Source organism: Typopeltis vanoorti, chromosome 19 (assembly GCF_054136105.1).
Source record: "Typopeltis vanoorti isolate ZY-2024b chromosome 19, IOZ_Tvanoo_1.0, whole genome shotgun sequence".
NCBI classification, from domain to species: Eukaryota; Metazoa; Arthropoda; class Arachnida; order Uropygi; family Thelyphonidae; genus Typopeltis; species Typopeltis vanoorti.
This window is the reverse complement of record NC_143567.1, coordinates 79,682,860-79,926,652: the sequence shown is the minus strand read 5'-3', so window position 1 is coordinate 79,926,652 and position 243,793 is coordinate 79,682,860. Positions and strand designations below refer to the sequence as shown.

General features: G+C 37.7%; 2 protein-coding genes across 6 annotated transcripts in view; both read left to right on the top strand.

Moving 5' to 3' along the window:
* The first annotated feature begins 8,152 nt into the window (after positions 1-8,152).
* Positions 8,153-166,890, top strand: NANS (N-acetylneuraminic acid synthase). Of its 4 annotated transcripts, none has more exons than XM_090408942.1 (7): positions 8,153-9,089; positions 31,252-31,388; positions 52,111-52,326; positions 74,144-74,314; positions 103,204-103,299; positions 109,595-109,765; positions 166,412-166,890. In XM_090408942.1, exons 2-7 carry the CDS (start codon positions 31,257-31,259, stop codon positions 166,592-166,594), a joined length of 969 nt encoding a protein of 322 aa, XP_090265068.1. In that variant the 5' UTR covers positions 8,153-9,089; positions 31,252-31,256; the 3' UTR covers positions 166,595-166,890. The 4 variants fall into 4 exon arrangements, with proteins under 4 accessions (XP_090265068.1, XP_090265066.1, XP_090265070.1 ...); XM_090408940.1 differs by having other exon boundaries at positions 74,060-74,314; XM_090408944.1 differs by lacking the exon at positions 74,144-74,314.
* A 58,544-nt stretch (positions 166,891-225,434) lies between these two features.
* LOC150096281 (transcription factor 12-like) overlaps positions 225,435-243,793 on the top strand; it is a 620,086-nt gene continuing 601,727 nt past the window's right edge. For both annotated transcript variants that reach the window (XR_016549910.1, XM_090408842.1), the window contains exon 1: positions 225,435-225,529. Coding sequence is in view for 1 of the 2 variants with exons in the window: in XM_090408842.1 (XP_090264968.1) it covers positions 225,448-225,529 (82 nt within the window). In the remaining variant the exon portion in view is untranslated. The remainder of the gene's footprint in view (positions 225,530-243,793) is intronic.

Here is a 243,793-nt window from a genome sequence, read left to right as displayed (position 1 = left end):
GGTTAGGAAGACTCTTAAGAATTGATTTATCGGTGGAATAGATTTGCATTTGTGTTTGTGGGTAATTTGTCAGTGAATGAGTTCAACGAGAGATATGATAGGCGTCTTCATATTAGTTAGAGTATCATACGCGATAGTGGCTCCAGAAATGCGCGAGAAACAATATTACAAATAAATAAATAACATGGATATTCTAGACATAATTTAGTAAAAATAAGTATTTTCCTATTCTCTGAAGGTTTTTCTTTCTACAGATCAAGTTATATATCAATGCTTTGAGGAATGGTACATGTTTCAGCATAATCCTAAATCCTATGATTCTGTAGAGTTTAAGAAATTGCTTCTTAAACTCTCTGGAACCCCTACAAGGACGGTCTAAGAAACAGATATATTGTCAGGGACTATGAGATGGCGTCAGTTGTGCACCGTATTCTCTTACCTGGTTGTCAATTAACATTAGTAATAGCCATGCACTATTTCGTTTCTTCAATCGCTCTCGCTTTTTCTCTGTCACTCAGTTACGCTCTCATATTCTAGCAATGATTCTCGCATTTGCTTCTTCAGGCTCTTCGCATTCACAGCCATATTCCCTGTACCTCTCACCTTTCGATTAATAGTCATTCCTCGTTCTCGTAACTCTCCCTGCAGTCCACGAGAATTTCACACTTTCTACAGACTCCCAAACCGTCGCACTTTCTTGCTCATCTCTCTAAAACCACATCTTTCTCATACATACACTACGGAGAACGAAGCATATTTAATAAATCCACACTGACACTGCTCACTACTCGATTTTTCTCCTGTCTGGATGTTCTTCGCCATATTGCCTTCGTTTACTATAAGCTATATTACATAAAAATTCACTACGAAATCTACTAACGAGCTTGATAATTACTACGCATTCAATTATCACTAGTGCTATCATCATGGAGATACTAACCGAAATATATATTTTTTCACCCATTTTAAAATGAAATACGCTAGTTAGGAGTGGTTACCATATTAATGTGGAGATTTTCAATAGAAAAGAGGGAAACGAGAGTAAAACAAGAGGCCATTCCTAGAAGCGATGTAAGGATGCGAGCCAGGGAATGAGAACTAGGTTATTTGCACGGGAGTGGAAATACTCCTCTATGAGAGGAGTATTTCCACTATGAGAGGAGTGTGCGAACCTCCCCCAATGAATCTTTTTGCTCCTTGGAGGTCTTATGTTAAGAATAAAAATAATCAGCTAACCCCTTTTATTCCCATATATAAGGGGTAGGCGACGATATTTTAGTCCTATCTAGTTTTTTGGAGACTGAAGGGGCTGTTCAATCTCCACTGATAGCCATTTAGAGATAGCTGACCCAATGCTATCACTAATTATACATAGCATGCAGTGAACAGAGGTGGCTACAAGTTCCCTCATCTCGTGGTCCCTAATCCTAACTTTATGTTTACTGTCAGAATATAGTGTAGCTTCTACGGTTGATTTGTTTGAGTTTAGGGTAACAGATGCTATTTGTTCACTAGCCTAATTTTTCTCAGAACTCACATATCTCCAATGTCCAGTATTTGATCAAGTGCTTTTCTAACCCAACTCTCAGATCCATACATTCAAATTTGTTTGTATACTGTTACTTTGGTGTTTTGGCAAATTTCTTAATATAAAAAGTCATCAGTTAACTCCCTTCCACACCACTTTTGCTTATTTTATTGTCTATTTCCATATTTAATTTGCTATCTTCACCATAATTTAAGCCTAATTTAGCTGAAATGTTTTACTTGGTTTACAGGTGTCACTAGGCTTGCCAGATTTCTCGTATATACGGGATTGTCCCGTATTTTACATCGAATTTTGCTATCCCATATTCTATTTGTAGGGACAGCCTAATCAGGGGAGAATTCTCGATGCTTGCTATGCTTGCTGCGCAAGCTCATTAATTGAGAAAGAAGTAATATTTATTTGTTAATAAATGCATGCTTTTATAAGCATTCCATTTAGGCTTTTATTTTTGTAGACAGAAGACGTCTTAAGCTTGCGCGGCAATAATTGAGTTTTGCGTTGTGTATCGAAGGCCGATGCTTGCTCGTCTAGTCAAAGCTACCTTGGCTTGCTCGGTTGTAGGAGCTTCCAAGTCCTCGCAGCAGCACTGTGATTTCATGCGCGCGCTTAGCCATTTCACGTCGACTCACTCTATTGCTTAAACAAAGGCCATACACAGTCAACGTAGTCCTAGCCAGTGAGATTCAGCCAGCCTTTACAAGTGTGCGTGTTGCTTGGGAAAATTAAGTTACAGCCAACTTTTTATGACGATGTTATTGACCAGTTCATAAAGAACCGTAGGGTAGAATTTGTATTCAAGTAGCTAAATTAAGAAAGATAGAATATCATTTGTAAAATAAATGTTCTTTTTGTATGATTAAATGTACATAAATTTCTAAAGATATAGTTCTAAATGGTCAGTAATTCATTATTCCGCTAATCAGACATCAATCACAGCTTTCACTCCCTGAATGATACAAGAGGAAACGTGAATTTCAAGACCGGCATTCGCCCCTGAGCCTAATGTCTCGTATTTTAATAAAAAGATAAAATTATAAATATTATGTTAAGCAATTATAATTTTCAATATTCTTTTCGAATAATCCAACTTAAATTGATTTGTAAGCCATAAAAACTGACAATTCGAGGAAATTAATTGTATTTACAGTTTGTGGCTGCCGCATGCCGGCAACGTCCATTTCATTGATCGCTTTTTATTTAGTCTAAGCATTTTATTTATAATTCTGTGAAGATAAATTGTATTTGCTTACTTTCAAATATTTCTTATTTAGACGGTGTGCAGTGCGGTACCGGTAGAGTACGTGGATGTTGTTTCATAATATTAAATTTAATAATTGTTAAAAAAATAATATCTCGCCTATTTCGAATGTGCGATATTTGATTAATACATAAAATGTATAATTAAAGGTAAATTAATTTTCTTTATTGGTTTCGAGTCTAGTCGGCGACTAGAGGAAATTTTTCTAAGCCTTTTTTCGACCGGTTCCCGAGTTAGTCGATCTCTGGCACGGGCGAGCAGGTTTTTCCTCCCGGAAACTCGGGTTTTTCGTCCTGTAAACTCAAGAAAATCGACCGTAGAACCCACATTATTTCAGACATTAAATATATTGTGTTAGGGTTAGAGACCACGAGATGGCGGCACATTTGAGCCGTCTCTCTTCACTGCGTACCGCTTAATTAGTGATAGCCTTGGGCCATCTGTCTCTGATTGGGTACCAGTGGAGATTGAACTGCCCACTCAGTCTCCAAAAGTTAGATAGGGCTAAATGGCCTCGCCTACTCTCGTATATACGGGAATAAAAAGGCGTTAGCTGATTTTTTTTTTTTTTTTTTTTATTAATTATACAAAGGTAAATTAAATTTTGTTTCTTTCCTTAAGCCCTTAACAAATTTTGATTATTCGAAAGAATGGAATTTTTTTGCAAAAGGAAAACATAACGACGAAGTTCAATCCAAAATCTGTAGACGAACGTTTAGTATTGCACATGGAGGAGGCGGGGGGGGGATTGGATATTACACAACACATTAACACTCAGAAACACAAATTGAGCATTTCGAGTTCTAGTTCCAAAAGTATTGAAACTTATTTCGCCAGCAAAGGTTGATCGATTGGTAGAGCCTCTGATACTAATGGCTCAGTTAAATAAGTTTGAGCGCGGTTAGTAGTTGGAAGGAGATCAATCGTTCGATGCTGTTGGCACACTCCCTCGATGAGTCTTTGGACTCCCTGGAGGTGTCAAATAATAAAATTCAAATACCAGATTTATTTTTTTATTTTGTAAAATCAACTCATCAAAATTGTCCCGTATTTGGTTTTCCAAAATCTGGCAACCCAAGATAACACCTACTTCGAATGCAGTTGATGTTTTCAACCTTCCAGCCTATTTGCATAATATTTGCCTTTCAACGCGTATTTCGAAACCTACCCCCATTTTTTTTTTTTTTCTCATACCAATCTGCACTTTTCTTTAATACTAAAATACCTCTTACCACTAGCTGGCTGTCGTTTTTTATGCTTTATTGAAATAACAGCTTTGCTTAAAAATGATTATGGTGACATACACCAAATTGCAACATTTGTCACCAAATGAAATTGGGCCGAATTACGTCAATGTGTCTTCACTAAATTAATCCACCAACATAATACAAATGTTAATATTTAGGGCCACGAGATGGCAAAATGAGACAGGGAAGCATTTATTTGAGATATTCTACGATGCATGTGAACTCATGAATATATCTGTTTTGAGTGCAAAAAGAATATGATAATATTCTGTTACTCTGTCAGTAAAAAAATCCTCTGATACCTTTTATTCAATAAAGCGAGCAGGTGGGGCTTTTTCTGAATCAAGAGTTTTAATTATACTCTACAGAAAATCATTACAACTCTTCATTCAGAAACAGCCCCACCTGTTCTCTTTATTGAATAAAAGACACTAGAGGATTTTTTTACTGAAAAAGTAACAGAATATTATCATAAAATTAAGGGGATAAAAATCCCTTATTATTTTACAGCCAGTATGCGAAACTCTAAGATCGAAAACTATGATCTAAGAGTTTCATGCCGAAGAACTATTGGCGTGAAACTCTTATCCAAGCGTAAGTGAACACCTGGTAGTACAACACCAAGGCAACTCGAAGCAAAGGTGGAGGGTTTTTTTATCCCCTTAATTTAATTAACTTCGCCAGAAAAAATAGTCGTTTGGCTTTTTATCTTAGAATATTATAATATTCTTTTTGCTCTCAAAACAGTTATATGCACTAGTTCACATACATCGTGTTAAGTAAGTACTTCCTTGTCTCACATACAAGGGTGGTCTGAAAAGTTCTCGGCCTAACACTAAAAAAACGAATTTATATTTCAAAATTATTTTTATTTTTCACCATAATCTCCCTTAAGACTAACACATTTATTCCAGTGATGCTACAGCGTCATTATCCCATCCTTCTAGTCAGGGCCGGCAGAAGCGGGCATGCAATGCATGCAGGTATCGCCGCCGGGGTACGGTTTATAAGTTCATTTTTAAGAAACAAAGTTTTTATCATAAAAACAAAAAATTCTTAGAATGATCAATATTAAAATAAATAAGGCCGGATACACCGAATAAAAATTTTAAAAAAATTGTATATTGCCGCCTCTTTGATCAGCCAGCTGTTTACAATTTTGCAACGAGAGCAGGCTAAATGCTTGCCTGCAGATTGTTTTGTCTACCAGTAGCGCACTCAGGATTTAATCTTGGGGAGGGGGGAGAATTGAGTAGATGATTTGAGAATGCACACTACATTGCATACGACCTATGACTGAGCATCTGCAGCGGTTGCCAACACATATTACCAGTTATCTCCTCTGGCCCGGCTCGAGCAAACGAAGTAGCGCTCTGTCCACAAGAGCACTACTTTGTTTGCCTTGCGTTCACAGCCGCCGGAATTCCCGAGAGCTATAGGGTATTCCCACCTTATGCGAGTGCTAATTCATAAGTAGTATAGAAATATAAGACACACCATAAATAGAAAAAAAAAAAGAATTTTAATTAGAAAATGATTTTTGGAAAATTTTATAGTTTTTTTTCCCTTTTTGGGGGGGAAGGGCCCCCCCCCTCCCTGGGTGCGCTACTGGTGTCTACTGCAGTCTATCTTAAGTGAAACGGTGAACGGTTTTTATGCGCAGAAATGAATTTTCGTGCAAAACATTTGTTGCTAGTTAACCAGTCATATGGTACCCATCTCAGTAGGCTACTAACAGTAGCGTACAGTGCGGACTATTATTTCGTCTTTAATTTCTTGTGGATATAAAATTGAAATGGAATCAAAAATTTTAAAAAAAGTTTTCCGGTACACAAAATCAAGCGTCATGCTTCGAAAGAAGCAGATATTAAGAAACAAACTGGGGCTCTTAATAAATTTGTTACAATATTAAAATATTCTGATGCAGACTATAACCAACTCGATACCTCAGAAATCAGAGTTGAAGAACCGTGCACATCATCCAATTTGCGTGAAAGTAATATTGCAACTATTGAACAAGATAACAAGACGCATGATTTAAGTGAAAAACAGTTAGGAGAAGATTTAGTTGTAGTTGACCACGAAACTAACACATTGTTTGTCTCTGTAAATTTAGAAGATCCAGGTGAATGGGGAAATATTGATGAAAAATTATGAGTTGTTTTAATTGAAATGGGGCCTGTTCAAAAGAAAAATATAATATATCCCAGAGATACATATGGTCGTAAATTTGGCGACACACATTATAATAGAAAAATGGAAAACGGGGAGCTCGTGCCAAGAACATAGCTCATTTATTCCGAAACTTTAAATTCTGTTTTTTGCTTTTGTTGCAAACTTTTCGCACCTACTGAATCAAGTAGTCTTGTAGAAGGTTATAATGATTGGAGAAATGTAAGTACAACTTTGCATAGACACGAGACTAGTTTAACTCACATGAAAAATTTCTTAAAATGGAAGGAACTTAATAAAAATTAAAAAAAAAAACAAACACTATTATTGATTGCCAGACTCAAAGCTTGTATGAAAGGGAAAAGAAACATTACATTGGACAAGTGTTTTAGAACGTTCGATTGAAATTATAAAATTCTTTGGTAGCCAAAATTTAGCTTTTCGCGGATCATCTGCTAAATTATATGAAAGGAATAACGGCAATTTTTTAGAATTAGTCGAACTGTTTGCTATGTTTGATTCCGTTATGGAAAATCATGTTGAAAGGGCCCTACAAGGAAACAACAGAGTACACTATTTGAGTAAAGACAGTCAAAATGAAATATTGGAAACTTTGAGTAACGCAATCAGATATACAATTTTATTATCAATTCGAAAATCTAAATATTATTCCATAATTTTAGACTGCACACCTGATGCAAGTAAACAAATGACCATTATTATTCGCTTTGTTTCCTGAGACAATGGAATTGTCAAGATCAGGGAAAACGTTTTAGATTTTGCAGATATATCAGATTCCACAGGACGTGGTTTATGTGCAACGATAATAGAACAACTGGAAAAATGGAACATTCCCATTGAAGACATGCGAGGTCAAGGGTATGACAATGGGGAAAATATGAAAGGGAAAAAATATGGGTTCCAAAATTTGCTTTTGAACAAAAATCCTCCAGCTTTTTACGTGCCATGTGCTGCTCATACTCTAAATTTAATCATTAACGATGCAGCCAAAGTGAATGCAGATACAACAGGGCGGGATTTAGAGTTGCTGAGGCCCTAAGCTATACAAAACCCAGATGCCCCTTACTGTTTTAAATTACATCAGCTGGTCTTTTTGTTTTTTTATTTGAGGTCCCGGCAGATTGCGAGGCGCTAAACTGTAGCTTTTTTAGCTTATACGTAAATTCGGCACTGAGATACAATTAGTTTCTTTGCAATTATTTCAGAAATATACAATTTCTTTTCATTCTCTTACAAATATTGGGCAATCCTTTTAAAGTTCGTAAAAAATTAACATTGAAACAGCCATCAGAAACGCGATGGGAAAGTAAAATTAATGCAATCCGCCCTCTACGATATCAGTTACGAGAAATTTACGATGCACTTTTTTGAAATTTTAAATAATGAAAATTTTAATAATGAAACTCAGCATGATGTACAAACATTATGTGCTAAAATAAAGGACTACAAATTTATTTGCTCTCCTATAACTTGGCATGATTAAATTAACAGAATAAACCCGTGAGTAAAATGCTTCAAGACAGAAATATGAACATTACACTTGCTTTAGAATCTATTAAAAATTTAAAAATATTCTTATAAGAGCTGTGAGCAAGCATGGCGTCCATTTTGTGCAAAACGTTTTCATTTACAATTCTTCAATCAAAATATCCTACACGTTCTTTTGAAATGCCTATAGTCTCAACAATTTCATGCAGTTTGACTCGCCGGTCATCCTACACCATATCATGCACTTGGTCAATGATTTCTAGTTGTTACACTTTTTGGACATCCTTCACGTGGATCATCTTCAAGGCTGGTACGGCCACATTTAAACTCGGCAGCCCATTTCTTAATTGTCGAAAACGAAGGAGAAGAGCGCCCATAAACTTTTATGAACTTCGAATGAATTTCTTTTGGCCTTTAAACCTTCTTTTACAAAGAATTTTATAACTGCACGATACTCAATTTTATCCATTTCAAAGGATACAGACAACACATTTTCTTCAGACAGCTGTATAGAACAAACTACTTGATATAATGACTTGCAATTTCACATGGATGCTTATGACAGATGTACAAACTTACAAAAAAATTTGCCGATAGTGTTGCCATCTGTGGTCGAGGCCAAGAACTTTTCAGACCATCCTCATAATATCCGGTTCCTTTGAACTGAAATATCAACCTAGAACTTGTAAAAAGATCGGACTCATAGCAAGAACTGCAAGAAAGCTGGTGACCGTGCCCATGCTGCAAATTGCTATATGTAGAATATAGTGTGTTGCTTGCAAGCATGCACAAGTTACAGCCATGTTATTATCATCATGATTTCACTAAACTAATTCATAACTCAGAATATGGGTAGGCCTGGTGCCCACATTAGTAGAGGTGTCACAGCCTCTGACGCCATTTTACGTCAAAGCAAGAAGGATTTTTTCTCGCATTTCTTAGCTTCTCATTTTATAAAAAAACATTACGGATCAATTCTGAATTGTCTCTTGTCATTTGGTCACTGGCCATGGATCCGAATTTTGATGAGTTATGCATGTTCTTGAATGTCTTTAGGTATCAGACAATTTCAGCGGGATGAGAAAACTACCTGAATGTGCACTTCCGGATGGATGCTGTGCGCTCCCTCCGGTCGATTGATGCGACGTTAGTACTCAACGCTTCCTTACATTTTAGACCACGTACTAACATCACAAGTTACACACTTAGCTCCTATGCATGGTTACGATCTGGTGTCGAGTTTAACACTGGCTTTACATTCGATATTGTCGCTAATGCCGCTGTGCTCTCGACAAGCCAGATGTCGTTGATATTGTGACAAATCTGGATACAAAGTGACATAAAAACATCGCAGGTGAGTCGTGGTTGAAGTCAGCTGTCGATTCATACTAAGAACGGAGGATTTGGGAAAATTCATACTAAGAACGGAGGAGGAAACTTTCCCATTATCATGCTAATTTCAGCATGCTCCATTAACTGCATTTAATATTTATGTTGGCACTGCTCAGAAAATATTTATTATTTCACCAGTCTTGGAGTCAAAAAGATTTTTTGTAGTATATCTCACTCAACGTTCTTGGACTCTACACACGTAAATATGCTAACGCCTTTTGTTCCACCAATGGTTAGGCCATTCAGATCTAACTTTTGTATACTAGTGAGCAGCATGTCTTCACCCTTAGCCAATCACAGAATAGCTGACTCTAGACTATCAGTGATAACATGCATCCTGGATGTAAGTTACCACTGATAATAATGATACCCTTCATTATTTTTGAAATGAGGATGATGAGAAGACAGTGTGATTGCTTTTGTCTACCCTTTCTTTCTTTTTTTTTTTTTTTGTAGATAAATGCTGTATGAGGTAGTTGATATTAAAGATATATAAAATGTGTGTTGATTCAGGAGTATAACTTTTAAGGAATGGGAATAAATTCATAATCATGGAAAGTGTTGGTATCCAAGTTAAATCATGTTTCTTCTGATGACTTTCAGGCAAATTATGATATAAGGAATACAGTAGTCCTTTCTTGTTATTGTTAATGTGCGAAGTGGTGTCATCTGTGCAGAATTTTATTATTATTATTTCTTTTTTAAACACCCAAAATGGATGAAATACATAAATGATCTTAAACTTCATATCCATGTTATTTCAATGGAATATCAATAGTTTTGTAATTTTAATGGGTTTTACATAGGATTATCATTTAACCCCCAACCAGCTAAATGATAAACCTACATAAAACTCTGGTTTATAACTCAGCAACTGAGAAAAGTCAGTGACAAAACCTATGATAGATATACATACATAAATACTAGTTAGGATATAGAATTGCAAGGTAGAAGCAGCTGTCTGTCTCATTCTCATCACCTTTTTTCTATTACTTTTTTAATGGTAATCCCATACATGATGGTTGCTTGTTTGGAATTATGTTTTTTCTGACCTGTTTGTGGAATGAAAAAAAATTAACTTTTTTTGGAGGAGAAACTTTGCCACTTCCATGTGAGTTCTGCAGACTACTTTCAGATGAAAATAATCATGTTTTGGACAAGATTTATAACCAAGGCTTTCAAAGCAAAGAAAATTATTAATTCCAACTGAGCCATGGAGGTTCATCCAAAGTGCGAGAGGTTGCTCAGTCCATAGTGCCTTAACACCATGGATGGGTAGAAGATTGAAGAGAAAAGAAACTTCCAGAAATTGGTTTTGAAGGCTTGTAGTTTGCAATCTTTGGAAAATAGATAACAGGGAGACTGTTCTAGAAGACTGCAGCCGCAGTAAAAGGATAAAAAATTTGTTATGAGTTTGGAATTGAACCATGAAGAATGTTGACTAGCTGTTGCATGTACTTTAACAGATTTAGAAAAGAGCGGGAGAATTATTCAGATGCCCAGTGCCCATTGAAATATTCATAGAAAATGCAAGCAGCAGAAACTAAATGTCTGAGTGAAAGAGTGAAGTGACTGAGAGTGAGAGATGGGTCATTTTTCAACCTAATTGCTTTCTTCTGTACTGAGTTGTAATTTTTGGAGCTCTTAAGGTACTTTCAGTGGTTAAATTTGTGATTTGTATAGAGTAGATTTGTGTTTACAGGTAAAGTAATTATTATTATTAACATCTGACCTTCATGGAGTCAAGGACTCATAACAGGAGGTCTATATTCTCTCATGCCAATAGATCATCAAACTGCACCTGGAACCTTTCTATAGTTTCTGCACTCATCATACTTGCAAGCAATGACTCACCAATCAATCTCCATTCGAAGTACTATTAGTATTCTATCCTTGCTTTCCTTTACTCAACTGTATGATGTCAGGTTCAAAAGAAGAAACCTAATTCCCTGGATACTGAGGAGATGTTATTCATAATATCTTTATACCAAGTAAGACTAAGGGTCAGAGAAATCACATCTTGTGTAGAGATCTGAGTTTTGCCAAAAGTAAGACTGGAAAGGATTTATTTTATTTTGTTAGAAATAATACAGAATTGAGATTTACTACCATTAAAATTAAGGTTATCAGAATTCTTTTTTCAAAGTGGTTCTGATAAGGGCCACATTTCTGTGGCATTTGTCCACAGTTGGAAATTGAAAATTATGGTTGTAGAAGTTGATATCCTGGAGGTTTACTGATTTGCATAGTGCAAGATTTGACAGATAAGAAATGCAGTATACTGTCATCAACAAAATTGTGAACTGGATTTGCAATTAATTGATAGAATGTTACTGATATATAGAAGGTAGAGAGTAAGAGAAAGAACAAAGCATTGCTGAACCCCAGCATTAATTGTGAAGTTTGAGGATAATAGTCTGTTGTAACCACACATAATATACCTATGAAGTGAAAGGAAGTTGCCAACCCAGTTGAAGTTAGTCCACATGATGGAACGGTTAAGATTCTGGAATTAAGATTGCAGACTTTTCTATGGCATTTGTCCATCCAAAGTTGATGACATAAGCAAGAAGATCCATTGGATCAGCAGTGACAAAATCCATACTGGTGATCACATTTTAGTTGAGATGTTTCTAGGTAGCATTGCAGCTTATAGTTATCTCCATTCCTTCAAGACTTGAGAATAGACAGTAACTTGATGGTAAAGACATGAATAGGGATTAATTTCTAGTCATAGGATAGATATGATTAGAATAAGAGAAAATAAAAAGGCATAACAGAACAGGCGTTAACTAAGGGTAAAAGAGGTGATGAGTGATTCGAAAATAGCAGTATGTAGAGATTCCATTGTTAGAGGATTGGTTAGTGAGAGAGTACATAAGGTCTGCTTTCCAGGAAGAAGAATGAGCAAGATAATTCGTGCTTTGGACATGAGGAGGAAATGAACAAGAAAGCTAGTGGTGGTTGTGGGAACAAATGATTTTAGTGGATATAAAGAGAATGTAAGGGCAGGGCCGCCTCTAGGAATTTTGCCGCCCCTTCTCCCTTATTTTTCGTATAGTCGCCCTGTGCAGTAGCATATTTTGCCACCCCTTCTCCCTTATTTTTTGTATAGTTTATGCCAACTTTGCCGCCCCATGCAAATGCATGTCTTGCACCATCGGTAGAGCCAGCCCTGTGTAAGGGTGGATATCAGGAGGTTATTGAGGTGAGTGCAAGATAACAATATAGAGGGAAAGGTTTTCGGTGTGTTGCCGAGGTATGACAGTGATGAGTTGAAACAGAGAGCCAAAATCCAGTTCACTGACACCACTTTGGAGTCAGTGAATTGGAGACTGTTGCTAGATGGAAGTGCAGTGTGATGAAAGCAAGAGAGCTGAAGTAAGAGGTGAAGTAAAGGATCAGGAGAGTGGGTATAGAAGAGACTGAAGTGCTTGGCAATGGAGCAGTATTAGAGATGGAGAGAGAGAATGGGAATGCAAGAAGAACAGGGAAACGGGGGAAGCCTGATATGGAGACATGGCATAAGGAGAGTGGATGCTGGAAGTAGTAGCGAATATATATATATGGGGATGATCAGCACAGAAATGGAATAGATTGGGATGTGAGTGGGGTAGCTGAGACTGAGCAGGTATGTGTGGTAAGCAGTAATAAAGGTGACTGGACATGTGTGGTGGGAAAATCACAACTAACAAGTGGCACGGGTTAGGACTGGTTGTAGACCTAAAAATGAACTGCTGTGTTTATTTACAAATGTCAGGAGTATCAGAAATATGGGACATAAAATTGCTTCACCGATTGAGTTTATTTGTCCCAAAATTGTTGGATATAGTGAAACATGGTTGAACGAAGATGATATCCTAACAGGAATAGAAATGGAAGGAGGTGTTTTTTTTTGGATAGAAAGGACAAGAAAGGGAGGGGGGCACCTTATGGTAGTAGTGGAATTATGTCCATTTAAGTCAGAAATGAAAGAGGGAAATAGTGGCAATGGTTTGAGGCAGTATGGTGAGAGATAGAGGTTGAAAAGAAGAGATATTTAGTTAGATGTTGCTATAGGCCAGAAATATGGAGGGTGATAATGAATAAATGTATAAGGAACTTCAGTTAGTGAACAAGAAAAGGACAATTATTATGGATGATTTTAATTATGGCAGTATAGATTAGAATAAAGAGATAGCATTTGGGAATAAGGAAAATTAGTTTCTCGAGTTCTTGAGAGACAGCAATCTCAGGCAGTATGTAAAGGAGGTCATTACAAGGATCTAGAGCAGGGGTTTCCAACCTTTTTGTTTCCTAGAGCACATTCTAAAATACCAATAGGGCGAAGGGCACCATCTATTTTTTCAAGTAAATTTTTTGAATTCTCTTGTTAAATGAATGCAACTTCGAATGCGCATCTACTTTACATTGTATGTGTTTAATAATCATCATGTGTCATTAACGCATGCGTCATATAGCATGCCATGAATTGTTGCATGATGTGCATGTGATTATTTCAAACTATACGGCACACAGTTGAACAGCAGTGGGCACACACAAATTGATCGACGGGCGCCATGGTACCTGCGGGCGTAGGGTTGGGAATGCCTGGTCTAGAGTTTTAGATCCGATTGTTTCAAAATTAAAACTCCTGAAGTAATTGTGAGTGGGCTTCACACTTCCTTTCAATTGGTGATAGTGATCATAAAGTAATTATATGGGTTGTGGCTAGCCATATGAATACTGTGAAGAAAGGATATGTGGAAGTACAAGACTGGCGATTATGGCAAGCTTAGGACACTGCGTGGAGCTATAGCATGGAATGAGGAGTTGAGCAGTAAGGAAATAAAGGCTTTTTGGGAACCGACAAAGAAATACATAACACGTTAATGTGTGAATGTATTCCAGAGGTCGAAAGGCTGAGTAAGGTAGATGTAAAATGGATGGCTGAGTAAGGTAGGTGTAAAATGGATGAACAAGGGAATTAAGCATGAAATCTAGAAGAAGGCACTTTGGAGACAGCGCAAGATGAATAATGGTAATCAGCTGCATGAAGTGTATAAAGAGCAGCCAGGAGGGTGACTCAGCTGGTAAGGACAACAGAAGTGTAGTATGAGCAGAATATAGCAAGTCACACCAAGAAAAATCTTTGTGAGTTTTTTTCAATATGCGGCAAGTAGAAGGATGAATGATTTTGGTAAGATACTGTTAATGGATGAAAGTGGGAGATTGGTGACTGCTGCATAGGACATAGTCAAGGTGTTCAGTGAGCAGTTCATCAAAGTGTTTCATCCTCAGTAAGTGTAAAATCAGAACCTCAAGTGTAGAGAATAAAATTAGAGAAGACTTAATGGTGAGCAAGTAAGAAGTATATGAGGAATTAAATAAGCCAGATATCAATAAGATATCTGGCTTATTGATGACATATCGCCACGTGTCTTATGGGAATGTTCAAAAGAGTTAACATGCCTTTGCCTATCTATTTAGCAAGAGTCTTGAAACAGCACAAGTCCCAAAGGAGTAGAAGAAAGGCAAAATTGTTCCACTTCACAAAGATGATAAGACTAAGGCAGCAAATTATAGGCTGATCTCTATATATCTGGAGCTGTAGTTAAGGTATTGGAGAGGTTGCTGAGATATAGGATACAAATGGGTTGATAACAGTGGTATTCTTTGTGCTTGTCAGCATGGGTTTGTTAAAGGGAGGTTGTGTTTTACAAACTTGCTTATGTACGAATGTATTGAACAAGTGAGATGCATATAGAGTGCTATGCTTAGGTTTTGCCAAGGTGTTTGATAAATTGCCTCACCACAAGTTGGTCACTAAACTGAAGCAGATGGGATTGGATGATAAACTAGTGAAAGTTTATTTTTCACTTGGTGAGATTATAATAAATTTAGTTTAATCCTTTATCCAAGTGTGTGCAAACAAAGTTTGCGCCTGAAAGTATCTTCAAGACTGGGGTAAAGTGGTACAACACCGGGCAACTCCTTTTAAAGGTGGAGCAAACTACCAACACTCCTATCTCAGTATCTCCTCCCATAATGCAAAACACATCTCCTTGCAGATATGTATAATGTTATGCATTAAGGGAAGGGCCACTACCCAGACTAGTTTCGACCTTATGAATTAGTAAAGCCGTCTCTAAAAATTCAGACGATCCCTAGGCCACTCAATTGTGGGCGAAAGACCATCCATCTCAGCGTTGGCTCCACTCAGTGATGGCCTTACACCCACCACCACCATCGGGCAGAACCGCTCATATTCCGAAGAAAAGCATTCACCGACAAAGCCCCCTCACTTGGCCGTGCCGGAAAACACTTTCCCCGGAGACTCAAATTGCTCCCTTAAGGCAAAAACCTTAAGAGAGCGAACTCATAATAGCCCCCAACTGGTTTCGACCTTTATTGAGGTCTCTTCAGTGGGAGCCAGGCCCAACTGCAGATACCAGTCATCTCCTCCTATAGGAGCTGCCAAACAGTGTGCCACCTTTTTATTAAATTACTCTGGATTTAGAGAAAGATGTTGAAAGTTTATTTTTCACTTGGTCAGACTATAATAAATTTAGTTTAATCCTTTATCCAAGTGTGTGCAAACAAAGTTTGCACCTGAAAGTATCTTCAGGACTAGGGTAAAGTGGTACAACACTGGGCAACTCCTTGCAAAGGTGGAGCAAGCTACCAACACTCCTATCTCAGTATCTCCCATAATGCAAAACACATCTCCTTGTGGATATGTATAATGTTATGCATTATAAGGGAAGGGCTACTACCCGGACTAGTTTCGACCTTTATTGAGGTCTCTTCAGTGGGAGCCAGGCCCAAGTGGAGATACCAGGCAGAAGCATTAGCAAGGTCATCTCCTCCTATAGGAGCTGCCAAACTTAATGCATAACATTATACATATCTGCAAGGAGATGTGTTTTGCATTATGGGAGATACTGAAATAGGAGTGTTGGTAGCTTGCTCCACCTTTGCAAGGAGTTGCCCAGTGTTGTACCACTTTACCCCAGTCCTGAAGATTCTTTCAGGTGCAAACTTTGTTTGCACACACTTGCATAAAGAATTAAACTAAATTTATGATAAACTAGTGAGTTGGATAGGTGAATGGTTATTGGATAAGGTCAGCAAGTTGTGTATGGGGGTAGGTACTATCTTAAAAGAGGAAGGTCATGAGTGGTGTCCCACAAGGATCAGTTGGGCACCATTGTTCTTTAATTTGTATATTAATGATATTCGGATAGGTTTAAATGGTGATATACGGGGTTATCCAAAAGTCACTCATAATATAAAATAAACTTAAAATTTTCAATATTAGTGACAAACTTTATAGAACCAAATTGCTACAAACAAAGCCTATAACCGTCTATGTAGAAAGTATTTTTACCTTGGGTATAATTATGTTAAAGATACCAAGCAATTTTAAACCTGGTTTTACTCCATTTTTCCCAAGTAAGCAAATAGACAAAAATGTCAAGTTTGTGCCTGCAAGTGATGCAAGACTAGCTGATCCTACAGGTAGTGCAAGACCAAGGCAACTCGTGGTAGAGGTGGAACACGCTCCGATCACTAATCTTAATATTTACCCTTAATGCCAAAACACATCTCCAAGAAGGGAATGTATGATGTTTTGTATTTAATGGGTAGGGGCCCCTTGCCTTTAATACAAAACAATATACATCCCCTTCTTGGAGATGTGTTTTGGCATTAAGGGTAAATATTAAGATTAGTGATCAGAGCGTGTTTCACCTCTACCACGAGTTGCCTTGGTCTTGCACTACCTGTAGGATCAGCTAGTCTTGCATCACATTTTTGTCTGTTTGCTTACTTGGGAAAAATGGAGTAAAACCAGGTTTAAAATTGCTTGGTATCCTATAACCGTCTCTTTACAAAGTCAAAAATAAATAACATTAATAAACAATTGTTCAAAACGGCTGTGTCGTTTTTGAATGCAGGCATGTGATTTTTTATCAAATTGGAGGCAACTCTTCAAAGCATGAAATTACTGACTGATCTGATTGCTTCAGTGATGTTCGTCTTCAGTTTATCAATTGTGTGAGGATTATTTTTATACACCTTACCTTTCAAGTAACCACTTAAGAAGAAATCCAGAAGTGACAAATTAAGCGACTTTGAAGACCAAAGACTTTTAGAAATCAGTCTGTTACCAAAAAACTCTTGCAAAAATTGCATTGTTTCATTTGATGTATGGTAAGTGGCGCAGTCCTGCTGAAAAACAGCAATCATGAAGAACGCAGCAATCTTCTTCAGTCATAAGGAGAGCCATGAATTGCATGATATTGTCTTGGTTCAGTGAGCTGCTTGATGTCGTCTCAAAGAAAATGGGACAGACAATGTGTGATACTGCAAACCACGCTCATTCAAAATAGTAGGTCTTCCATGCTGCTGTATGTCTGCAACTGATCTAGTTTCCCCTAAAGCATTTGATTAATCTCGTAATTGTAGAATTTTGAGGAACAATAGGGACAGGATACTTCTAACAAAACTCCTCCACAACTTCTGAATAAGAATGGCAGGCAAAATAACAACTCATTGCTCCTTGAAAAGTACCATTTTGCTTTCCTCATAAACAAAACTACACAATGAACTCTCATTATCTGATATGTGTTGAGAATTCATTGTGTAGCAAAATGAATGAGGAAAGCAAAATGGTACTTTCCACTGAGTAATTAGGACTAATGTTCCTAATATCCTAGAACTAATGGCCAGTATTGTGTAATCTATAGGATATTAGGAACATTAGTCCTAATAGAATTGAAACACTTCAATGCATCTCAGCTTCAACTTTGATGTGTGTGTGACTTTTGGATCACCCTGTACAACTGTTTGCAGATGATTCCAAACTGGGGAGAGTGATGAGGAATCAAGCAAATGTTGTGGCCTTACATGAGTACTTGAATAGGTAGTATGAGTGGGCAAAGGTTGTGAAATTTAGTATGCAACAATGGGATGCAAAATATACACTTGATGGGAAAATTTTGGAGGGAGTTGAGATAAGAGACCTTAGAGTAGTGGTGAACAAGGATCGGAAGTTCAGATGTCACACTGCACAAGTTGTGAAGAACTCGCATGAGATTATGGCAATGATACAGAGGACCTTAATTTGTAGAAAAAAAGAGGTTCTGGTTCCATTGTATAAGGCCTTCATGAGGCCTTGTATGGATTATTATGCACAGGTTTGGCTTTCGTGGTTATGAGGATATATTGGTCCAGAGAAGACTAAGGTCGTAACTGGTCTTTAGGATGTGGGATATGAGGACAGATTGAGGGAATGCAGTTTTGCAAGACCTTGTGAGTAGGAGGAACAGAGGGGAATATGATTGACACATTTAAGTTGGTCAAAGGTTGTTACCAGGTTACTGGTTTTCCCTTTCAGTCGTTTCTGACTGTAGGTGATTTGTAGGCATTGCCCACAAAGTATTCCTGGTGAGATTTTTACAGGGTAGTTCACCATTGCTTTTCCCCCAACCCCCAATTTTATCTGGGCTCAGGACTGGCATATGGCTGGGACGTATTCATGACTGTAATCCACGTGTGTTCACGGGGCCAGTTTGCCTGTTCTGGGGGACGAAAAACCCAATTTTCTGGGCGAAAAAACTCCTACACAGGCACTTAACACTCAACTGCAACCGTAACTCGAGGATAAGGTAGTTAGCCCTGTGTGTCCTGTGTCTGTAGATGTGTGTGTGTTCACGGGGATGATTTGCCTGTTCTGGGGGACGAAAAACCTGAGTTTCTGGGTGAAAAACCCCCTACCTCCGTATGAGACTGGATAACTCGCCTTTAGTCAAAAGAGACCAGATAAAGGTTCCTCACGTCACTGATGGGAATCGAACCCAGGTCTTTTCGACCAAAGAGCTTCTTCATCTATACTCACTGAGCTAGAGACTTGTTATCAGATTAACCACACTACCGGCCAAGACGTATATATACGTCCAAGTTATCATGGATGCGAAGTGCATATTAAAATTGTAATACCATTGATATTACATGGAAATGTATGATGGATATGAAGCGTATGAGGATGTGTATTTGATCCATAATGGCCGGTAAGGTGGTTAATGAAGAAATTTTTGTAGAATGAGGGAAGAGAGTAGAACAAGGAGACATTCCTGGAAGTTGTATAAGGAGGGTGTGAGCAGGGGGTATAAGGAGTAGGTTCTTTGCATGGAAAATAGTTTGCCTGACATTGTAGTGAATGCAAATACATTGAATAGTTTAAAGCACAGTTTGATGGACTTTGTGTGTGTGACAGCGTTTGTCTCCCACAATGAGTCTTTAGATTCTATGGAGGTCTGGTGTTAATAATAATAATAATAATAAACTCTGAATTGCAAACCTTCAGATTGATCCAAAAAATGCATAAGAACGAGGTGGCATTTTTGGTTTTTGTTTTGAATCAAAAACTGCATCAGATACATAAAATGCAGGTCTGTCTATTCAAGTATTGAAGGATAAAAAAAAAAGTTCTGGAGACGTTTGTTGTTGATGTGACAGAATTATCTGACTATAAAAGAGTGACTGGACAAAAGTTACAGCCAGTAGCTTTGTCAGGAGACAAGAAAGCTGGACTATCATTTGAATCGAATGCATGTTTCCTGTGCTTTTAGCCCATTGACAGAATCAGTTTTGGATTTGTTAAGAATTTGCTTGCAGCTGTTTTGGAATTTAGTATAAACAGAAAAAGAAGAGGATTTTAATGAAGCCAGTTATGATATGCTTATTAACGTTGCCCTTTGGTCGGAAAGACTTGGGCTTGATTCCCATCCAATGTCAGGAATCTTTATCTGGTCTCTTTTGACCAAAGGTGAGTTTGCCGGTCTCATATGGAGGTAGGGAATTTTTTCATCCAGAAACTTGTTTTTCGTCTCCCAGAACAGGCAAATTGGCCCAGTGAACACACACTTATTTTCAATCCATGAATACTTACAACAATATGTTGAAGAGATAAGGTCCTCACCACATGTTGTTACGCCCGTAGTCAACCATGAGTTGCATCATGGTAGCCAACCTCCTAGATAGCAGATGACGCATAAAGGGAAATGCTTATTTCTTTTCTTGTACAGCCTTTACACATATCTTAAGAATTTTTTTCTTCTATCTTAGAGAACTTGAATGTTTCCATACTGATAAGATTTTCAGTGATATGTTTATTACATATGTTTGGATCATAAGAAGACAATAATACAACCCAGGAAGTAAGGCATAGAAATCCCAAAGATCATCCCACTTGGAGTGTTTACATATTGTCTAGCTTTCTTTTAATGTCAGATAATGGGTGATAGCTTCTGGTTGTGAGGATAAACATCTTTCTAGATACTTAAAGGATCTCTAATGAGGAAAAGACCTAGTGTTTTGAAAGTATAGGAATATGGTATTCTGGTAGGCATCAGAATAGTTTGTATAAGAGCTGACAACATATTACCATCTCTGCTTGATGGATTAATGCTGTTGGAAAAGGAAGTAATGAGCCTAACTTTTACATTAATTACACAAGTTAGGCTCATTAGAAGTAAGGGGTGATTACTGGTGTTAAGGAAACATGGTTGACAGAAGAGAACATCATGACTGGAATAGGGGTTAAAGGGTTATAGCACAGGATATTTCAAATACCCTATTCAGATCAATCAACAGAGAGAACCAGAAGACATAATTCTCTCACACTTAGTGGGTACCCTTACCAGATCATGGGGAAGAGATTTTGACAATTAAAAAAAATATATAAAAAAAAATATAAAAAAGACTGATGGAGAAAATATGGCACTGTGAACGAGTAAAGATAGTGAATTTTTCTTACCACATGAGCCATAAGGTGGTATAAACAAAGAAGTGAGACTGACTGTACTGTCATTTGACTTGTGTGATGGATTTTACTTTGTCTGCATGTGCCTAGCTTGTGATTTTCTTATTCTTATGTTTTCTATAAGAATCAGGAAGATGTAGCAGCAGCATGTCATGGAGTGCAGACACTGAAAGACCTTTACACAAGGAAGAGGATGTAAATCTGAAATTGCACTATGTTGCCACTGCAGTTGTTGAGCAGTTAAATGAGAATGCTGTAGGTTAATACAGTGCACATGCCATTAAAAGACAGATTTGCCATATATAATGGTATCGAGAGCTTTGTGCAAAGCTTTGCAGTATAAACTCAGCCACAGCTAGGAGATGCTACTAACCGAGACTCATTTGTGTTGACATTAACAGTGAATACTCAAAACTGCCACATCTGGGCTACAGGGAATCCCCATGCATTTTAACAAATTTCCTTAAATTTGCTAAAGGTCATGGTATGGATTGGACTTATGGCCAAGTTTGTTATTGGGTTGCTTTTCTTTAAAGAAATCCACTGAACTGGACTTGTAACTTGCATGGTCATGGCTGTTTGTTATCAAGGCATGTTGAGCAGTTTCATCATCCAGCAACAAAGAAGATGCCTGAATACAACAGTGTTGATGCAAAATGGAGCACTTAACCACATAGAATATGAATTTCAACAATTATTGCATCATCATTTCACAGAGGATAGAGTAATCAGTTGTTCATTTTCTATTCAGTAGCCACTGCTTTCACCAGACCTTAACCCCTGTGACTTTTGGCTTGGGGGTTACCTCAAAGAGCATGTTGTTTGGACATAAGTTCTTCATTTGACAGATTTGAAAGACAAAATCACACATCATGTGCAGAACCTTTCAACGGATCAGTTGTGTTCTGCTCTGTGGTGGTATCAGCTGATGTTCTTGCATAAAGATCAAAACATTGAACATCACCTCCATTGATCATCCCAATCTCATTGCAGCATGTCAGTTCTATGTAATATGTTTTTTCTTTTCTTTTCTTTTTATATCACATAATTTTATAAAATGAGTGAAATAAACATCATAGAATAACTTTGTTTGTCATTGACTCTGAATCATTTCACAGTTACACACCATCCAGTTCACATTATTGTACCCGCTCACAGCACCATACTTCCCCTATCAGTCATTTTTTAACTAATTTTTTGTTATTGTCAAAATCTCTTCCCTGTGATCTGGTTAGGGTAGCCACAAAGTTTTGAGGATATTTTGTCTACTGTTTCTCTCTCTTTACAGATTGTTCTGAGTAGGGGTACTGTAATTTGAAACATCCTGTATATTTCCAGAGGCTGGTGTTGGGGTAAAGGAAGGGAAGAAAGTGTTACTTATGATAACAGATAAGCTGTACCCTCTCAGATTGAGGAGAAGATGGAAATAGTGCAATGCTTATTGCTGAAGTTTTTTTCACTTGGTTATAAATTAAATTACAGATACCAAGAAATTATATTGTTGGTTTATCCTTTATCCAAACAAAGGATAAAGCAAACAAAGTTTGTGCATGAAGTATCATCACAACCAAGCTACTTGTATATAGAGACTAATGACTTCATATTAATTGCCTTAGTATCTCATAATGCAACAGGTGTTTTTCATGCACATACTTTTCTAAAAAGATTTCTTTGAAAATATGCAGCATTTGATTTAGATTGGGTATGCTAAAAAGCATTATGCAATTAACCAGACAAGTTTGTGATAGAAAGAGAAGAAACAGTTCCATATTTTTACTTTTCATGCAGTTAAATGTTATATGTATGAGGGACATCCAGAAAGTAAGTTCCAGTGGGCTGTCAGAGAAACAAAAATATACTTACAAAAAAAACTTTATTGGAAATTAAAGTAGACATCTTTCACTACTTTTCTAAATAATTTCCACCATTGTTCAGGCACATATCATTGTTTAGGCACTTGTCAACCAAGAGTTGTATACCTTCGTCGTAGAAGGTTGCCACAGATGCCAACCTTCTACGACATCAATACAAACCATGTATTGACTACTTCTTTGACCTCCTCATCGTCTTGAAACTGCTGGCCACCAAGGAAAGATTTCAGATGTTTAAACAGGTGCAAGTTGCTTGGCGTGAGGTCAGGACTATATGGTGGGATGATGGAATTGTTCCCAGCTGAAGGTGGCGAGAAGTTGTTGTGTTATGCCAGCTGTGTATGGGCAGGCATTATCATGAATCAAAACAACACCCTTGGTAAGCATGGCCTGTCCCAAAAGATAGTGCACATGATTATTTTCTCGAATTTCGTCTTGACTGGTGATGAGGTGTGCCTCCACTCCATGGACTGTTGTTTGGATTCAGGGGTTGCGTGTGACACCCAAGTCTCGTCCCAGGTGACAAGTCTGCTCAGGAAAGCATTGCTATCTTCATGGTAACGTGTCAAGAATTACAACGCACTGCCCAGCTGATTCACATTGCTGTAAGCAACTTCGGAACCCAGTGTGCACACAATTTCCGATAATTCAGTTTCTCCAACACAATTTCATGAAGACATGAACGTGGAACTTCTGGAAATTGCAGGGAGAGTGACGTCATAGTGAACCCCCTATTCTGTCGAATCTTCTCTTCAACTGAACACACCAAATCGTCAGTCACTAAAGACAAGTCCTTAAGACTAAAGATGGTCGCTCACTCCATTCATCATCATGCACACCTGTCCTTCCTTCATTAAGAAGTCTTACCCATCTTTGTACCATCGAATCACTCATTGCATGTTCTTCATAAACCTCAATAATTTGTCAATGAATTTCAGCTGCTTTAGCGTTCCTCGCATTCAAGAAACGGATAACTGACCTAATTTCACGTGGCGGCCGATTTGATTTTCTTAGACATTATAAACACACGCACACCAAGAAGCGTACGCACTGCGAGAATGTCTGAAAATGGCACTAATGCCTTGCTAAGGAATCAACAAGCTCAGCATGCATGCTGCACACATGCATTGCGATCGCAGCGCTGCAGTGAAAATATTTAAAAATGGAACTTACTTCTGGATATCCCTCATAGATAAGCATTATGCAATTAAATGGAACAGTCTGAATGTATCAACTCCACACACAAGAGACTATTGTGTGTGTGGAGTTGATACATCCATAAATCTAATATAAAATCCATAACATATCAGTGTTATGTGTGAGTGTATGGGAAAGTGGTTAAGAAAGAAGGAACCTGTTGGTATATTTTTTTTGAACAGTTGGCAGGTCTAGTTCTTGGGGAAAATAGTATGAGAAGGACTGTTCCAAAGAACAGAGGAAGATGTAATTTGGTAAGTTTGAACCTTGTGAGCAAACACATAGGGATTTAGGGGTGGTGTTATGTGTGAGTGTGGTGGTAGTAGTAGGTAGATAGTTGAAGTTTAGAGGTCATATTGCTAAATTGCTAAGGCAGCTCATAAGATTACTTGACTATTGAAGATCATACTAATAAGTAGAGATAAGGAAGTTGTTATTCCTCTTTATAAGGTCCTGATACACCCTTCTCCCTATCCTAAAATTTTCCAAGCTACCCAACATCTCTTTTCAATACAAGTGCAAGCACATTGAACCTATTTCTCCTTTTCCTCATTTACTCCATATGCCTCTGTCTTCTGGTACAGTCTTCCTCATGAAGAGGTTCCCAACAAGTATAACCTCCAGTTCTTCAAACAAATAAACAACAAAAAAAAAAAAAATAGATTTCTTCTTTCTCAATCTTCCACCTGCACCCCACACATAGAATTGATGTCCTATAGGTTCTTTTACCTCACATGTATGGGATAATTATTAACAAAAAATAATAATAATAAATAAATAAATATATATATATATATGTATCACCAGCTTCTTATCCATCCCAATTTTCTTCACTATGAAACAGAACTCCATGTGGAATCTTGCCATATGCCCTTTGCAAAGTCCAGCAGTATTACTGAGTAGCCATTTTTTTTATCCAGCTCAGTTGTCACTTTATTATAAAAAGTTAGCACATTACTAAGGTTTAACCTTTCACTAACCCATGTTGCACCCTATAAAGTATCATGTTACTGTCACCCAGTCCTGAAGTCCATCTTTTACCAACTTCTCTAGTACATTAATCACAGGTACTGATTAACCTATGACTTCCTAAGTGAAAGAAAAGAAAACTTTCTTCAATTGCTACTTCTGTCTTGGAGCCTCCTTTATTCAGTGGAAGTATTTATTATTATTCAGGACCTTCATGAAGTCACAAGACTCGCTGTGGGAGGCCCATCTTATACAACACAAAGTCTATCATACCACTCCTTAAACTCATTCGCTCTTCATGCCCTCACTACCCCATCAGGCAATGTGTTCCACTCTCCAGCCATCCTCCATACAAAAATTCCACCCCTCACCCTCTTGTTCACCACTTCCATTCATAACTTCCAGGGATGGCTTCACCTGGTTCTGCCCTATGAAAGATCTCTCTCAACTGTCAATATCCTGTAATTATCCCTCAACAGTTTAAACATCTCAATCATAATCATCTCCTCTTCTTCTGTCTATTAGACTCAGTTGTGCATATGCCCTCAGTCTATCCTCATAACTGACATTGCACAGTCCTGATATCTAGACTGATGGTCAAGTCATACTAATTTAGTCAACCATTAATACTTCTGGCTGATCTCCAGTGTAGAGAAAAATGAAAACCTAGTACATCAAAGCTAGAGTCGTGTTATCTATTTGGCTAAAAATTATTAACAGATAAATTAACAAAAGTTAGGCTACAAGTTACTTACAGATAAATTAGTGATATACTCTTCATGCAACTGCTCTCATTTATACTTTTTCCATAACCTCTTTTTCATCTGCGGTTCCTCTGTGATATTGTTAGTCATCCACTTTACATCAAATCGTGTTCTCTTTTTTTCACTTGAGACTAATAAAATATTTCTGCACTAGTTCCCATATACTGGTGATATCTTGTCCTAATTCCATCAATGCAACTCACTGAAGCTGTTTTCTAAGATTATTATAATTGCCTGCCTTATAATTCCACATAAATTATTTTATTATTATTACTTGACACCTCCAGGGAGTCCAAGGACTCATCAAGGGAGGGCACCTACTCTACAACTCTGTCTCCACCACTCAATCCACCAACTACAACAAGCCGCCAATGCTATCTACCGCCAACCACTACTATTTTCACAGACAATCACAAATATCCATGCTTACGGTGGGATTTGAACCCACAGCCTTTTGACTGGAGAGTGGATACACTAACCACTTGGCCAGCCAGGCCGGCATCGAAATAATTTTGATCAATAATTCTGCACATCTATAATCTATTCATCCCCAGATAAAGACTACATGGTCACTTTCTGCAACCGGGGCAGCATAACATCCCAATTACAATCAGCTCATTGGATACTTGGACCAAATCCCAAACTCTGAACTCATGTTCCTTCTACCACTTGTTGCCAAAGACATTACAGAAATTCATTCCCCTACTACTACTACTACATGCTGTTTCTTCTTCACAATTTATACTTAGAAGAACTAAATTACACAGATACTTAAATAGATCGATAGTTAGATACTAAGTTAAACTTAGAGCAGAGTATAGTAACTGGTGAAGGAAAGATGGTGATGGCTTTGTCTTTACAAGAGTTTAATTTTGATTTTAGTTGTTTCATGAAATGTGAGGTGTGCTATATGTATTCGTTCAATTATGTCGATCAGTTATAGATATTTAAGGTGGATGGAAGGAGGGGGCATGTGTGTGCAAAGTGTGATCTGAATGCAAACTTGATGGGTGGTAACGTATCAGTAACTGAAGATGATAGTAGCAAGAATGCCCACAAGAAGGATGAGTGCTCGTCCGATAGCAAAGAAGAACACTGTAAAGAGCAGCAAAATAGTAATAAAAAAGTTTTGAAAAAGCAAATAAGTGATCTGCTGAACGAAACAATCAATGGTAGTAAGAATGATAAAATTGACTGAATGTAGTGTAAGTAGAAAAATAGGATTCATTTAACAGTAAGGTGGCAAATGGCATTAGCAGAAAACAAATATGTGTGACTAGTGATAAAATAGAGAGAGTGAATGATAGTAAAAAAATGATGCAAGATTTGAAAGCTGAATGAAGATGAGGTGAAGAATTTGGTGAAGATGAGGCAAGAGATGAGATGGATGCTGAATGAAATGAAGAGAATTGTAGATATGTATGGTAGAGTGAAGAAGACAAAAACAAATGATGTCGCTATGAAAGAGGTAACAAAAGATCCGCAAGTGGTGTTGTATGGGAATTCGATTATTAGAGGTGTGGTAAATGAGAAGATGCATAAGTTTATTTTCCTAAAGGTAAAATGAATAGAGCGATTGAGGCACTGGATATGAGGAGTAAGCGAGTAATGTTTACATGACAAAGAGTCTTTAACTCCATGAGGTATTAGGATAATAATAATAATAATAATAATATACTGCTGTAGTTAAAATCTCTCATAATGATCACTTATTTTTTGCACTTGCCAAACTCAATTGCTTAAACATCTCTCTCTCTATCCTCTGTTTTCCATGGCTTATAGCAACATCCCACTAAATATCTTGTCCTGTCCACTTCCATCTCACATCATACATTCTTAGACTCATTAATGCCATTTCCTTCCAAATTCCCTACTTTGAGAGGACACAGCTTATTGCTTATCATAACTAATATCCCACTGCCATGTTTGCCCTTCCTATCTTGCTGATATATGCTATATCCTTCTGCTTGTTATTTCACTTGATATATGCTGTACCCTTCTGATTTTGTCAAGAGGCTGTTGCATAAACTGAAGAATATGGAATTGGATATAAACTCTTTACTTGGATAAGTGAATGGTCGACAAATATCAAAAAGTGGTATAAAGTAAGTGAATCTGTTAGATTTAAGGTGACCAGTGATGTCCCCTTAGATCAGTCCTTGGACCATTGTTGTTTAATCTCTATATTAATGATATCAGAAAGGGACTGACAGGAGATCTTTAGCTGTTTGCTAATGATGTAAAGTCAAGGCAATCAGAGATGCTACTGATATACAGCATATATATACCACATATATCACTTTCTCATACCTATCTATCAGCCAGCCATTTGTCCAGGTCAGTAGTTTATATTCCAATCATATATTGTGGTGCTTCCATAGCACAATTAGCAGAGTACTAACACAAAGCGCAATTCATAAGATAAGACCTGAGCTCGAACCCCATCATGAAAAGAAAGATCTTTAGGTGAACTTTTTTCAACTGATTGAATTAGTTAATCTCATATGAGGTTGGTAGTGTTTTTGCCGGCCTGGTTGGCTAAGTGGTCAGTGTATCTGCTCTCCAGCCAAAAGGCTGCAGGTTCGAATCCTGCCATGTGCCTGGATGTTCGTGATTGTCTGTGAAAATGCTAGTGGTGATGGGTGGTAGATGGCGTTGGTGTAGATGATGATGGTAGTTGTGGTTCGTTGTAGTTGGTGGAGACAGAAAGTTGTAGAGTAGGTGCCCCTCCCTTGATGAGTCTTTGGACTCTCTGGAGGTGTTACGTAATAATAATAAATAATATTTTCCAGTTTATACAACAGCCTTTCATGTGGTATGCTATCGAATACCTTAGTGAAGTCCAACATCATCAGAGCTTATCCATTACCTTTTATCTAACTCAGTCATATCATATTATAAAATAAGAATAAATTGTTAAAAGATTATCTCATTTTAGTAAATCTCTGCTGTTCTGTGCAAAGTATAGCTTGTCTGTCAACTCAATTCTGTATGCACATTCTTACCAACTTCTGTAAACCTTCTCTACCATTCCAGAGATATTGATAGGTTGGACATTAGTTTTTGCACCGCCTATATATAACAGAACTGTCATACACTTTTACCATTCCTGTGGGATCTTTCCTGAGCTGGGACTCAAGTTATACGAACATGTCAAATACCAAGCCAATTTGGTTGAGCATCCTTTAGCATATGTGCTAATATCACACTGGCTCTGTTGTCAAATTCATATCCAGGTTATGCAACAGCTTTTCAACATGCACCTACATAGACCTGGTTGATAGAGATTAGCAAAGTCAGTACTCATTATTTGAACAATCTCATACTGCTTCTAACACAAGGGTAGTAACATTTGCATTCACTAAAGTTATTCCTCAACATTCATTTTTTCTTGTACTTGCAGCATAGTGATAAAATTCTATTGGGTTGACTTTAGTTGCACAACCAGTTTCTTTTCATACTCCAATTTAGCTTTCCATACAATACTCAAAACTTTTCTGGCCTGCACTTTATATATTTCATAACTCCTCTCACTGTTGTTATTATTATTATTATTATTATTATTACACCTTCCATCGAATTGACAGACTCATCGTGGGAGGTTCATTCACCTGACAACATATTTATCATAGAATCTTAAAGTCCTTTACATTCCTTGTATTAACGACACATTCTGGTAATGCATTCCCTTTACTGAAAATTCTCCATGTAAAAAATCTACTCCTTCACACCCTTCTTCACCACACTTTTACATAACTTCCAGGAATGACCTCTGGTTCTTCCCCTCTCACCTTCTACTCTTTTTATAATCCTCTCTGGATTAATCTGATAAAATCCTCTCACTAACTTAAATGTCTCTATCATATCACTTCTCTTCCTCCTATCCACTAAACTCTGCAATCCACATCTCTTCAACCTCTCTCCATAGCCAGAATTCCAAACTCCTGATATTGTCTTAGTCACTCGTCTCTGGACCCTCTCCAATGTCTCCACATCACATTGAAAACCAGGTGACCAGATCTGAGTACAATAGTTCAAGTGTGGTCTGACCAGTGCCTTATACAGTGGCACAACCACTTCCTTATTCTTGCATATTAGAGTACTTCTTATCATAGCAGCACTACGATATGCAACCTTTGCAACCCTATCACTATGCCCTCTAAACTTCAGTCTACTGTCAACCATCACTCCCAAATCTTTAATAGTTAATTTCACAATATTTTTTCTAAATCATGTGGATCTCTTGCTTAATAAGATTACACATCCATTTCACTCCCACCCTGTTTGGTGTCTGAACTTTGGAGACACATTCACATATTGCCTCATTTAAGCACCTTTTCAAAAGCTTCCATGCATTGCTGATATCCTTCCCATTCATTAAGTGATACCAACTGGTGGCAAAACAGTTGCATTCTCAACCGAGATCCCTCCCCCTTTGATATTATGATCAAATCTAATACTCTTTTTGATCTTGTGTTCCTTCTTTCACATACTGTACTGTGCTTGAGATTGTTGTCTTGCAATAGTTTAATAAATTCTCCTTTATTCTTATCATAAGATTTCTCTTCTACCCAATCGATGTTTGGATAATTTAAGTCACCTATAATGATTAGTACCCATCAGAGTAATTTGGTGATGCATTTTATCATCTGTAGCAGCCAGCCAAATTACCAGGTCTGTAGCAATACCTCACCAACTTCACACTAGATAGCTTCAGACTTGCTGCTACATGGGGCATTATTACTATTATTGCTTTCACCCTAAGTGGACATCATTCATCTGATATCCACTTTCCTCCTTTCCTATTACTTCTGTCTTTCCTAAAATACTATGCTCGTTACATTCATTTCCAGTTGTACATCTGACTCGATAGCCAGGTTTCTCTAATGTCAATAGTCTTATGCCAAAACATATTCACCAGAGCAGTGAGTGAACTCTACTTCTTTATTTCTAATGCTTCTGCTATTTGTGTATAGACATAAGAAGTTACCTTCTGGCTTACAGTCGTCTTTGCCCAGTTGGACAACTTTCTCTTTTCTGTCCACAGACACACTCAAAAAATCTGAACCCAAAGTGTACATTTCCATTCCTTCACCAGATTCATGGCATTCATACATTGTAACATTTGCACATACCATAGCTGAACTTACACGCACACATGCATGCACATTCTCAGATTTCCTTTCATGATGATCTAGTTTCCCTGACTATCTGTATTAGGTCTGAGCACATTAAATAAGTGTCTCTTATTTCTCTGGGCTCCTGATGGCAAAAACATAAATCCCGAAACTTGCATCCATTTCTTCTACACAGCCTGTGCATTGATTCACTAACCCTCCTTTTTAACTCAATGCTGTCATTCTTCTGTAATAAGCTAACAATTTTCACTCTTTCACTTTTATTTCTCTCTTCTTCCAACAATAGCTAATTAATAATTTCTACAAAGTGTATTTTTTTTACATATACACTAGTACCTTACATATCTATATATACTAATATTCCATAATATTATTCTAGAAAAAATGCCACAGAAATTCATGATTAGTTCCAATCGATGGATTGGAGGAGACAATCCCTGTTTTATTATTGCAGAAATTGGACAGAATCATCAGGGAAATATAGATATTGCAAAACAGATGATAAAAAAAGCTAAAGTGAGTGATATTTTACATACTAAAAAACTGAAGGTGCTTTTTTAAATAATATTTCTTTTTTTTTCTGTAGATTATAGTAATTCATATAGTGATTTTATTATAATCAAAATTCACATCATTAGTAATGTATGCAAAACAATAAATAAAACAGAGATATCCATACTCAAATTGAATATGATAGAAGAATAGAAATACATTCCTGAGGAGTTTCTCTCTGTTACCATATTTATAAAAACATTGCTGAAACGGTGCAGACTATTTTGATTACAGATTTGTTGGCATTATAAGTCTTCATGCAGTATTATCAATCACAACTAAGAATCACAAGACTTAGTTGCATGAGCTTCATGCCACATTTCTTAGGAGATGCACTGCATTTGGTTACTGCACATTTGTACATCTCCTAGAGATCCCTTTCCTTTCACTTGTTCTCATTCCTTCCAGGATAAGAAAATTTATTCTGTACCAACTAGACTCATCTGCTTTGCTGGTCACTTATTGCAACTGATGGAGAGGGGGGGGGGGATTTCTGTACTTTAGTTCAGTGTTACAGTACCTCAAGTCTTCTCCCAATTTTTTGTCCATTGTCTTTGAATTTCTGAATTACTAATCTTCTTTCAATTTGCAGTTCCATTGGTAATGTTGCTAGTGATTGCATCCCTGCTCTTCTCAGAAACTTTGAAATGCCAAGACAGAGGTTTCTCCTTATAGGTAAAATTTTTTGTATCTAGAGTGATGGTTGAGGTGTTTGGATTAGAATGCATGATTTGATCAATAGGTCCAGAGTTCTTATAATGATCAGCATATAAGCAAGAAAATCAGTAAAAAGTGTAAATAGGTAAAATTTTTTGTATCTGGAGTGATGGTTGAGGTGTTTGGATTAGAATGCATGATTGGATCAATAGGTCCAGAGTTCCTATAATGATCAGAATATAAGCAAGAAAATCAGTAAAAAGTGTAAGCGGGAAGAAAATGGATATATTGCCCAGATATGATAATGCAGAATTAAGGAGAAGAGCAGTGATAATGATAACAAGAATGTGTTGAAAGAAAGATCTGGAATATGTAGATTCTTTGAGTGCATTTTATGATAGAAGAGAGTTATTATTATTATTATTATTATTATTATTCCTGATACCTCCAAGGAGTCCGAAGACTCATCGCGGGAGGACATCTTCAACTGTCTCTACATCTTACCTCTACTACGAATCAACGCCATCTACCGCCCACCTCCAACACTACCACAACTAGTAATTTTTTTTGTCTGTAAATTGCGTGTGTTCTGAAGGGCCGATTTGTATGTATGCGGGATGAAAAACCCGAGTTTCCGGGAGAAAAAACCCTGCTACCTCCGTATGAGATCGGCTAACTCACCATCGATTGAAATCGACCAGATAAAGATTCCTCCCGTCGCGACGAGAATCGAACTTAGGCCTATTCCAATCGAAGGGCACAATGTACCGTCGTTCTTCCAATTGCGCTACGGAGGCGCTTAAAGAGTTATGTGTGCAAAATGGTTTACATTTGAATGTGGAAAGACAGGCATCTGGAAAGATTGTTGCTCTCTTGTTGGCAAGTCAGTGTGTTAGGACAGGGAGATGGTCTCTTGTGGGGATAGACACTTTGGAAATAGGAGAATGTATGGTATATCATAGAATCAAATGGAGTCTTGGGAAAATAATAGTAAGTTTAGGAATAGTGATAATGCACTGATGCTTCTCTATAAAAATGCCAGGTGTATCAGGAATAAAGGAAACGAATTGATGGCATTAATAGCTTCAGCATCTCCATAGATTGCTGGAATCGGTGAAACATGATTGACAGAAGAGGATGTTCCTGACTGGGTAATACAAGGGTAATAGCATATTTTGGCAGGAGATGAGGAATAAATAGGGTGGTGTAGTGTTATTTATCATAAGTAAATAATGAGTTGTATCCTCTCAGAGTGGAACATTTTGGGGAAATGGTTGTCATGGTTTTGAGAGTATGGTGTGAAGTGGAGGTAGGCAGAACAGGATATCAAGTGGAATGTTTTTATATGCCAGGGAACATAAAGGGTAAAGACCAGGAAATGTGTAATGTGAAGATCAGGATATGTTTGGCAAGTGCAAAATGACCATTATTGAGTCACATATACTCTATTCTATAGGATAATAATAATAATAAAGGTGTTTTGCAATTTTGTAACATGGTGGACTGCATTAGTTTTCCAATGGAATATTCATTCTGTGGACTTTTGACAGTCCATACTAACGAGGTAACACTTGAGTTGCTTCTTGGTTTCCTCATCCTAATTAGAAACATTATCTATAAGAATGTTCAATTTCCTAATCTAAACAGCTAAAATTCCTAAAGGCTGGATGTGACTGCTGTGGGTTATATTCCACTTTCTCCTTAGTGAATTTCGATGTACAGTACTTAGAAAGTAACACACTCAGTATAACTCCCATTTTCCCTCATATTGAGAAATGTGTACTTATATCATTCACACTATCGGATAGGAATACTGATGGATCAGTAGTGGTCAGGGAAGCGAGCACCATAAGGTGTAGTTGCATTAAGTTTACACGATGGCGTTCTTAAGGAGTTTCTTCTTCAACTTTCCTACTTTCCTAGGAGAGTAAGCAGAATATCAGATATCAGGTTTGTGCCAAGAAATAGAAAATGGATGTTGCAAAGCCATGGCAAAAAGAGTGTGAGACATGGATGGTGGCTGCGAACAGTTTTTTCCTGGGAGGACCTTTATCTTTTAGATAAGAGTAAGCTCTTGAAGGATTTGCCTTCAAGTGATACTCAAAATAAGCCTTCAAACCCACATGATATTTTCAATTGCAACCAGTTAAATGAGAAAGTAGACCTGTCTGAATTGGAGTTGCTGGATGGCCAGTTACCTCTCCTTGATGATCCCGACGTGATGGTGGGAGATGTTGGTGCTTTCTTGGATTCCTTGTTGGATGGGCCTTGATTAAATACAGCTATGGATATATTATGCACTGAAGAAGTTTTGTGCACTTTATCTCTTTCTCATTTTCCTGAAGTTGATGTGGATCATCCTTAGTTTCATATACCTGTTGGACATGATCACAGTCCTGGAAATCTCATTTATTCTGGGAAGTATACAACAGAACAGAGTCTTCCAGTATTGTACCATGAACTTCCATCTACCCCTTTGAACATGATGAAAAAGTACCAATATTCAATTTTGTTGAAGGCCCTCTTCAGTGTTCTCAATGTTCAGAAAACAAAAAAAATGATAAAACAATATTTTTTTTATCAAATTATTCTGTTGAAAACAGTCCACCACACTCTTCTAATGAAATAACACAATCAGAAATTCAATTACAAGCAAAAAAAAGAGCATTCTCCATTTGGTAAAGCCAAAGATCTTTTAGCTTAAAACCACTATCTTCACCAGAAAACAAAAGTTTTGTTTCTTCAGAGTTTCTGCGTAGTTCATCTCATTCCTCTGAATATGATGCTTCTAGCGACTGCACAGATGTGGAAGAATTAAATTGCACTCCCAATGATTTATTGATTTCCCCAGATGAGAAAAATGAAGAAAAGGTCTCTATCAAAAGTAATTTCAAAATTAATTTTACAAAAAGTGATGCTGTACCCACAATAGAAAATTCAGCATTAAATTCTGTTTCCCATCCATCACTCAGTTATTCTAACTTGATATCCACCTAATATTTTATTTTATTTAGTGTACTTAAATGTTTTGTTTTGCTTGTAATTGTTTGTACTTTTTTTCTTATTTATTTAACGGAATTTATTAATTGAATAATTAACGATTACGTTACCTGCCAGTAAGGAATGATGGCGGATTCAGCTGCAGTCGCAAGTGGCGTATTGCCAAGTCCTCCCCCATTTAAGAACTCTATTATAAGCAATATCATAAGGGACTTTGTGGCATGCAGTACTTGCGGCATGTATGCATCTCGGGAATTGGATATGTGGCTTGTGAAAGAGAGCGGAGAGCGTATGTGTGTAAAATGCAGGCAGTGCGAGGAAATAACTGCATTCGAAATATCAGTATCCGACCTTGTTGCTCCAGGAATGGGGAATGAATGTAGGAAGACAAGTAGTGTGATAGGAGAGAATGAAAAAAATATATACATGAATGAGAAAATAATAGTTGATAGTGTGAAAGGCGTGAGTGACTGTGAAAGTTTAGGAAATGGTTTTGTTTGGGGGAGTGAATTTAGATTAAGAGTGACTGACCTGCAGAGGGAGATAGATGAGCTGAAAGAGGAGGTGGAATGTCTTGTGAATGAGAGCAGAAGTATGAAAGATAAGATTAGGAGAATGGAAGAGATAAATGCAAGCCAAATCAGAGTAGGGGAGAGAGAGAATTTTGGGAGCGTTACAAGAGGAGAGAATGGAAACAGTAGAAGAGAGGGAATGAGTGAGAGGTATGTGGGTGCTAGAAGAGGAGAGAATGGAAACAGTAGAAGAGAGGGTATGAGAGAGGTATGGGAATGCTAGCAGACAAGAGGATGGAAACAGTAGGAGAGACGGAATGAGAGAGGGATATGGAAGTGCTAGAAGTGGAGAAAATGGAAACAGTAGGAGAGAGGAAACGAGAGAGAGGTATGGGAATGCTAGATGAGAAAATAGTAGTAGAGGAGAGGAAATGAGAGAGACCCATGGGAATGAAAGAAGAGGAGAGAATGGAAACAATAGGAGAGAGAGAGAATGGTAAGAGGTATAATGTATGGCGACTCAATGATCTGTGGTGTTCAAGATAGGATGCATGAGGAGTGTTTGCCAAGAGGAACAATAGAAAGGGTGGCTATGGCAATTAAGAGAGGTGACAGGGTGGATGAGATGATTGTGATGGTAGGAACATGTGATTTGAGTGGTAATGTAAGTCGGGCAGCGAGAAATATGAGATTTTTGCTTGAGGCTGTACGGAAGAAGAGAGAGAGAGAGAGAGGAAAAATAATGTGCGTGTTGCCTAGGTATGATAATAATGAACTGAGCAGAAGAGCGGTGATATTGAATGGCATAATAGCGAGAATGTGTGGCAAGAGAGGACTGGTATATGTGGATACTTGGAGTGCGTTTGAGGAAAGAGAGGAATTGTATGTGAGAGACTGCTTACATTTGAATGAAGAAGGACGTAGGCATCTGGAGAGATTGCTGTTCTGAACGAGTCAGTGTGTCCCAGGGAGGATGCTAGAAGGGATGGCCTCTTATGGGAATGGATACTTGGGAGAAGGGAGACGACATCAGGTAACACTGAGCCCAGTGTAGTCTAGAGGGGATAATGCTGGGTATAGAAACAATGGCATTTATATGCTTTATACTAATGCCAGGAGTATCCGGAATAAGGGAGAGGAATTGGTGGTGCAGATAGCATCAGCCTGGCCAAAAGTTATTGGGATCACTGAGACATGGTTGACAGAAGGGGATATAATAACAGGAATAGAAGTCGCTGGGTACAGCATTTTTTGTCAGGATAGGAGGGAAAAGTGTCGTGGTGGGGTACTGCTTATGATAAGAGATGACCTATGACCTCTAAGAGTGGAGGCTTTGGAAGGAAGTGAGACAAATGATTTTGAGAGCATATGGTGTGAGGTAGAGGTAGGCAAGACAGGATATTTAGTGGGGCGTTGCTACAGACCCAGGAGCACAGAGGATGGGGACCAGGAGATATTTAGACAGTTAAATTTGGCAAGTGCAAGAAGAATGATTGTTATGGGAGATTTTAACTACAGTAGTATAAATTGGGGAGAGGAAGTTGCATGTAGCAATAAGGGAATGGAATTTCTAGAATTCTTGAGGGACAAATGTCTTAGGCAACATGTAATAGAGGGAACAAGAAGTTCAAGAGTTTTGGATTTGGTCATAGCATCAGAAGAGTTGATAATAACTGAGATGGCATCTCTCCCACCAGTTGGAGAGAGAGAGAGTGACCATATGGTTTTGACTTGGAAAATGAATAGACATGCAGGAGTATCAAAGAGACGGGAACTTATGTGGAATTATAAAGCAGGTGATCATGACAGTCTTAGACGTCAACTTTGGGAAGTTTTATGGAGGGAAGATTGGAAGGCCGGGATATGATTAGTGCGTGAGAAATTGTGAAAGAATATTTGTTAGCAGCAATTTTAAGTTGTATACCAGGAGTGAAGAAGAGGACACAATTTGGAGTAAAGTGGATGACAAACAATATTAAACAGGAATTGCATGCGAAAAAGAGGCTATGGATGAGATATAAGGAGACAGGTGAAGAGAAGATGCATGAAGAATATAAGACACAGGCCAGAAGAGTGACTAGTGTGGTAAGGAAAGCGAAACTGAAATATGAGAGGAGATTGGCCCTAAGATCCAAAGAAAATCCTAGGGAATTTTTTAGCTATGTGGCCAGTATGAGGAGAAATGACTGTGGAAGAATGATATCTTGGGATAAAAATGGGAATAGAGTGACTGATGCAGAGGACATAGTGGAATTGTTCAATGAACACTTTATTGGCGTATTTCATCCTAGAGGAGTCAGTTTTAATGTTAGAGGGATAGGGCTGGTTCGAGGTTTAGAGGTACAGGAGGAGAGTGTGTTTCAGATACTGAGTACTCTAGATGTCAGTAAAGCTTTGGGACTGGATGGTATTTCACCACGAGTTTTGAGAGAATGTGCTAGGGAACTGACAGTGCCTTTAACCTGGCTTTTCAATGAAAGTCTGGGTGTGGGAAATGTGCCTAGGAATGGAAGGATGGTAAGATAGTGCCATTGCATAAGGGTGGTAACAGACTGGAAATGTCTAATTATAGGCCAGTCTGTGTGTCATCAGTAGTTGTTAAGATCTTGGAGAAAGTAGTGAGGGACTGTATACAGCATTGGGCAGATGAGGGTAATGTTATCTGTGAGAGTCAACATAGATTTGTGAAAGGGAGCTCTTGTTTTAGCAATATGCTAGCCTTTTATAATAAAGTTACAAGAACATTAGATGAGGGAAAGGCATATACTGCAATTTTCTTAGACTTAGCGAAGGCATTTGACAGGTGCCACATGATAAGCTGATATTTAAGTTGCAGCACATGGGTCTGGATGTCAGATTGGTCAACTGGATTCAGGATTGACTGTCTGATAGGTATCAGAGAGTTGTGTATGGTGGAGCAGTTTCCAGGAGGCAGACGGTTACAAGTGGTGTCCCACAGGGCTCAGTACTTGGACCTATATTGTTTAACATTTATATCAATGATATTGCCAGTGGATTGCAAGGGAGGGGAGATATTCAATTGTTTGCAGATGATGCAAAGCTGGGAAGGATTATTAGTAATAGTGCAGATGTGGTAGCCCTGCAAGAGGATTTGAATAAGCTAGATAGATGGGCAAATGAATGGGAGTTTCAGTTTAATGCAGCAAAATGTAAGGTCTTGAGGTTTGGGAAACATTGATGGTTTGCTGCATTCTCTATGGGAGAAGTTATACCGGAGGAAGTAGGGGAGACAAGAGATCTGGGGTTGATGATTGATAGAAACCTGAAATTTAGGGGACATATTGCAAAGGTGGTGAAGGTAACACAGAGGATTGCTGCAGATATGAGAAGGACCCTGACCTGAAGAGATAAAAGGGTTATCATTCCATTCTATAAGTCTCTGATTAGACCACACTTAGACTGTTGTTCTCAGATTTGGTCCTCAGGATTTGAAGGGGATAAATTAACTGTGGAAAGGATACAAAGGCAGATGACAGAGATGGTTTCAGGACTGTACAATTTTGGTTATGAGGATCGGCTGAGGGAATGTGGACTGCAGAGTTTGGTAGATAGAAGAAGGAGAGGTGATATGATTGAGACTTTTAAACTGTTGAGAGGTGGTTACAGGGTTGGCACTGGGGAGTTCTTTCGCTTGGTTGAACAGCGGGAGGGAGTGATGACAAGAGGCCATCCCTGGAAGTTACGATAGGAAACTGTGAGCAAGAGGGTGCGGAGTGGTTTCTTTGCATGGAGGGTGGTTGAACCATCAAATGCATTGCCTGATGGAGTGGTGAGAGTGAGAACGGTCAATGAGTTTAAGGAGTGGTATGATAGACTATGTTTCTTAAGGGGGGGACCTACCCTCGATGAATCTTGGCAGACTATGTTTTTAGGAAGGACCCACCACGATGAGTCTTTTGACTCCATGGATGCCTGAATAATAATAATAATAATAATAATAATAACGCTCTAATTACCTCTGATTTCAAGAATACTATGATATTGTTGAAATTTGTCCAAATATGATAGATGAAGTGAAGTCCAATACATACCTTTCATGTTCCAGGAAATCTATATCTCGATCAGCATCAGAACGAGCTAGAGTGAAATCAGCTGTTGCATCAGATTGCAAAGTAGTCTTTCAGAAATCTCATAGGGAAGGGAAGAAACTCAGTAACCAAAATGCAACTACTAGGTATCGACTGAAGGAACGAGCAGAATTAGAGCTTTTAAAGAATGAGGAAACATCTTTAGAAAATAAGAACAGAGAATTAAATGCCAAAATTAAGCAGATAGGTAATGAAATGTCCTCCTTGAAGAGTTTAATGAGAGAAATGTTAAGGTTAAAGAGATAATTAAGTATATGTGAAAGATTCTCATCTGTGGGCAATTTTATAACATGCTAACATTGGAAATTTATTTTAACTAGCTTGGAAGAATTCAGTGCTATTGGTTTCAGCTTCATGTTATGCAAAACATCTGGTGAATGTAATAACTGTAGGGCAAATAAAATATGTATTTTATGTACGTATAAAGTTATGAATTTCAAACTGGTTTTATTGTTTAAACTTAAAAAAAAACTGCTTTTTGCCACAGTTTTATTTTAAAGTAAAGTTTATTAAATTGACTCAGTATAAGTCCATTCAAAAACTTCCCAAGTACCAAACACCATTCTTATTCCTTCTATCCAGGACACATCGGACTGATCTTAATTGTGACACAAGGCTTCCAGGTCATCTAGCAAATAATCTTGCTGCCACTGTTCTGCTAGGTGTGTGCCTAAGAAGACACGTAGTCGTAATAGTATGTGGTATGTGCTACCAAGGTTGTGATTTGCAGGGTTGAGTTAATTTTTTTGTGTGTACGATTTAAAAGAGTCCATTACTTAATAAATAATCCATATTCTGTATTTCACTTTCTAGTTTCCCAGTTTCAACTCTAAAACAACCATGAAAAGTCAAGCAAAGAGAAACCTCCTCACCTAGCCTCTTAGCCTTCCAGATTCACTCCATAAATATATGTAGGATTAGTTCTGATCATTTCTATCTGCAGTTTACCAAACCACACCCATTTTTCTGAATAGAAACTCCAATTTCACCTTCTTCTACCACTACTCTTGGTTTCCCTTTGTTTCAGTTAAACACTCTTCGATTCTTTTTATCTCCAAGGTGGCATTTGGTCATATTCACTCTGTTGCTATGTTAGAGAGTTCCCAACTTAGGAGTTTCTTTCTTTTTTTTTTTTTTTTTGACCTATTTTGGCTTAAAATCACCCTGTCCCATCATATCAAATTTACTATATTGCTTCCCTAATGGCATCAGCCATTCTGAAATTCTTTAAATGTGGATTTTACTCCAGCCCAACTTTCCTACTGAGACAATTAATTTGAACAATTTTACAATTAAGACAATTTGAGAGCAAATACCAGACAACCTTAACACTGTAGATCTCTTCCTTATTAGTGACCTTTCTAAGTAAACTGTGGATGCTGAGGTACATGATTCCTCAATGTACTGATTTCTTCTCCCATGGAGCAACACTTGCACAGTCGTTCTCATCATTTCACTTGGCATTATAACAATGCCAAGTGGGATGATGAGAATAATGATGATGATGGTTTTTGTGGCTGCTGTGCTTGCTTCTTTGGTTGGATTTTTGTTTTCATTCTTCTGAACATGCACTAAACATATCACTGAAGCAATTTTTGTTAGTATGGAACATTTATTCTCCATTCCACTTCAAATTTTAATCCCTTACGTAAGCCTTGTTTTTCCAAAAACTGTTCCAAAGCTGTAAAAATAACTAGGCATGTTATAGATTCTCATCGAAATCTCTATCTTCCTTCTGTTTATACCAAAGTCAAAAATTGCTGCAGGTAAACTATCAGTACATCTGAAACTCAGTTTGATGAGGCTAAAAGCAGGAAACTTGCATCTTGTCCAAATTACAATGGTACTTTCTGGTCTCTTGGTAAAGCTATTAGCTGTAACTTTTGCATTTGGATAATTCTATTGCATCATTATCTGCAAAGTCAATCTCCTGGCTTTTTACTTTGCTTAATTTTTACATAGCTATCTTGGTAATGTTGCTGTTAATTTTCCAAACACCAATATCGAATATTTTCTTTTGATTTTCTTCTAGAAAAAGATCAGAAGAATACTGTGCATTTTAGTTTCACTCACTTCATTCTAAAGTCACAGCGAAACCATTAACAGTCAACTTCATATATTACATTGAAACCTTTTAGTTAATGACCCACCTCTTATTAATTCACTCCACTGTCTTTCACTCAGATGCTCAGTATTAGGGTTTACACAAAAACCTACTTTTGAAAAACCCGTTTTCGAATTTTTAGAAAAAAATATAATTAAAACAGTAAAAAAATATTTATACTTATTTAAAAATTTTTCAGTTTATTTAATATTTATGGAACTACAAAAATGTAACAAAATAAAATATACTCTATACAAAATCAAATAAAAAAAAAGAATAATAATTAAATCTGTACAAAATATAAATTATAAATTTTTATTTCATTTAGTATTTTTCTTCAGGAAATATGATTTCAAAAATCATAAAATGTCCACTAAACAATTACTTAATCTTGTTCTTATTCTAGATACAAAATTGCCTGAAATAGAAAATACTTATTTCTTCAGGTTCCTCAAGAAACCTATGAATTGATTTTTCCATGGCTTCTTTTAGAACATTGTCTTGATTAATAGTTTCTCCTTCTCGGATATATTCATCATCGGAATCTGTTTCTATACAAGAATTTGGATATATTCTAGACAATATTTTTCCAATAACATCGAGTTTTGAAGTTATTGGAAATACACTAGATTTCTTTGTTGAAATGTTTTGTTCATTTCGCAAATATAGCAAATGGTTACCAATCCAACTTGTGTTCTTTCTTGAATTCATACTTCTAAAGCATTTAATAATTTGTTGATAAATTGGCATCTTGCCACCCTAAGGCTTCAAGTTGCTAAATGTACTGGTCCCAACACTTAAAGAGCTCCATGATTTTAGGATATTGGGCTTCATTCCACATATGAGAAGCACAAATATCATTCAAAGCTAAAACAACACATTCTTTTAATGTTATAAATCTTTCAATCTTCTTCTTATCAGCCATTTTCTGTCCACTGCTGGATGAAGGCCTCCTCCAGTTCTTTCCACCTTTTTCTGTTCTTGGCAATGGTTGACCAATTTTCCCCAACAAAATTTGACAATTCATCACCCCCCTTCTTTTAGGATGTCCTCGGCTTCGTTTCCCTTCTTTAGGAATCCAGTTCATTAGTATGGTGGTCCATCACTCATCTTCTCTTCTGGATAGATGTCTGGCCCATTTCCATTTTAATCGCTTGTGGTGAAGAATGATGGCAGTAATGCAAGTCTGGCTTATTATTCAGGTGTTTTGCTTCTTATCTTTTAATGTGATGCCTAGCATCAACCTCTCCATTTTTCTTTGAGTTGTTGTTAATTTATTTGCCAGTGCTTTTGTTAGTGACCAAGTTTCACAGCCATATGAGATGACTGGAAGTATGCACAGGTTAAATGTCTTCCTTTTTAAACAGAGTGGGACATCATTGTTTTCAAAAATGCTTTTCAATTTTCTGAATGCACTCCAGGAAAGTTGAACTCTCCTATTTATTTCCTTTTGGAGTCCGCAGTTTAGATCAATGAGATGACCTAAGTATGTATATGAGAGACTCTTTCCAAGAAATTGTTTTCTATTATTATATTTTTTAGTGTTACAAAACGATTAAACATGATTTTAGTTTTTTCTCTGTTTATCTCTAGACCGACTTTTCTGCTTTCATGATATAGGTCTTCTATCATTATATTAAGGTCTTCTGGTTTGTTTGCAAAAATTATGATATCATCTGCATATCTTAGGTGTGTTAAGTTTCTGTTATTAATTTTTATACCAAGGTTTGTCCAGCTTATATTATTAAATATTTCTTGAAGGACTGCTGTAAAGATTTTGGGTGATAGAGAGTCTCCTTGTCAGACACCTTTTTCAATTGATATTTTATTGCTACTCGTGTGAAGTTGGATTATTGCTGTTGCAGTGAGGTATATTGCCTGGAGGAGGTTCATATATTCTCCAGGAACTCGCTGATTCTAGAGTGCTTTGATTATTGCATTAGTTTTGATGGAATCAAATGCTTTTTCATAATCAATGAAGGCTAAACAGAGAGGCAATTGGTTTTCTTCTGCTTTTTCTATTATTTGTTTTACTGAATGAATATGATCAATTGTGTTAAAGCCTTTATGGAATCCTGCTTGTTCTACTGGTTGATTTGAGTCTAGAAGAGGTGTTAATCTGTTTGTTATTACTTTTGTGAGAATTTTGTACAGATTAGAGAGAATACTAATTGGTCTATAGTTCTTTACTTCTTCTTTGTTCCCTTTTTTAAATAACAGTATCAGAGTAGCATTTTTCCAATTTTCTGGTATCTTCCCCTCTTCTAGGCATAGATTTAGTAAGTTTGTGACATGGTGAATTATATTGTTTCCTCCCCATTTAATTAATTCTATGTGAATTAGGTCTTCACCAGGACATTTTCTATTTTTCATTTGTTTTAATGCTTGTTTTATTTCATCTGAATTGAATAGGGGGGATGAATTCCATATGCGATGGAGAAGAGTTATTTATATTTGATTTATCTATTGAAGGATCACTATAGTAGTCTTTATAAAATTCTTCTATCCTGCTTAGGATTTGTTCTTGGTTCCTTATTGTAGTTCCATTCTTATCTTTTATTGCAGTTATTTGACTTTTGCCAACCGATAAATGTTTTCTTAGTATTATTTTCATATTTTTATTGTTTTATTATTATTATTATTATTATCCAGGCCTCCATGGAGTCAAAAGCCTCATCGTGGGAGATCGTTTTTAGGAAACACAAAGTCTATCATACCACTCCTTGAACCCATTGACCATTCCCACTGCAAATCACTCTTTCAGGCAATGCATTCCAAGGTTCAACCATCCTCCATGCAAAGAAACCACTCCTCACCCTCTTGCGCACAGCCTCCTTTTGTCATTTCCAGGGATGGACCCTTGTCATAGCTCCTTCCTGCTGTTCCACCAAGTGAAAGAACTCTCCAATGCCTACCCCGTAACTGCCTCTCAACAGTTTAAAAGTCTCGATCATATCACCTCTCTTCTTCTATCCACCAAACTCTGCATTCCACATTCCCTCAGTCAATCCTCATAACTCATATTGTACAGTCCTGAAACCATCTTTGTTATCTGCCTCTGTACCCTTTCCACAGTCAATTTATCCCCTTCAAATACTGTGGACCAAATCTGAGAATAATAGTCTGAGTGTGGTCTGATCAGGGCCTTATACAACAGAATGATAACTCTTTTATCTCTGCAGGTCAGTGTCTTCAGTATTGCAGCAATCCTCTGAGTTACCCTCACCACCTTTGCAATATGCTCCCCGAATTTCAGTTTTCTATCAATCATCACCCCCAGATCTCTTGTCTCCCCTACCTCCTCCAGAACAGCTCCTCCAATCGAGTATGCATCCTCCCATCGATGGATCCCAAACCTCAAAACTTTACATTTTGCTGCATTGTACCGATACCCCCGTTCATTTGCCCATCTGTCTAGTTTATTCAAATCCTCTTGCAGGTCTGCCACATCTGAAGTATTACTGATAACCCTTCCCAACTTCACATCATCCACAAACAACTGAATTTCCCCTTGCAATCCATTGACAATATCATTGATATAAAGGTTGAACAATACAGGTCCCAGTACTGATCCCTGTGGAACCCCCACTTGTAACCTTCTGCTTCCTTGATATTACCCCACCATACACAACTCTCTGATACCTATCAGTCAGCCAATCCTGAATCCATTTGACTAACCCAACATTTAAATCCATGTACTGCAACTTAAATATCAGCTTATCATGTGGCGCCCTGTCAAACGGCTTTGCAAAATCCAAACAAATGGCAGTATATGCCTTTCCCCTCATCAACTGCTCTTGTCACTTTATTATAAAAGGCAATCATATTACTAAAGCAAGAGTGCCCCTTAACAAATCCATGTTGATTCTCACAGATAACATTACCCTAATCTGCCTAATGCTGTATATAGTCCCTCACTAATTTCTCCAAGACCTTAACAACTACTGATGACACACAAACAGGCCTATAATTAGACACTTCCAGTCTGGTACCGCCCTTATGCAACTGCACTATCTTACATTCCTTACATTCCCTGGGTACCTTTCCCACAACCAGACTTTTATTGAAAAGCCAGGTCAACGGAGCTGTCAGTTCTTTAGCACATTCTCTCAAAACCCATGGTGAAATACCATCCAGTCCAACAGCTTTACTGGTATCCAGAGTACTCAGTATTTGGAACACACTCTCCTCTAAACCCTGAACCTGCCCTATCTCTCTAGTATTAAAACCTCCTCCAGGATGAAATACTCCAATAAAGTGCTTATTGAACAACTTCACTATGTCCTTTGCATCAGTCACTCTATTCCCATTTTTATCCTGCAATGTCATTCTTCCACAATATTTTCTCTCCCTACTGGCCACATAGTTAAAAAATTCCCTAGGATTTTCTTTGGATCTCAGTGCCAATTTCTTCTCATATTCCAGTTTTGCCTTCCTCACCATTCTGGTCACTCTCCTGGCCTGTGTCTTATATTCTTCGTGTAGCTGTCCTCCACCCCTCTCCTTATATATCTTCCATAATCTCTTTTTCAACTGCAGTTCCTGTTTGATATCATTTGTCATCCACTTTAAACTAAATTGTGTTCGCTTCACCCATGGTATACAGCTTACTATTGCTACTAACAAATATTCTTTCACAATTTTCCAAGCACTAATGATATCCTGGCCGTTCAATTCTGCCCTGCATGGAACTGCCCCTAGTTGATACCTAAGACTATTATAATCACCTGCCTTATAATTCCACAAACATTCCCTTTTCTTTGATATACCTGCATGTGTGTTCATCTTCCAAGTCAAAACTGCATGTCACCCTCTCCAACTGGTGGAAGAGATGTTATCTCATTTATTATCAGCTCTTCTGATGCTATGACCAAATTCAAAACTCTTGAACCTCTTGTTCCCTCTATTACATGCTGCTGAAGACATTTGTCCCTCAATTTTCTCTGTCCTAGGAACTTGAAGCATCCTTTTCCAGGCCCACACATTTCAAAAGCACTGATCCTCTTAAATGCCTTGTTCAGTGTCCAAGACTGAGCTATAAAGAACCACAGAGAAGACAAGCCTTGAATACTCTGCGCACAGAATCACTGGCAAGGAGAACAGAATTTTCCCTTGTGCATTCCGATCTGCACAAGGCTGTTGTTTCTTTTGTTTTTTTTTTAGTGTTATAAGATCTTATTTCACTTCTCATCGTTTTCCTTATTGTTTTGCATGGTTCTGCATGTTCTATTTTAGAAATTAAGTTTTTGTCTTGTTTCATATTTCGTCTCTTTTTTAGTAGTTGTAAGGTTTCCTCTGAAAGTTTATGGTCTTTTTGTTGTTTGTTGTTTTTGAATTCATTGGCTGCTGAGATTATTACTTCCATTACATTTTTGCTTATTTTGTTTATGTGTTCTTTTTCAAATATATTTATTAAGTCTAGTTTTGGATTGAGTTTTTCTTTGTAATCCTTTTACTGTTTTCGATAAGTTTTAAGTCAAAACTTCTTGAATTTTTGTTGTTTAGCCATTCTTTCCAATTTGGAGTTTATTTTAATTTTGACTCTGGCTAGTCTGTGGTCACTTCCTGTTTTTACTTGATTTAATACTGCGGTATCTTGAACTATTTCTTTATTATTACACAGTATATAATTTCATTTCATTTTTTATTTCTCCATTTGGACTTCTCCATGTCCATTTTAAGAAAGCCCTCTTGTTGAGGGCTTTCTTGAAAAATGTATTCATAATATAAAGCTTGTTACTGATAGAGAATTCTGTAAGAGCCATTCCTGAGTTGCTGCTTGTACCATATATGTATGGTCCTATTGTATCTATTTGGTGAATGGGATGACCTACTTTGGCATTAAAATTGCCCATTACTATAGTAAAGTTTTGATTGCTATTTCTTTTTTTATCTAGAGTGTGCTACAGTGAGTCATAAAATGCTTCTATCTCTTCATCAGTGTGGGATGAGGTGGGAGCATATATTTGGATGATCCTAATTTTAAGTTTAGAGTTTATTTTAAATGTAATTTCTATTATTCTTTCATCTGTATAATTGAATTCTTCTGTAAGGTGTGTAATTGTTTTCTTAATTAGAAATCCCACTCCGTATTGTCCTTTAGTTTTCCCATAATAGTATAAGTAGTCTCCATTTTTTAGTTTTATTAAATGTTCATCCTTCCTGCGAACTTCACTTAAACCTTTGATGTCCCATTTAATATGTTTTATTTCTTGCTATAAGATGGTAAGGTCTTCCTCTTCTTTAAGTGTTTGACAATTAAATGTTCCTATATAGAAGAAAAGAGGATTGTATTGATTACCGTTATATTTATGAATTCTTTGGGCTATTCCAGTATTGCTTATTATTTGGGAAAGCTTCTCCACTGCATCATTCTCTGGTCTCCATAAATGGTTTCGATCAGAGTAGTCATATAATTGGGGAAATTTAGTCACATCCAGTGATTGCCCATTCTGGCCATGGACTTTATGGCCTTTCTTTCTTCTTCTTGGCATTGTAGTGGAGGGATTGGGGCCTAATCTCCCATGCTGGCCACATAACGTCTTGGGAGATACATTTTATAGCTTATTGCCATCTCTTTGCTTAGTATCAACTTTGCCAGGACTCATTACGACACCATGTTTTCCAGGGGGGGGGGATCCACATGGAGGCATGATACTAAGACTTCCTGGGTATGACCCTCCGGACTTCACCGAAATATTGGCACTGCCATCTATATCAGTTCCATCACAGTTTTTGACCATGTTGTAGGTTGCCAGCCCACCACGGAAATCCATCCCAGGCTTAACTGTGCTCAACATGCTACAAACATGACTGATGGCTAGTCAGCCAAGACCCTGGTAGGAGAACACAGCTAATTCCCCTCTCTCTCCCTCCCCCTGCAAATAATCTTTCAATCATGGCCTCTAAACTATTTCATCTCGCTTGGCAGAATCAGACTTAATTCCTTTCCTTTTTCTTGATTTGCATAATTCTGAAGGATGCTATCTCTTACTGGAGATTTTCTAAAAAAATTGCAAATTTTTCTCATTTGGGAAATTGATTGTTTATAATTGTTAGACAACATAAGGAATCTACAGTCATTATCTACAGTCATCAAGAGAATTTAAGAAATCCTCGCCATAATCATCTTCACACTCTATGTCATCTTCCGATTCCTTACTTGTAACATATACAATCGGTTTCAAGTCAAAATGTTAACATTTTTAATTAAAAATTAATTAATTTTTACATATTAATTCAAGTATCTAAAACTGATTTTTTAAATTTAAAAACCGGTTTTCGAATTTTACAAATTTATCCAAAAAAAAACGGTTTTTTAAACTCTGTTTTAAAACCTGACAAACCCTACTGTTGTCTACATTTTCTATAAATATTTCCATGGTTATTGTTATTATTTTTATCAACACCAGATCTCCATGGAGTCGAAACTCATCGATGATACACACCAAACCCATCAAACCATTGCCTTAAACTCATTCAGCGTATTTGCATTCACCACAATGGCAGGCAACACATTCCATTCATCAACCACTCCATGCAAATAACCTGCTCCTTATGCCCTCCTTGCTTACACAGCTTCCAGGAATGTCGCCTTGTTCTACCAAAAAATTTCTTCCACATTAAGTCAGTAACACTTGTAGATAAACTTATACGTTGGTGATACTAACTGTCAATTTTTAGGGAAAGACAACATATACTGTTATTATTATAATTACGGCTATTTAGCCTGCTTCAGTTTAGGAGTGCCCCTGTTTAAATGTCATTGGCTATTTACTCATGGATTCTTAGGGCATTGTGGGTGTAAATTTACCAAAAAGTATATGTAGCATAAGAAATAGAAATTTACATACCTTTTTCTGGGTGTTGCGGCTTTTCCTCATTCTGCGATGTCGAAAAACTACTGAGTGTGTGTGGGGGGGGGTAGGCAATTTGGGAGAATTAAGTTAGAAATTATTTTGGTAATGTTACATTACCATCTTCAGGGAACATAAAAATAATGATATGTGCATGCAGGCACTAACACTGAACAAATATGGCTGAAGACAACAACTGAAGTTGGTCCTAGAGTCTTAAAAGGTGCTACCTAGTGTTAGTGCCTGCATGCACATATCATTATTTTTATGTTCCCTGAAAATGGTAATGTAACATTACCAAAATATAGGAAGTATTAATTAATTTTTTTAAATTAATATAACAGTATAGATTGTCTTTCCCATGATTAACTCAGTAACAATCCTTTAGCAACTTAGTTTTGCAAAAGGAAGCACACAGCTTCCTTGTCATCGCTCCTTCCTGTTTTCCACCAAGCGAAAGAACTCCCCAGTGTCAACCCTGTAACTCTCAACAGTTTACAAGTCTCAAATCATATCACCTCTCTTTCTTCTATCTACCAAATTCTGCATTCCACATTCCTTCAGCCGATCCTCATAACTAACATTGTACAGTCCTGAAACCATCTTTGTTATCTGCCTCTGCACTCTTTTCACAATTAATTTATCCCCTTCAAATCCTAGGGACCAAATTTGAGAACAATAGTCTAAGTGTGCTCTGATCAGGGTCTTATACAACAGAATGATAACTCTTTTATCTCTGCAGGTCAGCATCCTTCTCATTATTGCAGCAATCCTCTGTGTCACCTTCACCACCTTTGCATTATATCCCCTGAATTTCAGGTTTCTATCAATCTTCAACTCCAGATCTCGTCTCCCTCCTACTTCCTCCAATAGAGTATGCAGCATTCCATCGATATGTCCCAAACCTCAAGACCTTACATTTTGCTGCATTAAACCGAGACCCCCATTCATTTGCCCACCTGTCTAGTTTATTCAAATCCTCTTGCAGGGCTGCCACATCTGTACTATTACTAATAACCCTTCCCAGCTTCAAATCATCTGCAAACAACTGAATATCCCCCTGCAATCCATTGAAAATGTCATTTATATAAAGGTTAAACAATACAGGTCCCAGTACTGAACTCTGTGGAATGGAACTGCACTTGTAACCTTCTGCTTCCTTGATATTGCCCTATCATACACAATTCTCTGATACCTATCAGACAGCCAATCCTGAATCCAGTTGACTAACCCAACACCTAAATCTATGTGCTGTAACTTAAATATCAGCTTATCATGTGGCGCCCTGTCAAATGCCTTTGCAAAATCCAAAAAAATGGTAGTGTATGCCTTTCCCTCATCAACTGCTCTTGTCACTTTATTATAAAAGGCAATCATATTACTTAAGCAAAAACTCCCCTTAACAAATCCATGTTGATTCTCACAGATAATATTACTCTCATCTGTCCAAAGCTGTATACAGTTCCTCACTAATTTCTCGAAGACTTTAACAACCACTGATGACACACAAACTGGCTTATAATTAGACACTTCCAGTCTGCTACCACCCTTATGCAAAGGCACCATCTTACTTTCCTTCTATTCTTTGGGTACCTTTCCCGTAGCCATATTGCTTCTGAAACATTGATCTATTGGAGTGGTTGGTTTGAAAACTTGGAATTCCATGGAAGCTGCATAAAGTAGTGAGATTGTTAATAAAATATTACAAATAGTTTACATTTGGAAAATGATGTAGAAGCAGAATCATACTAGAGAGAAAGGAAGATTGATGTCTCAGAAGTAAGAGAATTTTTTCTTACAAAACTATTTTTTTCTCATGAAAGCTGCCCTATTTTTCTGGTAGCAACTAATATCACAGACACTAATAATGCTTATAGCTTTTAGTTGTTATAATGGTGTTCATAGTACTAATACTAATTCTAGATTTCTAAATCTAGATTTCAATTATTTTTCTAAATCTTTATATTGCACTTTTATCATGCAAACTAGAAAGCACTTTTACTTTCATTCTAGCAGAAATCCCCACCAAAAGTAAAAGTAGATTGTTTATATAAAAATGAACAGGTCAGCTTCTCATTATAATAGTATGTCATATATGTACTCTTATACCTGAATTGCAAAATATGCATAAAATAAAACTATTCTTGGAATAAAGGAATATTTGTTCTGATGATAAATGTGATATGACTGGAAATTTACCTCCTAATGAAAAAGAGTATATTTCTTTGTTCTTTCCTGCATTTTATTCCTTTTTCATCATATTGATTTTTTTTTTTTTTAATATATATTTGACCCACACACAGTAGGTCACAAGAACCTATAGTATATCAGTGCTGTATGTGAGATCACCTTATTTCTCAGAAGCCATATTTATTTTTAAGTGTTCATTAGCCTGTTTATACTATGGTTGATTATTAACAATAATTTACTAAGTTATTAATATTACAGGAATGTGGAGCTGATTGTGTTAAATTTCAGAAGACAAATCTGCATTGTCGATTCAATAAAGAAGCATTAAATAGAATATATTCTAGTCCACATTCATGGGGTTCAACTTATGGAGAACATCGTTCTTACCTAGAATTTAATAAAGAACAATTTTCTGAACTTCAGAATTATGCCAAAGAACAAGGCATATTATTTTCTGCTTCTGGAATGGATAAAGTAAGTATGCATTATCAGAAATCCGTTATTATTTTTTTTTTTTACTCAAACTTCTCCATGGAGTCAGAGATACATCATGGGAAAAACTAGTACTAACATGCTAATTTATTCATACAATGCTCATCACAGTTATTTGTAAAATCATTTACTAATCAAGCACTCATAGCTACCTCTAGCAAATCATTCTGCCCATTCACCACCCTCCAGGAAAAAAAAAAATCTAGTTCAGATTTTTGTTAACAACACTCTTGCACAATTTCTCGTGGTGACCCTCTATTATTTCCCTTTCTGTAATGAACTGGGTAAAAAATCTTGTGTCAAGCCTATAAAACTGATTTAATAACTTATATGGTTCCATCATATCCCCTCTTTTCCATCTATCGACTAGCCTTTGTAACTCACTGACTTCAATCTTTACTTATAGTTTGCATTCCATAGACCTGTCAGAATCTTGGTTACACACCACTAAATCTGCTCTCCCACTTCTTCATTTCAATGAAATCTAGGCAACCCAATCTGTGCACATTAATCAACCTCCCTATCACTGTTATCAGTGTTCTTTAGCATCCAAGTAATTTGATGAGCTATTTTACCCACCATTGCAGTATGCCCTCTAAACTTCAACTCCCTGTCCTATTACCCTCAAATCCCCAACCTCGTCAATTTCTGTAGTCAAGGCCTACCAATTTAGTGCAGTTTGCAATCTATTCATCCCAAAATTTACGATCTTACATTTGGCTATGTTAAGCTGGCAGCCATTAGCCTTTATCCAATGCTTATAGTCTATTTAATTCATCCTGCATTATCTCTATATAATCCTCATTGTTTATCACTCTTCCTAGTTTTGTGTCATAGAAAACAACTGAATGCCCTTAAAATCATTTCCTATATCAATGATGCACAAATTAAACAGCATTGGCTACTTAATTTGTTCATCAATCACTAGTCATTCCCCCCCCCCTTCCCCCATTGATGATCATCCACCCTCTTATTCAAATGACCAGTTCCATATCCATCTTTATTTGTCCAATTTCTTCTTCTTCTTCTTCTTATTATTATTATCCTAAGACCCCATTCAGTCACAGACTCATCTAGGAGGTCCTTTTTGTCATGCGCACAGCTCATCATGTGTTATGTGTGTTATATTCCATCGAGTCGTTCTTGACTCCTGGTGATTCAATGAACATACATTCTCCATTCAGATCTGTCCCTGGCCATCTTTCAGAATTTCCAAGTGCATTTCAGTTGCTTCTTTAACTCCATCCATCCATCTAATTCTTGGTCTTCCTCTTCTCCTGCTTCCATCAACTTTAGCAAGCATCATCATCATCTTCTCCAGACTGTCATTTGCTCGCATAATATGTCCGAAGCATGACAATTTTTGCTTGATGATCATAGCTTCGAGGGAGCAATCTGGCTTTATTCTGTCTATCACTGATTTATTGGTTTGCTTTGCAGTCCATGGTATTCTTTAGTAAGCCTCTCAACCCCATAATTCAAATGTATCTATCTTCCATCTTTCACTTTTTCTCAGGGTCCAACTTTCACATCCATACAGTACCACAGGGAATATCATTGTTTTCACGATTCTAAATTTTGTTGCTAAGATTATCTTTAAAGATAATATCTTTAAAGATATTATCTTTAAAGATAATATCTTTATCTTTAAAGATCTTGCTTAAATTTGTCATTGCTTTCTTTCCGAGTAATAATCTTCTTCTAACTTCAGTACAATACAATACAATACCCATTTTTATCAATTCGGGATCCTAGGAGCACAAAATTGTTAACTACTTCCATTTCTCCCCATCTACTTCAAAATCATTAAGTTCACATGTTGCCATAACTTTTGTCTTTGTGAGGTTAAGTTTAAGACCATATTTAGCACTTTCTTCTTTAACTTTCATAATAAGTTTAATAAGTTCCTCCAAATCTTCTTTGCATTCTGCTAGCAAGGTGGTATCATCTACGTACCTCAAATTATTAATATTTCTTCCACCAATTTTAATTCCAACTGAAGACTCCTCCAGCCCTGCCATTCTTAAAATTTATTCGCTGTACAAGTTAAACAGGTACGGAGATAAAATACATCCTTGTCGCACTCCTTTACCTATTATGAAATACTCAGTTTCTCCAAGATCTGTTTGGACAGTAGCTTCTTGTTCACAATAAAGATTCCTCAGAAGGATAATGAAATGCTCTGCTACTCCATTGTTCTTAACACATTCCACAGTTTCACATGATCTACAGAGTCAATATATTTCTTTCCCTTGCTGTGACTTTTCCTTCTTCCCATAGTTGGATGTCTCCTCCCCTCTATAATAATTATTTGTCCTGTACTTATTGTACTAATTGCCAATGCATTCATCCACATGCTCCCTCTGTACCCAGTTGCCTATAACCGCAACCAACTATTTATTTCATTCTGTTGACCTTATCCCAACAAGATAGCCTCTAATTCATCACTCTCTGCATCTCTGTTTCCTGCTGTATTCTTACTCTTTTTGGCTACAGTTTTTCTTCTTTTGCTATCATTATCAAAACACCTCCCCACATCCTGTTCCCTGTATCTTCTGAAAATACTGTACTTTGTGCATTCTATCCCAATGACTATATCATCCCCTGTTGACCAAGTCTCACTGATGCCTATAACTTTTGACCAAGTTGAATTAACTAATGCAAAAAAACTCTGATTATTTTGGATACATCTGGAATTAGTATAGATAAACTGCAGTACTCCTCCCCACCTTAATCGCTCAACAGAAGGTGAGAAGGAGGATTCATTTTATGTTGTTAAAAGAGAGAAGTAGCACTAAGAAAATGACATTAAGAAAAGTGTTTTTTCTTAAATTATATTGTGTAGCTTTTTATAATAGTGTTTTTGTGTGATAGTCAGATTGGATATAGGCATTGCACTGTGTTTGTGAGTTTAAAAGTGCTTGCTTCAGTTGTTTTGAATAATGTGATAGTTAATGTTATAAATGGCAACAGTAAAGAAGCACATACCATCAACACAAATGGTTGCAAATCAGAGATCGAGTTTTCCTCTGGATTTTTTGAAGAAGAAGCCTTTGATCTTTCCATATAAGAACATTGTTGTTAGAAGTAATCAGAAAATTGATGCTGATAGTTTTTTGGCATGAAACTCATAGATCGTAGTTTGCGATCTTAAGTTTCACTTACTGGCTATAAAACAACAAGGGATTTTTATCCCCTTAATTTCTATTAAGGTTGCCAGAAAACTAGCCGTTTGGCTTTTTATCTTAACTAACTGCTACAAAGTAATTTATTCAGATTTTCAAGAAGCCTTTGATCATTCCATATAAGAACATTGTTGTTAGAAGTAATCAGAAAATTGATGTTCTTATATGGAATGATCAAAGGCTTCTTGAAAATCTGAATAAATTACTTTGTAGCAGTTAGTTAAGATAAAAAGCCAAACGGCTAGTTTTCTGGCAACCTTAATAGAAATTAAGGGGATAAAAATCCCTTGTTGTTTTATAGCCAGTAAGCGAAACTTAAGATCGCGAACTACGATCTATGAGTTTCATGCCGAAAAACTATCGGCGTAGGCAATTCGAAGCAAAGGTAGAGCAAGCTCCCTCACTATTTTTGATATTTTCTCACAATGTACACAGCTCCTAGGAGATGTAATACTGTCATTACATTATGAGGAGAGGTCACTACCCAGACCGGTTTCAACCTTTTTTGCGGTCTCATCAGTGAGTAGGTAGACCTGGAAGATATCAAAGCTTAGTGAAAAGAACTTATATACCTTCACTATACGAATGCCATAAAGGTGTATTAATATTTATAGTTAAGATAAAAAGCCAAACGGCTAGTTTTCTGACAACCTTAATAGAAATTAAGGGGATAAAAATCCCTTGTTGTTTTATAGCCAGTAAGCGAAACTTAAGATCGTGAACTACGATCTATGAGTTTCATGCTGAAAATTTCTATTAAGGTTGCCAGAAAACTAGCTGTTTGGCTTTTTATCTTTGTTTGTCAGGTTTGTCATGATAGATCACCACTTAGTGCCCGGTTCAGCAAGTCATTTCTATTAAGAGATCACTTACTGAATGAATAATGTAGATACAATTCCTAATTAATTTTTCCATTACAGCGTCTATAAAATACTGATGAAACTAACTGGTTTATAAGCTCCACTTGATGCAGATACATCTTACCATTCACTCTCTCCTATTGTTTCCATTCTCTCCTCTTCTTTCATTCCCATAGGTCTCTCTCATTCCCTCTCCTCTATTGAAATATTGAAAAGAATAACATGTAAGAAAGTTTTAAAGTGAATAAAAATTGAGCAGCTCTCAGATGGGAACTGTAGACTAAAATACACAAAGATTATTGAAGAAAAAATGAAAGAGGTTGAGAACAGGAACCAAACCTCGGAGATTCAATGGCGAGCCTTGAAGAAAACCCTGATTGATTCAGCCAGAGAGGCATGTTGTGAGATTGTCTGCAAGGAGAGAAAAATCAGAACTCCATGGTGGACACAGGAAGTTAAAGAGGCAGTGAAGGAAAAGAAGAAAGCATATCAAAAGTTCCTGGCAAATAAGTCAGCTTTTGCTCTTAGAGAATACAGAGACAAACATAAGAAAGCAAAACACTGTGTAAAACTAGCTAAACAAAAGTCATGGGAGGACTTTGACAAGAACATAGAAAATAAATATCAAGAAGGTGGTAAGATATTCTGGAGGTTGTTGAAGAAGCTTAGAAATGGAGGAAAGAGTGCTGTAAAAGGAGTTATAGATGATAAAGGTGACAGGAAAACAGGAGAAAAAGATATCCTTGAAGTATGGAGTAATTACTTTTAAAAACTGCTAAAAGAAACAAGCAGTGATGTTAGCACAGTGGTACAAAACATTGACCATGCATGCAGTCAGGAATACATATCCATACTTGAAGTAGAAAAAGCCATCAAAGGCTTGAAATGTGGAAAGGCAGCAGGAGTAGATGATATTCGACCAGAAATGGTGAAGTATGGTGGTATAAGAGTCTTACAGTGGCTGCACTGCATAGTTCAGAAAGCCTGGACAGAGGGACAAATTCCCGATGATTGGAGTAGAGCTCTCATAATACCCATATATAAAAAGGGAAATAAAACTGAATGTGAGAATTCCAGAGGTATTTCCCTAGTGAGTGTTCCTGGTAAGATTTATGCAAGTACACTTGAGAAACGGTTGAAAAGAATTGTGGAAGAAAAGCTTGGTGAAGAACAAGCTGGATTCAGGCCAAATAGAGGCTGTCAGGATCAGATCTTCACTTTAAGGCAAATAGTTGAGAAAGCATTGGAATATAACAAAGATCTGTATTAAAGTTTTGTCAATCTGGAAAAGGCATATGATAAGGTGCCAATAGAGAAGCTGTTCAATACGCTACAGTTCAATACGCTAAAAATAATATGCATAAGCATATTATTTTTCTCTCTCCACTGATACTTTATCATACACATTACTTCCTTCGGCATTCTTATACTATCATTCATAATTTCTATGCTATCAATTCACTGCAACACAAAACTTTCAATCCTACCTCATCATCATCATCATCAAATTCCTGACACGTACCCTCAAGTGTACAGGATAGGGTGTCAATGGGAAATTATATCAACCGATACTTAGTCTTTATTTGAGTTGTAAGTCAGCAGTTAGAATTGAAGGAAGTACAGGAAGATGGTTTAATGTTAAATCTGGTGTGAGACAAGGATGTACATTATCCCCTCTGTTATTCATTATCTATATGGATCACATTATGAAGGAAAGTGGTATTAAACATGATATCAAAATTGGAAATGTTAATGTCAGCTCTTTGCTTTATGTGGATGATATTATACTTCTAAATAAATCCGCTACAAGTCTGCAAGATTCTCTGACTAAATTGAATAACTGTTGTAATAGATATGGTATAAAGGTCAGCATTAAAAAGACAAAGACAATGAAAATAGGCAGAATCATTGAAAATGTCAAATGCATTGTGAATGGAGAACCTGTGGAACAAGTAAAACATTTCAGCTACTTAGGCACGATTTTTAGTGAAGATGGTAAATTAAATATGGAAATAGACAACTGAATCAACAAAGCTGGTATGGTATGCAGTCAATTGAATAAATTCATATGGAATTAGAGAGAAATTAGTCGGAACACTAAATTAGCTGTATACAAGACAGTGTTCAAATCATTTTTAACTTATGGATCTGAGAGCTGGGTCAGAAGTAAAGCACTTGACCAAAGACTAGAGACCACAGATATGAGAGTCCTGAGAAAGATTAGAGGCATGAACAGATGGTGTCAATGGCAATATCATATTAAAAACGATGATATTAGGAAAGAACTTGACATTGTCAGCATCCAGGAATGCATTAGCAGAGCTAATCTCAGGTGGTATGGTCACTTAAACAGAATGGGCAAGGAAAGATTAGCAAAACAAGTGTTCTCTGCCAAGTTGGCAGGAAAACGACCCATAGGAAGACCAAGATATAGGTGGATTGGTACTGTACAAAGTGCCTTAGATGATAGAAATATAAGATCTGATAATGTTGGAGTCTCGACAAGTAACAGACTGATTTGGAGGTAAATTGTAGATAGGAAGTTAGTAATGATGTAAATTTTTCATGTAGTACTATCATATCCTGTACACTTGAGGGTATGTGTCAGGAATTTGATGATGATGATGATGAGGTAGGATTGAAAGTTTTGTGTTGCAGTGAATTGATAGCATAGAAAATATGAATGATAGTATAAGAATGCCGAAGGAAGTAATGTGTATGATAAAGTATCAGTGGAGAGAGAAAAATAATATGCTTATGCAGACTATGCAGAACAAAATGAGCTTGAGGGATTGGAAACAGTTGGGGGGGGGTGTCTGTGTGTGAATAAAACAATAGAGAGAATTAAAGTGAATGGGAAAAGCATAATAGTGCAAGGAACTAATAGTAAAGAAAAGATACTGTATGGAGATTCAATAAATTTTTGCCGGCCTGGTTGGCCGAGTGGTTAGCGTATCTGCTCTCCAGCCGAAAGGCTGCAGGTTTGAATCCTGCCATGGGCATGGATGTTTGTGATTGTCTTTGAAAATACTAGTCATGGTGGTGGGCAGTAGATGGCGTTGGTATAAATTTTCTGTAGTTGGTGGATTGGCAGACACGTTTGGTGGAGACGGAGAGTTGTAGAGTAGGTGCCCTCCCTCGACGAGTCTTTGTACTCCCTGGAGGTGTCTCATAATAATAATCATAATAATATAACCTTACCAGGCAAGCAGATATTGTTGTTCTACAAGAAACTCACTACACATCAAGGAAATATTACCATTTGTGAATACATTCTTCTTACTGATAAACCTGATGAAAGACATGGCTTGGCAATCTATGCAAATGTGAATCTCAGGACTATTCACAAAGTGACTTCTTCATTGGTATCTGGCTGCACAACTTCTTAATCTGCAATGTATGTCAGCTTCCTTTACTTGACTGGACAAGTCCTGTACTTCCTCATCCATTCCACCCTGCCATCATCCTTGGGGATTCCAACTTGCAGAGTACATTATGGGATACAATAATGATGATGGCAATCCAGGCCTACAACTGACAGTAAGCAACCTAGCACCTTCAAATCTAGAAGATGGGGATCAGAGACCCTGACCTCTGTTTTACCACTGCTGATATGGATGGAGCTCCTCTTACCTCAGCCTATCAAGTACTACTTGCTTTTTCCCCACAGCCCACACAGATCCTGCCAAATTACTGTAGAACTTATAATCACCAGAATAAACAGCTTCCGAATACTTCAAAGGAATCTCAGGAAAGCAAAATGGCCAAATTTTACCGAATTTATTGAAAACAACATCAACATAATCCCACCTACAGTTGATAACTATGAAAGATTCACTAAACGTCTCATACCATCTCGTAAGAAACATATCCTGAGAGGATTCAGAAAATTCTACACACCATGCTGGTCAACTCAAAGTAGTATTCTTTTGGCAGAGTATGAACAACAGAACTGCTTGTGCCCTCTTAAGGTCCTTGGATGACAGTAGAAGAAGAGCTCACCGACATGAAGAAATGAACAACTTCATCTTTACCAGATCAAGTCGCAAGGCTTGTCACTTTGACTGAGAGGCACTAGCACTCACTCCAAACAGAACTAAAGGAAAAGTAAATCCTAGCAGTATTGCAAAAACCTCAGCACAAAAACCTTAACTCAAAATTCCCACAGATACCAAAAAACAGATACATCATTGTTACATAAAACAGATTTCTTATCATGTCCTACATCTACAGCAAACTCTAATCCAGTAATTCAATATAAAATTGATACAGTACTCAAACTAACTAAAACAGGTAAAGCTTCTTGCACTGATGTCATCCTTCCTGACGTTTTACTTGCTTTGGCCTACAAACTAAATCCTGGCTATCTAGTTTATTTTCCTCAATAATAAATGATGAATGACTCCCAAACTTTGGCATGAATCAAAGCCTTTTCAAAACCCAATAAGTCAACTGATGACCCTAATAACTACTGCCCTATAGTATTGCCCTGCACTCCTTACAAACTTTTTGAAAGGATGATTCTCTCTAGAATTTCTCCAAAAATAGAAGCCATCTTGCTCAGTGAACAGGCTGGGTTTAGACCTGGCAGAAGCTGCTGCGACCAGCTCCTGGCTTTCACATCCAACCCATATAGAAGTTGGATATCAAAAGGGTTTAAAAACATATACTGCCTTCATAAACCTAACATAAGCTTATGACACTATATGGAAGAAAGGTTTACTGTATAAAGCAGCCAAAACAATCAACTTCTAAAAAACTCTAAAATTATTAGAACAAATGCTCTCCAATAGGAAAATAAAGATTAATTTGAATTCACAAAAAAGCAGAACATTTATCCTGCAGAATAGATTGCCACAAGGATCGGTCCTTGCTCCAGCTTTTTTTCAACCTGTACGCAAATGATATCCATCCAACAGCTAGTTGAAAGTTTGTCTATGCTGATGGCATAGCAATTGCCACCCAGGACAGTACCTTGTTAGACCTTGAAGGAACACTGAGCTAAGATCTGAGTTCACTACAAAATTACCTTAAAAGCTGCAGACTAACCCCAACAAAACTGTGGTTTTAGCTTTCCACCTAAATAATTACAAGGCTCATAGAAACTGAAAATAAACTTTTGCAACAGGAATCTAATCCATGAAAGTAACCCTGGTGTCACACTTGACTATTGACTAACGTACTGAAAACATTTGGAAAAAACTCAGTTAAAAATATCTGCCAGGAACAATATCATAAACAAGTTCACAGGCGCAACTTGGGATTGTAATGCCTCGACTCTTAGAATAGCAGCCATGTTCTGGTCTTCCCAGTTGCAGAGTATTGTTTGTCACCTTGGAGCTGAAGTCACCACATGACTCTCATGGACATGCAGCTTAACATAACAATCAGAACCATCTCTGATACTTTAAACTATACTCCTCTCCCATGGTTACCTACATCACTCCTCCATACTTCAGAAGAGAATAAGCTACCTTCAAAGAAATAAACTCAGAAATAACATAAACTTTGCTATACATCAGTGTACTTCTCCACCTCCAGCACTCCATCTGGCTTGTGGAAATACAAGATGATTGTCCCCAGGAGTGGTGAAGAAGACTCTGGAATGAACTACAAACAAGTACTTGATTACAGATCCAACTATCAAACCTATAGGATTCAATCTACCTCAGGACAAGGCCACTGTGGTCACTTATTACATCTGTGCAGAATTTCATGGTCACCCCTTTGCATGGGTGTTGCTGTGTGAACTATGCATGATATCATTGATGGCTACCCACATATTCCTTCCCTGGAGCCCTCAGCAACTTGCATTTACTCCCAGATAGTGCCATCATAGTTTTGCTCATTAATTTCTTGTATTTTTCTCCATATGCTAAATAAATGCCAAGATTTCAGGGGAAGACCACAATCTAGATGGATTGATTTAGTATGAAGTGCCCACTCTCCTTCTTTTTCTTCAGCTTCATTCCCACTCAAGTTAGGTTGCTGCAGCAGATCAACCTCCTCCATTCAGTTCTGTCTAATACCATGTTCTCCACTATCTCGAGGTCTTGGAGATTCCCTCTCAAGCCATCCACCTATCGTTGTTTAGTCTGTTTCCCTTACTTCTCTTTTCTTGGTGATTTCATCTTCAGCACTCTCCCTAGTTTGAGGTCTTGGAGATCCCCCTCTCAAGCCGTTCACCCATCGTTGTTTAGTCTGTTTCCCATACTTATCTTTTCTTGGTGATTTCATCTTCAGCACTCTCCTTCTCACATAGCTTTTGTCTGACCACACAAAATGACCAAACTACCTCAACCTTGATTCCATAATCTTCCCAGATACTTTCATTACATTCATTGTCTGCCAAATCAGTAAGTTTTTGATCTTGTCCATTCTTGTTATACCACTTGCAAATCTCAGCATTCTCATTTCAGCTATGTCAATTCACAGTGCTTCAGGGATAAAAATCTAGAGGAAGACCACAGTCTAGATGGATTGATTCAGTCTGAAGTGCCCACTCTCCTCTTTCTGTCTAATACCATGTTCTCCACTAGTTTGAAGTCTTGGAGGTCCTCTCTCAAGCTGTCCCCCCCATTGTACTTGATGTTTGAACAACTTGAGAGGTGAAACAGCAGTAAGACCTGGGAGATGACCAAGAGAATGGGTCATCTCCCCGGTCTTACTGCTGTACATCAGTGCTGGTCATACCACATTTTGTAGATCTTCTCTTTTATTAATATTATTATTAACATAAGACCACCATGCAGTTAAAAAGACTCATCGAGGGAGGTATGCACACTATTACACACAAAGCCCATTGAACCGTGCTTTATTCAACATATCTGCATTCATCACAATGTCAGTCAATACATTCCACACACCAACTACTCTCCATGCAAGTAACTTGCTCCTTATGTCCCTGCTCACACCCTCCTTGTACGGTTTCCAGGAATGTCCTCTTTGTTCTGCACACTTTCCCCATTCAATGAAAAATTGACATTAAATTCAATGAAAAACTGAATCTATTGACATTAATCCATAGCAGGCCTGATCAAGGCCTTATATAATCCAGCAGAGCCAGAACTTCCTATTTTTGCATGTTAAGGTCTTCAGCATCATTGCCATAATCTGGTGTGATGACTTCAAAATTTGTGTAATGTCACCTCTGAGCTTTACATCCTTGTCCAGCACCACTCTAAGGTCTTTTGTCTCCACAACATCTTTCAAAATTTCTCCAAGTGTATACTTTGCATCCCATTGTTGCCCCGAATTTCTGTTTCTTACACTTTGCAACATTGAACTGATTTCCATACTGTAGCCTGCTTATACAATCTATTCAAGTTCTGTAAGGCCATAACATCTACTTCATTCCTCATCACTCTCCCAAGTTGTTTGTCACCTGCAAACAGTTGTAATCAGTTAAACTCATCCCTTTATCATTTGCATACAAATTGAGGAAATAAATAAATTTGATGTCAATAAGGCGATAGGATTTGATGATATAGCACCACACATCTTAAAGTAATGGCCCAGGGAATTGGCAGTAGCATTGGCATGCCTGCTTAATAAAAGTCTTGCAAGAGCACAGGTTCCAAGGGAGTGAAAGGAGGGTAAAATTGTTCCACTGCATAATGGTGGTGGTGATAAGGCTGTAGCTTCAAATTGTAGGCCAGTCTGTATATTTGGAGTTGTGGTGAAAGTACTGGAGAGATTGGCGAGAGGTAGAATACAGAAATGGGTTGATAACAGAAGTATTCTCTGTGGTTATCAGCATGGGTTTATTGAGGGGAGATCATGTTTCACTAACTTACTTATGTACTATAACAAGGTGACAAATACCTTGGACAGGGGGAAATGGATATAGAGTGGTGTACTTAAATTTTGCAAAGGCTTTTAATAGACTGCCACCCGACAAGGTTTTAAATAAATTGAAACAGATGGGATTGGATAACAGACTTTTGAGTTAAATCAGTAACTGGCTGTCGGATAGGTATCAGAAAGTTGTATATGGGTGTGCAGTATCCCGAAAGAGAAAGTTCACTAGTGGTGTGCTGGAGGGATCAGTTTTGGGATGATTGTTGTTCAATTTGTATGTCAATGAATTTAAGATGGATTTAACTAGTAATATGCAGCTGTTTGCAGATGATGCAAAACTGGGGAGAGCAATGCAGAGTAAAGCGGATGTTATGGCCTTACAAGAGGACTTGAATAGATTGCATGAATGGGCAAGTAAGTGGAACTGTCAGTTTAATGTTGCAAAATGTCAGATTTTGAGATTTGGTAAGTAACAATGCAATGCAGAGTATACACTTGGTAGAGAAACTTTAAATGGAAGTAGAGGAGATGAGAGTTCTAGGAGTGATGGTGGACAAGGGCCTGAAATTCAGAGGCCACATTGCACAAATTGTGAAGACATCACATTAGATAATGGCAATGATACAGAGGACCCTGACATGCAGAATTAGAGAGGTTATGATGCCATTCTATAAGGCCTTGATCAGACCTCATATGGATCATGCACAGATTTGGTTGCTGGGTTTTCATGGTGATGAGGATATGTTGGAAAGGTTCCAGAGAAGATTCACAAAGGTGGTCAATGGTCTTTGGAATGTGAAGTATGAGGACAGATTGAGGGAATGTAAATTGCAGAGCCTCGTGAATCAGAGGAAGAGGGGATATATGATTGAGACACATAAGCTAGTCAAGGGTTGTTATTTGGTTGACATGGAAGAGATTTTTCATGAAATGTGGGAGGGGGGGATAGAACAAGAGACCATCACTGGAAACTGTATAAGAAAGATGTGAGCAGAGGAATGAGGAGCAGGTTCTTTGCATGTTGTATGGTTAGTGAGTGGAATGCATTGCCTGAGTGTGTTGTGGGTGTAGCCACATGGAATCAGTTTAAAGTACAGTTGGATGAGCATTGTGTGCAATAGTGTGTACCTCTCATGATGAGTCTCCGACTCCATGGAGGTCAGATGTTAATAATAATAATAAATTAAATAACAAGATCCTTATGTCACCACTAGTGACTTTCCTATTCTGGGATACTACAACCTAATACGTAACTTGATGATACCTATCTGAGAGCTAATTGCCCATCTTACTAACTAATCTATGATCTGATCCTATCTACTCTCATATAGTTTCCAACTTGTGGTATGGCAGGTTATCAAGAGCCTTTGCCAAAATGCATATACTGTATATACTTGGTCAAGGGAGAACCTTGTCCACTACAAGGTTCTCCCTTGTCCAAACCTATGCTGTCAAACACAAAGAATACTGCTGTTATCAACCCATTTTTGTATCCCATCGCTCGCAAATCTCTCCTATTAATATCTTAATTACAACTCCAGATATATTCACCAGTTTCTAATTGTAATTTAGCTTATCACCACCTGTGTGAATTGAAACATATTTGCCTACCTTCCACTCCTTTGAGACTTGAGACTTTGTTAAACAGGTAGGCCAGTGCTGATACTAACTCCCTGCAACATTCTCTTAAGACATGTGGTAATATGTCATCAAGTCCTTTTGCTTTATTGATATCTAGCTTACTTAACTCTTCATATTCCTCTTGGTCACTAACTATTAAGTCTTCTCTCCTTTCATTCTTTATACTTGAGCTTCTGATTTCACACTGAGGGTGAAACACCATAATGAACTGCTCACTGACTATCTTGACTATGTCCTCTGCAGTAGTTAGCAATCTCCCACTTTCATCCATTAACATCGTCTTGCCCTGATCATTCTTCTTTCTGCTTGCCACATATCGAAAAAACTTGCCAAGGTATTTCTAGGCCTGGTTTGCTAATTTCTGCTCCTACTGCATGTTTACTGTCCTTACCTACTGAGTAAGGACAGCAAAATTATTACCATTATTCATCTTGTACTGACTCCAAAGTGCCTTCTTCCAGATTTCATGCTTAATCCCCCTCATTCATCCATTTAATATCCATTTTTTTACCTTTAGAATACATTCATACATTGATGCTGTGAAGTATTTCTTTGTCATTTCCCAAGCAATATTTATTTCCTTTCCACTCAACTCTTCATTCAATGCTGTAGCTCCAAGCTATCTCCTAAGCTTGTCATAATTCGCCAGCCATATGATAATTGCCATCCACGACCCCGTTTGATCACTTCATGATCATGCTCACCAACTAGAGGAAATGCAAAACCTCACTCACAGTTATATTCTCTGATGAAATGTGCAGATCTAAAACTCTCAATCCATACATGCTCTACTTTACATACCACCTAATATGGTTTTCCCTCAAGAACTCAAAAAATTCACTTTCCTTATTCCCAAATGCTGCCTTTTCATTCTGATCTATACTGCTGTATTAAAATCACCTATAATAAGGACGCTTCCCTTGTTCACTAACCAAAGTTTCTTATACATTTCTTCATCACCTTCCCCCACATTCTCTGGTCTATAGCAACAACCAGCTGAATATTTCTTCCTTTCAATTTCCTCCTCACACTACTGCCTCAGAACTATTGCCACTATTTCTCTCTTTCATGTCTACCTTATGTGGACATAATTCCCCTGCTATCATCAGCAGTACTGCCCCTCCCTTCTTGTCTTTTCTTCTTCAGCTGCTCCCATTTCTATATGGGGTCGCTGTTATTGATGAGTCTTCTCCACTGGTTTCTATTGTAGACTGCATCTTTGTCTAGGTTTTTCTCCTTCAGATCTTCCTCTACATTATCTTTCCACCTCTTCTTCCTCCTTCTATTTCCATCATCATGATATCTCATCCATCATGTTTTTCATTTTGCCTTATTATATGTCCTTACCATCTTAATTGTGCTTCTTGTATTTTGCTTATAATTGCAGTCACTTTTGCAATACCTCTGATGTGTTCATTCCTCACCTGATCTTTCCTTGTTACTCCACACAGCCATCGAAGCATCCACATTTCTGTAGCACTAATCTTGCTTTCATTGGACTTCTTCATAGGTAGCATCTCCATTCCATATAACATTGTAGGTCTCACTACCATTCTGTATATTTTTATTATTATTATTATTACTATTATTATTATTATTAAGGCCTCCATGGAGTCAAGAGCCTCATCGTGGGAGGTCCTTCCTAGGAAACACAAAGTCTATCATACTACTCCTTGAACTCATTGACCATTCTTGCTTTCACCACTCTATCAGGCAGTGCATTCCAAGTTCAACCATCCTCCACACAAAGAAACCACTCCTCACCCTCTTGCTCACAGCTTCCTTTCATAACTTCCAGGGATGACCCTTGTCATCGCTCCTTCCCACTGTTCCACCAAGTGAAAGAACTCCCCAGTGTCAACCCTGTAACTGCCTCTCAACGGTTTAAAAGTCTCGATCGTATCACCTCTCCTTCTTCTATCCACCAAACTCTGTAGTCTACGTTCCCTCAGCCGATCCTCATAACTAACATTGTCCTTTCAATTTCACTGGAACTTTTCTATCACACAAAATTTCTGACATTTTTTTCCAATTCTTCCATTCTGCCTGAATTCTGTTATTGACTTTCCTTTCCACTGCACCTTTACTATCCACTACTGAACTCAGATATTTGAATTTATGTACTTTCTTGATGATCTCTCCATTCAGCACTACTATTTCTTCAGTGTCAACATTTTGACCACCAGATATTCAGTTTTTCTTCTACTAACACTCGGTCCTCTTTTGTCTAATACTCTGTTCCATCTTATCATCTGATAAGTTGGAACAGAGTATAAAATAAGGCTTTTGTTCCACTTTCTCTCTTGTTTCTGCGCACAGTACAATATCGTCTGCATATAACATACTCCAAGGTGCTCTCCCTCTGACTTGCTCTGTCAAAGTATCTATTACTACATTAAAGAGAAAAGGACTGAGTGCTGATCCCTGATGTAAACCAGCTATTACTTCAAAACTCTCTGTTATTCCCAAACAGCTCCTAACTGTTACTTGCACATTATCAAGTCTGAACATATTTTTCTGGTACTTTCTTTTCTCTTAGACTCCCCCATATCTCTTTTCTAGTTACTATGTCATATGCCTTCTCTAAATCTATAAAAATGATATGTAGTGGCCTTTTTTCCTTCCATATATTTTTTGATCATCTGCCTCAGAATAAATACTGCATTTATAGTTCCTCTTTGAGGCATAAAACCAAACTACTCTTTTGCAATATTAACTTCTTCTCTCAACCCTTCTTATCCTTTCTATTCTCACAAAAAACACTATACCCTTTCATTTCTATTCTAATCAGGATGGCACCTGCATTCAACCATGCTTCACTTATGCCAACAATCTTGGGATGAATAAATTCAATCAGTAAAACAATTTCAATTTCATCTCCCTTACTTCTTATACTCCTGGCATTTGTAACTAAACACAGCAGTTGAGGTATATAACCAGTCATACCCAAGCCATTTGTTGGTTGTGATTTCCCCCACAACACCTGTCCAATCACCTTTATCATTGCTTACTCTATATATATATGTATGTCCTCAGTCCCAACTACCCGACTGACATCCTGATCCATTCCATTTCTATGATCATCCCGATGCACACATTCACTACTGCTTACAAGATCTTCTCCCTATGCCGTGTCTCACTCCTCCCCCCCCATTTCCCTATTCCTCTTGCATTCCATTCTCTCTTCATCTCTCATACTACTACTACTATTTGCATTGCCGAGCACTTACAGTCTCTTCTGTTCTATTCTCCTGATCTTTCACTTCATTTCTTATTTCTGATCTCTTGCTTGCATCACACAGTGCACTTACATCTAGCAACAGTTTCTCCAGTTCACTCACTCCATAGCTATTCAAATGTAATCCATACTTTGGTACAATTCCATTCTTCCCTCAAATACATGCTTCACATCTACAAACTGCATTCCCTTCTTCTCACACAGCGTTGCCAGCATGCCATTCACGATTCTCACTCTCTATCTCAACTCATCATTGTCATACTTCGACAACACGCTGTCGATCTTTTCTATTATGCTGTTAACTTTCACTCTCCTCAGTGACTGCCTTATATCCATCCTTACATTCTTCTTCTTCTTCTGTTGAAAAAAATCATCCATTCCCACAACCATCACCAACTCTCTTTTGCTCATTGCTCATTCTTTCTCCTGGATAACAGAATTTATGAACTATCTCATTAACCAATCCTCTAACAGTGGAATATCCACACATTTTTATTTTTGTGTCAATCTGTCACTTCTTTCTCTCTCTCTCTCTCTCTCTCTCTCTCTTTTCTTGTATTCTTTTGCACTCTTTCATTTGTTTCCACTAAAAGTCTGATATCACTCTGCATATTCTTGATTTCATTTTTCATTTTGAACATTTTTTTTAAATTCAAATCTTGCATTCTGGTAGTTTCACTCTCTGTCGCTGTTGTAGTTTTGCTTACTCTTGTTTTGCTGTGCCCCTTTCTTCCATTTCCTTATTCCTACTTCCTATCGCATCTATATTTGCATTCCTACTTGCATCTTTCACTTCTTCAGTCTCACTAGCTTTTATTCCATTTACTTTTCTTTTGTTTACTCTTTCATATCTTCAGTCTGTCTCACATCCACTGATAACTCCTAGTCTAATGTATCACACATGATACATGTAACCTTTTTCATCTTCTTCCAGTTTATTTACCCAGATTAGATCCTCCTATTGAGTTCTGAGTCCAGGTGTCCATCACTTTGGACACATGATCCTAGGTATGTGAACTTAGATGCTTGTGGAATGTCTGTGTCCTGTAATGTTATACTCCCTACTGCTTCACTGCAAGACATGTAGTCTGTCTTATTTCTGCTGATCTTCAGGCCACTATCTTGCAAAGCTTTCCTCCATTGTTCATGTCTTTCTTCTGATTCCTGCTCAGACTTTGTGCAAATTACCACATCATCAAATGCAAACATCATTATTCAGAAGATGATACTTCTGGAATCGTCATTCAGAGATGATTACAGACGACAAGTGAGAGATTAATTTGGAGGAAAATTGTTGAAAGGAGATTCATACAAATGTAAACTTAATCATGTAGTACTGTCAATACTATCCTGAACACCCTCTGACAGTGCATATCAGGAAATTGATGATGATGATGATGATGATGATGATGAATTACAATTATTATTTTCATTATTTATTTATTTATTTTTGGCATTCCACATCTAAATTTGCTCTATGTTCTCTTAACATACATAGAATGGTAATATTAGCACGTTTTGTAGGGTTTCTGGAAGTAAGCTGTCTAGTTGGAATAATTGTGTATTTATCAACTTGTAATAGTAATAAGTCATAAAAATTTGTTAGAATATTAGTCATTGAGAAAAGCTTTTTTTTTTTTTTTTTGCATTTCAGTTCCATCTTGTCTGTGTTATTTTCCAACTTTTCAATGCATTGCAAAGCAGTCGATTTAGGAAGATACCTTGCACTAGCTTGCGCTGATAAAAAAACTTAAAATAACAGTTAACAGCCACACTTTTAAAAGTGCAGAAGTTCAGTGTGGCTTTCCAACTTCCTTTGATATCCTTATTTGTTCATTATATTTATTATCCCTTTGTACAATTAACTCTCACTGTAGCAAAACACCACTATAATAAATTTTCTCACTGTAACAAACTGCTGAAAAGTTCCAACCAGAGTTCCATATGCACAGTGCTATTTATATAAAATATATATATATATATATATATTTGGTACCTTTAATATATATTAAAGGTACCAAGCAATTTTAAATAAAACTTGGTTTTAATCCTATTTCCCAAGATAAGTAAGCAAACAGACACACACACACACACACACACACACACACACACACACACACACACATATATATATATATATATATATATATGGGAAGATTCGCTCGGTTTGGGAACATGTTAACAGTATTAAATGACACTAAAGACTGAGATTAACATTAAAGGCTTTAATCGCACAACTAGTTTCATCTTACATAGACTTCTTCAGATGCTAAAAACATATAAGAATCCCAGTAAGAAACTGTGGAGGAACTGGATCTGAACAGTATTAAAAAACGCAGCAAAAACACTATAGAGGCTATAGCCTAAATGAGTTTAAAAAGAACAATCTCTAACTGTATTATTAGGCATGTGCGTGCATTCATGATCTCACGCATGCCAATATTGAATGCCAGAACTGTGGCAGTCTGATAAGTTGTAGCTTAAATTACTATTGATATGAACAGGGTTTAGGATTATTTCTTTTGACTCCAAAAGTTTTTTGAATTTCCATATCCAGTACTCTGGGAAAAGACTTTTCCCAGAGTACTGGATATGGGAGGCTCTCTTCATTTGAATTTGCTGAAAACAGGACACTGCTGGATAAGGTGCTGGCTGGAGTTCTTTTGTAGTTGATGTCTCTTTAGTATTCCTTTGATACGGAATTCGATTGATTTTTCCATCTGTCCAAAGTAAGGTTTACCACAATTACAGAAAATTTGATAAACTCTGGGATATTTGAGACCATTATGATTAGTCTTTGGCCGACTGAGAAGGGAGCATAAGCAGTGTTGTGAAAAAGGTCGAAATGTTAAATTTTCTTAAAAATTTTGCTAATTTTGGAGAGATAGAGCTGATGTAAGGAATAGAGATTCTGCCCTTAGAAACTGTAGTATCTTCATTACAGCATGGGGGAGGGGATTGAAAAGGACTTTGTTGATAATTTTCTTTGAATAGCTATTTAACTGAAATGTGCTTTGAAGATGATTAAGTTCATTGCTAAGATCCTGTTCATCCGAAAGAAGTGAGCGAGCCAAGTGTCCAAGAGTAGATATGATGCCAAATTCTGCAGAGGGTAATGGTGAGAATCAGCATGGAGATATCTGTCTGTATGGATATTTGAAGTAACTGGAGTTGACACAGTGTGTCAATAAGGCCACGATCTTCTTAGATACTTTGTCTTTTAAAAGGATCATGGCCTTATTGACACACTGTGTCAACTCTGGTTACTTCAAATATCCATACAGACAGATATCTCCATGCATAGGAACATTTATAAACAATGAAACTACTTCAAAAGACAAAGTATCTAAGAAGATCATGGTCTTATTGGCACACTGTGTCAACTCTGGTTACTTCAAATTCAAAGACACAATCTACAAACAAAATTCAGGCCTAGTTGTGGGAAACCCTTTATCCCCAGTATCTCCATTTATCTGGAGGATTTAAGAAAAGGCCATTTCATCCTTTCCTTTAAAACCTAAAGTGCGGAAACGCCACGTTGATGACTTCTTTCTAATTTGGGAACGTGGCCACGATACCCTCTGAAACTTTCAAGAACACCTAAATAATATATGTCCTAACATTAAGTTTACAGCTGAATTGGAAGATAAAGGCTCTCTAACTTTCTGAGATGTGAAACTGTCCCATTTAAATGAGAAATTCAAAATCACTATTTTCAGGAAACCGACCCATACAGACAGATATCTCCATGCTGATTCTCACCATTACAATCTGCAGAAATTCGGCTTCATATCTACTCTTGGACACCTGGCTTGCTCACTTCTTTCAGATGAACAGGATCTTAGCAACAAACTTAATCATCTTCAAAGCATATTTCAGTTAAATGGCTATTCAAAGAAAATTATCGATAAACTCCTTTTCAATCCTCTGCCATACCGTAATGAAGATACTACAGTTTCTAAAGGCAGAATTTCTATTCCTTACATCAGCTCTATCTCTCCAAAATGCAAAAATCTTAAGATAATTTAATATTCAGACCTTCTTCACAACACTAACTAAGCTACGTTCCCTTCTTAGTCAGCCAAAGACTAATCATAATGTCTCAAATATTCCAGTGTTTATCAAATTTTCTGCAATTGTGGCAAACCTTACTTTGGACAAACGGAAAAATCATTCGAACTCTGTATTGAAGAACACTAGCCAGCACCTTATCCAGCCATGTCCTGTTTTCAGCAAATTCAAAAAGGAGGGCCTCCCACATCCAGTACTCTGGGAAAAGTCTAACAATCTTTACTGTTGTTATGATGAGATAGAAAGAAAAATTTTGAAGTCAAAAGAAATAATCCTAAACCCTGTTCATATCAATAGTAATTTAAGCTACAACTTATCAGGCTGCCACAGCTCTGCCATTCAATATTGGTGTGTGCGAGGTTGTGAATGAACGAACGTGCCTAATATTACAGTTGGAGATTGTTCTTCTTTTTAAACTCATCTAGACTTGTTCAGATCCAGTTCCTCTACAGTTTCTTACTGGGATTCTTATATGTTTTTAAGCACCTGAAGAAGTCTATGTAAGATGAAACTAGTTGTGTGATTAAAACATTTTATGTTAATCCCGGTCTTTAGTCATTTAATACTTTTAGCATATATATATAAAAATGTCTACAATCTGAGTAAATAGCCTTAATAATATATACAATATATATTTATATATATATATATATATATATATAAATTCACTATAGCAAATTGTGTTGTAACAAACTCTTCCCTGTGATCTAATTGCATTTCCTGTAGTGAAAATTGACCATACTTTACAAGACTAGAACTAGTAATACCAACTTCATTGATATTACTAGTGCTGGAGGTCTGTTTAAATACTTTTTCTAATATAGTCTAATACTTTTTCTAATATAGTCTAATATATTTGTCAAAGGAAATTAGTTTTTCTTATTATTGAAGTTTTTTTTTTATTATTATTATTTCAATAGGATTCCATGAACTTTTTGCTACTTCTGGATGTTCCTTTTTTTAAGATAGGATCAGGAGATGCTAACAACTTTCCTCTGTTACAGCACGTTGCCAAATTTAAAAAGCCAATGATTATTTCAACAGGTATGCAAGATATGTCAACTATAGATAACATTTACAGCACTCTTCTCCCTATCAACAATAGACTATGTTTTCTTCAATGCACAAGCTCATATCCTACTCCACCATGTGATGTTCATTTACAGGTATTGAAAGTACGTTTCATACCACAAATTTTATGTCAATCTGAAGTAGATATTATTTATAAAATTTATATTTTCTACAATGGATGAGTTTGAAGAATATATACATTTAATATTTCATTGCAAGATGGATGCAAGATAAATGAGTTAATGCACAGGTTCTGCTGGAAGAGAAGGGTGTTAAGTTTGTGGATATGTGGAGTGAATTTGATGAACGAAAGAACTTATATAAGGCTGAGAGTTTGTATTTGAATGAATTTGGAGGTTGAAAATTTATTTATCACTAGGTTAGACTATAATAGGTTTAGTTTAATCCTTTATCCCAGTGAGAGCAAACAAAGTTTGCGCCTGAAAATATCTTCAGGACTAAATATAGTGTTGTACTATCTTATCTTATCCAGTAAGTAGTTCAACACCAAGGCAACTCGTGGCAAAGGTGGAGCAAGCAACCAGGCACTTCTAACCCAGTATCTCCCATAATGCAAAACACATTTCCTATGTGGATATGTATACTGTTATGCATTAAAGGGATTGGCCATTTGCATTATGGGAGATACTGGGTTAGAAGTGCCTGGTAGCTTGCTCCACCTTTGCCACGAGTTGCCTTGGTGTTGAACTACTTACTGGATAAGATAAGATAGTACAACACTATATTTAGTCCTGAAGATATTTTCAGGCGCAAACTTTGTTTGCTCTCACTGGGATAAAGGATTAAACTAAACCTATTATAGTCTAACCTAGTGATAAATAAATTTTCAACATCTTTCTCTAAATCCAGAGTAATTTTTAAAAAAGGTGATAAACCTTTTGGCAACTCCCATAGGCACAGGTGACTTGCTACTGCTTCTGCCTGGTATCTCCAGCTCTGGGCCTGGCTCCCACTGAAGAGACCTCAATAAAGGTCGAAACTAGTCTGGGTAGATGGCCAATCCCTTTAATGCATAACAGTATACATATCCACATAGGAAATGTGTTTTGCATTATGGGAGATACTGGGTTAGAAGTGCCTGGTAGCTTGCTCCACCTTTGCCACGAGTTGCCTTGGTGTTGAACTACTTACTGGATAAGATAAGATAGTACAACACTATATTTAGTCCTGAAGATATTTTCAGGCGCAAACTTTGTTTGCTCTCACTGGGATAAAGGATTAAACTAAACCTATTATAGAATTTGGAGGTGTTTGGAGGAAGTGCTGTTCTTTAAGAATTTGGAAGTACACAACAGTCAGGGAAACTGTATATACAGTTTCTCTGACTATTGTGTTGGGAACTGTATATATATCATTACATAGTGCAGAATAAAAAAAAAAATCTTCCTATATGTTCTCTAATTTAGAACCCAGAGTAGAATAAATTTTGTAGATTCCTTAAGGTTTTGCATCAGCGAAGTATCGAAGCTCAACCCTGATAAAATAAAAAAACAGCTTGTGAACTTTTGTTGAAATATCACTATTTAGAGTAATGTTTAAAACATTTTCAGCACATTGTTTTTTGGATCTTAATTGTGATAATTTAAGAACCATATCATCTTTTATGGAAGAATGACAGAATGAAGAGAAATGGTATGGAATGAGGTTGATGGATGAAGGGACTTATAAAGTTGATGGTTTTGCATTTGAATTGATTTGGAGTTAGGTGTCTGAAGAAAGTGTTGTTAAGTGAGACTTTGGAAATGGAGAATCAGGAAAACTATATTTTTTAGGAAGAGTACAATTATTATTAGTATTATTATATTATTACGGACATCTCCTTGGGGTCAGTAGACTCATTGAGGGAGACCCAAACTATCAAAACAATATCTATCATATCTGTTCTTGAATTCATTTACAGATGAAGAACTCACAACTGAGTCAGGCAATGAATTAAACTCATTCACCACCCTCCAGGTGAAAAACCTCATTCTCACACCCTTGTTAAATACACTTTTCCTTAATTTCCAAGGATGATCTCTTGTTCTTCCATCACCATCACACAGCTGAAACATTTCCCCTGCATCAATCTTATAAAAACCTTTTAGTAATTTAAATGTTTCTATCATATCCCCTCTTCTCCGCCTACCAACCAACCTCTGCAATCCACAAACTCTCAATCTATCTGTAAACTCGAGTGTGTTTTTTTATCTATATTCTCCTTATTATCCTTATTTCTTTAATATCCTGTCGTTACTGCACCATTGTAATATCTTGGGTTTTTCTATATTTTACTTTATCTTATTTCTTTATATCTCTCTTCTATATTATATATCTTTTCGTCAATTCCCAAATCTTTAACTTGTCTCTTTCCCTTATACAACTCTATTAACTTTAAACTTATATCCTCCTGTTCCTTATTTTTACCTCCAGTATTCCTATTTTTATTATACCAAGGATCTCTAGATATTTATTTGATTTAGTGACTGCGCCTCAGGAAAATCCTTTTATTGCATTAAATATTACTACTTTCGGTAGATATCATTCCTTACTCTTATATACAGTTATGGCTGTCCCTTTATCTAAATCTCGTATTAATTATCTATCTTCCCCGCTCACAAGCTCGGTTGTTTTTTTTTAGAACAGTGCATCAGAGAACTAAAATATCAGGCAACACTCTATTAATATTTAAACAATAAAATTTTAATTCACATAAGACAAATTTTACACTGCATTTTCAATAATAAAAAGAAACATCACAAGTCAAATCTGCATAAATAGACTAGTTAAGTCCCTGAATTTTCTGACACAAATCATATCACATATTTAACTAATTTTCTTAATATCACATAAATCATTTATACTGAGCAATGGTACTTATTACTTAAATGTTAACTCTTACTCATCGAACACAAACAATATCTTTTACACACAATTACTCTTTCCTTTCTATGCTGGGAATATTCTATAGGCAAATTTCACCAATTCAGCAAACAGTTATACTATGACTTAATTCAAACTACAAATTCCTGACATTTAATTACTTTATAATCTTTAACTGTTAGATATGCCTATTTAGATCAGGCCTCTACTTACAGTCCATTAATAAGTGTTTTCTTAAAAGCTCAAGGAAATTTAACAAACAGGTCAACTCACTTTATAGCTGCTACCCTCTGTGTACTTGGCTTCGAACTGGACTTCCGTTCCGTGTCAGGTTTTTCAATCCCTCTTTACGCTGGCAATAGGTCTACTGATGTTTCTAGGATACTCTGTCCTGTCGCACTTCGGGCGAAGATTATCGGCTTGTGGAATGCTTGCATGCGCGTTGGATTAATGGAACAATTTCTTCCCTCTGACAACAGCTCCCGGCAAAGACTCGTTGATTCGTCTTCAACTATCAGCTTTGCCTGGCGGATCAGCTCCTCGTCATCTTTCTTTTAGATCCTGGGCATGATTTCTCCTGAAGTCACATACTCGATGGCCTACATCTGCCCAGACAACCGTTGGCGACTTCTCGATCACGACCTCTGGATCACTGATGAAAATTTCTCGAACCGATGATGCGATCTTTTCACCCACGCCTTTTATTCAGTCACTTCCGAATCCTTGTGCGGAGATATGTGAACCCCGAACATTTCGGCGAAATCCCTTGATCCTTTTCTTTGACTGACCCTTCCTTTGTTTTTCTGTTACACTCGCTAAATCCTATTCGTTCTGGCAGCAGACATTCGTTTGAAGCTTTTGTCGGTCCACCTAGCACTGTCCTTGAGCTTTCCATGTAGAACACACACAAAGTTTGACGTCTTTACAAAGCTCTAAATATACTGTTTACTAGTGGCAAGGTATTGCCTTAATACTACACCTTCTAGAATATTTCCTTATTTGGTATAGAGCAATATACAAATTCCCATTGGGATTATTTACATATAACATACATCTATTTACAAGTCACAGGTCTTACTGCGCTCGACCTTGGTAAACTTTATGTGAAAATATTTGGACTTTTAGAGCTACATAAAGATTTTTACAAAGGCCCACCCCCTTCATGAAAAAATTTTAAACCATGAAAATGGATGAAAATTTTTTTAATGCTATGTTTCTGTGTCGTGAGTCATAAATTCTCTGGATTGGACTACATTCAGATTTGTCATTTATCTTAGCAGGGAACGCTATCATACTGTCCTGTGGGCTCCTGTTTTTGCGACTGATGCTATGACTTACTGCTTTCCTTCAAATACCTTGTTCTTTCCTGATACATTGTTCTCTTCTTCCAGATCTACCATTGTCAGGGCAGTGGCTTCGGCTTTTGCATATCTCAGTAATGTTTATTTCTGTTACACCTCTTATATTTTTCTCTGTGGCCTTTGTACCTTCCTTTTTATCTGCTGCCACTTTGATACTCGAGACGTGTAATATCTCACCGCCCCCTTGACCTGTTTAGTATCTCTCATAGATGGGGTTTCAGACAAATCATTGACATTATCTATTTGACAAATTTTAATTTTTTCAGCTCCCCCCTTTTCTTGCTGGGAATGGTCGTTTTCTGTGTTGACCTCATCATTAATTTTGCTGGCACAATGCCTTTTGCTACCCCTTAATCGGGCACCCTGACTGTATCCTGATATAGAGATCTCCCCTTTTGCGAAATCACATGTGAACTTGTGCTTCTTCAGGAAATCAATCCCAAGTACTACCTTTTCAGTGGTATGAGAGGATTCTAGGAGAATCAATAACTCTGGAGAAACATTCATTTTAAAGTTTGGCATCCACACAGTAAAACTCGTACTCGTGATGAATGGTAAAGCTGGTGAAAGTCTTGATCATTATGCAGAATGAATGGTCGCTGAAATTAACTCATAGCTCTTTTTTGCAATGCCGATGACCTATTATACTGTAGTATATGATCTAACTAGAAAATTATATTTGCTTTCAAACGCTAATGTTGTACTTGTTCTCTCACTTCAGGCACATTTAAAAAAAAAAAAAAATGGATACCACTCGACGGAAACTTTGCTAAAAGAAGTCCTAAGTGTCGTCTGCTTCTGTTGTTACGACTGCTGCGCCTCCTCGCCACCAGTACACAGTTTAAAGAGAATTCGCAAGTCTTCGTGACAAAAATCCTTACAACTCCCTTTGGGGGAAGCACATCCATGACAGGAGTGTCGATGTTGCATCTAAAAGAAAACTCAGGCGAGTAATTGACTCTAAAATACAAGAAATGAGGTGAGAGCTTTATGGTGCGATGCAGCTCCCACAAACAAACAAAACAAAAAAAAACTATATAATCATCATTAACTAAACATCAAGAAAATATATAATCATTATTAAGAAACAAGCCAATAACATTAATTAATTATATCAGTTTTTAATCTGGAAAGGGCATCGGCGTTACCATGACGACTACCCTTTCTATATGTAACGGTCATATTATAACGTTGTAGGGCTAAAGCCCATCGGGACAACTTGGCACCATGAGGGGCACTTTTAGTTAGATAGGTCAGAGGGTTATGATCTGAAATTATGTATTTCAGCACCAAATACCCATGTGTCAAACTTTTTCAACACCTCCAAGACGCAAAAAGCTTCCCTTTCAATGGTTGACCATTTCATTTGACAGGAATTTAGTTTCTTACTGAAGAAAGCAATGGGCAATTATTTTCCTTGTTCGTTGTTTCGAGCTAAGCATGCGCCAATTGCTGTTGCTGATGCATCCGTATACAACTGGAACGGCTTGTCGAGATTTGGAGTATACATAAAAGGTATTTTTATAAGCTCTTCTTTGAGTTTCGTAAAAGCTTCATCAGCATCAGTAGGCCAATGAATATTGTTTGGGACACTTTTCTTAGTCAGATTTGTCAGTGGTAATACAATTTGGGAGAATCGTGGTATGTAGTCACGGTAGTAGCTAGCCAGCCCAAGTAGACTTCTTACTTCCTTCTTTGTCGCTGGTGTCGCTAAACCTTTTATAACCTTGACCTTCTCTGGGTCCGGGGAATGTTGACCGGATCCAATCAAATGACCTAGGAACTTCACTTGATTTTTCCCGAATTCTCATTTTTCTAGGTTTACTGTTAAACCCACCTCTCTTAATGTTTTGAAGATTTCATCTATATGGGTGAGATGTTCAGACCATGTTTTAGAAAATATAGCCAAATCGTCGATATAAGATCGGCAGTATGCCTTATGAGGAGCTAGTGCTTTATCCAATGATTTCTGGAATGTACTTCCAGCGTTCTTCATTCCAAATGGTAAGACGTTCCATTGATAGTGACAAGAATGTGTCACGAATGCAGTGAAGGGCTTTGCTTCCTTTTCCATAGGGATTTGCCAATATCCCTTGGTGAGGTCTACTACAGTGATAAATCTTGCTTGTCCTACCTCAAATAATAAATCTCTAGCTATTTTCATTGGATAAGCATCTGGAATAGTAAAACTATTTAGCAATCTAAAGTCAACGCATAGTCTGACACTTCCATTTTTCTTAGCCACACAAACCACAGGATGAGCCCATTCACTGACACTTGGCTCAATGAGACCCATATCTAACAGTTCTTTGACTTGTCGATCTACTTCCTTTTGTAGAGTGGTTGGCACCCTATAGGGTTTGAGTCTCTTAGGGGAACAGTTCTCTGTAACTTTGATGGAGTGTCCGTCAACTTTGGCATGACCAGGTTTGGAACTAAAAACATCTGCATATTTCCAGAGGATGTCAAAAAGTTCTTGTTTTTGTTCTCCCATCAAGAGAGCTTTCATATCCTCAAGGTGTTTCCTAATATCTTCGACTGATTTATTCATCTTGTCAGCGGGTGCATAGTGGAGTGTTCCGAAATCTTTATCTAGCTCGAAAACTAGACCGACATGATTAATTCTTTGAATATATGGTCGAAGCTTATTTATGTGGAGCTCCCTGTACTTCCATCCTTCATCTCAACCTTCGCAGAATGTGGTCTAGTAAGTTGGACGACTGTAGTAGGTCCTGTCCAAGTATTTAGAAGCTTATGAGAGGATGAAGGTAACAATACTAAAACCTTTTCACCAATAATGAAGAATTTTTCTTTGGAACGAAGATTATATCTGGAGGAGTATTGTTCTTGAGACCCTTTGGCATTCTCGGATGCAATTTCATGAGCTTTTCTTAAATTTTCAAGAAGCTCTTGTAAATAATTTTCAATCGAGCGAGAGGCAGTGGTTGGGATGCCTCGTCCGCCAGTCCAAATTTCCTTTAACAAAGATAAGGGGCCTGGAGGTAATCTTCCATATACCATCTGGAAAGGTGATAACCCAGTAGTGCTATGTGGTACTTCTCGGTATGCGAATAGAAGATAGGGAAGATGTAAATCCCAGTTTCTTCCATGCTTCTGTATATTCTTATTCATCATTATTATTATTATTATTACGGGTATCTCCATGGAGTCAGTAGACTCATCGCGGGAGACCCAAACTAGCAAAACAATATCTGTCATATCTCTTCTTGAATTCATTTACAGACGAAGAGCTCACAACTAAGTCAGGCAATGAATTCCACTCATTCACCACCCTCCAGGCAAAAAACCTTGTTCTGACACCTTTGTTAACCACACTCTTCTTTAATTTCCAGAGATGACCTCTTGTTCTTCCATCACTTTCACACAGCTGAAACATTTCCCCTGCATCAATCCTATAAAAACCTTTTAGTAATTTGAATGTTTCTATCATATCCCCTCTTCTTCGCCTATCAACCAATCTCTGCAATCCACAAGCTCTCAATCTATCAATGTAGGGAGCATTTTTTATATCACTCACCAACTTGGTCACTCTTCTCTGAACCCTCTCCACAGCCTCCTCATCTCCAAGGAATCCAGGTGACCAGACCTGAGCACAGTAATCCAAATGTGGAAGTATCGATGCTTTATAAAGGGGAATAATAACCTCTTTATCTCTGGATGTCAGTGTGTTCCTCAACAACCAAGTAATCCTATGTGCAATCTTGGACACCTTAGCAATGTGTCCTATGAACTTCATCTCCCTATCTACCAATACCCCTAAGTCCCTAGCCTCATCAATCTCTTGGAGTACCTTTCCATCGATGTAGTACACAGCTGGTAATCTTTTAATCCCAAAATGCATGACTTTACACTTTTCCACATTGAACTGACATCCATTTTCTTTTGCCCATTTTACCAGCTTATTTAAATCCTCCTGCAAACTTTCAACATCAGCTTGATTTTTTATTGCACTACACAACTTTGCATCATCAGCAAACAACTGAATATCTCCCTTTAAGCCGTTTCCTATATCATTTATATACAAATTAAACAACATTGGCCCAAGCACACAGCCCTGAGGCACACCACTGGTCACCTGCCTCATTCTGGACTCGGCTCCTCCATACACCACCTTATGGTATCTCTCCCTGAGCCATTCTCCTATCCATATCACCAATTTAATATCCATTCCCATCTGCTCCAATTTGCGTAACAGTGTTCTATGGGGTATCCTGTCAAAAGCCTTAGCAAAATCCAGAAGTACCACTGTGTAGCCAGTTCCTTTGTCCAACTCAGATGTTATTCTATTATGAATAGTTAATAGATTGCTAAGGCAGGATCTACCTTTAACAAAACCATGTTGGCCTCTATAGAGTATCATATCCTGATCCACCCATTCTTGAATTTTGTCTTTAACCAACTTTTCCAATACTTTTACCACTACTCCTGAGATGGTGATTGGTCTGTAATTCAATACCGCAGTTTTAGAGCCACCCTTATGCAAAGGAACCACTTTGCCTAACTTCCACTCCCTAGGGACCATACCAGAGTTCAAACTTAAGTTAAATATCCAGGTGAGAGGGGTTGACGATTCATTTGCACATTCACGCAACACCCGAGCTGATATTCCATCTAAGCCTACCGCAGTGTTTGCATTTAAGTTTTGCAATATATTTAATACCTCTGATTCTTTAGCTTCAATTCTCACATTAGGTATTGCTGTAGGTATAGAGATATCCTCACTTGGGTGATAGACTTTTGAAAAGTGATCACTCAGTAACTCGACTATTACATCTGATTTTGTCACCTCAATACCATCAGCACCCACTAAGGTTATCCTTCCGAAGTCATTCTTCCTCTTACTTGCCACATAGTGGAAGAACTCTTTGGGATTACCCTTGATCTCTTTGGCTAAGGTCTTCTCATAATCTGATTTAGCTTTTCTTACTATGCTGGTAACCTTCCTAGCTTGAGCCTTGTACTGCTCATGGGTGTCCTCATCGCCTTTCTCCTTGTAAATTCTCCATAACATTTTCTTTTTTTGCAGTTCAAGCTTGATACTACTGCTCATCCATCTAATGCCTGCCTTGTTTGACCTCCTAACCATGGGGACACAATCTGATATTGCTTTCCTCAGATACCCGCTGATTTTATCCCAAGCACTGCTAACATCTTTCCCTTGCAATATGTTCTGCCATGGGATGGCTGCAAGCTCACTCCGAAGCTTGTTATAATTGCCTAACCTGTAGTTCCGTACATACCCCTTCTTAATAGAAAAATCCACAGATTTTGCAACCTCCCAAGTCAATACCACATGATCGCTTTCACCAACTGGAGGTAACGAGGACACCTTACTTATGCATATAACCTCTGAACCAATAACCAGGTCCAACACTCTCACACCATGTGTCCCTTTAGTTACGTGCTGTTTCAAGTAATTATCTCGTAGAAGATGTATGAATTCCATTTCCTTTTTGCTACGTGATATTTCCTCCTTCCAATTGATATCACCGTAATTAAAATCCCCCATAATAATCACCAAGCCTTCACTTATTGCACTAAGTTGCTGATGCATGAATTCAATATCTCCCCCCGTACTCCCTGGCCTATAGCAGCATCCAACTGTATGTTTGGTTGCGTTGGTCACTATTTCGCACCAGACTGCCTCAAATGAACTCTCATTCACATGTCTGTCATCATGATATACTACTTTCTTTGGCTGCAACACATCAGCTATCATCAACAGTACTCCTCCTCCTGTTCTATCTTCTCTATCCTCCCTGAAAATACTGTACCCATCACATTCAATTCCCGTGACCACATCTTCTGCTGACAGCCAAGTTTCACTAATGCCTACAACTTTTGGTGAGATTTCACTGACTAATGCCAAAAATTCTTCTCTCTTATTTCGAATGCTTCTAGCATTGGTATACAAAAATTGCAGATTCCCTCTAGATCTTGTACCGGCTTTAGAACTGATATATAAGTCACTAACTACCGTAGTCCTATGCCGATTTTTATCCCCTCTCTTCTGCAATTTATTCAGCCTATAAGGATCAATAAATACACAATCAGTGCTAAAGTTTCTCTCTCTTACACTCAACCTTTTCAATATTAGTTTCCCTGCCCAATAACTTCAACCTGTTCAGGAAAACAATAACTTCTTCAATCGCTTATGTCCTTCCATGTTAAGATGCAGTCCATCTCTAGCATACAACTGCCTTTTTCCTTCAAACACACTCCAAACATCAACAAACTCCAGACCTCTTTTTCTGCACATTCTTGCAATCATATCATTCATTATCATTGCTCGTCTACTTAACTCGTAATTGTCAAAACGAGGCAGCACACACACTGTTCTCCCATTGATACTTTTCCTCTTCACAATATCTAATAATGTTCTTAAATCTTTTCCTACCCGATTTATACTACCTCTCAGGTCATTCGTACCCACCATAACTATCATCTTGTCTGCTTCATGCCCTCTCTTTATTGCTAAAGCCACTCTTTCTATTGTCCCATCAGCCAAGCACTCCTCATGCATACCACTCTCCATACCCTTAATCATAGAATCACCATATATTTTACCACTCTTAACTTCATTCAAGTCCATACTCATGGACTCATTCTCTACACTATTCAGCATGACTCTCCCAGCTTCATTACTCAACTCTCTATTACTTACCCCCCCACTCTCACTACATCTCATTTCTTCTAGGCCACTTGTGGTTTTATTATATTGACTCCCAATCACTCCCATACTATTTATTACTGAATCATTCACCAAAGACTCACCCATATGTAATCCTGTTCTAGTTACTTCAGCTAAAGTAATCTCTATAGTCCTAATTTCTCTGTTTAACACATTAAACTCCGCTTTAACTTCCAGTATCTCCTTACCGATCACTTCCACTTCCTCATGAAGATGAAGGTCATTTTTCATTTTCATAAACTCCCGCCGAAGTTCTTCCGCTACGGTCCCGATGTCAGCTTCCATTCCTAAACGCTCCAGCCTATCCCGACACTTCTCACATACGTCGACATTTTCGTTCTTCTCATTTTGCCAGACCGACCACAGATCCTTCACATTTTTCGGTGCATACATATAGCAGTTTCCGCAACGCATCCATTGCGAAAAATCTAACGCTGAGCCGGCCTTTTGTTGTAGTAGTAGAAGTCCTGCACGCCGCTGACATACGTTTCTTGTTGGACGCCATCTTTACACGTTGATATAGTGAAACAAACGACAGTGAAAACACAATATATACAACACAGTTCTAAACAATAATACCACACTGAAGGACACTTGTTTCTAACCGATGCACAATTGCAGCACAATTTGTGACAAAAAGCCACACTATATTTAACTTTAAAAACACGTTTTCTAGACTAGCTAAACTCGACCGCCACATTTACCAAGGACACTAGCATATAGTTTCGATTTTACACCGCTACTATATAATAACAAATCTCGAAACAGAACTATCAAAACAGTATGCAAAAATGAACTATGATAACACTGTCGTGTTCTTTCTCTGGCGAGAAATCGCAAGTACTGACTGTTCCAAGATGGAACAAACATGCAAAACAGGACAAATCGGTAAATGCAGAACAGAACAAAATTAATTTAAAATGAAAAAAAAAAACAACTATTCTGATTTATCTGGGACGAAAATATAGCTTGAACACTGGCGTGTTTTTCTTTTATCCAAACTATTGTACTACTGTTCCAGGATGGAACAAAATTTGAATACTGATGTATTCTTTCTCTGGCGAGAAATCAAAACTACTACTGTTCCAGGATGGAACAAACTCCGAACGCAATTTTTTTTTGTTTTGTATTAAAACAGACTTTCACCCAAATAATCAAAATAGAACTCTAAAACATGGGAGCATGCATTTACATAACAAATTGCTCTCACCTTGTAGGTCCTATCGACTGCGCCAGTAAAACTCGGACTCGTGATGAATGGTAAAGCTGGTGAAAATCTTGATCATTACGTAGAATGAATGCTTGCTGAAATTAACTCATAGCTCTTTTTTGCAATGCCGATGACCTATTATACTGTAGTATATGATCTAACTAGAAAATTATATTTGCTTTCAAACACTAATGTTGTACTTGTTCTCTCACTTCGGGCACATTTTAAAAAAAAAATGGATACCACTCGGCGGAAACTTTGCTAAAAGAAGTCCTAAGCGTCGTCTGCTTCCGCTGTTACGACTGCCGCGCCTCCTCGCCACCAGTACACAGTTTAAAGAGAATTCGCAAGTCTTCGTGACAAAAATCCTTACACACACGTTTACTTTTAATGCCTTTGATGCATAGACAGTGGGGTCTGTTATTCCTTTTAACATGACAGGTGGTTTAAGTTTAGTGATGTCTTTGGATACTCGCGATTGCAACTTCCTGAATAGAGATCCGGTCATTACTGAAACTTGTGAACCAGTGTCCAGCAAAACTCTGTATTTTACCCCTCTTATTTTCCCCCTTACTACCATCATGGAATTTTCCTGCTGACTATTAGTTTTGATTGGCCATCTCTTAGTCCTCCGTGTAGGATGATGGTGAGGCATTACCATATTGGCCTTAAATCTTCTATTTCTATCATTGTTCTTTCTGTTATAAAAACAGTTTCTGACAATGTGCCCAAATTTGTTGCACCTGTAGCACTGGGGTTGTTCTCTCCTATTTTCTTTTTCATTGTATGTTTGCTCAGAGCCTAAATTCCCCAATGAGGGTTTTGCCTTGAGCTCCCCTAATTGATTGAGAATTGAATTAAGCTTCTCCATCCAGGGTTGCTGTAGCTTTTCTACTTCATTTTTAATGAAAGCTTGTAGTTCTTCCCTGTTAACAGGATCAGAGGCTGTCAGTCTGTTGTAGTATACACTGTTTATTTCTTCAATCCTATCTCCCCCTCTTTCTACCTTCTGTTTATTCATTCCCTTTTCTTTATGATTATCATTCTTCTCTTTTTTAGTCTCATTCTTGCGTTCAGACACCTCTGTAATGTTGCATATTTGACTGGCTCTAGATGCTGAATGTAGATCACCTAATCTTTCTTCCCTTTCCTTTAATGCCTGATAGCAGTCTTCTAAATTACTTATCTTCCTCTTATATGCTGTTTCTTTATATTCCTCTCTCACTCCTAGTCTGAACTGGTAAGCTAGATAGATGGGCAAATGAATGGGAGTTTCAGTTTAATGCAGCAAAATGTAAGGTCTTGAGGTTTGGGAAACATCGATGGGATGCTGCATACTTTATGGGAGGAGTTATACTGGAGGAAGTAGGGGAGACAAGAGATCTGGGGTTGATGATTGATAGAAACCTGAAGTTTAGGGGACATATTGCAAAGGTGGTGAAGGTAACACAGAGGATTGCTGCAATTATGAGAAGGACGCTGACCTGCAGAGATAAGAGTGTTATCATTCCATTGTATAAGTCTCTGATCAGACCACACTTGGACTATTGTTCTCAGATTTGGTACCCAGGATTTGAAGGGGATAAATTAACTGTGGAAAGGATACAAAGACGGATGACAAAGATGGTTTCAGGACTGTACAAGGATAGTTATGAGGATCGGCTGAGGGAATGTGGACTGCAGAGTTTGGTGGATAGAAGAAGGAGAGGTGATATGATTGAGACTTTTAAACTGTTGAGAGGTGGTTACAGGGTTGACACTGGGGAGTTCTTTCGCTTGGTTGAACAGCGGGCAGAAGTGATGACAAGAGGCCATCCCTGGAGTTAGGAAAGGAAACTCTGAGCAAGAGGCTGACGAGTGGTTTCTTTGCATGGAGGATGGTTGAACCGTGGAATGCATTGCCTGATGGAGTGGTTAGAGTGAGAACGGTCAATGAGTTTAAGGAGTGGTATGATAGACTTTGTGTTTCTTAGGGGGGGGACCTCCCCTCAATGAGTCTTGACAGACTTTATGTTCTTAGGAAGGACCTCCCATGATGAGTCTTTTGACTCCATGGAGGCCTGAATAATAATAATAATAACAATAATAATCTAAATGGCTCTTTTCCTCATCTGGCACACTCAAGCTATTTGCTAAGGTGAGCAGACTATTGTAATAGTCTGTGATAGACTTTATTTTCCTGCTTGCACTTTTGCAGCCTCCACAGGTTCAGACCCACGATTCTAGTCTTAGAAAACTGAGATATCAAGGTATTTTCGAACTGATTGTACTCAAAAGTGTCTGTCAGTATGGGAGAGGAGTGCAAAAAGTTCTTTGCCTTGCCAATCAGTTTGTTTCTTAATATTACTAGAAGTTGAAAATCCAACCAGCTTCCAGTGTTCCTTAGTTCTTCTATGAACCTAAAGAAAGATAAGACATTATCGTTGTCTTCACCAGAGAATTGAGGGATTAAAAGGTGAGGATTCACCATTCTGAAGAATTCTCTATCCCCCATTCTTTCAGTACTAGTAACTCCTGAATCGGTGTTATTCACATTCATGGTTAAAAATTTTTTCTTTACACTTTGTAAATACTCTCTGTAATTATAATTATACACTTTCTTGTTTAATTGCCTGATTTTAATTTTTGAAACTGTTCCAATCCACTTGTATCTAATTTAATTACTGTAGTGGATTTTATCCTGTCGGCGCTGCACCATTGTAAATGTGAGGTGTGTTTTTTTTTATCTATATTATCCTTATTTCTTTAATATCCTGTCATTACTGTGCCATTGTAATATCTTAGGATTTTTCTATATTTTACTTTATCTTATTTCTTTATATCTCTCTTCTATATTATATAGCTTATCATCAATTCCCAAATCTTTAACTTGTCTCTTTCCCTTATACAACTCTATTAACTTTAAACTTATATCCTCCTGTTCCTTATTTTTACCTCCAGTATTCCTATTTTTATTATACCAAGGATCTCTAGATATTTATTTGAATTGGTGACTGCACCTCAGGAAATCCTTTTATGGCATTAAATATTACTACTTTCAGTAGATATCATTCCTTACTCTTATATACAGTTGTGGCTATCCCTTTATCTAATTCTCGTATTAATTATCTATCTTCCCCGCTCCCAAGCTCGGTTGTTTTTTTTAGAACAGTGCATCAGAGAACTAAAATATCAGGCAACACTCTATTAATATTTAAACAATAAAATTTTAATTCACATAAGACAAATTTTACACTGCTTTTTCTATAATAAAAAGAAACATCACAAGTCAAATCTGCTGCATAAATAGACTAATTAAGTTCCTGAATTTTCTGACACAAATCATATCACATATTTAACTAATTTTCTTAATATCACATAAATCATTTATACTGAGCAATGGTACTTATTACTTAAATGTTAACTCTTACTCATCGAACACATAAACAATATCTGTTACACACAAGTACTCTTTCCTTTCTATGCTGGGAATATTCTATAGGCAAATTTCACCAATTCAGCAAACAGTTATACTATGACTTAATTCAAACTACAAATTCCTGACATTTAATTACTTTATAATTCTTTAACTGTTAGATTTGCCTATTTAGATCAGCCTATACTTACAGTCCATTAATAAGTGTTCTCTTAAAATCTCAAGGAAATTTAGCAAACAGGTCAACTCACTTTATAGCTGCTACCTTCTGTGTACTTGGCTTCGAACCGGACTTCCGTTCCATGTCAGGTTTTTCAATCCCTCTTTACGCTGGCAATAGGTCTACTGATGTTTCTAGGATACTCTGTCCTGTCGCACTTCGGGCTAAGATTATCGGCTTGTGGAATGCTTGCATGCGCGTTGGATTAATGGAACAATTTCTTCCCTCTGACAACAGCTCCCGGCGAAGACTCGTTGATTCGTCTTCAACTATCAGCTTTGCCTGGTGGATCAGCTTCTCGTCATCTTTCTTTTAGATCACAGGCATGATTTCTCCTGAAGTCATGTACTCGATGGCCTACATCTGCCAGACAACCATTGGCGACTTCTCGATCACAACCTCTAGATCACTGACGAAAATTTCTCGAACCGATGATGCGATCTTTTCACCCACGCCTTTTATTCGGTCACTTCCGAATCCTTGTGCGGAGATATGTGTACCCCGAACATTTCGGCGAAATTCCTTGACCCTTTCTCTGACTGATCCTTCCGTTGTTTTTCTCCTACTCCCTAAATCCTATTCGTTCTGGCAGTGGACATTTGTTCGAAGCTTTTGTCGGTCCACCTAGCACTGACCTTGAGCTTTCCATGTAGAACATACACAAAGTTTGACGTCTTTACAAAGCTCTAAATATACTGTTTACTAGTGGCAAGGTATTGCCTTAATACTACACCTTCTAGAATATTCCCTTATTTGGCATAGAGCAATATACAAATTCCCATTGGGATTATTTACATATAACATACATCTATTTACAAGTCACAGGTCTTACTGAGCTCGACCTCTGTAAACTTTATGTGAAAATATTTGGACTTTTAGAGCTACATAAATATTTTTACATATCAGTGTAGGGAGCATTCAAGTGTGTGCAGGCCAGGCATCGCTTGAAGTTAGTGGAGAATCATCAAATAATGCTGAATGTAGCTTCTCAGGTTGTGAAATTGAGGGATAGTATAACAGAAATTATGAGATGAAGAGGGTACTTCCAGGAGCATTCAGAATAAGGTGGGGGAGATTCTTAGCATTGGTCACTTCAACCTGGCCAAAAGTTGTATTAGTGAGACTTGGTTGACAGAGGATAATATAGTCATAGGGATGGAGTGAAAGGGATATATATATATAGTATCTTCAGGAAGGACAGAAGGAATATGATAGAGAAGTTTGGCAAATGACTGCAGAGTTCAAGAGGACAGAGATGCAGAAAGCTGTGTATTTCAGGCTATCTGGTGTGAAGAGAAATAAAGGCCAACAGGATAAAATAAATAATTCATTGCCACTACTTTAGGCTAGAGGTACTAGGAAGAACGAGCATGGCATGTGTCAGCAAATTAGCACACTGAGTGTAGATTGAGTAATTATTATGAAGGACTTCAACTATGTGAAAATTGGAAGGAGGAAAATTGCAGAAAGGAAAGGAAAGGAAATGGAATTTATTAAACTACTAAAAGATAAGTACTTGAGAGAGCATGAGAAGATAGCAACGTGGAGCTTGAGAGCACTTGTTATGATGATAGCATCACAGAAAGAGGATACTCATATCATCTCTGATTGGGGAGAGTGATCCTGGGAGATGGCACTGTGTGGAATTTTCAGTTGAGCAGAGATATATATGTGGAATTACAGAGAAGGTGATTATGACAAACTGAGGAGTAATCTTAGAACTTCCTTCCTTTCTAAAAATTCTAGAAAGGAAGGAAGGATGTTAGTAATGCATGGGAGATGTTAATAATGCATGTGCCCATGAAGATGCCTTGGTGACCAAGGCAAAATATTGGCTTAATAATCAAAGTCATGGGAGATGTTTGAAGAAAGCAATTGTATACCCAGAGTCAGTAGGATAAATCAGTTAGGAGTTAGATGGATGAGTGGTATCATTAAGCAGGGGAGATGCAGGAGAATTAAAAGTTGTGGAGAGTACAAATAAAGAAAGGTGATCAACAAGCACATGAGTATAAAGCACAAGCAAGAAGAGTGAGCAGTACAGCAAAGAAGCAAAAGCTAATTGTAAAATGAAGCATAAACAAACAGACCAAAGAAAATCCCGAACAATTCTTTTGCTGCATGGAAGAAAGACTTGGGAAGAAAGCAGTAGACATTAGTTTATTTACTATGTGTATTTTACTTAGTATACCATCCAAATGGAGAAAGTGCAGGGTAGAAATCACATTGGCTGATGTGAGAATACAGATAGATGAATTGAAGGTGTTTAGAATATTGGAAGGAAAGGGATTAGATAGGATATCAACCCATATATATGAGAATGATCAAGGTAATTGACTCCTCTGACTAAGCTGTTTAATTTAAATCTCCACTCTGGGAAGAGCCAAATGAGTAGAAAGAAACAGGCTGACATAGTTCCATTGCATAAGGGAAGTTCAAAGACAGAATTGATAAATTATAGACTAGTACTGTCTCAGGGGGGTGGTGGTTAAGGTATTGGAAAGGTGTATGCATATATAAGAGGGATGACCTACACTTGAATGTTTGATATCAGGAACCTCGAGAAATTATTTATTGGTGCAAGACCTAATAACAGAGAGTCAGGAAAACTCTCTCTCTCTCAAGCATGGGTAAACAAAACTTTGTATATAAAACATCTTCACAACTGGACTGCTTATTTGGTATGGATGCCTGGACATTGATTCTCTCTCAAGTTGATATTTAGTAGAATAAAACAGATGTCTAAAGCTAATAATTAACTAACTAAATTTATTTTGCTTTAGTTACGAAGGCATTTTCATGGACATAAAGCAATATATTGAGCACATGCATTTAGGCACACTAGTAGAAAGCCAAACACAGAGTGATTATAAAAGGGCTCCTACAATCCTAACTAGTGCCGTCCCAAATTCGTCTACATCACATTACCCAAAATCTGGGATACCATCATTTTATATTAAGGCAAAATATTGGCTTAATAATCCAATTAGTTAAATAAATTTAGTCAGTTAATTATTAGCTTTAGACATTTGTTTTATTCCAATAGACTGCCTTGTATATAGATGCAGTTGATTTCACATTATCTACATCACATTACCCAAAGTTCCCAGAGTTCCATAATGTATGGCACACTACCTTCTGAGATACCTAGAATATGATCTTATTATACACACACCTGAGAAGGATGTCATTAGTGGATACTAGACCTATTGAGATACTGAGAACTAATTCAATGGCAGAAGTCAAATCTTCAATGCAAACTTTTGTTTGCTTATGCATGCTGGAAAAAAAATTTAACAGCAGATAACCGCTAGATTGTGTTGTAATTGCAGGTGCAACTTTCTAGTCGGGTGACACAGCAGTTTTTGTGTCACAACTATTGAAGTAAGAGTGTGTGAGTGGAGCATGTCAGAAGTTGCATCACGGTAAAGAGCTGTGATAAAATTTTACTGTAAATTAGGATAAAGTGCTACAGAAGTGTACCAAGACCTAAAAAAAAAGTTTATGATGATGACTATCTGAGCTATGCACAGGTATTCTGCTGGTTTTCAATGTTTAAAGAGGGGAGGGAGTCCATGGAGGATGAACTACACTAGACAGCCAGTTTTTGCAAGAACAAATGAAAATTTGGTGAATGCTAGGGAAATTGTTGCCCATGACAGGGCAATGTCTGTATGTCCACATGCAACTTGTCAGGAAAGAACTGCTCCACAACAACAATTGGTTTCTGTAGCACAACAATGTGTCTGTGCACTGTGCGCTGCCTGTGAAGCAGTTTCTGGCTTCAAAGTTGATCTGTGTAATCAAACATTCCCCACCCCATTCACCAGATTTGACTCCTGCAGACTTTTTCCTCTTCTCAAAGATGAAGTGTAAAGGGGAGTGCTTCAGTGACATTGAGGACATCCAATGCGGTGTGACCCAGAGACTGAAGGAGGCTCCCATTCAGGACTTCCGTCGTGCCTTCAAACACTTGTAAGATATATATAAACATTGTGTGGAGTTGGAAGAATATTATTTTGAATCTGTGTAATTGACAATTCCAAATATAGTTCTTTGTTTTGATGATATAATTGTTGTCTCATTAGTTAACATTCACACTGTGTATATCCAGATTATGGGATTTAGATTTTGAGGTCAGATTGTGAGTATGTGGATTGCATACTCTGGTTAACAGCAGAAAGAGGAGTGAAACTTCTGAATGGCTGTTTATAGGATATTGCCTGATTAAATTTTTTGTTATATGGAAGGTGGGGAAAGAACACTGGACATTCATGGAAGTTAAGTTTGTTCGCAGTCAAGAAAGGAGTAAGAGCTGGATTTTTCTCTCATAGAGCAGTGAGTGAGTGAGTGGAATAGTTTGTCTTTAGGGATAGTGAGTGTATCTAGTATGAATGAATTTAAGGAAAGGTATGTCTTATTAAGGATCACCTTAATAAGATGTACGGCCTCCTTTCATTGTGATGACTGCAGCAATCCTACAAGGCATATGTTCCACAAGTGTACAATAAGGTATGTAATCTTTAGGTATGCAATCAGGTCCTGGACTTGTGGGGTAGATATCTCTTGACCTCACTCAATGCTCCAGTTCATCCCCCCCCCCTCAGATGTTCAATTGGGCTCGTAGCAGGGCTCTCTGGAAGCCAATGAAGTGTATTGATGTTCATGTCCACAGACCACACAGTTATAGCAGCAGACATGGCTATTGTCTTGCTGAAATCTCCAATGGTCAGCTCCATAGAAATGCCAAAAAGTAGGAAGCATTGCACTGTCTAGAATGTTCAGATACCTTTCGGAATTCATTGTTCATGGCACCACAGCGGTCCGAGTCCAAACCAGGAAAAATAGGACCATACCATCATACCACCTCCTCTGAATTTCAGAGTGGAAGTTTCCAAGCTTCCGCTCTGAAATTTTCACGCTTCCACTTCCAAAGCTTGGAAAGCTGTGTTATGGAGCAACAAATGACTCTACACTCTACCAAGCAGATGGATGGGTGTGGCAGATGACTGTGAACATCTCTTACCCGAATGTGTAACCCCAACCTTTTGCTTCGTAGAGAGTGTAGAGTGATTTGTTGCTCCATAACACAGCTTTCCAAGCTTCTGCATCAGACTGTATACACTCTTTACACCACTGAAGATGACACTGCATGTTGGTTCAGGTAAAGTGGCTCCTGCATATTACAATATTACCATGGAAACCCATGTTGTGAGCCTCAGTTCTGAATATTTTTATCGAGGTTCATGTTCCAGTTGATTCCTGGAACTCTGTATTCAACATGCTGGCCGACAAATTTGACTCCCTGCACTTTCATCTCAGTATGGTATCATTGATTATTAACTTGTGATGATCCAATTTGTCAACAATTTGCTGAACAGATAGGCCTGCAACAGCAGGTATAAATTGGAAGAATATAATACTCCCCAAGTCAGCTGCACTGACTTAGGAGCATTATATTCTTCCATTTCATACCTGCTGTAAATATGTGACTTGTTGCATGGCATGATCGCCCTTGCTCATGGGGGGGGGGTGTCCTTTGACTTCTTTCCAAGCAGTGTATATAGGGAAATATTTAAGCAAAATATTCAGTTGTTTGCTGATGATGCTAAAGTAGTGTTTATCAGAAATAGTTGATAAAGGTGGTATATAGACATTGTGGACAAAGGATAATGATTGTCAATTTAATGTAAAGTGTAATGCAAAATGTAAAGCCATGCACTTCAGAGTGAAAATTTTGTATACTGTGTGTGTCACATTGATCCTACTAAATTACAGGAAATTATGAGAGTAGGGACTTGGGGATAATGGTGAACAGAGAGTTGAAGTTCGAAGGGCATATTGCAAAAGTTGGTAAAATAGCTCAAAGATTACTTGAATGTTGATAAACACACCAGCAAATAAAGATACGGAATTATTATGCTTCTTTATAAGGCTATGATTCAGCCATATCTTGACTACTATGCATAGATTTGCTCACCTGGGTTTCTTGGGGATTAGGAGGTGGTAGAAAGGATTCAAGATGAGTGACTAAGCTGGTAACAGGTCTGTGGAATGCTCCTTATGAGGATAGGTTGAAGGTGCATGGGTTATAAAGTTTAGTTGATAGGCAGAACAGAAGGGACATGATAGAAACTTATAAGATATTAAAGGGGTTTTATAAAATTGAAGCAAAGGAAATTTTTCAACATATGACAAATAATCAGAGTACTAGGGTTCATCCTTGGAAGTTGTGTAAGAGTGTGTAAGAGTTAATTAGAAGGTACAGACTAGATTTTTTGTGTGGACAGTGGTTAAAAAGCATTCTGGATTGCCAGAATTAGTGGTGAGTACCCTGACAATGAATGAGTTTAAGGAGAGGTATTCTGTGTATTCTCTCTGAAAATACAATATCCATCACAGTTTTCTGACAACCAAGTGTCACTAATGCTGATTATTTTATCAAGTAGAACTAACCAATGCTAAAAACTCTTCATCCTTATTACCGATGTTCTTGGCATTAATTTACTGATTTTGCAATATCACTTTCCATCCACAGCTACTCTTGCATCTTGTGAATCATCCCATAATTTAAATTTGAGATCTGAGAACCTATATTCAGCATTTTTTGATCATTACTGTTTTCACACTCATTGGAACACATTCTGCTCCCCTCAATAGCACTAATTTCCCTTACTTTGTGCTTCCAATTTTTTATTGAAACACTTCCAGACACCTAACTATGAATCCATTCAAGTGCATTTCATAAGTCCTTTTGTCCATCAATTATACCTCCATACATCCACTTCACACCATTCTTCCTGCACAACCATTGACTTGTTTGTGATCATTGCCCTTCTTCCTCTCAATAATACAATGAGACTAAATCCATAACCTTTTCATTGGAGAGTAAAGATAATACCCACTTTGCTCTGCGAACCAGCTTGAAAAGACTTACATTCAAATCCCAGCCAGCATGTGAGGATAATTTATAAATATGATTTTTTTTTTTTTCAGTTAAAGAGAATAATGTAAACTTGCCTCTATATGATTATAACAATATTGGCTTTATTAAGTAAGTCCCCCCCCTCCCCATTTTTTTTTTTTAAAGTTATATATGTGAAATGTATTCACTTTGAAGGGTGAAAGATTTGTGGAAAAGATGAAACTCTTAGTATATATGTAGAAAGTGTTTTAAGAGGAAATGGCTGGAGTGTGAACAGAGTAAGAAGTATGAGAGTGAAAGGCCAAATGACAAAAGTGAGAATATTGGCAAGATTGCCATTGAAAGTAAATTATTAATATTATTCAGGTCTCCATGGAGTCAAAAGACTCATTGCAGGATGTCCCTACTAGGAAACACAAAGTCTATCATACCACTCCTTGAACTCATTGACCGTTCTCGCTCTCACCACTTTATCAGGCAATGCATTCCACGGTTCAGCCACCTTCCATGCAAAGAAACCACTCCTCACCCTCTTGCTCACAGCTTCCTTTCATAACCCATTGTCATCACTCCTTCCTATTGTTCAACCAAGCGAAAGAACTCCCCAGTGTCAACCCCGTAACCACCTCTCAACAGTTTAAAAGTCTCAATCATATCACCTTTCCTATCCACAAAACTCTGCAGTCCACATTCCCTTAGCTGATTCTCATAACTAACATTGTACAGACCTGAAACCATCTTTGTTATCTGCCTCTGTACCCTTTCCACAGCTAATTTATCCCCTTCAAATCCTGGGGACTAAATTTGAGAACAATAAAGTGGAAGAAACAAGTGAAGATGAACAAAGTATGAGGGAAAGGATAAAGGAAAAGGTAGAAGATAAGGAGAATGGTAAGGTAGTAATGAAAGAGATAGCACACATACATGGAGTCCTGTGGAACAGGACAGTATGTAAAAATGGTTGAAAAACTACCATTTGGTGGGTGGTAAGGTACTGAAGCTTGAGAAAAGTAAGGTGCAAGGCAAGAGAAAAAAGCATAGAAAAAAGGATGAAAGAGGAAGTGTAAGGAGAGATTTTTATGGTGATTCCATGATAAGAGAATGCTTGAGGAATGTGCGATAAAACTGTGTTTCCCTAGAGCAAAGACCAAGGATGTTATTGATGCTGTTAGAATGGAGAGAGAGAGGGGGGGGGGGAAGGTAAGCCATATCAGCAAGCACAAATGATCTGACAAGCAACAAGTGTGATGTGCAAGAAGATGTGAAAGAATTGATCTCACAGGTAAATGAGAAAAGTGAGAGAGAGAGAGGAAGGAATTCAGTCTGCTGCAGGGTATGATAAAGACATGTTGAGAAGGCTTTGATTGTGAAGGACTCATTGCTTAGGTTATGCAGGAAAAGTAGAGTTTGTGGATGTGTGTGTAGTGAATTTGATGGACAAAAGAACTTATATAAGGCTGAATTTGTATTTGAATGGATTTGGAATTAGGTATTCTTTAGAAAGTATTGTTCAGTGAGAGCTTGGAAGAGCGGAGTCAGAGAAAGAGTTCTTAGGTGAGTATATTTGCAGGAATCCTTGAGGCCAATGAGGAGCACCGATGAAGAATGATCAGATGATGATTTAAATTTTGCTGCTCAGGTTCAGACGTTAAGTGGGATGAATAACACAAGGTATAAGGTAGGCTGTGGATCATATGGTATAATGTGGTTTATGTATGCCAGTGCCAGAAGCATCCAGAATAAGGGGCAAGAGTTTTTAACACTAGTTAGCTGAAGACCAATGCTGATAGGCATTAGTGAGACTTGGTGGATGGAAAATGATATTATTATTATTATTATTACGGGCAACTCTAGGGAGTCCTTAGACTCATCGAGGGAGGTCCCAAATCATGTTCATCACAACTATTCGACATTCACACAGTATTTATCATACCTTGCCTTAAACTCATTCACTGTCACAGCACCCACTACAGAATCTGGAAACTTATTCCACTCATTTACCACTCCAAAAGTAAAGAACCCAGCTCTAACACCCTTACTAAACACACTCTTGCCCAGCTTCCATGGATGCCCCCCCCCTAGTCCTCCCACCACCACCAGCCCTGTTCTCAAAAATATCTTCTGAATTAATCTTATAGAAACCCTTCAGTAATTTGAATGTCTCAATCATATCTCACCTCCTCCGGCTATCAACCAATTTCTGCAATCAGATAACCCCTTTTCCGCCTGTCAACCAGTTTCTGTAACCCACAAATCCTCAACCTATTCTCATAAGGTTCATTCCATAGACCTGCTATCATCTTGGTCACTCGCCTCTGGATCCTCTCAACCTCCTCCCCATCAAGAAGAAACCTAGGTGACCAAATCTGGGCATAGTAGTCGAGATGAGGTCTTATCAAGGCTCGATACAGAGGAACAATAACATGCTTGTCTCTGCTCGTCAAAGTATTCTTCAGCAACCAAGTGATTTGATGAGCTGATTTGGCCATTTTTGCAATGTGCTCCCTAAACTTCAACTCCTTATCCACCAACACTTCTAAATCTCTCGCCTCATCAATTTCCTGGAGTACAGTTCCACCAATGTAGTAAACTGCTGCTAATCTTTTCACCCCAAAATGTATAACCTTACATTTTGCCACATTAAATTGATATCCATTCTCCTTAGCCCAGACCTCCAATCTATCCATATCATCCTGCAATATTTTGACATCATCTGCATTCACTATTGTCCTACCCAACTTTGCATCATCCACGAACAAATGAACTGTTCCTCTCAGATCCTTTCCTATATCATTAATGAAAAAATTAAATAGCAGTGGTCCAAGAACAGATCCTTGTGGCACACCATTAGTCACAGGCTGTCTTTTGGACTCTACTCCTGAATAAACCACTCTTTGATATCTCTCTGTCAACCACCCTCCTATCCATTTCACCAATCCTATATCCATCCCGATGTACTGCATTTTACTGATTAGAATTCCATATGGTATCCTGTTAAAGGCCTTAGCAAGGTCCAGTAGAATCACTGTAAACCCATTACCCTTATCCAGTTCAGCCGTCACTGTGTTATAATACGTGAGCAAGTTACTGAGACCTACCCCTCATAAAACCATGCTGTCTCCGATACAGTATCCCATTTTCATCTATCCAGTCTTGTATTTTCCTCTTGACTGTTTTCTCCAAGACCTTGATAACAATTCCTGTTATGCTGAATGGCCGGTAATTTTCAACAGCAGCCTTGGAACCACCTTATTGCAGTGGAACTATTTTCCCCTCCTTCCACCCCCCCCCCCTTGGGACTGACCCAGACCCGAGGCTCAAATGAAACAAAATGGTCAAGGGCACTGACGATTCTTTAGTTGCTTCACGTATGACATGAGCTGGTATACCATCCAATCCCACAGATGTATTGACATTGAGGTTCTGTAATAGACTATTTACCTCTACTTCATTCATCACAATTCCAGTATAAGCTGTTGGTTCTTCCATTCCTGCAATGTCACCACCTGGACGATATACTCTTGCAAAGTGCTCGCTCAGTAATTCCACTATATCGACTGATTTGGTTACCTCCCTACCCTAAGCATTTTTTTAAATCATTCTGCCATGAACATTTTTCTTTTTACTTGCAACATATTGAAAAAACTATTTGGGATTCTCTTTAGCCTGCATGGCCAATATTCTTTCATAATCCGCTTTTTCTTTTCTTACCACCCTTGTTACCTTTCTGGCCTGAGCTTCATGCTGTTCCTGCACCTGCAGGTCACCTTTCTCCTTAAATTCCCTCCACAATGATAAAATCATTTTATCATTGTGGAGGGAAATGTCAATGGAGTCATGGCTTTTCACGAAAATAACCTTTTTAAATAAAATAATTTTAAATACTTAGGCTGTAAACTATCTTACATAAATGAAATAGATATTGATTTTAAGATGATAAATTTTATCATCTTAAAATTATCCCTCCACAATTGTTTATTTTTTTGCAGCTCATGCTTAATGGTGTTATTCATCCATTTAACCCCTACTTGATTTATTATTCAGACTCTTGGTATACAGTCAACCATTGGCTCCTGCAAACACTTCTTAACCACCTCCCATGCACTATCAACATCCAGCCCTTGTAGTTTTACATGCCACGGCACTGAGCCAAGCAATCTCCTAAGCTTGTCATACTTACCAGCCCAGTAATTTCACATGTACCCTGTCTTAATTGTAAATTCCACTCCTTTAGCCACCTCATGACCTTATGATCACTCTCACCAATTGGTGGCAACATGGTCATGTTCGTTACGGCCACATTCTCAGATGCGATTACTAGGTCAAGCACTCTCTGCCCCTTAGTATTTTCCATTACATGCTGTCGCAGATATTTGTCCCTTAATAACTGCATAAAATCCAATTCCTTCCTCCCATGTGCCCTCTCCTCTTTCCAGTCAATGTTACCATAATTGAAATCCCCCATAATAATTACCCTCCTTCCACTCATTTCTTCTATTTGCCTATGCATACTATCCCCAACATCTATTCCATCACCTGGTCTATAGCAGCACCCAATTGTATATTTTGTTCTGCTAGTTCTATCTCACACCAAATAGCCTCAAATGTGCTCTTTTCTCTATCCTGCAGTTCAACTTCTATACTCCTTGGCTGCAACTCATCAGCTATCATCAATAACACTCCTCCCTCCTTTTTATTCTCCCTGTCACTCCTAAACACGCTATACCCATCACATTCAATCCCGCTAGCTTTATCATCTTCTGTCAGTCATGTTTCACTAATACCAACAACCTGTGGCCTGGAAGTGCCAACCAAGGCCAAAAACTCCTCCTTCTTGTTCCTAATACTCCTGGCATTAGTGTACATGAATTGCAGAAGCCCGTTAGTCCCATCCCTGCTTTGAGTTTTACTATCTATCCCATTCTGATTTGTTATCCTTTGTACTTGCTAGAATGCAAGAGATGTAGTATTTTCAGGGAGGACAGAGGAAATAGGAAGGAGAGGATATTCAATTCTTTAGCAAAAGAAGAAGGTACAAGTTTTCTATGGCGAGAGTTGACTATAATTGTTTTGGAATTTTTCTTTCCTAGCTATCTTTAACAATTAACAGTTCCACGCACTTTATTAACGTTATAAGTATATTCACAATATTATTATCTATTACATTGGGTTATGAAACCTTCTAATAACTAACTTTTTCAACCTCCACCCTAAAACATGAAAATTGATCATTCGGTGTTCATTCTTATGCTTATCTTAGCATTGAATCCTTCCCATTCTAACATCCAGTTATTTATCCAGTTAGTCCCAAACAGAGCCAGAAGTCATATAACTGACTACAGGGGATCCTCGACCTACATCAGCCTCGACATGCGTCATTTCGACTTTACGGCAGTGATTCCATAAATAATTTAAAAAATAAATTTCGACTTGAAGCAGTGCGACGTAAAATTCAAACGTCGCGGGCAAACTTGTTTGTGAGTGCGGTGGAAGAATACGCCGTTACGTACCGTTTGTTTGGGAGAGGTGCTCCTCTCACTTTTGTGTTTGTGTTTTTTTTTTGTGACTTTTTACCCTTCAGTATGGCTCCCAAATGTAAGGCAGACTCTTCCGATGGCAGTGTGTCGAAGAAAAGGAAAGCCATTACATTAGAAGTGAAATTAGACATTATTAAAAGGGCAAAAAAAGGCAGAAACGGCAACGAACATTGGCCGCACGTTGAACTTAAGTTGTACCACATTCGGGACTGTTATCAAGGATAAAGTTCGCATCCTTGAACTTCATGGGTTGATTTCATGGGTGCCAATCCTTTCAACTGTGATTATGAAAAAATGTAGTAGGCTCATTTTTATGTTTGTTTTTTTATTACAGTTTCATTTTTGTCATTTTTCTGTACTATACAGTAATTATGTTCTCCCTTTCATTTTCCTGTGGCCTAGTTCTGTTTCTTGATATATATGTATGACTTTAGGGTGTTTTAGGTAAGGTAAGTAACTTAGGCTATGGTAATTCCAACTTGCATCAAAAATCGCCTTTCGGTCCGTAGGAATGGATCTCCAATGTAACTCGAGGACCCCTGTATTTTAGACTATATTATGTTTTTCCTGGTTATGTTTGATAACTGGATATTTAGTATAAAATGTGAGACACTGAACATAACTGTTAGCCTTGACTATTTTTTAAGTCTCCTTCTTTTATAGACTACATATGTGTTATTCAATTTCAGGATTAATTAGCTATTTTTGTTGATTTTTTTTTCTTCTTAAGACGTATCAGGACCGATTTCCAGATGTTGTAGTTGGCTACTCAGGACATGAAACAGGAGTGGCAATCAGTATTGCAGCAGTTGCACTTGGTGCTAAGGTATGTTTCAGAACATGTTAATGGTAATCTATTTTTAATAAATAATTTTAGTAAAAAAAAAAAGAGAAAAATTATGGCAGTGAATTTGTTTCACACAAAAGCAGAACTTGTGCATCTACACCAGCTTGGTTGGCCAAGGCTCTCCATCCAACAGGCTGCAGGTTTGAATCCTGCTGTGATCATGGATTATTATTATTATACAAGTATCTCCATGGAGTCAAAAGACTCATTGCAGGAGATCTACACTAACCATTGTTCACACATTACCTATGATACCTCTTCTTAAACTTATTTATCATTGGGACACCCACAACTACCTCTGGCAATCCATTCCACTCATTCATCACTCTTCAAGAACCTAGTCTGCATACCCTTACTAACTACACTCTTGCACAACTTCTAGGGATAACTCCTTGTCCTCTCCTTACTCCTCATTTCTTCAAAAATTTATTTTGTGTCAATCAATCTTATAGAATCTCTCTCTAGTGATGTATAAGTTTTTGTCATGCCATAAATTAAAGATACCAAGAAATTATATACTTGGTTTAATCCTTTATCCAAGTGAGGCTAATGACTTCACATCACCTGCCTTAGTGTCCCATAATGCAAAGCACATATCCTTACAGACATGTATAATGCTACGCATTATGGGAAGGGTCACTACCCCAGACCATTTCGACCTTTATTGAGGTCTCATCAGTGGGAGCCAGATCCAGAGGTGATACTAAGGTTGAAGTAATGCAGAAGTCATATTTTCATATACGAGTAGCCAAAAGGTGTCACACCTTATTATTAAAATACTCTGGATTAGAGATTGTCGTTGGAAGTTTTTTCACTTGGTATCTTTCACTTCGTATCACCTGTGGTCTGGCTCCCACTGATGAGACCTCAATGAAGCTCATGTAATGCAGTTAATTGTAGAATAACTTTGAATACTTTAATTTATCAATTAATTGTAACCAAATTTGTGCATTGAGTGGGGGAAGAATGTCTTTGTTTTAAGATATATTAGAAAAAAATAAATGAAGGAGAATGCTACATTTAGTTTTGGGGGTATATTTGAATTACTCATTCAAATTTAGAAGAGGAAAATGAGGCTTACCTCTATACTACAATCATACAATCTGCAAAAGCTTCTGGAAGAAAATGGGATATTCAGTAGAGAGTCACTGTTTCCCATTGAAAATACAGGTAAAAAAGTTATAAAATAGATGAAACTCAAAAAACAGCAACTCATGAAAAATCACAATATTCAATTGGATTGGTTGACACAATAACCAGTCAAAGCCACTGATTTTTGGGTGCTATTATCTCTGTGCACACCCTTCCTCGAATTCTGGGTGATTTCAATCCACTGGAATGCTAAGAATTTGACCTGCTGTGCCATCCGTGCGTCTTTTCAAAGGGCTCAAAAGTGTCCATATTTGTGATCACACACCCAGACTATTAACACGAATGCAATGCAGTGTTTACACATCACACTTCCCCAAAAGTGTCCACTTCATGAAGCATTAGTATACTGTGTTTAATTTTAGGAATCACGCAAAGCCAGGAAACAATTAGGGTAGTCTTCCCTACCTTCCATATTACCAGGTGTATAGCAACATCTGACAAAATATTTCATTTTGTTCACCTCTATCTCACACCATACAGCCTCAAAACCATTACCACTATTCCCCTCCCCCTTGCATCTCTACCTTTTATGGACATAACTCTTTTTCTATCATTAATAGCACTCCACCTCCATTTTAACCTTTTCTATCTTCACAAAATACATCATATCCTTCTATCTCTATTCCTTTCAGGATATCATCCTCATCCAACCATGTCTCACTTATTCCAACAATTTTTGGGTGTGCAAACTCAATCAATGTGATCATTTCCTTTGTTTCTGATACTTCTGGCATTTGTATACTACCATAACAGCTCATTCCAGGATCTAAACCAAATTTCACTGATACCACTTATTAGATGTGACTTCACCATACTTTCCTTGAGCCATTTCTTTTTCTCATTACTCATCCCAAATCCTCTTCAAATCCAGCTGTTTTTCCCCACATTCAACAACAACCAACAATTATATTGACTGATTAATTATGAGACTGGCTAACTCACATTTAGTTGAAAAAGACCAGATAAAGGTTACACACTTCTTGGACTGGAATCGAACCCAGGTCTTTCCAACCAAACGGCTTCGTTTATACTGACTGAGCTACAGAGGCTCCTAGCAGTTAGCTAATGAAGCAAAAAAATTAAAAAAACTAGGGAGTTCTTTTATTATATGCAGACCGCAAAAAAAAGGATGATTATGATAGGATGACTCTCCATGATGTCACATTCACAAGGTCTTTTATCCTTGTGAATGTGACATCATGGAGAGTTTGAGAGCAGTGGATGATGAGGAAAACTGACTGTGAGTGAGCAAAAGGTATATGCAGAATTGATCAAACTCGTTGTTAATAAGGCTATGGAACTCAATGATATATCACATTGCATTTTGAAAGAATGTGCCAGAGATTTGACATCTGCCTTGACATAGCTGTTTAATTTACATTTTACACTGGGTCAAGTTCCAAAGGAGTGGAAGGAAGGCAAAGTTGTACTGCTTTATATGGGAGGTGACAGAACTCAAGCATCAAATTATAGGCAATCTGTGTGTCAGGTGTTGTGATTGTGAATGTGTTGGAGAGGCTGGTGAGAACCTGGATCCAGAATTGGTTGACAACAGTGGTATTATCTTTGGTGGACAGGCTGGATTTGCTAAAGGGAGATCATATTTCAGTAGTCGACTTACTTATAGATAGGCCTATATGTTGGTTACTGATAACTATTAATTTTTCAGGAAATAACAACATATACTAAAATATTAATTATAAAAGACTTCCATTAATATTTTCCTATATTTCAGCAATGTTACATTGCCATCATCAGGGATCACAAAAAAATTACATGTGCAAGCAGGCACTAACACTGAGCAAATGAGGACTTTTGCTCAGTGTTAGTGCTCAGTGTACATATGCACATATCATTATATTTTGTGATCCCTGATGATGGAAATGTAACATTGTCGAAATATAGGAAAGTATTAATTATAGTATTTTATTAATATTTTAGTATACATTGTTATTTCCTGAAAAAATAATAGTTAATCTACTTACTTATTACAATAAGGTGACAGCTGCATTGGATGGAGGAGGTAGATACACACTATATTTAAATTTTGCAAAGGCTTTTGATAGATTACTACTTGATAAATTGATAGTCAAACTATTATGAATGGAGGTTGATATTAGACTAGTGCATTGGATTGGAGATTAGCTATCGGATAGATATCAGCAAGTTGTGTATGAGGAAGCAATATCCCAGAAGTGGAAACCCACTAGTGGTGTGCCTTGGGGGTCTGTTTCGGGTTGATTGCTGTTTAACCTGTATGTTAATGATATTAGCAAAGATCTGAATGGGAATATTCAGTTGTTTTTGCAGATGATGCAAAGTCTGGACGAACTATGAGGAATAAAGCAGATGTTGTGGTCTTACAAGAAGACTTGAATAGACTGAGTGAATGGACACAAGAGTGGGGATAAAAGTTCACTGTTGCAAAATGTAAGGTTTTAAAATTTGGAAAACAAACCTTTTTACTAAAATAAAGAGCCAAAAGGCTTCAGTTTTCCCTGCATTTCCCTGCTCACATTCACATAAGGAGAATGTGAGCAGGGAAATGAGAAGCAGTTTTTTTTGCATGGAAGTTGTGAATGATTGAAATGTACTGCCTGAGAACATAGTGTCTGCAGAGAATTTGAATGTATTTAAGGGACAGTTCCGTAAATGACCTTAGTCTAAATTGACTGAGCTACCAAGGTTTAAAGAGCATACATAGCTCAGTCGGTATAGACAAAGTCCTTTGGTCGGAAAGACCTGGGTTCGATTCCCATCTATGATGTGAGGAATCTTTATCTGGTTTCTTTCGACTAAAGGTGAGTTAGCTGGTCTCATACCGAAGTGGAGGGTTTTTTCATCCAGATTTACGGCCATGAATACTTATGACAATATGTGGAAAAGGTAGGGTCCTCACCGCATGTCGCTATGCTTGTAGTTAACCACGAGTCGCATCATGGTAGACAACCTTCTGGATAGGAGACGGCACTTGAATGGGAAGGGACAGTATGATGAACTGTGTGTATTACAAAGGGACCTCCTAGATGAGTCTTTAACTCCATGGGGTCTTAATATGATAATAATAATAATAATAATGTCCTCTCTTTTCTGCTCATCAGCTAAATTTGGTGAACATTTCATCCATTTTAAACTTATCTTATTTAACCTCCTGACTTTTAGAATATTTCAGATATTTCTTCTGCTCACTGTTTGTTGGCTAGCATCCAAGCAGCATTGATATTTTTTCACCCAACTCCTCATTCATTGCTAATCTCTTTTCTCTTCTGCTCCTTCCATGTTCACTGGTATTGTAGTCCCATGTATGTATATGGAATATATATATATATATATATATATATATTCCATATATCCTAACCAGCTATTACCCTGGTATTCACCTCATGGTCACTCTCATCACTCTCACCAACTATCTGAAAAGTTTTAGAAAGAGACTTTAGAATTTCTATTGTTATTTCAACTCTCCACTGGGAGACAATCTGTCACATGTAATGGTGAACTCTACAAATTATTCAATTCCTATTGTCAATGTATAAAAATTTACTGAAGTATAAAAATGTATTGAAGCAGTTCATATTTTTCCCATTTGCTTTTATGATTTGCCTTCAGAACACATGCAATTTACAGACAAAAAACACTGTTGTTGATGATGGACGATAAATGCCATTGATGGTTAGTAGTGTTGTAGTTGGAGAATTAAGTAGTAGTGGAGAGGATGAGATGTATTTAGTGAAATAGAGTAGTGTGCCCTCCCACGATGAGTCCTTGGACTCCCTGAAGGTGTTCACGTAATAATAATGGAAATTATAAATCTCAAAGATTCAATGATGCAGCAAAAAATAAAAAAATATTTTTCTGAATATGAATAAGAACTCTTTCTGATCATATCTCTTCAATGCAATGTATTTGCTACCCTAAAGCTTACTGATATACATAATGTAAAAATTAAATTATAGAATAACAACTTACATTGGAAAGAATTATTATTTAATATGAGAAGAATTTTTTACCATATTTTGTGACTGTTCTTAATGTGTATAAGAAAAGCAATACAAGAAATAAGAATAACAGTTGAAATTAATATTTATAATATAATATATAATATTTATTGCAGGAGTAGAGTTCCATATGTAAGCCATTAGAATTCCATTAATCCATTAATAAATCACCTACCATTAAAATGAGGAGTGTTGTTGCTAAACATAACCTCCCATAAATTGGGGAAGCCACTTATAATCATTTTTTGTTAAGGTTTAGTTGTTGGGTATGGGCTTCACAGCTTTCTTTTTATGGGCTAACTAGTCAGTCTACTGAGATGCATTTAGAAGAACAGAACATCAAGATTATATTTTGCTCCTTGAATTCAAATAGGTCAGGTATGGCTAGCAACACTATATACTAGACATAGAATATTCATTACATTTTACATAAAAGTTATTTCTTATTAGAAAGACTATAAAAAAGTTGCAAAGTCCATATGGTTAATATTATTAAACTGCCAACCTTTGCCAGTTCATTTAAAGATTTGATTGAACTGGCAAAGGTTGGCATATATGAGAGGTAGTGGAATACCAGTTCAGCAAGACATATATGGTTTATTCTTTAGAATTCAGAAATGGAAAAAAAAATGTGAACTATACTGGGGTATACTATAGGAAGTGAAGGGAATTTTATGGTAAGAGTGGACAGGGAAATCAAAATTCAGAGGATGTTTAGCAAGTGTGGTGACAAATGCAAGGAACATTTCTGCAACTTTGTTTTTGAGAAAAGCATCAGGAGGATTTTTCAAATGATGAAAGTAAGAGAGGAAACAAGAACAAGAGAACTTTCCAAGGAATTATTTCACGTTGTGATAAAGAAAGCAGTGAGGAGTAGTTGTTTAGCATGGAGTAGTGTGGTGAATGAATGGAATGCAGTGACATTGAGAGAACGTGGATACAAACAATAAATTGAATTTAAAGTGCAGTATGATAAACATTTTGACATCCATATGACCTGTCAGGAAATTTTTAATTTCATGGAGGTCTATAATGATGGTGATAATTATTTTTCCATTATTGGAAATACAACACAGTAAACAAAAGCATTGTTATTATTATTATTTTTTTTTTTTAATTTTTAGGTGTTGGAACGTCATTTTACTCTTTGTCGAAATTGGAAAGGTAGTGATCATGTAGCTTCATTGGAACCAGATGAATTTAAATATTTAGTTTCAGCAGTTCGTACTGTTGAAACAGCTTTAGGAACTCCAATAAAATCTCTGAGAGAGTCAGAGATGCCTTGTTATAATAAGGTATTGTTTTTTCTTTTAGTAATTTTTTTCTAGTAATACTTTTAACATTGTATTAATGATATGATATGACTATGGATGTCGTTGCAGATGACATCCATAGCAGGAGCAGGATGTCATCTGCAATGCTTGTTCTTTGCATTTGTAAACAAACAAAAAAAGTACACATTTGCTAAAGGCAATATAAATTGGAATTTAGTTATTTAATAATTCAATAAAACTAATTATGCTAATTATTGTTTATAATAATCAAGGGTATTTAGATTTATGTGAAAATGTGTTTGTCCTTTCTTGTAAAGTGTCATCTCTATTCAGGAAGTTTGCTATTATTTATTGATTGATTGATTTAACCATTTTAACAGTTTCTGCCAGCACCACATTCCAAATGCATCAATTTTTCTTCTGTTGTTCCTTTTTATTGTCCAGCTCTCACACCAATATGTCATTATGGAAGAGACTATAACACTGACTAGTCTACTTTTGGTACTTAGAGCAATGTCTTTGCTTTTCCAGATCTTATTCATGTTGACCATTGCAGTATGATCCAGAATGATCCTACTCTTGATTTCAGGGGTGTATCTGCCATCACAGTCAATGTTTGAACCAAGGAAGATAAAATCCTGAACTGATTCAATTTCTTCATCACTGATTTTAAATTTCACTTCTCTGCTAGCTGCTGTTGTCATGATTTTTGTTTTCTTTATGTTAAGGTGCAGCTCCATTTTTTCACTTTCTTTCTTGATTTTCAAAATTAGATTTAACAGGATCTCTCTGCCAATAAGGTTGTCATCTGCATATCTCAAGTTGTTTATAGTTTTTCCTCCTATCTTCACTCCGATATTGGATGAGTTCATGTCTAATTTCCTCATAATCACTTCAGCATAGAGATTGAAAAGAAATGGGGACAAAATACATCCCTGTGTCACACCCTTGCTGATCCTGAACCAATCTGTGTCACCATAAAGTATTCACACTGTTGCTTCCTGATCAATATATATATATATATATATAGTAATGTAAACTAAAGTGTTTTTAATCTATATCTATTTTGTTAATCCTTTATTTTATCTATATTATTTTAATATCCTTATTTCTTTAATATCTCTCTTGTTTATTTCTATATATCTTATATCTCTTATCATCAATACCCAAATCTTTAACTTGTCTCTTTCCCTTATACAACTCTATTAACTTTAAACTTATATCGTCCTGTTCCTTATTTCTACCTCCAGTATTCCTATTTTTATTATACCAAGTATCTCTAGATATTTATTTGAATTAGTGACTGCGCCTCAGGAAACCCTTTTATGGCATTAAATATTACTACTTTCGGTAGATATCATTCCTTACTCTTATATACAGTCGTGGCTATCCCTTTATCTAAATCTCGTATTAATTATCTATCTTCCCCGCTCACAAGCTCGGTTGTTTTTTAGAACAGTGCATCAAAGAATTAAATTATCAAGCAACACTCTATTATTATTTAAACAACAAAATTTTAATTCACATAAGACATTTTTACACTGCATTTTCAATAATAAAAGGAAACATCACAATTTAAATCTGCATAAATAGGCTAATTAAGTTCCTGCATTATCTCATGCAAAATCATGTCACTTATTTAACTAATTTTCTTAATATCACATAAATCATTTATACTGAGCAATGGTACTTGTTACTAAATTATTAAATCTTACTCATTGAACACATAAACAATATCTTTTACACTCAATTGCTCTTTCCTTTCTATGCTGGGAATATTCTATAGGCAAATTTCACCAATTCAGCAAACAGTTATACTATGACATAATTCAAACTACGAATTCCTGACATCTAATTACTTTATAATTCTTTAACTGTTAGATTTGCCTATTTAGATCAGCCTCTACTTACAGTCCATTAATAAGTGTTCTCTTAAAAGCACAAGGAAATTTAAAAAACGGGTCAACTCACTTTATAGCTGCTACCCTCTGTGTACTTGGCTTCGAACTGGACTTCCATTCCATGTCAGGGTTTTTTCAATCCCTCTTTACGCCGGTGATGGATCACTGATGCTTCCTTGGGACGCTGTACTGCCACACTTCGGGCGAAGATTATCGGCTTGTGGAATGCTTGCATGCACGTTAGATCAACGGAGCAATTTCTTCCCTCTGACAACAGCTCCCGGCGAAGACTCGTCAATTCGTCATCGACTATCAGCTTTGCCTGGCGGATCGGCTCCTCGTCATCTTTCTTTCAGATCACTGACGAAAATTTCTAGAACCGATGTCGTGTCCTCAATGGCTTACATCTGCCGGACAACCATTTGGGACTTCTCGATCCTGACCTCTGGATCCTTGACGAAAATTTCTCGAACTGATGAGAATTCTGGAACCAATGATGCGATCTTTTCGCCCACACCTTTTATTCGGTCACTTCTGAATCCTTGTGCGGAGATATGTGAACCCCAAGCATTTCGGCAAAATCGCTTAATCCTTTTCTCTGACTGACCCTTCTTTTGTTTTTCTCCTACACTCCCTAAATCCCATTCGTTCTGGCAGCAGACATTTGTTTGAAGCTTTTTTCGGTCCACCTAGCACTGACCTTGAGCTTCCCATGTAGAACACACACAAAGTTTGATGTTTTTACAAAAATCTAAAATTATACTGCTTACTACTGGCAAGATATTGCCTTAATACTATACCTTCTAGAATATTCCCTTATTTGGCATACAGCAATATACAAATTCCCATTGGGATTATTTACATATAACATACAACTATTTACAAGTTACAGGTCTTACTGGGCTCAACCTTGGTAAACCTTATGTAAAAATATTTAGACTTGTTATAGCTATATAAATATTTTTACAGTAATCTAATAAGTTTGATCAGGTGAGTGGGACACTAAGGTCATGCAAAGCCATCCCATAGCTTATCATGCTCTACACAGTCAAAAGCTTTGCTGTAATCAATAAAACACATGTGTAGGTCTTTCTGGTGTTCATGGTTGGTGGAAGTTTTTCTACTTGGTTATACTATAAATTAAAGATGCCAAGATATTATATTTTTGGTTTAATCCTTTATCCAAGTGTAAGCAAACAAAGTTTGCACCTGAATATTTTCAGGAAAGGGCAACTCGTATATTGAAGCTAATGACTTCACATCACTTGCCTTAGCATCCCATAATGAAAAGCACATATCCTTACGGACATGTATAATGCTCTTCATGGGTCTTTTCAGTCAGGTGTTCATGGATCTTTTCAATGATCCATCTGATGTTGACAATGTGATCTCTAGTGCCTCTCCTTTTCCTGAAACTAGTTTGTACATCAGGTAGCCTGATTGATAACCTGCTGTAGCTGTTGTTGAATAATCTTCAGTAGGATCATGCTTGCATGAGAAATCAGTACTATTGTGCGATAATTGGAGCAATCTCTGGCATCACCTTTCTTTGGTAATGGGATGAATATTGATCTTGTCCTTAGGCCATTTGCAAGTGGACCATTTCTCTTGGTATAATGCTGTGATAATGTTGACTGGTACTGGTTTTAGGAATTCTGCAGGTATCCTATCAATACCTGAGGCTTTCTTGTTTGGCAATTTTTTCATGGCCCAAGCTATTTCTCCCTCCAAGATGTTTCGTTCTCTGTCAAATAAGGCCATTTTCATTGTCTTCTTGGTGTGTTCAGTCAGGTTGGCGTATAGCGCTTCTGGATATTGTTTCCACCTGTTCTTGATTTTTTGTTGGTCACTTAGTTCATTTCCATTGCTGTCCCTGGCTATTACTTGTCAAGCAGAGAAACTGGATTGCATGATTTTTGCTTCAGCAAACAGGGCTCTGGTATGTTCCTTTCTGTTAGCTTCTTCTAGATGTTGACATTGTTTAAGAGGGGAATGAGAGAGTGTTATGGGAATGATAGAAGAGGAGAGAATAGGAACAGTAGAAGAGAGTGAATGAGAGAGTTATGAGAATGATAGAGGAGGAGAGAATAGGATAAGTGGAAGAGAGGGAATGAGAGAGCGATATGGGAATGATAGAAGAGGAGAGAATAGGAACAGTGGAAGAGAAGGAATGAGAGAGAGTTATCGGAATGATAGAAGAGGAGAGAATGGAAACAGTAGGAGAGAGGGAATGAGAAGAATGCAAGAGAGAGCACTGGAACCAGGGATAGAGTGATGTCAGGAAAGCAGGTAAGTAGGGGAACACAGAGAGAAAGTGTTAGAGGAGAGAGAGTGAGGGATGCATGTGAGTTATCGAGGAACAGGGTGATAAGAGATATAATGTATGGGGACTCAATGATCCATGGTATTCAAGATAGGATGTGTGAGGAGTGTTTGCCTGGAGGAAAGATAGAAAGTGTGGCTATGGCAATTAAGAGGAGTGAAAGGGTGGATGAGATGATTGTGATGGTAGTAACAAAAATGACTTGAAAGGTAATGTAAATTGGGCAGTGAGAGATATGATATTCTTGCTTGAGGTTGTACGAAAGAAGACGCAGAGAGAAAAGACAGTGCGTGTTGCCTAGGTATGATAGTGACGAGCTGAGCAGAAGAGCAGTAATATTGAATAACATTATAGCTAGAATGTGTCAGAAGAGAGGATTGGAATATGTGGATGCTTGGAGGGCATTTGAGGACAGAAAGAAATCGTATGCGAGAGACTGCTTGCATTTGAATGAGGAAGGAAGTAGGCATCTGGAGAGATTGCTGTTCTGAACAAGTCGGTGTGTCAACAAGTCAGGGACAAGTCAGGGAAACTAGAATGCCCAGGGTGGATGGTAGCAGGGATGGCCTCTTGCGGGAATGGGTACTTGGGAGAAGGGGGGACGACATCAGGTAACTCTGAGCACAGTGGAGTCTAGAGGGGGAATAATGCTAGGTATAGAAACAGTGGCATTTTTATGCTTTATACTAATGCCAGGAGTATCCAAAATAAAGGAGAGGAATTGGTGGCTCTGACAGCATCAGCCTGGCCAAAGATTATTGGGATCACTGAGACATAGCTCACAGAAGAGGATATAATAACAGGAATAGAAGTAGCAGGGTATAGCATTTTTTGGCAGGATAGGAAGGGAAAGCATCATGGTGGAGTACTGCTTATGATAAGTGATGACTTATGTCCCTCTAAGAGTGGAGGCTTTGGAAGGCAGTGATACTAATGATTTTGAAAGCATATGGTGTGAGGTAGAGGTGGGCAAGACAGGATATTTAGTGGGGTGTTGTTACAAACCAAGGAGCACAGAGGGGTGGGGACCAGGAGATGTTTAGACAGTTGAGCTTGGCAAGTGCAAGAAGAATAGGCTTTGGAAGGCAGTGACACTAATGATTTTGAAAGCATATGGTGTGAGGTAGAGGTGGGCTAGACAGGATATTTAGTGGGGAGTTGCTACAAACCAGGAGCACAGAGGGTGGGGATCAGGATATGTTTAGACAGTTGAGCTTGGCAAGTGCAAGAAGAATGAACGTTATGGGAGATTTTAATTACAGCAGTATAAATTGGGGAGAGGAAGATGCATGTAGCAATAGGGGAATGGAATTTCTAGAATTCTTGAGGGACAAATGTCTTAGGCAACATGTAATAGAGGGAACAAGAAGTTCAAGAGTTTTGGATTTGGTCATAGCATTAGAAGAGTTGATAATAACTGAGATGGCATCTCTCCCACCAGTTGGAGAGAGAGAGAGTGACCATATGGTTTTGACTTGGAAGATGAATAGACATGCAGGAGTATCAAAGAGATGGGAACGTATGTGGAATTATAAGGCAGGTGATTATAATAGTCTTAGATGTCAACTTGGAGAAGTTTCATGGAGGGAGGAATTGGAAGGCCGGGATATCATTAGTACTTGGGAAATTGTGAAGGAATATTTGTTAGCAGCAATAGTAAGTGTATTCCACAACTGATGAAGAGGACACAATTTGGAGTAAAGTGGAAGACCAACAATATTAAACAGGAACTGCATGCGAAAAAGAGGCTATGGAAGAAATATGAGGAGACAGGTGAAGAGAAGATGCATGAAGAATATAAGACAGAGGCCAGGAGAGTGACTAGTATGGTAAGGAAGGCAAAACTGGAATATGAGAAGAGATTGGCCCTAAGATCCAAAGAAAATCCTAATGAACTTTTTTTTAGCTACTTTGTGGCCAGTAGGAGGAGTGGATTGTGGAAGAATGACATTGTGTGATAAAAATGGGAATAGAGTGACTGATGCAGAAAACATAGTGGAATTGTTCAATGAACCCTTTATTGGAGTATTTCATCTAAATTTTAATGGTGGAGGGATAGGGCAGGTTCGAGGGGTTTTAGAGGTGCAGGAGGAGAGTGTGTTCCAAATACTGAGTACTCTCATCATTATCATCACAAACCATGAGCTCACTGCCCGTTGGTGTCCAATACCTCCATCACTGTCTTCTTCCACCTTTCTTTGTCTAGTGCACAGTATTGCAGTTTCTGTACACCCATTCCACACCAGTCCTTTATATTCTATCCATTCCCTGTATGGTCTACCTCTTCTGTTTAAGCCATCCAAAATACCAAACATAAATGTCTTTATCTTCATGTCCTCACTCATTCTACAGATGTGTCCAAATAATTGCAGCTTCCATTTTATAATCTTCTGCATTAGATTCTCTTTCAAGTTGTATCTTCCGATAGAGCTCTTCATTTGTGATTTTCTGTACCCATCCTATTCTTAGAATCTTCCTGTAACAAGTTTTTTCAAATGCCAAAATTCTTTTTCTTTGTTCCTTATTTATTACCCATGTTTCAGATCTATACAGTACACCACTAAAGATGCATATTTCCAGTACTTTTAGTTTTGCTTGCAGGCTAATCACTTTACTTTTCCAGATGTTATCCATGGCCTTCGGATTTGTTGTTCCCTTTGCAATCCTGATCTTTATTTCTTTTTTACAGTCCAAATCATATGTCATTTTACTTTCCAAATATGTGAATTGTTCTACATTTTCTATATCAATTCCATCCACTTGTATCTTTTGTTTCATGTTTTTCTCTCAAATACCATTGTCTTTGTTTTTTCCAAGTTCATAACAAGTCCAAATCTCTTCCCTTCCTCATTTAACAGTTTCAGTGGTTTTTGTAGTTCTCTTTCGTCTTCTTCAATAGTAACAATGTCATCTGCAAATCTCAGATTGTTAATTCTCATTCCGTGTACAGATATTCCTTTTGCATCTTCCTTCAGTTTGTCCATTGCTCTTTCTAAATGTGCGATGAAAATTCTTGGTGATATTGGGATCCCCTGTCTAGTACCTCTGCTTGTTCTAAACCATTTCCCCAAATCATCATCTATTCTAACTGCTGCAACTGCATTCTGATAAACATATTTTAATATAGCTATTAGTTTTTTATCAGTTCCATAGGATTCTAGCACTGCTGATGTCACTTTCTGGTCAATACTGTCAAATACCTTCTGAAAATCAACAAAGCAGGTATATGTGTTTTTGTTTTTTCTTAGCTTTCTGTGCTATTAACTACCTTGTCAAAATCTGTTGAATTGTGCTTCTATCTTTCCTAAATCCTGCTTGCTTGTCTGCAAGATATGCTTCCAATTGAGCTCTCAATCTTTCTGTTGATATCATCATCACCTTACCAAGGTAACTCGTCAAAGCAATTGTTCTATAATTTTTACATTCTAGCTTATTTCCTTTCTTGTATAATGTCACTAATATTGATTTCACCCACTCCTCTGACATTTTCCCTTCTTTCCATACCATATTACATAGTTGGTGCATTTCTATAACCATACTTTCACCACCATATTTAATCATTTCTCCAGTAATGTTATCATTACCAGGACTCTTGTTGTATTTTAGTCTTCCTATTGCTTTTTCTACCTCTCCTCTTAAAATGTCTATATCATACTCATTACCTGGTGGTGATATCAGCTTCAGTTCTTCAATCAGATTCCCAATGCTAGCTAAATCTAGTTTTTCTTCATATAACACACTACAGTATCTTGTTCACTGCTGTACAATTTTATCTTTGTTCATCAATACTTTTCCTTTTTCATCTTTAATTGTGGTCTGTTTTGGTTGCCACCTGCTATTAATGGTTCTAATCATTTTGTACATCGCCCTAGTTTTATCCTCTCCATAGTGCTATTCTATATTATTGCATTGGGCTTCTGACCTTTCATCTTATCCATTTTGACTGCTTTTTTCACCTCATTACACTTTCTTCTATACTGCTCCTTTATTTGTTCTGATGTATCCCTTCTTATCTTCGATATTCTCTTCTCCTGTACTAACTTCAGTGTATCTAATCCACTTCTTCTTGATCTTCTCTTCTTCTAGTATTGTTTCTTCAACTGCATCTTCTATCGCCTTCATTACTCCTTTCACGCTTAGATTTGAATTTTCTTCTTTGTCCCTACTTTTAAGTTTCTCTTCTAACACTGTTCTGTACCTTCTTCCTATTTCTGCTTCACTTGTTCTTGTGGTATCTCTTTGTTTCTGATGATGGGGTTTGTATTTTCTTTTTAATTTCAACTTGATGTCTATATCCACTCCTTGAAAAGTTCGACACTGCTTACTGATGTTATCCATCTTCTTTTAATCATATCAAACATGTTCTTGGTTTTACCATCATTTGATCGTCACATCCATTTTCTACACCCCTTTTGCTGGAATCTTGTGTTACAGATCATCATCTATTGGTCCACAGCAAATTCTAACATTTTTTTAACCTTGTTCATTTCTTTCTCCAAAACCATATTTTCCCATGACACTTTCCCAACCATCATTATCTATTCTGACTTTAGCATTCCGATCTCCTTCAATAATTAGTGCATCTTGCTTTGGTAGTGTTAAAACTATGGTTTTATTGTTAAAATCTAATAGTATATGGTTAAATCTAGATTCATATTAATTCTTTACTATACTTCTGACTTATCGTCAGTTACGCTACCTCTATCTTGTGGCCACAATTAGTAAGGCTCATGTGTGCAAGATGTCAAGAACAAAGAAAGTGCCTTGGACTGGAGCCAATCTCTTTGTCTGATTTACTGATGTTTATTCTAATTTAAATTTTTGAAAATTTGTTTGTTAGTCAGCTGCACCACCAAAATTCTAGGACCAAATTCACCCCCAAAATCCAACATTTATGCAGTGTGTATTATATTGCTGGCCCAGTTGGCTGAGTGGTTAGCATATCCGCTCTCCAGCCAAAAGGCTGCTTGCTCGAATCCCGCTGTGGGCATGGATGTTTTTGATTGTCTGTGAAAATACTAGTGGTTGTGGGCAGTAGATGATGATGGCAGTTGCAGTTCACTGTAGTTGGTGAATTGAGTGGTGGAGACGGAGAGTTGTAGAGCAGGTGCCCTCTCTCGATGAGTCTTTGAACTCTTTGGAGGTGTCACGTAATAATAATAATAATAATAATATTTTGTGTCTGTGCGGTTAGCCTAGCTGCTGTGCACTTCGCAACCATATGCCTGGGGAAGGAGTGTACTAGGTTCGAATCCCGTTGGTGACGTGAGGTGCTGAAGGATCTTCCTCAGCCATAGTCAAGTTAGCCAGTCTTGGGTGTGGACAGTAGGGTTTTTTCCCCAGTTTATTCTGGGAGTTTTCATCCCACAAAGCAGGCAAACCAGCCTTGAGAACTCAACATTATGGACATAGGATACACTGAGGCATAGAGCTGACCACCTTATCCTGTGAATGGTTTGACATCCGATGGTATCATCCTAACCCTCAACATCCCAAAGTAAAAGAGGGAAAAAGGCAGATGAGATGAGATAATATTTTACTTTGAACTCATTCACAGTCATGGCACCCACAGATTCTGGCAACCTATTCCAGTCATTCACCACCTTCCAAGCAAAAAAAAAAAAAACCTCTTTCTAACACCCTTTCCAACTACACTCTTACTCATTTTATAAGGATGGCCCCTAGTTCTCCCACCACCAGACCTGTACCAAAAAAATTTCCTCTGAATTAATCTTGTAAAAACCCTTCAGTAATTTGTATGTCTCAATCAGATAACCCCTTTTCCACCTATCAACCAGTTTCTGTAACCCACAAATCTTCAACCTGTTCCCGTAAGGTTCATTCCATAGACCTGCTGCCATTTTGGTCTGGATCCTCTGGACCTCTTCCTCATTGCCAAAGAAACATTGCTGCCTGGATCTGCATACAGTAGTCAAGTGGGGGTCTTATGAAGGCTTGATAAAGAGAAAGAATAACCTGCTTGTCTCTGCTCGTCAATGTATTCTTCAGTAACCAAGCAATCTATTGAGCTGTTTTGGTCACTATTGCTATGTGCCCCCCCCCCCCCAAACTTTAACTCCCTATCCACTAACATTCCCAAATCTCTGGCTACATGAATTTCCTGGAGTACAGTTCCATCAATGTGGTATATAGTTGGTAATCTTTTCACTCCAAAATGCATAACCATACATTTTGCCACATTAAACTGATATCCATTCTCCTTTGTCCAGACTGCCAGTCTATCCAAATCACCTTGCAAAATTTTAACATCATCTGTATTAACTATTATTCTACCCAACTTTGCATCATTAGGAAACAACTGAACAGTTCCTCTCAGATCCTTTCCTATATCGTTAATGTAGAAATTTAACAGTATAGGTCCAAGAACAGAACTCTGTGGCATGCCACTCGTCACAGGCTTTCTTTTGGACTCTACTCCAGAATAAACTACTCTCTGATATCTCTCCACCCTCTTATCCACCACAACCTTATATCCATTCCCATGTGCCTAAGTTTACTGATTAGAATGGATTAGAATTCCATGTGGTATCCTGTCAAAGGCTTTTTCAGTCCAGCAGTATCATTGTAAACCCCATTACCTTTATCCAACTCCGTTGTCACTGTATTATAAAACGTGAGCAAGTTATTGAGGCATGACCTACCTTTCACAAAACCATGTTACCCTCAAATAAAAAGTATCCCATTTCAATCTATCCATTCCTGTATTTTGCTCTTGACCAACTTCTCCAATACTTTGATTACTCCTAATCAGTCTTGGAGCCACCTTTATGCAATGGAACTATCCCCCCCCCCCCCCGGGGCTAACCCAGAGCTGAGACTTAAACAATCTGGTCAAGGAGGGCACTGACAATTCCCTAGCAGTTTCGCATAAAACTCGAGCTGATATACCATCCAATCCCACAGCTGTATTCATATTAAAGTTCCGTAATATGCCTTGCACCTCCATTTCATTTACCTCAGTGCCCATATAAGCCTTTTCCTCTGTCTCTAATGATAACAGTTCTCTGGCTCACTAAGCCACTTTGCTTATTATTATTATTATTATTTGACACCTCCAGGGAGTCCAAGGACTCATCGAGGGAGGGCACCTGCTCTACAGCTCTGTCTCCACCAACTGACTGCCACTGTACCAATGCCATCTACTGCCGACCACCACCACATATTATACATTTCTTTGTCTACACCCTCATCATTCCCTGGCCTATAGGAAAGTAGTGGACAAGATATGGAAAAGTAAATCAGTGAGCCCTACCACAAAGTTGAGATTTCTGAAAACATGCATATTCTTAAGCACCCTCTCTCTCTCTCTATGGTGGTGAGACATGGGTAATGGTCAAATACTCTGTGAGATGAATATTGGCATTTGAAAGAATATGTCATAGAAGATTCTAGAAATTGGATTGATGCAAAATGCAACAAATGAGGAATCATATATAGAAAAGTGAACTGGAAAGAGAATCTAATTCAGAAAATAATTCAAAGGAAATTTAAGCTTTTTAGACATATCTGCAAGATGGATAACAGCAGAAAAATCAAAACCTTGATGTTTTTTACAACAGACAGTATAAACAGAAGAGGGTGGCCAAGACAAGAATGGATAGACAATGTCAAGAGTTTGCAGGATTTGAGTCACCTGGCAATGGACAGAAAGGAATGACAAAGAATGATGAAAACTGCATTGGACACCAGTGGACTATGGATTTATATTTACCAATGATGATCTGCCCCTGGCTCACACCATACTGCTCAAAACCATTGTCACTGTTTTCCCCTTGTATCTCAACCTTCTGCAGACATAATTCCCCTGCTATCATTAGAAGCACTCTCTCTCTCTCTCTCCCCCCTCCCTTTCTGACTTTGTCCTCATGAAAAACCTCATACCCTTCTATTTTCTGTTCCTTAGAATACCATTCCCATCTAATCATGTTTGGCTTGTTCCAACTATTTTTGAATGAATAAACTCAGTCAATACAACAATTTCATCTACCTTATTTCTGATACTCCTGGCTTTCATAAATAAGCAAGCAGGTCATTTCTTGGTCAGTAACTGGTCTTACCCATGCCGCCCCTGGTTTGCAACTTCACATCTGCTCACCTTTATAACCCGTTGTAGAAAGTTTTTTCACTTAGTTATAAATTAAATTAAAAATGCCAAGAAATTATATTTTTGTTTAATCCTTCAATCCAAGCCTAAGCAAACAAAGTTTTCTCATGCTTGGATTGAATTTTGCATGTGAAGTATTTCACAACTTCATGCATAAACTTTGTTTGCTTGTACTTAGATCAGTGATTTTCAACTTTTTCATAATATGGCACACGTAGACTAATTATTATAATTCTGTGGCACACTAAAAATATATTCTTTTAATTTTTTTGATGATCTGGCAAAAAATAGGCATAATTTTGATTGATTCACCAACTGTAAGTTTCGTAAAATATAAATAAGGGAACTTCAGGTGCGGATGGAAGACCAGACACTAATAAATAAATGCGCAAATTACGACATTATTTCTTTCAATTAATTTGTTTTCACAAATCTCGCGGCACACCTGAAGATCTCTCGCGGCACACCAGTTGAAAATCGCTGACTTAGATAAAGAATTAAACAAGAATATAATTTTCTTGGCATTTTTAATATAATTTATAACCTATATATCTTCCTAGCCAACTATTCCCTATGCATCTCAGGCAATTCCACTCTTTTGTTGACCATCTCCATAGATGCCATCATTACTGCATTTTGAATCCAGTCTTTTTGCATTGTCTCTCTCTGGTTCTCCCCACCCCAATTCTCCTTTTGCTGTTAAGCTTGTATTCATGTTCTCGCATTCTCATCTCTCACGACTCTCCTCTCCATTTATAGAAACATCAGTCTCACCTGTTTCGCTCTCCTGCTCACGTTTGACTACTTCTAATCTTTGTTCACATCAATCATTACACTTCCTTCTGGCAACAGTCTCTCCAGTTGATTCATACCAAATCCATTTAAATGCAATCCAACATTTTTAAACCGTTCGATTTGGCTCGTTTTTTTTATGATGAACTCATGAAGGGTCACAAGAACTATAATACTACACTACCATGTGTGGGCAAGTGATTAAGGAGAAAAATGTAGCAATGCCCATGAAAGTACCTACAGAAAAGGCACAGCACTGAAACAGAGCACCTGTCATAAAGTACTAAAAGGGGTCTTGTAAAGGAAGGGTCATCTACTAAGTGGATTGGCCTCTTCTGAATATCATCAAGAATTCTTAGGGATGTCTTGGGTACTCCACTCCAAATATGGGAAGAGAATCTGACTGACCTTGGGGTGGAGTACCCAAGGTCAGTCAGATTTAAGACTTATAAAGTATTAGGAGTTGAGAGGAAGAGAAGTAATGTTTAGAATGAAAAAGAACACCAAGCTTTTTAGAGGCTAAGGAGGCTATGTAAGTAATGTTTATGCCAGGATAAACTAGATGTGACAATCAACCCAAGAAGAAAAAGTTGATCTTGAAAGTAAACTGGAATGTTATCAGAAGTGAGAGGGAATGAGGTAGAATTTTTCTTGTTTTTAGAGAAACTTGTGTCATAGTTCTATACAATATATATACAGTTGTAAAGTGTTTAATTCCACAAGCTAAGACTAATTGTTCAACTCCCCCCATCATTTACAGGAAAAGCTCTCAACTATCAAACAATATATGAAATTAAATAGCTTCTCCGAGAGGACTACACAACATCTGTTTTACTCCTACAAACCTAACCTAAACAACAAGGAATCAATACTCCAAGTTCCAATCCTATACATCTCTGGCATTTTAGAACTGATTTCAAGAATTCTGAAGAAATATGATTTAGTAGTGACTTTTATTCCTATTAATAAACTCTCAATGTATTTCCCCTCTTCAAAAGATAAATGCTCGCCTGTGTCTCTTCCAGGTACCAAGTTCCATGTGATTGCCATCTTTCCTACTTCAGACAAACTGGACACTCGTAGAAAAAAAAAAAAATACAAGAACATCACTCATATATTTTCCACAAAAAATCCAATAATTCTGGATTAGCTCAACATGGAATAGAGGTAGACCACAACATTCTTTGGTCTGAAGCATGCCTTCTATATAGATATCAGTACAAATTTGAACGCCTATTTAAGGAGAGTGCTGAGGCCATGCTTCACCACCCTAACTCGAATCGGAATGACTGTCTATCCTTATCAAAAATATGGGAAAGTTTGATTTGAATAACACATCATTAAAGTTTTTTTTTAAACTATTATATATATATATATATATATAGTTTATTTTACACTGTTAACCTTTTCTTCAGTGAAAGCATACTGCTATTGGCAATTTAACATCATGTGGCTCGTTCTATTTCGAATTAATCAATTGTTTGCATTCTACCTTGTAACAAATGTTTTCACTGACGATGGTCTGTTAATTTCAGACTGAAATATATGGGCAGTATATTTAATAAATAATACTTTTACCTTGTGTTTTCATCATGTATATATTGTATAGGATTTTTCTTGCTGGTAATAAGGTGGGCTTGAGTTTTTTTGGCATTGAAATTTACTAAGTTCTCTTCACCCCATTTGAGGATGTTGAGGAGGTCAGTATTTAAGTCACTCATTATGGAAGATCTTGAGGGTTTATCGAATAAGGAAGAGGAATGAAGCGTACTGTCATCAGCGAAGCTGTGAATAGGATTTGAAGTCAGAGAAAGAAGGTCATTGATGTAAAGGAGGAAGAACATGGGTAAGAGCACAGAACCCTTGGACACTACAGCATTGATAGAGAAATCTGATGAGAGGACACCATCCACCATGATGCACAATGAACAACCAGTGAGGAAGCTGGCAATCCAATCACAGAGTGCAGGAGGGAGACCATAAGATGGCAACTTTTTCAGGGTATGACACGATCAGATGCCTTTGAAATACCGAGAGTGATGAGTTTCTCCAAATCTTTCTTTGGCCTATCATGAATGCATTCCACACACTGACAAACTGCATCCCTTTCCCCTCACATAATCTTTTCTCATCATCTCAACTCATCATTGTCATACCTAAGCAACACCACAATTAGCCTTTCAACCACATCAATGTTGTTGTCTTTCACTCGCCTCAGTAATTAATCTTTTGACATCCATGACCTATTCCCACCCAAATCATTTATTCCCAAAGTCACCACTAACTTATACATTTACTTCTCATATCCAGAGTATAAATCACACTTCATCCTCCCTCCCTCCCTACCTACCTCTCTTCTGGATAACAGCCCTTCTGCATCCTCTTATCCACCACACTTTTAATAATGAAATCTCCATTACTCTTGAGCCATACACCTACTCTCCCCCCCCCCATTATCTTTCATTTTATTGTATTGCCCACATCCATCAAATGTTTAATCTCATTCTGCATATGCCTCATCTAATTTCTCATCTTAATAATCTTGCTGTTCAAGTCTCACATTCCTGCAGTGCTCTCTTTCATATTGGCAGTCAAGCTTGCTTTCGTACCCACAATCTTTTTTTTTTCTTTTGTTCTCTCAATCACAGTTGCTTTTGCTCCTTCAGTCTCTTCTATACTCACAATTATATTCTTAACACTCAGTTCTTTCATTTGCACATCTGGCAGATACAATACTTGGTCTTATGCTCCTCACTGCTTTCCACTCTCTAACATTCCTCCTCATTCTCAGTCTCAATTCTCATAAATGAGAATCTTTTACTTCTCATATCCAGAGTATAAATCACACTTCATCTTCCCCCCCCCCTCTCTCTCTCTCTCTCTCTCTCTCTCTCCTGGAAAACAGACTTTCTGCATCCTCTCATCCACCACTCACCAGTCACTTCTAATTTCCAATCACTTGGTACCAATGGATTGGAATTGGAATTCGAGGACAAAATTCAGATGGATAGATAGGAATGGGATAATGTACTGGGGACAGTATGATTTTGTGAAGGATAGTTCATGCCTTCAGTAATTTACCCACCTTTTTTTTGTAATAAAAGTCCAGGTGCTGGACTTTCCAAAGACATTTCACAAGATATCACATGGAATTCTGTTACATAAATTGGAGCAAATGTAGATGGATATAGAGTTAGTGATGTAGATAAGAGGGTAGTTGATGGACAAGCATCAGAGTTGCTTATGGAGGAGTAGAGTCCAGAACAAGACCTGTGACTAGCACTGTGCCTCAGAGTTCTGTTTAATCTGTATATTAATGATATAGGATATGATCTTGGTGGGAATAATCAGTTGTTTGCTGATGATATAAAACTGGATAAAGAAGCAGTTAATAAATGTGATGAAATCTTGTTGAAAGTTTATACTATAAATTAAAGATGTCCTTTTCATCCTTTATCAAGTGTAAGCAAACAAGTCTGCACGTGAAGTCACTCCACGACTTCTGGACTACTTGTATATAGAGGCTAGCAACTACACATCAATTGCCTTAGTATGCCATAATGCAATGCGCATATCCTTATGAACATGTATAATACTATACATTATATGAAGGGCCACTACTCAGACCGGTTTCTACCTTTATTGAGGTCTCATCAGTGAGTAGTTGCCTTCCCATAATGCATAACATTATATATTTCCATAAAGATATGTGCATTGCATTATGGGATACTAAGGCAATTGATGTGAACTCATTAGCCTCTATATACAAGTAGCCCAGTCGTGAAGTGACTTCATGCACAAACTTTGTTTGCTTACATTTGGATAAAGGAAACCAAGTTTATAATTTCTTGGCATCTTTAATTTATAATTTAATGTCATGAAATCTTGCAGGATGATTTAAATAGATTCTGTTTTTGAGAGAAACTTGTGATATAAAATTAAGAATTATCAATGGTTATTTAATATATTGCCAAATATTTCAGTTTGAAAATAACAAACTATCATCAGTGGCTTGACAGGAAACAGTCTTTTACAAGGCAGAATACAAACGATTGATAATAGTATAAACAAGAAGATTATTTAATATATTGCCAAATATTTCAGTTTGAAAATAACAAACTATCATCAGTGGCTTGACAGGAAACAGTCTTTTTCAAGGTAGAATACAAACAATTGATTATTCAAAATTAGAACGAGCTGCATGATGTTACATCGCTAATCACGATATCATTTCACTGAAGAAATATAAACATAAGATTGCAGAAATAAATTACATGTATAAGTTCACAATATGATACAAAAAACTTAATTTATGAAACCATATTAAAGATATCATTAGACAGATGTATCTAGAAGATATTAAAAAAAAAAATATATATATATATATATATATATATATATATTAATGTGTTATTTGGATCAAACTTTCCCATATTCCACATATCCTAGTCAAAAATATGAGAAAGTTTGATCCGAATAACACATTAATATTTTTTTTAATACCTTCTAGATACTATATCTCCAATGATATCTTTAATATGATTTTATAAATTAAGTTTTTTGTACGATATTGGGAATTTATATATGTAATTCATTTCTGCACTCTTATGTTTACATTTCTTCAGTGAAATGATAACTTAATTAACAATGTAACAACATGCAGCTCATTCTAATTTTGAATTATCAATTGTTTGTATTCTACCTTGTAAAAGACTGTTTCCTGTCAAGCGACTGATGATAGTTTGTTACAAACTGAAATATTTGGCAATATATTAAATAACCGTTTTGTGCTAATGTTGATAATTCTTTGAAATAGATTGTTAGTACTGGACAATCTTACACTTTGCCATCTGTTTTGCTGTGGCATAGTGTGAGATTATGCATTTTAGAATGAAAACATCACCAGCTATATATTATATTGATGGGACTGAGCTACAGGAAATTGATGAAGCTTGGGACCTCAGGTGCTGGTGGACTATAAGTTGAAGTTCAGAGAGCATATTGTTGCAGAAGTGGCCTAAAACAGTGGGATTATTATTTATGGCAAAGCATCTGGAGAAAAATTGATGCTTCATAGAATATCTGAAGATAAGAATACACTGGATGTCCAAAGTAATTATGTTAGCAAATTCTAAACGAGGTAGCAAACTACTTGCCTTTGGCCAAAGTGGTACATTACCACTTGGCCAAAGGCAAGTAGTATATCTTTCCATCCAACAGGCTACAGATTTGAATCTTGCTATTTACATAGATGTTTATGAAGATCTTTGTAAGTGGGAGATGAATTTCAACGACTGGTGTGAGACCACTAACAATCTTATTGGATAATTAGAATGATTTGAAAAAGTTATATGTTCATTATCTTGTCTCTTAGAGCAGGGTTTCTGGATTATGTAAAAAATAATTAAAATACAAAAAAAAAAGTCATGCACTCACATAGTTTTTATCCCATTGAATTTTCCCACCTATGACTCTCACCTGTGAAAGCTTTATGACCTTTCATAGGTGAGAGTCACACTACCAAAAAAAGAGAAAAGAAATGGGAGGGGGAGAGAGCAGCAGAACAATGGTATGATGATGATGATGATGATGATGCAGAAAAATGCATTGTACATGAGAAATCATGAAATAATTCTCACCCCTGCAAGTAAAGTGACGCAAGTTGAAATTTTTGAATTTTATTTTATGTGTTGGTTGTGTTCTAAATACAAAGGCCTTCAATCAGAAAAACTAACCAAGTTGAATTCAAATACTTATGTTTACTTATGTTTAGTATACTGCTGTAATTAATCTTAATATATGCAATTTTCTTTCCTCTTTCCTGAACAATTTCAAATTTTTGATTTGTGTCACTTTTCTTGCAGAGGTGTGATATGGTGGTGTGGTTTGAAAGTGCTATGATACCCTTTAACAGACTCAGATGGCAGAAAACCAGTATGCTTTAAAAAGTCATTACAAGCCACCCTATAAAACACAGTCTATCATACTATTCTTTGAACCCAGTGAATGTTCGTGCACTCACTACTCTTTCTGACAGTGCTTTCAATAGTTCAACCACCCTCCATGCAAAGAAACCACTCCTTACCCTCTTACTCACGACTTCCTTTTGCAACTTCCAAGGATGGTCCCTTGTCCTTGCTCCTTTCCCCTGATTAACAAACAAAAAAAAAATTTATGTGGTGCAGATAGCATCAGCCTGGCCAAAAATTTATTGGGATCGCTGAGATGTGGTTGACAGAAGAGGATATAATAACAGGAATAGAAGTTGCTGGGTACAGCATTTTTTTCATCAGGATAGGAAGGAAAAGCATTGTGGTGGGGTACTGCTTATGATAAGAGACGACCTATGTCCTCTAAGAGTGGAGGCTTTGGAAGAAAGTGAGACAAATGATTTTGAGAGCATATGGTGTGAGGTAGAGGTGGGCAAGACAGGATATTTAGTGGGGTGTTGCTACAGACCCAGGAGCACAGAGGGTGCAGACCAGGAGATGTTTAGATGGTTGAGTTTGGCAAGTGCAAGAAGAATGATTGTTATGGGAGATTTTAACTACAGTAGTATAAATTGGGGAGAGGAAGATGCATGTAGCAATAGGGGAATGGCATTTCTAGAATTCTTGAGGGACAAATGTCTTAGGCAACATGTAACAGAGGGAACAAGAGGTTCAAGAGTTTTGGATATGGTTACAGCATCAGAAGAGTTGATAATAACCGAGATGACATCTCTCCTACCAGTTGGAGAGAGTGACCATATGGTTTTGACTTGGAAAATGAATAGACATGCAGGAGTATCAAAGATACAGGAACATATGTGGAATTATAAGGCAGGTGATTATAATAGTCTAAGACATCAACTTGGGGAAGTTTAGTGGAGGGAGGAATTGGAAGGCCGGGATATCATTAGTGCTTGGAAAATTGTGAAAGAATATTTGTTAGCAGCAATAGTAAGTTGTATACCACGAGTGAAGAAGAGGACACAATTTGGAGTAAAGTGGATGACAAACAATATTAAACAGGAATTGCATGTGAAAAAGAGGCTATGGAAGAGATATAAGGAGACAGGTGAAGAGGAGATGCATGAAGAATATAAGACACAGGCCAGAAGAGTGACTAGTATGTTAAGGAAGGCGAAACTGGAATATGAGGGGAGATTGGCTCTAAGATCCAAAGAAAATCCAGGGGAATTTTTTAGCTATGTTATAGTCACTTCCAGTCTGCTACCGCCCATTGCATAAGGGCAGTAGCAGACTGGAAGTGTCTAATTATAGGCCAGTTTGTGTGTCATCAGTAGTTGTTAAGATCTTGGAGAAAGTAGTGAGGACTGTATACATTGGGCAGATGAGGGTAATGTTATCTGTGAGAGTCAACATGGATTTGTGAAGGGGGGGCTCTTGTTTTAGCAATATGCTAGCCTTTTATAATAAAGTTACAAGAGCATTAGATGTGGGAAATACATATACTGCCATTTTCTTAAACTTAACTGTTAATTTTAAGGAAAAGAACAACGTATATTATTATATTAACTAAATAACTTTAATTAATACTTCCAATATTTCGGTAATGTTACATTACCGTCTTCAGGGAACATAAAAATTAATGAAATGTGCTCCCAAGGACCAGCCACTTCCTCTAGACCTACCTGGAGTTTACCAGATCCCTTGTAGTTGTAAACTGTCTTACTATGGGCAAATAGGCAGGACTGCTAATATCAGGATATCTGAACATAAGAATTGTATCCATTTCCACCGTTATAGTCACTCAGGACTTGCTGACCATGCCTTGGATACCTGTCATAAAAAATACGTTGGAAGAAAGCTTCCTTACTACACCGCAGCAAGTTTAAATATGAGAGATTATTCTTAGAATCAGTCTCAGCCTTAAAAAACTCCCCAAACCTCAATAAATTTGGATGCATGAGACTATCCCAAATACAGGAGGCTTGCATTCTTAGAATATCAGTCCAAACAGCCAAGATTAATACTTAATTTGGCCCACTTGGTGGCACCCTTTAGGACTCTAGGACTGACTTCAGTTGTTTTCTTCAGCGATTTTTGCTCAGTGTTAGTGCCTGTGTGCACATTTCATTAATTTTTATGTTCCCTGAAGATGGTAATGTAACATTACCGAAATATTGGAAATATTAATTAAAGTTATTTAGTTAATATAATAATATACATTGTTCTTTCCTTAAAATTAACAGTTATGTATCACCAACGTATAAGCTTATCTACAAGAATTTCTTAGACTTAGCGAAGGCATTTGACAGGGTGCCACATGATAAGCTAATATTTAAGTTCCAGCACATGGGGTCTGGATTTCAGATTAGTCATCTGGATTCAGGATTGGCTGTCCAATAGGTATCAGAGAGTTGTGTATGGTGGGGCAGTTTCAAGAAGGCAGAGGGTTACAAGTGGGGTCCCACAGGGCTCAGTACTGGGACCTATATTGTTTAACCTTTATATCGGTGACATTGTCAGTGGATTGCAAGGGGATATTCAGTTGTTTGTGGATGATGCGAAGCTGGGAAGGATTATTAGTAATAGTGCAGATGTGGTAGCCCTGCAAGAGGATTTGAATAAGCTACATAGATGGGCAAATGAATGGGATGTAGGTTTAATGCAGCAAAATGTAAGGTCTTGAGGTTTGGGAAACATCGATGGGATGCTGCATACTCTCATGGGAGGAATTATACTGGAGGAAGTAGGGGAGACAAGAGATCTGGGGTTGATGATTGATAGAAACCCGAAATTTAGGGGACATATTGCAAAGGTGGTGAAGGTAACACAGAGGATTGCTGCAATAATGAGAAGGACACTGACCTGCAGAGATAAAAGGGTTATCATTCCGTTGTATGATTAGACCACACTTAGACTATTTTTCTCAGATTTGGTCCCCAGGATTTGAAGGGGAATAAATTAACTGTGGAAAAGGTACAAAGGCAGATAACAAAGATGGTTTCAGGACTGTACAATGTTAGTTATGAGGATTGGCTGAGGGAATGTGGACTGCAGAATTTGGTGGATAGAAGAAGGAGAGGTTATTTGATTAAGACTTTTAAACTGTTGAAAGGTGGTTACAGGGTTGACACTGAGGAGTTCTTTCGCTTGGTTGAACAGCGAGAAGGAGTGATGACAAGAGGCCATCCCTGGAAGTTACGAAAGGAAACCATGAGCAAGAGGGTAAGGAGTGGTTTCTTTGCTTGAACTCATCACTTCTTGAAAATCACTTCTTGAACTCACGACTCCATTTGGCAATGCATTCCATGCATTGCCTGATGGAGTGGTGAGAGTGAGAACGGTCAATAAGTTTAAGGAGTGGTATGATAGACTTTGTGTTTCTTAGGAGGGACCTCCCCTCGATGAGTCTTGATAGACTTTGTGTTTCTTTGGAAGGATCTCGCACGATGAGTCTTTTGACTCCATGGAGGCCTGGGAAAAAAAAAAAAAAAGAATTTCCTAGTGTCAACACTGTAACTACTTCTCAACAGTTTAAAAAGTCTCAATCATATTACCTCTCCTTCTATCCACCAAACTCTGCAGTCCACATTCTCTCAGCCTCTCCTCATAACGAACATTGTACAGGCCTGATATCATATTTGTTATCCACCTCTGCTCTCTTTCCATAGTTAATTTATCTCCTTCTAATCCTGGGGACCAAATTTGAGTAAAATAGTCCAGGTGTGGTCTGATCAGGGCTTTATACAATGGAATGGCAACTCTTTTATCTATGCAGGTCAGCATCCTTATTAGTATTGCAGCAATCCTCTATGTTACCTTCACCAGCTTTGCAATATGTTTCCTGAATTTTAGGTTTCTATCAGTCATCACCCCCAGATCCCTTGCCTTCCTCATTTCCTCCAGTACAGTTCCTCCAACAGGGTATGCAGCCTCCTATCAATGTATCCCAAACTTCAAGACTTGACATTTAACTGAATTAAGCTGACATCCTCATTCCTCATTCATTTGCCCATCTGTCCATTTTATTCAAATCCTCTTAAAGGTCTACCATATCTGCACTATTACTAATAATCCTTCACAGCTTCATATCATCTGCAAACAACTGAATATCCCCCCCCCCCTGCAATCAATTGATAATGTCATTGATATAAAGGTTAAACATTACATGTCCCAGTACTGAACCCTGTGAGATTCCACTTGTAACCTTCGGCCTCTTTGATGTTGCCCTACTGTACACAACTCTCTGATACCTATCAGATAGCCAATCCTGAATCCAGTTGACTAACACAATGAAAATGTTATAAAGATACTAAATATTCTACAAACAAAAAATCTACACTACACTATAATACACTAATTTTCTAAGGGAAAAAAAACAATAAAACAGATAAAAAATCACTAATTTTATGCGACCGCTAAATTACATGACCACTCACAATATAACCTCGAACCAATATCGTGTGCAATTTATTCATGTTATTCATGCAATGTGATTTTTTCTCCTAGCTCTGGGGATGTAGCTTGATACAGCTTCCTTTAGCCATTCTTTTACTACTTCCCATCCAATGTTGATTCCTCTACCTTGCAGTTTCTTGTGCCATGGCACTACTTCAAGCTTCCTTCTCAATTTAAAAAGTCTTATTATTTCACACGTTCTCTTTCTTAGTCAATGTTTTTAGATGTGTTTTCACCTCCAAAGTCAAAACTGTATGACCGCTTGCACCAGTTGGAAGCATAACATTTACCTCAGTTTATAGACATTCACAGATGCCATTACTAGATCTAATTTTCTGATTAAGGTAGTTATCCCTTAGTAATTCTAAAAATTCTTTTTCTCTTGTCTTGAATGCTTTCTCCTTCTCATCTGATCTATATTCTCTTGGTTATAATCACCTATAATCAGGGCTTTTTTTTCAGCCAGAACAGCCCAGAACACGTTCCGGTAAACTTTTCCGGACCATTCCGGCTGAAAAAAAGCCTTGCCTATAATGATGAAAGTTCTCTCATATCTGCAAGGTTTATCTATCCACAGAGCTCTTCAGATAACCAGGTCTCTAGCATCACTCAGCTGTCCATTTTGTTGTGGCAACTTCTTTGTCACACTAAACAATCTCAAAACTACTGCTCATTTGTACTCATACACCTACCATCAAAACCACTATAGATTTCTACTCTAGTTATATTTAATTCATCTGCAATCACTAGCAATACTTTTCCTCTTTCCTATCCCATCTGTCCTCCATGAATATAATAACCCTATCATATTCCATTCCTGTAAGATATTTCCACCTTGCTCAGTCGGGTCCCAGTGATGGCAGTAATTTTTGATCCCATCATATATACCAGTGCTAAGAACTCTTGCCTTTATTTCTAATGTCCAACATTAGTGAGCACAATGATAATCAACAACTAGTCTGAGTGTTTGGGTAACTTTCAAAACATGACCAGTTCAAATGTGAAGCTAGAGTTGATTCCTCCACCAAATTTCTTACCATATTTGCACAGTTTTCACTTTTCCTTCTTGACAAAACTATCAATGTTATTTTTAATATCATTTTCTCTCTCTCACACTCTGTTATTACACTCTCATTTTCAACTTCTTAATTTTACTCACACACCCATGCCTTTACACAACTACCAGACATCTGGTTTCCCTGATTGTCACATTCACGCTTTCAATGAATAATAATTTCTCCACCTAACACCAGACTCATTCAAGTGTAATCCATCCTTCAAAACCATCCTATACATCAGTCAATTGCATAGTCTTCTCACTGAATCATTAACAATCACTTGCTACTTCTGGCAATAGACTCTCATTATTAACTCTTCTGCAATGTTTTTTTTTTTATCTCACTCAACAACTCATTCATATCTTCTCTCATACCATACTTATATCATTTGAAATTGTTCATTCCGACTAACACGATCTTATCATCCACTTCCATTCATACTTACATACAGCAGCAGTCATGTCATAAATCTCTGCTTCTGAAGTATGGAAAGGTGTAAGCATTTGTTATAAGCCATGATTTAAGACACATCATCAATCTACCAACCCAAATACTAATCCTCTTCATTCTCTCTCTCTCAACATACTTCATCTTTTCTTTCTATGCCTTTTTTTCAAGTATAATGCAAAAGTTATCTCTCTCTGTCACTCTATCAAAAATTCAGACCATGAAATCCATTTGAGCCATATACTAGCTTCTTTCCCACGGTATTTGTTGCTAGATAGGAAGGATGTTGGTGGTGATGGATGCATTTAAAAAATACTTAAATGATGAAGTATCCAAATATGTCCTCAGAGTTTGAAGAATAAATAGGGTAGGAGTAAAATGGATGTGTTGTCTTATTGTTCAAGAGATTCATATGATGTGGAAGAAATATCATATGAATAACGATGATGTCAGTTATGAAAATTATAAGTCACAGGCCACAAGGGTTAGAAATGTGGTAAAGAGAGCTACGTGTGAGCATGAAAACAACTGACTCTACGACCAAAAGACAACCCAAAGGAATTCTGTCATTAAGCTGCACATAAAAGACATTTCTAGAGACATTTGTTGAAAGTTTATTTTTCACTTGGTTAGAGTATAATAAATTTGGTTTAATCCTTTATCCAAGTGTGAGCAAACAAAGTTTGCGCCTGAAAGTATCTTCAGGACTGGGGTAAGGTGGTACAACACCAGGGCAACTCCTTGCAAAGGTTGAGCAAGCTACCAACACTCCTATCTCAGTATCTCCCATAATGCAAAACACATCTCCTTGCAGATATGTCTAATGTTATGCATTAAGGGAAGGGCCACTACCCAGACTAGTTTCGACCTTTATTGAGGTCTCTTCAGTGGGAGCAAGGCCCAAGTGGAGATACCAGGCAGAAGCATTAGCAAGGTCATCTCTACCTATAGAAGTTGACAAATGGTGTGCCACCCTTTTTTTAATAAATTACTCTGGATTTAGAGAAAGATGTTGAAAGTTTATTTTTCACTTTGTTAGAGTATAATAAATTTGGTTTAATCCTTTATCCAAGTGTGAGCAAACAAAGTTTGCGCCTGAAAGTATCTTCAGGATTGGGGTAAGGTGGTACAACACCAGGGCAACTCCTTGCACCAAATTTATTATACTCTAACCAAGTGAAAAATAAACGTTCAACATCTTTCTCTAAATCCAGAGTAATTTATTAAAAAAAGGGTGGCACACCATTTGGCAACTTCTATAGGTAGAGATGACCTTGCTAATGCTTCTGCCTGGTATCTCCACTTGGGCCTGGCTCCCACTGAAGAGACCTCAATAAAGGTCGAAACTAGTCTGGGTAGTGGCCCTTCCCTTAATGCATAACATTAGACATATCCGCAAGGAGATGTGTTTTGCATTATGGGAGATACTGAGATAGGAGTGTTGGTAACTTGCTCAACCTTTGCAAGGAGTTGCCCTGGTGTTGTACCACCTTACCCCAGTCCTGAAGATACTTTCAGGTGCAAACTTTGTTTGCTCACACTTGGATAAAGGATTAAACCAAATTTATTATTTCTAGAGACAGTAAAAGACAGTCTTAGATAAAGAAGATTCATATACAGTGATATTTGTGGACTTTGCAAAAGCATTTGATAGATTACCAGATGATAAGATAGGAAGTGAAAGAATGCAAGGATGTAGAAGCAAAAGTTCTGGAAAAAGTTACAAAAGTTACAAAAAACTGAAATAAAATGAAAGCTAGAGAAACTGAGGGAGTGAAAGAATGCAAAGATGTAAAAGCGAAAGTTACCGATAAGGGACGAGAGTTACTGAACAAGAGGTAGTGAGATTGCAAAAGTGATAGAGAGTGAAATTGTTGGAATGCAAGATTTAATGAAACAGTTATTGGAAATGAAAAATGAAGTTTTAGGAGTATGTGGAGTGATGTTAGATGTTTAGTGGAGACTGATGAAACTGTGCAAGAGAACAGAATGAAGGAAAAAAGTAAAAGAGGTGATGAGTAATTCCAGGATAGCAGTATATGGAGACTCCATAATTAGAGGACTAGTTACCGAAAGAGTCCATAAGGTCTGCTATCCAAGTGGGAGAATGAGTAGGATAATTAAGGTGTTGGACATGAGGAAGAAACAAGCAAGAGAGTTAGTCGTGATTGTGGGGACAAATGGTCTAAGTGTACATAAGAAGATGTGAGGATGAATATCAAGAGACTATTGAGAAGAGTGAAAAATAGCAGTGTAGTAGGAAAGGTTGTTAGTGTGTTGCCGAGGTATGATGATGATGAGTTGCAACGGAGTGCCAAAATCATGAATGGTATGCTAGTGAGCTGTGTGAGGAGAGGGGAGTGCAGTTTGTGGATGTATGGCATGTGTTTGAGGGAAAAATGAAATTATACAAGCTTAATGGGTTGCATTTAAATGACTTTGGAGTGAGTATTATACTGGTGAAAGTGTTGCTGGATGGAAGTACAGTCTGTGGAAGTGCAGTGTGTGTGTGTGTGATGGGTGCAAGAGATCAGAAGAAAGAGATGAAGGGAAAAATCAGGAGAGTGGTACTGGAGAGACAGAAGTGCTTAGCAGTTGAAACAGTAGTAGTGTGAAAGATGAAGAGAGAATGGGAATGCAAGAGAAACATGGAAAAGGGGGGACCTTGGGTGAACAGGGAGACATGGCAGAGGGAGAGTGGATGTTGAAAATGGCAGTGAATGTGTGTATGAAGATGGAGTATATTGCAATGTGGGTGGGGAAGTTGAGATTGAGCAGACATATGTGGTAAGTGGTGATAAAGGTGATTGGGCAGGTGTGGTGGAGAAATCACAACCAACATGTGGCTTGGATAGGACTGGTTATAGACCTAAAAATGAACTATTGTATTTGTTTACAAATGAAAAAAGTATCAGAAATCTTCTTTAGCTATGCCTTATCCCATGTTAAATGAGGTCGGTGTTCCTATCTTTAATCTTCTTCTTCCAGATTCTCCGGTCCAGGGCATCTTCCCGACTCCATCCTTTCTCCCTAAGATCCTCTGCCACCTAATCCCTCCATCTGAGTTTGAGCCTGCCTCTTTTCCTCCTTCCCTCCACCTCCATATGCTCCACTCATTTACCAACATACTCCTCATTCATTCTCTCTACATGACCGAACCACCTCAGCCTGCTTTCTTGTATCTTCTTGCCGATCGGTCCCACCTTGATCGTCCCTCTGATGTAGTCATTCCTTATCCTGTCCTTCTTTGTCACACCACTCATCCATCTCAACATCCACATCTCTGCCACCTCCATCTTCCTCTCCTGTGTCTTTGTTATAGACCACGTCTCCCTGCCATGGAGCATCGCCGGCCTCACCACCATCTTATACAGCTTTCCTTTCATCTTACAACTCACTCTCTTGTCACACAGGACCCCACTCATCTTCTTCCAGTTCATCCAGCTGCATGTTATTTAGTGCTGTATTTCCTCATCCAAGTCACCATTCCTTTCAACGACTGACCCAAGGTACTTGAATTTCTTCCCTGAAGTTAACCTTTCACCCTGGAGTCATATGATCATATCCTCGTCACTCCCCGTTGAGATATATTCGGTCTTTACCCGGTTAATTTTCATGCCTCTCGCCTCCAATACCTTTCTCCACTCTTCCAGGGTCTTTTCAAGCTTCTCTTGCGATGATTCGCAGAGAACAATATCGTCGGCAAACATCATGTTCCCTGGCGCCTCCTTCTTAACGTACTCCACTAGTCCATCCATGACCACATCAAAGAGGTAGGGCTCAGAGTTGATCCCTGATGGAGCCCTACAACAATGGGGAACCCCCTCTGGCATGCCCACACTAGACCTGACCTGAGTTTTCGCTCCCTCATACATCTCTTTCACCAACCTCACGTACTTTTCCGACACCCCTTCTTCTTCATACACCTCCATACCTCCTGTCTGGCCACTCTGTCGTACACCTTTTCCAGGTCTATAAACACCATATGTAGCTCCGCCTGCATCTCCCTATATTTCTCCATCAATCGCCTTAGCGCAAATATTGCATCTGTTGTCCCTCTTCCTGGCATAAATCCAAACTGCTCCTCACCATTTTTTGTTTCTTGCCGTATCCTTCCTTCAATTACTCTTTCCCGTATCTTCAACGTGTGTGACATCAGCTTGATCCCTCTATAGTTGCCAAAATCTTGAACATCTCCTTTTCCCTTGTAGATTGGGACGAGAATGCTTTTCCTCCATTCCTCTGGTATCTTTCCCTGTTGGGCTAATTTCCTCATCAGATCCCATAACATGTCTACACCCTCGCTGCCCAAGCTTCTCCACATGTCTCCAGGTATTTGGTCTGCCCCCGCAGCCTTTCCATTCTTCGTTTTTCTCAGTGCCCAATACACTTCCTCTTTGCTTATGTCCTGTACCAATCCTTCATTTGCCTCTCCATCCTCACACCTCTCTCTTGGATTCTCCTCATTTAGTAGATTACGAAAATATTCTTTCCATCTTCCTCTCATTTTGTCCTCCTCTTGTAGTACTACTCCTGTGGCGTCCTTTATCTGCTTAACTGATGTTATGTCTTTCGAGGCCTTATCTCTAGCTTTCACTATTCTCAACAACTTAGCTTCACCACCGTTTCTCTCCAGAATTTCATAAACCTCTTCAACTGCCCTTGCCACAGCTCTCTTTGCACTTTTCTTCGCTAATCTATATGCCTCCTTGTCAGCTCTGGTTCCAGTCATGTCCCATTTTTTCTTTGCCTCTTTCTTTTCCCTGATCTCCAACTGCACCTCCTCATTCCACCACCATGCCTCCTTATCCTCGGGTGGCCCCTTTCCTGATGTTATACCGAGCACCTCTTCTCCAATTTTTCTAATATTCCGACTATTTACATCCCACCATTCTTCCACATCCTTTGGTAACTTCATTCCTTCCAATACCGTTTCTTTAACTCATTCCTTGGACCTTCCTCTTCCAATTTCCACCACTTTATTTTCCTATCTTTCCGCCACTCCATCTATTCTTCTTTTCCCCTTTTATATCACAGTCTACCACAACCAACTTGTGCTGTGCTGCTACACTTTCTTCATTAATCACTTTACAGTTTTTTCACCTCCTTCAGATGTTTCCTTCTGCACATAATATAGTCAATCTGACTCATCCTATCCCCGCTCTTATAAGTTATCAGGTGTCCAACTCTTTTCTTAAACCATATGTTAGCTATAGCCAGGTCGAAGGCCACAGCATGCTCTACGATTCTTTTACCTTCTTCATTTCTTTCACCACTACTCCAGTCCCCGTGCACCCTTTCTTCACCACTTCGTAGCCTTCCTACATGCCCATTCAGGTCTGCTCCGACAATCACTCTCTCACCATCAGGGATTCCCATTACTACCTGGTCTAGGTCTCTCCAGAATTCCTCTTTCTCCTCTTCATCACAACCTACTTGTGGAGTGTATCCACACACTATCACAGCCACGCTTCCTCCAATCTCAAGTTTAACACTCATGATCTGATTGTTCTTCCGGCACACCTCGCAGACTCCACCCTTCAGCTCCTTGTCAATGATGATTCCAACTCCATTTCTTCCATTCCCATTCACCCCACTGTAAAACAGTTTATATCCTTCCGCCAGCTCCTTTGCTTTATTGCCCATCCACCTTGTCTCCTGCATGCACAAGATCTTCAGCTTCCTTCTTTTCATCATGTCTACTATCTCCCTACTCTTCTCATTCATTGTACCCACATTCAGCGACCAGATTCTTACTTTACACACTCTCTTTCTGTTGGACTCGCTTCTTTAGCTGAACCCATCCTTGGTTCGGTAGCCCAAGCCCACTTCTCACAGTCCTCGGGCGACAGAGCTGAATGTCGCTTACGGGGGATACCCTAGCCGTTGTCCTTTTTCTGTTATTCGACATTTCATCCATGGTTTTGGCATATTTTTTAAGGCTGGATGTCCTTTCTGATGCCAACCCTCCCTAATAAATAGGGAGGGTTGGCATCAGAAAGGGAATCAGAAAGGAGGAAATCAGACCGGCACTGAGATGGGCTAACTTGCCCTCTCCAGTGGCTGGGTTAAAAAAAAAAAAGTGTCAGAAATAAGGGTGATGAAATGGTTTCAGTGATTGAGTTTATTCGTCCCAAAATCATTGGAATAAATGAAACATGGTAGAATGAAGATGATATCGTAATAGGAATAGAAATGCAAGGATACAATATTTTTTGCAAGGATTGAAAAGGGCAAGAAGGGGGGGGTAGTGCTAATGATAGCAGGGGAATTAATAAGTCCACATGACATAGACATGAAAGGAGGAAATAGTAGCAATGGTTAGGAGGCAGTATGGTGTAACATGGAGGTTGAGAGGAAGACATATTTGGTTGGATGTTGTGCTATAAGCTTGGGATTGTGGAGATTGGTGATGAAGAAATGATTATGAAGAGCTCATGAGACAGCTTGCAGGTGCAGCATGGAATGAGGAGTTAGCTGGAAAAGAAATCAATGCAGCTTGGAGAATTTTCAAAAACTATCTAGTAAATGCAATGTCTAAGTGTATTCCAAGGGTGAGAAGGTTAAATAAGGTAGGTGTGAGATGAATGAATAAAGAGATTAAGCATGCGATACAGAGAAAGAGGGTATCGTGGAGGCAGCATAAGGGAAGTGGAAATAACCAATTTCATGAGGTCTATAAAGACCAGGCAAGGAGGGTGACTTGGTTGGTGAGGGTAGCTAAAGAGAGGTATGAACAGCAGTTAGCTAATGAAGCCAAAAAGAATCCTAAGGAGTTCTTTCGATATGTAGCCAGCAAAAGAAAGAATGATTATGGAAGGATGACATTGATAGGAGAAAATGGTATAAAGACAGATGTTGCAGAATGTGTGGTGGAGATACTTCATGAGCAATTCATAAAGGTCTTTCAATCTTGTTAATGTGACTTCATGGAGAGATTGAGAGCAGTAGATGGGGAGGAGAGACTGACTGTAAGTGAGCAAGAGGTGTATGGGGAGTTGAGTAAACTATATGTTAAAAAGGCTCTGGGACTTGATGATATATCACCATGTATTCTGAAGGAATGTGCCAGGGAGTTGATGCCAGCCTTCACATATTTTTTTAATATGGGTCTTGCACTGGGTCAAGTTCCTCAGGAGTGGAAGGAGGGCAAGATTGTGCCACTTCATAAAGGAGGTGATAGAACTCAAGCATCTATAGGCCTATCTGTGTATCAGGTGTTGCGTTTAAGTTGTTGGAGAAGCTTGTGAGAACTAGGATCCAGAGTTGGGTTGACAATCAAAGGTATTATCTTTGATGGATTTGCTAAAGGGAGGTCGTGTTTTTAGCAATCTATTTACTTATTACAATAAAGTGAGTGCTTCCTTGTACAGAGGAGAAGGATACACAGTAATATACTTAGATTTCGCAAAGGCTTTTGATAGAGTACCTCATGATAGGTATCAACAAGTTGTGTGTTGGGGGAGCGATATCTAGGAAAAGAAAAGTCACTAGTGGAGTGCCTCAGGGGTCTGTTTTGGGGCCATTACTGTTTAATTTGTATATTAATGATATAGGTGAAGATTTGGATGGAGATATTCAGTTGTTTGCAGATGATGCAAAGTTGGGACGAACCATGAAGAGTAGTGAAGATGTTGTGGCCTTACAAGAAGACTTGAATAAATTGAGTGATTGGGCAAAGATGCAAGTTCAGTGTTGCAAAATGTAAGGTTTTAAAATTTGGAAAACAAAGATGGGATGCAGAATTTATGCTTGGTGAGGATATATATTGTTGGAGGTGGAAGAAATAAGAGATCTGGGGATGATAGTGGATAAGGATCTGAAATTTAGGGGACATAGCCAAAATTGTGAAGACAACAGAAAGGCTTCTGGGAATGATGCGGAGGACACTGACATGTAGAAGTAGGGAGATTCTTGTTCCGTTGTTATAAGGCTTTGATTAGGCCACACATAGACTATTGTGTGCCCAGATTTGGTCACCTGGTTTTCAGAAGGATGAAGAGATGTTAAAGGGTCCAGAGGGGATTGACTAATATAGTTTCTGACCTCTCGAATGTTGAGTATGAGGAAAGATTGAGAAGATGTAATTTGCAGAGTCTGGTGGACAGGAGGAAGAGGGGAAATATGATAGAGACCTTCAAGTTGGTAAGGGGTTGTTATAGGATCGATGCTGGTGAAGTTCTACAGAAAATAGTGGGAGATCGGGGGAGAACCAGAGGTCATCCCTGGAAACTGTATAAAGAGGGTGTGAGTAGGGGAGTGGGGAGACAGGTTTTTTTCGTGCAGAGTTGTAAATGATTGGAATGCCTTGCCTGAGAGTGTGGTGTCTGCAAGGAGTTTGAATGTGTTCAAGGCATGGTATGATGAGCTGTGTGTGTGATAAAAGGACCTCCCAGATGAGGCTTTGACTCCAAGAGGTCTTGGGATGATGATAATAATAATAATAATAATAAATAACTTGGATTAGTGAACAAAGCAAGGGTAATTGTGGATGATTTTAATTATGGCAGTATAGATTTTAATGAAGAGTTAGCATTTGGTTATAAGGAAAATGAATTTCTTGAGTTCTTGAGAGATAACTGTCTCAGGCAGCACGTAAAGGAGGGCACATGAAGATCGAGAGTTCTAGATCTGATCATTTCATCAGGAAAGGATATATGTGGAATTATAAGGCTGGTGATTATGATAAGCTTAGGAAACAGAATGGAACTATAACATGGAATGAGGAGTCGAGCAATAAGGAAATAAATGCTGCATGGAAACTGAGAAAGAAATACATAACAGCATCAATGTGTGAATGTATTCCAAAGGCCAAAAGGCTGAATAAGGTAGATGTAAAATGGATGAATGTGGAGTGTAAGCATGAAATCTGGAAAACTTTGGAGGATGTACAAGATGAATAATTGTAATAATCAGTCACATGAAGAGTATAAAGAACAAGCCAATAGAATGACTTAGTTAATGAAAACAAAAGCAGAATAAGAGCAGAAATTAGAAAATCAGGCAAAGAAAAACCCTAGATAGTTTTTTAGATATGTGGCAAGTAGAAGGAAGAATGAACATGGTAAGATGAAGTAAATGGATGAAAGTTGTAGGGTGATAACTGCTACAGAAGACACTGTTGAGGTATTCAGTGATCAATTTATTAAGGTTTTAATTCTGATCAGGGTAGATTCATGAGGAAATTAAATTTAGAGGACATAGGAAAGGATGGCTTAATTGTGAGTGAGCAGAAGGTATTTGAGGAAATAAATAAACTTGATATCAATGAGGTGATAAGATTTGAAGATGACATATCACTACGCATCTTAAAGGAATGGTCCAGGGAATTGTCAGTAGCATTGGCATGCCTGTTTAAATAAAACTTTTGCAACAGCACAGGTTTCAAGGGAGTGAAAGGAGGATAAAATTGTTCCACTGCATAAAGGTAGTGATAAGGCTGTAGCTTCAAATTATAGACCAGTCTATATATCTGGAGTTGTGGTGAAGGTATGGATAGATTGGTGAGAAGTAGGATACAGAAATAGGTTGATAACAAGAGTATTCTCTGTGGTTATCAGCACAGGTTTGTTAAGGGGACACTAACTTACTCATGTACTATAACAAGTGACAAATACCTTGGACAAGGGAGATGCATATACAGTGGTGTACTTGGATTTTGCAAAAGCTTTTGATAGACTGCCACACGAATGATTCAGATAGAATGTGGTATCTGCAACGTTCCAAACCATGTCTCCAACAATATCAGATTGGATGTAGCCGGTGTTCTCACCAAAGCAAGACCTCCAAAAGAGAATATAAAGCTCTACAGGAAATGAAGAAAAACAAAGAAATTGTAATCACCAAAGCGGATAAGGGAAATGCCATTGTGGTTCTCAACCAAAACGACTATACAGGTAAGCTTAATGCTTTATTGTTAAATAGGGCCACCTACCTCCCTATTGAATATGATCCCACCAGCTCCCAAATTAGAACACTCCAAAGGCTCCTTAAGAAGGTCACTTCTTGGCCTGTGGAAGTTACCAACAATCTAAAACATTTTAACTCTAGACCCCCTCGAATATATGGACTTATATGGAATTTCAAAAATACATAAACAAAATGTGCCATTACGTCCCATAGTGGATGGCATTGATTCCCCCACATATAATTTAGCCAAAGTGCTCACACACTATACTGGCAACACACCATCACACATAAAAAACTGCCCACTTTAAAGCCAGTATAGAAAACCTCTCACTCCAACACACTGACATAATGGTCAGTTTTGACGTCTCCTCCCTATTTACAAATGTCCCACTCAAGGAAACTTTAGAGCTCATCTCAGCCAAACTTCCTCCTGATATCTCAGCCTTATTTAAGTAAATTAAGGCAAAGGAAATTCTACAAACAGATAGAGGGGGGATAGCCGTGGGTTCACCACTCTCCCCACCCCTGGCCAACTTCTTTATGGAGACTTTGAAGAAAAATCCTTAAACTTAGTTCCACAAAAACCCACTGTCTGGCTGCTCTACATTGATGATGTGTTCGCTGTTTGGCCACATGGCTCAGATACACTCCACTCCTTCCTAACACACTTAAACAACCAACACCCAGAATCCAATTCACCTTGGAAAAAGAAGACAACCACAGTCTCCCTTTCCTAGACACTCTAATCACTTGCCAGCCTGATGATTTCTTGGCCTTCTCTGTTTACAGAAAACCTACCCATAAAGGCAGATACATTCACCAGCAATCCCACCACCCCCTCCTCACAACAATATGGGGTTATAAAAACACTATATAACAAGGCAAAATTAATCTGTTCAGATGACAATGCCCTAACCACTGAACTGAACCACATCCTTAACACTTTCTTAGCCAATGGCTACAACTCCCCAAAAAATCAAAAAAATATTAAAACAAGTTAACCACCCCCCCCCTTCAAAACAAAGATTACACTAAATCCATCACCTTTCTTTTTATCAGGGGCACCTCTGAAAAGTTGACCAAAATCTTAAAAAAATATGACCTTACTTTTTGTTACAAACCTTATACGAAATTGGCATCCCTTATCCGCTCCACCAAAGACCAGCCACTTCCCCTAGACCTACCCGGAGTATACCAGGGCCCTTGTAGCTGTAAACTGTCCTACTTTGGCCAAACAGGCAGGGCAGCAAATGTCAGGATATCGGAACACAAAGACTACATCCGATTTCACCATTACAGCCACTCTGGATACCCGCCACAGAATACGCTGGAAGAAAGCCATGTTATTACACCACAGCAAATTTAAATACGAAAGATTGTTCATGGAGTCAGCCTCAGCTTTAAAAAACTTTCCAAACCTCAACAAATTTGGGTGCATGAGACTGCCCCAAATTTTGGAAGCTTGCATTTTGAGGACTTCAGCCCACCAGCCAAGACAACCCAATATAGCCTGCTAGGGGGCACCTTTAGGACTCTAGGAACAACGTCAGTTTTCTCTCTTCTGCCTCATTTGTTCTTTGTAGTGCCTGCATGTCATAGTTGTATGTTCCCATGAAGATGGTGATGTGACATTGCCGAAATATAGGAAATATTTATTAAATTTCTTTTAATTAATATTCCAGTATACATTGTAAATTCCTTAAATAATTTAATAGTCATATTAAATAAATTGAAACAGATGGGATTGGACAACATACTTCTGAGTTAGATCAGTGACTTGTTGTCAGATAGATATAAGAAAGTTGTATATAGGGGTGCAGTATCCTGAAAGAGAAAGGTCACTAGTGGTCCCAAATCTGACCCCTGCAGCACACCGCAGGGGTCAGATTTGGGACCAATATTTTTCAATTTGTATATTAATGATATTGGGATGGGTTAAACCAGTGATATGCAGCTGTTTTCAGATGATGCAAATCTGGGGAGAGCAATGCAGAGTCAAGCAGATGTTATGGCTTTACATGAGGACTTGAATAGATTGCATGAATGAGCAGGTAAGTGGAACTATCAGTTCAATGTTGCAAAGTTTAAGGTTTTGAGATTTGGTAAGCAATGATGAAATTCAAAGTATACACTTGGTTTGGGAAACTTTAAAGGAAGTAAAGGAGATGAGAGATCTATGAGTGGCAGTGGACAAGGACCTGAAATCCAGGGCCACATTGCACAAGTTGTGATGATGTCACATCGGATAATGGCAATGATGCAGAGGACTCTGACATGCAGAAATAAAGAGGTTATGATGCCATTGTATAAGGACCTGATCAGGCCTCATATGGATTATTGTGCACAGATTTGGTTGCCAGGTTTTCATGGTGATGACGATATGTTGGAAAGGGTCCAGAGAGGATTCACAAAGGTGGTCAGTGGTCTTTGGAGTGGAGTATGAGGACAGATTGAGAGAATGCAAGTTGCAGAGCTCGTGAATAGGAGGAAGAGAGGGGATATGATCGAGACATATAAAGCTAGTCAGGGGTTGTTATTGGATCGACATGGAAGAGATTTTTCATAGAATAGGCGAGGGGTGAGATAGAACAAGAGGCCATTGCTGGAAACTGTATTTGGAGGGTGTGAGCAAAGGAGTGAGGAGGAGGTTCTTTGCACGGAGAGTGAGTGGTGAGTTGAATGCATTGCCTGAGTGTGTTGTGAGTGTAGACACATTGAATCAGTGTGTAATAGTGTGTACCTCCCATGATGAGTTTCTGACTTCATGGAGTTCAGATGTTATATTATTATTATTATTCGTGACACCTCCAAGGAGTCCGAAGACTCATCTCGGGAGGACACCTAATGTTAATAATATTAACTAGGTGTACGAGCTGCAGAGGATGAAAATGGATAGTATATTGGTTAGATGGATTGGTGATTTGGCTGTGTGAATGATATCAGCAAGTTGTGTATGATGGATTATTCTGTGATATTATGAGATGGATTATTATGAGATATTATATATATTTCAAAAAAGCAGGGTAACCAGTGGCATGCCCCAGGGTTCGTTTCTTGGGTCCCTGCTGTTTAACTTTTTTGTAAATGATATATCATGTGGACTGACTGGGGATCTTCAGTTGTTTGCTGATGATGCAAAATTTGGGAGAATTATAAGCAACACTTCTTCTTTCACTATGTGTTATTCCCGGTTCCTATGCAGGGTCCACGTGTTACTTAGATGCGACTTCTTGTTAGTACCACTCCCAACCGACCTGTCGCGTAGTCTACCGCTGGGGGGGGGATATATTTTTTGGCTGTAGAAGCGTATGAAGTGTAATTATAAGCAACACTGCTGATGTTAATTCTCTTCAGGATAGTTTTAATATTAATAAGATCAGGGTGTTGCATTTTGGAGTTTAGAAATATAAGGCTGTGTACTATATTGATAATGCTCTACTGAAGGAAGTGGATGGGATTCAGGATTATGGAGTGATGGTTGACAATACAAAGTTTAGAGTGCATATTGTGCAGTTGAGAAGGAGGTCCATAATAGCGAATGACTCGTGTGGAGTTTGTGGAGTGAGTTTGAAGGGTGAAAGGACTTATACAAGAAGGATGGTTTGCATCTGAATGGATTTGGTGTTCAGAGACTGGAAGGATTGTTGTTGAATGAAGTGAAAGTGGATGTGCAAAATCAGGGGGGGGTAAGGTGAGGTGGGGAAGCGAGTGGATATCCAGACATCAGTGAGGCAGTTGGGTGTAAGAATGTGTATAATATGCCCGAGTTAGTACCAATGGTAACAAACCAGAATGGGATAGTTAGTATAAGGCATCAAGATAGCGATGGGAACAGGGGGCTTTTGCACTTTATGTATACTAATGCCAGGAGCATTAGGAACAAGGAGGAATTTTTGGCCTTGGTTGGCTCATCCAGTCAAAGGTTATTGGCATTAGTGAGACATGGCTAACAGAAGATGATATAGTTAGTGGGATAAAATGTGAAGGGTATAGTGTGTTCAGGAAGGATAGAGAGAAAGGAATGGGGGGGAAGTGTTATTGATGATAGCCGATAAACTGCAGCCAAATGGAATAGAAGTTCGACTGCGTGAAAATATCACATTTGAGGCTATCTGGTGCGAATATTGAGACCAGCAGAGCAAAATATACAGTTGGGTGCTGCTATAGACCAGTGGATGGAATAGATGATTTAGATAGTATGCATCGGCAAATAGACTCAATGAGTGTAGGACATGTAATTATTATAGGGGATTTCAACTATGGTAACATTCATTGGAAGGAGGAGAGGACACATGGGAGGAATGAAATGTATTTTATGCAGTTACTAAGGGATAATTACCTGAGACAGCATGTAATGGAATATACTAAGGGTTTGAGAGTGCGTGATCTAGTAATTGCATTGGAGAATTTGTCAATAACAAATATGACCACGTTGCTACCAAATGGTGAGAGTGATCATATGGTCTTGTCCTGGAAGGTGGCTAAATGTGTGGAATTTTCAATTAACACAGGGTATATGTGGAATTACTGGGCTGGTAAGTATGACAAGCTTAGGAGATTGCTTGGATCCGTGCCATGGCATGTAAAACTGCAAGTGATAAAGGAGTGTTTGAGGGAGGTAATGGCAGCCTGCATGCCTAGAGTCAGGAGAGTAAATCAAGTGGGGAGTTAAATGGATGAATAACACCATCAAGCTGGAGCTGCAAAAAAAGAAATACTTGTGGAGGGAAATTAAGGAGAAAGGTGACCTGCAAGCACATGAACAAGGAATAGGTCAGAAGGGTAACTAGTGTGGTAAGAAAAGCAGAAGCAGATTATTAAAGGACATTAGTAACGCAGGCTAAAGAGAATTCCAAACAGTTCTTTCGATATGCTGCAAGTAAAACAAAAAATGTATACAGCAGAATGATTTTAAGGAATGCCAATGGTAGTAAACTAACTGAATCAGTCGAAATAGTAGAATTACTAAGTGAACACTTTGCAAGAGTATATCATCCAGCCGGTGATATTGCAGGAATGAGGGAACCGAGATGAATGAAATGGAAGTGAATAGCATATTATAGAACCTTAGTGTGAGTACACCCGTGGGAGGATTGGATAGTATACCAGCTCAAGTCTTACGTGAAGCGGCAAAGGAATTGTCAGTGCCCTTGACCATATTGTTTAATATAAGTCTCAGCTCTTGGTTAGTCCCGAGGGGGTGGAAAGAGGGGAAAATAGTTACATTGCATAAAGGAGGCTCCAAGACTGCTGTTGCAAATTACCGACCAATCAGCATATCAAGAGTCATTGTCAAGGTATTGGAGAAGTTGGTCAAGAGCAAAATACATGAATGGATAGATGGAAATGGGATACTGTATGGGGGATAGCCTGGTTTTGTCGAGTTTAGATCATACCTCAGTAACTTGCTCACGTTTTATAATACAGTGACAGCTGAATTGGATTAGGGTAATGGGTTTATGCTGATACTGCTGGACTTTGCAAAGGCCTTTGACAGAATACCACATGGAATTCTAATCAGTAAACTGGAGCACATGCGAATGGATATAGGGTTGGTGAGATGGATAGGAAGGTGGTTGATGGAGAGAGATATCAGAGAGTAGTTTATTCAAGAGTAGAGTCCAAAAGAAACCCTGTGACTAGTGGTATGTCGTAGGATTCTGTTTTTGAACCACTGCTATTTAATTTGTTCATTAACGATATAGGAAAGGATTTGAGAGGAGCTGTTCAGTTATTTGCTGATGATGCAAAGTTGGGTAGAAGAATAGTTAATACACATGATGTCAAAATTTTGCAGGATGATTTGGATAGATTGGCAGACTGGGCTAAGGAGAATAGATGTCAGTTTAATGTGGCAAAGTGTAAGGTTGTGCAATTTGGGGTGAAAAGATTATCAGCAATATACCACATTGGTGGAACTGTACTCCAGGAAATTGACAAAGCCAGAGACTTGGCATGTTAGTGGATAGGGAGTTAAAGTTTAGGGGGGCACAAAACTAAAGTGGCTAAATCAGTTCATCAGATCACTTGGTTACTGAAGAATACTTTGATGAGGAGAGACACGCAGGTTATTGTTCCTCTTTATTGAGCCTTGATAAGACCCTATGTTGACTACTGTAGACAGATCTGGGGGGTTACTTGGTGATTAGGAGGAGATAGAGAAGATCCAGTGGTGAGTGACCAATAACCCCTTTTCCACCTGGTTGACAGGTGGAAAAGGGGTTATGTGATTGAGACATACAAATTACTGAAGGGTTTTTACAAGATTAATTCAGAGGAAATTTTTTCGGAACAGGTCTGGTGGTGGGAGAACTAGGGGCCATCCTTGTAAAACGAGTAAGAGTGTAGTTGGCAAGGGTGTTAGAACTAGGTTTTTTGCTTGGAGAGTGGTGAATGAGTGGAATAAGCAGCCAGAGTCTATTGTGGGTGCCATGACTGTGAATAAGTTTAAAGAAAAGTATGATAGATACTGTGTGAATGCCGAATAGTTCTTGAGATGATGTTTAGGGTCTCCCTCGATGAATCTAAGGACTACTTGGAATTGCCCATAATAATAATAATAATACACATTGTGGTGCCACTATGGTAAGAAGTACTCAAACGTGTAAGGATAATGAGGTGGTTGTGCCACTGTATAAGGCACTGATCAAACCACACTTGGACCGTTGTGCACAGATTTTGTCACCTAGTTTTCAATATGATGTGGAAACATTGGAGAGGGTCCAGAGACAAGTGACTAAGAAAATATTAAGACTGTGGAACGTTTGGTTTGGAAAGAGGTCAAAGAAATGTGGATTGCAGAATTTAGTGGATAGGAGAAAAGTGGTGATATGTGATGGAGATGTTTAAGTTAGTGAGGGGATTTTATCAGATTTTATCTGAATAATAATAATAATAACATCAAATTCATTCATTGTATTATCCACAGGCAAGCTATTGCGGCAAAAAAAACTGCAGCCTGATATACACAAAATACTGCAGGATGCTATCAATATAGTTAATTTTATAAAAACGAGGTCTTTGAATAGTAAAATATTTACAGTACTATGTCAAGAGATGGGCAGTATCCACGAAAATCTTCTATTCTACACGGAAGTTCGTTTGTTATCTCGAGGAAAAGTGCTTAAGAGAGTTGTAGAACTAAAAGATGAGTTATGCATTTTCCTACTGAATAAAGATAAGAAATTTGCAGATCTTTTCAATGATGATAAGTTGTTATTAATACTATGCTACCTAGCTGATATTTTTCAAAAAGTAAACATGCTTAATTTGTCTCTTCAAGGAAATGGTAACATTTTAACAATGAATGAGAAAAGAACTGCATTTCAAAAGAAAATGGTGCTGTGGAGAGAGAAATTTGAAAAGGGATTTTTAGAAATGTTTCCATCTTTATCTGATTTCGTTATAGAAAATAATGTAAATGTAAAACAAACAAAAAGTCTAATATCTGCACATTTTAAAAGTTTAGAGACATATTTTTGTAACTTATTCACAAATCTTCCTGGCGAAGAATTTCAATGGATTTTATACCCATTTGCAGAAAATGTAAAAATTGACCACCTTCTGATTATTTTTCAAGAGCAATTAATTGACATTAGATAAAACACAACTTTGAAAAATTAATTTCAACAGAAATCTCTTCACAATAGGTGGATGGAACCGAGTATAGCAATTTAGTAAACACAGCAAATGATGCACTCCTACCGTTTGGTTCTACTTATTTATGTGAGGTATCATTTTCTGCAATGACAGGTATTAAAACCAAATATCGAAATAAATTAAACTTGGAACTAGACCTTTGTATTTCAGTATCAGAAGCCATCAAACCAGAATTTCAAGAAATTATGAAAGAAATGCAAGGCCATTGTTCACATTAAATATTGTAATAAATATGTTTGTAAGCTGTTAATAATAAAAATAATGTGTAAAAATACATTGCGTTTTTAATTATTATATGATGATACAAGGCATATTTCCTCTTTATAATACTTATTACAATAGATTTTTGCTCAATCAATTGGGGGTATGTGCTATTTATTTTTTCTGTCTTGGGGGTATAAGATCAAAAAAGTTTGGATACCACTGATCTAGGATAAGAGGATGACTGACTGATTGATATTAAAAAGTAGTATATGGAAGGTGTGAGTCTGCAAGATTTAAGGTAATCTCTGGTGTACTCCAGAGATCATGCCTTGGTCCATTGTTATTCAATCTTTGCATTAACAATATTGGGATCAGTTTGATAGGTGACATACAGCTGTTTGCAGATGAAGCAGAGATAGGCAAGGTAATCAGGAATATGACATGAAGTTTTCAGGATGATTCCAGTCTATTGATTGGAATTGTGGGCATGTGAAAATGGCTGTCAATTCAATGTTAGTACAATGTCAGTTCAAGTTTGGCACGATGATGTAATGAGATACCAATAGCATATTATAGTCAATTATATATTATTATACTAGAAGAAATTAATCTGCTAGGGATCATGAAGTTTTAGTAGATAGGAAGTTGAAGTACAAGAGCAATATAGCAAAGACTCCAAATATGATTCAAAGGATAATTGTAGTAAGGAAACAAACCTTGACATGCAAAAATAAAGAAGTCATTTTGCTTCTGTAAAGGCTTTGATACAATGTCATTTCAACTATTGTGTGCAGATCTAGTCTTGTGGTTTCAGTGGTGATGCAGATACAGTGAGAGAGAGAGAGAGAGAGAGTGCGCAAAGGAGAATACTAAAGATGATATCAGGACTGTGGAATGTAGTTTATGATGACAGATTGAGAATTTGTGGACTGACACCAGCAAACAGGAGAAAGAATGGTGATTATGGTAGAGGCCTACAATTTTCTAATAGGGCCAATATGGTATATCAGTAGATGGAATTTATAATCTTATGGAGGATGGAGAGAGAGAGAATATGCTAGTGTATTCATGGAAGTTCAGAATGAATGCAGCCAAGAAAGGGGTGAGAGTTAGAGTATCAGTGCAAGATTGGAATGAATTGCCTTTGGAGGTTGGGAGTATAAGTAGCATGAATGAATTCAAGAAAAGATATAAATTAAAGATAACAAGAAATTATATACTTGGTTTAATCCTTTATCCAAGTGTAAGCAAACAAGTTTGCACCTGAACTATTTTCAGGACTGGGGGCAACTTGTATATAGAAGTTATGACTTCACATCACTTGCCTTAGTATATGAAGATATGCATTATCTTCATATTCTGCATTACTTCAACCTTGATATCACCTCTGGGTCTGGCTCCCACTGATGAGACCTCAATAAAGGTCAAAACTGGGCTGGGTAGTGACCCTTCCCATAATGCATAACATTATACACACCCATAAGGATATGGGTATGTATGTATGTATGTGCTTTGCATTATGGGATAATAAAGCAAGTGATGTGAAGTTATAAGCTTCTTTTTACGAGTTGCCCCAGTCCTAAAAATAGTTCAGGTGCAAACTTGTTTGCTTCTCACCTACATACTTACTAGCAAAGCATCTGGCAAATTTAATGAAAGGAAAAATTAGACAAACAGAGACCTACATTAAAAACTCTCAACAATTTGTGGAAAAAATCAAAAGGATCAAAATATCACAAACTGACATTATGGCTAGTTTAGATGTAGTGTCCTTATTCACTAATGTACCGGTCATAGAGGTGGTCAACATTCTAAAAGATCTCTTCCCTCAGGATATCACCCAGTTGTTTCATCATTGCCTGAAATCAAATTTCTTCAAAGTAAATAACATAGTATACAAACAGTCGGAAGGTCTAGTCACGGGTAGCCCCCTCTCACCACCATGCACAGACCTATTTATGAAAAAACTTGAAAAGGATATTTTTTCCACCATTTCACCTAAACCGTCGATCGATTTGGTGGAGATATGCCGATGATGTGTTCATCATCTGGAAGGATACCATGGAAAACCTTCTCATGTTTCTTAATAAAATCAACTCACTACATGATAAGATCAAATTCACTATGGAACTAGAAAAGAAAAAGAACTTCCCTTCCTTGGCATACTAGTGAGGAGAGAAGATAACAATGTCCAACTGTCCATTTACAAGAAACCCACAGATACAGGTAGATATCTACATTATTCGTCTAACCATCATAGATCACAAAAACACAGCATCATTCATATGCTCCGTAATAGAGCCTTAAGGTCTATTTCAAAAGAAGGAGATGTACAGAGAGAACTGTCACAAATAGCTAACACTCTATTTCTGAATGGATACCCTTCTAACATTTTAAACAAATTGCTTTTTAAAGACAACCCCCAACAATGTGGAACGGAGTCCCAATATGTGTCCACAACTGTCATTCCATATATTAATTCAGTTTCCACAAAATTGGTGAGAATGTTAAAAGCTCATAACATCAGAGTGGTTTTTAAACTAACTACCACGATCAGGCAAGTCTTAAGATCTCCCAAAGATAAGGTACCTTTCTTCACATTTCCTGGAGTATATGAAATTCCATGCACGTGTGGCCTTTCTTACATTGGACAGACCTCTAGAAGTTTTGAAATAAGACAGAAGGAACACATGGGGGATGTCAATCACAATAGAATCATAACATCTGGTTTAGCTCATCATTTCTCAACATCAAATCACATTATAGATTGGAAAAACAATTCTATGCCTTACAACAAGAATGACTACAGACACAGAACTTTCAAAGAAGCAGCAGTGGTGCTACACACAGGCAATAATTTAAATAGAAATCAAGGTGCTATTCTTAAAGACATATGGAAATATCTCATCAATTCTCTCAGCTCAACAGAACTACAATATGCGAATAACTACACAATATGTGGTCATGTACCGGATTCTGACTGAAGCATTCGAACGCATGCACGCAATCAAACACGAATTATCAAATGTAACGGCCTAACAGTTACTAAAGTGTATGTTTTCATGTAACTTGATGCATTTGTTTTCACACCAGTACAGCCTTGAAAATGCTAGACAGTGACTAGTGAAACTTGTTGGCTCTTTGTATTTGTAATCATTAAATGTTATGGTCTTTTAACAATAAAAGTTCTCAGTATTAATATGTATCATTAATATACTAGGTGGTTTGAAAAGTTTGGTAAAAAAATTAGTTAAACACAGTTTTTTTTGGAAAAAATCAACTTTATTTCTCAACATAGTCTCCATCGGGGTTTACACATTTGGTCCAGCGAGTTTCCAATTTTTTCATCCCATCCAAAAATAGGATTTGTCAAATTGTGCAAAATAGTCATTGACAGCCTTGATGACTTTCTTGTTCTAATAAAATTTTTTTCCCACCAAGCTAAATTTTTAATTTGGGAACAGGAAGAAGTCACACGGAGCCAGGTCTGGAGAATACGGTGGGTGTGGAACCAATTTGAACCTCAATTCATACAATTTTGCCATTGTGACAGCTGATGTGTGGGACGGTGCACTATCTTGATGAAAGCGCACTTTATTGTGAGCCAATCTTGGCCATTTTTTCTTCAGTTCTTTTTTTGAACGGTCCAACAATGACGCATAATAGACTCCTGTTATTGTCTTACCCTTTTCCAAATAATCTATCATGATAATTCCTTGGGAATCACAAAAAAACAATTGCCATCACCTTCCCAGCTGACAAAATGGTCTTCACTTTTTTTCAGTGCTCTTTTCACCGGGCACTGTCCACTGTCTTGACTGCTGCTTGGACTCAGGTGTGTCCAAGACTTTAGAACCCTGACTTTAGGACTTGAAGCAATTTTTCAGTTTTTATTGGCCACTATCCATACCAGTTGACTGTAATTTATATAAGTAATAATGTTTTTTATTTATTACTTATTAATTTTTTTCCATTTTTGTAAACATGTTGCTCTCCAGCTTAATCTAATTTTGTAACTTAATGGATAATAATAATAATAATAGGACTCTAGCTTTGATGTAGCAAGGTTTTTTTTTTTCCACCGAGGTCAGGCCAATAGTTGAAATGGTTGGTCAGTAACTTTAGCATGCCATGTAGATTGTAGTGCAGCTTGTTTCTTTGTATATATGTGTATACTTCAGATAATGACCTTAATGTGAAGGTCAAAACGTCGAGTGTTTATTTTGGTTTATATTAAACTAAAGTTTTACTCTAACATGGTAGTTGTTTCCATAATTTGCATGAAGCATGATGTATAGATTAGTGAACTGGATAGACAAATGGCTCTCAGATAGGTATCAGCAAGTTGTGATACCTAACGATATATTAATGATATACCATGATATATGACAGTTGTTTGAAAAGTTTGGTAAATTTCCAGTAGATGGCGACATAATTCTCATTTGGCAAACATTAAATATGACCATGTTCGTCATAAAAATGGAGAAAAACGAGTTTCATGCAGTGATAAAACACTTTTATTTGAAGAAGTGGACGGTCACGCAGATCAAAGCTGAGTTAGATACAGTTCATGGGGACTCTGCACCAGCATTAAAGACTCTTTATTTTTGGATAAATGAGTTTGAATGTGGTTGTATGTTCTTCGAAGATGAAGCAAGCTCTGGACGCCCGACTGAGGTCACTACGAAGGAAATAATTGAAAAATCCATGGTATCGTTATGGAAGACCACCGAGTGAAAGTGCGTGAGATTGCTAAGATTGTAGGCATCTCAACTGATCAGGTGTATAATATCCTGCATGAAAAAGCTGTGTGCATGAGGTGCCGCGATTGTTGACTGTTGATCAAAAATGCATGAGAAAAGACATTTCAACACAATGTTTGTCAGTGTTTAATTGCAATTCGCAGGATATTTTGTGTTGATTCGTGACAGTAGATGAAATGTGGATCCACCATCGAAATTCTTGGGTTAATCAAAATTTCACAGGCTTCTTTAAATTTCCGTTCATTCCAGGTTTTTGTATGATGTAATGAGCAAGTACTTTTCCAATCAGTTTGGTGTAAGGTGTTAAGAGCATGATCTGAGAGGCCTGCTTCACTAAAATTGTTAAATTTAATGTGTTGTTTGTGCTCTTTTTTACGGATAGGGATTGTGCGTCCAGTTTTCCCAATATAAGGTAAGTTACAGGTGCAATAGATGCAATAAACTCCAGGATGTGCCAATGGCGGAAATGGCATTAAGATTGTAATGGTGTAGAATTGTATTAATTATTTTCTGATAACCCTTTAATGTATGGGATAGCTATGGTTTTACCTTGTAAAAACCATACATTGATAGCGCTCAATCTATCAATGTAGGGAGCATTTTTTACATCACTCACCAACTTAGTCACTCTCCTCTGAACCCTCTCCACAACCTCCTCATCTCCAAGGAATTCAGATGACCAGACTTGAGCACAGTAATCCAAATGTGGAAGTATCAACGCCTTATAAAGGGGAATAATAGCCTCTTTATCTCTGGATGTTAGTGTGTTCTTCAAAAACCAAGTAATCCTATGTGCAATCCTGGACTCCTTAGCAATGTGTCCTCTGAACTTCATCTCCCTATCCACCAACATCCTCAAGTCCCTAGCCTCATCAATCTCTTGGAGTACCATTCCATCAATGTAGTACATAGCTGATAATCTTTTAATCCCAAAATGCATAACTTGACACTTTTCCACATTGAACTGACATCCATTACCTTTTTCCCATTTTGCCAGCTTATTTAAATCAACCTGCAAACTCTCAACATCAGCTTGATTTTTTATTGTGCTACCCAACTTAATATTTTGTCTATTCATTGCTGTATTTTTTAAGGAATATATTAACATAGACTAATATATTAACTAAAATAATGCACATTTTTAATGGAACTTGTGCTATTATAACATTTATTATACACACTTATTCACAAGAATATATAGTAATTTTATTATTTCAAATATTTCAACCAGAAACTAACTGGTCGTCATCATTAGTACATCAGCATAATCACAAGGTGAAGCTACAACAGAGAATATTAATCCCATTTTCAGAGCTAAATCATGTGCCTGATGCCACCTAGTGGGTGATTACAATAAAATAATATTACAATTAAGGCCCAGATTTAAAATTAAGTAATTTGAAATAAAATTAATTTTAATAAAGAAATGACACAACATTATATTAAATTAAATTAAATAATAATAATAATTAAAATGGAGGGAAACATTTACTTTTATTTCAAATCACTTACCTTTAAATGTAATCTTATTTTATCTTAACCACTCACTGCATATGGCTCAGCTCTGTAAATAGGATTAACATTCTTCGTTGTAGATTCACCTTTGTGATTATGCTGATGCACCGATGATGACAAGTTAGTTTCTGGTTGAAATATTTGTTTAAATCTTATATCAAAAATCTTATATTTTCATGCTTGAATAATTTTGCATAATTTTCTCCTGCAAATTCATAAAAGTTTTTAAGTTTTTCAACTCTGGCCATGTATATATAAAAGGCACTGTCTTTTATATATACATGGTATTTATATAATGGTATAATTATATATTTGATAGCACACTGGAGACAACTGTGAATAATATGTTACACCACAACCAATACCAGTAATCTTTATTATTATTATTGTTGTTCAGGCCTCCATGGAGTCAAAAGACTCATCATGGGATGTCCTTCCTAAGAAACACAAAGTCTATCAAGACTCATCGAGGGAAGGTTCCCCCACCCCCCCACTGAGAAACACAAAGTCTATTATACCACTCCTTAAACTCATTGACCGTTCTTGCTCTCACCACTCCATCAGGCATGCCTTCCATGGTTCAGCCACCCTCCATGCAAAGAAACCACTCCTCACCCTCTTGCTCACAGTTTCCTTTCGTAACTTCCAGGGATGGCCTCTTGTCATCACTCTTTCCCGCTGTTGAACCAACGATAGAACTCCCCAGTGTTAACCCTGTAACCATCTCTCAACAGTTTAAAAGTATCAATCATATTACCTCTCCTTCTTCTATCCACCAAACTCTGCAGTCCACATTCCCTCATTCCTTTTGGTCCAGTTCATTTCAGTTATTTACTATGCATTATTCTTACTATTTCTTTTACTAATTCCAAAATTTGTGTTGGAATTATCAAAATAAAATGTAGGCAAACATTTTATTTTGTAAGGAAAACTTATGCATTATTTTTTTTGACATAATATTTTGTAGTTCAGTTGTTTCACCAGGTAAAGAATTAAAATCTATAGTTTTCTATAGTTCTTATAAATCTATAGTTCTTAACACCACAGTTTTGCACAAAGTATCGCACGTCAATCGGAAATTTTTATTATTATTATTATTATTATTATTCAGGCCTCCATGGAGTCAAAAGACTCATCGTGGGAGGTCCTTCCTAAAAACATAAAGTCTGTCAAGATTCATTGAGGGGAGGTCCCCCCATCCTAAGAAACACAAAGTCTATCATACCACTCCTTAAACTCATTGACCGTTCTTGCTCTCACCACTCCATCAGGCAATGCATTCCATGGTTCAACCACCATCCACGCAAAGAAACCACTCCTCACCCTCTTGCTCACAGTTTCCTTATGTAACTTCCAGGGATTGCCTTGTCATCACTCCTTCCCGCTGTTCAACCAAGCGAAAGAACTCCCCAGTGTCAACCCTGTAACCACCTCTCAACACTTTAAAAGTCTCAATCATATCACCTCTCCTTCTTCTATCCACCAAACTCTGCAGTCCACATTCCCTCAGCCGATCCTCATAACTATCCTTGTACAGTCCTGAAACCATCTTTGTCATCTGTCTTTGTATCCTTTCGACAATTAATTTACCCCCTTCAAATCCTGGAGACCAAATCTGAGAACAATAGTCTAAGTGTGGTCTGATCAGAGTCTTATACAACGGAATGGCCTTCCAATTCCTCCCTCCATGAAACTTCCCGAAGTTGACGTCTAAGACTATTATAATCACCTGATTTATAATTCCACATAAGTTCCCATCTCTTTGATACTCCTGCACGTCTATAGTTGATATCTTTTTCATTTGGTGCTTCTGAACTTATTGTAACATTTTTAGTTTTATTCGTATTTTTTATTAATTCATCTAGAATATATGGTGATAAAACATTAGTGATTATCGCCCCTGATTTTATGTGTGAAAGAAAATTTTGGTTGATAAATCTTTTTTTATCAATTTTGACAAGCACTCATTTATATGATAATTCTGATTGTAATGCACAGTATGATAGTGGTTTTAGTGACTATGGTTTTATCACTTTCTCCAACATCACAACTTATGATAAATGGTCTGATGCTTTGAACCAAACTCAAGGTTTTCTCAGCATTCTCTGTGTTTCTGACTACATATAAAGTTCACTTAATGTCACTCTTATCTCCATGAGCAGTGAAAAAGTGAACATTATAATGTTGACAAATCAATTTTGTTTTATCACTATTATTATTATTATTATTATTATTATTATTATTATTAAGAGAGACCTCCAGGGAGTCAACGATTCATCAAGGCAGGCCACATACTACACCCACCAGCAATCATACTTGTTCTTAAATTCATTTACACTGCTTGCATAGACAGAATCCAAAGGCAATCCATTCCCATCATGAAGTGCTCTATGAGAGAAAAATCTAGATCTCACCCCCCCCCCTTCTTAGCAACATCCATTCATAGCTTCCATGGATGCCCTCTTGTCCTTTCCCCACTCTCCATAAAATGAAAAATTCCATCAACTAAAATTCTTCAAACCATTTCATAAGTTTGTAATTCTCAATCATATCACTCCTCTTTCCCCTGTTTGCTAGCCTCTGCAGCAGTCTACAAATTCTCATTCTGTCTTCATAATGGAAGTGTCTAATTATAGGCCAATTTGTGTTTCATCAGTCGTTGTTAAGATCTTAGAGAAATTAGTGAGGGACCATATACAGCATTGAGCAGATGAGAGTAATGTTATCTGTAAGAGTCAACATGGATTTGTTAAGGAGCACTCTTGTTTTAGTAATATGATTACCTTTTGTAATAAAGTGACAAGAGCGATTGATAAGGGAAATGCATATACTGCCATTTTTTTTGGATTTTGCAAAGGCATTTGATAGGGTGCCACATAATAAACTGATATTTCAGTTGCAGTAAATGGCTTTAGATGTCAGATTAGTCAACTGGATTCAGGATTGGCTATCTCATAAGTATCAGAGAATTGTGTATGGTGGGGCAATATCAAGGAAGCAGAAGGTTACAAGTGGGTTTCCACGGGGCTCGGTACTGGGACCTGTACTATTTTATCAATGTACCTTTATATCAATGGTATTGTCAGTGGATTGCAGTGGGGATATTCAGTTGTTTGCAGATGATGTGAAGCTAAGAAAGGTTATTAGTAATAGTGCAGATGTGGTAGTCCTGCAAGAGGATTTGGATAAACTAGACAGATTGGCACAGATGTCTAGTTATGGAGTGTCGGTTTAATGCAGCAAAATGTAAATTCTTGAAGTTTGAATACATTGATGGGAGGCTGCATACTCAATTGGAGGAACTGTACTGGAGGAAGTAGGGGAGATAAGAGATCTGGGGGTGATGATTGATAGAAACATGAAATTCAGGGAACATAATGCAAAGGTAGTGAAAGCAACCCAGAGGATTGCTGCAATACTGAGAAGGACACTGACCTGCAGAGATAAAAGAGTTATTATTCCATTGTATAAGACCCTGAGCAGACCACACTTAGACTATTTTTCTCAAATTTGGTCCTCAGGATTTGAAGGGGATAAATTAACTGTGGAAAGTGTACAGAGGCAGATAACAAAGATAGTTTCAGGACTATACAATGTTAGTTATGAGGATTGGCTGAGGGAATGTGGACTGCAGAGTTTGGTCGATAGAAGAAGGAGAGGTGATATGATTGAGACTTTTAAACTGTTGAGAGGTAGTTACAGGGTTGACACTGGGAAGTTCTTTCACTTGGTGGAACAGTGGGAAGGAGTGATGACAAGGGGCCATCCTTGGAAATTATGAGAGGAAGCTGTGAGCAAGAAGGTGAGGAGTGGTTTCTTTGCATGGAGGATGGTTGAACTGTGGAATGTATTGCCTGATAGAGTGATGAGAGCAAGAATGGTAAATGAGTTCAAGGAGTGGTATGATAGACTTTGTGTTTTGTAGTAAGGACCTCCCATGATGAGTCTTCTGACTCCATGGAAGCCTGAATAATAATAATAATAATAATAATAATAATAATAATAATCAGTACTCCACAATCTTGATATCATTTTCCCATTCTCCTTTGCAATCTCTCTCTCTCTCTCTCTACTGTATCAGAATCATAACAGAAAACAGGAGACCAGACCTGCACACAATAGTCCAAGTTAGGTCTTATCAAGGCCTTATAAAGAGGCAAAATGACATCCTTATCTTTACATTTCAAAGTTTATTTCAGAATTGCAATTATCTTTTGAGTTGTATTTGCAATCTTTGCTACATGGCCCCTGAACTTCAGCTTCCTATCTACTAACATTCCAAGATCTCTAACTTGATCAGTTTCTTCTAATATAATCCCACCAATATAATATGACATTAGATATCTAATCACACCAAAGTGCATGACTTTCCATTTCCTGACATTGAACTGACATCCACTTTCCCATTCCGACAATTCCAGCCTATTCAACTTGGTCTGCAAGTACTGCATATCAGCCACATTCCTGATTAGCATACCTTTCTTTGCATCATCAGCAAACAGCTGTATGTCACCTGTCAAATCATTCCCAATGTCATTAATGTAGAGATTGAATAACAGTGGAGCAATGACTGATCCTTGTGGAACACCACTGGTAACCTTAAATTTTGCAGATTCATGTCCCCCATATACCACTTTTTGATAACTGTCAGTTAGCCATCCTCTTATCCATTCTAATATTTTATAATCCAAACACATATTCTTCAATTTATGTAACAGTCTTCCATGCTGTATTCTGTCAAAAGACTTAGCAAAATTCAAAATTATCATAGTGTATCCATTCCTCTTGTCTAGCTCAGTGGTAACATTATTTATAGAATGTGACATTATTTATAGGAATTGCTAAGATGTGACCTTCTCTTAGTATACCCATGATGTTCATTGCAAAGTAGAGATTCTCTGTCAACCCATTTCTGAATGCTAGCCCTAACTTCACCAAAATCTTCACCACCACTCCTGATTTTGTTTTATTATTATTATTATTATTATTATTCAGGCCTCCAAGGAGTCAAAAGACTCATCGAGGGAGGTTCTTCCTAAGACATAAAGTCTGTCAAGACTCACTGAGGGGAGGACCCCCCCCCCTGAGAAACACAAAGTCTATCATACCACTCTTTAAACTCACTGACCGTTCTCGCTCCCACCACTCTATCAGGCAATGCATTCCACGGCTCAACCACCCTCCACACAAAGAAACCACTCCTTACCCTCTTGCTCACAGTTTCCTTTCGTAACTTCCAGGGATGGCCTCTTGTCATCACTCCTTCCCGCTGATCAACCAAGCGAAAGAACTCCCCAGTGTCAACCCTGTAACCACCTCTCAACAGTTTAAAAGTCTCAATCATATCACCTCTCCTTCTTCTATCCACCAAACTCTGCAGTCCACATTCTCTCAGCCGATCCTCATAACTATCCTTGTACAGTAATGAAACCATCTTTGTCATCCGTCTTTGTATCCTTTCCACGGTTTATAGTTAATTTATCCCCTTCAAATCCTGGGGACCAAATCTGAGAACAATAGTCCAAGTGTGGTCTGATCAGAGACTTATACAACGGAATGATAACCCTCTTTTCTCTGCAGGTCAGTGTCCTTCTCATAATAGCAGCAATCCTCTGTGTTACCTTCACCACCTCTGCAATATGTCCCCTAAACTTCAGGTTTCTATCAATCATCAACCCCAGATCTCTTGTCTCCCCTACTTCCTCCAGTATAACTCCTCCCATAGAGTATGCAGCATCCCATCGATGTTTCCCAAACCTCAAGACCTTACATTTTGCTGCATTAAACTGACACCCCCATTCATTTGCCCATCTATCTAGCTTATTTAAATCCTCTTGCAGGGCTACCACATCTGCACTATTACTAATAATCCTTCCCAGCTTCGCATCATCTGCAAAAAACTGAATATCCCCCTGCAATCCACTGGCTATGTCATTGATATAAAGGTTAAACAATATAGTTCCTAGTACTGAGCCCTGTGGGACCCCACTTGTAACCCTCTGCCTCCTGGAAACTGCTCCACCATACACAACTCTCTGATACCTATCAGACAGCCAATCCTGAATCCAGTTGACCAATCTGACATCCAGACCCATGTGCTGCAACTTAAATATCAGCTTATCATGTGGCACCCTGTCAAATGCCTTCGCCAAGTCTAAGAAAATTGCAGTATATGCCTTTCCCTCATCTAATGTTCTTGTAACTTTATTATAAAAGGCTAGCATATTGCTAAAACAAGAGCGTCCTTTCACAAATCCATGTTGATTCTCACAGATAACATTACCCTCATCTGCCCAATGCTGTACACGGTCCCTCACTACTTTCTCCAAGATCTTAACAATTACCGATGACACACAGACTGGCCTATAATTAGACACTTCCAGTCTGTTACCACCCTTATGCAATGGCACTATCTTACCTTCCTTCCATTCCCTGGGCACCTTTGCCAAAGCCAGACTTTCATTGAAAAGCCACGTTAAAGGTACTGTCAATTCCCTAGCACATTCTCTCAAAACTCGTGGCGAAATACCATCCAGTCCCACAGCTTTACTGACATCCAGAGTACTCAGTATCTGAAACACACTCTCCTCCTGTACCTCCAGACCTCGTACCAGTCCTATCCCTCTAGCATTAAAACTGACTCCTCTAGGATGAAATACTCCAATAAAGTGTTCATTGAACAATTCCACTATGTCCTCTGCATCAGTCACTCTATTCCCATTTTTATCCCACGATATCATTCTTCCACAGTCATTTCTCCTCCTACTGGCCACATAGCTAAAAAATTCCCTAGGATTTTCTTTGGATCTTAGGGCCAATCTCCTCTTATATTCCAGTTTCGCTTTCCTTACCACACGAGTCACTCTTCTGGCCTGTGTCTTATATTCCTCATGCATCTCTTCACCTATCTCCTTATATCTCTTCCATAGCCTCTTTTTCGCATGCAATTCCTGTTTAATATTGTTTGTCATCCACTTTACTCCAAATTGCTATGCGCATTCCAAATGCGCATTTCTGCCTTTTTGACATTTTAAATTTTGAGTCTTAAGACTTTTAAAATGATAAAATAAAAGCTTTTGAGTATGTGTGTATGTGATAACCAACAAGTACATAGAAAAAATGCCTAAGCATTAGTTCATATACAGGTATAACTTACCAGTGGTGAATCCAACTTAATTTACTATATTAAGTTCATATTCTCAAACCCCAGGTGGTACATACTAGTATCTGTGCTAGTATCTAAAAATGAAAAAATAAAGATATCTTTGAAAAACAGGGCAGCTGGGACATATCATAAAAAAACAGAAAAAAAACAGTACTGTCCTGTTTGGACCATTTTGAACATTTGTTATATGCTACTGACAGAACAACAAATGTTCCATAAGTCTGCCACTGAGAACTTGTGGCAGACTGTTTATGCATATAGGAAAAATCCCACTTAGAATGTTTTACAATGTACACTGATTTTATTTAAATAGAGTACAATACTTATTTTACTCTAAATGCCAGTATAAAACATTTAATTACAGATACCGTTCTTAATTTTTTTTATTTTTTTTTAGTTAGGCAAGACCATTGTAGCCTCAAGATTTCTCAAAGCAGGTACCATTCTGACTGATGATATGTTAGACATTAAGGTTGCTGAACCGAAAGGATGGAAAGCGGAAAAGATATTTGAACTTGTTGGTAAAGTTCTGAATCGAGATATACAGCTAGATGAAAGCATTTTAGAAAGTGATGTGTGATAACCTGTACTTATTCATTTTTTTTTCTTTGTATAATGCTGAAAGATTTCAGTTTTGTTAACATGCAAAATATCTAGACTCCTGAATTTTATTTAGCACATTACCTCTTAACTGATTTTGCAGAATTTTCATTATACTTGATTAAATTTATATTGAATAATTTCACACTGCAGTTGCTGTATCATCATTCTACACCTTAAAATAGTGTTCAGTAAGTTTTAGTTAAAACTGTCCAAATTTTAAAGAAGATGTTGATCTTCAAAGTCCATTGTGCTCAACTTTGTGTCATAAAATAAAATGGCAAGCTTCTAGTCAAAAATTGCAATATTTACTAAGAAACAAAACACCATTCCATATATTTCAATGTTACAATGTGTATAAATTTAACTGCCAACCTGGATGTGACATCACTTGCATAGTATTATTATTCAGTCCTCCATGAAGTCAAAAGACTCATCGTGGGAGGTCCTTCCTAAGAAACATAAAGTCTATCAAGACTCATCGAGGGGAGGTCCCCCTAAGAAACACAAAGTCTATCATACCACTCCTTAAACTCATTGACCGTTCTCACTCTCACCACTCCATCAGGCAATGCATTCCATGGTTCAACCACCCTCCATGCAAAGAAACCACTCCTCATCCTCTTGCTCACAGTTTCCTTTCGTAACTTCCATGGATGGCCTCTTGTCATCACTCCATTCTGCTGTTCAACCAAGCGAAAGAACTCCCCAGTGTCAACCCTGTAACCATCTCTCAACAGTTTAAAAGTCTTGGTCATATCACCTCTCCTTCTTGTGTGTCCACAATTTGTGCAGTCTAGTCTCATCTTTCATAAAATTGCCAAGACTGCAGGATCACAATCCCACATCACCTCATAAAAGAAAAAAAGAGACAAAAAAAAAAACATTCTGATGGAAACAAACATCTGTGATGTGTTTTACTATACATATTTCTGCTAAGTTACTTTCTGACCTGCAATAACAAATACCGCATGGGCAGTAGATTTTACAAACTGTCAGCTTTTTTTAAAGATGAATATGATGATTTGGTTAGGCATAAAAATGTGATGATACTGCCTAGGGATCTGAAGGCTACTTTTATATTGTAATGCTTCAAAATTGTCAATATTTCTATCTATGTTTTGAATGTATGGTAAAATTACAACTTATTTGTGGTCTCAGTTGCCTTGTCTATTTGAAGCTGTCCTTTGTGAGCTGTCCCTCACAAATTAGATATGCAAATATAGAATTTAAATAGCCCACATATTTTTCTTGTTATTTTTTGGATCCTTTTCAAATGATAGAAATCTCACTGAAATACCTGCCGGCGTGGTTGGCCAAGTGGTTAGCGTATCCACTCTCCAGCCAAAAGGCTGCGGGTTCGAATCCCACCGTGGGCATGGATTTTTGTGATTTTCTGTGAAAATATTAGTGGTGGCGGTGGGCAGTAGATGCCATTGATGTAAATGATACAGTTCGCTGTGTGGATTGAGTCATGAAGACGGAGAGAACTGTAGAGTGGATGCCCTCCCTCGATGAGTCTTTGGACTCCTTTGAGGTGTTGCGTAATAATAATAATAATAATACCTGATGCCAAATTTTCAGTCTTAACTGTCAGCCCTGTATTTCAAAATATTCCATAAATAAGTTCACCATTTGTGGAGAAGTGACGAACCCATAGCTATCCAGTCAGCTACCCTTTTGTTTCAATGTGTTTATCATCAAATTGGAAAGGAAAAAAAAAAAAGGGATGGTCATCTAAACAGTGTTTGTACTGTTTGATTTTGCAGGAGATCCTGCAAAAGTTAAGGTGTCATCACTGGGAACATTAATCAACAAATTAATGATGCTATGGTTTGTAATCACTTGGTTTCAGCACTAGATCATTTGTTTTTCAAAAAAAACTTCCCTGTATTTCACTGAAATACAGGGAAGTTTTATGTATAGACAATTTTTTTTACCAATCTTTCCAACAAGCACAAACAGACTTTTGGATTCTAAACTCATTCCTCAAGTGCAACCTCTTCATAATGTAGTTAACTTGTGATCAAAAACGCTTAACGACGATGCCATTAGCATCCAAAGTCTTGGCCACAATTTTGCTGTTACACCTTGACAAGTACCTTTACTAGACCTAATGTTCAACATCGATTGTGGTATCCATAACTTAGCTCCTGAGACAGCTAATAACATGGCTTGATGTCGCCAGTTCACTTTCTAGATCTTCAACACCCAAAAGAAACTATCTCCTTTCCAGCTCAGTGCCCTTAATCAACTACATGAAGACAACAGCTTAGTCATTACTAGGTCTGTAAAGGGAAGTGCTACCTCTATCCTTGACACCAGTGAATACAATAACAAAATGGATATCATTCTTAGACACTGCCCCACTTACAGACCTTCAGATTATGATCCCACAAAATTGTAAATTAAGAAATTAAAAGGTATACTCAAAATAGTTTCTTCCTGGCTTCCTGATATCACAAAAAACTCAAACTCTTCAGTTGCCATCTCCCTGGATATATTATTATTATTATTACCATTATTATTCAGGCCTCCGAGGAGTCAAAAGACTCATGACGGGAGGTCCTTCCTGGGAAATACAAAGTCTATCATACTACTCCTTAAACTCATTGACCATTCCCACTCTCACCACTCTATCAGGAAATGCATTCGATGGTTCAACCATCCTCCATGCAAAGAAACCACTCCTCACTCTCTTGCTCGCAGTTTCCTTTTGTAACTTCCAGGGATGGCCTCTTGTCATCACTCCTTCCCGCTGTTTAACCAAGCAAAAGAACTTCCCAGTGTCAACCCTGTAACCACCTCTCAACAGTTTAAAAGTCTCAATCCTATCACCTATCCTCCTCCTACCCACCACACTCTGCAGTCCACATGGCTTGCATAAGAATCATAAATCCAATCTCCCCCCCCACACACCACTATGACCCATAGTAGATACCACTGATTCTCCCTGCTGTAAATTATCCAAACAGTTAGCTGAATCACTTGCTCCCCTTACTGGTCATACCACATGATACATAAAAAATTCTTCTCATTTTAAAAGCTCCATTGAAATTATATTATTATTATTATTATTCAGGCCTTCATGGAGTCAAAAGACTCATCATGGGAGGTCTTTCCTAGAAAACACAAAGTCTATCATACTCACTGACTATTCGTGATCTCACCACTCTATCAGGCAATGCATTCCACAGTTCAACTACCCTCAACGAAAAGAAACCACTCCTCACCCTCTTGCTCACAGCTTCCTTTTGTAATTTCCTGGGATGGCCCCCTTGTCATTGCTCCTTCTCACTGTTCCACCAAGCGAAAGAACTCCCCAGTGTCAACCCTGCAACCACCTCTCAACAGTTTAAAAGTCTCAATCATATCACTTCTCCTTCTTCTATCTACCAAACTCTGCAGTCCACATTCCTTCAGCCAATCCTTATAACTAATATTGTACAGTCCTGAAACCATCTTTGTTATCTGCTTCTGTACCCTTTCCACAGTTAATTTATCCCCTTCAAATCCAGGGGACAAAATTTGAGAACAATAGTCTAAGTGTAGTCTGCTCAGGGTCTTATACAATGGAACGATAACTCTTTTATCTCTGCAGGTCAGTGTCCTTCTCAGTATTGCAGCAATCCTCTGGGTGACCTGCACCACCCTTTCTTTTAGTAGTGTTACACAGTGATCAGCATTCATTTTTGAAATTATGGATTCTACAACCGTGTTAGAATAACTCTTCTTATTATCCTGACGTTTCGATCTTCATATCAAGATCATCATCTGGAGCATACATAAATATACAAGACAAGCCGCATTACATTTCAAACTGTAAGCTAGAGAAACAATGATTTGAACACATGCTACTCACTGGCATGACCACTAGTGAAAAAAATAAATAAATACATCAAGCTAATTTAATTTTTGATTACATGAATAAATATTCTTGCTTACAGATGGTTTTCCTTCCAGTAACGGTGATGTCCTATTTCTATTATTACAATTGTTATTTTTGATTAAAAAAAAAAATAATAAAAAAAATTATTTATAAATTACAACATGAGGGTACATGACAGGAATTTGATGATGATGATGATCAACATGAATAAACTTTCTTATAGATTTTTTTTTTTTCTCCTTAACAGTGATGTCCTATTTTTCAGTATTAAGCTTGTTATTATGGTTTAGGATCCTGGATTTTCTAGAGTCCTGTTTATAGTTGTTCTTAGAGAGGCAGGATTCGTGGGACGAATATATGCCTTCAATATGTATGGGATTTTTAGACCATCATTACTGTTTAGATTGGGGTGGTTGATAATGATCTCACAAGCTTCCTTAAATTTGTATTCATACCATGTTTTGGTGTGATGTAGACAACTAGTGCTTTTCCAGTCAATTCTATGTAAGGTGTACAGAGCATGATGAGAAATCCTTCCACGAATCCTTCCTCTCTAAGAACAACTATAAACAGGACTCTAGAAAATCCAGGATCCTAAATCCATAATAACTTTAATACTGAAAAATAGGACATCACTGTTAAGAGAGAGAGAGAAAAAAAAATCTATAAGAAAGTTTATTCATGTTGTAATTTATAAATAATTTTTTTTTTAATCAAAAATGACAATTGTAATAACAGAAATAGGACATCACTGTTACTGGAAGGAAAACCATCTGTAAGCAAGAATATTTATTCATGTAATCAAAAATTAAATTAGCTTGATGTAATTTTTTTTTTTTTTTTTTTTTTTCACTAGAGGTCATGCCAGTGAGTAGCATGTGATCAAATCATTGTTTCTCTAGCTTACGGTTTCAAATATAACGCAGCTTGTCTAATATATTTATGTATGCTCCAGATGATGATGATCTTGATATGATGATCGAAACGTCGGGATAATAAAAAGATCCTAACACGGTTGTAGAATCCATAATTTCAAAAATGACCTTCACCACTTTTGCAATATGTTTCTGAATTTCATGTTTCTATCAATCATCACCCCCCCCCCAGATCTCTTGTCTTCACTACTTCCTCCAGTACAGCTCCTCCAATCAAATATGCAGCCTCCCATCGATGTATCCCAAACTTCAAGACTTTATATTTTGCTGTATTAAACTGATACTCCCATTTATGTGCCCATCTGTCTAATTTATCCAAATCCTCTTGCAGGACTGCCACAACTGCACTAGGAAGGGTTATTAGTAATAGTACTAATAACCCTTCCTAGCTTCACATCATCTGCAAACAACTGAATATCCCCCTGCAATCCTCTGACAATGTCATTGATATAAAGGTTAAACAATACAGGTCTCAGTACTGAGCCCTGTGGGATCCCACTTGTAACCTTCTGCCTCCTTGATATTTCCCCACCATACACAACTCTCTGATACTTATGAGATAGCCAATCCTGAATCTGGTTGACTAACCTAATATCTAAACCCATGCACTGCAACTTAAATATCAGCTTATATAATTTTTTATGAAGATTTTGAAAAACTGGCTCTTGACTCAGCTCCTCTCACACCTTCTATCTGGTTCAGATAGGTAGATGATGTGCTTTCTATTTGGTCTCATGGCCTATATTAGATACTTTTCTATATCACCTTAACACGTTCGCTGCCACGCTACTTCAGCATAGTCTGTTTCCATACGCCGAGCAATTTAACTTCTTCAAGGTCAGTACGGTAATCTTGTTGCCGGCGGTAAGCATGATACGAGTATACTCGTAGCTGGCTTGTGTAGCTGGTTTACCAACTACGAGTATACTCGTAGCTGGCTTGTGTAGCTGGTTTACCAACTACGAGTATACTCGTAGTTGGCAGCAAACGTGTTAATAGTCTTCATCCTGGAATCCAGTTTACTATGGAAAAGAAAACTAATAATAACCTGGCCTTTCTAGACACCTTGTTCACCTGGCTACCTAATGGTAACCTGTCCTTTTCAGTATATAGGAAATCCACTTGCACAGGCAGATACATTTGCAAACTTTCCCATCACATCCCTCTCAACAATATTATTATTATTTGCTAAAACAACATGCCAAAAGGCTTCAGTTCGGCGATGCAAAATTATGTAAGTAAAGTGGATATTAGATCCAGCATTATTTCAAAGCCAAATGTAGAAACTACGAAAGTTTTGTAAAAATAAGTTGACCAGAGAGCTTATGTGAATACAGTCACTGGCATTTACGAGTTGCCTTAGAGCCTCTGTAGCTCAGTCAGTATAGACCCAGGTCTTTCCAACCCTTTGGTTGGAAAGACATGGGTTCGATTCCTGTCAGTGATGTGAGGAACCTTCATCTGGTCTCTTTTGCCAAAAGTTGAATTAGCCAGTCTCATACGGAGGTAGGGTGTTTTTTCACCCAGAAAAATAGGAAAAATATCTCTCCGGTTTTTCGTCTCCCCATAATAACAGGCAAACTGGCCCCGAGAACACACACATGGATCACAATCATGAATACGTCCCAGTCATATGCCGGTCCTGAGCCCAGATAAAATTAGGAGGTTGGGGAAAGCAATGGTGAACTACCCTGTGAAAATCTCACCAGGAATACTTTGTGGACAATGCCTACAAAGTCACCTATGGTCTGAGAGGGAAAATGAGGTTAGTATAAACTACTAATAAAACATAGGCATCTATATATTTGCTTTCTATTAGTCAATTTTGATAAGGTTTCACTGGCCTGGCAGCTGTTTCAAACTGGTTGGTTCTCCTCAGAGACCAGGCACTGTATAAGTAAAGCACCACTCTAAAAATTAGGTGATCCCCCAGATTGGACGATCCCCCAGTTGGACGATCTTTCGGTCACTCCCAGTGAGTGACCGAAAGATCGTCCAACTCAGCGATGGTTTCACTCAGCGACAGGCTCCCTACCACTGAGCAGAACCGCTCATATTTTAGGAGAAAAACATTCACTGAAATGGCCTTGATAGAGGATATACCAAAAAACGCCTACCCCCACAGAGACTCAGATTGATCTCTCCAGGCAAAACCACCCAAAATCATAAGGTCCCCTCAGCAGGAGCCAGACCTGGAAGAAACCTTATGAGCAGAAACTATGGTTCAGTACTAAGGAATGTGCAATGTCAGAGAAGTGTATTTTTCAGTCGGTGGGTAAAAGTATTTACTAAATTAAAGAGCCAAAAGGCTTCAGTTTGGCAATGCAAAATTATATAAGTATTGTGGATATTAGATCCAGCATTATTTCAAAGCCGAATGTAGAAACTATGAAAGTTTCGTAAACATAAGTTGACCAGAAGCTTTTGACTCTTTATTTTAGTGAATACATTGACCAAGAGTTTGCTTACGTAAAATACACCTCTCTAACATTTCAGGTTCCTTAGTATTGAATGAGAGTTTTTGCTCTCTTAAGGTTTCTTCTGGGTCTGTCTCCTGCTGAGGGGGCTTAAGATTTCAGGGGATTTTGCCTTGAGAGAGCAACTTGAGTCTCTGGGGGTGGTGTTTTCTGGCTTGACTTCTATCGGGGCCCTGTTGGCAAATGCTTTTCCCCTGGAATATGAGCGATTCTCCTCAGTGGTAGGGCAAGCCTGTCAGAGAGTGGAACCAGAACCAAGTGGGACACTACTTTGGTCACTTGTTTAGAGTGGTCTTGGGGATCACCTAATTTTTAGAAAGGCCCTTTATTTAAACAGGACTGGTTTCTGAGGAGAACCAACCAGTTTGAAACAGCTGCCAGGCCAGTGATACCTGAATCAAAATGACTAATAGAAAGTGAATATACAGATGCTTGGGTGGTGCCTATGTTTTCTAAGTGGCCCTTGCTAAGGCAACTCGTGAATGCCAGTGAGTGTATTCCTGTAAGCTCTCTGGTAACTTATTTTTATTAAACTTTCATAGCTTCTACATTCGGCTTTGAAATAATGCTGGATCTAATATCCACTTTACTTATATAATTATTATTATTATCATTATTATTAACATCTCACAAATTAGCATCTAACAAATCCTAAAACACACCCAAACTCAATATCACCAGAGTTCAAGATCGGTACTATCAAAATAAGAAGCCTGAATGGCAAAGAAATGGAGCTAGCTGAGGAATTGGATAAGTATCAGATCAACATAATAGGGGGACTGAATCAAAAAAGACAAAAAACTGGTGATGAACAATGAATATAAAATGTTATACTCAGGCAATGACAATCAAGGAAATGAAGGAGTAGCCATAGTATTCAACACAAAATATGAGACTAATCTTCTTGAATGGCAGGCAATTTCATGTAGAGCGATGTGGGCACATATCAGAATGGAGAACTGGACAATGAGACTTATCTGTGCCTATGGTCCCTCAGAAGGTTCTACTAAGATGGAAGTGGAGGAATTTTTTGAGGCTTTAGAGAAACCAACTGATACAATGAAAAATGAAGTCAGTCCTTTTTGGAGATCTAAATAGCAGAGTAGGAAATTTATTTATTTATTTTGTATAAGGGTTCCCCTGTTCCTCAACTGCCCCTTAGGACAGGTTGAGCCCTCCTAATGAGGGATTAAGTGCTATATCCTGTGACTGTAGCCTGTGTGTTAACCGGGGGCCAGTTTGCCTGCTTGTGGGATGAAAAACCCCAAGTAAACTGGGGGGGAAAATCCTGCTGTCCACACCCAAGACCGGCTAACTTGTTTATGGCTGAGGAAGATCCTGAAGCTCCTCACGTCATCGACGGGAATCGAACCTAAGACACTCCTTCCTCAGGCATATGGTTGTGAAGTGCATAGCCACTAGGCTAACCGTTTGGACGGAATAGGAAATGATTGTCAGACATACAAAAATGTTTTGGGAAAATTTGGAGAAAAGAGCAAAGCTAATAATAATGGCAAATAATAATTATTATTATTTAGGCTTCCATGGAGTCAAAAGACTCATCACGGGAGTGAAGGATGTGTGTCCTTCTTAGGAAACACAAAGTCTATCAAGACTCATCGTGGGTGGTCCCTCCTAGGAAACACAAAGTCTATCATACCACTCCTTAACTCATTGACCATTCTCACTCTCACCACTCTATCAGGCAATGCATTCCACGGTTCACCCACCCTCCATGCAAAGAAACCACTCCTCACATTCTTCCTCAGTTTTCTTTCATAACTTCCAGGGATAGCCCCTTGTCATCACTCCTTCCTGCTGTGAAACCAAGCAAAAGAACTCCCCAGTGTCAACCCTGTAACCACCTCTCAACAGTTTAAAAGTCTCAATCATATCACCTATCCGTCTTCTATCCACTAAACTCTGCAGTCCACATTACCTGAACTGATCCTCATAACTAACATTGTACATTCCTGAAACCACCTTTGTTATCCGCCTTCGTATGCTTTCCACAGTTAATTTATCTCCTTCAAATCCTTGGGACCAAATCTGAGAACAATAGTTGGTCTGATCAGGGTCTTATATAACGGAATGATAACTCTTTTATCTCTGCATGTCATGTTGGATCGTGAATGAGGCCTGCCGTTACTAGACAGACTTTCATTCAGGATCCAACAAGAACAGAGCCTAAATCAAAAGATACCTGTACTGCTGGTGCAAATTGTACTATAAATAAAAAAGAAAAAAGGGGGGGAGGGGTAAAGTGAATCATGTAAATATTAAATGAGTATGTATCTGTTTACCCAAAGAGGGAAAAACACTGTAAGTTATGTTGTATGTGATATGTCAAGGAAAAGGGATATATGAATTTGTAACGAGGCAACATATTTGACGACCAACCCAAGAATAGGCTGTGTGAAACAGTGCATACTTTAGTGGTGACTAAGGGCCCTGAGATGATGACCTTGGCAAACTTATTAGTGATCCTTACAAGCAAGGTTTGCGAAAAGAGACAAACATAGACAATTCTCTGGGAGGAGCTCTCTCACGCATTCAAGTGCAATATCATCGAAACGACCATGACTGAAAGCTGCAGTACAATAGGAGTTGAGGGTCGAAAAAAAAAATAAAGGAGGGAGAGTGGAGGGAACATGAGAAACGAAGGAGGGAAAAAAAAAGGAATGCGATAGAAGCACAGAGGACAGGAAGTGTAGGCCGTAGAACAAAAGGGTGCCAGTGTGGACGATTGGATGAAGTCCGACAAAAACCTCTAAGCGCAGACCGACGAAGAAGCTCGGGACCAAGTGGAACCTCGACCGTGATGTCCTTCTTGAAGGGCTCATAAGTCCTGGAGATGCATGGCGAAAAATTCCCACCGACAGCAAAGTTCCAGTGCACATTGATCCAAAAGGGGAGAGTGCTCCACAAAGTGAGTAAAGTCCAACCAAAGTTTGCACGTGGTGACAAAGTGTGACTATATGCTGCATCAAAAGGTAATGTAAAACTTTGCTAAATCTAAGATATGTTAAATGTTGAAGGGGAAGCAGCTAAGACCTTTCGCAAAGGAAGCTGAGACTATTTGTCAGTATTGGAACTTATAGAGACCTTGGACTGGTAGTACGAAGACCCATGTCATGTGATCTTCATATCGTGCACATGTGCGTCACTTTAGCGATCTCTCCAGAGATCCATGTTCAGATAATTAATAATATGCTTATATCTATAACATTCTTAGAAAATAGCAATCTTGTCCTGTTTGAAATTGTCATGTATTACCATGTAGAGCATTTAAATTTTGAAATAACAATTAACTGATTAAATGATTTATGTTCTATGTATCCTAATCTTGTTAAAATTAAACTTTGTGTTTCTTGTTAAAATCCTGGTCACTGAATTGTGTTTGAGAATGACATTGCCACTCACCGACATACGAACTGTGATAAAAGTGGGAAAGTATCTAAATAAATTTAGTAAGGCTAGGAGAGGGTACGACTGCAAAATGCCTGAATCCGTACACCGTTCTACCTGACTTGGGTCAAGTAAGATAAACGTCGGATTCAGGAAGGGCCCTGCGACATTCAAGAGGATGACTCTAACTGGCACAGAACAAAGAAATTTGTTGGAGTCTGTGATCCGAGGGAGCTTTGGATCCCAGATCACAGGAAAGCACGCTAATAGGCCATATATACAAGGTTCAGAACAAATATTTGGTGGAGTGGCAACGTAACATCAGCATCCTCGTTATTGCAGCAATCCTCTATGTTACCTTCACCACCTTTGCAATATGTCCCCTGAATTTCAAGTTTTTATCATCAACCCCCAGATCTCTTGTCTCCCCTACTTCCTCCAGTATAGCTCCTCCAATAGAGTATGCAGCATCATATTGATGTGTCCCAAACCTCAAGACCTTACATTTTGCTGCATTAAACCAATACCTCATTCATTTGCCCATCTATGTAGCTTATTCAAATCCTCTTGCAGGGCTACTACATCTGCACTATTACTAATAACCATTCCCAGTTTCACATCATCTGCAAATAACTGAATATCCCCCTGCAATCCACTGACAGTGTCATTGATATAAAGATTAAACAATATTTGTCCCAATACTGAGCACTGTGGACCCCCACTTGTAACCCTCTGCCTCCCTGAAACTGCCCCACCATACACAACTCTCTGATACCTATCAGACAGCCAATCCTGAATCCAGTTGACTAACCTGACATCCAAACCCATCTGTTGCAACTTAAATATCAGCTTATCATGTGGCTCCCTGTCAAATGCCTTTGCAAAATCCAAAAAAATGGCAGTACAGTGGAACCTCTGCTGTCGAATGCCTCTGTTCTCGAACAATTCGGTTCCTGAACAGACAAACGGCAACTACGTGCTCCGCCTGCTGAGCTGTAAGACGGGAAAGCATCAGTTACGCAGCAGCCTTCGTTCAGTGCAGACAACTGCTCGAATTTGCAGTGAGTTTTCTTGATTTTCTTTGTGTTTTGTTGTTTTTTTTTTTCATAAATTATTATTAATTAAGCCACCATGGTGATAGCAGCAAAGCGAAAAGAAAAGTTGTTAGAACCACCACCATGATAGAGATGAAAAAAGAAATTTTATCCAAACATGAAAATGGCATTCGTGTCTCGGATCTTGCTATGCAGTTCAGTATGGTGAAATCAACGATCTGTACAATACTCAAAAATAAAGAGGCGATCAATTTTCGTCTATATTTTATCTATTTATTGTGTTTATTCTTTTTATGTAAGATTTTGTGCATTTCATTATGTTTGTATACGTTCTTATGCATGAAGTACTTTTGTAAAGGTTTAAATAAACAATCATCTGGGGTTCAAGAACGGATTAATCCATTTTACATTAATTCTTATGGGAAAACGGTTTCAGTTTTCGAACAATTCGGTTTCTGAACAGCCTTCGGGAACAAATTAAGTTCGACAACCGAGGTTCCACTGTATATGCCTTTCCCTCATCTACTGCTCTTGTAACTTTATTATGAAAGGCTAGCATATTACTAAAACTAGAGCGCCCCTTCACAAATCCATGTTGACTCTCACAGATAACATTACCTGTTTAAACTAAACATATTTGGTCGTTTATAAATATATCCAGGAGTATATTACATTCCTTGCTCCTGTGGTCTTGACTACATCGGACAAACTTCACGGAGTTTAGAAATCAGACAAAAAGAACATGTTGGTAATATAAACCACAACAGATGTATCTCTTCCAGCTTAGCACATCATTTCTGTACATCTAACCACCCGATAGATTGGCAAAACAACTCCATGCCATATCTGCATGACGACTACAGACATCGTTTATTCAAGGAAGCCACAATAGTGTTAATAACCGGTGGAAACCTCAACAGAAATCAGGGTGCAATCCTAAACAGTTCATGGAAAAACCTGATCCTCTCTCAAAATCAATCTGAACTACAACTAGCCAGTAATCACATTACATGTTTACAAAAAACATGCATGCATGATAATGAATAAGAACAATAAGTCCTCTCTGTCATGCGAACGTGTGATCTTAGCTACCAGTTGGTTTACAACGTTTTTTATGTTCCTTTCAATTTGCATTTACTAGTTTTCATGTCTCCGTAAACGCCTTGAAAAAGCCAGACAGTTTGCTGGTGAAACTGATAGGCTCTAATGTAGTTTTATTTTTCGTAAATGGTCAGTAATTAATAAGTTTTTATTTGAGATAACATTACCCTCATCTGCCGAATACTGTATACAGTCCCTAACTAATTTCTCCAAGATCTTAACAACTACTGATGACACACAAACTGGCCTATAATTAGACATTTCCAATCTTCTACCACCCTTATGCAATGGCACTATCTTACCTTCCTTCCATTCCCTGGGCACCTTTCCAATACTCAGACTTTCATTGAAAAGCCAGGTCAAAGGAGCTGTCATTTCTTTAGCACATTCTCTCGAAACTCGTGGTGAAATACCATCCAGTCCCACAGCTTTACTGACATCCAGAGTACTCAGTATTTGGAACACGCTCTCCTTCTGCACCTCTAAACCTCGAACCTGCCGTCTCCCTCTAGTGTTAAAATTTACTCCTCCAGGAGTAACGTGTTGGATTTCTGCTCAGGACATGAACTGGATATTACTAAACATGATGTTCCAATATAAAAATGTGCACAAATTTACATGGAGAGAAGAGGCAAGGAAAAAGAAAAGTCTCATTGACTATGGTATTGCTGATAGTAATGTTTTCTCCCTGGTGCAGGACACCAGAGTGTACAGAGGATTTGAAATTGGAAGTGATCACCATTTTGGCTTGAGCAAGATAAAATTGAATTTCATAAAAAAAAGAACATGTAAGAAAGTTTTAAAGTGAATAAATGTCGATTATTCAAGAAAAAATGAAAGAGTTTGGAAGTTAAAGAAGCAGTGAAGGAAAAGAAGAAAGCATAACAAAAGTTTCTGGCAAATAAGTCAGCTTGTGCTCTTAGATAATACAGAGACAAATGCAAGAAAACTAAACACTATGTAAAATTAGCTAAACAAAAATCATGGGAATACATTGGTAAGAACATAGAAATGAAATATCAAGAAGGTGCCAAGATAATCTGGAAGGTTGTTGAAGAAGTTCAGAAATGGAGGAAAGGGTGCCATAAAAGGAATTAGAGATGATAAAGGTAACTTGAAAACTGGAGAAAAATATATCCTTGAATTATGGAGTAATTACTTTGGAAAATTGCTAAATGAAAGAAGCAGTGATAGCACAGTGGTAAAAAACACTCAACAGGCATACAGGCAGGAATACATATCCATACTTGAAGTAGAAAAAGCCATCAAAGGCTTGAAATGTGGAAAGGCAGCAAGAGTAGATGATATTCGACCAGAAATGTTGAAGTATGGTGGTATAAAATCTTACAGTGGCTGCACAGCATAGTTCAGAAGGCCTGGACAGAAGGACGAATTCTAGATGATTGGAGTAGGGCTCTCATAGTACCCATATATAAAAAGGGAAATAAAACTGAATGTGAGAATTCCAGAGGTATTTCTCTACTGAGTGTTCCTGGTAAGATTTTTGCCAGTATATGAGGGTGGTCTGAAAAGTTCTTTGCCTAACAATGAAAAAACGAATTTATAATTTCAAAATTATTTTTATTTTTCAAAATAATCTCCCTTAAGACTAATATATTTATTCCGGTGATGCTCCATCCCATCCCATCCCTGTAGTGGTTCTCAGAACCATTCTTACCATTTTTTTTTTTTTTTTTTTTAACTTGAAAGTGTTGCTGGCCTGGTTGGCCAAGTGTGTAGCATATCCACTCTCCAGCCAAAAGACTGTGGGTTCGAATCCCACCGTGGGCATGGCTGTTTGTGATTGTCTGTGAAAATACTAGTGGTGATGGTGGTGGTGGTGGTGGTGATTGGCAGTAGATGGTATTGGTGTAGTTGTGGTTCGTTGTAGTTGGTGGATTTGAGTTGTAGAGTAGGTGCCCTCCCTCAATGAGTCTTTGGACTCCCTGGAGATGTCATGTAATAATAATAATAATAATAATACCCCTCTACAGATGCAATCACCTGTTGATTTGAAGAAAAACGCTGACCAGCAAGGAAGAGTTTTAATTTTGGAAAGAGATAGAAGTCAAAGGGAGCCAAATCTGTGGAATAGGGTGGATGTTCCAACAATTCATAGCGAGATCCCTTAATTTGGCCATTGCCAAAACACCTTTGTGGGCAGGTGCATTGTCCTCATGAAAGATGATTTTTTCTTCTGCAAACCGGGTTTTTTCATACGAATTTTTTCGTCTAGTCTGGTAAAAGATCAGAATAATATTCCTCTGTTATTGTTTTACACTTTTCAAGATAATTAACAAACAAATTGCCTTTAGCATTCCAAAACACTGATGCCATGATCTTTCCTGCTGATGGAACAGACTTTGTCTTGTTTGGCACTGAACAACTGGCTTTTGTCCACTGTTTTGACTGCTGTTTGAATTCTGGTGCGTAATGGTGAATCCAAGTCTTCTCCATAGTAATAAATCGATGCAAACACTATGCAGAGATTTTCATGCGAGTGTGTTTTTGATCTGCTGTGAGCAAGCACAGCACCCATCTTGCACAAAGCTTTTTCATTTGCAATTCTTCATGCAAAATATATCCTACACGTTCTTTGAAATGCCTATAGTCTCAGCAGTTTCCTGCACTTTGACTTGCTGGTCATCCAATACCATATCATGCACTTGATCAATGATTTCTGGTGTTGTTACACTTTTTGGACGTCCTCCACGTGGATCATCTTCAAGGCTGGTATGGCTATGTTTAAACTCGGCAGCCCTCTTAATTGTCAAAAATGAAGGAGAAGAGTGCCCATAAACTTTTATGAACTTTGAATGAATTTCTTTTGGCATTAAACCTTCTTTTACAAAGAATTTTATAACTGCACGATACTCAATTTTATTCATTTCAAGGCATACAGACAACACTTTTGCTTCGGACAGCTGTATAAAACAAACTACCTGATATAATTGACTTGCAATTTCACATGGATGCTTATGACAGATGTACGAACTTAGAAAAATAAATCTTCCTGATGGTGTTGCCATCTATGGTCGAGGCCGAAACTTTTCAGACCACCCTCGTACTTGAGATACGGTTGAGAAGAATTGTGGATGATAAGATTGGTGATGAACAGGCTGGATTCAGGCCAAATAGAGGCTGTCAGGATCAGATTTTCACTTTATGACAAATAGCTGAGAAGTTATGGGAATATAACAAAGATCTGTATTTAAGTTTTGTAGATCTGGAAAAAGCATATGACAAGGTGCCAAGTGAGAAGCTATTCAGAACACTACACTTGTATGTAATCAGTGTGGCATTATATCAAGCAATACTTAGTCTTTATTTGAGTTGTAAGTCAGCAGTTAGAATTGAAGGAAGTACAGGAAGATGGTCCATGTTAAATCTGGTGTCAAACAAGGATGTACATTATGGAAAGTGGTATTAAACCTGATATCAAAATTGGAGATGTTAATGTCAGCTCTTTGCTTTATGCATATGATGTTATACTTCTAAATAAATCTGCTACAAGTCTGCAAGATTCCCTGACTAAATTGAATAACTGTTGTAATAGATATGGTATGAAGGTCAGCAATAAAAAGACAAAGACAATGAAAATAGGCAGAAATATTAAAATATCAAGTGCATTATTAATGAAGAACCTATATAACAAGTAAAACATTTCAGGTATAGTATGCCCACAAATGCGAGACCCTTCGACACTTCTGTGCATATGAAAAGAAGGAGAATCTATTCCGATAACAGAGTAATCAATCCGTATTGTGGGATGAGTTGTTTATTATTACACATCGGAAAATTAACTTCTCTTTTATGATCATTGTTTTTTAAAGTGGTAACTATTTTGTTTGTATAACAGGTGGAAAATTTTACGTATAAAGCACGTGAATTTGCATGTTCGTGACGAATTGGTACATTGCCTTATTTCTTTCTCTCCTTCAATATGAATTGACTCTTCTTGGCAGCCTGCCAATGATGGCTCTCACTTCTGTGGCCAGACTATACTTAGGCACAATTTTTAGTGAAGATAGTAAATTAAATATGGAAATAGATAACAGAACCAACAAAGCTGGTATTGTCAACTGAATAAATTTATATGGAAATAGATAACAGAACCAACAAAGCTGGTATTGTCAACTGAATAAATTTATATGGAATAAGAGAGAAATTAGCCAAAACACTAAATTAGCTGTATACCAGTGTTCAAACCAATTTGAACTTATGGATTTGAGAGCTGAGTTAGAAATAAAACACTTGACCAAAGACTGGAAACTGTCAATATGAGAGTCCTGAGAAAGATTAGCAGCATGAACAGGTGGCATCAATGGCAATATCATACTAAAAATGAGGATATTAGAAAAGAACTTGACATTGTTAGCATCCAGGAATGTGTTAGCAGAGCTAATCTCAGGTGGTATGGTTTAATCTCACTTAAACAAAATGGGAGAGGAAAGATTTGCAAAACAGGTGTTTTCTGCCAGATTGTCAGGGAAAAGACGCAGAGCTAAGATATAGGTGGATTGATATGGTAAAAAGTGCCTTAGAAAATAGAAATGTAAGATCTGCCAATGTTGGAGTCTTGTCAGGCAACATTGATTTGGAGGAAAATTATAGATCAGAAGTTAGTAATGATAGAAAATAGAAATGTAAGATCTGCCAATGTTGGAGTCTTGACAGGTAACAGATTGATTTGGAGGAAAATTATAGATCGGAAGTTAGTAATGATGTAAATTTTTCATGTAGTACAATCGTATCCTGTACACCCCTTGAGGGTACATGTCAGGAATTTGATGATGATGATTAACAACTGACCCCATGGAGTCAGAGACTCATCATTGGTGGTACACACTATTGCACACAATGCTCATCCAACCGTGCCTTAAAATGATTCAATGTGTCTACATTCACAACACACTCAGGCAATACATTCCACTGACCAGTCACACTCCATGCAAAGAACCTACTCCTCTGCACACACACCATCTTTATACAGTTTCCAGGGATGACCTCTTGTTCTATCCCCTCCTCTCATTATGACAACCTGATAACAAACACTGACTAGCTTATATGTCTCAATTCCCTTCCCTCTTCCTCCTATTCACAAGGACTTGCAACTTACATTTGCTTATTTTGTCCTCTTACTTGTATCCCAAAAACCATTGACAACCTTTGTGATCATCTCTGGTCCCTTTCCAACATATCCTCGTCACCATGAAAACCTAGCAACCAGTTCTGTGCACAATAATCCATATGAGGCTTGATCAAGACCTTATACAATGGCATCATAACCTCTTTATTTCTGCATGTCAGAGTCCTCCGCATCATTGCCATTATTCGATGTAATGTCTTCACAACTTGTGCAATGTGGTCCTTGTCCACCACCGCTCCTAAACCTCTCATTTCCTCTACTTCTTTTAAAGTTTCCCCACCAAGTTTATACTTTATATCCCATTGCTGCTTACCAAATTTCAAATCCTTTTACTTTGCAACATTGAACTGACTCTCCACTTACCTATCCATTCATGCAATCTCAATCAAATAATAATAATAACAATATTATTATTATTATTATTTATGCACACATTCAAAACAGTTCAACTTCGATGATCATTATACACAAATGTTAATGTTGCATAAATTCACCCGTCTGTACTGTGTTCATAAGAACTATAATTTCTACTAACATATTTTCTTCATACATTTGTTGTAACTATTATTTTTCATTGTCTTTTATCATTATTATTATTTTTATTATTATTATTATTATTATGTCAAGTTCAGCCAAATACAGGAAAATTCCTATCATTTATCATACATATCTGTTGAACAAACTTATAAATTTTAATTTAACCTCTACTCTGCTCTTCTTAAGTAAAATCAACATTAAGATTGAAATGCATGTACATGATTAGAAATAAGGGAGAGGAGTTTTTGACATTGGTCAGCTCAACTTGGTCAAAAAGTATAGGCATCAATAAGACCTGGTTGACAGAAAATGATATAGTTACAGGGATAGAATGTAAATGGATAGAGGGAATAGGAGCAGGTGGGGTATTACTGATAATAGCTGAAGAATTACAGCCATCAGAATTAAAAGTTAAACAGGATTTTAGGTTCTGGGGAAGGTGGTTCATTTAATGAGACAGAGACCAGTAGAACAAAATATGTTGTTGGGTGCTGCTATAAATTGGGATCTACAAGAAGCTATAGATGCGGTGTATTGGCAGATTAACACAAGTACAAGCTGAGCAATTATTATGGGAGACTTTAACTATGGGGATATAGATTGAAGGGAGGAGGGGTGGGGGGATGGCAAGGTGGAATTTATACATTTGCTAAGGGATAATTACATGAAACAGCATGTTATAGAGAGCGGACAAGGGGTTTGAGAGAGTGTTGGATCTGATAATAGCATCAGAAGATATATCCATAACAAGGTAGACGCTGCCTCCAATTGGAGAGGGTGACCGTGCAGTCTTTTTTGGGGGGAATTCTTTCTTTTAAGGTTACACGGTGATCAGCATTCATAATGAAGAATTTATGGAGACACAACACACGTGTTAGAATAATAATAATTATTATTATTATTATTCAGGCCTCCATGGAGTCGAAAGACTCATCGTGGGAGGTCCTTCCTAAGAACATAAACTCTGTCAAGTCTCATCGAGGGGAGGTCACCCCTAAAACACACAAAGTCTATCATACCACTCCTTAAACTCATTGACCGTTCACGCTCTCACCACTCCATCAGGCAATGCATTCCACGGTTCAACCACCCTCCACACAAAGAAACCACTCCTCACCCTCTTGCTCACAGCTTCCTTTTGTAACTTCCAGGGATGGCCTCTTGTCATCACTTCTTCCCGCTGTTCAACCAAGCGAAAGAACTCCCCAGTGTCAACCCTGTAACCACCTCTCAACAGTTTAAAAGTCTCAATCATATCACCTCTCCTTCTTCTATCAACCAAACTCTGTCCACATTCCCTCAGCCGATCCTCATAACTATCCTTGTACAGTCCTGAAACCATCTTTGTCATCCGACTTTGTATCCTTTCCACAGTTAATTTTTCCCCTTCAAATCCAGGAGACCAAAACTGAGAACAATAGTCCAAGTGTGGTCTGATCAGAGTCTTATACAACGGAATGATAACCCTCTTATCTCTCCAGGTCAGTGTCCTTCTCATAATTGCAGCAATCCTCTGTGTTACTTTCACAACCTTTGCAATATGTTCCCTAAACTTCAGGTGTCTATCAATCATCAACCCCAGATCTCTTGTCTCCCCTACTTCCTCCAGTATAACTCCTCCCATAGAGTATGCAGTATCCCATCGATGTTTCCCAAACCTCAAGACCTTACATTTTGCTGCATTAAACTGAAACCCCCATTCATTTGCCCATCTATCTAGCTTATTCAAATCCTCTTGCAGGACTACCACATCTGCACTATTACTAATAATCCTTCCCAGCTTCGCATCATCCACAAACAACTGAATATCCCCTTGCAATCCACTGGCGATGTCATTGATATAAAGGTTAAACAATATAGGTCCTAGTACTGAGCCCTGTGGGACCCCACTTGTAACCCTCTGCCTCCTGGAAACTGCTCCACCATACACAATTCTCTGATACTTATGAGATAGCCAATCCTGAATCCAGTTGACTAATCTGACATCTAAAGCCATTTACTGCAACTGAAATATCAGTTTATTATGTGGCTCCCTGTCAAATGCCTTTGCTAAGTCTAAAAAAATTGCAGTATATGCATTTCCCTCATCTAATGTTCTTGTAACTTTATTATAAAAGACTAGCATATTGCTAAAACAAGAGCGCCCTTTCACAAATCCATGTTGACTCTCACAGATAACATTACCCTCATCTGCCCAATGTTGTATACGGTCCCTCACTACTTTCTCCAAGATCTTAACAACTACTGATGACACACAGACTGGCCTATAATTAGACACTTCCAGTCTGTTACCACCCTTATGCAATGACACTATCTTACCTTCCTTTCATTCCCTGGGCACCTTTGCCAAAGCTAGACTTTCATTGAAAAGCCAGGTTAAAGGCACTGTCAGTTCCCTGGCACATTCTCTCAAAACTCGTGGTGAAATACTATTCAGTCCCAAAGCTTTACTGACATCCAGAGTACTCAGTATCTGAAACACACTCTCCTCCTGTACCTCTAAACCTCGAACCAGCCCTATCCCTCAAGCATTAAAACTACCTCCTCTAGGATGAAATACTCCAATAAAGTGTTCATTGAACAATTCCACTATGTCCTCTGCATCAGTCACGCTATTCCCATTTTTATCGCACAATATCATTCTTCCACAGTCATTTCTCCTCCTACTGGCAACATAGCTAAAAAATTCCCTAGGATTTTCTTTGGATCTTAGGGCCAACCTCCTCTCATATTCCAGTTTCGCTTTCCATACCACACTAGTCACTCTTCTGGCCTGTGTCTTATATTCTTCATGCATCCTCTCTTCACCTGTCTCCTTATATCTCTTCCATTGCCTCTTTTTCACATGCAATTCCTGTTTAATATTGTTTGTCCTCCACTTTACTCCAAATTGTGTCCTCTTCTTCACTTATGGTATACAACTTACCATTGCTGCTAACAAGTATTCTTTCACAATTTCTCATGCACTAATGATATCCCGGCCTTCCAATTCCTCCCTCCATGAAACTTCCCGAAGTTGACGTCTAAGATTATTATAATCACCTGCTTTAGATTCCACATAAGTTCCCATCTCTTTGATACTCCTGCATGTCTATTCATTTTCCAAGTCAAAACCATATGGTCACTCTCTCCAACTGGTGGGAGAGAGCTGTCATCTCAGTTATTATCAACTCTTCTGATGCTATAACCAAATCCAAAACTTTTGAACCTCTTGTTCCCTCTGTTACATGTTGCCTAAGACATTTGTCCCTCAAGAATTCTAGAAATTCCATTCCCCTATTGCTACATGCATCTTCCTCTCTCCAATTTATACTACTGTAGTTAAAATCTCCCATAACAATCATTCTTCTTGCACTTGCGAAACTTAGCTGTCTAAACATCTCCTGGTCCCCATCCTCTGTGCTCCTGGGTGTGTAGCAACACCCCACTAAATATCCTGTCTTGCCTACCTCTACCTCACACCATATGCTCTCAAAATCATTTGTCTCACTTCCTTCCAAAACTCCACTCTTAGAGGACATAGGTCATCACTTATCATAAGCAGTATCCCACCACGATGCTTTTCCCTCCTATCCTGACAAAAAATGCTGTACCCAGTGACTTCTATTCCTGTTATTATATCCCCTTCTGTCAACCACGTCTCAGTGATCCCAATGACTTTTGGCCAGGCTGATGCTATCTCCACCACCAATTCCTCTCCCTTATTCCGGATACTCCTGGCATTAGTATAAAACATATAAATGCCGTTGTTTCTATACCCAGCATTATCCTTTCTAGACTCCACTGGGTTCAGTGCTACCTGACATCGTCTCCCTTCTCCCAAATATCCATTCCCACAAGAGGCCACCCCTGCTATCATCCTCCCTGGGACACACTGACTCGTTCAGAACAGCAATCTCTCCAGATGCCTACGTCCTTCCTCATTCAAATGTAAGCGGCCTCTCGCATACAATTCCTCTCTTTCCTCAAACGCACTCCAAGCATCCACATATACCAGTCCTCTCTTGTCACACATTCTTGCTATTATGCCATTCAATATCACCACTCATCTGCTCAGTTCATTATTATCATACCTAGGCAACACGCACATTATTTTTCCTCTCTCTCTCTCTCTTCTTCCGTACAGCCTCAAGCAAAAATCTCATATTTCTTGCTGCCCGACTTACATTACCACTCAAATCACATGTTCCTACCATCACAATCATCTCATCCACCCTTTCACCTCTCTTAATTGCCATAGCCACCCTTTCTATTGTTCCTCTTGGCAAACACTCCTCATGCATCCTATCTTGAACACTACGGATCATTGAGTCGCCATACATTATACCTCTTACCATTCTCTCTCTCGTATTGTGTCCATTCTCTCCTCTTCTTTCATTCCCATAGGTCTCTCTGATTCCCTCTCCTCTACTACTATTTTCTCTTCTAGCATTCCCATACCTCTCTCTCCTACTGTTTCCATTCTCTCCTCTTCTAGCATTCCCATACATCTCTCTCATTTCCTCCTCCTACTGTTTCCATTTTCTCCACTTCTAGCACTTCCATATCCCTCTCTCATTCCGTCTCTCCTACTGTTTCCATCGTCTCGTCTTCTAGCATCCCCATATCTCTCTCTCTCATTCCATCTCTCCTACTGTTTCCATTCTCTCCTCTTCTAGCACTTCCATCTCTCTCTCTCTCTCTCTCTCTCTCATTCCATCTCTTCTTCTGTTTCCATCCTCTCGTCTGCTAGCATTCCCATACCCCTCTCTCATTCCCTCTCATCTACTGTTTCCATTCTCTCCTCTTCTAGCACCCACATACCTCTCACTGATTCCTTCTCTTCTGTTTCCTTTCTCTCCTTTTCTAACACTCCCAAATTTCTCTCTCTCCCCCACTCTGATTCAGCTTGCATTTATCTCTTCCATTCTCCTAATCTTATCTTTCATACTTCTGCTCTCATTCACAAAACATTCCACCTCCTCTTTCAGCTCATCTATCTCCCTCTGTAGGTCAGTTACTCTTAATCTAAATTCACTCTCCCAAACAAAACTATCTCCTAAACTTTCACAGTCACTCATGCCTTCCACACTATCAACTATTATTTTCTCATTCTTATATATATTTTTTCATTCTCTCCTATCACACTACTTGTCTTCCTACATTCATTCCCCATTCCTGGAGCAACAAGTCGGATATTGATAATTTGAATGCACTTATTTCCTCTCACTGCCTGCATTTTGCACACATACGCTCTCTGCTCTCTTTCACAAGCCACATATCTAATTCCCGAGACGCATACATGCAGCAAGTACTGCATGCCACAAAGTCCCTTATGATATTTCTTATAATAGAGTTCTTAAATGGCAGAGGACTTGGCGATACGCCACTTGCAACTGCAGCTGAATCTGCCATCATTCCTTACTGCCGAGTAGCGTAATCGTTAATTATTCAATTAATAAATTCCGTTAAATAAATAAGAAAAAAAAGTACAAACAATTACAAACAAAACAAAACATTTAAGTACACTAAATCAAATGAAATATAACTAAATACAGTAATGAAAACTTAGCTTCGTTTTGTCTTCCACCATTATGCATTCGATTCCGACGGTAACCAAAATATGTTATATCGCGACAGCAACTAACTTCCAAAAAACAACCACTGAAGTACACTCGTATTCAGAGAAACAATTTAGCACTCAAAAACGTAGAAAAACGGGGAAAAAAACGGACTATGCACCGATTAAAAATCACTTTCTTAATTACTTAATTACTTTCTAAAATCACTTTCTAATTACTTAGCATTAAGCAAGTAGTAATCGATGTTTCGACCTCTGTATTGAGGTCATCATTAGGAAACCATGCATATGTTCAATATACAATCTACATGCTGCTACACTATACAAAAGTAAAATGAATCTGATTCATTCTACTTTCACTGTATTTTATTATATAGTGAAAGTAGAATGCAGCAGCATGGAGCTTGTATATTGTACATATGTATGTTTTCCTGATGATGACCTCAATACAGAGGTCGAAACATCGATTGCTACTTGCTTAATGTTAAGTAATTATTATAACAGTTGTGTTGGGTCACCATAAATTCTTTACTATGAATGACTTCTTTTTGGAAGTTGCCAAACATGTGGAATTCCCTATCAAGAAAGGGTTTATGTTAAACTATAAAGCTGGTAATTATGACAGACTTAGGAGTCATATTAGAGCAGTACCGTGGCTTGAGAAGCTACAAGGAAAGAATGTCAGTGGTGTATTGGAAGGGATCAGAGATTGTTTGAGAAAAGCAATATCAGACTGCATACCCAAGGTCAAGAGGATAAACCAAGTGGGAATTAAGTGGAAGAGTAGAGATATAAAGCAAGAGCTTCAAAAAAGATAAAGAAAGCGGTGATCAGCATACTCATGAGCAGTACAAAGTGAAAGAAAGAAGGGTGACTAATTTGGTAAGAAAGACCAAATCAGATTATGAGAGAAAATTAGGCAAGCAGGCCAAGTAAACCCAAAAGAGTCTTTTCATTATGTAGCTCAGTGGAAGTAGGCTAGGCCACCTGAACATAGACTTAAGTTCAAGTCGCCAACTGGAGGAACTTTTTCTAAGCCTTTCTTCAACATGTTCCTGAGTTAGTTGATCTCTGGCACGGGCAGGTGGGTTTTTTCTCCCAGGGCTTTCTCAGGGTTCTGTACAAGGGCTACTACTCTTTAATTTATATAATGATATACAGAGATTTAAGAGGAGATATTCAGTTGTTTGCTGATGGTGCAAAACTGGGGAGAGCAATAGTTGCTAAAGATATCTTGCAGTATAATTTAAATAAATTGGCATTGGGGACAAAAGATAATTGTCAGTTTAATGTTGCAAACTGAAAGGTTATTAACTTCGGGTTAAAAAGATTACATTCGTTGTATCATATTGATGATACTGGCTTGCAGGAAATTGATGAGGCAATTCGTGATAATACAGAGAGTTGAAGTTCAGAGTGTATATCGCAGAAGCTGGTAAAATAGTCAAACGATTACTTGGATGTCAAAAAACACGGTTACAAGTAAAGATAGGAATGTTATTTCTCTCTCACTCTCTCTCTTAAGGCCATGATTTAGCCACATCTTGACCACTGTTCACAGATTTGGTCGCCTGGGTTTCTGGTTTCTTGGGAACCAGGAGATGGTAGAGCAGATTTGGAGATAAGTGGCTAAGCTGTTGACAGGTCTATGAAATGATTAAAAGAAGTAATGAGAAAAAATGAGAAAATGAGATAAAAAAAAATGAGACTTGTAACACACACACACACACACACACACACACACACACACACACACACACACACACACACACACACACACACACACAGAGTGGAGCAAACATCGCATTTCTTTAAGATTCTGGATATTTTCTCTGATGTGCCTCGGACATCAGAGAAATAGATTAGCATAATTAGGATTTTAGCCTTACTTCCACATGTTTCAGCTAGTTTGTACTCCTTTGGTGTGTGTGTTACAAGTCTCATTTTGTACACACACACACACACACACACACACACACACACACACACACACACACACACACACACACACACACACACACACACACACACACACACACACACACACACACACACACACACACACACACACACACACACACACACACACACACACACACACACACACACACACACACACACACACACACACTATAAAAAACTTACTGAAACATGTGGAAGAAAGACTGGAGTCCTAATCAGGTGGGACACCTTCTATGGACACCAGTTGGTTGCTTAGGATGTAAACTAGGATCTCGGAGTATTACTGTTTCCTATATTATGGAAGTTTTATGCAACCATATTTATTTAAATTAGGCTGATTTTTAAGATCAGCATCAAATTCTAAAAACAGTCCTCTTCTAAATTTACTGTGATGGAGCATGATGGTATTTTTCCAATTGATTCTGTTAGCTGTATCCAAAGCATGGTCTGCAAGGCTAGATTGACCATAGTTGTGACTGCAGATGTATTTTTTATGTTTTTTCCATTCAGATGGTAGCTCTTCTTGTCTTCCTGTCTGTCCATAGTAGACCAACTTGCAGGGAAAAGGGAATTCTGTATACACCTGGAACCGAGAGGGGAGGGAATTTGTCTTTAGTGGAGCAGCTAAGGGTATTTTTAAGTGAAGCTTGAAAGTGGTGCAAAGATTGCATTTCTTTAACATTCTGGATATTTTCTCTGATGTGCCTCGGACATCAGAGAAATAGATTAGAAATAATTAGAATTTTAGCCTTACTTCCACATGTTTCAGCTAGTTTTGTTCTCCTTTGTGTGTTACAACTCATTTTGTACTCCCTGATGATGTCTCTGTAATTGACACAAAATATTGGCAGCATCAAATACTTCTTTTAATCGTTTCCTATTGCTGTTTCACTCCATTAAACTTTTATCATGTGTTTTTCCCAGCACTCAAGTCTTAACACACACATATGGAATGATCCTTATGAGGATAGGTTAAATGTTTGTGGGTCACAAAGTTTATTTGAATGGCATATAAGATGGGACATGATAGACACTTTTAAGATATTCAAGGATTTTATAAACTTGATGCAAAGAAAATAATTTCAATATTTTCTTTGTGTAAGTAATCAATATTACTTACAATATTTTGTAATCAATATTTTGTGTAAGTTGTGAAGACTGTGGTTATTTGGGGTGTGCAGATCAGATTTTTTGTGTTGAGAGTGGTGAATGAGAATGGATTGCCAGAATTAGTTGTGCGCTTCCTGACTATGAATGATTTCAAGGAGAAGAGGAGAGGTATGATAGGTTTTGTGTTTATAATAGTTAGTTTTGGTATCTCACGATGATTCTCTGCACTCCATGGAGATACTGTATAATAATAATAATAATAAATTCATCACATTACAACGAGCCAAATGCCTGTGTAGGTTTGTGGAAGTTATGTTTCCATCCATAACACCAGGCTGCCTGAAAAAGCTATCACTTTACTGCCTATCATCACCAGATCCCATTTATAATTAGTGAGTCTTGGGCCAGCTATTTCTGATTTGATACCAGTGAAGATTGAAAACAGTCTTGCCTACTCTTGGGAATAAATGACATTAGCAGACAGCAATTACCTAACCAACTCTCATAATTATTATAATAACAGTGTTCATTTAAGCTGCACATATATGTGTGGCAGTTCAGTGGTCACCACATGCCAGTGCACAAAACCGAGTCTGCTGTTCAATGTGAAACATGATGCAGTCATGTGTCATTAAATGTCGACAAAAACAGAAGAACAAAGAAATTATTACTTTTTAACATTACTGAAAAGTAGTCCTTTTTCAAGTGAGAAATAAAATCAGCTAATGCCTTTTTCTCCCCTTATATGAAGTAGGCAAAGCCGATTTAACCCTTTCTAACTTTTGGAGAATGAGTGGACAGTTGTATTTCCACTGGTAGCCAATCAGGGATAGCTGACCAATTATAAGTGGCATTCAATGAAGAGATGGGCTAACATGTGCAGCCACATCTCATCGTCCCTAACAGGATATGTTATTATCTGAAATAGTGTGGCATCTGCATAGATTTTTTTCAGTTTACAGGATGAAAAACCTGAATTTCTGGGAGAAAAAACCTGCTTGTCCATACCAGAGATCAACTAACTCTGGAACTGTTCAGAAAAAGTTCCTCTAATCAGCGACTAGACTCTTAAGTCTTTCTTCAGGTAGCTTAGTGCAGAGGATGCAAATATCACTTCACCTGGCTACAGGCCTCGTTTTTGAGTGTTAGTTTAACATTGATTTGTTTAAAATAGCACTTTTTTTTTTTACATTGTTTAAATCTATACATATATTTAATGTGCTCTAAACATTTTCTACCAGTTACTGAGTTAGTTGATCTCTGGCACCGACAAGCAGTTTTTCTCCTGGAAACTTGGGCTTTTCTCAAGAATATCTACCCTAGAACCCATAGTACTTCAGACAGTAAATATAGTATTAGGATTAAGGACCACAAGATGGCAGCACTTGTCTGCTTCCTCTCTACACAATGCTGGGTATAATTATTGATAGTCTTAGCCAGCTATCTCCAGTTGGTTACTGGTGGACACTGAACTTCTCCCTCAGTGTCCAAAAGTAGATAAGGCTAAAATGGCTTTACATACTCTCTTAAAAGACTTTAGAAGATATAGTTTATTTATATTTAATAGAAAAAAAAATCAGCTAACGCCTTTTTATTCCCGTATAGGGAGTAGGTGAGCCGTTTAGCCCTATCTAACTTTTGGAGACTGAGTGGGCAGTTCAATCTCCACTGGCAGTCAATCAGAGATAGCTGGCCCAAGGCTATCACTAATTAAGCGGCACACAGTGAAGAGAGACGGCTCAACAAGTGCTGTCATCTCGTGGTCCCTAACCCTAACACAATATATTTAATGTCTGAAATAATGTGGGTTCTACAGTCGATTTTCTTGAGTTTACAGGACGAAAAACCCGAGTTTCCAGGAGGAAAAACCAGCTTGCCCATGCCAGAGATCGACTAACTCGGGAACCGGTTGAAAAAAGGCTTAGAAAAATTTCCTCTAGTCGACGACTAGATTCGAAACAAAGTCTTCATTCGTGCGGTTAAGCACAGTGGTGTGCAAACGCCACATCCACTGAGCTACACAAGCTCTTTAAATGTACAGTTATAATTTCAATTGAATAAATATATGTAACTTCTCAAATATTTTATTGATTCAGGGAGATTCTAAATATCAAGTATGTTATGTTATTTTCAAAAATTACTTTCCTTTATCTTAAGGTTGCCTAGATCAACTCAATTACTGCTCAGAAGTCATGTTTGCACATTTGCTTACTTGGCTTAGTGCAAGCGATGATAAATGTCAGTCTTCTGTCAATTTTATCATCATCATCAAAAGACCTCCATGGAGTCAAGAGACTCGCAACTCTTATGTGCACAGCTCATCATACCCTGACTTAAATGCATTCACTGTCTCTGCAATCACCACACTCTTAGGAAATGTATTCCAGTCATTCACCACTTTACATGCAAAAAATCTACTGCTCACCCATGGAGGCCTTATACAGATTCCAAGAATGGCCTCTCATTCTTTCCTTGCCTTCAGATATTCTATGAAATATTTGCATTAATCTGGTAATTACCCCTTAATAACTTATACATCTCGATCATCTCTTATACATATTAATTACCCCTTAATAACTTATACATCTCGATCTCTCCCCCTCTTCCTTCTATCCATTTTCTCAATCTGTCCTCATATTCCACATTCCAGAGACCAGAACCCTCCAACAACTCATCATCCTTTTGAAAATGAGGTGACTAAATCTGTGCACAGTAATCCGTATGTGACCAGATCAAAGCCGTATACATTGGAATCATAACATCCTTACTTCCGCATGTCAGTGTTCTCTGCATCATTCCTATAATCCATTGTTTTGTCCTCACAATTTTAGCAAAAACTCTACAAAATTTCAAGTCCCTATCCACCATCACCCCAAGATCTTTCATCTCCACCTCCTCTAATCCTCACCAATCCTATATTCTGCATCCCATCTTTGCTTCTGAAATTTTAAAACCTTACACTTTTTATGTTACTGACATCCCTAGACACTCGCTCATTCAGATAGTATATTTAGGTCCTCTTGAAAAGCAACATCTGCTCTATTTCTCATGACTCTCTCCATCTTTGTATCATCTGCAAACAACATCACCATTTAAGACCTTTTCAATTTCATTTACATACATTACATTTACAAATTTATTTACATTTTTAAATTTATTTCCATATATTTAAATTCATTTTAATGTCATTTATATTATTGTTCTTGTTTTATAGCTGCTGATTTTCATTATCAATTTCCTAATATGTATCCTCAAGTAGTGTACATGCTACTATGACAATATTACATGATTATGTTTACAGTTGCTGAATTTCTGTTATGATATATATGCTGTTAGATTTTTTTTTTAAATAAGTCAAGATTTATTATTTATATTGTTTTTTCCTGAAATCACTGGATTGAAAAAACAATCAGAAGGTGATAAATATATATAATCCTTGCATTGGTTAAACTGCATGGATTTTTAACCAATGTATTCTTCCTATATTGACATATAAGTATGAAATGGACACTACATGCACAGGAAATTTAAAAATTAAGAACAACACAATTTAGTAGAGAAACATATACACTTCATATAGACACCATGCTCCACGAATTCAGCAAAACCAACCCGTCATCATCTTCCACAAAGATATTCCTGCAATCAACCCACTCCATTCTGACAGCCCTTGGTTATGAATAAAAAAAAAATCCAACTGAACTCCCTCCTGATCTCTGCCTGGAACACCAACAGTCTTGTCAACAAGATACTGGAGTTACAAGAGTCTGCCCAGAGACACAATCCTGATATAATTTTAATCAATGAAACGCACCTCTGACCTGCATACAACCCAAAACTAAAAAGATACTCCATGTACAGAACAAACAGACTCGGCACCAGAGGTGGAGGCACTGCCATCTACATCAAAACCTATATAAAACACAGTGGCATAACCAAACCACAAACCATCAACCTGGAGGTAACCGGCATAGAGGTACACACTAACAATGCTGGCAGACTCAAGACATATGTAGCTTATAACTCACCAAGAAACCTCCCTACTGATGTCAGACTTAGATGCCATCCTCGGCACCACAGAATCCACCATCATAGCAGAAGACTTAAACTCTAAGCACATTGCATGGTTCAACTCCACTAATGGTCACTCTAAACAACTATATAACTCAAAACTCAGTTGCAGTAGCAGGACCCACTACAGCCCTCATGGCAGATCAGATGTACTAGACATTGTTATTTTCAGAAACATCGGTTATCAATATCAACTAGAGACAATCAATGAGCTATCGTCACACCACAACTCCATCCTGCTTAAACTAGGAACTCAAGATCAACTCTCCCCCCCCACACACACACACCTACATAGCATGGGACAAGTTATCCAAAATTCTTCCAGAACACATTAGCCATCATCCACAAAAAAGAAGAGATAGATGAAGCTGTGAATAACTTAACAAATCAAGTCACCAAAACTATAACCACCCACACGACAAGCCAGCTTCCAGAGGACTTCATGGACCTAATTAGAGCAAAAAATAAGGCCAGAAAGAGATACAACAACACAAGAGCTCCACAAGACAAAAAAATCCTAAACAACATGAATAGTCAAGTCAGAGATGCACTTTAAAACCACAGAAATCAGGAGTGGAAAAAAAAGCTAACAGCACTCAACCCAGAGGATCATACAATCTGGAAATTCCTAAGAACCCTTCATACCAAATGTAAGGCACTTCCCCAATGCAAGTCAAACACTGACATGGAAAAAGCCAAAGCTCTCATGGAGAGTCTTGAGGGGCAGTGTAGGCCATCATATCAAAACTTAAACATTAATCTCATCTACAAAGTTCATAAATAGATCAAATGCACCTTAAGGCCATCCAAGGATACCTCAGAACACATCACTTCCACTACTCCAGCAGAAATAGAGAACATCATAAAACATCTCAACAATAAAAAAGCTCCAGATCCAGATGGCATCACCAACAAAATTATAAAGATATTTTCTCGAAAGGCTATAGCGCACCTAGTCAACATAACAAACACAATATTAAGAATGCAGCACTTTCCCACAGCATAGAAAATCGTGACATCATACCCATAAAGAAGTAAAGCAGTGACCCCCCCCCAGCTCCCACAAAGCTGATGATCCATCAGTCTACTATCCAATCTAGAAAAAGTCACAGAAAAAGTCATTCTCTCAAGATTACAAGAAGCAACAAATAAACTAAGAATCATTCCAAATGAACAATTTGGCTTATGGAGAGCACAGTACAACTCATCAAATCCACTGAATAATAGAGAACATCACGACAGGATATAATTGGAATTTGCACACTTCCACAGCATTCTTAGATGTCGCTAAGCCCTCCGACAAGATCTGGCACAGGGCCTTCTCTATAAGCTCAGAAAAGCAAATATACCAATAAAACTAATAAGATTAATAAAAGCATACCTCTGCGAAAAAAACACACAGGTAAAAATCAATGGAACTGTCTCAACCAGGTGCAAAATACTAGCAGGAATTCCACAGGGCTCCCTACTTCCCCCCCCCCTCCTACTATTTGCAGTGTGCATCACAGACATCCCACAAAACCCGAGGACAACCATCATAGCCCTATATGCAGATGACACAGCAATTCTAGCAAGATCTCTCAGACCCACCTGACAATCCTATGGCTCCAGGACAGTATCACTACACTGGAGAAATTGTTCTCAGACTGGAGTATCCAAGTAAACCTCCACAAAAGCACAGCCATACTTTTCTCCAGAAGAAAAGTCTCCACCATGATAACATTCAGCTCTTCACTGAAAAGATTCCATGGCAGACAGAAACCAAATATCTCAGAGTAGAACTCGATAAAAAAACTCAGATTTAACAGTCACATCAAACTAATAGGTGCCAAGAGATCCAAAGCCATAGCTCAACTCTACCCCATGATCAACTGCTGCAGCAAACTAGACACACTAAAAAACACACGTACTAACCACAGTAATGACTGTTTAATTCATAAATATTTCATCACAAGTATCTTGGGACATCATCAATACAGTAGTTCAAACAATACTAGGAATAACATACAGTTAGGGCGCATGATTACAATGGAATCTCAATATGCATGCAGTAACGTGTTATAGAAGTAAATTAAATATAACTGGAAAAAAAAAATTTTAAAAAATAAAAAAAAATATGTATATATATATATAAAGATTATTTTACACAATTTTGTATGACAATTTCCCATAGTAAGAATGTCGTTGCTGTTTAAATTGTGTAGTAGGGCTTCAGCACTTTCTTTATATAAACGTTCATATTTATATAAAGATCTGTGTAAAAGTTTCGACTTCTCCCAATGGATCCTATGGTTTGGATTTCCAACTCTATGTTGGGAGAGACCAGATTTCTGTGGTTAGAAAAGGTCTTAATGTTCCGAGATGTGTTTCTGAACAGACCCACCTGTCTGACCAAAGTAAGACAATTTGCAGGAGCATGGGATCTTTGGTCAGACAGGTAGGTCTGTTCAGAAATGCATCTCGGAACATCAAGACCACATTCGTCTTTTCAAACCACAGAAATGTGGTCTCTCCCAGCACGGAGTTGAAAATCCAAACCATAGGATCCATTGGGAGAAGTCGAAACTTTTACACAGATCTTTATATAAATATGAACATTTATATAAAGAAAGTGCTGAAGCCCTACTACACAGACCAAATTTAAACTGCAAGGACGTTCTTACTATTCCTAAAGTATGGGAAATTGTCATACAAAATTGTATAAAATAATCTTTATATATATATATATATATATATATATATTTTTTTTTTCCAGTTATATTTAATTTACTTCTATAACATGTTACTGCACGCATATTGAGATTCCATTGTAATCGTGCTCCCTAACTGTATGTTATTTCTAGTATTGTTTGAACTACTGTACTGATGATGTCCCAAGATACTTGGGATGAAATATTTACGAATTAAATAGTCATTACTATGGTTAGTACGTGTGTTTTTTAGTGATGAATTCACCACAGGTTTCGTTATATAAAAACTAGACACACGAAACAAGCTACTATTATACCAGATAGTGATACACCATGTAATTACATACTATGTCTCCCAAGTGTAGAGCCATACCTCGAAATCAAACATCCTAAAATTGCAGCGAATACAGAATAAGTGCCTGTGGATGATACTGGACACCGCATGGTTTATTAGAAACACCCAGATGCATTGAGAGACCAGAATCCCATACATCTTTCTGCTCCTTCAAGACCTAGCTGAAAAGTTCTTCTAAAAGGCAAGAATGCACACAAACCCACTAGTTAGACAAGCTGCCAACTACAATGAATCTGAACACTTCAAATACAAAAGACCCAAGACACTCCCTCTGACTTCTATCTCTTCCCAAAACTAAAACTGTTCCTCACTGGTCAGCGTTTTTCTTCGAATCAATAGGTGATTGCAGCTGTAGAGGGGTATTTTGCAGATCTTAGTGAGAACCACTATAGGGAAGGGATAATGGTGCTGGAGCATCGCTGGAATAAATGTATTAGCCTTAAGGGCAATTATGTTGAAAAATAAAAATAATTTTGAATTTATAAATTCGTTTTTTCATTCTCAAGCCGAGAACTTTTCAGACCACCCTCATAGTGAAGAGGTAACAGTGAGCTCAGTGTTGTTATAAATATATAATATTATAGTTACTGACCAGGAGATGCCAGCACTTGACTTGATCTGTTAATCAGCGATGGTCTTGGGCTAGCTATCTCTGATTGGCTACCAGTGAAGACTGAACTTTCCTCACTGTGTCAAAAAGTTAGATAGGGATAAACAGCCTCACTTACATCCTATAAGGAAATAAAAAATGTTAGCAGATATTTTCCGCAGACAAATATGCTTCTTATCAGAAGACTGGATCATGAAAGGAATAAGTGGATAAGAAATCAAACCAAATTCTCTGACATCATGGAAAGTGTGAAACATCTAAGATGATGATGATGGGATGGTCGTGTTATTTGAAGAGAGATCCACAATTTACAAAACAAGTACTGGATTGGATTCTACAGAATTAAAACAACCATGATGCCGACCAAAATCACAGTGGAGGTATGATATAATCAGATTTACAGGGGTACAATGGGGAAGAAAAGCCACTGACAGACAGTTTTGGAGTCCATGCTATATCTGTGTGAGATCGGCCAAGATTACGGACACCAACAACCACTACATAAACTACTGTACTTGTGGAGTGAAAGTGTTCATCTAAATCACTTAGTCCGTTCTGAAGATCTTTCATGCTGTTAGATGGTGAAACACATATGATGAAGCCAATAAATCAGTTTTCTTTAGAGCGTGCCTAAAAAAATAATAAATGAAGTATGTCTGTGTAAATGGCGTTGCATATTCAGCATGAAAAATCTTTTTCAGATTAATTCTAGTAGCCAACTAGGGGAACTTTTTTTGTTAGCCTTTCTTCGACTGGTTCTCGCTTTAATCGATCTCTACCATGGGCAGGTGGTAGAGATCGATGGGATTTTCTCGGGAAACTCGAGTTTTTAGTTTCGCAACTTAAGAAAATCAACCATAGAACTCACATTATGTCAGCAGTATAGGTTAGGGACCGGGAGTAGGAATCTCCTTCTCGATGCCTTTTAAAATTATTAAGAGTCTTAAGACATCTTAAGCTATCTTTGACTGGTAAAGAATGGAGTTTATCCCCCCCCCCCAAGTTTCAAAATAAAACACATAACTGATTTATCTATTTTTATGAAAATTCATAGGAATTTGGAAGATTCTTGATTGCAACCCCAAAATAAGTAAAATGGCTATGCCATAAGAAAGGAACTAATTTCCTTTCTGAAGGACTCTTCCCTAAAACTCAGTTTCCCATTTTGCTCCACTAGATTTCTTCATCTGGGAATATGAAGAAAAGCTTTCATTCTACACTACTAATGGTTAGATAAATCTGGGTTTGAATCTGCCTAGCATGCAAAGCTTAATAAGATTTTCTGGGCTGAAGGTGAAGTAGTCAGTTTCATCCAAAAGTAGAATGAATCCTCCTGGAGCCTCCGTAGCTCAGTCAGTATAGACGAAGCTCTTTGGGTGGAAAGACCTGGGTTCGATTCCTGTCCATGACGTGTGGAACCTTTATCTGGTCTCAACTAAAGGTGAGTTAACTGGTCTCATATGGAGGTGGAAGTTTTTTCTCCCAGTAACTCGGGTTTTTTATCCTTCAAAACAGGCAAACCGGTTCTGTGAACACACATGGCTAAAGTCATAAATACTTATGACAAGGAAGGCAATGGGAAACCACCTTGCTTCATATCTCCCTAGTAATCAGTTGCAACCCTCTCGAAGAAAGGAGGTCACAGGATTAGGATGAGGATATGCCCTGGTCGCACAGGTTTAGTTGCTAAGGCCGTAATTCAAAACAACCACGCCGAATACCATAAAGCAATTTTATCAGCGAATGTAGATATATTATGAATTAGAAGAGGAGTTTTAGTACAAGCTGGAGAACTGTTCTCTACAGATACATACAGGGCATTACTGCAACACTCAACAACTGGATGAAAACGTTGGCACATTTTCCTTATAAATGTGCCACTAGAAATAGCGATATATGTAAGCCGTTTAGACATTTAATGACCATTCCACATCCGTTTCATTAATATTAATTCATTCAGTGCATTTGGCATCCCCCCCCCATATCTCTTTGTTGGTTTTTGATATTCCAAAGTATTTCTTTCATTGATTCCTCATATCCCCCCCCCCCCCAGAATGCTCATATGCTACCAAAGTCGTTTGTAAATCCTTATAAAGCATTCTGGATATCGTCTTACTTAGCTCGATAGATCTACCAAAATATGAATTACTATCATCGCTACCAAACCATTTCTAATTATTAACAAACTGATTCCACAAATTATACTCAGCCATGTGTAGTACATGGCGTACTGAGAATTTAATTAATTAATTAATTGCCTAGTCATGGATTTCATGCTCTCAAATCTGAGCATCACTGTATAATTAATAAAACTACCTTTTTAAATCATCAGTTTAATATGAATGTATACGCCAGATTATCTTTATGCAAAAGGTTTTAACTGATTTTGATGGTATGATATCATTTGTTACTGCTTACATGAATACCTCAGATTATTAGGATATGTTACCGAAGAGGTGTTAATTAATGAACTAAAAACGGATTAGTGCAAGGATATGTTAAGGGTGTGATTCTTATATTGACAGATCAGTCACAACCACATGCACCGAATAATAATTCTAATGCGTGCAGGAGCCTCTGGAACTCAGTCAACACTTTATCAAAATTGGAAAGACTGGGTTCGAATTCCATCTAGTATGAGAAGTTTCATAAGGCATTTTCAAGGGGAAGCCAGTTAGGAAGTCTCACATACAGGCTTTATCATTCTGCAAAACAAGCAAGTCAGTCTGAACAGACATAATACACCATCTTCTTAGCCTCTTACTTCGGAAGTAATTACGAGCAACTGCATACGTTACTGGCGGAGCGAAAAGTGTTTTTACCCAAATTTCTTAGTCCATGGGATATTCCACAAAACAAGAAGTAGGTTTTCATTAACTGTCGGTAGGAGAGTAAAATACATTAAATTGTATTATTTAAATTAAGGGGAATTAAATCCCACATTGTTTTAAAACCGAATAAGAAACTCAAGGATCGGAATCAAAGAGTTTCATGCCGAATATAGTATAGTAAACTATAAAAGTATCGGCGACTACTAGCGTGAGCTAATGCACGTAGTCCAAGTACGCAGTACAAACTCGGGCAGCTCGTAGCAAAGGTGGAGAAAGTTCTGATCGCTATTCTTAGTATTTTCCATAATGTAAAACCCATCTCCTAGGAGATGTATGATGTTATATATTATGGTGGGAGGTCACTATCCTGAAGTGTATCACGTTCTTGTGATATTAATGCCAGAAGCTGAGAATAAACTCGCGTTGTTTAAATTATTAATAGGAGAAATAAAACCGCTTATTTTGTGGTCTGTTAAATCTTTCCTTATCGGTAATTTTTTTTTATATCGAAGTGCATAACAAGAACTGCTTACTGTTAAACATTTTACAGTGCTTGATGATACACTGAACTCCTATTAAGATAAACGTTTGGAAAAATGTGATGCCTAATATGGTTGTCCATAATGTTAGGAGCCTCTTAGACCATCAGTACTGCTTACAAGTCCTTAGGGGGCTCACAACCTGTCAAGTATCCTTGACCTCTGCAATCATAATTTTAATATATGTTTATATGTAAATTCCATATGTACATCGAACTACTGATTAGCATGATTTCAGGACTTCCGTCCCACCATAGTACATCGTCGATAATACCATTTGGATATGAACACCTTCTTAAGGGATGAGTGGGTCCTCCTCTTGCCTATATTATAACTTACTATATGCAGGGTATTGACAAAATCAATTTCCTGATGGATGCAATCATGGTTCAATACACTTATAATGGTTTCTTGAAGCTCTCAAAGTATTTTCGAGTTCTTCTTGTGGCTTTTATGGTTATAATAGCATTACTTACACTTTTTTGCCCTATAACAAGGAGCAGAGCCATCCTGAAAGATGCAGTATGTTGTTACGGTAAAGTGGGTCTCTGATAATAGGCAGCAATTCTAAAATTTTCTACTACACTTCTGAACCTTCTGTGAAATGAAACGACCAACACTATGATACATGAAGAACCCCCCCCCAGATCATCTGACAGGCTGAGAATTTGACTGCTGACAGACAGTCAGGGTTGAATTTTACCCCTGATCGTCTTTGAACTGTCTGTCTGCTGTCGGCGCCCTGTCGATTAAACTTTTTCTCGTCAGAAAAAAATACTCTTTTTCACTGATCAAAGGTCTATTTGGCATGCTCTTTACACCAATATAAACAATCAATCTCATTTTTTTTAGTTAATAAGGGCTACTTTTTAGGTCGCCTATCTATTAATCCCTGTCGAATGAGTCTTCTCCTGACAGTTACAGAGTTTGCCCTCCCGTTTGTTCTTCCCAGTCCCGTTTCAGTTCTCTGGACGACGCACGGCGATTTTTCAGGCAGAGCCGCTTTAGAACTCGATCTTAGCATTGTGTAGCCAGTGGCTTTCCTCATGCCCCCCCCTTCTTCCTTTCATCACATCCGGTTTCCTTCACATTCGACAGCAGCCATACCACAGTAGACTGTGAGGTGTTAACTGCACGGTGCTAACTGCCTACTTGCAATCAGCAGACTCCAAAGCACTTTTCTGCTAGATCGTGGAGAAAGGAGGAAATATAAAGAATATTGACTTCTATCTGAATCTGCGAGTTTCTAGTGAAGCATGGGGCATCCAGAATCATCCACAGGCATTTGTTCTGTATCCTCTGCAGTTTTTTAATATTTGTATTCGAGGTATGGCACCATGCAGTAGATGCGTAAGTGATGACTGGGCGTATTACCATCTCATAAGTATTTTGTTACGTACATCCAGCTTGCTGCTTCTGTTGATCATGGGATAGAGTTGCGTGATTGCTTTAGATGTCTTCGAGCTAATGTGTTTTATATGATTGTTGAATTTAAGTTTTTTTTTTCCAAGTATCACGCCTAGGTATTTAACTTCGGTCTGCCATGGAATCCTAATAGTTTAATGTCCTTCTTGCTCTGGAACTTCTTTTTGGAAAACATTATAGTTGTATTTTTGGGTGGATTTACTTGAATCCTCTGGCCCATCAGCCACTTTTCTAGTATATGAATACTGCTTTGGAGTCTGCTGATTGCAAGTAGGGGACTGAGTGATATAACTAGTAGAGCAGTGTCATCTACATATAATGCTTTGATGGTTGTATTATGATTTTGGGGAATGTCAGCTATATAAATTGAGAATAACAGGGGGTTTAAGAGATACCCATGAGGCACTCCAGCCAGGACTTTGCGTCTAGTTGATGCGATTTCATTTATTTTGACTTGCATAAATCTGTCTTTGAGGTAAATAAATAAATAAAATAAAATCGCTGACGCCTTTTATTCCCTTATAGAGAGTGAGGCCTTTATACCCTATCTAGCTTTTGGAGACTGAGTGGGCAGTTCAATCTCCACTGGTGGCCAATCAGAGATAGCTGACCCATGTCAATTACTAATTATAGCAGCCACCGATGAAGAGGCTGGCAAACAAGTGCTGCCATCTCTTGGTACCTAACCCTAACAAGATCTGTCACTGTCTGATATAATGAGGTATGCATCTATTATTTTTATTAGCTTAATTAGTAGCTTGAATTCTGAGTTTATAAAGTAGGCCCTGATGCCACACCTTGTCAAAAAGCTTTGCAACATCTATGAAGACTGCAGCTGTATGGAGGTTCCAATTGTAGCCTTTTGTGATTGCCCAACCAGTCTGTGTATCTGTTGTACAGTATTACGGTCTTTACGGAATGCAAATTGTTCATGTGGAATGATTCCTAACTTGTCTGTTTCAGGTTGAAGTCTTGTGAGTATAATTTTTTTGGCAACCTTACCAAGACAGGGTAGAAGGCTGGTAGGTCTGTAGCTTTGTGGGAGTTGGGTATTCTTTTCAATCTTTTTGAATAGGATGAATCCTAGAGTAGAGTTGATTATGTTGGCCAAATGAATTATAGCTTTTTCTGAGTAGTAATTTGATTATTCTGTTGGTGATGCCATCTGGACCTGGAGCCTTTTTGTTGATCAGATGGGCTATAATATTCGTTATTTCTGCTGGAGAAGTAGGTGATATGTTCAGAATTGTCCCTTTGTTGTCTTAAGACTTGCTTAACACAGCGGTGAATTTTGTAGATAAGGTTGATGTTTTAATTTTCATAAGAGAAGATTGCATTGTGTTTCCAAGTTGTCTGTTAGAGCTTCCGCTTTTTCTTTGCCAGTGTGGACTACTTCTTTCTTGGTCTGTATTGTGGGTATAAGTTGCCTTTTAGTGCAAAAAATGACAAGAATTTCCAGATGGAGTTGTCCTCTGGGTTTAGGTCAATCAGTTTGGTTTCCCAATCAAGATTTCGGTGTGCTTATTGAAGAGCTTCACGGACTTGTATTAAATCTGTTCAGTATTGTTTTATCTTGTGGGGCTCTTGTGTTCTGGTATCTTTTGTAGGCTTTGTTTTTTGCTCTTATTAGGTCCATGATTTCCTCGGGGATCCGACTGATCGGATGAAACACTGTAGACTGGGTAAATGAACTTATTGCTTTTTTGATTTGACTGGTTAGGTTGTTTACAGCTTAGTCTATCTCCTCTTTATGGTGAATAACAGGGGCTGGGGCGATGTGCTCTGGGAGAATTCTAGAGAGTTTATCCCAAGGTATAAATGAGTGCGGAAAAGTGAGTTTCTCGAGCGTACCGAGCTTAAGCAGGATGGGGTTGTGGTCGGAAGACAGTTCATTTAGTGTTTCTAGCTGATACTGGTATCTAATGTTTCTGAGGATGATTATGTCAAGTACATCTGAGCTTCCAGCTGGGCTATGATGAGTGGGCTCTGTAGGTCCGGCTATAACTATTGAGTTTTGGTTTGAGTAATTGTTTAGTGTACGACCTTTATTGTTGATTGTGGAGCTGAACAAAGCTGTGTGTGTTTGGCATTAAAATCTCCAGCTATAATAATGGAGTCAGTAGAACAGAGAATGTAATCCAAATCAGTAGCGAACAGTGGGATGCTAGGTGGGTTGTGTGCGCAGAAGATTTTTGATGCTGCCGGTATTGTTAGTATGAACTTCAATGCCTGTTATCTCAGGGTTGGTCAGGATGTATATACGTCTGTGCCTCCTCCACCAGCAGTGAGTCTGTGTGTTTTATACATCACGAAGCCCGTAATTTAGGGTTATTAGCTGGCTTAAGATGTATTTCATTAACTAAGACTATATCAGGATTGTATCTGTGAGTGAACTTTTGCTATTCAAGGATTTTTTAACAGAGCATTAGCATTCCATGCTATTATCAAGAGTGAGTTCGGATTGAATTTTTTATACATTGTATAGAGCTGTCAGTATGGATTGGGATTCTAGATAGAATCTCTTTCTGGAATATGGTGATGAGCTTGCTTTGCTGAATTCCTGCAGCTCGATGGCAAGAGAAGCAATCAGAACTGATCTTAAGTTGGAATTTGTTGCTCATGAGATGTAGGAACCTGAGTTCGAGCTGCCTCTGCATGTTTTAGATCGCGTGGCTTCCTGTTCTGCTGAAGGTGAGGTAAACAGGAGGGCAACCTGCTTGGTTGCTTATTGTGTTATTACGTGGGGGAGCAGGGTTCACTCTTGCTGACCCACGATTTTTTGGGTGGAAAAGGCACCCTTTGTAATTTGTGATTTCCTCTACATCTAGAACAACAGGCAGGTGTAGTTCTTGGCTTAGTACAGAAAGTGGTCTGGTATCCTTCACCACATTTAAGACATCTGTAGGCTGCTCTGCACAACTTTTGGGCATGCTCAAACTTTTGGCATCTGTGCATTGGCCTTTTGTCGGATCTCAGCATTCTACTAACTTTGATTGGGGAAAGTCCTTGACTGATGAGGTCGGTAGTGACCTCATCTGTTGTGATACCCTCGAAAAACCCTCTGAGGGCCACTTTAAGATTTTTCTCGCTTGCTACTGCAAAGGTCTGAAGGGCGGTTTGGAATTGTCCAGCATTTTGGTCATTTTGTATTAAATCTTCTTCCATAAGATCTTCAGATGTCCTTCGACCAAGGGAGTCGATCTTGGGCGATGGGACCTTTGTGATTTCGCCCTCTGTATCCTCATCCTCTCCTTCTTGATCATTGACCTGGGCGTATATGCTTATAAATCATGGGAATTCTGTATCAAACCTTTTTAATATCTTCTTGAACAGGTCCAGCAACTGCCCTTTGCTAAAGGCTTGAACAATATCGTCTATGATGTCCATACTGGGATAAAGAGCGCCTTGGTAGATATACTTCTTGTTGAGTTATGCCTATTTAGGCAATCGTGTAGGCTTATATCCTACTTTCAGATCCTATAGACTCACGCAGAAAACTGCTACCTAAGTAAGACAAGTTTGTAATGCCCTACTAAAAGGGGAAAGGAGTGTCAAGAACTCACTTGGCCACAGAGTAAAAACCTACCTCCCTAAAATACCATTAATCCACCACTGGTCCTCGTTTTGGGTGGGACCTACACAGCCATCAGACCTCGTACATTTTTCATGTAGAGGAGGAGACAGTAGGAATCAAACTGTGTCAGTGCCAGTTCAATGTGAGATTCCTGGAAAACCTTGCATGAAATATGACCAGGCTCAAGCTAATAACACGTCTGTTCTTGTCAAAAGTCCAAACAAAAATCTCCCTCAAAAGATCGGTGATACCAAGGTGGAAATAATGGGGAAGTCATATTTACCTATATGTTGCCAAAAGGTGTCACACCTTATTATTAAATTACTCTGGATTAGAAAAAGATGTTGGAGTTTTTTTCACTTAGTTAGACTAAAAAAATCCGCTAACGCCTTTTTGTTCCCCATAGGGAGTAGGCGAGGCCGAGTTTTATTCCCGTCTAACTTTTGGAGACTGAGTGGGCAGTTCAATCTTCACTGGTAGCCAATCAGAGATAACTGATCCAAGGCTATCACTAATTAATCGGCACTCAGTGAAGAAGGCGGCTAGTAAGTGCCGCCATCTGGTTGTCCCTAACTCTAACACAATATATTTAATGTCTGAAAATAGTGTGGATCCGATTTTCTTGAGTTTACGGGACGAAAAACCCGAGTTTCCGATTGGAAAACGCCGCTAGCCCGTGCCAGAGATCGACTAACTCTGGAACCGGTCCAGAAAAGGCTTAGAAAAAGTTCCTCTTGTCGGCGACTAGATTCGAACGTCTTTCGTCGTGCGGTCAAACGCTGTAGGGTGCAAACGCCACTTCTACTGAGCTACATAGACTATAAATTATATATTTAGTTTAATCCTTTATCCAAGAGTAATTTAATAATAAGGTGTGACACCTTTTGGCAACTCGTATAGGTAAATATGACTTCTCCACTACTTCCACCTTGGTATCACTAGCACTGGGTCTGGCTCCCACTGATGAGACCTCAATAAAAGTCGAAACCGGTCCGGGTAGTGGCCCTTCCCTTAATGCACAGCATTATACAAGTCCGCAAAGAGATGTGCTTTGCATTATGGGAGACACTAAGACAAGTGATGAGAACTTATACTGCCTTTACCACGAGTTGCCCAAGTCCTAAAGATGCTCCAGGTCAAACTTTGTTTGCTTATACTTGGATAAAGGATTAAACTAAATATATAATTTATAGTCTAACCAAGGGAAAAACCTCCAAGATCTCTGACCAAAAATGCAAAAACTAGCTCTTTCTGTCTATCAGAATATATAATATTCTGACGCAATAGCAGCAATTATTACATTATACAGAATCCTGTGGTGCTGCAATGCAACGAAATATCCAATGATAAGCTAATAAAAAATGACCATTTAACTACTAAAATCTATATTTATGTACACTGATGCGGTTTCTAAGAATATTATATATCTATATCTATATCTATACCTATCTATACCGTGTGCCAAACCAGATTTCGACACACAGTGGAGACTATGGCATAATATCTTGCCAACTCCTTCTAAGCTCTACAGATTTCAGCTCAGAGAAACGGATCTGTGTCTATTCTGCAAAGTTTCAAGTACCTTGGAACACACATATCTAATAGAGAAATGTTTACAAATTTCAGCTCATAGAAACGTATCTGTGTCTAATCTGCAAAGTTTCAGGTACCTTGGAACACACATATCTAACCTGTCCTGCAAACAAAGTGATGATGACCTATGTCATGAATACTGCCTCTAGCACCTGTAACTATGCACACAGCCAAGAAGACTACTGGAATTTAGTCCATACAGAAGAAAACATACATAGAATATGCAATTTCCTCTGTATGGACTAAAGCTGTAGATGACGGCCTTAGCCGTCATCTACAGCTTTAGTCCTAATTTATTACTTATTTTTTATTTATTTATTTATTAGTTCCTTAGTTATTACTATAACCCTGTAGATGACGGCCTTACCGTCATCTACAGCTTTAGTCCTTATTTATTACTTATTATTTATTTATTTATTTATTTATTTATTAGTTCCTTAGTTATTACTATAACCCTGTAGAGGACGACTAAGGCCGTCATCTACAGGGTTATAGTAATACGGAGTAATAAGGTTATAGAAATACGGAGCCTTCTCAACTTTACCTATAGAAGTTGCAGCAAGGTGTTTTTATTTTTAATAAAAATCTCTGGAGGAGATATAGATGTAATAAATTTTTTTAACTTGGGGATATTGTATATTAGGATAACCAAGTTATTTTATAAACTTGGTTATTTTAACTACTAATCCCAAGCATGCAAACAATTAAGTTTGCGCCTGAAACAAAGTTCAAGTCTAGAGATGGTACAACACCAGGGCAAATCATTGTAAAGGTGGGTAAAGCTCAGATCACTATTTAAGGCACAAACTTAATTGTTTGCATACTTGGGATTAGGAGTTAAAATAACCAAGTTTATAAAATAACTTGGTTATCCTAATATACAATATCCCCAAGTTAAAAAATTTATTACATCTATATCTCCTCCAGAGATTTTTATTAAAAATAAAAACACCTTGTTGCAACTCAAAAGTCCACAGGATTGTCTTTGCCTGCTCGGGACACCTGAGGGATCTCTACTCTTTCTCCATCTGTGTCTCAACACATTTTAAGAATGGCAAAACTTCTAAATGAGACCAAATTCGAAGAAGTTTACAGGGAATTCCTCAGACTGGGAAAGCTACTGAGTGATAATTGGCCGGGAAAAGTTAAACTGTATGACACGTTTCCCCCCGAATGTGTCTCAGATGCTGTCGCTGAAGATAATTTAGAGTCGATGCCTTCTACTCCTTCAGACTTTGTAGAAGTGCGTGCTCGCAAAGTTGTCGCTGAAGATCATTTAGAGTCGATGCCTTCTACTCCTTCAGACTTTGTAGAAGTGCGTGCTCGCAAAGTTGTCGCTGAAGATCATTTAGAGTCGATGCCTTCTACTCCTTCGGACTTTGTAGAAGTGCGTGCTCGCAAAAAGCGAAGAACAACAGAAGAACCGCACAATGACAATACTGTAATGGAACAGGATTCTCAGGGTTCGGACGCCGCTACTTCTCCCAAAGAAAAGGTGCCTCCGGTCATCCTTAGAGAAAAACAAAAGTGGGCACCTTTACGATCCACAATGTCCAATCTGCATATTGGCTTCATTAAGGCCAAAAACATGGATGAAGGCATAAAAATTCAGCCAGCAACTGTGACAGACTATAGAAGGTTGACCAAGGAACTGGACGACAGAGGCATCCAGTATCATACCTTTGCGCTCAGTTCCGAAAAAAACTTAAAAGTAGTCCTTCGTGGTGTCTGTGAAGACATTGACACAGCAGAAATCGCTGCTGACCTAAATTCTCAGGATCTGCCACCTGTCAAGGTCAGCAGAATGTACAAAACAGACAAAACTCCCATGCCATTAGTCCTTGTTGAGATTCACAAAATATATAAGGATATCTACAACTTAAAAACAGTCTGTGGTCTCATCGTCACACCGGAACCACTCCGTAAAAGATCATCTTCTGGGCAGTGCCACAGGTGCCAAAAGTTTGGCCATGCCCAGAATCTATGCAGAGCAGAATATAGATGTTTAAAATGTGGAGACAGCCACCCAACCAATACCTGCACTAAGCCAAGGACCACCTCGGTCAAATGTGCCAACTGCAGTGGCCCTCATCCGGCGAACTACAAGGGATGTACTCAACACCCAAAGAACAGACGGATGGAGGCAATCAGTCAGCCCTCCTCCTACAGTACAAGAACACCAGCGGCCCAGACATCAAAACCGGAGACTCTGCGGCCACAGTCGGAGACCTCCAATCAAAAGCAAACAAGAAGTTATGCCGATGTGACCCGTACAATTAGGCCAACTCCAGAACAAAATCAACCAAGAGCACCTAAAACCCTAACAGCTATTATCACGGCCTCACTAGCAAACATGCTACAAAATTTTAGCTTATCAAACCCTACTGAAACCTCCACTAAAAGATTTCTTCGTGAAACACAGGTCATCCTCACAGCTCTCATAAATGAATAGAAACAAACTCATTCCAGCATCTCTTCAAATAGTTGCTTGGAATGCAAATGGCCTCAAAAACAAAATCCTGGAACTCCGTGCCTTCACATCTAGGTATCAGCCTGATGTTATTCTAATTAGCGAAACTCATCTAAGACCCTCAGACAATCCTACAATAAGGGGCTATCGGCTATACAGAAAAGACAGACTACTCTACAGAGGCGGGGGCACTGCCATCTTCATTAAAAACTACATTAAGCACCACTCTGTGAGCATTCCTTCAACCACTAACCTTGAGATCACAGGAGTGGAAGTAGTCACCAGCTCCACTGGCAAACTGAAAATCTACTCAGCTTACAACCCTCCCCAAAAATCTCTACTTCACTCTGATCTAAATGCCATCTTAGGCATCAGAGGGCCCACCATTATTTCCGGGGATCTGAATTCCAAATATCCTGCCTGGAATTGTTTAACCACAAACAAGAATGGTTGCATCCTTTTCAATTACTTAGGATCAAGCAACGCTGTTGTGGCAGGCCCCACCGAACCAACTCATCTCAGTACGTTTGGCACTGCTGACATCCTGGATATAGCTATCCTGCAGGATATTAAACTTCAGTACAGTATCATATCTATGGATGAACTATCATCCGATCACAATCCAATTCTAGTACAGCTGGGAAATCATGAATTCCTGTGTCCTCCTTCTCACTCCTACATTGTATGGGAACGACTGTCAGTCGCACTCAAGGATTATATTGGACCTGTTCCTCACATAAGCACAAAAGAAGAAGTAGAAACTGCAGTTACAAATCTCACACAACAAATTAATTCTGCTATAAAGGTAGCTTCCTCCTACAAATCTGCCTGCAAGCCAGATCGTTTGCCTGAAGACATCATGAACTTAATTAGAGATAAAAACAGAGCTCGAAAAAGATTCCGTAACACGTGTGCACCACAAGACAAAACAAATCTAAACAGACTAAATGGGGCAGTAAGAGATGCACTGAAAGCTCATAGAGACTATGTATGGGATGAAAAGTTATCCTCCATTTCACCTAGTGATCACTCCATCTGGGGACTACTGAAAAATACCAAAAACAAAGGCAGATCCCTTCCCCCAATATTAACTGATCAGGGCCTTGCTCACACAGACGTGGACAAAGCAGAGGTTATAGCGCACATCTTGGAAGAGCAATGCAGGCCTTCGTATGGAAACCTTGACTTTGACCACATACATAAGATTCACAGCAAGGTCAGACACTCACTCAAACTTCCTATCACCAGCTCTGACCATATTGCATCAACATCACCTGCTGAGATATATGACATTATTAAAAATTTAAAGAACAAAAAAGCTCCCGGACAAGACGGCATTACTAATCGTGTGATTAAACTTCTCCCCCGGAGGGCAGTAGTGTACCTGACCAGTATAATAAATGCAATTTTAAGATTTCACTATTTTCCTTCCACCTGGAAACTGGCTGACGTAATTCCCATACATAAGCCAGGCAAAGACTCACACCTACCCCAAAATTATCGTCCAATCAGTCTCATCTCAAATCTGGGTAAGGTTGCAGAGAAGGTCATCCTCTCACGACTTCAGACCTCAATAAATGACCTAAACATCCTTCCAAAAGAACAGTTTGGTTTTAGGCAACACCATAGTACTACCCAGCAAATCCACAGAATTGTTGAATACATCACAACCAGCTACAACTGGCGCCAGTGCACAGGCGCTGTTTTCCTAGACTTATCCAAAGCATTTGACAAAATCTGGCATTTTGGACTCCTGCACAAGGTTATCTCAGCCGGCATCTCACCTGGAATGGTTCATTTAATCCACTCATATCTTCAAAATAGATCAATGCAAGTAAAAATCAACGGTTCTACATCCTCCCGGCGCCACATCTTTGCTGGAGTGCCGCAGGGATCTCTACTGGCTCCATTACTGTTCTCTATATACATGTCAGACATCCCGCACAATCCGATGACTTCCACTTTGGCCCTATATGCGGACGATACGGCAATACTAACCAGATCTCTCAGACCCCTTTTCATTACCAGAAAGCTTCAAGAAAACATTCTAAAGCTGGAGTGTTGGTTCTCTAAGTGGAGATTGGAAGTCAACCCCCAGAAAAGCTCAGCCGTTCTTTTCTCAAAAAGGCCAATGTCTCCTGTAGGAGATTTGTTACTATTCAATACTAAAATTCCCTGGCAGTCAGAAACAAATTACCTGGGTGTAATTCTCGACAAAAAGCTATCTTTCAATCAGCACACCAAGTCTGCATGCACAAAGGCATCTAAAGCCATAGCACAGATCTATCTGCTAATTAATAGAAATAGCAAGCTCAGTAACAGAATCAAATTACAACTATACCAGATGACAATTCGTCCTATAATCACCTATGCCTCTACGGCCTGGAGCCACACCTCTAATGCTAACATCATCAAAATACAGCGAGTGCAGAACAAGTGCCTGAGAATGATTTTGAACGCCCCGTGGTATGTTAGAAACATTCAACTCCACAGACACACAAATATTCCCTATATTTTCTCTTTTCTACGATCCTTAGCCACCAAGTTTTTCCTAAAGACGTCCACACATCCCAACGATTTGGTTCAACAAGCTACAGCATACGATCCAACGGACATATTCAAATATAGAACACCAAAAGCTATATTGGCCTCCTTTAGTGATGCATAATCTTCATGCCCATCCAGGGCGAGCAATCTGCTCATTAATTTTACCTTCACTGCAACCACAACAGATAGCGGGGAATATGAAAAGCATCTTGCTTCACCCCTAAAGACATAAATGTCAATTGTCAACCTTGGTATTATCTAAACAGATTAAATGGGGCAGTTAGAGACGCACTCAAAGCTCATAGAGACCAAGTATGGGATGAAAAGTTATCCTCCATTTCACCTACTGATTCACTCCATCTGGGGACTACTGAAAAATATCAAAGACAGATACCCTCCCCCAATATTCTCTGACCAGGGCCTTGCTCACACAGATGTAGACAAAGCAGAAATTATAGCATACAACTTAGAGTAGCAATGCAGGCCTTCGTATAAAAACCTTGACTTTGACCACATAAATAAAATTCACAGCAAGGTCAGACACTCACTCAAACTTCCTATCACCAGCACTGACCATATTGCACCAACATCACCTGCTGAGATATATGACATTATTAAAAAATTAAAGAACAATAAAGCTCCTGGGCCAGACGGCATTACCAATCGGGTGATTAAACTTCTGTTCCGAAAAACAGTAATGCACCTGACCAGTATAATAAATGCAATTTTAAGATTTCACTATTTTCCTTCCACCTGGAAACTGGCTGACGTAATTCCTATACATAAGCAAGGCAAAGACCCACACCTACCGCAAAATTATCGTCCAATCAGTCTCATTTTAAATCTGGGTAAGGTTGCAGAGAAGGTCCCGTCTCCAAACCTCAGTAAATGACCTAAACATCCTCCCTAAAGAACAGTTTGGTTTTAGGCAACACCATAGTACTACCCAGCAAATCCACAGAATTGTCGAATACATCACCACCAGTTACAACGGGCGCTAGTGCACAGGCGCTGTTTTCCTAGAGTTATCCAAAGCATTTGCTAAAATCTGGCATTTTGGACTCCTGCAAAAACTTATCTCAGCCGGTACCTCACTAAAAATGGTTCGTTTAATCCATTCATATCTTCAGAATAGAATCAATGCTAGTAAAAATCAACGGTTCTACATCCTCCCCGCACCACATCTTTGCTGGAGTGCCGCAGGGATCTCTACTGGCTCCATTGCTGTTCTCTATATACATGTCAGACATTCCGCACAATCCGATGACTTCCATTTTGGCCCTGTATGCAGACGATACGGCAATACTAACCAGATCTCTCAGACCCCATTTCATTACCAGAAAGCTTAAAGAAAAAATTCTAAAGCTGGAGGGTTGGTTCTCTAAGTGGAGATTGGAAGTCAACCCCCAGAAAGGTCAGCCGTTCTTTTCTAAAAAAGGCCAATGTCTCCTGTAGGAGGTGTGTTACTATTCAATACTAAAATTCCCTGGCAGACAGAAACAAATTACCTGGGTGTAATTCTCAACAAAAAAGCTATCATTCAATCAGCACACTAAGTCTCCGTGCACAAAGGCATCTAAAGCCATAGCTCAGATCTATCCACTAATTAATAGAAATAGCAAGCTCAGCAACAGAATCAAATTGCAACTATAGCAGATGACGATTCATCCTATAATCACCTATGCCTCTCTGGCCTGGAGCCACACCTCTAATGCTAACATTATCAAAATACAGCGAGTGCAGAACAAGTGCTTGAGAATGTTTGTGAACGCCCTGTGGTATGTTAGAAACAATCAACCCCACAGAGACACAATTATTCCCTATATTTTCTCTTTTCTACAATCCTTAGCAACCACGTTTTTCCTAAAGATGTCTACACATCTCAACGATTTGGTTCAGCAAGCTGCAGCATACGATCCAACGGACATATTCAAATATAGAAGACCAAAAGCTATATTAGCCTCCTTTAGTGATGCATAATCCCTATGTCCATTCAGGGCGAGCAATCTGCTCATAAATTTTGCCTTCACTATAACCACAGATAGCGGGGAATATGAAAAGCATCTTGCTTCACCCCTAAAGACATAAATGTCAATTGTCAATTGTCAACATTGGTATTTAGGGTCTAGCTACTCACTGAGGAGACCTCAAAAAAGGTTGAAACCGTCTGGGTAGTGACCCCATTCATAATGCATTGCAGTATACATCTTCTAGTGAGATGTGCTTTACATTATGGGAAAATACTAAGTATAGTGATCAGAGCTTTACCCACCTTTACAATGAGTTGCCCTAGTGTTGTACCATCTTTAGACTTGAACTTTGTTTCAGGCGCAAACTTGATTGTTTGCATACTTGGGATTGGGAGTTAAAATAACCAAGTTTATAAAATAACTTGGTTATCCTAATATATATATATATATATATATTATCCATTTCCCAAGTGAGCAAACAGACAAATAAGTCAAGTTTGCGCCTGCACGTAGTGCAAGTCTAGGCAACTCGTGGTAAAGGTGGAATAAGTTCTGATCACTATTATTAATATTTACCCTTAATGCAAAGCCCATCTCTTTGAGGAGATGTATGATGCTATGCATATATATATATATATATATAGACTGGTCCCTGCTCTTCTTTCCCTCTGTATTTCTTTTCACCTTGCTCCCTCCCCCCAATGCTATTAGAGTATTCGAGGGCTAGGGGTGATTCTGTCCTATTTACCTATTTTTTTATCTCATGCACCTGCCCACCCCCAGTTAAAAATGGTGAAGACAAATCAGAAGACTATACCGCATCGGTCGTCGCGCGGGTTACATGGACCGCACTGGATGTTAGGCTTCCTGGACAGCCAGTGACTAATGAGCTACAGGAGCAAAATCCACAGAACTCGAAAGTATTTATTAGGAAAAAGTGGAGCTTGGCTGAAAATAGACAAGTCATGCAGTGCTTCTACAGTTCAAACCCATCAGTTAGGGGATTTCAGAAACGAATGTTCCAACTTTGGCTCGAACGCACCCAAATTCTGAAATTTCATTCGAAAGGCTGATGCAGCAACGCAGCTTCATTATCAAACGCAAGGTATTTAGTGAACTTGAGCTGGAAGCACTGAAACCTCAAGCTGTAAAAGGAGACCATACTGATCCTGAAGTGACCAGGAATATGAATGAAACAGAACCAGATTCCAACCTGCAGAATGCTGAAAATTTTGAAAATATACAAATAGTTGAAAGGAAGCTATCAGATAAGGAACAAGAACTCACACGAAAAATTATCGAGCAAATGAACAGCATCCAGGAACGAGTTAGGCTTCCAGTATTGAGACAAATACCTCAACAAAAACTCAAGGAACTCCTACAAGAGGCCAATAAAGCTGCAAGGGATATTCCTACTGGAACTATTGGGGAAACGAATCAACTTATGTACTCAATAGCCTACGTCGTAACATCTGAATTAGGATATAGGATTAGTGAACTCCAAAAGCAGTAAGGCTCAGGAACCAAAATGGAAGCATCGACTGGAGAATAAAACTCTTAAACTCAGAGCAGACGTGAGTAATTTGAAAAACCTTAAGGAAAAGAAGCTGAAAAAACGCAAAAATTCGAAATAACCTCACAAAGAGATATAATACTGGAACACGACCTATTGATGAAGTATTGGAGGAAGTGACGCAAAAAATAGTTGCAGTTGCAGCTAAAATTAGAAGATACAGTGCACGCATTGAACAGTATAAGCAAAATTCGATGTTTCGCGCAAATCAGCACCAGTTTTACAAGAAAATTGATTGCTGCAGGAATGATAACTTTAAGGAAAATATAAATATAAATACCAGAGACAAAGAAAATACACTAAAGTTTTGGAAAAACCTATGGGACGACCCTTAGAGGCACAATAACAAGGCAAAATGGATTGAACAAATTACGAACAAATCTCAAGAACGAAAAATGGACCAACTGAAAATAACAACTGAAATGGTTCAAAAGCAAGCAGAAAATAAAAATAAAAAAATCGGTCAACACCTGGGAAGGATGAATTACATGGCTACTGGTTGAAATATCTAGCAGGCTTACATGAAAGACTTGCTAACCAATTTTATGATGTTTTAGAAGGAAAATGCAAAGAAGAGCGGCTCACAGCAGGGAAAACGATTTTGAACATAAAGGATAAAGAAAAATGTCCAAACTCAGAAAACTTCCGACCAATAACCTGCCTGCCAACAACTTTTAAGATACTCACAGGCATACTAGCTGATAAAATATACAGCTATCTTAAAGCAAATTCTCTTCTCCCAATTGAACAAAAAGGTAACAGCAAAAATTCAAGAGGCACAAAAAACCAATTGCTGATTGATAAAATGATTCTTAAAAATTGCAAACGTAGAAAAACCAACCTTCATATGGCTTGGATAGATTATAAAAAAGCGTTTGATTCGGTGCCTCATAGTTGGATTTTAAAATGCACAGAACTATTTGGTATTAGCGAAAACGTGCAAAACATTTTGCAATCCAGCATGAAAAACTGGAAAACAACGTTGGTTATGAATAGAGAAGAAATTGGAGAGGTAAACATAAAAAGGGGCGTCTTTCAAGGAGACTCATTATCTCCTCTATTGTTTATATTGTGATTGATCCCCTTAACTAGAATTTTAAATAAAACTGCCTATGGTTATCAAACTGCGCAAAAGAGTGCAAAGATATCTCACCTTTTATACATGGACGATCTGAAGTTGTATGCAAAATCAGAAAATGAACTCAGATCGTTGCTAAACACTGTGCACATATTCAGTCAAGATATATCAATGGATTTTTGCTTAGACAAATGTGCAATTGCTGGAATAACAAGAGGAAAGTTTGAAGATATGAACGAAATCGAGCTGCTCAATGGTGAAATAATCAAAGCAATAAAATTCAAAGACAGCTACAAATATTTGGGAATTTTAGAAGCATCAGAAATTCTGCACAATAAGATCAAAGAAAGAACCAGAGCAGAATACATAAGACGATTAAGAAAACTCCTTAAATCAATGCTTAATGCTGGAAATTTGATTAAAGCAATTAATACCTGGGCCATACCTGTTCTGAGATATTCAGCAGGCATTGTTGAATGGACCCAGCTAGAGATGGAAGATTTAGATCGAAAAACTCGAAAATTAATGACAATGCACCATGCCCTCAATCCTCGCAGTGACATTGATAGGCTCTATCTATCGCCCAAAAAAGGAGGTAGAGGATTATTACAAGTGAAGCAAGCTATTGAAGAAGAAAAACGAAATTTAAATAATTATCTGCAGCAAACAATGGAAAAATTTCTAATTAAGGTAAGGAAAGAGGGTTTATTTAAACCCATGGAGACAAAATTGGAATACAAAACCAAACAAGTAAAAGTGAGAACCGAAAGATGGAAAAATAAGGCATTGCATGGAAAATACCTTCAGAGTATAGAGGACAACGCTGACAGCAACTTGACCTGGCAATGGTTGAGAAATGGAGCACTAAAGAAAGAAACAGAATCGGTAATTTTTGCAGCACAAGAACAGGCCATTAAAACCAACGTTATGAAAGCAAAAATACAAAAAATTTAAGAAGACAGCAAATGTAGATTGTGCAAAGAAAAGGAAGAAACGGTAGACCACATTATAAGTGGATGCAGCAAAATCGCACAAATTGAATACCGTAAAAGGCATGATAACGTAGCTAAGATAATCCACTGGCTTTTATGTAAAAAGTATGGGTTTGAAGTATCTAAAGACTATTGGAAGCATAAAGTTCACCAGAAAGTGTTGAGAATGAAAAAGCTAAAATACTCTGGGATTTCAAAATCCAGACGGACAAAAGCTTGGAATGCAACACACCAGATATCACAGTGATTGAAAAAAGTGAAAACAAGGATGTTACGTTTATCGAAATATCAGTACCAGGAGATAGTCGGATTGACAACAAAGAAAATGAAAAAATTACAAAATATCGCGATTTGCAAATCGAAGTTGAACGAATCTGGCAAAAGAAAACAAAAGTTGTTCCCATAATAATAGGTGCTTTAGGCGCCATGCCTAAAACATCGAAAAAACATCTAGAAGCACTCGAGTTAGATGGATTAAAAATTGGGCAGCTGCAAAAGGCCGCTTTGTTCGGCACAGCTTTCATTTTCAGAAAGTATTTCCACAACTCATAGGCCCTTGGGTAGGGCTCGAATTAGTGGAATATAACCAGCCTTTTCTTAAGACTGAGGAAGCAAATCAAGCTTTGATGAATATTATATATATATATATATATATATATATATATATATATATATATATATATAATATTCATATATATATTTTATAATAATATTCATATATAATATATAATATTCATATATATATAATATATAATATTCATATATATATAATATATAATATATATATATATATATGACAGAATGATCATTGACTCGGTTAACATACATAGTTTTATGAAAAAAAATTGAATGACTAGAACCGAGATTTAATTAAAAAGGTTTTAATATAAACACACTACTAGTTTCGGCCTGTAACAGCCTTCTTCAGGTGACATTATAAAAGAAAAAACACTAAACATTGAGGGTTAAAAGACTATGAACAACATAGACAGTCTTTATACATAATTAGCATGAAAACGTTGTAGTTGTATTTGAAGCTGTTCTTTCATTTGTTGCATTGTTGGGAGAGTGCGTGCTTGTTGCATCACGTGAACGCCAGTACATGATTACAGCTGAATGACTATCTGGGAGGTTGTAGCTTAAGTTGTTATTTAGATGAACAGGATTGAAGATGATTTCTCTCGATTCCACAATTTTTCTCTCTATTTCGTCACTGCAACGGAAGATGTTTGTAGATTTTTCCCAGCAGACTTTGTGACTTTGGTTATCATCATTAGGATTAGCCGAGAAGAGGGTATGACTTGATAATGCACTTGCTTGCTGTCTCTTGTAAGTAATGTCTCTCATGTGTTCTTCCATACGCATTTCGACAGATTTGTCTGTCTGCCCGAAATAAGGAATATCGCAGTCACATAATATTTTATATACGCCAGGGTATTTGAGTTGATGATGACAAGGTTTTGGGTGGCTAATTAAGGAACGGATCTTTGGAAGTGGAGTGAACAAGGTTCTGATTTTGTATTTTTTTAGAACTTTTGCTAATTTATGTGAAACAGTACTTATGTAAGGAATAGATATATTGCTTTTGAATCTATTTGTTTCTTCTGAGTGATGTCTGGGAGGATTAAGAAGGAATTTGTTAATGATTTTCTTGGAATATCCATTAACTTCGAAAGAAGTTTTCAGATGGTTTATTTCTGTAAGCAGTTCATTTGGATCATCAAGAAGAGAACGGGCTCTATGTCCCAAGGTGGAAATTATTCCAAGCTTATGAGGAGGGAAATGATGGGACCGACTGTGCAGATATCTGTTGGTATGTGTGGGTTTTCTATATATCGATATTTTTAGTTTACCAGAAGAGCGAGTCAGTTTGACATCAAGAAAAGGCAAGGAATTATCCTTTTCAAGCTCAGCAGTAAACTTAATACTTTGATGTCGGCTATTGAGATGTTCGAGGAAAACCATAAGGGATTCATGTCCATGGCTTCAAACAATGAAGACATCATCCACATAACGTTTCCAAACTTTAGGTGAATATATATAAGCGCCTCCGTAGCGCAATTGGAAGAACGACGGTGCATTGCGCCCTTCGATTGGAATAGGCCTAAGTTCGATTTTCGTCGCGACGGGAGGAATCTTTATCTGGTCGATTTCAATCATGGTGAGTTAGCCGATCTCATACGGAGGTGGAAGGGTTTTTTCTCCCGGAAACTCGGGTTTTTCATCCCGCATACATACAAATTGGCCCTTCAGAACACACGCAATTTACAGACAAAAATTACTAGTTGTGGTGGTGTTGGAGGTGGGCGGTAGATGGCGTTGATTCGTAGTAGAGGTAAGGTGTAGAGACAGTTGAAGATGTCCTCCCGCGATGAGTCTTCGGACTTCTTGGAGGTATCAGGAATAATAATAATATTCCAAACTTTATATATATATATATATATATATATATATATATATATATATATATATATATATATATATATCGAGAGAGAGAGAGAGATTTCTCCTTCAGTTGAGTCTACACAATTTTTATTTTGTAGACTCAACTTTGTAATTTTTTTTTTTTTTGGTGGGAAAAATATTTTTGACAACATTCCGTATTCCCAGTTACAAGAGTGCAAACAATACGAATTAAAAGTAACTGCTGCTGTAAAGAGGTAGAGCTCTTAATCAGAACCACTAAAGACAAGCAAATTAGCAAAGGTTATCACTGAACTCCGTTTGGAAATAGCACTTAAAGAAAAAGAGCTGCTGTAAATGTTAGCTTTCATCAAAAACTTATAACATTGAATCATGTCTGACATGTTGTGTAGTTTTATAGATGAACTCTCTATTCATATATACGTGATAACGAGAAAAAAAAAATCTAAAATCTTAACTTTTTCAAAAAATCACATTATAGTCATAAATGATGCATGTCTTTTATTGTTTTTCAAACATTTGTGCTGTGTTTTCTGTTTCTTCCTGTTCTCTGACAAAAATCAACAGTTCGTAAGGTATCAATTAGCACTTAATCAAAAAAAAAAACTGATAAAAGTCAGGTATAGAGACATTTACAGATCGCATTTTTTATGTAGTCAAATATTGAGGCAACTCTACTCCTTGTTGGTAATATCGTAATTTCGATCACCTGTGAAAATCTTCAATGTTTCAATGCGCATAATAACACTTGTTACTTGCTGTAAAATAATAATGTATATATGTGATATTTTCTTTTCATTGAAGAAATGATAATACTCTAGTTCTAAGGTTACAACAACAACTGTAACACTAAGATCTTTATTAGTTTGTAAGATATAAGAAGACGAGAGTAAAGCACTAGTGGTATCATGGCGACAAATGATGATGAGCCGATGCACTTGTACGAAGTGTTTCAGAATTGTTTCAACAAAATAGCAAATAAACAACAAGGTAAGCTACAACAGGGAAATTTATTCTTCCTACTTTTATAATGATCCATACATTCAGTTGCTTGTAATGAAAGACAGTCACCACACTGTACAAATTTCACAGCAAGCAATCTTGACAGTCCCGCAAATGCCGACGGCGATGTGATTGTCAAGGCGATCAAACAATGAATAGTATATTCTTTCTGTTTTGTATTTTTAAACCTGTAATTTATGAAAACGACCAATGTCTTATTTGTTCGTTGTCTAGTTATAGAAGGGATTAAAAATTATATGGCTTCGCAACTCCCTTAGGCTTGAATTGTCTACATATGTCTCTGCTCTCGGCATTATAGCTGTGTATACAAAGTCCACGGCTTCAACATGTGTTGTGCATCTTTTCCTAGTTAAAAATTTCATGTTAAAAAACTAAATAAATAAGGATTTTTTAAATAAAAAAAAAAAGATAATGAAATATTTATACATACGAAACATATCATATGGGTTAAATTTTCAGTTAAAACATCACAAACACATGTAGAATTTTTATGGCTCAATATGAGAATCCTGATCTTATACTATCATTAGTGCTAATTAAATTGAACGTATCGTATTCCAGAATGACATACCTGGAAATGCGTTTATTTGCGGAATTAAAAAAAATGTGGTATGAGTTGCATAACGTATTTCAGCATTGGATCATTGTGTACATCTTAACTGTAGAGCAATCAAGTTGTAGCAAGATTAGAAGGAAGAAAAAAAAATCATAAATAGTTTGTATTAATTTGAATGCTTTCATTATAACTTTAAATTTCTTTAGCGTTTATGTTTCTTCCTAAGTTATTAATAATATCTTTATGAAGCAAAGTAGCATCAAGAGCATTTTATGATAGGATGGGATGTTGTGTATGATGTCATAGGTATTAACTGTTTATAGTAGTAATCTGCTTCTTCTGTAACAAAATACATTATAATGGTCATATGTTTAATGTTCATAAATGAAGTTATAAAGTCGGAAAAATTCATAGAATACCCTGAATTTTGATCTAAACCTGAATTATATCTGTTTTCATCAGCTGTGGAGCCAAATGAATTATTTATCACAGATCTCATAAGTACATAAATATATGTGTTTGTTTGTTTGTTTTATATTAGTTGATGATTTGTACTATATATGTGTGAAACATCTAGGTAATTGAATGACCTTGAATCATACTTGATTAATATTCATTTAACTGAATAAATTCTAGGTGCTGAAGCAGTTAAACATTCTAGTTATGAATTTCAATATCTTCTTTTTTTTTTTTTTGTATGAGTTAAATTTTCAGATTTTCTGTTAAAACATTACCATACACATGTAGAATTGTTGTGACTCAATATTGTCTTATCAAAGAGAATCATCATCCGTCATTATCATTAGTGCTAAGTTAATTTAATGTGTCATATTCAAAAATTATATACCTGGAAATGCATTCATTTTATTTTATTAATTTAAAAAAATTGGGAATTATTTGCAATATATGAGAGTTGTTTAAATTAATAAATCAAAGAGGAGAATAGCTTCTATTTTGAGTAAGTAAAAAATTTGACAATTCCCAATTTAAGTAAATTACAATTTTCTGCATTGCCTTAAGTACAAAGTTTCTGTACCAGCTTTTCTTTTTCTTTCTTTTCCTTTCTTTCTCTTTTTTTTTTTTTTTTTTTGTCCAGGTGTTTTTTTTAAATAAAAATTTGTATTTATTGGTTATGCAATACAAAATATTAAGTTAATTTCAAGTTCCTTAATATCCTGTCACTTCATAAAAAAATGAATGTATATTACCATGACAATAAAATGTTATTTACAAAGTCATATTCACTAGTAATAAACTACAAACCACCTAAAGAAAAACAAACAAAGAAAAACGTTTATCTGTAATATTATGCCATAATGAAAAACAACAAAATTACACGATAACCACAATAATAAACTTTAATGAAAGTATACAGATATTTTGTACTGAAAATAATAGTACATCATCAGTGAACAAGCAAATCAAGGAACAGGGAAATAAGGTACAAACAACAGTTGGTTTATCAGTTAAAATGGTTGCCATATGCTAGAAATTCATATTAATATTAATAAATGGTATTTAAACTATTTTTGATGTTCACATAAAATGAGAATCTAATGGAGAGGCAATCATTATTATTATTATTAACATTTAACCTCCATGGAGTCAGAGACTCATCGTGTGAGGTACACACTATTGCACACAATGCTCATCCAACTGTACTTTAAACCGATTCAATGTGTGTACAAACGTAACACTCAGGCAATGCATTCCACTCACCAATCACTCTCCATGCAAAGAACCTACTCTTCACTCCTCTGCTCACACCCTCCTTATACAGTTTCCAGCAATGGCCTCTTGTTCTATTCCCCTCTCCCATTCTATGAAAAATCTCTTCCATGTTGATCCAATAACAACCCCCTGATCATATATATATATATATATGTGTGTGTGTGTGTAATCATAGACTTCTACTCGGTTGTTGTGATACATTTTTAAAAAATAGATTTAATGACCAAGATAACTTATAAAGTTTTAATGAGAATAATACAACTAGTTTCGGCTTATAACAGCCTTCATCAGGTATTCATTAAAGGAAGAGAATAGAAGTATCTAAAAAACTGGGAATTACAGGTAAAAATTGCAACACATAATTGAAACAAAAAAGTTGTATTTTTTAAGTTGTTCTAACTGGCACGCTATCGTTTATTGCATGTGTGCGTGCAGGCTCTCGTGAATGCCAATATTGAATAACTGCAGTATGGCTATCTGGGATGTTATAACTTAAATTGCTGTTTAAGTGTTCAGGATTCAGGATGATTTCCCTCGATTCTACAATTTTTCTTTCCAACTCATCACCACAGCGAAAAATATTTTCTGATTTATCCCAGCAAACGGAGTGACTTTGGAGATCATCATTAGGATTGTTTGAAAAAAGAATATGACTGGACAACGCAGTTGCACGTGATCTTTTATAGGATGTCTCTCTTATGCTCCTGTATACGTTGTTGAATAGATTTGTTGGTTTGTCCAAAATAAGAGATATTGCAATTGCACCATAATTTATATACACCTGGATATTTTAGGTTGTAATGAATAGGTTTTGGATGGCTGATAAGAGAACGGATTTTTGGAAATGTGTTGAAGAATGTCCTGATGTATTTTTTGAGGATCTTAGCCAGTTTGTTAGAGACTGTGCTAATGTATGGGATGGAAATGCTACCTTTAAAATTATTATTAGTTTCTGTGGTGCACTGCCTAGAAGGATCAAGAAGAAATTTCTTAATCGTTTTTTTGGAGTATCCATTTTCTTTCAAGATAAGAGAGAGGTGATTTATTTCTTTTGGAGTTCATCTGGTTCATTCAAAAGAGAGCATTCTCTGTGTCCTAAGGTAGATATAGTTCCAAGCTTCTGTGGTGGGAAATGATGAGAATGACTATGTAGATATCTATGGGTATGAGTAGGTTTTCTGTATATAGAGATTTTTAATCTTTCAGAGCATCGTGTAATCATTACATCCAGGATTGGTAAGGAGTTATTTTGTTCTAGATCAGCAGTAAAATATATATATGATCATATCCCATCCCCTCTTCCTTCCATTCACAAGACACTGCACCTTGTATTCTTTCACTGTTCATTATGCCACATTCCAAAGACCACTGACCAACTTTGTGAATCTTCTCTGGACCCTTTCCAATACATCCTCATCGCCACGGAAACCCGGCGACCAAATCTGTGCACAATAATCCATATGAGGCCTGATCAAGGCCTTATACCATGGCATCATAACCTCTCTATTTCTGCATGTCAGGGTCCTTCACATCATTGCCATTATCTGATGTGATGTCTTCACAACTTGTGCAATGTGGCCCCTGAATTTCAGGTCCTTGTTCACCATCACTCCTAGATCTCTCATCTCTTTTATTTCCGTTAAAGTTTCTCACCAAGTGTATACTTTGCATCCCATCGTTGCTTATGAAATCTCAAAACCTTACACTTCGCAACTTTGAACTAACACTTCCACTTATCTGACCAATCATGCAATCTATTCAAGTCCTCTTGTAAGGCCATAACATCGGCTTGAGTCTGCATCGCTTTTCCAATTTTGCATTATCTGCGAACAGCTGCATATCACTAGTCAAACACATCCCAATATCATTAACATACAAATTGAATGACAATGGCCCCAAAACTGACCCCTGTGGCACACCACTAGTGACCTTTCTCTTTCAGGACACTGCATCCTCCATATACAACTTTATGCTACCTATCCGACAGCCTGTCATTGATCCAACTCAGAAGTCTGTTATCCAATAACATCTGTTTCAAATTATTTTAGAGCTTGTTGTGTGGCAGTCTATCAAAGCCTTCGCAAAATCTAAGTACACTACTGTATATGCATCTCCCCTTATTTATGTTAGGCTGATGTAAAAAGAGCTTGACAATTTTCTTTGGAAAGGTGTTCACTGCTTCAATGGAGAAGACAAGCTTCATTCCACTGGATACTATGTTTACTGTCAATATTATGCTGTGCCAGACCAGACTTTTGAGGTATGGTCTGGCACATCAAAAATAGTTTTAATACTATTTATTAATATTAATATGAATTTCTAGCACACTACAACCATTTTTAATTGGTAAACTGATTGTTGTTTGTATCTTGTTTTTCTGTACTTTGAAATGCTTCTACACACATGATGTATTGTTATTTTCAGTATAAAACATCTGTACTTTTTATTAATTTTATTGCTGTGATTATTGTATAATTTTGTTGTTTCATAGTTATGCCATGGGTACCTTTAAATATATGTCATAATGTAGTTGATAAATTCCACTGTCAACCTGTTCTTGAATGTTGCTTATATACACATTTCCATGATTGCATTATCCATGTCTGTTTATATCAAACTGTAAAGATAAAATATAACCAGACAGACACAGTCAGTATAAACCAAATAGACCATCAATGAAATATCATTGCTAGTATGAAATATGCTGCAGTGAAATATCTTTGCATTATGGAAATCAAAGTACCTCTTATAGATTTTGAAGATAATGAAAGCAAATCACATTGCTCAGAAATTCTAGCAACATAAACTGACAAATACACTATTAACTTCTGTAGATATAATTTCATGCAACATGGCAATTAAATAAAGTAAGTTACATAGGCAAAGTGGATATTAGATCCAACATTATTTCAAAGCTGAATGTTTGTAGAAACTATGAAAATTTCTTAAGTTGACCTGAGAGCTTATGAGAATGCAATTCTCGGCATCCCTGAGTTGCCTTAGCTTGCACTACTTAAAGGACATGAGCACTGCCCAGTCATCCATATATTCTTTTATTGTTGCATTTGATAATGGTTTCACTGGCCTGACAGCTGTTTCGAACTGGTTAGTTCTCTTCAGAGACCAGACAGAAACCTTAAGAGAGCAAAAACTCTCATTCAGTACTAAGGAAATCAAATGTCAGAGAAATGTTTTTTTTTGTAAGTGAATGCTTGGTAGGTGTTTAAAAATAATTATTAAAGGAAGAGCCATACGACTTTATTTCAGTGATGTTAAAATTACATAGGCAAAGTGGATGGATATTGAATCCAACATTATTTCAAAGCTGTGATCTCTGAAGAGAACCAGCCAGTTCGAAACAGTTGCTAGACCAGTGAAACCTTAAAAAATGCACTAATGAAAGGTGAATATATGGACGCTTGGGCAGCGTTGATGTCTTTTAAGTAGTGCAAGCTAAGGCAACTCCAATGCTGAGGCTTACAAAACTTTCATACTGTCTACAAACATTCGACTTTGAAATAATGTTGGATCTAATATCAAAAGAAAGAATTATATGGCTTCATTTCAGCTATGTAAAATTACTTTGCCCATGTAATTTTACATAGCTGAAATGAAGCCGTATGGCTCTTTCTTTAGTAATGAAGTAAGTTACTCTCAAAACAGTACATCTCATCTTATGTTCTCATGCTATCCCTGTATAAAGTGTATGGCTGTCTATATGCATATTCCTTCATTGCACCCTATGAAGGAAAGAGCTTGAAGCAGCCCATTCCTTTACAATATGGACAGTCTAAAAGTTATGTCTGTGCAGTGTTATAAGTTGTCCTATATTTATGTGTAATATTTGTGCAAGTAATTGAATGTTACCTTCGATCATAGTTGATTCATCCTTATTGTTTGACCTTGACTGAATCACTTCCAATTGCTGAAGCACTGCTAGTTGTCAGGCATTCCAGTCATTTGCAATCTTTTTATTATTATTATTAATAATTAAAAAGGAGAATATGCAGTGTATGAGGTAGAAAAAGCCACTAAATTCTCCTTTTTATTCCCAGGAACATTAAAAACATCATCTGTATCCTGAGTGGGAAGCCTATAGACACAAAACATTTCATCTATTTTAAGCACAATTTTTAGAAGATGGCAAATTAAATCTGGAAATAGACAACTGAATTAGCAAAGTTGGTATGGTTGGGAGTCAACATAATAAATTTACATGGAATAAGAGAGAAATTAGTAAAAATATTAAACCTGCTGTCTTACAGTACTGAGTTTAAACCAGTTTTAACTTACGGATATGAGTGTTGGATTAGAAATAAAACACAGGAAACTACATATATCAGTTCTGAGAAAATTTAGGGTAGAGAACATATGGCATTAATGGCAGAACAATATGAAAAATGACATTAGGATAGAATTTAATATTGTTAGCATTCAGGATTGTGAGTTGAGCTGATCCCAGGTATTATTATTATTGTTATTATTACTACCCAAGACCCCGTGGAGTCAAAGACTCATCTGGGAGATCCTTTTATCATACACAGCTCATCATACCGTGTCTTAAACACACGTACTCAAACTCCTTGCAGACACCACACTCTCAGGCAAGACATTCCAATCATTCACAACTCTACATGCAAATATCTGCTTCTCACTCCCCTACTCACACCCTCTTTATACAGTTTCCAGGGATGACCTCTGGTTTTCCCCTGATCTCCCACTATTTTCTGTAGAACCTCTCTAGCATTGATCTTATAACAACCCCTTACTAACTTGTAGGTCTCTATCATATCTCCCCTCTTCCTCCTGTCCACCAGACTCTGCAAATTGCATCTTCTCAAAATTTCCTCATACTTGACATTCCAGAGGTTAGAAACTATCTTAGTCAGTCGCCCCTGTACCCTTTCCAACATCTCTTCATCCTTCTGAAAACCAGGTGACCAAATCTGGGCATAATAGTCCATGTGTGACCTAATCAAAGCCTTATACAATGGAACAAGAATCTCTCTACTTCTACAAGTTAGTGTCCTCTGCATCATTCTGGCTATGTGTACCCTAAATTTCAGATCCTTATCCACTATCACCCCAGATCTCTTATTTCCTCCACCTCCGACAATATATCCTCACCAAGCATAAATTCTGCATCCCATCTTTGTTTTCCAAATTTTAAAACCTTACATTTTGCAACACTGAACTTGCATCTTTGCCCAATCACTCAATTTATTCAAGTCTTCTTGTAAGGCCACAACATCTTCACTACTCTTCATGGTTCGTCCCAACTTTGCATCTTCTGCAAACAACTGAATATCTCCCTCCGAATCTTCACCGATATCATTAATATACAAGTTAAATAGTAATGGCCCTACAACAGGCCCCTGAGGCACACCACTAGTGACTTTCCTTTTCCTGGCTATTGCTCCCCCATACACAACTTGTTGATACTTATCAGATAGCCAGTCTCCAATCCAATGCACTAATCTAATATCCAACCCCATCCACTCTAGTTTGACTATCAACTTATCATGCGGTAATCCTTTCTTTTAGGGTTACACTGTGATCAGCATTCATTTTAAAAATTATATGGAATTTACAACCGTGTTAAAAAACTTTTTTTATTATCCCGACGTTTTGATTTTCACATCAAGATCATCATCTGGAGCTTACATAAGTATACAGAACAAGCGAGTTACATCATTAACTGTAAGCGAGAGAAACAATGATTTGATCACATGTTATTCTACTGACGTGACCTCTGGTGAAAAAAAAAATAAAATAAATAAAATAAAAATAAAATAAAATAAAAAATAAATTTTTACATCAAGCTAAATTCTATTTTTACAATAACAGGGATAAACATTCTTTTAGATGGTTTTCTTTCAGAAACAATTGGTGTCCTATTTTTAGCATTACAATTCTTATTTTTGATTTACAAAACTGGATTTTCTACAGTCCTGTTTATAGTTGTTCTTGGTGAGGAAGGTCGAATATATACCTTCCAAATGTTTGGGATTTTTAAACCATCATTGTTGTTCAGATTGGGGTGGTTGCTGATAATCTCACAGGCTTTCTTGAATTTCTGTTCATACCATGTTCTAGTGTGATGTAGACAGCTGGTGGTTTTCCAGTCAATTCTGTGTAAGGTATTCAGCACATGATCAGAGCATGATGAAGCTGGCCTTTCTGATCATGCCCTGAATACACAGATAGGCCTATAGTTTGATGCTTGAGTTCTATCACCTCCTTTATGAAGTGGCACAATCTTGCCCTCCTTCCACTCCTTAGGAACTTGACCCAGTGCAAGACCCATATTAAAAAAATATGTGAAGGCTGGCATCAACTCCCTGGCACATTCCTTCAGAATACATGGTGATATATCATCAAGTCCCAGAGCCTTTTTAACATATAGTTTACTCAACTCCCCATACACCTCTTGCTCACTTACAGTCAGTCTCTCTCCCCATCCTCAACTGCTCTCTATCTCTCCATGAAGTCACATTCACAAAATTTGAAAGACCTTTATGAACTGCTCATTAAGTATCTCCACCACACCTTCCACAACAGCTGCCTTTATACCATTTTCTCCGAACACTGTCATCCTTCCATAATCATTCTTTCTTTTGCTGGCTACATATTGAAAGAACTCCTTAGGATTATTTTTGACTTCATTAGCTAACTGCTGCTCATTCCTCACTTTAGCTATCCTCACCGATCAAGTCACTTGCCTTTCCTGGTCTTTGTAATCCTAATGGAATTAGTTATTTCCACTTCTCTTATGCTGCCTCCACAATGCCTTTTTTCTCTGTATTGCATGCTTAATCTCTTTATTCATCCATTTCACACCTACCTCATTTAACCTTCTCGCTCTTGGAATACATTTAGACATTGCATCTACTAGATAGTTTTTGAAAATCCCCCAAGCTGCATTGATCTCTTTTCCAGCTAACTCCTCATTCCATGTTACACCTGCAAGCTGTCTCCTGAGCTCTTCATAATCACCCCCCTTGTAGTTCCACATATATCCTTTTCTCACAGAGGTCCTCACACTGCTGGCAACCACCCAGGTAATCACCTCATGGTCACTCTCACGAATTGGTGGGTGATTTAACACATCATTTATAATTACATCCTCTGATGAGATGACCAAATCCAAGACTCTCAATCCTTGCATGCCCTCTGTTACATATTGTCTGAGGTAGTTATCCCCTTAAAAACTCAAGAAACCCATTTTCTTTACTTCCAGTTGTTCACCCCCTTGTAGTTCCACATATACCCTTTTCTCACAGAGGTCCTCACACTGTTTTGCAACCACCCAGGTAATTACCTCATGGTCACTCTCACCAATTGATGGGCGATTTGACACCTCATTTATAATTACATCCTCTGATGAGATGACCAAATCCAAGACCCTCAATCCCCTGCGTGCCCTCTGTTACATATTGTCTGAGGTAGTTATCCCCTCAAAAACTGAATTAACCCATTTTATTTACTTCCAGTTGCTATTTCATCATTCCAATCTATATTGCCATAATTAAAATTGCCCATAATGACCACTCTTTTCTTATTTGCTTGGCTAATTTGATCATACATTTCATTATCACAACCATCCACATTACCTGGTCTATAACAACATCCAACCAAGTATTTCATTCCATTCACCTCTATCTCACACCATACTGCTTCAGAACCACTGGCACTATTTCCCTCTTGCATCTCTACTTTGTATGGACATAACTCTTTCTCTATCATCAATAGCACCCCCCCCCCCTTTTTATCCTCACAAAACACATCATACCCTTCCATCTCTATTCCTGTCAGGATGATATCCTCATCTAACCATGTCTTACTTATTCCAACAATTTTCGGGTGAACAGACTCAATTAGTGCAACCATTTCATCTGCCTTGTTTTTTTACACTTCTAGCATTTGTATACAAACTCAACAGCTCATTCCTGGATCTACAGCTAGTTCCACTGATACCACTCATTCTATGTGATCTCTCCATGCTCAACTGGGGGCCATTTCCCTTTCTGCTTATTCATTTTAGAACCCTCTTCAATTCCAACTGTTTCCTCTTGATCCCAGATCATCCCATTCCTTTCCTATCTACACATGCTCTCACATCCTCTTGGAGCATCCACCTTTCTCACGCTGTGTACCCCTCTCCACCCTGAACGTCCCCATTTCCCTGTTCCTCTTGTACACCCATTCTCGCATTTTCCATACTCATGCTGCTCACTATCTCATTCATAACTACCTCTTCAATCTCTCCTGTCTTATTATGGTTACTTATACACTTAAGTGATGTATGGTCACTTAAACAGAATTGGGAGAGGAAGGGTTAGAAAAGCATGTTTGATGCCAGAATGGCAAGAAGAAGACCAAGGTCTAAATGGATTGATAAGATGGTTACACATCAGGTACTTGATGATGATGAATTTGCAATGCATGCAAGTCATGTATACTTCATGACAACCTCATAAACATTCTCAGTTTTCCTTTCTTTTAAGGAAGCTCAATGCCGCCTTTAAACCACTCACTAAACTTAAAACCATATTCAACTCCTCTAAGGATCCTCTCCTCCCATTAGCACATCCTGGAGTCTATTGCATCCACTGCACCTGTAACTTACCGTACATTGGTGAAACAGGACGGACAACCCCTATACGCAAGAAAGAACACGTTAGACACATTAAATATAACCATTATGGTGATGCAGGCCTCTCTGGCCATGCACTCAACACCTTACACCAAATCAACTGGAAAAGCACCCGCTCTTTACACTGCACAAAAACCTGATTTGAAAGGAAATTTAAGTAAGCCTGCGAAATCCTGATAAAGCACCCAAATATCAACAACAAAGATGACATGAAAATTCCAAGGATCTGGATGGCACACATTCAGCCTATCTAATATATAAGATCCAGCATAAGTCAGGACTCTAGCCAATCTTCAGCTAGTATTAGAAACCATTCCATACCAACTGGCTGGAATGTACATGATGTTAATATATGTATATATTAACTCTAATAATAGGTAACACTAATAACAGAGAAAACTAATAATAGGACTCTAGCGTTGATGTATTTTTTTTCCACTAGAGGTCAGGTCAACAATTGTTGTAGCAGTTGGTCAGTGTTTTTAACAAACCAGTTTGATTGTAATGTAGCTTGTTTTCTGTGTATAGTTGTGTGCTCCAGAAGATGACCTTGACATAAAGGTCAAACCGTCGAATGTAGATTTTAGTTATATTAAACTAAAGTTTTTATTCAAACACAGTAGTTGTCTCCATAATTTTCAAAAATGCATTCTCAGTTTTTTTTCTTTTACAATCTGATGATGAATTACTCAAAACAGCTAGCTCATACTATCATTGGTTTGCTAGTTTGTCATATTGTAGGGTTTTCATTCCTACTTTTTTTTTTTTTTTTGATACATTTCTGTATTCACATTTGTCTCTTTTTTATCCATTCATATCTTATATTTGTCATATTTGTAATTTATTCATATTTTATATTTGTCATTAAGTTTAATGTTTAATGGTTTCTATTATTCATATTTTATGTTGTTCCATATTTGTTTTATTTATTTATAAAGTTATTTTATCCCTTCATATATTTTATTTTCCTCACTTTCTGTATTATATCTTCAATTTTATACTGATTTTTGTCCTTTTGACTTTTTATATATATATATACACACCATATCCCCCCAATAGAATGGAAAAAAGCAATTGTGATTCCTATCTTTAAGAAAGGTAATAGAGATGACCCTAAAAACTATAGAGGTATCAGTATACTAAATTCATGTTACAAAATATACAGCAGAATCTTAAATAACAAACTAATGAAATATTCCGAAAACTTTATTCTAGAGGTACAAAATGGATTTAGAAAAGGACGATCATGTATAGACCCAGCCTTCTGCCTAAAATTAATAATAGAGAAAAGAAGAGAATATAATTTAGAAACACATATTGCATTTATTGACTTTGAAAAAGCATTTGAAAAAGTTAAAAGAAACATATTATTTAACATATTAAAAGAAAGACAAATACCAAATAATATCCTAAAAGCTGTCACAAGTATATATGAAAATAATCAAATACAAATAAGATTAAATCATGAGCTATCATATACAAGAGAGATAAACCAAGGGGTCCGACAGGGATGTCCCCTCTCAGCAACTCTTTTTAATATCTACTTAAATGAAATAATAATCAAATGGAGTAAAAATTTACATCAAGGAATTAAACTTCCACCTACATAAACACTCTCCTCTTTGCAGACGACCAAATAATAATTACAAATTCTTGAGCTATCATATACAAGAGAGATAAACCAAGGGGTCCGACAGGGATGTCCCCTCTCAGCAACTCTTTTTAATATCTACTTAAATGAAATAATAATAAAATGGAGTAAAAATTTACATCAAGGAATTAAACTTCCACCTACATAAACACTCTCCTCTTTGCAGACGACCAAATAATAATTACAAATTCTGAAGATAACTTACAGAAAGCTATTTTAAATCTAAATGAGATATCCAAAGATTATGGTATGATATCAACAGAAAAATCAAAAACTATGGCCTTTAAAGGACAAGATCCAGCAAGAACTAAAATAGTATTAGATAACAAGATCTTAGAACAGGTGAATTCATTTAACTACCTAGGATGTATGATCACTTATGAAAATGAAAAAGATATAAACATAAAAATTGCAAAATATTTAAAAATAACAGGAGTAATTAACTCTATATTTAAGCCAAACCTAGTTCAAAAACAAACCAGGCTAAAAGTATACAATACATTAGCCCTACCGGTCTTAATGTATGGAAGCGAAATCTGGACAATAAAACAAAAAGACAAACAAAGATTAACAACAGCAGAAATGAAGTTTATGAGAAAAACTGCAAAGTATACCCTATTTGATCACAAAAGAAACGAAGATATTATGAAAGAATTAAACCAAGAACCAGTAATTGAAAAAATTAAAAAATATAAACATAGATGGATGGAACACGTTCAAAGAATGAAAACAGAAAGATTACCAAAACAAGCCTTAAAGTACAAGCCATTAGGAAAAAGAAAACCAGGACGTCCTCTTAAACGATTCAACGATGACTCCTAAGGCCGGAACAGGCCATACTAGGCCTAAATCCTTGATACGTATGATGATGATGATGATACACACACACACACACACACACACACACACACACACACACACACACATACATACATACATATATATTTTAGCCTGTGTAGCTCAGTGGATGTGGCGTTTGCACACCACGCGCTTGGCCGCACGAAGGAAGACTTGGTTTAGAGTCTAGTCGGCGACTAGAGGAAATTTTTCTAAGCCTTTTTTCGACCGCTTCCCAAGTTAGTCGATCTCTGGCATGGGCAAGTGGGTTTTTTCTCCCGGAAACTCGGGTTTTTAGTCCCGTAAACTCAAGAAAAACGACCATAGAACCCACAGTATTTCAGACATTAAAAATATATTGTGTTAGGGTTAGCGACCACGAGATGGCGGCACTTGTTGAGCCATTCTCTTCATTGCATACTGCTTAAATAGTGATAGCCTTGGCCCAGCCAGCTCTGATTGGGTATCAGTGGAGATTGAACTGCCCGCTCAGTCTCCAAAAGTTAGATAGGGCTAAAAACCAGCCTCGCCTACTCCCTATATGGGAATAAAAAGGCATTAGTGGATTTTTTTAAATTTTTTTATGTATATATATATATATATTCAGTAATTTAGGAGATTATTCAAAATGATTTCATCTTTGTTTTCAAGAATGTTCAGGTACATCTCCATATTAGTATACCTTTCAAAATATAAAATTTAATAAGTAAAATTTACACCATTGCTAACTTCTGATCAACAATTTTCCTCCAAATTAATCTGTTAACTCTCAAGACTCCAGCATTATTGGATCTTATACTTCTGTCTTTTGAGGCATTTTTTATGGTATCAATTCACTTACATCTTAGTCTTCCCATGCTTTTTTTTTTTTGGCAAAGAATACTTGTTTTTTAACAAATTTATTACAACAGTTACTCAATTTAGTCAGGAAATCTTGCAGGCTTGTACTGGATTTATTTAGAAATATAATATCATCTACATCTTTTGTTTTCTATATTTGGATATAGAAAACAAAAGCAGGGCGGTATCCAAATATATATATATTAATATATATATTTGGATACCCCCCGCACACAGGATCAATTTGAAAAACACAAAAGTGCTGCACAGAAGCTTTTACAAGTCAGAGAGGTTGTTCCTGGAATCAACAGAAACCTTGAATCATACTCCAAACTTCAACAAGTATGGCTGTATAAATCTACCAAAGATTTGGGAGACAGTCATCCTAAGACCAAATTAATATTTGCTTTCTCTCTCGTTTTTTTTTTTTCTCCCCAACTTAGATGGCACCTAATTAGGACTTTAGTCTTTGTGTTGCACGCTACAATTGCTCATACTAGTCTCACTGTTACACTGGATTGCAGTTGTCTCACTACTGTAACAAACTTTGTTTGTGTGCTCTGAAGACGCTGGATAGAATACCAACGAAATATTAGCAATTAAGTCAATAAATAGTTATTTTCTTATCAATCTGTGTTTGCATCTATACCATTAAAATCCAATCAACATGTGCGACGAACACATAATCCTTTCAACATATGCTTTTTAGTGTGTTCTTCAACAATCACATAATCTGATGTGCTGTTTTGGCTATCTTTTCAACATTAGGTACCTAATGCAAGTACCTGGCCTCATTAGTTTCCTGTAGTTCAATTCCATCAGCACAATACACAACTGGTGATCTCTTCTTTCCTAAATGCATCACGTTACACTTGGTCACATTAAACTTTCAGTTGATACTGCTAATCTATTTAAGTCATCCTCCAGGATTACTCTTTCCAGTTTTACATCATCAGCAAACAAATGAATATTTCCCATCAAATCATTTCCTGTCATTGATGTACAAATTAAACAACAGAGGAGTAAGTACTGAGCTCTGTGATACACCACTAGTCAATTGGACCCAACTCTTCCATAAACTACTCTATGTCTATCAGCTACTCTCTAATCCAAATCACTAGATTCATATCCATCCCAATTTGCTCCAGTTTACACAGAGTTCTCTGTGAAATTCTGTCAAATGCCAATGCAATGTCCAACAGTATCAATGAGTTTCCATTTCCCTTATCCAAGTCCATTGTCAATATATTATAAAAAGTAAGCAGCTTACTAAGGCAAGACCTATCCTTCATAAAACCATGTTGCCTCTTATAAAGTATCATATTCCTATCCAACCATTCCTGAATTCTTTCTTTTACCAATTTCTCCAATTTTTAATCACCACTCCTAAGTTGCTGATTGGCTTATAATTTGGTACTTCTGTCTCGGAGCATCCTTTCTGTAGTTTAACTATTTTCCACTGCATTGGAATCTTCCCAGTACTGAGGCTCACATTAAACAGCATGGTCAGAGGAGCTGATAATTCTCTTGCACATTCTCATAATATATGGGCTGATTCTGCCATCTAATTCCATGGCTGTGTTTGCATCGAGGTTCTGCAATATTCTAAACACCTCCTTTACTTCAATCTCTTCTCCCATCAATCAATGACACATCTGGCATTGCAACATCACCAGCTAGATGGTATACCCCTTGCAAACACATCTTGCAGAATGATCACTCACTATTTCAACTGTTGGTTTGCTTCAGCTACACCTCCCCTACCATCAGCACTGTTTTCAAAGTTCATCCTTCCATAGTCATTCCTCCTTTTACTTGCCACATAACTAAAAAAGTATTTTGGGTTTCTTTTGGCCTCATCTGCTAGCTTTCTCTCATAATTAACTTTGGTCTTCCTACAGGCTACCCCTTCTTGACTGTATCTTGTAGTGCTCATGGGTATGATGATCACCTTTTTTTTTTATACTTCTGTCACAACTTTTTCTTTACCTGCAGCTCCTGCTTAATGATGCTATTCATCCATCTAACTCCTGATTTATCCTTCAGACTCTGGGTTTACAGTCTAATACTGCTTTCTTCAAACATCCCCCTTGACTACCACCCATGTACTATGAACATCTCTCTCTCTCCCCTCCAAATTCTTATGCTGTGGCACTGCTGAAAGCTAATTCCTCAGCATGTCATAATTATCTGCTTTGTAATATCCACATATATTCTTAACAGAAAATTCTGCATGGCTGGCAGGTCTCAGGTTACTTTCCCCAAACAAAGACAGCATAGCTAGATTGGTTACTGTTAAGTTCTCTGATGATATGACCAGATTCAGCACTCTCAAACCTCGTTTCCCCCTCCATTACATGCTGTCGCAGGTAATTATCTCTCATCAGCTGCATAAATTCTATTTCCTTCCCTCCTTGTAACCATTCATCCTCTCCTTCCAACTTATGTCCCCATAGTCGAACACCCCATAATAATTACTTGGCCTGCACTCATCATGCTAATTTGCCAATGCATGCCATCTATGTTCTCCTTTATAATCCCTGAATTATAGCAGTGAACAATTTATCTATTTCATTCTGTTGGCCTTTTGATGAAGATATTGCTGTCAGCAATAACATAGTCAGTAATATTTTTCTTATTTCTTGTGTCTTCTGTCCACGAATTTTTTGCACATCTGTATGCTGAAATATGTTGTTAATGATGATTAGTCCATGTGAACTGAAATCCAGTTGGCATTTACCGTTATTGTTAGCTTTGCCATTTTCTTTGAAATTTCACCAAACATTTCTGTAATTCCTGAAATTCATTTTCTATCCTGCTATCTAGATCTTTAACAAGGACTGTTTTTCCATTTTCTTTATGTAACTGCCTTCTCTAATGACTTAAAAAATTCTTCGACTCCTTCCTTAGTAGAACCTTCTGTGAGACCATAGACACAATAGATATCATTGGCCAAATCTTCATTTTAAAGTTTTTCTCCCAATCTACTTGATGTTGCTTGCCATTCAAGAAGATTATTTTCATGTTTAGTATTGAATACTGCAGCTATTCCTTCCTTTCCCTGATCATTATTGCCTGAATATAACATCTCGTAATGGTTATTTAGAAGAACATCACCCATTTTTGTTGTCTTTGTTTCAGTAATACCAAGTGTACTTCTTTAAAAAAAAAAAAAAAAAAAAAAAATCAGCTAACGCCTTTTTATTCCCATATAGGGAGTAAGCAAGGCCGTTTAGCCCTATCTAACTTTTGGAGACTGAGTGGGCAGTTCAATCTCCACTGGCAGTCAATCAGAGATAGCTGGCCCAAGGCTATCGCTAATTAAATGGCACGCAGTGAAGAGAAACGGCTCAACAAGTGCTGCCATCTCATGGTCCCTAACCTTAACATAATATATTTAATGCCTGAAATAATGTGGGTTCTATGGTCGATTTTCTTGAGTTTTACGGAACGAAAAACCCGAGTTTCAGGGAGAAAAACCCGCTTGCCCTTGCCAGAGATTGACTAACTCGGGAACCGGTTGAAAAAAAGGCTTAGAAAAATTTCCTCTAGTCAACAACTAGATTCAAAACAAAGTCTTCCTTCATGCGGTCAAGCGCCGTGATGTGCAAACGCCACATCCACTGAACTACACTTTAATTCAAGTTCCACTTTTCCATTGATACTTCTTATGTTGATGGTGCCTATTTTGGATTCTGCTGATGTTTAGTTGGAGTTTGTTCCATTAGCTGACATTTTACTTTTCATTTTCACTATGTAAAGCAGTGTGTGTGTGTGTGTGTGTGTGTGTGTGCGTGCGTGCGTGCGTGCGTGCGTGCGTGCGTGCGTTGCCGCGCATGCAGTAGTTACATTTTTGACACAGAAATTTGAGATAGTGTTGAAATTCACTGCCACTTACAAAGTTTTTATGATGAAACCATAGATGTGTATGTGTGTGTTGTCACTGGACACAAAGAACAA

Coding starts and splice junctions, on each gene's coding strand:
- NANS (XM_090408940.1), top strand. CDS start 31,257: ATGCCACAGAAATTCATGATTAGTTCCAATCGATGGATTGGAGGAGAC. Junction 31,389..52,110: donor AGATGATAAAAAAAGCTAAA/GTGAGTGATATT, acceptor TTAATATTACAG/GAATGTGGAGCTGATTGTGT. Junction 52,327..74,059: donor CTGCTTCTGGAATGGATAAA/GTAAGTATGCAT, acceptor TTATTTCAATAG/GATTCCATGAACTTTTTGCT.